At 50.2% G+C, this 275,910-nt stretch overlaps 18 protein-coding genes and 2 non-coding genes across 52 annotated transcripts in view; 8 read left to right on the plus strand and 12 right to left on the minus strand.

Moving 5' to 3' along the window:
- The window catches only part of SCNN1A (sodium channel epithelial 1 subunit alpha), a 7,910-nt gene extending 6,652 nt beyond the window's left edge, over window positions 1-1,258 (plus strand). For both annotated transcript variants that reach the window (XM_059493790.1, XM_059493789.1), the window contains exons 12-13: window positions 305-380; window positions 570-1,258. In XM_059493790.1, coding sequence (XP_059349773.1) covers window positions 305-380; window positions 570-896 — 403 coding nt within the window. In that variant the 3' untranslated portion in view covers window positions 897-1,258. The remainder of the gene's footprint in view (window positions 1-304; window positions 381-569) is intronic.
- Window positions 1,259-6,806: 5,548 nt separating this feature from the next.
- Window positions 6,807-11,529, minus strand: VAMP1 (vesicle associated membrane protein 1). The gene is made up of 5 exons (XM_059466011.1): window positions 11,496-11,529; window positions 10,686-10,845; window positions 9,717-9,875; window positions 9,419-9,470; window positions 6,807-9,018 (listed from the first exon to the last, which is right to left on the minus strand). Coding segments are annotated over exons 1-5 (390 nt in total). The 5' UTR covers window positions 11,498-11,529; the 3' UTR covers window positions 6,807-9,001.
- A 2,282-nt stretch (window positions 11,530-13,811) lies between these two features.
- Window positions 13,812-14,592, minus strand: MRPL51 (mitochondrial ribosomal protein L51). Its single transcript, XM_059466092.1, has 2 exons — window positions 14,254-14,592; window positions 13,812-14,083 (listed from the first exon to the last, which is right to left on the minus strand). The coding sequence occupies exons 1-2, from the start codon at window positions 14,522-14,524 to the stop codon at window positions 13,887-13,889; spliced, it is 468 nt and encodes a 155-aa protein (XP_059322075.1). The 5' UTR covers window positions 14,525-14,592; the 3' UTR covers window positions 13,812-13,886.
- Window positions 14,593-14,782: 190 nt separating this feature from the next.
- On the plus strand, window positions 14,783-39,480 carry NCAPD2 (non-SMC condensin I complex subunit D2). Its single transcript, XM_059493994.1, has 31 exons — window positions 14,783-14,913; window positions 15,004-15,079; window positions 15,175-15,233; window positions 15,680-15,861; window positions 16,394-16,533; window positions 16,806-16,933; window positions 17,018-17,141; window positions 17,234-17,381; window positions 18,240-18,437; window positions 18,943-19,077; window positions 19,631-19,715; window positions 20,333-20,510; window positions 20,717-20,838; window positions 21,770-21,979; window positions 23,947-24,121; window positions 25,630-25,714; window positions 25,850-25,983; window positions 26,961-27,093; window positions 28,597-28,681; window positions 28,786-28,947; window positions 29,179-29,393; window positions 31,025-31,136; window positions 31,443-31,566; window positions 31,765-31,920; window positions 32,121-32,298; window positions 33,336-33,430; window positions 35,479-35,559; window positions 37,623-37,809; window positions 38,033-38,159; window positions 38,291-38,449; window positions 38,606-39,480. The coding sequence occupies exons 1-31, from the start codon at window positions 14,790-14,792 to the stop codon at window positions 38,686-38,688; spliced, it is 4,200 nt and encodes a 1,399-aa protein (XP_059349977.1). The 5' UTR covers window positions 14,783-14,789; the 3' UTR covers window positions 38,689-39,480.
- LOC132070436 (small nucleolar RNA U85) lies at window positions 15,283-15,605 on the plus strand. Its single transcript, XR_009417999.1, has one exon. It is a non-coding gene; the product is annotated as a small nucleolar RNA U85 (small nucleolar RNA).
- Window positions 39,481-43,775: 4,295 nt separating the features above from the next.
- Window positions 43,776-45,512, plus strand: LOC132086199 (C-type natriuretic peptide 2-like). Its single transcript, XM_059491682.1, has 2 exons — window positions 43,776-43,874; window positions 45,240-45,512. Exons 1-2 carry the CDS (start codon window positions 43,776-43,778, stop codon window positions 45,510-45,512), a joined length of 372 nt encoding a protein of 123 aa, XP_059347665.1.
- A 1,833-nt stretch (window positions 45,513-47,345) lies between these two features.
- Window positions 47,346-51,809, plus strand: GAPDH (glyceraldehyde-3-phosphate dehydrogenase). Its single transcript, XM_059493926.1, has 13 exons — window positions 47,346-47,405; window positions 47,450-48,049; window positions 48,588-48,631; window positions 49,209-49,308; window positions 49,444-49,550; window positions 49,636-49,726; window positions 49,904-50,019; window positions 50,134-50,215; window positions 50,364-50,515; window positions 50,617-50,695; window positions 50,914-50,997; window positions 51,137-51,234; window positions 51,506-51,809. Exons 1-13 carry the CDS (start codon window positions 47,346-47,348, stop codon window positions 51,573-51,575), a joined length of 1,683 nt encoding a protein of 560 aa, XP_059349909.1. The 3' UTR covers window positions 51,576-51,809.
- Window positions 51,810-62,970: 11,161 nt separating this feature from the next.
- IFFO1 (intermediate filament family orphan 1) lies at window positions 62,971-73,130 on the minus strand. Of its 6 annotated transcripts, XM_059465868.1 has the most exons (10): window positions 72,430-73,130; window positions 67,603-67,663; window positions 67,424-67,519; window positions 67,057-67,197; window positions 66,543-66,605; window positions 65,960-66,144; window positions 65,358-65,478; window positions 64,586-64,681; window positions 64,265-64,395; window positions 62,971-63,716 (listed from the first exon to the last, which is right to left on the minus strand). In XM_059465868.1, the coding sequence occupies exons 1-10, from the start codon at window positions 73,113-73,115 to the stop codon at window positions 63,614-63,616; spliced, it is 1,683 nt and encodes a 560-aa protein (XP_059321851.1). In that variant the 5' UTR covers window positions 73,116-73,130; the 3' UTR covers window positions 62,971-63,613. The 6 variants fall into 6 exon arrangements, with proteins under 6 accessions (XP_059321851.1, XP_059321850.1, XP_059321849.1 ...); XM_059465867.1 differs by lacking the exon at window positions 66,543-66,605 and having other exon boundaries at window positions 64,586-64,678; window positions 65,960-66,120; XM_059465866.1 differs by lacking the exon at window positions 66,543-66,605 and having other exon boundaries at window positions 65,960-66,120.
- A 6,645-nt stretch (window positions 73,131-79,775) lies between these two features.
- Window positions 79,776-85,883, minus strand: NOP2 (NOP2 nucleolar protein). The gene is made up of 16 exons (XM_059492531.1): window positions 85,712-85,883; window positions 85,590-85,635; window positions 85,412-85,509; window positions 84,056-84,318; window positions 83,722-83,765; window positions 83,428-83,600; window positions 82,468-82,667; window positions 82,289-82,378; window positions 82,125-82,212; window positions 81,889-82,029; window positions 81,574-81,713; window positions 81,220-81,309; window positions 80,811-80,933; window positions 80,628-80,725; window positions 80,399-80,529; window positions 79,776-80,290 (listed from the first exon to the last, which is right to left on the minus strand). The coding sequence occupies exons 1-16, from the start codon at window positions 85,815-85,817 to the stop codon at window positions 79,971-79,973; spliced, it is 2,151 nt and encodes a 716-aa protein (XP_059348514.1). The 5' UTR covers window positions 85,818-85,883; the 3' UTR covers window positions 79,776-79,970.
- Window positions 85,884-86,436: 553 nt separating this feature from the next.
- On the minus strand, window positions 86,437-107,906 carry CHD4 (chromodomain helicase DNA binding protein 4). Of its 11 annotated transcripts, XM_059492434.1 has the most exons (41): window positions 107,889-107,906; window positions 107,141-107,215; window positions 106,120-106,290; window positions 104,042-104,169; window positions 103,671-103,862; window positions 103,187-103,305; window positions 102,524-102,765; window positions 102,313-102,440; window positions 102,047-102,182; window positions 101,427-101,608; window positions 101,065-101,304; window positions 100,154-100,357; window positions 99,866-100,071; window positions 99,502-99,633; window positions 99,115-99,211; window positions 98,545-98,736; window positions 98,258-98,458; window positions 97,176-97,313; window positions 95,108-95,229; window positions 94,826-94,999; window positions 94,383-94,524; window positions 93,820-93,951; window positions 93,591-93,708; window positions 93,254-93,378; window positions 92,722-92,959; window positions 92,379-92,551; window positions 92,034-92,214; window positions 91,847-91,957; window positions 91,593-91,681; window positions 91,380-91,513; window positions 90,749-90,893; window positions 90,402-90,567; window positions 89,935-90,044; window positions 89,572-89,707; window positions 89,346-89,423; window positions 89,094-89,231; window positions 88,891-88,999; window positions 88,440-88,572; window positions 87,385-87,580; window positions 87,092-87,283; window positions 86,437-87,004 (listed from the first exon to the last, which is right to left on the minus strand). In XM_059492434.1, exons 3-41 carry the CDS (start codon window positions 106,214-106,216, stop codon window positions 86,943-86,945), a joined length of 5,838 nt encoding a protein of 1,945 aa, XP_059348417.1. In that variant the 5' UTR covers window positions 106,217-106,290; window positions 107,141-107,215; window positions 107,889-107,906; the 3' UTR covers window positions 86,437-86,942. The 11 variants fall into 11 exon arrangements, with proteins under 11 accessions (XP_059348417.1, XP_059348451.1, XP_059348486.1 ...); XM_059492468.1 differs by lacking the exon at window positions 107,889-107,906 and having other exon boundaries at window positions 92,034-92,211; window positions 107,141-107,251; XM_059492503.1 differs by lacking the exon at window positions 107,889-107,906 and having other exon boundaries at window positions 91,847-91,933; window positions 92,034-92,211; window positions 107,141-107,250.
- On the minus strand, window positions 90,237-90,375 carry LOC132070431 (small Cajal body-specific RNA 11). Its single transcript, XR_009417995.1, has one exon. It is a non-coding gene; the product is annotated as a small Cajal body-specific RNA 11 (non-coding RNA).
- A 16,619-nt stretch (window positions 107,907-124,525) lies between the features above and the next one.
- On the minus strand, window positions 124,526-137,531 carry LPAR5 (lysophosphatidic acid receptor 5). 2 transcript variants are annotated; one of them, XM_059465950.1, is made up of 4 exons: window positions 137,420-137,480; window positions 136,740-136,858; window positions 136,002-136,232; window positions 124,526-130,007 (listed from the first exon to the last, which is right to left on the minus strand). In XM_059465950.1, the coding sequence occupies exon 4, from the start codon at window positions 129,715-129,717 to the stop codon at window positions 128,587-128,589; it is 1,131 nt and encodes a 376-aa protein (XP_059321933.1). In that variant the 5' UTR covers window positions 129,718-130,007; window positions 136,002-136,232; window positions 136,740-136,858; window positions 137,420-137,480; the 3' UTR covers window positions 124,526-128,586. The 2 variants fall into 2 exon arrangements, with proteins under 2 accessions (XP_059321933.1, XP_059321934.1); XM_059465951.1 differs by lacking the exon at window positions 136,740-136,858 and having other exon boundaries at window positions 137,420-137,531.
- A 1,418-nt stretch (window positions 137,532-138,949) lies between these two features.
- Window positions 138,950-141,595, plus strand: LOC132087570 (protein Wnt-4-like). The gene is given in 7 exon segments (XM_059493927.1): window positions 138,950-139,014; window positions 139,351-139,441; window positions 140,052-140,135; window positions 140,138-140,217; window positions 140,349-140,361; window positions 140,363-140,473; window positions 141,158-141,595. Coding segments are annotated over 7 exon segments (882 nt in total).
- Window positions 141,596-143,210: 1,615 nt separating this feature from the next.
- ACRBP (acrosin binding protein) lies at window positions 143,211-153,812 on the minus strand. Its single transcript, XM_059493928.1, is given in 10 exon segments — window positions 143,211-143,336; window positions 143,825-143,911; window positions 143,987-144,154; window positions 144,252-144,431; window positions 144,586-144,718; window positions 150,038-150,314; window positions 150,519-150,621; window positions 150,735-150,829; window positions 153,418-153,761; window positions 153,763-153,812. Coding segments are annotated over 10 exon segments (1,563 nt in total).
- An 8,717-nt stretch (window positions 153,813-162,529) lies between these two features.
- On the minus strand, window positions 162,530-176,876 carry ING4 (inhibitor of growth family member 4). Of its 3 annotated transcripts, XR_009420535.1 has the most exons (9): window positions 166,633-166,764; window positions 165,652-165,723; window positions 165,291-165,457; window positions 164,965-165,079; window positions 164,537-164,645; window positions 164,073-164,220; window positions 163,614-163,675; window positions 163,221-163,395; window positions 162,530-163,127 (listed from the first exon to the last, which is right to left on the minus strand). XR_009420535.1 is itself a non-coding variant. In XM_059494019.1 (8 exons), the coding sequence occupies exons 1-8, from the start codon at window positions 176,855-176,857 to the stop codon at window positions 163,356-163,358; spliced, it is 750 nt and encodes a 249-aa protein (XP_059350002.1). In that variant the 5' UTR covers window positions 176,858-176,876; the 3' UTR covers window positions 162,530-163,355. The 3 variants fall into 3 exon arrangements, 2 of the variants coding, with proteins under 2 accessions (XP_059350002.1, XP_059350001.1); XM_059494019.1 differs by lacking the exon at window positions 166,633-166,764 and adding an exon at window positions 176,821-176,876 and having other exon boundaries at window positions 162,530-163,395; XM_059494018.1 differs by having other exon boundaries at window positions 162,530-163,395.
- Window positions 176,877-180,846: 3,970 nt separating this feature from the next.
- Window positions 180,847-206,753, minus strand: ZNF384 (zinc finger protein 384). Of its 10 annotated transcripts, XM_059493903.1 has the most exons (11): window positions 206,524-206,671; window positions 206,144-206,192; window positions 205,047-205,194; window positions 202,359-202,425; window positions 201,993-202,233; window positions 201,335-201,656; window positions 189,191-189,415; window positions 188,364-188,546; window positions 187,497-187,575; window positions 186,505-186,663; window positions 180,847-186,355 (listed from the first exon to the last, which is right to left on the minus strand). In XM_059493903.1, the coding sequence occupies exons 3-11, from the start codon at window positions 205,097-205,099 to the stop codon at window positions 186,080-186,082; spliced, it is 1,605 nt and encodes a 534-aa protein (XP_059349886.1). In that variant the 5' UTR covers window positions 205,100-205,194; window positions 206,144-206,192; window positions 206,524-206,671; the 3' UTR covers window positions 180,847-186,079. The 10 variants fall into 10 exon arrangements, with proteins under 10 accessions (XP_059349886.1, XP_059349895.1, XP_059349887.1 ...); XM_059493912.1 differs by lacking the exon at window positions 205,047-205,194 and having other exon boundaries at window positions 202,359-202,429; window positions 206,580-206,753; XM_059493904.1 differs by lacking the exon at window positions 205,047-205,194 and having other exon boundaries at window positions 202,359-202,429; window positions 206,524-206,690.
- An 18,403-nt stretch (window positions 206,754-225,156) lies between these two features.
- PIANP (PILR alpha associated neural protein) lies at window positions 225,157-237,425 on the minus strand. Of its 2 annotated transcripts, XM_059466984.1 has the most exons (6): window positions 237,259-237,425; window positions 230,949-231,017; window positions 230,208-230,809; window positions 229,976-230,057; window positions 229,517-229,744; window positions 225,157-229,367 (listed from the first exon to the last, which is right to left on the minus strand). In XM_059466984.1, exons 2-6 carry the CDS (start codon window positions 230,963-230,965, stop codon window positions 229,346-229,348), a joined length of 951 nt encoding a protein of 316 aa, XP_059322967.1. In that variant the 5' UTR covers window positions 230,966-231,017; window positions 237,259-237,425; the 3' UTR covers window positions 225,157-229,345. The 2 variants fall into 2 exon arrangements, with proteins under 2 accessions (XP_059322967.1, XP_059322968.1); XM_059466985.1 differs by lacking the exon at window positions 237,259-237,425 and having other exon boundaries at window positions 230,208-230,806; window positions 230,921-230,978.
- An 8,321-nt stretch (window positions 237,426-245,746) lies between these two features.
- COPS7A (COP9 signalosome subunit 7A) lies at window positions 245,747-249,513 on the plus strand. Of its 4 annotated transcripts, none has more exons than XM_059466612.1 (8): window positions 245,747-245,989; window positions 246,088-246,163; window positions 246,660-246,748; window positions 246,823-247,025; window positions 247,493-247,598; window positions 247,948-248,099; window positions 248,214-248,279; window positions 249,053-249,513. In XM_059466612.1, the coding sequence occupies exons 1-7, from the start codon at window positions 245,828-245,830 to the stop codon at window positions 248,251-248,253; spliced, it is 828 nt and encodes a 275-aa protein (XP_059322595.1). In that variant the 5' UTR covers window positions 245,747-245,827; the 3' UTR covers window positions 248,254-248,279; window positions 249,053-249,513. The 4 variants fall into 4 exon arrangements, with proteins under 4 accessions (XP_059322595.1, XP_059322594.1, XP_059322596.1 ...); XM_059466611.1 differs by lacking the exon at window positions 249,053-249,513 and adding an exon at window positions 248,421-248,831; XM_059466613.1 differs by lacking the exon at window positions 249,053-249,513 and adding an exon at window positions 248,559-248,831.
- Window positions 249,514-259,578: 10,065 nt separating this feature from the next.
- MLF2 (myeloid leukemia factor 2) lies at window positions 259,579-266,201 on the minus strand. Its single transcript, XM_059493698.1, has 9 exons — window positions 266,110-266,201; window positions 265,873-265,946; window positions 263,999-264,125; window positions 263,501-263,536; window positions 262,005-262,058; window positions 261,491-261,616; window positions 261,001-261,160; window positions 260,684-260,923; window positions 259,579-260,167 (listed from the first exon to the last, which is right to left on the minus strand). Exons 2-8 carry the CDS (start codon window positions 265,920-265,922, stop codon window positions 260,745-260,747), a joined length of 732 nt encoding a protein of 243 aa, XP_059349681.1. The 5' UTR covers window positions 265,923-265,946; window positions 266,110-266,201; the 3' UTR covers window positions 259,579-260,167; window positions 260,684-260,744.
- A 7,646-nt stretch (window positions 266,202-273,847) lies between these two features.
- Window positions 273,848-275,910, plus strand: part of PTMS (parathymosin) — a 3,742-nt gene continuing 1,679 nt past the window's right edge. The window contains exons 1-3 of the mRNA XM_059466293.1: window positions 273,848-274,135; window positions 274,925-274,996; window positions 275,686-275,767. Coding sequence (XP_059322276.1) covers window positions 274,088-274,135; window positions 274,925-274,996; window positions 275,686-275,767 — 202 coding nt within the window. The 5' untranslated portion in view covers window positions 273,848-274,087. The remainder of the gene's footprint in view (window positions 274,136-274,924; window positions 274,997-275,685; window positions 275,768-275,910) is intronic.

Below are 275,910 nucleotides of genomic sequence, written 5' to 3' on the forward strand. Positions count from 1 at the left end.
AAAATAGTAAGCCCCAGCACTTGCTGTGTGTTCTGGAGACACAGTAGGTGCTTGTGGAAAAGTGGGAAGGGGAGCTGTGCGGGAGCTTTTGCCACAAACACTGGGTTTTACAGTACGGTGTCAGAAGTGCACTGTAAGTACCAAAGACTTTATTTAGTGCAGAATGAGAACTGCAGAGATGGGAGAAAGCCTCTGGATAGTATGTGTGGGAGAAGCACAGGGGGCAGAAGGGGACAATTAGGCTTGGTGAAGAAATGCAGGGATTGAGCAGTTTGGGTTACTGAGTGTCATCTCTCACTCACAGGAACGGAGTTGCCAAAGTGAATATCTTCTTTAAGGAGTGGAACTACAAGACCAATGGGGAGTCTCCAGCCTTCACGGTACACACTTTACTAGCATGTCTTCTCTGGCCACCCATTCCCCCATGATGTCCCTCCACTGTGGGAAGCTTTCGTTCCAGCAGCATTGCTGGATATTGTTTCTTTTCCTTGGGTAGGGTGAGGGAACAGGCAGGGAGGCAAAGTCCCAGATGAGGGCTGTTGTCACTGCTCTTTCTCCATCTCCTGCAGGTAGTGACTCTGCTGTCCCAGCTTGGGAACCAGTGGAGTCTCTGGTTTGGATCCTCTGTCCTGTCTGTGATGGAGCTTGCAGAGCTGGTTCTGGATTTCATTGCCATCACGTTTATCCTGGGATTCCGCTGGTTCCGCTCCCGGCAGAAGCTGCCCACGGCGGTGCCCCCCATGAACAGCCAGGATAATGCCGCTTTCCAAGACGAGGCACCGGCGCTCCGTGCTCCTCATCGCTTCACCGTGGAGGCCGTGGTGACCACGCTGCCCTCCTACAACAGCCTGGAGCCACGTGGGCCAAGCAGGGATGGGGAGGAGGGACACGAGTGAGGCAGCAGCTTCCTGCACTGTTCCACTGGTGGCTGGCAGCTGGAGCAGAGGCTGCGCTCTTTGTCTGTGTTTCCTTCTTTCTGGGTGCTGCACATGGACCACAGCAAAAGACAGCTCCATGGTTGGCCTGGGCTCGTTGCTTTCACTTCTGTAGGCACATTCTTCAGTCTCATAAAATACTGTTGCTGTGGGATCACCGGGGATGAGAGTTGATCTAGTGTATGTGTGGGGGAGATGTCCTCCAGATTTCCTTATGCTCTGTGCATGTGCACACCTACATGTGCAGGCATGCTTTCCTTTCCCTCCAACAAGGATGCTGCCACAGTTCTGGTCTGTCATTAATTAAAGAGGTTTGGCAGGTGTGACTGGCCTTCTCTGTGGTATGACAAGGAACAGGAATGGAGTCTTAGCTAGGGTACAAATCTCTCAACAGGCTGAGCTTTGTTAAGCTTTCCCTAAACTGGTTGCTCTTTCCTCATTCTTCATGAGCTCTGATCCCAAGACTGTGTCACCTACCCTCTCCTCCCTCCAGGAGAGGCTCCTTGAGACAAGAGCCACTGGCACGATCTCAATCTGTATTACGCACAATGCTCTGGAGAGGTGCTCCAAGCTTGCTGCCACTCCCAGGTCCAGGACAAAACACCCCTGGCAAAGTAAAGGCTCCCTTTTCAAGCTGCCTTTGTGACATTGGTAGATCTTGGATGTCCCCCCTTCCTTGGGACACACCATACATGTGTACCTTCAGCTATCTGATTGTTTGCCAACAGCTCTGGGACAAATTGATCTCTACAATTGCTTGACCCTCCCTGTTTTCTACCTGAGGGAAACAAAAAGTTTGGCAGGATTATGAACACCCTCCAAAAATCCCAGATGTTACCTCTGCTGCAATGGGATCCTGCAAGAGAGGCTCAGAGCAGCGCAGGCCATGCAGTGCATGTTCTGCTCCTGCCAGCCCTTGTCTGGTCCTCCCACAGAAACTCTGCTGAGCCTATTGTTCCTGAGGGAAGCACAGGAAACTACTGCAGGCTTTAACCAAAAGTGCTTCCAAGGAAAGCTTTAGCCTGTTTGATTGGACCATGTGGACAAAAATGGTCCTCTTCTCAGGGACTAACTGGGGGACCAACTGGGGGACCTTTGTATAAGAGAACACGTTTCTTGCAGAGAGCTTGCCATACTCTTCTTACAAATACTCAGACTTATGCTGCAATGGTGTTTGCTCTGCACTTTATGGGGTATCAAGAGAGCAAGGGTGATGTCCTTAAAAAACAGGATTATCTACTTCACAGGACAAACAGAGATACCAGAATTTAAGCAGTTTAGGCAAAGACCTGTGGAACCCTGTAACTAGTCACACTGTGAACAGACACTTTTGAATTTAAAAACTACTTAATCATAACAAAAGAAAAATTGAAGCTGTTTTAAAATTTAAGGTAGATGCACTGCCCTTGGGAAGCTGGAGGAGTTTACTGCAATATCTAAATTGTTGCCTAATTTTTCCCTTTGATATGCTAAGCACATGCTGGTTGTACTGCTCTTGCTTTGATTACCTAAAAGCACTTTCCAGTCCCCAGCAGAGAGTGATTTTATTCTTCTTCACATACACACACAAATGCTATGTTCTTTATTGCACAAATATTCCTGCTTTTACAAATTTTATCCCAGTGCCCAGCTGATAATTCTTGTTTGAAAGTGAAGATAATGTCTCTCTGCTAGGAATAGAAGCTTGTAATTTGGAGGTGCCCTTCAGCAAGGGTGGCAGCCCAGCAGGAGGGAGGGGCCTGAAAAAAAGCACTTAGAGGTGTGGAAACCTGTATTCCTCCTTGGAGGCCTCCCACAAGAAAAAAAAAAAACAGTGCTTCTGCAAACATGAAAAAAATCTGGTTTCTAAAAGTAAAAAAGAGTGAGCAATGAATGAAATCTCAAAATTGTCTCTGCAAAGGTACTTCCATGTTCTGTAAAAACACTGCCCAAGAGGCAGAGGTAAATGCTAGGTTTAGTTGCTCAAAGTAACTTTGGCCACAATTAAAATACAAAAGGCAGGCAGTTAGACGAGCTAGGATGCTGCAGCCAGTTCTTGGTCACAAATTCAGTCCTGCAGACTGATGCCTTGGGTGTTTTCTAGCACATGAATGAGCAAAAACCTGACACTGGACACAAAGCTGTTTGCTTCACAAAGCTACCTTTAGATCAAGAAAGGATAAAGAGCAGGTGCAACACCTCAAAACAGTCTTTGTATACCATAAACATACAGTGATTCATATGGTAAGCCTGATGTTTCCTCAGTATCCAAAGAGTAAGACATGATTCTTCACATAAAGAACCATAAATAACCTTGTAATAACCATAAAATTGATGAGACCTGCTGCATCATGCATAGTCAAGTGGGTGATTAAAGCAACATTAATCAGAGGCATAACTACTTGAAACAGTAAGTTCTCTTCATCAATAAAGAAATACAGCTGCAGAAGGTGGTGATGTATTCCCTGGGGGAAGCTTGAACCACATCCTATCTGTTCCATAAGAGTGTTAAAATGCAAAAAAAATAAAAAGGGCTTTGACTGATGAACTCAAAAGTAATGGCACCATTCAGGATAGCTGTAAATCCAGAATTAAAAACCTGTACAAATGTGAAGAAACAGTTATACAAGTTGGTAAATAGATGAGCCCTCCCTGTCCTGTGAATCAGTGCAAAAATTGCCATCTTGGGAGAAATCAGGGGCTTGTTCCAGAAATAATCCCCACATTTCTTGTAGGCTGACAAGACCACAAATGAGCTCAGCAGATGTAGAGTGAGCTTGGTCTGGCTGAAAACAAGAGCCCAAAAATGAGAGTGTTTCATGGAGAACATGAAAAATTGGAGAAAAGGGAAGAAAGCATGCAAGTTTGGGGATCTGCAGGTCAGCAAAAGGCAAATTAAAGGTCTGAGCTGGGGAGAATTTGTACAAGAGGAGAAAGTTGAGGGGATGCTCAGTACTCATAGGTGTGTTAGAGGCATAGCAGAGTTATTTTGTGGACATGGAAAACTTGCAGGAAACAGCTGAAGGTTGTGTCTTTTTGGGCTGGGAACAGATGCCAAACTATTGTTTTTCCACAAGAATTAAGGTAATAGAGGAAAGGCATGGAAGTACAACATAGTGTCTAGGGAAGCTAGAAAAAAATGAGAGAACCATCACTTTGGAAAATAAACAATATATTTAGAAGAACAAAACTGTGCCTGCTGCAGAGTTTGAGAGAAGCTGGACAGATAGATCAAGGATTGTCTGCACAGACTGAGGTAAAACAGAGAAGGAATTTGAAGAAAGGATTACCAAGTTCCTGGGACAGGTTCAGTAAAATCTGCAGGGTTACAGGCTACATCAAGAAATGGAAAGGGCAGTAGTGCTGCTGGCAAAAGGACACAGGGGAACCACAGAGATCAGGAACAGAGGCACAGCCACATTCAGTCACATTTCTCTGTATTTAACAATACGCAATATTTAAAGGGAGCCTGTAAGCATAAGAGGGGAAGGAGCCTTCAGCTTCCAAGTGCATGCTTAAAAGCACTGAACTAAAAAGAGCTTATAATCTTTATTAAATTTTTCATACATTTATGGCAAATTTAGTTTTAAAAAATAGTACAAAGGCTTTTGGAAAAGAAGCCTCTGAGGGAAGACCATAAAAAGAAAGTGTCATTTAGTCCTCTGCAGAAATCATTTAGTGGGTCGGTCTGTGTACTGAAGGAAAGGACATTATGAGGCTGTTCATATTTGAAACCTGGGGAGCAAGTAAGGGTGTTCTGTGTAAGTGTTGTACTCTATCTCAGGCCAAAAATAGGTCAAATATTATCAGGAGTGTGGAGGCTCAGTATCCAACAGACATGGCTGAGCTGCCTATTTGTAAAACCTGTATCTTTATCTGTTACATCTCTCAGAGCAATCATTTGTTTAGAGGTCAGAACAAAGATTAAACCTCCCCCTTACTACCTTCCTTCACCAAGTTAAGGCTTCCAACCCCAGTGGATACATCAGAGCAGGGACCTCTGTCACTTCCCAAGGAAGCCAGGTTCATTAAACAAGTGTTGATGCTGCATTCCAGCTGTGAAGAAAAATCTGTCCTGCCCATCAGCATTTGGCTGCTCTCCAGCTGAGACAACAAACCCCACTACTGCTGAGAGCCTGCACCTGGCTTTGACCAGCACAGAAACACCTCAGGAAAGGCCAGAGCAATGCTTCAGGCATCTGGAGATAGGAAGGTTTAGGGTATATCCATTTAGGAGCTGTACAGTTGAGGCTTTTCTTCCGTCACATCTGAAGACATCAGGATGAAGCAGCTGATATGGGAGCTGCATTTTGCACAGAATGGTTTGGGTTGGAAGTGACCTTAAAGAACATCTTAGCTCCAACTCCCTACTACAGACAGGGACACCTTCCACTAGACCAGGCTGCTCAAAGCCCCATCCAACCCAGCTCTGGACATCTCCACAGATGGGGCATGCACAGCTTCTCTGGGCAATCCATTCCAGCTCAAAGGCATGTTAAGCATGTTCCATGTTTAAAGGCAGACCTTGACTTTTTAATTAAACATTCAAAGAACTATTCTCCCAGAGCCTTGGCCTTGCTTTTGGAGCACATTTAAAACCCTGTTTTGTCTGGGATAAGAGAGTGCAGGAGCAGCAGAAACACTGATGCAGGTAAGGATGGCACCACAGAAGAGCTTCCAGTAGAACATGATATTTTCAGTGCCTAACAAAGGATTTATAGCTAGACATTCAAGTCTTTGCAAACAGCCACAACATGACTCATGAACTGGGCTCAACCCTGGGGCAACTTTCAGCAGTATGTTCAGCCCCAGCTCTGTGCTCCAGAGCAGCTGCCAGCTTTGGAAAATGAGCATTCAATCCCCAGCTTTGGCTAGAGACTTGAACACTGCATCATCAACAGTCCAAAAATGCATCTGTCCTTTGAAAACATCTTCCCTATCCCCCTACATGAGTGAGACTGAGAACTGACAGGAACGCAACACAGAACTTGGCAGGAATTGTAGCACGACTCGTTTGTTCAGGTTGTGCAGGCCTGAACTGTGGGGAATTTTAGACTGTACACGCTGCTTTAATCCACCAGCCAGTCCAGACACCCTCCTTTCCCAGGAAGGCTTCCATCTTTGAAGAATAAGTCTAGCTGCCCTGCTCCAAATTCACCATTGAGAGTTGCTCCAGTGTGTTCACTGTTCTGGAGTGGATTTTGGTGATGTTTAAGACTGGACAAAGACTGATCATAAGGGAACCAGAAGCCACATGGAAGACTGGCTTACAACCTAGCTTTTGTAGCAATAAGGGCAGATAAGGGCATGAGTACCTAATTTTAAAAAAAGTCTGCAGTGGACAAAGCTCTGTTATTTCCTTTTAATGAGTTTCCAATGTACAGTGAAGTAAAACAAAGGGGCACTTACCTTTACTCCAGTCATGCTCCAATATATATTGTGAACAGCATCCTACTCTTGGAGGTCTTCATTTGGGTCCTGAACTTATATTCCAACACCAATGAAGAATTGTTTTCTGGGTTTGAGGTTATTGAAGTCCAAAGGCAGCACAGCCTGAGAGGCAGAGCTGCCCCTAACACAGTAATGCACAGAAGTCAGTCCCCTGAACAGTACACTAGCTGGACATTCAGTCGCTGAAAGTAGATTTGGCTTGGGCAGCCTCTTCCCCCAGAGCTGCTGCTTCTCACATCTTGTTACAGACTTACCAGAGTCACTCCAGCACAACTGGAACTACCATCATTTTACAATGGAAAAGCAGCCACTGCTTTGAGGGACACAACTTCAGGTATGTGCATGCTATGGAAGTCACAACAAAAAGAAACTCCAGAAGTTTGGTATCCCAACCCCTCCCCACTCACTGACAGACCAGACAGACTCAGTAAGGTGGTGAATTGTGTTTCTTAGAGACCATTAAAAGTACATGAGCTGATTTCTAGAACATGCCAGAGGAGATTACAGTTGTGTTTATAGAGGAAGTAAATAAACTGCACGTGCATGAGTGGCTGTGATGCTGTGGGCAGCAGAGTCCCTTGCTTTTACTAAGAGGGCCTTGGTGATTTGTTTTGCCCATGCACAGAGACACAAAGGAGGGGAAAAGGAGCAGAGGAGGAGGCAACATACAACATCTGAGAGAAAGAAATGAAAGAGACAGCCTAGGGGGACCTCAGTTCCCATAGAGACAGGAGGAATGGGGCACCAAAGGCTTGTTTAGAAGAGTTCAAGAGAATTGCTGGTCTGGGGGCCTCAAGCTTGTAAAAGCCTACCCCCTAAAATGAGAGCAGGAGGTGGCACAAGCAGGCCCTGGCTCCTCTTCAGCAGATGCACTTCTGACCGTCCATCCCATCTCAGCTCCAGGGAATTAGGGAAGTGCTCAGGGGACGAGGGCTGCTTCACTCCAGATCTTCATCTCTGCCCTCCCCCAAGTTGGAGAGGAATGGAATTGCAGGGAGATGAACTCAAATGAAAATGCTGGGCCATGGAAGTGAGCATGCAAAACCTAGCCCCTTGCCAGGTGTCCTGGGAGGCAGAAAGGGGCTTCCCCAGCACATCCAGTGAAACAAAAAGCATCTGCTCCTCCCATCTTTTGTACTTTGCTCCTATCTGGGAACTCCAGTGATGTCCTCCCTGCCTGAACAGATCTCAGTGTATTCCAGAACAGAGGCAGAGCTTTCTAAACTAAAGGAGAACCCTCTTTCCAGTCTAGGTTACAGGCTACAGCTCAGCTTGTTAAAAAAAAGTTAAAAGACAAGATACACATTCCTCAGAAGACTCTACAGAAACAGGGCAGCTCATTTAACCCATGTCTGACAACCATTCAAACAACTCACAGCTCCTGTTACTTTTGATGGAGAAGAAAAAGGGAATCACTCACAGAAAGCCACAGCCACACATTTACTTCCATCAGAAACCACCCTGGACCTAAATTCAAGAGAACCTACAGCAAGTAGGAGGATTCAGTTTGATCAGCAAGATCTCTAGAGGCATAAGTTGCCAAACTGGGAGATCTGATGCCACTTTGCAATATCCATGCCCAGAGCACCATTTCCCTTTGAATCCCCAGCTAACCATTTCAAGTGTTTTCTAACTCCTGCTGAAAGTTAGGGCTTTGTGGCAGCAGAAACAGAGCAGATATTCTTAATCAGAAAGCCATGCAGCTCATTCAGCCTCATCTGGAATACCTCCAGCCCCTTTCACCTCTATCTGCTGTGGCAGTGAGCTTCCTCGACCTTCAACCCAGTCACACAAAAGCAAAACACCAATTCCCATTCTGCCACTGCTCCAAAGTCTTCCTTCCGGAAAGCTACAAGATAGTAGGAAGCTACAGGGTCCTGGCTTGTGTGTGCATAGATGAAAGGCATATTTGACTAATTGTTGTTCATTTGTTCCTTGTGGAGAGAGGCTTTACTCCCACACATGCCTTTCAGGTAGTAGCAATGCCCCTTTCACTGAACTGTGTTTAGCCTGCTCCACTTGACTGAGGTAATTATGTAGGTCCTCCTTTATAAAAACTGAAATGGCCATGTTCAGGCAGAATAAATCATTTCTTTGAGTGCTCACCCCTCCATGGCTAAAGAAACCTACATCACTAGGTGTAGCTTAGATGGCTCACAGCCACTGGCCAACACAAACTAGCTTTTATTTCAGAAGCTCAATGAAAAGCTCAAGTCATGCTGCCACTCCTTTTAGGCAGAACACTAGAGGCTCTCACATGCTGCAGTCCTTCATCCCAAAAGGCACTGTGTTAAGGCATTCTTATTTTGCTAGAGTTCACACAGGCACTATTTGACAAGCTTACACCCAAAAATAAACACAAAAAGTTCTCTGCAGAAGAGAAGGAGCAAATAGCTACCCACTCTTCCTCAGCTTCCCTTTCCTCTAAACTTAGAGGATGCTCCCTAAAGCTGCAGCAGCTATTGAAAAGGCTACCTATGTTTAGTAAGCAGCTCAGAGTCCTATACAGAAGATAAATTAAAATCAATAAGGAAATGAATGAGGAAGCTAGGTGAAAGGGAAGGAAAGGAAAAAGAGGCAAGAAGAGACAGGCAAGGTAATAGGGGACAGGAGGTTGCAGACTGAAGGAGCTACATTTAAGTAAAAAAGTAGACTGGAGACAAAGCAATAAAAAAAAGAAAAAAGGAAAGAACAAAAGGGCAAGTTACACCAAAGGTCCCTCAGAGAACTCCAAACCACCCACCAGGGAAGGAACTTGCCAACCCACCTACTCCAGTGTAAACACCCCTCATACTTACAGGTTTATCTGACCCGGCAGGCAGAATTTCCCATTTCTACAGTGATGGCATTCCCCATTCCTCATACTACTAGGTAAAGCATACAATTTCCACACTAAGTGAGGGAGTTCCAGCACTTCTACCTCCCTTTCCCAAAGACTAGAGTTGACACTTACATAACTAAGACCCTCAAGACCTCAAAACAAAAAGGAAAAGTTAAGAGTACTCTAGAGCTGGTATTTCCTCACCTTTGAGCCTGAGGTTTTTGGTACTTACTTGCAATCACCACCACCACAAGGGCACCAATCACTCCCATCATGATCATCATCTGAAGAAAAAGATTGTCCAAGAGCAATACTCAGAACAGATTGACAAGCTCCCATTCTTCCTGACAGCCAGGGAACCCAAGCCAGACCTCAAAGGCAAGACAGCCAAGGCCTCAAAGCCCTCCCACAGCGAAAGAACCTTAAGCATTTGAAACTATTAGCAAGCCCCAGTTACACTTGAAAGCTCTGCAGGAGAGGAGTAGCCCAGCTCCCTGCTGACAAGGAGGTCATGGCAATAGGAAGCTCACCTTGCAGTTCTTCCACCAGTACTTCCTTTTGAGTTTGGCCGCGCTGCTCTCGAACACCGAGGCGCCGGCCTGCAGCGCGTCTGCCCGGTCATCCAGCTCGGACAGCTTCTCGTCTCGCTGCAGCACCTTGTCTACGTTCACACACATTATATCAACCACCTGCAGAGGGAGAGCAGTGGGAGCAGTTATATTGTTAAAGACAGCTGAAAATGTAAAAGGAGTTACTCAGCCAATAATCGATGTTGCAATACTATCCAACAAAAAACATGAGCAAGAGTGGGGGAAAGATCAGGGTAAGAAAGAAGTGATTTCAAGTCATTGCCTACTTTGGAATGAAAAAAAAATCCGAGAGTAACTGTTAAAACATCACTTCAAGTACACTTCAAGCAGGTCCTCAGCCTCACATTCTCATCTGCTTCTAAGAGCTCTCCATTCCAGCAGCAAGCCAAAGCTACCCTCCCTACGAGAGGAGCCCTGTGCTCACTCACTCCCGGGAGCTGCAAAATTTCCTTATCAGTTTCGTGCTGCTGCCCCGGTGAGGCACACAGGCGCTACAGCAGCCAAGCCACAGGCTCTGATCCCGGGAAGCCGGGCAAGGGTTCCCCACATCACTGCACACAGCGTTCCCTTGGAGCAGCCCGCAGGAGTTAAGAGCTGTCCTGGATGCCGTACAGCTTTATGCCCATAAGAGATGCGCGATAACGAGGTACCAAAACAATCTAGCAAGCCTGGTCCTTGGAAGTCATATCTGGAATGAAGTGGCTTTTAAACATAAAGCAATCTCTCCTCCAATTTCTTTAATAGGTTTGCCACCCTATTTTTGAGTATTCAGCATTAATTAATTTCTGGCTTTGGCATGACAAAAGGAGCCACCCCCTCAGCGCCAGACACGGGTCGGGAACATCGCTGCTGCTGCAGAGCGGTGTGACAAGAGCCCAGGCACCCGTCAGGGCTGGCAGAGCTACTGACCTCCTGCACTTGTGCCTGCGTCTGCTGCAGGCGGCGATTGCTGGTCAGGTTGGGGGGAGCCCCGGGGGGACCCCCACCGGGGGCTGCCCCCTCGGGAGCGCCTCCTTCGGGAGCCCCTCCTTCGGGAGCGCCGGGAGCGGGCTGCTGAGCCGGGTCAGACCTAGGGGAGCACACACATGAGCCAAGGGAAACATCGGCTCGAGAGAGAACCCCCCAAATCCACAGGCACCCCAGTGTCCCCGGGCTGCAGCAGCGCTGGCAGCAGCCTCGGCAGCCTCGCTGGATCCCGCCGCATCGGGAACAGGGAGACCCCAAAGCAGGGGCAAGCCCGAGGGGGCAGCGGGAATGGAACGAGTCCCTCGCCGAAAGAGCTTGCGGGCGCGGTCGCGCCACGCACTGCGGCCTCCCGGGGGGAACAGCGACCTGGCCGCACGGACATGACCAGGAGCCGGGGAAGGAAGGTGGGAAAGAGGGACAGGGAGCAACGCGGGGGCACCGGGCAGCACCGGGCTGGGCGCAGTGGTGGCCGCCGGCCAGGCTGGCTCCGGCTGGGCCCCGCACATCATCCCCACTGGGGCACGGCCCATGCACCCACTCACCCACGCAGCCAGCGGGGGAGCGGGACCGCCCGGGGGCGGTGCGGGCAGCCCAGCCTGTGGCTGCTGCAATGCGCCATCCGACCCCACCGCCGCCGGCCAGGACGCGGGCTCTGCACCGATCCCCGTCCCTCACGCTGCTACTGCTACAGCACCACCACCCCTACACCGCGTCCGCCGCAGCTCGCCCACGGCCGGTCGGGCGGACACTCACATGGCCGGGCCGGACGGAACGGCAGGAAGGCACGGAGCTTCGCACCGACAGCGCTCGGAGCCCCCAGACCCCGCACTTATAACAGCGCGGTCCCGCCCACAGAGACAGCAGCCAATCAAAAGTTGCTCCGCAGAGAGCTGCAGCTCGGCACCGCCCCTGAGTTCCTCCTCAGCCAATCAGCACTGCGCGCCCTGTGGAAAAGGACATAAAGTTAGCCCCGCCCCCAGACCGCCACAGAACAAGCCCTGCCCCGCCGTGGGGCTGCCCAATAGGAGCAGCGCCCTGCGCCCCACCCCCTCCCTGGCCCCGCCCCTGCGGAGGTCCCGCCGTGCCGGGCCGGGGGTGCCCGGCGCTCCCTCCGCCACACCGGGCCGGGGCTGCGCACCGCCCCGCTACCGACACACGGCCCCGACAGGGTCCACCGCGCTCCGTGGAGGTCACGCAGGTTACCTGCACCCTTTTGGAGCCCAGCCCGGCTGGCGCCGCCGTGGCGGGGCTGCGGAGCGCTCCCGAAATCCCACCTCCGCAGTGTGCCTGTTGGCTCTGGCTAAGCCGCTGGCCTTGCAATTAAGAGATGGTGTCGCTGGCCCGCTTCCAGCATACAGCACGTCATGAAAGCGAAGCTGAACAAGTCCCGATCGAGCTTCTGCAGCCTGCTGGGAGAAATGAGGCTCCCACAGCAACCCCAAGAACAGCAATGCGTTTGAGGTTTTTCCGTCTAAATATCTGGAGAAGCCTGCTGGATCAGAAGGGGAGATTCTCCAACACAGGACAAAAAAGGGGGCAGGAGTGTACTGGAACAAGAAGACTCTTCATTCAGAATTTTGCATGGTGAGTAGAGTGACAAGTGCAGGCTCACACTTTCACTACCTTTTCCTTCCATAAGGTGATGCAGGATGTTCACGTAAGCTTTTAGTGTCAGATCTCAGAGATGATTAGGTACACAAGACAGCTATGTTACAGCTTACAGCATGGTAACTAGAAGGTCGTGGTTACAAGGTGAAGAAGAATGCAGCGTTGTGACTAGAGACAGGTGATTTGCAGATAGGAGCAGTCTAGCATTGACCTCAGAACTCCAGGTTCTTACACTCTGCCTCCAGATGAAGGCACAAGCTGATGAAGAAGCTTCTGTAGGCTGGCAGGCTTTCCACTGCAGTCTGAGCACCATTCCAATAATCACTGCAAATAAGTTTGAGCTTATGCAATTAGTGGCCATGGAGCTTTTGCCAGGTTGGTGCTGAGGGATGAAGAGATGACAAAGGGTCATCTCAAGACACTTTCTCTGATACTTTTCCAGTTTCTGACATATTTTCAGTCAAGGATTTGCTATACCTGTTCAGTCTTCACTTGGATCTGCGCAAGCTTCCTGAATCCACAGCACTTTTTGGCAAGTCCCACAGGTCTGTCACCCTGCCACTGAAAATGTGGACTTCAGCTGTTTAAACAGAGACTTTGCCTTCACTTTCCTCAGGCTTAGGCCTAAAGAAAGTTCTTTCCATTCATTCCTTGCTGCTTCCAAACAAATGCTTTTGGAGACAGAGCAGCATTGCTCTGTAGCAAGATGCATCAAGTCAGCAGATAACTCCCTGGATTATTTAGCAGCTAAATTAACAACTAAGGCAGAATTGGTATACAAATGCCTGCTCATCTAATGGATTTTCCCAAGTGTACAGTGGTGTGGTGTTGGACTAGAGGGATGCCAGCTGAGATTCACTGTAACTTCTCCTCTAAAGGAACTGGCAACAGTTACTGAAAACTAGAAGCTAGAATTTTTAAAAACATTTAAATACCTGAATTACTTTTGCAAATCCTGCCTAAATTATAAACAAAAGGCCATTTGGTCATAAAGTGTCATTAGCAGGGGATAAAATCATCATGAGTGTGGAATAAGACAAATCCCATTCTTAAGACAAATTTTGATGCAATTCAATTAACATTTGGATCACTCACACTTAACCACAGACAAGTGGAGGGCAATGGGGAAAGCCATGAGCAGGAAGATGTATTAGCAGGACCTCGTGGCATTAATTTGAAACATTTGGCTATGAGGAAAAATCTAAGCTGGAGAATACTGGAATTGTCATGTTAGATGTGTGAACCTGGGGCTCAGAGACTGAAATTATGCTAGAAGCCTGGCCAAAAAAACAGAGGAGCAGAGGGTCAAGTTCAGGGATGCAGGTTGGAACAGACGCCTGCAAGAAGTACATCAGTAATGACTGAGGGGGCACAGAGGAGCTCAGGCCTGGAGCAGCAGCAGGACCTTGGGACCCGGGTAGAAATAGGCAGCAAAGGTTGTAGAAAGCACTGGGAACTCAGTTGTGTGGAAGCTGGCTTTATTCTGACTGCAATGCCACAAAACAACACTCCACAGGCTGAAGGCACTGCTGTTCCCTAGCGGTGCTTTCCGGTGCGGTTGAAGCGCCTGTACAAGTAGCGGATCCTCTTGTTGAGTTTGTGATAGTCCTCTGCAAACATCCGATCGCCCACCATGCGCTTCTTGCGGAGGCACCTCTGCAGCTCGTTCCCCCGCCAGCCTCGCAGCCAGGTGGGCCCCATGATGAGATTCTTCGGGTGGATCTGGAAGCCGCCTGAGAACAGGAGAGCACAAACAGATGAAGCCAGGCCCTGGAAAAGGCTGTTCCCAGGGCGGCCGGCGCCCATCCTCCCCGCCCTGTCGCTGCTGGCAGAGGCGCCATCCCGCAGGTGAGTCCGGCCTCCCTCCACTCCCGCCCTGGGCCCACAGACCTGCGTGTCTTACCCAGGATCCCCACGTTATCATACACCCCGAACAAGGCCCGCTTCTTCGTCCACCGATCTACCGGCTTGCGCTTGGGCGGCTCCTTGATGCGGATGGGCCGGGTGAGCCCTGCCAGGGGCGAGGACAGCGGCACGGGGAGGCCGGGCCGCGCGGGCGCCCAGCGCGCCCCGCCGCAGTCGCTAAAGCCCCGCTCGGCGCAGGGCAGGAGAGTGGCACGGCCCAGCAGGGCCCGGCCCGCCGCCCGCAGCAGCAGCGCTGCCGCCGCCGCCATGGGGAAGCCCCCCGGTGCCCCGGGGTCGGGACGGGACGGGAAGCGCGGCGGCGCTGCCGGGCCGCCCCTTCCGCCGCTGAGCGCAGAGGCGCGCGGGTGACGTCACACCAACGGTCGGTAGGGCAGGGGAGCTGGCGATTGGGCGAGGGGCCGGCGCGCGGCGAGGCCGGCGGGCGCTGATAGGGCCGTGGCGGGAAGGGGCGGGGCGAGCGCGGTCTGCGCGCGCGGTTTCGAGCGCCTGGGGCCGTGCGGGGCTGTCGCGGCCATGGCGGCGGCCCCGGAGTTCCACCTGCCCCTCGCTGCCGCCGATCTGCTGCGGGATGGCGGCCCCGGGCGCTACGTGGTGCAGGAGGTGCTGGCCGTCCGCGACCTGCCGCCCGCACTCGCAGGTAAGGTCCCTACACCCCCTTTCCGGTCGGGCCCGGACCTGCCCGCAGGCTCACGGGCATCCCCCCGCCTCTCTCCCTGTTTTGCCGCAGCTTTCCGGGCCGTCTCCCGTGCGCGGGGCGCGCTGGCCGTGCTGGAGCACTTCGACTGCGTGTACAGCGTGCTGCAGTGAGTACGGGGCAGGGATGGGCGGGAGGGCGGGCACTCGCCCCTCTGCCCCGCGCTCTTCGCTCGCCGCCTTACGCCCTGTGCTTGTCCCGCAGCCACTTCCGAACCGTGGGCACGGCTGTCAAGGAGGACGCCCTGGAGCTGATGATGCACGGTGGGTACCCGCTGTTTCCGGACTAAGAGAGAGCTTGTTTCCCTTGGCAGCTCAATGATGATATAAAGGCTAATGTGACTCGGCCAGCTGGGCTGCACCCTCAGCCCACTCCTGTCATACGGGTCTGTAATCTTGGTGGACGATGCTGAGTTGTGCATGTTCGCTGTAAGGGCAGACCGACAGAAAATCCTCTTGCCCCTGTCCCTGGAAAATGCATCTGTGGGATGTTTCAGCTCGGAGCGAGTGTTTCTCTGAGCTGATGGAGGGCTGTGGGGATAGGACAACACAGTGTGCCCAAGGTCTGGGCTGCAGGGGGCAGCCCGTGTTACAGCTGGTGAGATGTGAGCACACATCTTTGGTAATCTGATGGCTGCTCTAAGCCTCCCAAAGAGAGGATGGCTGAGGCACCTGGCAAGGAGTGCTCATGACTTTCTGCTTCTCCTCAGTGGTGTCCCATCATTCCAATGAACTTCCCACTATCCTGAGTGACTCTGGGCTGAGCCCTGCAGACCGGGCTGCTCACCTCAATGCTCTTAAGATGAACTGCTATTTGCTGACTGGCCTGATGGATGCCTTTGAAATGGAAACCTGCAAGAACAGTTGCTCGGAGGCAGATCCTGGTAGGAAGGTAGGTGAAGGGACTGTGGGAAAGATTATAAAAGTCAGAATAAAATTTTAAGCTTGCTGAACTCTGTAGTATCTGTCAGATTTTATAGCTGGGTTTATATAAACATAATGTCAGCCAGAGAAGTGCATAATGTGAAGCACTGGTGCTTCTGTGAAACTGTGCATGGAAAACAGCAAAGGGACAATCGTGTCTAAATTTCAGAAGGGACTTGGATGCCCAGACCTTTCTATTTCATTCTTGAGTTTCTGGCTGGAACTTAGTGTGCCAGTGTTTTCTCAAGATTTCCTTTCTGTGATGGCAGTGGATGAAGGTATAATCCTTAAACCACACAAGGCACTGGTGCTGGCCTGAGCTGAGAGAGAAGAGCTGGGGGGAGAAAAGCCCCTGTGATCTCACACATCTCACTGTGTGTCTCTTAATGCTGTAGAATTTAACAGACTTCTTATATTTTGAAGGAAGCAGAGTAGTTAGTGATAGGGTTTTGTCTGTTGTGAAGCTGCTGATGTATCTTACTGTGTAACCTCCTTTCTAGAACAGGAAGAACCATGCCAAGACTTCTGCATCCTTGTGGGAAGAGGAGAGGGAGCCACTTTTACGGCTGCTTACACGGCTACTGCAGCTGGATCTCCATCAGCTTTGGGGTGGTCTAGTGGTGGAAGAAGAGTTTGTCAGGTATGAATTGGAGAGGAGATATTGGTGGAATGAGTGACTGGTTCTGATGAATAAAAATTTGGGGTGCAGATCATTGGGAAACTGAGGAAACAGCTCGAGGCCAAAGCAATGTGCATAGGAACCACTCCTCACAGAGGCCACAAAAAATTCGGATGCTTGCTAATTTTTAGAGGACACTGGAGAATCTCTCAGATAGAAATGGGTGGTGTGCTAGAATGATGTTTGTGCAAGTTGTGATAGTGAGGTTTGCTGTCTGTCTTCTGTGGGTGTAGCTTGATGACGGGGAGCTGCTACCGTATCCTGGAGAACCCAAGTATCGGCCTTCAGAGGTACCGGCTCACTCGGGAGGCTGTGACACACCTGCTTGCTGCAGCTCTGCTTCACTGTGACCGCATGTTCGGTGAGTTCCTGCTCTTCTGCCTTCTCCCTGAAGCCATTCCCAGTTACTTTCCCTGACCTCCTTCTTCCTTCTCACGTGTTAAAGGTGCCACTCTGAAGATCACACAGATGCTGCAGCACTTCGAACATGTAGCCCCAGTGTTTGCACAGGCTGTGAGCCTCTGGGCTAAAGAGTATGGTCTAAAAAGCCTGGTGGGAGAACTGCTAAGGTGAGAGAAATACTTGGAGGCTTGTCCTTTTATCTGCAGCAATTTGAGGCTATTCCTTGTTTCCCCATTCCTTGTTTCATCTTTCTGTACAGGGAAATTGGACAGAAATGTCCCCAGGATTTGGCTCGTGAGGCTTCTGGAGTCAAGGGTTATGCTACTTTTATAAGTGAACTGGCTGAACAGATTCCAGCTCTGGTGCTCTCCAACATGAGTGTTCTCCTGCCTCACTTGGATGGGGAGGTATGTTTCTGCAAAGTCACCTGTCCAGAAAAGTCAAAGTAGAGATGCTGCTATCCAGTTTTTCTGTCTGAAACAAAGCCTCTTTCACAGAGCTCAAGTATCCAAAACCTGCTCTATTGGAATAAATTCTGCCCTTACCTAAAAGATGCAAAGGGAACAGAAACCATGGCAGTCTCCTGTCTGGTTGTCACTATCAGATGTCAGAAAACAGGAGACTGCCTACTTGTCTGAGGTCCCTACTGTTGTCCCTTGTTCTTCAGCACTTGATGAGCTTGTCATTGTGTTACCTTTTCTTTATCTGCTGTAAGTATTTCTCATGTCAGTTCTTGGCTTCGGTGTACCTACCTGGATAGCAGGATTTGGGTTGGAAGGGCCCTTAACACCTCTGCCATAGTTAGGGACACCTTCCACTAGACCAGGTTGCTCACAGCCCCATCCAACCTGGCCTTGAACAGTTCTAGGGATGGGGCATCCACAGCTTCTCTGGGCAACCTGTACCAGTGCCTCACCACACTCTCAGTAAAGAATTTCTTCCTGATATGTAATCTAAACCTACCTTCACTTTGAGGCCATTCCCTCCTGCCCTATGACTGAATGCCCTGGTAAAGTCTCTATCCAGGTCTCTCACAACCCCCTTTAGGTGCCTCCTCAGAGCCTTCTCTTCTGCAGGCTGAACAAGACCAACTCTCAGCCTGTCTTCATAGCAAAGGTTACTCTGTCTTGCACGCACAGCTATATTCACCCAAACTTAATACAATATCTATACTGAAAAATTCACTTAGGGCTGGAGCCTGCGATGTGGAAGGCCCAAACTCTGGGCATGGTCTGTTCCTAGTTGACCAGCTCCTGTCTTGGCAGAGTTACACGATGCGAAACGCCATTCTGGCAGCCATGGCAGAAGTGCTGGTGCAGGTGCTGAATGGTGACCAGCTGGAGGAAGCAGCCCGTGGCACTCGGGACAAGTTCCTGAGCATGCTGCAGGCCCACGTGTGTGACGTCCATAGCTTCGTGCGCAGCCGCGTGCTGCAGCTCTTCACTCGTATCGTGCAGTGCAAGGCAAGTCTGTGCTGGGCAAATGGTGCTCCTCACTTCCATCTTGTGTGTTCTGTGGGAATTTCTAGCACCCTGCTTTTTGTTTGCAGAGACTGAAGTTTTAAGAGAGAAAGGTGCTGTCCCTGTGTACTGTGGTGGCTGCAGTTTCTTCCAAGAGACCCAAGATCCCTGGGGTGGGGGAACTGGGGGGTGGAAATTAGATGCTGCTCACTCTTACCAGAACAAACTAGAAGAAAGAGCATAGCATACAGCCTCTTTTCACACACTGGTATGGGAGAACATCACAATTACCAGATATACTAGTACTCAACTCAGCAGGATCCTGGATAACCTAAATCCTTGCTTTCAGTGGATGCTGGACTAGAATATATCCAGAGGTCTTTTGAGCCCTAGAGCCTTCTGTAAATCTATAATCTGTGCTTTTTAGTACATGAAGATGTCTGCAGTAAACTTTTCCCAAGTCTCTGAGCCTTCTTGATACTTTATCTGTGCTCTTGTTGTGTTCTAGGCCCTGCCTTTGACTCAGTTTCAGGCTGTGCTGTCGCTGGCTGTTGGGCGGCTCAAAGACAAATCTGTCTTAGTGGTTAAGAATGCAGTCCAGCTCCTGGCTGCGTTTTTGTCCAATAACCCCTTCTCCAGCAAGGTAATTCCAGTTAATATGGTGGATGTGTTAGATATCTCTGCAGGCTAAATATCTGCAGTGTGCTATAGCCAGGGCGGTAGCATTTATGTGTCTTGTGGGAGGAATGGTGTAGCCTTTGATTCTGCAGCTGGCAGCTTTCTGGTCTTCCCAGGTTCAGATTTTGAGTTCTTGGATTCGTCCCTCTCTTGGTGAAATTCATAGCTGTGTTGAAGGCCAGGAGGGGTGTGACTGAGGTGAAAACCTGCAGCAGTTTTGAGTCCACTGTGAGATTTCTCTCCTTAGGATCAAAATTAGTATTTTAAAATATTCTTTGTGGATGTGCAGCTCTTTGTGTTTAGCTGCACCTTCTCCTGAGTTTCTGAGCCTTAGACAGGGAACTTAGAGCAGTTCTCATTCTAGGATCGGGGCCAGAGTCTACTCTTCCACTTTCCCAAAATAGTTATCTATGGGAATTGACAACTAAAGCAGGGAGTGGAAGAGAGAGGAGAATTCTGGCATTTCAGGAAAAGGAGGATAGCTAACATATTTCTTCTTCTCTTCCTGACATCTTCAGTTAAGCTGGACTGACTTGGATGAGCCACTAAAGAAAGAAGTAGAGAAACTGAAAGAAATGAGGGATCGTAGCAGACCCAGAGCAGGTAATTTCCTTTCTTCTTCTTTCCACTTTCTAGGATAGTCCTAGAAATTACTTTTCCTCATATTAATGTACTTTTCCTCATATTAAATTTGCTTCCAGGTTGTGACAGCTTTTGTCTCAGACCTTATCTGTGTGAGATGGTGAGACCAGATCACTGGTATTAAACTCACAACAGTTTTCTTTATGGTATTGTTATAAAAGCATCACATTAATATCCATGTCTAAATCAACATTCCTTATAGCTATATATCCTATTTTCTGCATAAGAACTGAAAATATCTATGAACACCCTCCCAGGTTTCTCTTTTCTACCACTCAGGGACTGCTTGAGTCATGATTTTGATCAGATGTTATTTAAAATTGATTTGTGGGCAGCACCAAAGTCCAAGGCTAAACAAATGATGGTTCTCTTACCTGTCTTTTTTTCCTACCTTCAGTGGTTTATTTGTTTTAGTCAGAGTTCTTACCTTATTCTCACTGCAGTCTGGGTGGGATCAGCAATGGGAACAGTGCTTGCCTGGGAGGTGGTAGGGGAAGTTCCTAAGTCCCAGATGAGTTTTTCCTTCCCATTAAAGGTGTCACCTGAGTCTGTGTTCTTCAATCCCTCTGCTTTTTAAGTAGCTCCAGTGATCGCCCCAGAGGAAGAGTGGGAAGCGATGCTGCCAGAAGTCAGGGCTGCCACACAGCAGCTCTTTCAACCACTGCAGGAAGGGGAAGAGGAAGTGCTGGAAGTTGAAGAAACAGTGGAGAGGACAGTGGAGCAAATCACTGGGCTGTTGAAGAAGCTGAATTACAAGTAAGAAGGCTCTGCAGTTTGACCGTGTTTATCCCAAGGGGTGATTTCCAATAACATTACTCTGTAGGAAGAGATTGACGTGGGCATCCAGTACAAGATGCTGATAGGAGCTGCTCTCCCAGGTGCTCAGGGCAAAGTTGGATGGTTTCCCTTGTGTTCTGCTCTGATGTGTTGCTGATACTCTCTTGGGCAATGTCATTGTCCAGGAGCGCAGCCCGCCTTACGCAGAAGGCCCTGTGTCGCTTCCAGGGAAAGGAACCTTTCGTGGGCCCTGGGGAGGAAAACGAGGAAGCAACAATCCTGGGTGTTCTGAAGAGACTTTACACAGGTAACTGTAACACTCTCTGTTCCCCAAGTCCAAAATAATGCCAGAGCCAGACTAAAACCCTCTGGAATACTCTGTCCCTCCTTCTGACCTATGAGGCTCAGTCTCTGTGTACCTGATGACTCCCAGAGCTGCAGCATCTCTGCACAGTTTGTTCATGGTTTGTCCAAGTACCTTGGCATTTAGCTGGATCATATTGATCTTGATTTTTGGTTGGAACAGTTCCATGGTCCCAATAGAAGTGCATTTCTGGTGTGTTCACTCACATATCTGAGAGGAGTGGAGCCAGTGTTACCACTCACACCCTTCTGCCCCGTCTGAATTCGTCAGGAGTTCTGCTTCCTGAACAGGTGGTGGCACATAATGCAGCCTTGACCAAGTATCTGGTTCAAGCAGAGCCTTGGTTATCTGGGGCCTGAGCCTCTGGGTGTATTTTTAAGACTTCACACACTTAGTTTGGTGTTTGTTTCAGCATGAGGTTACTTAGCCAATCACATTGAGCATATTTCTGTTGGAAGTCTATTGTCTAAAAATCTTAACTTGGTGAGCTCTCCACATTTGCACAAACTGCTGTGGAGTAGTAGTGTTTGCTTGCTCTTGGTTCCATTTTAGGGCCCTTATCCATCTTTGGGGAATCATCAAGTTCAGATTAACCCCATCAGCATTTTAATGGTGTTTTCCCCAACTGGACCATGCCTTTCCATACCCTTTTACTACAGCTGGCAGTTCTCTGGAGCATCACACTGTAGTGCTGGAACTTGTTCCACAGCATGCTGAGATTTTGTAGCTAGGTCTGATTGCAGAATTTGGATTTTTGTATCCTGGCTCTTGGAAGCTATCACTGTGAGATGGGGAGAGGAGGGTTAAAATGCCCTGAACTGTGCCTGTTTATGTTGTATCTTCAGTACTGCTCACAAACAAGTGTGCTGTGTAGGTTCATGCCCAGGTGAGAACAGTGAGGATCCTCCACATGACAACAGCAGTGACAAGATTGAAGAAGTTGTACAGGAAGAGCAGCCTCAAACAGAGCTGGTCAAACAGGAGATGTTGGTGCACTACCTGCAAGATGCTTACAACTTCTCAGTGAAAATCACAGAAGCTCTGAACCTGATCAGCAAGATGATGTACGAAAATTCTGTCTCAGGTATGTGAAATAACCTCTTTTCCCCATTCAGCATTCTAGCTCTTTCCTTGCTTGACAGAAAATGGAGTGGTAGAGCTCCAGGAGAAGGAGAAAAGATTGAAGGAGCTGCTCTTCATTAGGCAGATGTCATAGACATTTCCAGGGTATTGGAAAAGTGAGCACCATATAAATGAGTGTCATGAAGGGGTTGAATAGGGCATGAACAGGCTTTTTAGGAATCCATTTTTTTAAAATACCAAGATTGAAAAAGATTTTTTTAATATGTTTAAAAGTTGTTTTAAAAAACAAATGAAATATATTTGGACTTTCTGAAAGTAAAAAAAAAAAACAGTCAGGTGACCAAAGTGAGTTCACTTGTGGAAGCCACCCTGCCTCCTGTGGGGAGGGATGCATGTTCATCATCTCAGCTGAGGTTCTCCCAAAGTAAGCCTGGCCAGTGAAGCTGGGTTTGGTTATGTGCTCAGTGCCCTGACACAGCTTCAGCTGTTTTGCTGGCCACAAGAGGGGAAGTAAACAGCTGGTCTCATCTAACTCACCTTTCCTCAAACTTTATTCTCTAGTTAAACATGAGCCTGATCAACAGGTTCTATGGCCTGGTCCTCCTCAGTGCTGTAGAGAAAGGTGGTGATCAGAAGGCCTTTGAGTTAATTCAGCTGTTCATATTTAATATTAGAACTACTGTAATCACTTAGACTTTTTTGTAGTGTTTATGAGAAATTGGCATTTCCAAGGGATGAGGGGCACAAGTCCTGCTCCCATCCTCTCCAGCGCATGCACTTGGACACATCTGGGGTGTGGATGGTGTGGGCACTGCAGTGCCCCAGACTTCATCCAAACGCTTCTGAGGCTTCATCTCTGCTGAGGGCTCGTGTTACTTGTGATAAGCATGTGGGCTTCCCCAGCAAGGTTTGGTATTGTTAGCTATTTGCACACAAAAAAAATGAACTCCTGGGTTCAGTGTCTTTACCAATCCTTTGAAGTTCAAGGCCAAGAAATTGCCCTACCTGGTACTTCAGCACCTGGGGTTTGATTGTGGGGATGTTTTTTTAATGGATGCACAAATTTTAATAACTTTTCATTTCCGTGGTGTCCTGTGCTGTATAAGGAAGGCAAATTTAGTGTCTGAATAGCAGAAGTGCTTTGAGACATTGTCTCCATTTGGAGAGAGTATGCTGCTGGGTTAGGAAGAGACTGGTGTGTGCTAAGGGATGTGTGTGATCAGATTGACCCTTTCTTAATTAAAGATTTAATATTTGAAGTTTTAAATTTTTTTCTGTTGCAAATGTATGTATTCTGGTGTGACTGGGGACAGGGAAAGCATACCAGCTCACCTGATAGATATTCTTAATTCTAGTTTGTAAGGGCTTATACTGGTAACAGCTCTTACTTAACCAGAGGTCAGACTCTGTGAACTGTCTGTTGCAGCACAACTCCTCTGATCACTGCTGTGGATGTCTTGTGATGTGCTCTAACTTAATGGGGTTTTATTTTTTTGTCTTGTGAGAAGACTGAGCAGTCTATTTCAGGAGTAGTCAAGCTGGAACCAAACACAGTACTCCTTACCCCATTTGTACATCAAATAGCTCAGTTCCTCTGGTTTTAGCATTGCACTGGGGCTTATATTCAGCTGTCTGCTGCGACTATGAGATCTTTTTTCCCAAAGCTACTGTTTCCCAGAAGAGAATTTTGTTCTTCCTCAAAGATAGTCTCTGTGCTTTTTCCCTAACTATATCACATTGGATTTAGCTGTGATATTGTTAATGTGTGTCTCTTTTCTGGGACAGCTACATCTCTGTGCTAGTGATCCCATTCTGACTCAAGCCCTCTGCAGACAGTAGCAGTGATTCCTAGATGCTTGTAAAGCTTGCTGTGAGACCAGTTCATCATTAAAACAATGAATTTGTTTTAATGGCCTCTTTAATGGGAACTGGGGAAGAGCTGCACTATCACAACTGTTCTCTCTGCAGTGGTGCAGGAAGCCATTGAGTTCTTCGTGAGAGTCTCACAGTTTGGGGTGCCCCAGGCACTGCTTGGAGTCCGCAGGATGCTGCCCCTCATATGGTCAAAGGAGCCTGGAATTAAGGAGGCTGTGCTCAATGCCTACAGACAGCTCTATCTGAGCCCCAGCGAGGATTCCGAGAGGTATGGATCTCCCTAATCAATTGTTTTTTTCTTTTCCCTCCCCCCCATTCCCTTTCTGCTGTTGGGAATGGGGTATGGACAGGAAGAAAACTGAGAGTTGGCATGCTTCATGCTGAGCTGAAATGTGAGGTTATTATCTGAGTATCCCAGTCTTCCTGCAGGAGCTACTGCTGAGCTTCTGTCCTTAGTTTGTCATAGAGCTCACGTGTCGGAAATTCATGCAGCAAACCTCTGTGAGACCTTGCAAAGCAGATGCTGAGAAGTACTTGAAGTTAAACTGTTGTCAGGCACTAATATTTATTCTCATAAATTTCACTTTCGTACAAAGCACTGCCTAAATACTCTGGGTAGAGTTCCTATCTGATAGGAAACAAGAAGAGTTAATTATGAATTCTTCTCTTGCCAGAAGGGCTCTTGATTGGCAAAAATGAATTTCAGCCTGTTAGGAGTCACCTGTTGATATGGAGTCATCCCATGTCCAGGAGTCTTATATACTTCACTCTGTGGGCAAAGTTGTTGGCCAGTGTCAGTTGTTTGAGTTTCTTATAGCTGTAGTTGTTCATTCTGCTGGGATAAGAGAAACAGTGTGGTCTAAAGTTGAAACCGTATTTCTGTTACCAAACCTCAGGGTTTTTAGCTGACAAGTCATACATGCTGTGGCCTTGGTCACGTGTAGGCATTCATCTTCTGATGCACACAACACATTCCCCATTTCTTTATCCTTCACACTATACAAGGTTTTTTCTTATTTGGGTGCTTTCACATGTATTTCTGTTTGTATTTCAGTCAGACCCATCTTAAATATTTTTCTAACAATTTCTACATGCCTTAGATGTTAAGAATGTTAAGATGGGAGGATGTTAAACGGTCTTTGTTGCTTATCCTTCTTGAGGATTTGGTGGTGGGAGCTGGCTACCACTTGCAAGTTTGCTTCTCCCATACTAGAGAAGAGCTGTGTCTCCTCTCTGCTGTGGCACTTGCTCTTTTTTAGTGCTTACACTCTTGTAAATCCTGTTGGATACTCATGCAATAAGTGTGATCCTTGGTGAGATGCACCATAAGTCACCCTCATTTGTGCCATCAGGCAAATAAAGAGCACCTGCTGCTTTTTATTTCTTCCTGATAATATTGCCTGGAAACAGTACTCCTGCAGTTGGTGCTCTGTCCTCATTTGTTCATAGAGAGATTTTCAGTTTCTAGGGAATTGTACTTTGACTTGTGGTTGCAAAGAAACTAGGAAGTGGCTGCTTAGTGCCTCTGATTGGATCTTTAAGCACCAGAAGAAGCACCAATGCATAAGACAATGGACTTACAAGCTCACATCATGGTCATTGGCACTTGAGTTGGATGACTTTGAGAACTCAAGCTTGTTGTGGGAGTTTTCCTGATCCTGTGGATCATGTCTGTTCTCCAACAGATGGTTTCAGCCTTTTCAATAGGGCAGTAATTATGACAGTTGCTTTTTCTTTACCTTTTAATATTTTCTTGTTCTTTTTCCCCTTTTGAAGGGCCAAGGCACAGGCCCTGGTGCACAATCTGTCTCTCATCATGGTGGATGCATCACTGGGAATGCTACAGTGCTTAGAGGAGATAGTGAGTATTTGCCTTGCCTGGGTTTGGGTTGTGCATCTGTTTTATTCAAACAGTAGTCAATGCAGATTACATCTTTACTTTGAAGTTCATTCTCCTTTGCCTCTCTCTAATTTTTTAATTTCATGCCTTTTGCAGATCTCGGAGTTTGTGCAGAAGGATGAAATCAAGCCTGCTGTGACCCAGCTGCTTTGGGAGCGATTCACGGAAAAGTCTCCGTGCTCAGCGCTGGAGCGCCGCGCTGCCGTGATGCTGCTGGGGATGATGGCACGGTGAGCCTGGGGCCAGGTCAAAGCCTCTCAGTGGAAGGGTGTTCAGGGAGTCGATTTTATTGAAGAACTGTGGGTGCTGCATCAGCTGACTCGTTGGCTCTAGCTTCAAAAATAGTAACCCTATCGTGGGGTAATGAAGCCTGGAACTAAACATAGTTTTGCTGGATCCCACCAACACGGCCTCTGAATGATTATGATGAGATTATTTTCCTTGTGTGAATACCCATCCCTTCCCAGAGTTCACAGTGTCACAACTCTGCAGCTTTGTCTGTGTTTGGATAAGAACAGCGAGAAGCTGCTGAGTAGAGATGTCTGGAGCCTTTAGCATGAAGAAAAATGAATCTGTTTCACTTTCTGGGGGCAAAAAAATGTATCTGCACTAAAAGGTTTTCACTTCCTCAGTTTCCCCTTTGGCATTCACCTTACTTGCACTTCTTGCTGTCCTTACTTCAGTCCTTCATTAGTCAGAAACAGGCCTGCATAATGATGATCCTAAAGTTCTTTCACAGGCAGAAATGGGAACGGGTGGGTATGGATTTGGGATTGGCTTTTTTTTGGATAAATGTTGGTTTGGTTTGTTTTGTTTCCCACAGTAGAGGAAGGAATGGTATATGTCACAAGTCCTGAGCTTCTCTACTCTTTCCTACTTTCCAGCATTTTCGTTTTTCTTACCCCTCTAAATTTTGGTCCTTTCTGATGGGAAAAAAGAGTCAAGAATCTTCTTTCTTTACAAAGAGGCTGTTGATCACTATGGATAAACTCATCTCCTAGTGGAGAGTGGATTACACTGGCTTCTGTGGAATACTGCTTGCTGCTCCTCTAGCTGTATCTTGAGTTGTTTGGATGGGTTTTATTTTTTCCCCTTATTCAAACCACTCCCTTCCACAAGGCACAAGCAGTATTTCTCTTGGTTATCCATAGTTCCATAAACTTTCAGCAGCATCTCATGTGATATCCCCATCCCTTCCATTCCACAGAGGAAAGCCAGAGATCATAGGTACCAACCTGGACATCTTGGTGACAGTGGGACTGTCTGAGAAGGCATGTGAAGACTACAGGCTGCCTCAAGAAGTATGCAATGTTATTTCCAAGCTTGCCAGTAACCCTAAGGTAAGGCTATGGGTTTGTTCTTTAGGTCCGTCCAGAAACAAAGAAAGGGGGGAAATTGTTTGCATGGAAGAAAAGAGAGAGGTAATTAATTTTTTACAGATTTTGAAATTAAGTAGGTTGAGACCATTCAGCAGCACTGTCTGGAAAGCTTAGCACACACCAGTGAACATGTAATAAAAGAATTTTCATTAGGCAACAGGCTGGATTCAATTAGTAAAGAGTTCAGTGCACAAGAAAATATGTTTTCCTTTCAAGTCTCTTCTTCAGACTCCCAATTCTAAACTGATTTGTGTTTTCTCAACCATGAAGCCCTTTCCTCTACTGATGTTTTCTGATGGTGTGATTCTTTTGCCCTCCCTATTAATTGATATTCAGAAGTTGTCAGCTGTATAGCAGAATATAAAACATGAAAGGCTTTCAAACCTGTCCATGTTGTACTTAGAACAACATGACAGTTGATGGCTTCTTTCCCTGGGAAACAATTTATACTTCTTTTTTTAATACAATTGGAAAAAAAATCTGTTTTTTTGACTCAGTCATTTGGGGCATTTTAATTCAGGAGTTCCATCACAAAAGGAGTCCTCCTTTACAGAGCAGCATCATTCTGTGACAGCCCCTTCCACTGGGGATGTTGCTGTATGAACTTCATGAGTTAATGTGTATCACAACATTCTTAAATATTCTAAAGATGGCTGTAATTCAATTTTTGGTTGACTTAAGTCTGCAGTTAAGCTTGTATGTGAGGAGGGACTGAACTGAAAATATTTGGCTGACTGACTGGCAGTAGCTCTTGTTCCCCACCCATCCTCCCAGCCAGAAATCAGGAGTTGAAAATCAGGTCACTCAGGAGTTCTTATTTCGAGCTACTGAAAGCTGGTAAATCCTCAAGCCAGTTCTGTTTTGTTCAAGTATATATTCATCAGGCAGACACAGGTGTGCTGGGACACCTCAGGTATTGTCATACTTGGTTTAGTATTTCTCTAGGTTATCTTATTCCCAACCTAAAAGGTGGTGTGACTGATACAGAATATATGCAACAACCTTAGTGTGAGGTGATCTTGGATCCAGACCTATCCTGGGTTATTTCCACTGATGATATTTTGCTTTTAAACAAACCTATGTGGTTCTGGAGTACCCCAAGGCAAGCTGGACTTACTGTTGTTGATTCTAAGATGCTCCAGAGGTTTCCCTCTTTATTCATTGCAGAGAGTGAGTAAATAATATCAGATTTTAAATGAATCCTTTTGACATTTCAAAGAGTTATTTGGTTTAAGGTGAGAAGTGTCTGGGTTGGCCTGGGATCATCATTTGGTCAAGCTTTAAATCCTCCCAGTGTAGTTACCCTGGTGTCACAAGTGACAGTAATGCCCCTGCTGCATGTTTAGCAGCAGAGCAGTACTGGATGTCCCTGGCATGGGTTTGATGAACATTGTGCACACAGGAAGGCTGAGTACTCGGAAGGGCATGGGAGGATCTTGTGTAACTCACCTGTTGTCTCTGCAGCCAGCACTGGGGAAGAACAGCGCCCCTTTTCGACTGCCCCAGAACCACATGCTCTTTGCTTGCCTGAGTGAGACTGTGAGTAAAGGTGAGCCCAGGTCAGCAGCAGGTTTGGAGGGGATGGGGTTGGGCTGTGAGACCACCTGTGTTATCATTGGTATGTGTGGGTACATTGCTCCCTCTTCTCATCAGGCTTTGCCCAGCCAAGCAGTCACTGGATCCCCTTCATGGAGGCAGCTGTAACACTCATCTACCAGCTGGCAGAAGGGGCAGAGGAGATCTGTGCTGACATCCTTCATGTGTGCAGTCAGCAAGCTCTGGAGAAGCTGCAGGAGGATGATGAGCAGAAAGCTGGTGAGGAAAAAAGCTGGTGAAGGAAATCTGTACCTGCGGTTTCCAGTGCTGCTTTGGGTGGCCTTGAGTAACTGCAGGAGAGTAGAGCTGAGGGGCTGGTGGAAGTGTTGGCATGGGAGGGTGTAAGTGCTATGAAGGAGTCTGTGGAGTGTGGAGATGGTGAGACTTGGCACTAACTGACAGGGAAGAGGTCTAGATCAACACTGAACTGGGGCCATTTTTCTCCTTTAGATGCAGGGGATTCTCCACACAAAGTCTCTGATGGTTCTGGCAGTCTCTCCACGTTCCTGCTGCTGCACCTGGTGGCCCTTGTGGGACAGGTGGCACTGCAGCAGGTAGCATACTTGGAAGTGTCAGTGAGTGCAGAGCTACGCAGGTGCCGCCTCCTCAAAGAGGAGAAGACCAAGAAGCAATCTCACACCAGCACAAAGAAGCAGAGACCCCAGGTGAGAGCCAAGGGGTTTTTGGGCAGCTTTTCTGGTGTCCCAGCTACAGCAAATTTCTAGAGAATGCAATCCTGAGGCTGCATGAGGTACAGGGCAATGTGTGCTTCAGGAATAGAAACAGACTGGTATTGGTCAGGATTGACAGGGAGAGCTGAGGTCCTTGAATGACCCTATTCAGTTAACTCCCATGCTGGTCTTGAGTTTTGAAGAGGCAGAGGGGAGGGAGTGAAGGGTGATGTCCTGGCCATGCTTATCCTCCTGCTTCAGGAAAACATTCCCCTTTCACTCATCATCTTCTTTCTTACCAGTGCAATCTTTTGCAACTGATGCAGTAGTGGTGAAGAAACATCCATTTGTGCCCTGGAGTTCTAGAAAAAGGCTTCCTAGAGCCCAAGTCCAGGAGATTTGAAAGTCCTATCCTCTGTTAGGTAGCAATGATGAAGGTTTAACAGTAGTCTTTCTAATGTGATTTAGATGCTACAAATGCCCTGTTTGGTTAGGTCTATCTTGGAACATTTTCCAGAGTGTAATGAGGCTAACTTTCCTGGGTAAGAATAGAGAAAAACATTGTGTCCATCTGGGTATCCAGTCTCTATTAGATGCTTATACTGCTAAGTCTACAGGGAACTTTGTAGTTCATTTTCTCATCCACCTGCTTATCAGTGTCACTACCATTTTCCACACAGGAGGAGGTTAGTATGAGATTTTCAAAAAAGTAGCAGTTGGATGGATACAGATTTGGTCCCCATTGCAATGTCTCCTTTCTTCCCTTGTGTTGCTTTTTATTTTCTATAAGGTTTCCCATAATCTTGCTCACAAAACCAGCAATTCAAAGGCTTCTTTGAGCTTCTTGTTTTTAGTATTTGAATGTCCCTTAAGTTATGCAGGACTCACACACTGATGCTGAATGTCTCCTAGGTCTGTTTTATCTTAGTAGTGTCAGTAGTTTAAGCTTTCTTTACATTCTGGTCTCCTCATTGCAAGAGAGACATGGTGCTCCTGGAGCAGGTCCAGTGGAGGGCAATAAAGATGATTAAGGGACTGAAGTATCTCTTAGAAGGAAAGGCTGAGGGAGCTGGGCCTCTTGTAAGCCTCAAGACTGAGAGGGGACCACATCAATGTCTGTAACTGTTTGGAAGGGGGTGCCAAGAGGATGGAGCCAGACTGTTCTTGGTGGTGCCAAGCACTAGGACGTGAGGCAGTGGGCAGAAATTGATGCACAGGAAGTTCCACCTGATTATGAGGATGAACTTCTTTACTGTGGGGGTGACCAAGCACTAGAACAGGTTGCCCAGAGAGGTTGTGGAGTCTCCCTCACTTGAGATACCCAAGAACTATCTGAACACAATCCTGTGCAATGCGTTCTAGGAAGACCCTCCTGGAGCAGATGATCCACTGTGGTCTCTTCCAACCTAACTATGTGATCCTGTGATTGGTGTTCTGTAGCATGTGGACTGGCAAATCCCAGACTACCCTTCACAGCTTCATTCAGTTCTTGGGAGAAAGTGGGTTATTACACTCTGTGTCAGTCTGTTCTCCACTTTAGTTGTGCAGCTGGTAACATGCACATACCTGTGAAGAAAGAGGTTATTGTTGCCTGACATCTTTCTTACAGTCTCCTCTCTGCACAGAGCACAGGGAATGAGTCCACTATGGAGGAGGAGCTAGGCCTTGTGGGAGCCACAGCTGATGACACCGAGGCCGAGCTCATCCGCAGTATTTGTGAGACAGAACTTCTGGATGGTGAGTGTGGCTGCCACTGAGCAATACTGGCTGTCTGCCTGTGTGAAAGAGCAGGTACAGCAGGCAACAGGTCCTTAGGAGGAAGGCTGTTTCCTCTGGAAGGAAGCACTGTCATTTTCCATGGTGTCACTTTCCACGTAGGCTGTCTGTTTCTTGGCTCTGCCTTTCTGGAGGTGGTTGTTCAGTGCTGAAAGTGAGTCAACCAGTTACTGTAGTTTGCAGCAGCTCTGAGATAAATGGAGTAATTGTTCCTAAAGCACGATGCACAGTGCTCTCATGCTCGCTGTCTTTATCCTCACTTTCTAGGGAAGCACCTGCTCTCTGCCTTTGTTCCACTGGTGCTGAAGATCTGCAACAACCCTGGACCCCACAGTGACTCGGCGCTGTCAGCTGCTGCAGCCCTCACTCTTGGCAAACTCTGCATGATCAGGTACTGCTGAGCCATGCCAGAGTTCTTTCCCCAGCCTTCCTAGTACTAAAGCACAAGAAAATGTTGCAATTCCTTTCCCAAGGAAAGAACAAACACAGTGTTCATAGATCACTTTTTTTAAACTGTTTTTTCCCCTCTGCTCTCTGAGAGATGGAATTTTCCTATTTTTCCCTTTTTTCCTGTACCCTGTCTTGTTAGCTCTGAGTTCTGTGACTCCCACTTGCGTCTGCTGTTCACCATGATGGAGAAGTCCCCCCTGCCTGATGTGAGATCCAACCTCATAATTGCAGCAGGAGATCTAGCCATCCGCTTCCCCAACCTGGTGGAGCCTTGGACATCACATCTCTATGCCAGGTAATGCTACACTCTTTGTTGGGAGAGGACATGTGACGAACACCCTGTGGAAGGTTCTGGGCCTCCAGAAGGTGAGAATGACCCAAGAAAGCAAATTTGAAGATGCTGGTGCAGGAAGACCAGAGCTTTGGGCTGTCACAGGCACCAATAACTCAGACACTCCCATGGTGCTTTCTGCAGTAACTCTTTGCTCCTGTCAGGTTGCGGGACCCCTGCCCCAGTGTGAGGCAGACAGCTGGGCTGGTGATGACTCACCTCATCCTCAAAGACATGGTCAAGGTCAAGGGCCAAGTGAGTGAGATGGCAGCTCTGCTCATAGACCCAGAGGAGGCAATCGTGGCAGTGGCTCAGAACTTCTTTGGTGAACTGGCCAGCAAGGTAAGTGGATGCTCAGAGACCTTATTTCACAAGAGCAGGCAAGGGCTGTTGGAGGCTGGGTCAATTACATGAGCCCTGAAGAAGGTGTGTTAATGGTGTAGAGCCATTGGTCTCTCTCTCTGTGGACTAAATGAGGGTAGTTAAAAAAATTTTGCAATACAAGTTTTGTTTCATCCTTGCTTGATGTTGCTGAATTTGACCTCATCCAATCACACTGGAAAGCAGGCTCCAAACCACTGCCTTTTCCCTTTGCTTGCTTGTATATGCCCAGCACAAGGTTAGGAGCAATTTTCTGTAACTCACCTGTAGGCCTTGCAGCAGAGTTCCCTGACCTTATGGCTCAGGCAGTGCACCTTCTCTGAAACCTTTCTGAGTTGTTCTTGGCTGTGGGACACTGAGATAGTTAAATTGTAGCAGTTTCTGCCCAGGCAGGTGAGAACAGGAGCAGTGTTACCCCCACTGTTCATTCCATGTGCGGCCTTGTGTGGGCCCTTCAGAGTTTGAGATTTACTGCCTGAGAGGCTGCAGTGACACTGGGGCTTTTCTGTCCTGGTTTGCTTTGTTAAAGCAGAGCTGGCCACCTGACTGCACTGACTTCCTACCTCTGAAAGGTGCATGACTATACTATGTATAAAGCTGTGTAAAAGCAGTGGGAAAGAGAATATGGATTGGATCTTTTCAGGCAAGAAAATGGGAAGCAGTTCCATGAACTAAAGAGCTGTTTCCTTCAACAGGAAGCTTTTTTTGTTGGGTTGTGGCAAGGTTGGAAGGCAAAGAAAACTGCATCCAAGTCTGCCAAAGAGCAGAGCTGGGGTGCAGTGTTGAGCTTGTTGGTTGGCTGGGCTTTTCCTCCCCAGCCAAATAGTCCTGGATAGGTTTGGCTGGCTGTGTGAGCTTGTTTCAAAAAGCTGATGCTTTCAGTCAAAAGATTTGGGGTGGAGAAAAAGGAGGTAATTTTAAGTGGGTAGCTTATTTGGCTTGACTCAAATTATCCTTTCTAATTCTGTATCTCATGTAGAAATTTGTGTTCTGCACAGGGTAATGCTGTCTATAACCTGCTTCCAGACATCATCAGTCATCTCTCGGATCCTAACAGCAGCATAGAGGAGGAATCCTTCCACACTATTATGAGGTATTCTGAGGTTAAATAAATCCCTTATTGCCAGGACTATGTTTATGCAAAGGGGGTGCCATATCAAGGGAAGAAAAACTACATTGATGTGTACAAAATGCTTTTTCAGTTGTTCTCTTTGATCTGACTTTTTCAGTCTGTACTGGAAATGGAGTCATGCTGAGGGGAATTGATTTTAAAGCCACACTGTTGGGAGTGAGGAGAGACTCTACAAAGAGTAACCACCAACTCAAAATTACTTTCCCTCTAGAAAAGGAAAATAGTTGGGTTTATGCATGGGAACGTGGATATGCAACATTAGGAAAACACAACAGGTTTTAAAGCTGCTGCCTTTATCATTTTGGTGACTACTGGAGTTTTGTAAGCAGTTTTAGTAAAGCTGTAGTTACAGTAACAGGTTTGGGTCTGGGTTGGCTTTCTGGTGGTTTGTTTTGTGGGGGGTTTTTTGTTTGGTTTTTTTTTTTTCTTGTTTGGTTTCAGTTTTTTTTCAAGAAAGCCTGACTCTGGAGTATAGAGATCTTGGAATATTTCAATCTGTGGTTATAGGTTGCTCATAGACAGCACTAATAATATCTTTATTGGTAAAGTACAGACATTTTCCTCTCATTTCTGAAACTTGACCACATGAGGGTTTTTTCTGAGTCATTTGAATCCCTGTGGATTATAGAAGGGGGTGTTAGACAAAAGTATTGCTGTTGCTGAAGAGAAGAGCAATAAAATCTCCTGTGATTTTTCAAGTAGTCTTCCTGTCTATGAGAATCCAGTGCATTTAGGAAGAGGGATGGGATTTTGGATAGGTAGGAATTGCAAGACACAGAAAAGGTCTATTAGTGAGGGTGTAATTGAAACTAAAATTAATTTATGGTGGCAAAAGTAGATGGATATCTTTGCTTCAGCTTTAATTAAGGAGGGTAATGTGAAATACTGGGAATTATAGCTTGTAGTTCCTGACAGCACACATAGAAGTTAATGCCTGAAGTGAAACAAACCATCACAGGTAGACAAGAGGCAGCATGTAAAAAAAAAATCCAAATAATTTAATAATTTTGGATTTTTCAATACTTTTTAATTAATATCAAACTGAAGGTATTACCACAGACATAGAGCATAATTGTAGCAATTGCATTAAAGTGTGATTGGTTGGGTTAAAACAGGGGTAAGGTGAACTTTTTACTTCAAACAACATTTTTGGAGAGAACTGGAGGTGTCTGGCAAATAAGAGAAGAGGCAGTATTGATTGAACAATGTAGATAGGTATCAAATTAGCATCAGGATAATTAATTTTAAAGACCTGATAATCAGTTAACACACCACATATCTTTAAATAGGAAAAGAAGGGAAATAGTAGTTAAAGATTAATTGATGCTGGAAAAAATGCAAAGGGAGGACTCTTGACAATATTGTCTCTGTTATGTATCTTAGAAAAGCAGCTTGGTGTGGTGGTTGTAGACATAACAAAGACTGAACTAGGAAGTCCTTTAGAACAACTATATCAAGGCCAGTGGCAACCTAACTGAGTTAAAGTAAACAGAAATGTTGGTACAAGAAATGGGGAGAGCAGCAGGACCTTCTTAATAAATAGAAGTTATTCAGTGATTTCTAAGAGGACATAGTGCAAAATGCACCAGTACTTAACTGTGCTAAAGTCCAGGTGTCTCTATCCCTCAAGAAGCTAATGGATTAAGTTAGCATTTAAGTTCTGCTAGACTTTGTTCCCATTTTAGTGCAAAGTGGTGCTCACTTTTGCATTGATCCAAAACGCAACAACACACTTTCAGCAAATTAATAGTGAAAAAGCCACAAGCATGGTTTTGAGGAGGGAAAATGCTGCATGCCACAGTGCTCCCCTCAAGGTTTGCTTGTCAGACAAACTACTCTGTCAGTGCAACTTGTGAGGTGAGGAGATTGTCTGGAGGTGCTGCATGCTCTTAAGACTGGATGGAAGGAGCAGATAAGAAGTCAGCACTGCTGCCTTTTCAGCACCCCTCCTCCCTGAAATGGGGATTCCTCTGTAGGCTCTAATCTTTTGTGCTTTTTTCCCCTTGCAGACATCTGTTCTCATATATTACAAAAGACAAACAAACAGAGAGCTTGGTGGAGAAACTTTGTCAGAGATTCCGGACTGCCAGGTGGGTTGTAATCTTAATTTTCCTGACAAGTGTTTCTGCTTCTCAGGATTTTTCAGAAGATATGAGCTTGTATGTTGTGGTTGTAGAAGGTTCCCATTATATTCTTCATGTGACAAATGCAACATAACTTGGTTTAGGTCTCCCTTTTTTTTTAACTACCTTCTCCTAAAAATACATGAATACTTATAAATTAAGGTTTTTGGCTTTATAATGCAGTGATTGACCCCCCTCTTCCTTCCTTTTTTAAGGAAAAGGTTTTGTGACAGTCTAGATATTCTTTATAGCTGAGCAAGGAGACATCCCACATGTGGATTTTACATACTTTTGTGATCCTTCTCCACAGGCTATTCCCTTGCAGCTCAGCTAGGAAATCAGCTAGCTGAGAAGTTGGGATCTTTCTAGCAATCCTGTCTGGGATGATCTCAACTATCAAGCTGATACAGGCCTGTCCTTGTTCTGTGTGCATGGGCTGCTCAGTACCAAGTCTACATCTGGGACTCTGTTCTGGGTTTTTTATTATTATTATTATTTTACCTAAGGGCTTGTGCCACCATACACTTTGGCTTTTGCTCTGCTCCATCTCCAAGATGTGCATACCTTGCTTGTACATTGCTGATTACAGAGTATAGAGTGCAGGACCCATGCTGTAAATCTGGGATGTAATTTTGCTTTCTGGATTTTAAGGCTTTTTTGCTGCTTTTCTCCTGCTCCCCGAGCTGTAACTTCACTGACCAGGCATACACTTTTTGTTTCTTTCCAAGAAGAATAATAATAGAAATTTATCTCCTTCCATTCCAGTGAGATATCTTAATTTTAACTTCCACTGGTTTTGGTGTACCCTGCTTCCCTCCATTCCCGTGGTTTTCCTTCTCCATTGTTGTGGCTTTGCCCTTGAGATTTAAGCTGTCTGCTTATCTTGGCCATTTGTGCACAGTGCCTGGGCATGTGACCTGCTCAGCTGCCTCAGGGAGTTGCATATTTCCCAAAATATTTGGATTTTGTTTCCTGAGAAAGAGTGGAGACTGGTCCCTCTCTCCAGCTCCCAGGAGCACTGGTGAGCTCTTCTCACCACATTTGTAATTAACTGTCTGTGTGTGTGTTGTCTCACTTTTAGTAGAATGCCCTGATATTTCTGTACCATGAAGGTGATGAGCTTGGTGCACACTAGTGGTACTGCTAGAGCAAGACTCTCACTCCAAGCTAAAACAGGAGCTTCTCAGAGCAGATTTGCAGCCACCATCACCCTCCTCAGCATTTCTCCTCAGCATTTCTGGACTTCTAAACATAGGAACTTGCCAGGTGTCATTCAGACTACAGGTGGAATACCTGGATGCTGCAGCTTTGTTCTCCATCTGTCTGGGCTTGAGCAGAGCATCCTGAGACAGCTTGTGCTGGACAGACTTGAGGCCCTCACTTAGTGTATATTAAAAACAGGGGCTTTGGCTTTGCTTTTTCCCTTTCCATTCCATCACAGTGATCTACATTAGGGATGTTAGTTTGTGCTTTTGTTTTTCCTTCCCTTTGGTTTTATTCCAGTAACTTTTGCTGGAATTTGAATGTAGTCATTCTCTGATGCAGCATTTGTTATTTGCTGACTTTATAACTTAATGACTGTGACCTTCTTTATGTAACTAACCAGGAAAGGGAGAGAGAACATCAAATACAGCTTCTGCTTGAGATCATCTCAAACATGCAAAAATGAACAGCCAGGGGGGTTTGTTACGTGGTTGAAATAAGGCCTTTCAAGAGGAGTCCTGACCTCACTGAGTCTTTTCCTCCTGGTCAGCAGTAACCTCTGACATTTTTCAAACAAGTGACTGTGCTCTTTAGCAGTGGAGCCTTCATGTTTTTCCAACAGGCACTAAGTCAGTGTCATGGAATACAGTGGTGGTTATCTGTGGTATGGCACAGCACCCTGTCGCTGACCTGTAACAGAACAACCTGAATCTCATGTTGTCCAGGGCAGAAGCACCTGCAGGAAATGCTGGTAGTTCTGGATGGGATGTGCTCATCCTCACACACCCCTTTTTGTAGGAGCTAACGGTGATCTTTGTCTTTGCCAGGACTGAGCGTCAGTATCGGGATCTGTCCCACTGCCTTGCTCTGCTTCCAGTCTCGGAGCGGGGCCTTCACAAGCTGCAGGACAACTATGACTGCTTTGCAGACAAGCTCCAAGATCCAGCTGTCTACAATAGTTTCCAAACCGTGCTGGCTCGATTCCGCAGAGCAGGCGTCAAACCTGAGGCTAAAGTAAGGCTGTGGGACAAGGGTCCAGGCCAGAAAACAATTGCTTTTTACATGCAGGGACTGGAAAGCCCTGCAGTTGTTCATTTTAAACAGACTTTTCCTCACCGCTAACAATTTATCAATTTATTCCTTTAACTTGATGGCAATTCTGCTATGGATGTAATACTTCTCTCCCTTCACCTTCTCTTTTTTTTTCCCCTGCACTGCTGTTTTATATCTCCATCAGGCTCTAGCTGAAGAGCTGGAGCAGAAGCTGTCTGCCTCCCATAAGCGAGGACTGGATTCCACAGAGACATGCCAGGACGGTAGTCAGACTCTAATGCCAGCACCAGCCAAGCAGAAACCAATAGGAAGTATGTTCCTTTTTGTGACATTCCAGCCTTCCCCTGATCCTGCAGTCCAGCAGAAACACCTAAGCACTTCTCCTCAGCCTTACAGACAGAAGTTTGCTGCCTTTCTCTATTTTTTCCCTTTTTCTTGACAGGTTCACGGCGCCAGCCCCTAAGCCCAGCCAACTCAGATAATGATTTTGTCACGCCCCCATCCCGCATCCTCCAAAATCATAAGCGTGCCCAGAAGCGCCCTCCACGCAAAAAAACCGTCATTACCTTCTCCAGTGACGAGGAGAACAACTCTGAGGATGGTAAGGCGCTGCACACGTGTGCTCTGAGGGGGGAAGGACTACATGCCCAACAGGGATGTCTCTTTGGTCATGGGCTTCAGACCACTGTGGAGGTTGCCTGTAGATTTCTCTGCTCAAGGCAGAGTGCTCATTATTGACATGTTTTACTCTCTTTAGAGCTATTGGCAGAATTAAGAGAGGAAGAAACCCCCACCAAAACAACTCCCATCACCAGATCTTCAGCCCGACGGCGGCGCTGAAGGAGCCATCTGCCACTGCCTTTAACTAAAAATAAAACTCCCTTTATGCAACCGTCGCCTTCTCTTGTCTCAACTACCCCAGAATATGACAGTGCTTTAAAGGAGGACAAAATGGAAGTTAACACCAGCATAAAGCAATTCCAACCCTTTCTTCTGATATCTCCACAAAGAAAGGCAGTGATGATGAACATGGCACTTGGACTGATTTTGCCCTGACTTTGCAGATGAGAATAAGCTGCTCTTATTAACTTTTTTTTTTAATCTTTGGAAGAAAGTCTAAGAAGAGCCAAACTACCCACAGAGTACAAAATGCTCATTCCTTTCTTATTTTGTATGTGCTTTATTCTACACTATTCAGCTTTTATCACAGGACCAATGCAGTGGTGTTGGGTTTAGGCCCTTTTATATTTCATGCTTTTTGAAGCTCTTATCCTGTAAATCCAAGCCAAGGGTTTTGAGGTGAAGGCGCCTGCATGTTTTTCTTGTGCATATTGCATCAAAGAAGTGTTCAGGGAGTGGGGTGTGAGGACAAAGAGAAAGCTACCTTAGACTAGAGCACTTGAATAAACAATAGGTAAAGTCCATAGGAAAAAATACATCTTTAAAAACTAAAAAACAAAACCAACCCAACACTAAAACTTTAGAAGTAACTTGTAATAATGCTTATTTGATAAGTTACTAAGAATACTGATACCCTTGATTGTCTTACTGTTTTCTGGAATGTATTTGCTGCAAATCCACTTATGTTTCAAGTAAAATTGGCACTTGGCTTTTTTCATTTTGCAAATGCCACATCAGTTTTCAAGTCAGTCCTGGCACTCCTTAAACTGCCCTGTGAACATGAAGTGCCCTAAATTAGATTCTGTGTTAATCACATAAATAACCTTTAACCTTCTGTCTAGAGGCAAGTTGGCATTTGTCCCAGAGCTCTTACTACAGAATTATTTCCTCTTACCTTATCAGCTGCCTGGAAAGCAGACTAGTCACCAGCTGGGCAGGAACAGGAAGGGTGCTCCTCCTCTCCACTGGTTCCTGCAGATCTGCGGTCTCTGTCTCTGAGGCTCTACCACCTTCCCACAGTTGTGCTCAGGGGTTCCCCCAGCAAGTAGAGCATGCTGCTCAGTTCCCTTCTGCTCTGACTGCAGAAGTAGCTGCTGTAGCTTATTTTGATCCCTATTAAAAAAAAACAAACAATCATTAGGAAGTGCATAGCTTTGCACTAACCTGAGCACACCTGAATGGACATAATCATGTTAAATGCTTTCAGAAACAAGTAAAGTGGGGAATGATGGGGTAACAGGTGTATTTATAAACACCCCACTTGAGTCCCATGACTCAGTGAAAATACTTGCCCACTTGCCACCAGACTAAAATAGCCAAATACCAATATAGATATGCTCCAACTCCAGAGCACACCAGTAGCCTCAGGACAATCACATGAAATACAAAGATCAGAAAGCTACAGTAATGTTGTCCTTTTCCCCTCCTTCCTGATAAAATATTCAGTGAGGGCTCCAGGAGGCAAAGGTAGCAGCTACAGCATTGACAGTAAATACAACACAGAGTCATGCACACCATACGTGATTCCCTCACCGCCCACTGGGTATGACACTCACATACAGGAATTAAAAAATCAAAAGCCAGCATCTATGGATGTCTGCCCAGGCTCAAAGTTTTACAAGCAATCAATCTGTGTCGATGTGAGATAATATGTTGCTAATGATATAGCAGGGGAGATATGAACAGGTGGATAGAGGAAGTGAGGTGGCCATAAAACTTTTAGGCATTGGCTCACCTTCAGACCATACTTTTCTACAAGTGGTTGAACTTTTTCCTTCAGGAGATCAACACAATCATCCTTCTGGAAGGAGGGTTTGGCAATCAGTGACTGGACTGATGTACTGGCTCCTTCACTGCTTTGCAGTCTGTCCTTCGCTCAGGACACTCAGACACTGTACTACCTGGGCAAGTGGGAGTGAGAAGTCAGTGGGTGAGAGCTCTGATTGGTCCCTTTCTGCAGATAGTGAGGAGCACCTTCCTCCTCACTATCCTCCCCTCATATCAGAAGAATTAGCAGTCCTGTGTCATGGGCAAAGGAAGTCCTGAAGAAAGATGAGGCAAAATCTAAGAGGGGTTTTGGCAGCTACACAGTGGCTTCAGCCTTAAGTAGATATTTGCTGCTCTTCTGTTCCTCACAGACATATTTTGGTGGCTGCCACAATGACCATAAATCACTGCTGAAGGAGTAATCCCACTCCCCTGCTCCTGAGGCAGTGGGATTACTCAGTGCCAAGATCAATGGTGTTTCCATTCTCTAGGGACTCCTGACCATGGTTGCTCTGAACTCCTACAAATGGGACCAGTGGAATAATGTCAATATTGTACACTTCTAGAGCCTGCAGGCACCATCGTCCCTTTCTATCACCTTGGGCCAAGGGTTGTTCCCTCAGGGTTCTTCACTCAGTTCCCAGATGTCCCAGTGTCCAGTTGCCCTGCTCCTTTCCTATATTAGCAACTGTTGGTAGAAGGCTGATTGTGATTCAGCAGCACTTTTCTGGTCTTGCAAGCTCTAGAGTCAGTGCCCCAGCATCCAAAGGGAAGGGTTTTTATAAAGGAAACTTGTTAGCATCAGAGAGGAAAAAAGGACAATAACCTATTTGAGTCTGAGAAAACTGGGGCAATCAAGGACTTGTCTGCCAAAGCCTTTTCACTTCACAGTCACTGCCAGGACATGTCAGAGTAACTATTCAGTTCTACTGCAGTCCCAGCAAGGATCTGGGACAGAGCAGCTGCAACATCACGGCACCTGAGTCACTGAGCTCCTGCATTTTATCCAGGCTTTGCTGGATTTGCAAGAACTTACAAGAACCCGCAAAAAAATTTGCAAAGTTTCTGCAGTCTCTGAAGTTTATTGCTAGATATGGGAAAGTGATGGCTCTTTCCCTCTTGCCAGCCCCAGCTCTTGCTGAACCCAAGGAGGACACTTGTCATTTGAGTTCTCAGAGCCTGCCCACCCCTGCAGGGCTCAGTCTTTGTGCAAGTGGACTGGAATTTTGGAGCAGTTGCAAACACATTTCTGGCATTCTTCTTGCAGTATGGGGGCCACCCCATTCAAGGGATGCCAGATCAAACTGCTGCTACATTTCATATCAAAACCAAAGGGCTGTTCCTTTTGCACTTACCTTTCCCTCAGCAAAGGAGTGACTCTGACTCATGTAACCGGTGTGTTCCAGCGAAGCTGCTCCTGCCGGCAGCAGGAGTGCTCGAGCACACTGACTCAGCTCTTTCTGGACAGTCACATGTGACTGGCAAGTACAGAACAGCATCCTCTGGGACACCTTGCATGCAGCAGGAACATGTGCTGACTTCCTGTTCTTCCTCTCTTTTCCATCCCTCTGGAACTTTCACACCACAGGGCTCCTTACACTACCACATCCCTGTACCCCGTTTGTGCCCAGGCACCCCATCCTAATGCCCACATGGGGCGTGTGTCCCGTGACTGTCCAGCAGTTCCCTGTGCTTTGAAAATTCAAAGTAATCCTGTTTCCCACAAAATGTCTCAGTGGGGCATCGAGAGCCCCTCCATGTGCTGGCCCAGGTGACAGGGTGACAGGAATGCCACACAGGATCACTAGAGCATCACATTGCTCTGGACACAGCACCAGCCATGGGTTGCAGCCATCAGCTGGAGCTAACAAAACTGGATGTCCACAGCTGTGCAAAGCACTGCTTCCAGCATCAGTGCCCCACAGTGAAGGGCCATACTCACTTCTCAAGGACTGGATGCAAAAGGTTTGTAAAACTTTCTGTCTCCTTGGGCAGAGAAGAAATGGACCCACAAACATGCATCTGCAAGTGCAAAATGCCTGCAAAAAAGGGAGAGAAGGAGGGAGAGACAGCAAATATCTGAACTGTGACTTTTGTTATCTCTGCAGAAGACCTTTTTCTAATTTTCTTCTTTATTTGAAAAAAATAAACAAAAGCAGGCAGAAGAACATGTTCTGTCAAGTTCTGGCCTGACTTGTGCAACAGTACTGAACAAAGGGAAGTTTGGGGTGTTAAACTCTCCCAGCACACCCACTGCTAATCCTGTGCTAGGGTACAGTCCCCCCATTCCTCTCCCCTGACAGACTTTGCTGATTAGTTTCTGTCTTCATACCCAGGCTGACCTCTGCACCCTGATCTCTAAACAGTGACCTCATTGCCTTGTTCAGCTGGTGAGAAACTACAGTAAAATGGAAGAGGTAAACAAAGTGGGGGGAACTAACGGCCAGAAGATTTAGGAGGTAGGAATCTGCTCCTTGCTATCCTGCTCCCATTGTGTGCCTGAGCTTGACAAAGTGCAAGCTGAGTCTCAACAAGCTCTTTTCTGTGACGGTTCCTCTGGAAACTCAGCCCAGTCCTCCAGATGGTGACTTGGGACAGACAGCCTGCAAATTATATGCTAATAGTACTAGACCCATGCTCCTGTCACTGCTACAAATTCTGTGTAGTACTGGAATTTACCCACCTTCTGCTGCAGGAGCTCTTCATTCCCAGCCCAACTGTCTCACCAAGATATAAATATTAAAAACAAAGGCCTGTGTTGTCACAGAGCTGAATTTGTGTCCTCTCTGTGCAGCCAGCAGTGTGCCTACCTCTACCTGAGCTGCAGTTCATGCTCACACTGATCAGAGAAATCGCATTAACAGCACTCTGCCTATGAGGAGGATGTTCAATAGTCCTACACAATGCAGCCTTCAATATCCTCCTTTTGGGATGTGTTTCAAAGTGTCCCCTGACCCTGACAGACACCTCCAAGTCCTGGCCAGCAGCAGCTCAACTCACATTTGTCTTCCCAGACACTCAGTAAACACCTTTGTGTCCTTTTTCTTTAGAGGAAGGGGTCTTGCTGAGCTCACCCTGAAATATATCACCCTGGACAAAAGGGCTGAAAGGTTCAGGAGCTCCAGCGGGTGGTTCAGCAGGGAGCTGGGGCCAGCTGCCTGCCAGAACCAAAGCTATAAAGGCAGAGAGGGGCTAGGGACCACATCCCACACAGATGCTGCAAGTCCTGCCTTGCCTCCCACCAGCCCTGGGCTAAGAAGATGCTGGGGCTTCGGTTGTGGCCTTGCTCATTTTTCCTCTTCTTGGTTCTGCTCTCTGCCAGTGTTCAGACTGTGTCCTTACCAAGACAGAGACTACAGGTAGGAGGGAGAAAGCTGAGGTTGATTTCAGGAGGGGAGGAGGAGGAGGGAGGCTGTGTTCGAACCTCAAATGAGAGGTGGTCCCAAATTCCAACTACAAGAAGGCTGTTGTCTATTCTTGTTGCACTCTGCCCTTCAGCAGCCTCAGCTCTAGGGTGACTTTATAATCCAGCCCCTAAGGAGCTCCAGCATTTCAAGACAGGAAACAGACATAAGCTTTTTAGTGCTCTGCAAAAGCTTTTAGCAGTGAAGAGCCTGGTCCTTTCTAAGCCCACACTGTGTCAGCAGGCACCAGATACTACAGTCACGTCTCTCATCATGGTTCTGGTTCTCATATTTCAGAGGGAAGATGCATCCTGTTGGGCCAGGAGTTTTGCTCCTAAGCTCAGTATTACCCCCCTTAACGACCCTCTTTAAGGCTAAGAGCCCTGTCAGGATGCCCACTAAGGGCTTCTTCGCTTGAGTAAATCTTTATCCTCAGCAATTACAGCAATAGTATTTTTTACTTTGCAATCTAGCCAGCTCCCTCTTACCCAAACCCTAACCTGAGCCCCAGCACCTTGCCTTTACATCACCCTGGAAAAGCCACAAGGAAATAGTCAGGACATGAACTAAAATCACAAGACTGAGCCTGCTATGACTCACCACTTTCTCTCCTCGCTGAGGATGCCTGTGTCCGCTTCAGTTAACTTGCTGCCACAAAGAGCTGCACAAAGGCATCCTCAGCCTTAGCTCAGCATCCATGTGAGAGACAGATGTAGAACGGCTCCTGCAGGCTGCTTCCATGGGCAGCAGTGCCATGTCTCCTCTGCACCCAACACACCCCCCAACCCTTGTCTCCCAGCAGTGCTGAGGGCTTACAGTCAGCACAACTAACCTAGAGGATTTCCAGCAGATGGGGAGTCCCTCTTCCTCACACCTGCTCTGCTCCTGCCTCTCCCTCATCTTTATCATGGTCCTTTGAGGCAGGACCATCCTTTCCCAGCAGCCCTCTGATAAAATGAAATAGTACACAGCAGCTTGAGCACATAGAGATGCTCAGCATCCACAAGGAGCAAGGACTGAAGAGTTACCTTCCAAATCTGGGGCAGGGCAGGACGTGTGTATGGTTTTACAAGCACAGGGCAATCTGCCCGCAGGCAGAGCTCACAGCAGCTGTCTGCCTGATGCTTTGGTCGACAAAGTAATTTCAGACAGTGGGAGCTGCTGGTCAAGCCCTTCCCTGTGTCTGGATGCAATGTGACAGGCACAGTGCTGTGAGCAGGCATCACTTTATATGTCCTGCCTGAGCTCTCAGGAGAGTAAGGGCAGTGGGGTACCAGGGGACACAAAGCTTATCACCCCTCTCTCCTCCATTTATCCCAGATGCTCCTTTCACGATTGCTGCCCCTGGAGCCCGAGTCCATGCTGACTGAAGAGGACACGAAGGAGGGGTCCAGCTTTGGTCCTCAGCTGCTCTCCTCCACTCTCCCCTTCCTCCCATCTGGGGCTAGAGCCGCTCGTCCATCCCTCTGGCGCAAGAACCTCGCCAGTCGCAAGTGGGCACTGCCTGGAGAGTGGGCCTGGAAGGCCATGCCCAGGGGTTGCTTCGGGCTGAAACTGGACCGAATCGGGACCTTCAGTGGTTTGGGGTGTTAGCTTTGGAGGGCCTCCGAGGTGAGAGGGCCAAGAGCATGGGCTTGAGCAAGCGGGCAGGGAAGGAGTTCAGGGCAGAGTGGAGCGTACAGGCAGACAGCGAGGGGATGGGGCAGCGGGGCAGGCTGTGGGGCCACCACCTGCCAGCAGCCGGGGCAAAGGCCGGCACCGGGGACGCCTTGTGCTGCCGGCGCGGTGCTGGGGCCCGGCCGGGGCGAGAGCAGGCGGGCGGGACGCCGCTGGGCGGCTCACCAGGCCCGCTTCTCCGCAGCCGGAGGGCACCCAGCCCCGGGAACCTGCACGGCTCGGCAACCCGCACGGCTCGGCAACCCGCACGGCACACCGCTGCGCGAAGCCCCGAAGCTCCCGCCCCGAAAACGGGAGGCTGCGGCAGTGAGGAAGCGGCGTGGCGGTACGAGGAGGAGCTGCCCGGCTCCGTAGCTGCCCCCCGCGGCCGCTGAACCCCCGCTCCGCCGGCAGCCGCCTCCCTGCTCCCCGTGCCCGAGGACTCGCTCATTAAACAAGATGTACTCATTTGCCGCGTCCGCGCTCGGCGGTGGCTGCCCCCGGCCGGGGGGCGGGCGGGAGGCGGTGGCAGAGCCCGCCCGGCGCCCCCGGCCCCACGCGCGGGGCCGTGCCGGGCCCTGCCGGCGCCGCCGCCATTCCGCGTGGGGCGTGCGGCACGCGCGGCTGCGGCGCGGTGCGGCCGGGGGGGCGGACACGGGTGAAGTATCGACCGGGCACGGGACACAAGGGCCGCGCTGTTCACCCCGGCCGCATTCTGCCCCCGCCAGAACAAACACCGGGGCCTCCTGTTTGCGCTGAAGCTTCCCCCGAGCCTGCCTCGGTGGGCTGCGGCTGGGGCACCACCGACCCCGGCACGAGCTCGTAGCCCTGCTGCTGTGCCCCGCGAGCCATCACCATGAACTGGCCTTTAAGAAAAGGTTGTAACCTCAGCTGGGTCTAAACTTAGCCCCTCAGCAGCACCGGGAATAGCAGTGGTTTAAGGAGAGTAGGGTTACGTTTGAGCTGCATGACCCCTCTCTTGTCCCCCACCCCAGTACCTGCGTGGTTCCCCCAGCCTGCCCACCCCCTTCCTTATCCTTAAAGCCCTGCTCAGCGGAGCAGCCAGAGGGGCATTATTCCAGCTCCCACCACCCACCCGCTCTGACAGTCGAGATTTGCATTCCCATTGGTCCCACACCTTCCTCCGGGATGGGAGATTTGGGATTTGTGCGTGCTCTGGGCGTTGTACCTAAGGCGGGTGTGTCCCGCCGCACCTGCCCCACACGGAGCCGAGGGATGGAGGCGGCAGGGCTCGGTGAGGGAGCCCAGCATGGGGGGCGGGGAACCGGGCAGCGGCCATGCCAGGAGCGCTTCCTCCTCGCAGGCAGCCAGGGAAGGCGGGCCGAGGCGGCAGACGAGCAGGATTTCCGCCGTCACGTCCCGCGGGCAGCGGCAGCAGTGCCGCAGTGCCTCATTAAGATGGTGCTCACGCTGCCGCCCGTGGCCTGCTGGGGCAGCGCCCGGCCAGGGGCCCCGTCCAGAGCACGCCGGGATAAACCCATCCAGAGGAGGGTCCCAGCCTAGAGACGGGAGAACTCCCAGACAGTACCTCCCGTGCCGGGGGAAATAGGGAGGGATCCGCTGATCCCTCAGGGTGACCCGAGCATCCCTGCAGCCCCTTTGCCCTTGCAGCCATAGAATCATGGAATGTGAAGGGGTTGGAATAGACCTTAAAGATTATCCAGTTCCAACCCCCGTGCCACGTGCACGGACGCCTCCCACTAGAGCAGGTTGCTCAAGGCCTTATCCATCCTCGCTTGGAATACTGCCATGGCTGGGGCATCCACAGCCTCCGTGGGCAACGTGTTACAGTACCTCATCACCCTCACAGTAAAGAACTTCCTAATGTCCATCCTAAATTTCCTCCCTTTCAGTTTGTACCCAACACTCCTTTTCCCATCACTACAGCTCCTGACGAAGAGTCCCTCTCCGGCTTCCCCGTAGGTCCCTTCGGATACTGGATACTACTCAATCCAATTGGGCAGAGGCTGCAGCCGGGGCGGGTGACTACCTGCCCTATGTTACCAGGTGAAAACAGCGCATACCATCCTCCGGAGCAGCAGCGAGCCCGGCGGGACCAGCCCCCGACCTGCTATCACCCTCCCTGCCTCCTCTGGCAGGCGTACAGCCGCCCATCCCCGCTCTGGGGACACCTCCCCGCAAGGACCGGTGCCTTTTTCACCACCGCCATCAACCCCCTTAGGGTGGCTCGACGGGAGGGTGATCGCTACGGAGCCTGTGTTCCCAGAGCGGGGCCTTTGTTAACGGGGGGTGGCGGGGCGGGGGAAACAGGGGGGCTCTTCGGCAGCCGCACCCGCAGCACGGGCGCACGTAGCCCGGTCCGGCCCTCGCGCTGCCATTCGACGGCGTCGCGGCGGGGCGGGCCCCCGCCCTACCCTCACGCGGCTATAAAGGGCGGCGGAGAGGCGCTGCGCCACCTCCTCACTGCGCGCCGGGCGGTTCGGAGGCAGCAGGTAACGGGCGGGGCGGGGGAGATGCGCGGGGGGAGAGAGCGGAGGCGGCGGGGGGTGGGCGTGCGGGAGCCCCCTCCCCACACACCCGCACCGCCCACCGGCAGGGGGTGCGGCAGCCCCCGGGCGGAGCGGGGCCGCGTGGCGGCGGGGCCCACGGGCACAAAGGCGGCGCGGCGCAAAATGGCGGGGGCGGCGTGAAGGGGGGCGGTGAGGCCAGGAGGGAGAGGGGTGTGAGGGGGGAGATGGTCGCCGGAGGAGGAGGGGGGGAGGATGGATGGTTGTGGCGGGGGAGGGGGAGAGGTGAGTTAATCGCCCGGGGCGGGGGAGTGATCGCCCGGGGAGGGGGAGGTGGGGGGGGCTGGTTCCGAGCGCGGGCCCCCGCTCTCCCGTTCTCCTCGGCCCCTTCCCCCCCCCCGGTGCACACTCGCCCCTCGGCGCGGGCGAGGCGTTAACGGCGGCGGGTGCGGGCACGGGCACGACCGCCGGGGGTGGTGGTTGCCAGTTCCCCTCAAACCCCTACCGGTGTTTCTGCCCGCAGGAACATCCCGAAGCGGTAAAGATGGTGAAAGTCGGAGTCAATGGGTGAGTGCCGGGGCCGACGGGACCAGCAGGGATCTGGGGGGGGTTGCGGGGGGGCCGGCAAGGTCGCCTCAAGGGCGCGGGGGGAAGATTTGGGGAGAGGGAGAGGTTGAATCCCGCCGGTCCCGCTCCGCCGGCGCCCCCCGGGGCAGAGAGCGGTGCTGCTGACTCATTTCTCCTCGGATTCGGGGTGACTCACTCCGGAAAGGGTTGCCGTTGCTCGGCTGCCCCAGTTTCCCTCCCCATTCCCGGGGATCCCTGCAGCCCCCCACCAAAAGGTCTCTCGGTGGATCGTGTGTCGATGGCGGCCCTGGGGCTGTGACCTTCTTGTGCCGGGCCGAGGAGTAACCGGATCCCCGGGGCTCTCAGTAAATTTAGCGATTGACCTTTCTGGGGCGGGGGTCGCTCTTAATCTTTAACCGGGGTGCCTTGGCCTTTGGACGAGCTGCAGGACTCCCTCCCGCCCTCATGGGCAGGGAGCAGCCGATGATCCCGAGGGAAGGCTGCCAAGGACTGCCTCCCATGCCCAGCTGGGCTGGTTCTCTGTTGCACCTCCTCACCCTTGTCTTTTTCTCTCCAGATTTGGCCGTATCGGCCGCCTGGTTACCCGGGCTGCCGTCCTCTCTGGCAAAGTCCAAGTGGTGGCCATCAACGATCCCTTCATTGATCTGAACTACATGGTGAGTTGCTTTGCAGTGCCCCCTCTGGGCCTTTCTGAGTAGGGCTCCTCTGGATCTGTTCTGGTAACTTCCCAGGGCGTTAGTGGATGATGGCAGCCTGGGTGCCTGACCTTCCACTCCCCCTCTCTTTATTAGGTTTACATGTTCAAATATGACTCTACTCATGGCCACTTCAGGGGCACTGTCAAGGCTGAGAATGGGAAACTTGTTATCAATGGGAATGCTATCACCATTTTCCAGGAGTAAGTATCTTTTTCCCAGTTGCTCCTCTGGAGATTGAAAGCAGGTGTCTCATGGAGCAGCTTGTAAAATTTCATCCCTCCTTAGGCGTGACCCCAGCAACATCAAGTGGGCAGATGCTGGTGCTGAATATGTTGTGGAGTCTACTGGTGTCTTCACCACCATGGAGAAGGCTGGGGTGAGTATGCCACAGAGGCACAGGAGAGAAGGGATAGGGCTGCTTTCTGCCTGTCAGGCATGCCACCATGTACAGAGCTGCTCAGGATGGGGTTATGAAGGAGATCTGAAGAAGCAAGCTTGGAAGGATCCTGAGTTATGTAATCTCTTAACTCTCTCTCTCTCTCTCTGTCTCCAGGCTCACCTGAAGGGTGGTGCAAAGCGTGTGATCATCTCTGCCCCCTCTGCTGATGCTCCCATGTTTGTGATGGGTGTCAATCATGAGAAGTATGACAAGTCTCTGAAAATTGTCAGGTAAGGAGAGGAGTGTGCTTTCTGGCCTGCAGCTCTCAGCAGCTGCCAGGGGTCTCACTTCACCCTAGTGGAAGTGTTGCCTCTGGCTGATGTGCCTTTATCTCTCTACCCCAGCAATGCTTCCTGCACTACTAACTGCCTGGCGCCCTTGGCCAAGGTCATCCATGACAACTTCGGCATTGTGGAGGGTCTCATGGTAGGTCTGCAGCTTGGTGCTGAGGAGGGTGACCTGCTCCAGATGCCCTCCTGTGAGAGGGAAAGCATCTGTACTCCCTGTGTCACCTGGGATGCTCTTTTTGGGGAGTACTGGCTGTGTTCTTACTCCTCCTGTGCTCTTTCTTCAGACCACTGTCCATGCCATCACAGCCACACAGAAGACAGTGGACGGGCCCTCTGGGAAGCTTTGGAGAGATGGCAGAGGTGCTGCTCAGAACATTATCCCAGCATCTACTGGAGCTGCTAAGGCTGTGGGAAAAGTCATTCCTGAGCTCAATGGGTGAGTGTTGTCCCTTCTCAGGTGTCAGGAGGAGGCCAAACATTCCTAGGCTGGCAGAGGAGTGCCAGATGCTGTTCCTTACTGACTCATGTCTCCCACAGGAAACTTACTGGAATGGCTTTCCGTGTGCCAACCCCTAATGTCTCTGTTGTGGACCTGACCTGCCGTCTGGAGAAGCCAGTAAGTGTTGTGGATGAGATCCTAACAACTTCCAGATGTGCCCCTGCTTCCTCTAAGCTCTCTATTGCACCTGGAATTGCCCTCTCTGCACCCATCTTGTCCTTTTTGGGAAAAGAGCACCTGCTGGGTGTTGCCATGTGTGTCTCCTCCCTCCCCTGTCCCCAGTGGGCATTTTGAGTGAGTTGGGATCTGATCATGATGGATCTGTGTCTCCTCAGGCCAAGTACGATGACATCAAGAGGGTAGTGAAGGCTGCTGCTGATGGGCCCCTGAAGGGCATCCTGGCATACACAGAGGACCAGGTGAGCAGCGCCTGCGCTTATTGGCTCTTGCCTCACCTTTCCAAAAGGCTGTTGGCAGCAGCTTTGCCAGGGTCCTGGTTTGGGCACTTGGGATAGAGACTGTGGGCAGCCATATGCATTCCAATTTCTTGTGTTTCAGGTTGTCTCCTGTGACTTCAATGGTGATAGCCATTCCTCCACCTTTGATGCGGGTGCTGGCATTGCACTGAACGACCATTTTGTCAAGCTGGTTTCCTGGTAGGTGCAGCCCTGGAGAATCTGGGGGTTGGCACAGACAGGTTACAGACTTGGGTGTCCTGTTGCTTACCACTGGTGATCCAGCTGGATACACAGACCTCCAATCTCACCGTGGAGTGAGATGAGAGTGCTTCTTACCTGAAATTACTGTAGCTACCTCCTTTCCCCCAGAGGGTAGATTGGAGTTCAGTTGTGTGGGATGGGGCAGAGGAGCTGGAAGAAGGGGTGCAAGAAACGGGTCAGCCCTGACACGCTTGTTTTCTGTCCCCAGGTATGATAATGAATATGGATACAGCAACCGTGTTGTGGACTTGATGGTCCACATGGCATCCCAGGAGTAAGCTGAGCACACAGCCCCCCCTGCTGCCTAGGGAAGCAGGACTCTCCTTTGTTGGAGCCCCTGCCCTTGTTCACCACCGCTTAGCTCTGCATCCTGCAGTGAGAGGCCAGTTCTGTTCCCTTGTCTCCCCCACTCCTCCAACTTCTCCCCGAGCCTGGGGGAGGTGGAGAGGCTGATAGAAACTGATCTGTTTGTGTACCACCTTACATCAATAAAAGTGATCACCATCTGACAAGCCTTGTCTGTCTGTCTGTCAGGGGGAGGTGGGGGGGTGAATGTGTGTAATGAGCAGCTGCAGGTGCCTGCATGGCACAGTCTCTGTCAGCTGCCATGAGAAGCTGGGGAGTGCAGCCTGCTGAGCTGCTTGTTCCACGTGGGAGAGCCCAGAGTCCAGCCCAGGAGCCAAAACAAGGTGTGGGTGGTGCAGGCCCATGCTCCACATCAAAACTGCATGGTAGGCTGGGAAGCAGCTCTGGCTCCATCCACCCAGCTCTGGATTTGCATGTCTGATGGGCGCATGCACAATGAAAGTGCTGAGCAGATGACTCGTGCATTTGGTTTGGTAAAGGGGCACAAGGAACAAATTAATTCTCCTTCCCTAGACTCAGCAGGGGACAAGGAAGATACTTGCTGGTGTTACAAGGCAGGTATTTCACTTGCTTCTGCCTTTTAAAAAGAATTAGCTTTGCCCCAGAGGAAATGGCTGCCTAGGGACGTGTGGGAGGCCATCATCGGCATGGTGGTGGCCAGTCTTAATTCTGGCTTAATTCTGTGCGTAAGGAGGGGCAGTTGCAGTTAAGCTGCTGAGCAGCAAATCTCTGCAAGGTGAGTGTCAGCCCTCTGCCTCCCTGCATTAGTTCTGGAAGCATGAATGCTGCTGGGCAGCAACAGAGCCTTCTGTGACCTGTGCGCACCAGGACAGATAAGCAATGCACTGCACAAAATCACGTGGAACTCCATTTTTAGCAGCTTAACTTAGCATCTCAGGGCTGATGTGTTCTCTCCCTGGCAGGCACAGTTGGAGCTGCTGTCCGGACCCCAAGTGCTTTAGACCCTGATCTGGAAGCTGCAAGGACATAAGCTGGAGGATTTAAACTCCCAGGATCAAGGTATGCTGGACACAGTTTCCCAGAGCTGCTTATCTCCAGCAGTTGGGCTGCGTAAGAATTAAATGTTTGCTGGACTAGAGGGCGATGACTCAAAGTTATTTTGCAAAGAGAAGAGGTTGAATAACCTGCCTCTGGATAGGAACTGGGATTCTGAGCAGCTTGTTAGCCCTAGGACAGCAGAAATACTTGGATTACACCAGAAATGGCCCCATCATTGGAGCTTTAGGTAACTCTGGCGTCAAATGGGAGCTGCCTGGTGCTGGAGCTCACTGGAGGCAGCCCTCCCATGGAGCTGGCTTTCTGCTGGTGGGGGGCTATCTAGCCTGGAGACCTGACAAGATTGCAAATGAGTCTTGGGTTGGTCCCATCCTGTCCTTGATTGCTGTGCCTGGGTGCTTTGAATGGCTGTGCTGTGTTCGGGTGCCTGCGTATTGTGTGCGTGCCAGTCAGAGCCTTGCTTGATAATCTGGAAATGCAGAGAGGCTACTGAAACATCTAAAGGGGGAGAAGGATAGATGTCCTCTTTTCCCATGTAAAGCATATTTTGAACTGGGTTAAAAGCTGGAACATTTATATGAGTCAAATTTTTCTCCTAAAAAGCCTTATATTTCCTAAGTGAGATAAGACTACCTGAAAATTCTAGAGCAAATTCTTGTTATTTAACAAGCGTGAGCCCTATCCAACCTGAGATCAAATTGCTCTTGGAATGAGCAAAGTCATACAGCCTCGGGGTGGAGGAAGAGTATGTGCTCTCAGACCAACAGCTGCTGGGAATGTCTTGAATAATGGTTCACTCTGTTTTCAAATGCTATTTCAACTGCTTTACAATCTGATCTCTCCCAGAAAAATTATATGGTATTGAGGTGAGGAAAGCCAGGAATCACAGCGTTTAAAACATGGTTGGTCTTGTATGGAAACAGGGAGAGTGAGTGTGGCAAACTAGTCATGCAGCTTTTGGACTGCCTGGAGGGCTTGGTTTCCTCTCTCTAATATAACCTCCCTAAAATGCACAGCTCTTCCAAATCCTTATTTTGCATCCAGACACTGTACCTACAGATGGCACCACAGCAAGGCCCCTCTGGACAGATGGAAAAACTAGCTCAGTGGCCAGCCTGTCTGAGAACTGCAACCCTGACCTAAAAAACCCCATGTAAATTTTTTTTTTTCCCCATCAGTTTGCAAAATTGACATATGACTCTGGATGGCATTGAAATAAAGAGAGATCTGTGGCAGCTGCTCCTGTCTCTGGAGAGGAGTTTTCCCCCAGGTAGGGGAGCTCTAGGTTTGTTCTCTTTGCTCCAGTGTTTTTATGGAAAGCAGATAGAAATGCTTGGTCAGGCAAGGCAGGTGCTCAGGCAGACATGAAGAGGCTCTCATCCAGCAAGGTAGTGAAGAGCAATTGTGCCACTCTGCTGGGACAAACCAACTCCAAGAGCAGCAGCCACAAGCCAGAATCCATCCTGGTTTGTGAGCACCTTGCAAGGGGAAGGTGCAGAAAGACACTGATCTTGGCTAAAGGGTTGACTCTGCCTTCCCTGGCTGGCCAGGCAGCAGGGCTCACTGTGCAGAGCCATTGCAGGAGAGGGATGTTCTGGGAAAGCTCTCTGGCTGCCCCAAGAGACAGCTTCTCTGATGGGCAGCCAACCATTGCTAGGGCTGGTAAGCTTTATGTTTTATTCTCCTTTTTTTAAGACAGCTAAGGGTAACTAGCAGTGATGTTACAGAAAATTTAGTTTTATGATAACTTTGAACATTTAGAGAAATTACTTTATACTTCCTTGGCATTTTTGCACAGACTACTACACATGCATTGCTTCCCCAAGAAAGGTCCTCAGACCACCTTCATGTTGAGATGTCAGCATGAAACTTCAGCATTAAGGAAGATGCCATGTAGTGAAAACCAGCTTGAGCAGATGTGGAAAATAGTTAAGTTCATTTGAAAAATCAATCCAAAACATAACAAAATGGTAACTGTGTAAGCACCGTGAAAAAAAGTCTTGGACATTTAAAACATCCTGTATCCAGTTCTGAAGTAAATCAGTCTTTAAGCAAAGCAATTGGCAGGACCAGGGCAAGGAAGAGGAGATACAGGTCTCTGAAAGACTTATGACACAGTTACAAAAGACAAACATCTTAAAGGATGATGTTTCAACCTCCTTCATAACTGATGTCATTCACAAATGCAGGTTCATGACTTAGGGTATGCAAATACCCCTGCAGGCTCCAGCAGTGCTCACATTTCATCAAAACCAAGCTGCCTACCTTTGGGCAATCCCAATGTGTTGTACATGCTGCAAAAACACGTAATTTGTTACTTAGTCTTCTGAGCTGAATGTAATCTCTTTACTCTAGGACAGCTGACTTACCTCCATAAATTACCTTACTACAGAAGTATCATCTTCTTGAGGGAGTTAATTAAGTGTTCCCTAGAAGGAACAGTGGGGCTGGGTTATGCTTCACAGCGTAAGATTTGAAAAGGCAGCTGTCAAAAAGCAGAAGCTGTAGTCAAAATGAAAACAAAGGAAAAACTCATAAATACTAGTAAATGAGGCTTAGTAACTGTAAAGAGAAAAAAAAAAAGAGATTATGTTGCAAATAGAAAAGGAAGGCTGAAAACCTCTTTCAAATGCATCTTGGAGATAAGAAAGCTGCCAAAAAGCCGTAAGATGGCGTGGGAGTGATTATGGAAGCTTAAGTCCATGAATGAAAAGTAAAGTTGATGTTTTGCCGTCAGAGGAGCTTTGGGGTGTTGCCAGACAGGAGATTTTCCTCAGCAGCAATGAGATGGAGCCTCGACTGAAAACTGAAGCATCAGGACTTGAGAACATGTCTGTGACATGAAGGGCAGCAAGCCACATGCGAGACTCGGTGGTCTCCAGCATGAAATGGATGAACAGGTACCTGTGCTGCAAGTAATTCACCACTCACCTCAACCCCCCCATGATGAAAAGAAATGGAATTTAGGAAAAAGCAGGCTGGCAAAACCTTTCAAAGAACTGCCCGAGGACAGAAAAGACCAGCCTCTCCAGGCTGAAAACTTGTGGCAAGGCTGGTGGCAACTGAGAGATGTGAGTGGCCAGCATCTGAGCCGATCTGCCCTACCAATCAACACTTTCAGAACAATTTGGAGCACAGGGTGCCAAGGTGTGTTGATTATGCAAAATGACCCAAAACATTCAGCCCTGAATGAGCCTGTGGAAAGGTGCAGAAGGATCGAGTGACTGGGTTATAAAAATTCTGGATGAAATTCAAGGTTGCTAAGTGAGAAATACTATATGCAGGCCTCAAAGCCCTCTTTTGACATTGCCCAAATCTCCAATAAACAAGTGAGCAACTTTTGCTGACCTTGGTCTGAGTCCTGCAACAGAAGAGGAAAATTTAAAAAAAAAGGTGGTTTGTAATCTCTGCAATCTCCATTTTTCAGCTGCCAAATTGGGTACTGGTTTAGGTGCTGGATACCAAGTACCAAATCTCACATGGCCTCCAGCTTCCCCATCTCCTCAGAATCCTCATATGCCTTTATCAGCCTGACTAAACAGCCATCTTGACCAACATCATGAAGTGACTTTAGGCAAAAATGCTCACTTGTCTTTTTTGCTTTAGGAGCAAAGTAACTAAACTTTTCACTTTCAAAACATTTTTTTTCCAGCCTGGAATCATGGACAGGAGTCTTTAGTCCATCTATTCCAATTTCTGATGCAAAGCAGGACAAAGGACACCAATGTCACATGTGGATAAAAGATGTTTAAAGACATCTTCAGTGTCTGGCTGAGAACTTGCACATGATTGCAGGTGAGCCCTGTGCCCTAGGTCTTTCCAACCCTTCTGTTCTCCCAGCAAGGTCAGTCATTATTTCTTGCTCTTGGATGTATCTATGCATGGCTATGTGCATCTGGCAACAGAAATTATCTTTTGACCCTATTCAGAAATACTCTGTAATGCCTCTTGGCACTTTTGACTGAGATATTTAGCCCTTTTGAGAGTCTGTATCATTTCTATGTATCAAAAATGGTGTCAGTTTTGTCTGTCAATTCCTTGTCCTTCTATAAATATTCCTTAAACTGCAGATTTTTTCCATTCCTTCATGATTTCTCGCCTCCTCCCCCCTCCGCTGGCTCCTCATTGGCTTTTGTCCATGCCCTGTCAGACTAAGCACTGACGTCATCTGCTTGCCCATCCACCCAGGCTGTTCTTTAACTGTCTTCCCTGATGCTTTTAAAAACTGACCTCAGCAAACCACAGACTTCAGCAGCCAGTGCCTTTTTCCCAGTGTGGAGGTTACTGCGCTTCCCAAAGCGCCGTTTGCGGGAAGGCAGCGACAGCGCCGTGCTTCACTTTCAGCCTTGCTCGCTCCGACTGCCCAGGCAGCCTCAGGCTTTGTGTGGGGGCTTGCTCATCCCTGCAGCACCCCAGGCACCCCACAGTTACTGTGCTCCAGGTCATCTGTGCCTGGAACTGCAGCAGTGCTCGGCTGGAGATCCTGTCAAGGATCCTCCTTATTGCTCACTGCCCAGAAAATGCTTCATCATTCCCTTCTGAGCACATTCTGCATTTTCCATATACAGAGCAGACTTATCTGGTGAGTGCTTCTTTTTTTTGCCCTTGTTTTGATTATTTTCCCAATAAGAAAATATTACTGTTTGGATTGATTTTTCTTTAAATGTAACTAGAACAGCATGCTAGTTCCTTGCACATTCAAGTATTGTTATTTTTCTCTGAGGTGATATGAGCAGCTGAAGACCCTTTTTCAGACAGCTGAATTATTCTGTTGTGCTGAATTATTCCTTTTCTCCTAAGCACAGTTGCTGCAGTTGTTACAAGGATTATTTTTTGTTATTGTAGGTCAAGCTTTATTACTATTTCTATTAGTTATTCTTATTTCTAAGTACTTTTGTCACATAGCCACTTACTCAAGGAAGTTCACTCACTGAAAGTTATCTTATGTTACTAAATCACAGCCTTTTTAAAAACTGGAAAAATACTGCTCTTTCCACAATCTGCAAGTTCACTTATTCTAAGAAGTTACAGGACAACACACAGCTCTCAGCTGTGACATTTTGTTCTGGCTGATGTCTCAATTTGTTTCTCAGTTGATCCCTTGTCCTGAGGCAACCATCAATCTTTACCCAGTCTTCATCTGTCATAAGAACATCTAAAATCACTGCCTTACTTGGGCATTCCATCACTTGTAAATTGATGAGAAAATCCCCCTGGCACAGCATATTCTTTGGTGTCTCAAGCCAAAGTCTCCTATTGACAACACAGTTTTTCTTGTCAAGCAAAGCAGGGAGGTATTCACAAAATAAATCAACATGTTTTTTTGGGGAGATTCAGGAGTATTTATAGAAGGCCCTTCACTGCCTTGATGAAATTGTGCATCAGAGCATGTTTGGCTATCAGCTCTAGAGTGAATATCACTTTTGACATTGCTTGTAAACCAAATTCACAATGGCTCTTGCCTATTCCTTTATCCAACAGGTTCGACTGAACTAGCAGTTCTACCATATGGCCGTGACCCTTAAAAATATCAGTTAACTACATTTCTTCCTACCCTGGTGATTTCTATTTCCTCTTGCACTTTGCCCAGACGCAGTCTGCTCTCGAAGCTGGAAATGCTGCCTCTCCCCATCTGTTGTGACACTTGTCCAGCTTGATCATGATGGCTTTACCATCACTCCTAGCATTAATCACCATGTGCAGCAGCTTGCCAGATGTTTCCAGGAGCCTGTCCCTGCACCATCCAGGTGTATTTCCAATGAGACAGTACCTCCACCGTGTTCTGCATTAATTCTGACCTCTCCTCGTGAAAGGAGCTTTCTTCCCTGCAGCCAGAGTACTTGACCTACTTGGTTATCACCTGTGAGTTCTGGGGCACCCTGTGTCACAGAACTGAGACACAGCAACCATAAATGTATGAAGAGCATGGCCAAAGGTAAAGGCTTAGGATAAAAGTCAAGCTTCCAGATCAATCTGAGAAACAAGAATGCCTTTCATCACAGCTTTGTCCTCTCCTAACTCCTGAGTAAGAAACACGATAAATAAAATAATACAACAGGTTAGCTGGAATCCAAAGGTGTTCTGGTGAAGGCTGTCAGCATTGCATTTAGGTCCATCCAAGGAATCCTGATATGGGGAAAGATAACTCACACCACGAGTCATGTGGGATGAGTGACAAATGCTTCCAGCAGAAGGGTGCTGGGTGGAAAATACAGGGCCTTGACTGACTCGACAGACAGGTCAGACTCTCTCAGTGATATGATCTAAAAGAGATAGGATCCAGGAATCAGTGAAGGGAGGGTGCAGGTTCACTAAACACAAGGAAGAAGATGTGGGCTACTTAGTGGTTAGGTTTCCTGAACCCACCGAAGCAAGTAAAGCACCATCCCACCCTCATGTGGTCAGGTGCAAGGAAAGTGATGCTCCCCACCCTCCTCTCTGTGGGAACATCTGCTAGTATTTATCAAGAAATTCAGTGGGCCTGGTCAGAATCCCAGAATGGGTAGGGGTGGAAGGGACTACCAGGGGAGTAATCTGGTCTCAACCCCTCTCCTCAAGCAGGGTTGTCCCAGACCACATGGGACAGGATTGCCCCCAGACAGTTCTGGAATATCTGCAGTGGGGGAGACTCCACAACCTCTCTGGGCAATCTGCTGCAGTGCTCAGACACCTGCACAGTAAAGAAGTTCTTCCTTTGTTCACATGGAATTTCTTGCGTTCCAGTTTCTGCCCGTTGTCTCACATCTTCTTGGCACCACCAAGAACAGGAACCTGGCTCCTTCCTCTGACACCCAGCCTACAGATACTTATGGACAATGATGAGGTCCCCTCTCAGACATCTCTTACCCAGCCTGAACAGGCCCAGCTCCCTCAGCCTTTCCTCATGAGGCGCTTCCTCACCTAATGATCTTCATTCCCCTTTGCTAGACCTGCTCTAGGAGCTCCATGTCTCTCTTGGATGGAGGAGCCCAGAACGGGACACAGCACTGCAGATTCCCCTCACCAGGGCTGAGTGGAGCATCACCTCCCTTGCCCAGCTGGCAATGCTCTTCCTAATGCATCCCAGGATTCCAGGACACACTGCTGGCTCACAGAGAGCTTCTTGTCCACCAGATCCCCAGGTCCTTCTCTGAAGAGCTGCTCACCAGCAGGTCAGCCCCCAGCCTGTGCTGGTACACGGGGTTATTTTTCCACACATATAGGGCCCTGCATTTGCCTATGCTGAATTTCAGAAGGTTCCTCTCTGTCCATCTCTCCAACCTGTCCCTCTGCAGGGCTGCACAACACTCTGGAGTACTGGCCACTCCTTCCAGCTTGGTGTCATCAATGAACATGATGAGAAAGCATCTACCCTTCATCCAAGTCTTTGATGAGTAAGTTAAACAAGGATGGGCCTGGTACTGAACCTTGTGGGACACCACTAATGACAGGCCTTCAGCTAGACCCTGTGACCCTCTGGGATCTGCTGTTCAGCAAGTTCCCAATCCACCTCACTGTCCACTCATCCAGTCCTCACTTCCTAAGTTTGTCTATGAGGATCTTGTGAGAGACAGTGTTGAAAGCCTTGCTGAAGTTGAGGCAGACTCAAATATCCCCTGCTCTGCTCTCCATCCATCCAGGCAGTTGTCTTGTGGTAGAAGGCAATCATGTTGGTCAAGCATAATTTGCCTCTAGTGAAGTCAAGCCGACTCTCCTGCTCACCTTCCTGTATTCCACATGCTTAGAGACAACCTCCAGAATGAGGTGCTCCATCACCTTGTTGGGATTGAGGTGAGGCTGACTGGTTTCCTGGGTGCTCCTTCTTGGCCTCTTTGAAGAGTGGGGTGACATTTGCTTCTTTCAGGCCTCAGGTCCCTCTCCTGCCATCAGACCCTTCAAAGATGACCACTATGGTGTTCACCAGCTCCTGAGCACTGTGGATGCATCCCTACAAGGGCCATGGATTTGTGGATATCCCATTTCCCTAGGTGATCTCTAACCCAATTCTCCCTGCCCAAGGGAGAATCTTCCTTCCAGCATTCCTGAAGGGTAATAAGCTGATGAACCAGTCTGGCTAAATATTCAGTGGAAAGACCTTCTTGCCCAGTCCAGAGACACAATCCTAAAAAGATGGTCTAGGACAGATGTTCAAGAGGTCAGCACTCAGCAGCCACAGTGCTGAGCTGAATGCTGGCAGAGGGACTGCCCAGATGCCTCCTGCCATGGAGCCCCATTCAGTCTGTGCTCAGACTGTTCTTGGGCATTAAACATTCACATTAATGCACGGACACTGAGCCAGACAGGACTTGATACTGCTTCCTGAGCAGGCACTGCCGAGAGGTGTCCTGGAAAAGAGGTGACATTGGGGACTCAGGAAGCAGCACTGCACTGAGTAGTTCCTGGACATCACAGTTTCCAGCAGGGCACATGGTGGAGAAAAGCAGGCTTCATACTCCTCAAAGAATGAAAAGGAGCCCAGAACTCAGTAGATGGAGGGACCACATCTCATTTCAGCATTAAAGATGTGCCCAGCTAACACTGGGGCCTTGAGCTGTGCTTCCCACACTGAGGAATTGATGAGGCAAAGGATCCTTGCTGCATATCCTGCCAGAGAGATCTTGGAGTCTGTCAGACTGGTGGGGGAACAGAGCCTCTTGCTGGTGATACAGTTCACCAGGGAACAGCATCCTGCACACACGGGTGGTGGAGATTTTGGTTTCACTGCAGATGGAGTCCTGGCAGGCAGTGTGGGACCAGGGTCACCACGTATGCTGGGACATGGGTGTCTGGCACCTGCTGCTCCTCTGGGCAATGACTGCTCGAGGCAGAGATGTCATCCTTCTTTGCTTCATTCCTGAAATCTCTCAGGGCATGTTCTCTGCAGTCTTCTAGGTTCCTGAAGCAGTACCAAGGCAAAGGTATGCACGTCCCGGATTATGCACGGGGGAAGCCAGAAGTTGTCAGCCACTCACAGAACTCTCCACAGGAGAGAAAGAACAGAAAACACTGCAAAGATGCCTACAGGAAAGGGGACTTGCATGAAACTGAAGAGCCTCCAGACAGGATAGGAAGTGATCCCTGATCTACTGTGTGTATGAGGCATCATCACTTGAAAGCAGAAAACTGAAATAGTAAAATATTTCCTTGGGCTTTAGCTCTTTTAGGTAGAAAAATAAAGAGAGAAAAGGGAAAGAAATGGAAACAGTTAACAAGGTGGCATAGAGGTGAGGGCCATGGCAGGCACTGAGGCACGCACCTCCCATCTACCCACACATCCACAGGCAGCCAGGGCTTCTGCTGCTTCCCAGTGCCCTGCTGCTCCTGTGAAACACTTTCCCAGCTTCCTGCAAGATAAGATGGCAGTCAGGAGCTGCAGCAGACCACAGGCCGAGGAACTGCCATTCCCCAGCACGAGCAGGGCTCCACCTGCGCCCTGATTTCCCGTTTCCTGCTCAATTCTTCTGCCATTTGCAGGGACTCGCCTCCCTGCCTGCTCTAGGCAGCTCAGCCCCCGCTGGAATGCCAACACATGCCTTAACACATGGGGCAGGCACGAGCAGAGCAGCTCACCCTGCCCAACACGGACACTGTGCTGTGGTGCATGGATGCCACAGCACTCCCAGCTCAAGCACCCAGCAGCATCAGCCACTCAGCCACTTCTACAGAGAGAAACTCCTGCATCCCTCAGCCCCCATTTTATCTTCCATACATAATCCTAGAAGTGATCCAAAAACTCTACTGCCATGTGCTTTCTCCTCCCTTCAGTACCTTTAGTGGGAAGCGTTTTTTCTCCAGAACTTCACCTGCCTTGGCTGTGCAGGCTGTGTCCACTTCTCACTGCATCATGCTGCGTCTCTGGAGGCTGCTCGCTCCCTCCTGACACCCTGCCAGGCCCCAGCCTCCCGTCCCCATCACTGGAGGAGCCAGCCAGGAAAATGCCACAGGAAATGGTGTGACAGGGGATCCCCACTGCAGTTACACTGAGGTGGGATATGGGACTGAGGGCAGGCAGGAAGGTGCTCTGGGATGCCCTGGTGTGGCAGAAGAGGCCAGGAAACAGGAAGAGGTTCACAAGCCAGGATCAGTTCCATTTTCAATCCTTCAGCCTCTGCATTGATGATGCTCCAGGTTAAAAACAAGGCACCCCATGCAGCACCAGGGCCTGTTGAGGGCCAGTGGCTCTCAGAACAGGGATTTCACCACTGTCCCATCCACCATGGGGAGACCCACTGATGGGGGCTTGGGGTCTGGGGGACCACAGCCCCGCCTCAAGCCCCATGGCAGCACAGGAGAGGCCACACCCAGCGAAGCTGTAGAAAAGGAAATTGTCCCATTTAATGACCTCGCCCGCGTAACACAGACGTGAGCAAAGCAAAGTGCACAGTGAGTGGGACTCGGCCCCCGCCCCAGAGAAGGCCTGGGAGGCTCGGGGTGCCCAGCTCGGCGTGGGCAGTGCCAGCCGGGTGCCCGGCCAGCAGCAAGGACAGGGAGAGCCCCGGGCTCGGTCCAGTTGGCACCAGTGTCAGGTCCAGTTTGCAGGGAGGTATGGCTCTCGTTGGTTCCGTGAAGCGCAGGGAGGGCAGGGAGGGCAGGGCAGGTGTGCCAGGACGGAGGCCGGAGGAGGTGGGTCTGGGAGCACGTCCTGCAGAACGCCCCCGTGGCAGGTTTGGAGCCTCCCTGCCCGAACCACGGCTTACCCAAAGCAGGGAAAGGGAACGGAGAAGGGGCTGAAGGCGGAGCAGCCCGGGCAAGTGCCCTCAGGTTTATCTAGCTATTCCCATTTGCAGGGTATCCGGTGAGGGGGTGTGTGGGGTCTGCCAAGCACCCCAAAACGGGAGTGAGCCTGGGTGACAGACGTTTACCAGCAGTTCCACGTCCCTGACAGTCTCTCCCAGGTGTGACTCAGGCAACCCCGTGCCAGGAAGGGGGTCCGAGGGAGCCGGGCCTCCCCTCATTATCTGATGGAAGCATCGCTGGGGGGATCACGGTCGGACTCCTCGCTCTCCTCATTCGGGGCCGACTCGCTATTGGAGGTCGGGGTGAAGGCAGGAGACTTTCTGCAGAGAAGCGTAAAGGGCAGCAGTCACAGCCTCGCCCAGGGGGAGGGAAAGGACCCATTTTGGTGTGGGGCAAGAAGGACAGAAGCTGAAACGCCCTTTGGGCATGTGTGTGTCTGCAGGAATCCCCGGGTGCTGGGAGGGTGCTCCAGAGGACACCATTCCAGAGCATGAAGCAGAGCTGGGGGAGATGCTGGAGGGGCCTGCCCAGAGCAGGAACCTGACAAGGTGTGTAAGGCCAGGGGTCTGTGGAAGTCCACCACAGGGGTCCCCAGCCTGGAGCCACCCTGGCTCCACAGAGGCAGCTCCTCTCTCCATACGGTGGTCTGGCTTCCTATGTCAAAAGTGACTCCTGTGTGTCTCCTGCCTTCTGCAGGGGCAGCACCATGAGCTGTGTGGAGGCCAGCCAGGGGTCCAGCAGCCTCTGGGAACTGCCCTCTCTCCACACCACATGAGGGCAGGGCAGGAGCTCTGCCATGTCCTTCAGCTCCCTCCCACCACCACCCCAGCTTCAGACCCAGAGCCCGGGTGTCCCTGCTGGAGCTCACCTGTCCCCAGACTGGGTGATGAGCCGCCGGCAAGTCTCCATCTGCACATCCAAGCCTCGCTTCATGCTGCACATCTCCATGTACTCGTGCAGGTGCCGGTTCATGTCATTTTTGGCTGTGGCCAGTTCCAGCTGCTCAAGGGAAATGGTGCAGAGATGATCCCAGGGCATGTGGTGCAGGGCAGCGGGCATCGCCAGACTAAGGGCTGTCACCCACATTACCAGTGACCTGCTCCAGCATAGTGCCTCCCTCCCCCAGGGACCCACTCCCCCATTTCACACCCCTCTGTGCCATGGCTCCCCCACCTCCTCCTCCTCCCACCTCTATTTGGTCGATGGTTTCCTGGTACTCCTTCTCACGGCTCTTGAACAGCGACTCCGTGTCCTTGATCACCTTCTCCAGGCTGTCATCCTGCTGCTGAGGAGAGCAGACAGCAGGTTTAGAGGCAGGGAAGCGTCCAACATGAGGAACCAAAGGCAAGAGAGAGACAAATCAGAGAAAGAACTGGCAGCACAGGGAAAAGAGGAAGAAATATATACAGTGTAGTACAAATAAGACAGGAGTCAGTCCTGTCAACATGGACTTGAGAGACTCAGGACTCTCCACACTGGGCAGTGACCACATCAACCCAAAAAAGCCCAGCATTGCACTGAAGATCTGGAAACCATTCCTGAGCATGATCCATCCCCAGGGGCCTGCCAAGGGCCAAAGATTTGGCATGACAAGGGCTTTGGCCAGACTCCAAGAGCCTGCTGCACAGTTGGGTAGGTGGGCTGGTGAACATGAGCAAGGATCACCAGAGAGCAGTCCAGGCAGAGGCAGTGTTCTGTTCTGGATGGGCTGTGGCTCTCCCCACATGTGTGCACCCCGCCCTCAGCACACCCCTCAGGCTACAGGTCCCTGTCTCTGAAAAGGAGACCTCAACAGGGATGCTGTGATGTATTCATGCAGAAAAGGCAGGAAAGCATCGTGTATACAGGCCTGCAAAGACAAAGGGGCTGAAATCTGGTCTTTGAGAGAGCATCTTCCCAGGCTCAGACAGGATCGAGTGTCCCAACCCAAGGAGAGCTCAGGGCCCCGACACCGCCGTTACCTCCCCCTGCACCTCTGCGGCTGCAATGGCGTATCCAGAGAAGTCCTCCCAGAGGAGCAGCGTTTCTTCTGTCTCCTCCCACGTGAGGCTGTCACAGTCGTCCTCAAAGTCATATTCCCTCCTGGGCACAAGGGAACAGCATGTCAGCACCCAGCAGGAGAGCACAGCAGGCAGGGGGCTGTGTCGGTGCCAAAGCCTTGCACCCGCTCACGGGCAGGGCTGCAGCTCTTGGGGGTCTGGCCAGGAAGAACTCAGGCGTGCCCAAACCCAACAGCTAATGGGGAAGGGGCTGGCTTTATGGTCAGGAGCCCCAGCAAATCCAGGCACAGATTCCCAAAAGGCAGGACAGGGGGCAAGAGGAGGGGAGCTGGACCAGCTCCCACTCTCAGCATAGGTGGGCTCAGGACTCCCAGGGGGTCACAGTCCCACTGTGCCACAGAGCACAGGTGAGCACTCTCCACAGCAGCATCTCTCATCTGGCCCTCACCCGGGAAGGGAAGGCACAGAGCACCCCTGCCCTCCCCACCCCAGGGCCAGCAGGGAGCCTGGTGCTGGAGCCTGGCTGCACAGCACGGGCAGAGGTGCGCAGCAGCCGCACTCACAGCTGGTTCAGCATCCTCTGCATTTCCTCATTGATACTCATGGCCGTGGTCTCATCCTCCTCCTCCTCGTCGGGCTTCCGGGAGGCATCGCTCTCCGACAGCGAGGTGTCCTCGTCGCTGACCTGCCTGCGCTCCCGCTTCCGCCCCACCGAGGCTGGGACCTTAACGGGAGACAAGTGCAGAGACTACAGAAACGAGGCCGGGTCCGAGGGCAGGAGCAGGGAGTGGGCAGGAGATGGAGGGGAAAGGAATGGTGGAGGGACAGAAAGGCAGGGAGAGAGAGAAAGACAGAAAGAAAGGAAGGAAGAAAAGAGAGAGAGGAGAGAGAGAGAGATGGGCTCGTTATGATCAGGTTAAAGATGGGTGCAATGGATAAAACATGGTTTTAGCATTTTCTAAAATTAAAACTAAGCAACTAAAGATGGAATCTATGAATTTGATGAGAAAAAAACAATGTGGTTTTACTGCAGAAAAACTCAAATCACCCACCACCCCAGTCCAGAGACAGGGAAACACAGTGACAGAAACAGGAAAAAAGAGACAGTCTGAAAAAGGTGAAACATGTCAATATTTATAGGCCGACCTTTTTAAAAGAAAGTTTAAAATTTTTAAAATTTCTCAACTGAATGGAACTAACCAGTTGCTTCTGTAGGGACAAAGAGCGAGACAGAAAAGCAGCAACATCCAGAAAGAGAAAAGAGACAGAGACAGAGAAGAGAGACAGAGAGAAGATGACGGAGAGGGGAAGGGAAAGGAGAGAGATGGAGTTAGAGACAGACACTCAAGCAACTTGTCTCCCTCCTGCAGCTGCTCCCCTAGCACTGGGGGGTCCCCGGGCCAACACAACACATCAGCACGAGGGTGAGGGGACTCTTGATGTCCAAAGCAACATCTGGAGCATTCCACCTCCACTCTGTGCCGTTTTGCCTGGTCCTCCCGAGAGAGACAGAAAGCAGGGGACCAGAAGGAGCAAGGGCGAGGGTGACCAAGCATCTCCCCTGGCAGGGGGCTGGTGTTGTCTCTTCTACCTCCTCCTTTGGGATCTCTCCTCCCCAGAGCTGGTGGCTGAGTCGGGAGCAGCAGCGGGCGCTCCTCACCTGAAACATCTTGATCATGTCCTCGCAGTTCCTCTGCTGTGCCACATCACACAGCTTGGCAGTGATGTCGATGCGACGGCAGATATCCATGTCCACCTTCATGGCCTTCTCCTGGATCTTGGTGTCCAGCTCCGTGATGTTCTGAACCCACAGCACCACAGGAAGGGGACAAGGGAGGAATATTAGGCAAGACAGATGGCAATCGATGCCCCCATGCTCCCCCACATGCAGGACTGCTCCCTCATCCCTGCTTTGCTCACTGTGCCCCAGACCAACCCCACCAGTGCTGGATGGATCTGCTTTTCCACATAGCCACACCACGTGGGTAGGACACTGCTGTGGGGTTGGAGAGGGATTGGGGACTCACATTGCTCATCAGTCCCTTGAAGACAACAAGCTCTGCCTTGAGTTGCTCCACCTTCATGGCCAGCTCCTCCTGGCAAGCTTCAGCCTCCTGGGCTTCCTGTGCCAGGGCGAGAGAGATGTGCAAATCAGCACCAGTGTGGGACATCAGGGGTGCAGGGCAGGGGGAACAGCCAGGCTCACCTCCTGCAGCTCAGCCACCCGGTCCTGAAGCTGGACACGCACTGTGTACTCCTCTTCCCATCTAGGGAGACAAACGCCGCTCAGATCCCATCGGCCTCGCCTCGCTGGCTGCCAAAGGGAGAGCACAGAGCGGCAGCTGCTCACCCCACAGCCATCCGAGAGGGGGGACCACAGCACTGGCCCGGGAAGGAGAACGTGCCCAGGAATGCATGGCCTCTTGTTTTCGGGCCATGGCAGCTGCCAAGCCCATCGTCCCCCCAGCCACAAATGCTGTCCCACCCACCAGGGCCCGCCCTGCGCTGGGGGGAGCTGGGGACACCGACCGCAGGCTCTGCCGGCAGCTGGGCCGCACACCCACGGCCCCTCACAGCCATCAGCCTCTGCCCTGAGCCCCACAGCCCTGGGCCACAGCAGCTCCAGCCCTCACAACAGCTCTGCAGATGGACTGAGGAGCTGCCCCCAACTGCATCACTTCTGCGACCACGTCTGTGTGTCTGTGGCGCTGCAGTTCAGGCTGTCCAGCAGCACAAACCCTGATCCTGACACAGAACCACCCCACAGTGAGAGTGACCACGATGTGCACCAAGGGCTGCTCCTCTGCCTGTCCCAGTGCAGAGGGCAGGGCCACAAGAGTCCTTGGCTCCACTGCTGCGTACCAGGTTGGATTAAAGAACACTGTGTCATCCCACAAGGGAGCAGGATGGATTGTGCCACTTTAGGCCAGGCTGTCCATGGGTACTGGGCTCTGCAGCTTTGCAAAAAGCAGAGCTGCAAGGCGCCCAGCCTTGCTGTGCAAAGACACATCCCCTAGCAATTATTATATTACATTTCAGGGCATGAGCTCAAGCTCTTGGGTCTCGCTGCAGTGTTGGCCCAGCCCATGGTCTGTTGGGAGGCCATCAAGCCGTGCTGCCCTTGGCTAAATGATGATCCCATAGAGCAGGGGGCTGGGAAGTGCTGCTGTGCGGCGTGGGGCAGGGCTGCTGCATTCTTACCCAGCTCCTGGCTCTTCTGGGAGAGCTAGATTTTTCTGAGAAAGCGAGATCACTCTGGGATAACAACCAGAGCTGGGCTCTTCCTGATGCTGCGAGGTCTGGTTTCTATTTAATGCCTGCAAGCACCAACACAGACACTGCGACTCTGCACAAGGATGTGAAAAATCTCTCCTCTCACTTACCCAGACCAAGTTTGAACAATAAATCCTAAGGTCTAGGAGGCCAGAAAGCATATGAAAAGCCCTCACATTTGTTATCTTGGGGTATCTGGACAATCTGACGACATGGGAGAGCCCTGGCTTGTGAATTTCTGAGCTCTTAAAGCTAGCAGTGCTGCTCCTTACTCAAACAAGGACAAAAGTGTGCACTCCTCGTGCTGGTGTTGGAGTTGGATCCATACCACAGCTTCAGAAGGGGAATCAAAGAGTGTTCCCATCCCTTTGGGGAAAGAGAGATGAAGGGAAAAGAAAGGAGAAAGTTAAAAGGTAGAATTGCCCTTATATGGGAACTGCTCAAACAAAGCCTCCCTCCCCAGGGACAAAAATGCCTTCCGCCAGAATAAAAAAATTTCAGCATCTTCCTTGGTGTGGCACTGCCTCTTTTTTGGTCCCCGCCTCCCTCTGGGTCCCTATATATCCCAGACTCACTGGGGACCTAAGGCAGAGCTGCAAATCCTGGTAAGAGCTCATTTCACACCAATGCTGTGGAAGAGAGTGGAGGCCACATACACACCGGCTCAAGGCAGGAGAAAACAGCGATTCACCCCACCAGGGACAAATCCATGCACCCATCCACTGCAAACCTCTCTCCCTCCTCTCCTGCCTGGCTCCTTCTGCCCTGCTCCCTCCTGCAATGCACCACTCCTAATAATAACCTGCCTGCAGCACTGCGCCCGCAGCCGCCGCAGGTCGCTGCCAGCTGGAAGCAAGGCTGCCCCGCACAGCCCCACGGCCACCCGTGTGCCAGGGGGATGCTCCTGCACTGCTGCACAGCCACAGACCTGCCCAAAGGCAGGCAGCGAGGGCAGGAGGGTCCCAGCTGCACACACACCTGACCACCTCCCTGCCAGCTAGGGGACAGCTCTCCCAAAGCCAGGGATGTGGAAAGATGCAGGGCTGTCCCTGCCAGGTGTGTCCCTTTAACAAGTCCACTGAGAAAAATCAACAATTCCCCCATCCTTTAAGTCCTGCTCACTGCCACAGGCACTGGGGTGCTTCAGCCCATCCTGCAGGGTCACTGCACACCGGGGCTTTGGGCTGCTCGAGGCTGAGGCTCCACTTATCCCCCTCCTGCCACATCTGAACTATGCTGGAGCTCACCTCAATGGGGATGGCCCTGCAGCCTGGCACAGCTCCTCAGAGGGCAATTAAAACAACAAAAAACCTTCTTGAAGCATTTTAATAAACAAGGGGGCTTACAAGATGATGGAGAGACTTTGTACCAGACCTTTTGCCTGCAGTGACAAGAGGTGAAGGTTTTAAACTGAAAGAAGGTAAGTTTAGATTGGACATAAGGAACAATTTTTCATGATGGTGGTGAGACACTGGAGCAGGCTGCCCAGAGAAGTTGTGGATGGCCTATCACTGGAAATGTTCAAGGTCAGCACTTTGTGCAACCTGATCTAGTGAAACCTCACAGCAGGGAGACAGGACTGGGTAACCCCTAAAGGTCTCCTCCAACCCAAACCATTCTGTGACTCTAACACACTGTGTTGTAGCACTGCTCACTCCACACCTCCAGGGCGTCCTTGCAACACCCAGGATTAGAACCACTTGTGACTACAAGTAGTAGGTGTAGCAGACAGCACAAACGTGATGAGACTCCCAGATCCCCAGCACTTAGCAGGTCTGTGTGATACTCACAGGCACCCTTTGCCCCTATCCAAGCCACCTAATTTCAGTCTGTTCCTCCCAAGTACAGCTCCTGTGAGCCTCTCTCCTGCTGCTGCAACTATCCTCATCGCTCCCTACAGCCCCCACAGCCCTCCGGGATCCCTGACTTGAATTCCAGGCCCTGTGTATCCAGAGAGAAGCTCCTGCTGCACTGCTCCAAGTGCAGTGGGGTGCACAGCAGCAATGCTGTCCTGAAAAAAGCACAAGCTCCAGCCCCCAAGCCAAGGGTAGGAGAACTGGGAAGTCCTGTGTTAATATGGCCCCTTCCATCTGTCTCCAGGCAGGTGGCAAAGGCACGACACCAGCTGCACTGTCCCCATGGCAGATCACAGCCCACCGTGGCAGGGAACTCTCGGCTCCCAAGGGATGTTGGTGTCAGCCTCCAGCATGGAGAAGGGTGTGGAAATGGAATCCTTCTGTCCTATTCCCCTGTTTGGGACCTGGCTGTACCCGTCACAAAGTTCCCAGTGCTGGAGAGGGTCTGGGGGTGGGGTCTGCTTCGCCCCAGCTCCTGGTAACACGCTCCAAAAATAGATCCCACCAATAACATTGGCTCACAGCAGCTTGTGGTGCCCCCCCATCTCACCCTCTGCTGCCTTCCCTGCAGCTCACTTGCCAGAGCAGGACAACCCTGCTCAGCTCTCCGTTCTCCCAAAGTTTCAGCAGCACCAACAAACCCAACCTGGTCCCCTCTGGCTGACCCACTTTGAGACTCAAGCTTTCCTGGCCAAAAAACTGGCTCCAGCTTCCCACTCTGTGATCTGAAAGTGCAATGCAAGGAGTGCTGCTCCCCTCTGGAGAAGGAGCCTGACCACTTGATAATAAAAGGCCTTAGATACATGCAGCACTTGGTGGGAAAGAAGAAATGCCAACTCTTCCTTTCCATGTGCCTTGCTCAGTGCCTTTTGAGCATCTGAGAATCAAGTTTGCTCAGCCTAAGCCTTATAAAGCCAAAAGCATAAGGTGTCATCTTGGACCCCAGCCCCGATTCTGGCACTGGAGCTGTGGCCGTGCAGAACGGGTCGGTGGCACAGCTCCCGTGGGGAATTGGGTGTGGAATCACAAACTTCCTAACTACTTCTAAAGCGCCACAGCGTGACTTCTGAAAAGCCCAGAGCAGTGGCTCGGGCGGTGTCAGCCACGGCGCCGCTCTCGTCCTGACCCCGCCACGCCAGCCCAGCCCGAGTTCATCCTACGTGCGGATCCGGGAGCAGCCTCGGGAACCGGCCTGACACAAAGGGAGCCGCGGCCACCCTGCTCGGGAAAGAAGAACCGGCCAAGAGATTAGCTCTGCATTCTGCTTCACCCTTCTCCAAGGCACATGCCAAGCCACAGCTATTTTGGGTCAAGAGGAAAGCCCCCGAGGAGTGGGGTGTCCTGCCTCGGCTCTCTGCTGCCGAGGGGCCAGCTGGAGAGTGCTGGCGAGGGAAAGGGCCTAGGAGAGGCCGGCCACCCTGCTGAGGGGCTTCCCGACACCTTCCCACACATCCAGAGAACTCTTTCCTTCCCAGCAGCCTTCTCCAATCCAAACCCGCTCGCTGCTGCATGTCCACCTTCCTCACCTACTTTCAGGTGCTCCTCCTCCCTGAGCATTTCCAGATCCCCTTGGCTTTAAAATACAGCTCCTGGAGTTGTTCCTTCCCTGCCTGGAAAAGCATTTCTAATCCCTCATGCCAGGTTGGTAAGATGGAAAACGTGTCAAGGAACATCCCAAGAGGGTTCGCACACCGGGTGCCAAGGGAGGGGACCCAGGCACAAACAAATGCTTTCAGGGCTCCACATTTTCCCCATGCTGCCTGCAGCCCGTGCTCCCGAGAAGTCCGGCCAGGACTTCTCCTTCTCCTTCCCTCCCTGTTTCCCCCTCACATGTCCCACCGGGCAGAGCCCTGCAGCGACAGTCTCGGTCCCCCGGGGACGCCGCTCCCGCCGCCCCTTCTCACCTGCGCTTGTACTCGTCGCGCTCCCTCTTCACCTTGGCCAGCACGTTGTAGAGGGCTCGGATCTCGGGGGTGATGGTGTCGATCTGCACGCCCACGCCGTCGGGGTGGACCCAGGAGACGCCGGGTCCCTGCACCAGGGTGGTCTCGGGCCCCGGGCCGAGCCGCCGCGCTTGCGAGAAGGACCAGATGGTGCCGGGCATGAAGCGGGAGCCGGCGGAGTAGGCGGCGGGCTGGCCGGGACCCCCGGGGCGGGAGCCGGGGGACCCCAGCGCCCGGGCCGAGCCCAGCCCCAGCCCCGGCGCCAGCCCCAGCCCCAGGGTGCGGATGGGACCCACGAAGCCGGTCTGCACCGCCTGGTCCCGGCGCGGGGGTCCGCGGCCGCGGCCGCCCGCCCCCTCCTCCAGCGCCTGCTGCAGCTGCTTCTCCAGCTGCCGGTTGCGCCGCTCCAGCTCGTGGACCTTGGCCAGGAAGCAGCGGAACCGCAGGTTCAGCGTCTTGAGGACGCTGATGTTGGAGCCCAGGTCGTTGCGGAGGGCCATGGCGGCGGGCGGCGCGGAGAAGGGGCCGGCGGGCGGCTCCCCGCCCAGGGGCTCGGCGGCGGGCGGCGGCGGCGGCAGCTCGGGGCCCGCCAGCCCCTGCTGCTCCTGCGGCAGGAGGAAGAGGTTGGGGCCGAAGAGCGGGTTCATGGCGGCGGCGGGACGGGGCGGGGAGCGCCGGGCGGGGGGATGCGCCCGGCCGGCCCCGGCGGCGGGGGCGCGGCTTCCGCTGCGGCGGGGATGCGGCGGCGGCGGGCACGGAGAGCCGAGAGCCGCCCCCGCTCCCGCCCGCTCCCCGCCGCCGGCCCCGGGCGGAGCGAGCAGGCGAGGGGACGCGGCAGAACCTCCCTTTCCTGTGCCGGCCCCGTCTCTCCCGCCGAGGGGCGGCCCGGCCTCCCCGGAGGGTTTCGGGGCGCCCCGGGGCGAAGGGACGCGGCCCGGGCCAGCAGGATTCCCGGAGGGAAGTCCCTCTCCGGCACCGCTAGCTGAAGCCCCGCCTGTTACCGATTCCCGTAACTAGCCCAGCCGCAACACAGTGTGCTTCTGCCTCCTTTTAAATATTTTATTCTTTTTTATTTTTGGTAGAATTTAGTGCTTTCCCAGAGCTGCCCCCCTTGAAGAAGGTATAACTTTGCCTCTGCGCCCCAAAGCCTCTCGTTATTCTCTCTGGAGCCCCCCCAGACAGCCCTGTGCCCGCCGCCCGCCCACGGGCAGCTGCCGCTGGACAATGGCGAGCCAGCGGGCAGAGGAGGTGTGTGGATGGAAGAGCCTCTCAGATATCATGCTTGGCCTGCAACCGGCTTCCTCCCTCCTTGTTCACAAAGCAGCCTCGGCTCTTGCTTCGTGTCCCTTATTCCAGCCTACTTTAGGTCATTCCCTCTCAGCCCCTGAGCCCGACCCCAGGTGAATTCTGCAGAAAGCGCTGGCGTCGCCCCTCACCCCATTATCCGGTGGGAGGAGACTGCGCACAAATCGATCGCTACATAAATATTTTATGGCTGTGGACACCTGTGTTCCCTTGCTGTCTGTGTGCTCCTGGCCCGTTCCCCCAGGATTTGAGGAGCTGAGCCGAGCGTGACCCTTGCACAAAGCAGCCTCTGATGTCTCAGCTGAGGCATCGGCAAGGGGTGAGCGAGCAGTGGGATGGAATTCAGAGATGCCCAGCACCACACTAGCTGAGCTCTGTGGAAGGAGCCGGGCATGCTCCAGTGGGGCTACAGCCCTTCCCTTGGGATCGGAGGTGTGGCTCAATCCACACTGCCAGGAACATCCTGGCTTCACTGAGGGTGGCCAGCTTTGTGAGTCTTGACCAAGAGTCTGCCTGCTGCATGCTCCCTGCTGCTCCTCCTGCAGGGCTACAGGTCTCCTCCATACCTCCATTACTCTTCTGCCATCCTGACCTGGGAGCAGTCCAAATCAAATTTGTTCCCCTCTCCTGCCTTGCCATGTCCAGCATCAGTTGTGTCCTGTGGCCTGCCTATCTCCCTTGTCCTGCCCACAACACAAGGCTCCCCACAGCAGCCCCCAAATGCATTTATAATACTTCCTCTCCTACCAGTAATCATCTGTATCCTCCCTGGCACACCCATGACCTCTGAGATGGGCTTATGTTGGTGAAGAAGCGAGCTTTCCTCTTTGTCATCTCCTTTTTAACTCTTCCTCTTCTCAAGCAGATGTTCCTTTGCTCTGCCTCTGACTAGGGAGGCTGAGCAGTGGCAAACAGAGCTTTTGTCCAGGGAAAGGAGGGCAGGAAGGCTTTCCTCATGGGCAGGCAGAAGAGATCCCCATCTTCCAAAAACCAGCACTGCAACAGCAGCTGGTAGGGAGCAATGTGCCTGGCAGCAATGCTACCACATAAACACCCAGGGAAAAGAGAAGGACAGACGGACAAGAGGGATCCCAGTCAAGAAGCTGGTTTTGAAGCAGCAGTGACAGTTCCTGCTCGGAAACCTCCCGGCATGTGACTTTCAGCCGCTGCTGACTCCCTCCTTCCTGCTGCCACGTCCTGTCACCCGCCCCCCACGCTGCCACAGCCTGCCCGTGTGCCTGGCAGCCGTGCCAGCATCCTCCCCCTCACCACTGCTGCTTTACCCCTCCGCACCCTGGCACCTGGGTGAGCAAGGTCAGACTGGGGGCATCTGCTGCTGCTGCATGCAGCACAGGTGAGAGCAGCACCACAAACTGGGCAGCAAGTGCCTTCCAAGCTCTGCTTGGCCTCTCGCTGTCCGGCCAGGGAAACCCAGCAAGTGGAGCTGATTAATGAAATGCCAGTGGAGGAAGGCATTGCCATCCATCAGGAAAAGCTTTTTTTACCAGCAGGCCAGCACAGCCCTGGAGCAGGTGGTGGGATCTCTGTCTGTGCTGGTTCCTGGGGCCCAGCTGTGCAAGTGCAGTGACATGAGCTAGTGCTGGGACAACCTCCCTTACAGCAGGGACTTACAGACCTCCAGCACCTCTTCCCACCAACATCCTGCTGCCTCCTGGACAGGAGGCAATGTGGAGCCTCCTTTTTTCTCCAACTTTGTTTGCTTAGGATACTTGCTGGGGTAAAGGATTCCTACTGATGCAGAGGGTGGCTGGGGCAAAGGGCCACCTTGTTCTAGTTATTCCTGCAGAAGCCCAGAAATTAGAGAAAATCCTGCTACCCAGGGGACCACCTCTGGGCCTCAGTCTCACTGCAGCACAACAACACCTTCTCCTCATCTTCCCCTCCTTGTTCACCTAACACCTGGCACTTCTCCAGACCCTTCCACTGCTCCTGCTCCCACTTTATCAGCTCAGGGTCAACAGTGGCACTGCTGGGCTGCAGCTGCTGACATGCAGAGCTGCTCGTTGCAGCTCTTAAAATCAGTCCTGTAGCCAATGTGAAAAAAGTCACTTACTTGCAAACATGGTGGTATTTATCTTCCACGGATTTTAAGGCCAAGGAAGAAGCACTGCATTTTCTGATTCAGTGCAAATTCCTGTAGTTCAGATCAGGTACTCATGTGGGACTCTGTCTCTAATTGCTGACAGCACAGTAAAAAGAGATTAAGCCTCTACCACTATCCTCCATGGGCAAATCAAGGTAGGTTTCCAGCTGCAAGCCCCTATTGAAATCACCTGTCTCCCTTGCCTTTGCCCAGCTGTAACATCCATTACCAGGCTGAGATGCTCCTCCTCTCCCAGATCTCAGAAGCTCTTGGTAGCTAACACATCCTCCTTGCAAAGGTTCTTCACAGGTGAAACCTGTCCAGATCAGCCCCACAGCTTTCACAGAGGCTCCTTTTGGAAGGCACAGGTCTCCTTGGTGTGTCTGTACCCCATCTCCCTGCTCCCCTTTCCCTCCAAGTACCTCAGTGGTACTTCGTTCCTTGCACATCACTGCTGAAGTATTTCTGTGTAAGCTCTCCACGTCTTCCAACTTCCAAGATTCTTCACTGAAACTGACCCATAAAATTGTTTCTATCCACAACCAGAGGGAGGTGTTGCAATGCACGCATAACATCTGGGCCTAGCAAACTCATCAGCCCAGTCAGCTGCCTGGATTTGGGTGCAAATGTGGAGGAATTGGTGCAGAGGAGCAGTTGCCAGCAGCAGCTGGGTGATGGCCACACGTAACACACAGAAATGTTCCTATCTAACAGCAAAGGAGGGAATGGATTTTTTTCTAAATATACACAAACACCAGCCCAGGAGGGAGTTTTGGAGCCAGATCTTTGTGAGAAGGCAGCTCTAGGCAGTGCTAGAGCCCAGGACCCAAGTGACTTTGCCTTCTCAGCAGTTCCCCCCTGACCCCATCAGGCAGGTGGGGCTTGCAGACATCCTCCCCAGGAGCTCTCCACATCCTCCCCAGCAGGGATGGACAGCCTGGGGGAGTAGGATCCACTGATGGGACTTTGGCCATTTGTGGGTTCAGCCCCTACAGAAGTGTCTGTATCTCTGGGTGTTATGTGCAAAGCAGTGTGTGCAGGAAGATCCAGATTTCATACCCAATATGTCCCTGAAATGTGCAGGGCAGGGTTTCAGCCCCTTCCTCAGGATACAGGCAGACATGAGGCAATGCAGCCAGAGGCAGCATGCCTGGCCCAGAACAGACATTACAGCACATGACATCACTGGAGTCAGTGACCAACCCTGTCACTGCTGGAATCTTTCCATTACATACTCTTGTCCCCAGAAGTAATTTTCCTTCCTGCACCAGCCCAAGGGTGCAGCAGTGCAGGGCTGCCTCTCCCAATGTGCTGCTGGAGCCTGCAGGGCAGGAGCTGCCAGCTAGCTGTCTTCTTTGTGCCCTGATAAGTCTTCAACAGTTTGGGGAGAAGGACAGCAATGCAGCACAGAGGAACAGATATCACGACTCCTCTCAACAAGCTTTTAATCTATGACAGCATTTTTACCCCTCAGATCTGCTTTCAATCTGTGCTCTGCCTCAGTTCTTGCTTTGCTGTGTCTCAGCTCCTGCAAGCCTCGTTATCAGCAGCTTTCAGATATTAAAACACATTAAAGGAAGGTACTGAAAGATGATCCAGCAGTCACATTCTCCAGAAATCTCAGCTTTCAGGTAACAAAAGATTCCCAGAGTAACGAGGTGGCTGCAAGCACAAGCCTAATGTGACCACAGCCTTGTACCAGAATGCAGAGGAAACCACCAAGTTTTGTCCCCAGCTGCTGCATCCCCAGCGCTGCCTCTGAAGCTCAGTGGTGGCATTTCAATGTCGCATTCAACGTTATCTCTCTGAGCAGTGATAACTGCAACAGCTGAAATCAAGAGCAGGAGATCAAACCACCAAAGAGAGATGAAAATTTATCCCATCTCTTCCCAGCTATAACAAAAGGTTTGCAGGCATGCTGAGTGATTGGAACAATGCTCAGCAAGAGAGAAGTTTTCTTGACACACTTAAAGCAGCAGCTATTCCAGCATTTCAGGGCTATAGTTCAACCATAATTTGGACATTTGCTGGAAAACAGACAGTTACCCTGAGATTCCGGCCAGGAAAACTCTATCCCTGCTGATGGGGTTATCAGGATGAAGTGGTTCTCAAGCTGAGGCTGCACACTCACATGGTTACCTCAGCAGGCAGCAGCAACAACCCGGGACAGATCCACATTGGACAGGCCCAGGGCTGAAAGAGGCTCTTGCTGCTTTTCTCACCAAAACTTAGGGTACATTTGTCTTCTCTGAATATTTCCCAGTTTTACAGCCTTTATGCAGATGGGGGGTACTAAAAATGCAGTATTAAAGCAGTAATTCTTTCCCTTGGGTGCTATTGCATCTAGCATTTATTTAATTATTCTGAAAGATGCTGAAAATCTTCCCTTGGCTCCTCTGTATCCAACAATCCAGACCTCAATACACAAACCCAAGTGAGATAGTTGCATTCAGAGGCTCCTCCCTGACCTAATTGACATGGGGAAGCATGGGGAAAAAGTTAGTTTTCAGCTATGAAGATATTTGTTTAACGGCTATTCAACACAAAATGATAAAGTCAGTTCTCCCCTCCACTCCAAACAGGGTTATAGTAAATAAATCACACAGATAGATAAGGCCTAAAAAGCATAAGATAACCAAGGTCTGTAACAAAGACCAGGGCTCCTGAGACACTGAGAGACTGAACCATTACAGCAATCACTCAAGTGCAACCTTGAAGGGCTTCAGCCAGAAACTTCCCAACTGATAAAAAAGCAGATTTATCATGGGCTTCGTGGGAAAGGGCAGATCTGTGGTGGGATGTTTGAGATGAACTGCAGGAGCATGTAAAGGTTATTGTGCAATGTTTTAAGGAAGATTATGGGAGAAAAACTTACTATGGGATGTTGATGGGAAGGATCGAAGGAGGCAAAAGGGAGACATCAAGCTAAATCAGGGAGAATTGAGCATGGCAAATGCAGAGAGGAATCAATAGGAGCCAGTCACACGGAGAGTGGCTGCTGGTTGGTGTGCCTGTGTGGCTGAGCCCTGCTCCCAATTGCCACCATCTGTCCTGGCCTGGCATTAAGCTAATCCCAGCACGCATGCACGCTGCTGGCCCCTTAGCTAACTGCAAGCTGGGCTAGGCTGCAAGCAGGAAAGGAGGCTGAGAACCAGGCAGCAGACAGATCACAAGCCTCAGGACCAGCTGCCAGTGACCCAGCAAAGTGTGGGCAGAGAATCCACCAGCACAGTCCAGGTTTGATGGGCCTGGGAGCAAGAACAGGATTAGGCCTTTTTCGCTGTTCATGTCTTTTAAGTGCGGTTTTGTGTTCCCCTGGGCAGCCACCACAGCAGGTTCCCTCAGTTTCTGCTGATCACTCTGTGCCTGCTGGCATCCATAGCGAGAGGAAAGCTGCAGCCTCACATGCAGCAGACCAGGACATTTAAATAGAAACAGCCCAGACCACTGCTCCTGTGTCTCAAGGAGAAGCAGCTGCAACTGGGTGAACAAAAAGACAAAAACAACTTCACTGTACAGCTCCACAAACCAAAAGCAATCCCTGCTCAAGTCTGGGAGGCCAAGAACTGAGGGACTGCTGGGGATGAGAAAAATGGTGAAATGGGGACAGTCACAGAGTGAACTAAGTGACAACAGGGAACTGGGAAGCACTGGGCTAGAGCCTTGGCCAGACAAAGCACTCAGCTGACAGCTCCACACAATACAGCCTTCATGCAGGCAGCAAGGATTTCAGCTCCCACTGCTGCTTCACAAATATGCCCAGTGTAGGGAATAAGGACAGACACCAGAAATGCCAGAGCATCTGCTGGGAGTAAGAGGGGTTTCTGCTGCAAAGGAATAAAGGGACACAGTAGAATTCTGTATTTCGTGTTCCAATGAAAAAGAACAAGACTTGAGCAAGAGTATAAAACTTTTAATGGGTCAGTGCATCAGTCCTTGATGCAAAGGGAAAGGAGCAAAGGGGGCTGTCATTGTCCCAGGTGCTTAGAGCTGCAAGATGATCTGCACAGAGCAGCAAAGTGGGGGTACACACAGAGGTGCAGCAGCCTTTGCTCTCCAAGGAAGGGACCAACACGTGGAGAAGCAGTTCCTCTCACTGTCCATTCGCTTTCACTCTATGCTTCTTCTTCCTGGTAGGGACTTTAGGCCGCATCATTTTGGGAGAAGGCCGGGCAGCCTTCAAGGGTCTCCTCTGTGCTTGCAATGAATGTTTCTTCTTCAAAGCGGGCTGGGGCAGCTTCTGCTCTTTGTCAGCTTTTGAGACCTCAAGTTTCTTCTTCAAAGCAGGTTGGGGCAGCTTCTGCTCTTTGTCAGCTTTTGAGCCCTCAAGTTTTTTCTTTTTTGGTGGAGGCTCCGTGACGACGGTATCAGGGACAGCGGACAGAGCTGCAGCTTCCACAGCAGGCTCTTCATCTGAAAGGAGAGAAGGGCACTGTGAGAAGAACCAGAGTGGCTTCTGCAGGGGAAGCACCCTGCGAGGGCAGGCCCAGCCAGCTCAGCTGAGCTCCAGCAGCATGTCACCTTTCTGTGCCTGCGGGATGGCATTGGAGAACTTCTTGAACTTGGCGATGAAGAACCCATCCATGTTGTGCGTGTGCGGGTAGAAACGCCGCGTGCACTTGAGGGACGGGTGGAAGCGGCGATCCTTGAACCTGGAGGAGGAAGAGGGGTGAGGAATGATTAGAACCCCTCTGCTCAAGCCTGGCCACCAAGGAGCTGTCACACGTGCAGCTTGTGACCTGGCACTCACCTAGTGAAGCCCTCCTTGCCAAAGTCCAGGCCTGTGGGCACTAAACGGACATTGCGTTTCTTCAGAGCATAATCCACAACCCACTCGTTCTCCTCCACCTGCCAGACGCCAAGCATTAGGATCCAAACCCACCACCTCCTGAGGAAGAGGTGACCACAGCAGGTGATGGCAGAAGGCACTTACCATGATGGAGCAAGTGCAGTAGACAATGTAGCCCCCTGTCTCTGAGGCAGCATTGACTGAATCTATGGCACTAAGAATCAGCTCCTTCTGCAGGTGGGCACAACGCAGGATATCCTTCTCATCCTGAGGGAGAAACAAAGGTTAGGATGCCACAGGCACAGGGAAGCATCCCAGGCCTCTGCTGTGGATGAAGGAATGACAGGAGAGCAAAGCACATAAAATGTACAAGAGTCTGGAGTCTTCTGCAGAATTAATACCAAAATCAGCCCTAGTACAACACACAGCCCTGGTACGTGACACAGAATAAGAAAGAAAAGGAAAAATGTATTGTAGGTATCTCTCAAGAACAAAGCTGCCCCCAAAGGCCTTCCTCTCATGACTCATACTTGAGTCTGCACTTGCCACCCACCTTGTTGGTTTTGACAGCGGGATCCTTGGAAATGACGCCTGTTCCGCTACAAGGAGCATCAAGCAAGACACGGTCGAACCCTCCAAGAACCTACAAGCAGATGTAGATTTGGAATTACACTCACAGGTGGGGACTCAAAACAAGGCCGAGACTAGAAGGGGAACCAGAAGACTGGGAAGGCAGGAAACACTCCTTCTCCCTCTTCCCTGTCCACCTTCCTGCCTCTGTATCAAGTAACAACCACACTCCCCGGCAGCTCTGCTACTCCTGCTGTGGCAGGTGACTCTGGAAAGCACAGCTTCGCTCAAGGGACAGCACAGCAGCTCTGGGTGAGCACTCCAAACAGGAACATACCTTGGGGAACTGGCGTCCATCGCAGTTACTCACAACAGCGTTGGTGACTCCTAGGCGGTGCAAATTCCCTACCACGCTCCGGAGCCGCTCGGCACTGCTGTCGTTAGCCAGGATCATCCCTGTGTTCTTCATAAGCTGAGCTGCCAGAGGGCAAAACACACCAGCAAGGGCTGAAAACTTCTTGTGCCTTTGTCTCCAGTGACAGCCACCCCCTCCTTTCCTTGAGTTCAGTCTACCTCTATTCCCCCTATCTCTGTGGACCAGCACAAACTCCCCACTTGCCAGAGCATCCCTCCCAAGGCTCCAGGGTGGTACCTATGTAGCTGGTCTTGCCTCCTGGGGCACAGCACATATCCAGGATGCGCTCGTTCTCCTGTGGAGCCAGCGCCATGACAGGGAGAAGGCTGGAGGCTCCTTGCAGCATGTAGTGTCCGGCCAGATACTCTGGGGTGGCACCTGGGCAGGGAAGGCAGAATGGAAGAAGATGAGATGTGAGAGAAAGGGAAGCAGGAGCGGGTGAGCTCAGCCCTGCAGGGTAAAGGTGATCTCACCAATGGGCACAGTGGAGTCATAAATCACAAGTCCTGTTTTGGACCACTTCCCCAGGGGGTCAAGATTCACACCACGGTTGATGAGAGCCTGCAAGGAAAGAAGGGACTGAGGCGCTGCTCTGGGGGACAGGCAGTTCAGGGCACAGCTACGGGCTCCTGCTCACCTGGGCCAGGTCCCGCCGCCGCGTCTTCAGCGTGTTGGTGCGAATGGTGACAGGGCGCGGAACCTCGTTAGCCTCCAGGAAGTTTACCAGCTGGAAGGGACAGAGAACAGAGACAGAAATGGATTCTCAGGGAGGCACCAAACCCACATTGGTCAGCTAGGGGCAGGGCAGGATCCCACCTCAGGGAGGGGGAAGATGTCCATGAGCTTGGCGAGCAGGAAGTCGCTGTAGGAGTAGTAGGCGGCCATGTCGCGGCGCAGCAGCGCGAGGTATTCCTGCCGGGAGCGGCCCTCCTCCCGCTTCGCCCCAAAGTCCTGCAGCACCTCCATGTTGCCCTGGATGCGCTGGTGAATGACGTGCAGGTCGGGGGGCTCCGCAGGTGGGAACAGCGTCAAGGAATCACCAACAGCCAAGGAACCCACACAGGGGCTCTTTACAAGTACATGTGCCACAACAGAGCCTGCCCAGAAAGGCTCTGCTGGAATACTGCTTCCATCAGAGCTCAGCAGGTGCAGGGTTCAAGGGATTAAACCAGACAAAAAAAGTTCACAAGGCAGAACTAGAGAGTGTTTAAAAGAATTACTTTAGATAAATAGAGAAAAATAGAAAAAAAAAAAAAAAAAAAAACAACAACAAAAGAAGTGTTATAATACTGAAAGCATTACCTGCAGCAGAAAAACAGACTAGAAGTTCTCCAAGGGCAAACAAGTGGTACAGAGGAGAGTAAGAAGGGAGGCAGGAAAGGAAAATCACCAAAGTCCAGCAGCAAGCACTTTGGATGCTAGAACTGCTGTCATTAGAAACTCTGGGAATGGGATGCACAAACACCCACCAGGAAAATCAGGGTAGAGAGGAACAAACCACATAATAAGTCATCCATATGTATTTAGGACTAGGAAGGAAATTAGGGCAGGTTCCAAGCCCCATACAGGGTGTCACAGATTTCCTAACTGTGCTATACAGAAGCACAGCATTATACACTATCTATTAGGACAGCTCAGCTAAAAATACCTTGTCATGCACAGACACTTTTGCTAAGCAATATGCATGATAAAGTCCAAGTGAAGCTCTCTGATTGTATCCAGGCCCCGTGCTGCATCATGCACATGGCTTATGGATGTCACAGACAAAAAGGATATCCTCCTTCTCAATCTCTTCACTAGTTGGCAGTTTAAACTGTTCATCTATATCCAGGTTGAGCTGCAGATCTGGGCCCTCTTCTTCCTTCTGTCCCATTTTCTGCTTGCTTGCCTCCTCTGCTTCATCTTCCTCCTCCTCTTCCTCATCGCTGTCATCTTCACTGAGGCCTTCCCTAAGGACAAAGAACAGGATCACACAGATGCTTCTCAACAACCATTCCTTAGATGGCACAAAAGACAGAGAAATAACAACACAGGCTCCTCATCTACCCAGGAAAGGCTCTCCACACTCACCTCTCAGGCTTCTGCTTCAGGGCAGCTTTTTCAATAGGCAGCAGCTAAATAGAGACAAAACATTAATCAAAAACATCCACAGTCGTCCCCTTGCTTCCCACCATCTGTGAAATTTACTTGCTCTGTTTAAAAGGGACAACAAACACAAGCACTGAATGTTATGCTGGAATCAGCTGCTAAACTTGAAATCATTCTTGTGAAGGAAAGAAGGGGAAAGTTCCCCACCACCTCTCCACCCCCTGCCACTAAAGCCATCCTTTCCCCCCAGGCCCAAGGGGTCCTTTCAGCCAACACCCAAATATTTCCTGTTTAATTAAAGGCAAGAAGTTCCTACCTCTTCTTCCTCAGATGATGAGGCACCATAATCATCCACCATCTCCTCGCTGCTCCCATCCTCCTCCTCCTCCATCTCCCAGCCCTCTTCCACCTCACCATCACTGGATAACTCCACATGGTTTTCTTTAGGCTGGGTTTTCTTGGCTTTGGCTGGAGCCAGCCACTTGGAATTGCTATCACTGAAGCCAGAACAGCCACGGGCAGCTTGCCCTGCTGCCTTTACAGCATGTTTCTCCTTCTGTGGGGACAGCTGCTCTTCAACTAGAGGCAGAAGAAGCAGTCAAAAGTTAGGCATTGTTTCCAAAATCAGCTGCTCTGCTTTTCCAGTTGTTACACAGAAAGGCCTTAGTCCAAATCCTGAGCTGCCTGTCCAGAGGGAGGGACTGCTTGCCCTCTACATCTCAAAGTGCCAGGCATATTCTCACCTCTCCCCAGTGGACCCTGCAGGAGACCTAACTAGAATTACCAAATTAAAACACTGCCACAAAATTCTTATGCTATTTGTTCTGACATATTGCAGTATCCTCTGCCCCGAATCCTTGTCTATCCTTCCTTCTACCTGAAGAGTTTCCTGGGCCACACAAGATGTAACACAAAGACTTAAAAGCCTCAGCCATAAAAGCAGCCTACAACAACCTTGCTGTGAATGCAGGTTAAGTAAAAAAATGGATTTAACAGGCAGAAGAGAGACCTTTAACAAGTTCCTCAGACAACACTGCCTCCTGACATGGCAGGAGATAGAATTCATTGTTATTATCTATTAGAGACAACCCAAAAGAGGGCCAAGATGATGAAGGGCCTGGAAAGGAAGCCTTGTGAGGAGCAGCTAAGGTCACTTGGTATGTTCAGCCTGGAAAGAAGGAGACTGAAGAGAGCTCATTGCAGTCTGCAGCCTTCTCACGAGGGGAAGAGGAGGGGCAGGCACTGATCTCTCCTGTGGTGACCCGGGACAGGACCCGAGGGTACAGCAAAAAATGTTGTGTCAGGGGAGGTTTGGGTTGGATACCAGGAAAAGATTCTCCACCCAGAGGATGGCTGGGCACTGCAACAAGTTCCTATGGAAGTGATCACAGCACCAAGTCTGTCTGAGTTCAAGAAGCGTTTGGATAACACTTTCAGGAACATGGTGTGACTCGGGGCGGTCCTGTGCAGGGCCAGGAGCTGACTCAACTATCCTTGTGGGTCCCTTCCAATTCAGAAAACTCTAGGATTCTGTGATTTAAGATAATAAAATTCCACGTGTACCCTGCCTTGACAACGACGCCAGAGAAGGACGGCGGCGGCAGCGCCCGGGGGGGGTAAGCAGGCTGGGGACTGCGGCCCGTCAGCCCGGTTCGGACCCGCTCCCGCTCACCTGTGGGCTCCCGCTCTCCCTCTCCTCCTCCTCTTCCTCCTCCGAGCGGCCTCCCCCCGGCCGGGCCGCCGCCCGCTCCCAGCCGCCTCTTCGCAGCCCTGCATGGCGAGGGGAAGCGGCGATCAGCCCCGGCCCGGTCCGGCCCGCCCGCCCCGGCCCGCCGCGCCGCCCCCCTCACCTCCTTCTGCCGTGACTGGAGAGCTTCTTCCTGCCGCTCTCGGGCTCTGCGGGAAGACACGCAGCGGTCAGACGGCGGCGGGCGCCGCGGGGCGGCGGCGGGCCGGCGCAGGCCGCACTTACCTGGCGGCAGGAAGCGGGCCAGCTCCACCTCGGCCCCGCGCTGCTTGCGGGCCTTGCGCCCGGGGCCGCGCTTCTCCTTCCTGCTCGGGTCCAGCTTCCGCCCCATGGCCGCGCTGCGGACCCCGCGCGCCTCCGCCGCACGTGCCGCGCTCCCCGCCGCACCGGCGCACGCGCCCGCCGCGGGCCCGCCCACCGCGATCGCTGATTGGCCCCTGCCGGCAACGTCACCGGCGCGGGCCGCCCGCCCCCGGACGCGTGGGGCCGCGGGCCCGCCCCGCCGAGAGAACCGCCGTACCGGGAAGGGCAGGGGCCGGCCGGGCCCGGGAGCCGCCGGGAGCGGGGCTCCTGCCGCGGGCACTCACAGGCGGGTCCTGCCTCACAGCCGGGACAGGGGGTACACAGCCCAAGGCCGGCAGCAGAGAAAGGCGTGGTGCACAGGCAGGGGGAAAGGAGCTACAGAATCAGAGACTGTTCAAGTGAGGGCGCAGAGGTTTAAAGATCATCTAGCCCAACACCATGCCAAGGGCAGGGACACCACTCCTGAGACCAGATTCCTCAAGGCCTTATGGCACCTGGCCTTAAACACTGCCATCTACTGCCCTTCTCAGAGGTGTAGGATACCCCAAAAGCTGCTCTGATACTGCAAAAAGACATGACTACATCTTCTTTCAATGCTGTGACCACATACTTACCCCAGTACACTCATGATACTAGAGACAACAAAATAAAATACAAGGAAACTTTATTTTTTCAGTTTTATCAACGTTTTGCTCTGTTTTTTGTTGGTTTTTCATTGTTGTTTGCTTTTGTCTTCAAGCTGCTTATTAGTTGACAAGTCCGGTCAGTTTTTGTATTAAAAAGGATTTTGATGGAGGTAGCTTTGTCTCTGTCCTGGCTTTTGCTTGGTCTTGCCTGCACACTTGTCTCAGTAAACAAACTCAAAATAAAATTAAGAACGAAAACTGGAATTCCAGGCGGAGGCAACGAGCAATGCAGCCAGGTTCTCCATGTAACAGACATGGCGCTGGGGCCTCCAGTCACTATGTACAGAGTCCATCATACATCCATCCCCCTCTCTCCTAAACACACTCCTTGCTCCAACGGGCTGGCTGCAGAGGAAGGAGTTTCTTCTCCTTCCAGAGACCTGAGCAGCAGCTTCCATGGAGGGAAACAGCACCCAGTCAGGAATGTCAGGCAGAGGGGTAGAGTGTGAAGGGGTGGGCTAGGGGAGTCACTTCAGCTTGGCCGAAAGGTCAACAGCACTGGGCCAGGAACTCACTGCTGCTGGGCCACCTGCAGGGCGAGAGAGGAGGAGCTGAGAACTCCCGGGCTGGTCAGGGAGCCCAGCCCGGGCCCTCCCCCCGTGGCTCCCGTACTGACCAGAGCGGGTACGTACTTGTTGGGGCGGGGGCGGCGGCGGGGGCTCGCTGCTGCGGTTGGCCAGGCGGCTGAGGATGTTGCGCTCCGACATCTGGAGGCGCACTGCCACGGGGGGGATGCGGGCAATCGTGGCGGGCAGACGGGTCACATCGGCCTTCATGTCACTCAAAAGCTCCTCCAGCTGCTTCAGAACTACAAGAGAAAGGGACATCTGTTCGGACGGGAAAGGGACAGCCCAGAGGGGACAGCACTGCTGAACACCTATCCCGCCCCTGTTTAACACACCGCATTACCTTTGTGCAGCACGGCATTGGCTGGTTTATTCCCCGCCATCGATTCCTTGGATAGGTGCTGGTGGCTCTCAGCCAGGCATTCCACCTCTGCAAAACGTGTGTTCAGAGCCATGGAGGGGTGAGATGGGTCTTCGGACATGTTCAGATAGGCAGCTCGCCGCAACTGCTCCTCGATCACCAGCGCTTGCTCCAGAAGCTGCAAGGTGAGGCAGCAATGAGTCTTTCAGCAGCTGCCTCAGAGGGAGCCTTGTCTGTGCCCCCAGTCTCTCCCGATCCAATTCCCCACCAGCTCATAAGGTGAGATTGTGTAGCTGAATCTCTTTCCACCAGACAGTTTTACTGACTAGCCCAAAACAGTAAGGGCTTCATGAAGCAAAGTCAGATACACATATTGGGTTTAATAGACTACTGCAAGTCCTCTAGTATCCTAATTCCTCCTCTGATTCTTTTTACCCATTCTTTATGAGGCAAATGGGATGGAGATTACTCCTTGAACACAAGGAAAAAGTATTCCATCCTATTTATAGAGAGAATCTAGAATCTTGTAAGCATTTGGAAAAATCAGCTGGAATCCTGTCAGTGCAGCATGTATCATTCAGTCTGTAGTCAATCACTGTTTTACCCAAGACTGAGACCTACATGGCTTTTACCTGATGGCAAATCACTCCCACAACTAAGCTATGTTCACTCCTAAAGAGGATGAAGCAGAGGCTGAAGGCAGCCCTTCCAGCAACCAGTGCTCTGTTCAGGTACACGGAGCGCGTTGTAGCAGACTGAGCAGAAGCTGTGATGAAAACAGCCACTTGAACCTTAAGCCTCTTGCTTACCAGTTCTTCAATAAACATTTGGACAGACAGCACTTAAACAAGCTAATTTCCAGAAAAAAGGGAGCTCCTATCATGGAGCAACTGCATGCTCCTGAGACATACTGCTTTTTTATTACCCTAATACAAAAGGTATTGCATACATCTTTCAGTTTCTTGGTGGAAACTCAGAAGTGCAAGAACCTGTTCTTAGAGATCCAGGCAGTTATCACACTAAAGAGAAATCCTTACCTTAAATCTCCTTGCCAAAAACTTATTCTTTATTTCCAGGAAGTTACCCCTGTTCATCTCACCCTTGAAGGGTTCATTGAGGATGGCGTAACGTGGATCATTCTGAATATCCTGCCAACGGGCATAGCCATGACTGAGATGGGATGAGCTCAGGCAAACAAAGGCAGTGAAAACAAGGGAATACACAGCCCAGGCAGTACTGTTCTCCAGAGGGAGTGGGGAAAGGGGGTACAGAGAGGGGATGAACAGGAGCCAAGGAAGGGGAATGAGAACTATGTCCTGCTAAGTCGTAACTATGCTGCAGGAAGCTCCCCCTCCCACCATCCCTTTCACTCTTGTGAAGATAAAGCACTCTCTCACTTAACCTACACCAGTCAGACCCAGAATGGTCACTTTCAGCGTGACAAGTCATGTACAAGGTGGGAGAATGTGTCTGTCATGGCAAGGATACTTGATAATCCCAGCTAGGAGCCAGTAGTCGTGACGCCGATGCCAGATCTCATAGGTCTTCTTGGTGACAGTGGCAGCCCGCTCCTCATTCTGCCAGAGGGAGTGTAGTTCTGCAAAGGCAAGCGACACCAGAACAGGTGGAAGTTATTTCACAAATACAAGCAGGAGCTTATAAACAAGTTCAAGTAGATAAGGATCACATACCAGTGAAACCACCATCTGCTATGTTGAACATGAAGCGCTGCTTTACTGCCTTCTTGTGCCTTTCATCTACTGACTCTTTCAGCATCTCTCCGTTCTGCAGCATCACCACATCTCTCTTATCATCATCCTTTTTCTCATCTGTACACACAAGAAATTTTTAAAACAACATGGCAGATACTGCAATAAGTTGGACCCACAATGAATCCTTGCAGAAGAAGGGCTAAGGAAAAGAAGGGAGTTGTCATGCCTCACCTTTCTCATCCAGAGTGATTATGGGAGGGTCAGGAGGATTCTCAGTAGCTGCTCTGTCTTCCACTTTCTCCACATCAGCTGCAGGAAAGAAGGGGAACATGAGATGCACAGGAACATAGCAAGTCCACAGTTTTGTTCTTTGAGCAGCGAAACCCAATACTATACTGCAACTTTCCACTGATTTTCTACATTCCAGTCTATTTCTTTAGGATTAAGTGCTTTGTACCTTTGCTTTCTACTTCCATTGGTTCATCTGGTCTTTCCTTCACTTCCATTTCCTCTACTTTCTTTTCATCCACTTCTGTGGAGTTCACTGGGGATTTTGCTTCCTGGGGTGGTGTCTCCACAGGCTGAGCACACTGCTGAGGACAGTGATCAGTGAGACACAAAGTATAGCAGTGCACGACACCAGAACACAGTCACAGTTGTTTGAAAAGCAAAGACATACACAAAATTGTGAGGCTAGTTCTGAGGACCAGAGAGTTATCTTCAAGTATCACTCTAAAAACTCATCTCTGCCTCAACTAAAATGAAGAGGAGGCAGAAGTAGAGAAATTCACAATTACAAGGCAAAAAAGCCAAAACTCACCTCCATAGGGGCCTCTGTTTCAGTAGCAGAGGCACTGAGCTCCTTCTCTGGTTCAGAAGGCTCTCCTTGCTCCTTAGCACTAGCTCCTTCTTCTACTTTTACTCCATCTTCTGTGTATTCCCCATGCCAGAGCAGCACAGGAGACAAAAGAGAAGTAAATCAGTAAGGTCCTTCCCTGCTACCAAGACCACTTCTTTGTTCCCAGAGATCAGGCCCATCAAAATGGAACTAACATGACTCCCTTTTCCTGCCCACTACAAATGCTGGGCTTCTCACTGATGCCAGCTCATCCCAGGAAAGCCAATGTCCTCTCTTGCCTTTAAGGGCTTGCACATGTCTTTGGCAGCCCTCCTAACATGAGAGTAAGTTGATCTGCGTCCAGCCCCAGACCCCAGCACCACAGTTCTGGTGCGGGGAACAGCCAGGCCAAGGCCAGGACGCAGGGCTGTACAAGAGGGAGCCCTTACCAGGGGGAGGAACAGGGGCCGGTGTGTTCGGCTGCGTATCCCCTGGTGTCGAAGGAGTTGGAGTTTTGGGGGAGGGTGAGCTGGGCTGTGACAGTTTCTTGTTCTCCTCTATCTCTGCCAGTTCTGGCATACTCCAGCGGCCGTTCACATGCTCGAATTCCTGTACCTGTACAAGGAGAGAAAGATGTATCACTGAAAGAGTCTCATCCTTACACCTGTAGAGGCAGAGCACTGAGCACACAACAAAAGTAGGTGCTAAAGAAGAGGTAACTCTCCAGCTCAAGACCCCGGTGACTACAGCTGTATGTATGGCCAGCAAAGGCCACACAGCTCTGCCAGGCACTCACCTTTTTGCGTATAAGCGACATGACCCCAATGCGAGTAAGGACGTGCTGCCGAGAAAGACCTTCCCGTGGGACCCCATCTGCAAAGGTCTCGGCACCATCAGCTCCAGGTTCACATAAATGGCGCATGAACAGCGAGACATAGGCCCTGCAGGGATTGAGAGACAAGCAGTTAGTCCATAAATTGCATTATCTGGAGACACGCACTGTCAGACCCCTGCCAGCACATAAGGGAAATTACCCCGAGACTCTTAACTCAGAGTAAGAAGTTCTGGACCTCCAGGGCTCCTTCAAGGGAGAATTTCCTAACAGAATCACTATGTACATAGAGGACACACAGCTTACTCAAGAATCTTGAGCCAGAAACAGTCAAACGCAAGAAAGACTCTGTGAGAGTATTCCCCTACATGATTGTAGAGCCATGCTACTCCTATAAAAGCATTTAGTTTTGGTGACCGAAGAGTCAGATCCAAGTAAGAGTTACCAACAATCCCAGTTTATACTTCAATCTCCCACAAAGAATCAACCAATATATTAAGGAAACGTAGTCTCCAAGAAAAGGCCCAATTCTAATTCTTCCCAGACAGGTCTAGCTGCTATCACAGTCTTCCATTCCTGCCTACAGCAAACTCACTTGAACTCCTTCTCTGACTTGCCACGAAGGTCCCGAACAAGCCACTGAGTGGTGAAGGCATCCTGAGGTGGCATTCCATAGCGCATGATAGCATTGAGGAAGGCTTTCCGCTGGCGAGCGTTGAAACCCAGCACCTAGAATGAAAGAACAGACATATAGCAAGAGGAATACAGGAGCAGCTGGGGTGCAAATGCCTTCCCTGGCACAACTTACCTCGATGTTCCCTCCCACACGGGCCAGTAATGGAGGCAGAGGCTTATCCTTGTCATTTCTGAGGCCCTTGCGGCTAGGCCGACGAGCTGCTGAAGAGAGAAATGCAGCTAAGTAAAGAGACAATGCACACAGCGTATTTCTGGGAGAGTACTGCCCCAGCAGGAGAGCACCACAAAATGGGTACATCACCCAAATCAAGTCCCAGCTGTTCCCACACTCAAACCACCCCAGGAACTGTCTGCAGTAGAACTTACCTTCAGATCTCTCATCAAAGTCCTCGTCCCCTTCTTCAGAAGCAACTGAATAGTCTGACTGATTATCTGACTGGTCATCCTGCCAGTCTGAAAGAAAAACAGCACGTGAGCCTGAGACGCTACTCCGTTACTTCCCAGCAACACATACTTACACCCGCTTTTCCCTCAGGCTCCCATGGATTTGTACCTCTATCCTCCTGTGAGCCATCGTTGTAGTTCACTTGCTTGCGAATACGTTTGCCCTTGCCCAGATTCCTGGCCAGATCCTCCTGCTGTTGCTCATAATGGTGACGGAGCAGCTTCTCCCAGTAATCAGGATCTACCGATTCCTCCTGCTTGATAATTTCCCGTTCAACCTCCTCTTCCTCCTGGCAGAGAGGTAACCAACTTAGGGCCCTATGATCCAAGTCCCAGCCTGTCATAGCAGATATATGCCTGCCTGCTTAGCCTTAAAAGCTTCAGAGCTCAATTAACTTAATTGATCCTCCATCACTCAGGAGAATGTATTAGCTGCCATCCACCTCATACTCACCCCCATCTCCTCCTCACGAACCACATACTGGGCCACCTTGAAGGAGCTGAGATATTCATTCATGCCCTGAAGTTCAGTATCTTCTGTTTCATCCTGGTTCCGATCCAACAGACGCTCAATTGCTTTGTCATCGTAGTGGATGACGCTACTGTCCTCACCTTCTTTGTTATCCCCTGAAGGAAGAGTACAGGCACCATTGCTGTATGGATCTCAACGGACTATGAAAGGGAATTCCATCCTAGACCCTCTCTGTGCCGCTATAATCAGCATTGTGTCTACAGTCTCTCACTAAATAAGGAGCCAGATGTCCCCACCCCCTTCACTTCTACTCCCAGGCACTCACCCCCCTCAGTAGCTTCGTCCTTGAAGAGTTCTTCAGTGCCAAATTTGAGAATGTCATCAAGCTCCTGCTTGGACATGGAGCCTGTCTTGGAGCCCAACCCTGGTCTCACTACCAGGTGAGTAAGCATCATTTTCTTCTTGGCCACCTGAGTGATACGCTCCTCCACCGAGGCCCTTGTCACAAAGCGATAGATCATCACCTTCTTGTTCTGTCCAATTCTGTGCGCACGGCTGAAGGCCTAGAAAAGAGACATGCTCAGAACCATCTACAGCTGCACAAGCAGCAGGTCTGACATACCCCACCTACCTCCACAAGCCTCTCCCACCTGCCCTCACATTCGCTCTTAGCTTTAGTGAAGGCTGTGCTCTAGAAGATTCCTCCACTATTTCACTTCCCATCTCTACCCATCCTCACTGCTCCAATTTTGCACATTACTAGAGGGGAAGTTTCACACTCTTTCACTCTTTCTGATGATTTAATGTTTTCTCTTCATCAGGATTACTCCATAATGAGTGATCCCATTCAGACTCACCTGGATATCATTGTGGGGGTTCCAGTCTGAATCGTAGATAATCACAGTATCTGCTGTGGCCAAGTTAATACCAAGACCCCCAGCTCGAGTTGAAAGCAGAAAGCAGAACTGCTGAGCTCCAGGAGCTTAGATTAAAAAAAAAGAGAATAAAAGTAATCAAGAGAGTGTGTAGTACTCAAAGAAGAATTTGTAATTGACCCACATCACCTGACAGGGAATTGCTACTAATGTAAGATTCCAGGAAAGCAATAGAAGACTTGGGGCACAACAATCCCATGAGTATTAAGCACATACAAGGCAAGCTTTCATTTTACAGAAAAAGTAGGTAACTGTATACCATTGAAGCGATCAATAGCCTCCTGACGCATGTTCCCTGTGATTCCTCCATCAATCCGCTCATATTTGTATCCTTCGTGTTCCAAAAAATCTTCCAGAAGGTCCAACATTTTAGTCATCTGCATGTAAGAAAAGCACCAGCACAGAGAGTGAGGGACACGTGGATACCAGATCAACAGACTTCTTTCTCAGGAGAAGTATTCCATGCCTAAAGGTTTTTCTCCATATACCTGAGAGAATATGAGCACCCTGTGGCCTCCTTCCTTCAAGTTCTTTAACATCTTCTGGAGCAGCAACAGCTTTCCAGAGGCTCGAATAAGTGCACTACCATCATACATGCCATTTGGCATTTTTGGAGCTTCCTAAAAAGAAAAAGAGAAAGAGGAAATAAGGTGCAAAGCACAAAAACAGCTTGGAGGGATGTAACTTTGCCTTAGCCCCCAGCTGATGCTGGCTCCCCTGACCTTGGCACAACCACTGCCCGTATGAAACATCAGTGCTACCCTGTCTCTGTTCTCTTGCCATTTGACTCCTACATACCCTCCTCTTTTCTTACTTAGTCCCTACTCTTTCAGTCTTCACCACCTCACACGAGTCAAAAGACAGCTCCTACCTATCACATAAATGTGCTAGAAAAGAAATGGCCTTTCAGCTTGCTGGATCTAAACAAAGACAGGATGAAAAAAACCACATGGAAGCAAAAGGAGAGAAATGGGAATCCCTCCATGCCTCACCTAGGGATCTAACTGGCTTATAGGGAATTTGCTCATACAGAATAAGTCACTGGACATACCATAGCAGCCACAGGAAAGAGGTAGGGGTGGTTACAGCACTTCTTCAGATCCATAACAACATTGAGCAATGAGACTTGGTTACCACCACCTCGTGCATTCAGTGCCTCAAAGTTTCTTGTCAAAATGTATTTATAATATTTCCTGAAAACAACAAAGAAAATAAAACAACTCAGCCAGTTATCATGAGAATGACTAACCTACTCTTCTCTTGCTAAACTCTGCACAGCTTCTGGCATTACTACCTAAGTGAGTGCCACTGGCAGAGCTATCTCTTCATCTCTTACACCAGAGCTCAGGATTAGCCCTTCCTCTGCTCTAGTGGCAGCCACTATGCAGAAAACCCTGCAGAGTAAGGATAAGGCTGCTTCAGCCTCCTCTTTGAAATGGCAGAGCAGAGAAACAACAGCTCAACAGCAGGTGCTCTCTTCATCCCCACACTCACTTCTGCATGGGACTCAGCTCCACTCTGACAATGAGCTCAGTCTTAGATGGCATATTCTTGAACACATCAGCCTTGAGACGCCTCAGCATATGCGGGCCCAGCATGTCGTGCAGCTTCTTGATCTGATCTTCCTTGGCAATATCCGCAAACTCTTCTAGGAAGCCCTCCAAGTTACTGCAGGGAAACACACTCAGCAAACGGCACAGAGGAAAAAGAGCAAAAGAGCAAGCGAGGGGAAGGGAGTGACAAGACAGGCAGGCTGACTGGCACTGCAAGACATACTGGAATCTCTCGGGTGTCAGGAAGTTCAGCAGGTGGAACAGTTCCTCCAGGTTGTTCTGCAGGGGAGTTCCTGTAAGCAGCAGCTTGTGCTGGAGGGAGTAACCATTCAGCACACGGAAGAACTGGAAAGGAGAGAGCAGGGAACAAAGTGGGAAAATAAACCAAAACACACACACACAAATACACCAAAGGCTCATTAAGTCATAGGCTTACAAAAAAAAAACTAGAAAGTTGACACCAATCTAGGGTTCAATTTAGATCACATCAGCTGTTTGGACAAGAGTTCCAAGTAGTTCACATTCCAGCCAGGGTTACTAGACTGATCTTATTTGGATCATTGTTCTGCATAACTAAATCATGACTGCAGCAAATCCTCTGAGCCATCAGGTGCAAGTAGGTTTCCTTTGCTCTTACAAGTTACAATCTCTTTCAGATCACAAATCATTTCTAGACTGCTGTACTATGTATTTTTTCTTGTTAAATTAGTGTTCCACATTCCTACAACTACTCTGCCTTGAGAATTCTAGAAATAACTAAGTCACTCTTCCTATTCATATCACTCCTGGCAGTGTTCCAGAGCCCTGAACAAGCAGAGGAGAAAAAGAGCTAAGGGTTTAATAACGTGTTTTGAATTTGCACTGGCTTTCACAAAAATGAAGTAATTCCAGACAGATGTAGTGAGCAGTTAAAAGTACTGCACTGAAAAGCACAAGGGTACCATGTTCACCTGTACAATTTAACACTAAAACAGTAATTTATTATCAGTTTGGCCATTTCTTTGCTTACCTTACACTTAGCATGATACAAGGTCAAACTTAATGAAAGCAGCTGTACTAGGTGGCAAACAAAAAACATGCCACTTGTGTTTTGGTTATTGCACCAGAAGAGTACTTCTAGTGGCTTCCATAGGGATTTATCTTTCTATGTAGTTATAGTTAAAATATTTTTATTTTGGAATCAAAAGTGGAAGTTATTAATTATATCTGCAAAACTTTAGGAGATGACCCAAATTTGTCAAGAAGCACTGACCTAATCTTATCTTGCAGCCAAACACCTATAAGCTGTTCTTATAGGACAGGAAACTGCTGTAGAGAAATATTTAATGGTTCTGCATAGTGTCATAGTGTGAGCTTGAGCCTTTACCTCCTCTTTCAATTAATGAATATTAATAGTAAGCATTCATTCCTACTTCCAATGGTTTCAATGCTAAGCACAGAATGGCATCCAGTCTTAGTGCCTACAATAAAACAAGATCTAGAAACTGAACTGCATGCACAGCTGTGATGTCTCAGGAAGATACCTCATGCCAAGATCCAAAACACTAAAGCCATTTAAACAAAACAAACAAACAAAAAAGAAATCAAGGAGCAATTTTTTTTTACAGTCTCCAAGAACCTCTAAAGCCAGCTTTCCAATAATAATTGGTTTTGGTGTACTGAGCACTGGAATCCAGCTGAAGACAGGCAAATCAATACCAGAATTAAGGCACAAGGCCCACCTAGGGAAGGGCTGGATTAACAAAGTACAGTCAAGTCTACTCAATTCAAACAAGCTTAGTTAAGGTGCAGGCTCATATTAAAGCAGCTATATGGCTTTCAGCACCTACCCAGGCATTTTTAAACACCTCTGCCCACCTTCAGTTTCTGTAACACCTAATCAGTTCTGCTACAAAGCCAGATAAACACAGAGAGCAAGCCTACTCTGGAAGCAGAGTAATTCTGCTCATGGAGCATGTTTTATGCTCAGCATGGTAAACCTTTACAGAACAGAGGTGGTGCAGGTATGTGATGCTTTCAGAGAAATCATTTTGTATTTGAAAGCAACAACCCCATGCAGGTGTTTCTGTTTTTCAGTCTAGACCAACTGCCCATTCACCTGGAAAGAAAGCTGTTTTAACCAGTGATCTGTATAAGTAAAGTTGTTGCCAATGATGACTGATCTCCAAATACAGGCTGTTGATTTTTCTTTTCGTTAACACATCAAATTTACTACTGAACAAATGACTAAGAGCTGTCTCTCTCCCCTGCAGCATATGCCATGCCCATGAGCGACCTATGCTTCTCTGTACCTTAGACTGGTTGTTCTTCAGTCTGTGAGCTTCATCTACAATGAGACAGGCCCAGTCAATAGAGCCTAGTATGGCCATATCAATTGTGATCAATTCATAGGAGGTGAGAAGCACATGGAACTTGACAGCAGCCTCCTTCTGCAAAGGAAAAGGATGAACATGTAATGGGACAGAGGATGTGGTGTTCCTCCATAAAGTCACCCTGATGAACCGCAGCCAACAGCACATCAAAAAACTTTCATACCTGCAGTGTCCTGTCACAAGACTCAAAATGCTGCCCAAACCATTTTAGCCTTTTAATTCCCTACTGCTCTCAACACATGTAAGTCTCCTCAACTCCCTCAGTACCTGCTATTTTTGGACAGATGCCAAATATTCTAACAAAGATGTTTAACAAGTAAGTAGTGAGTAGAGGCATGTTAGAGAATTGAGATTTGGAGAAAAGTGGCTCATCAGAAAGCTAAGACTTCTAAAGATAGTGTACCATGAAACTTTAAATTAATAGTAATACTTAAGGCTGTTCTATTTCAAAGGAAGGAAATGAGTCTGCCTCTGCCACTGAAAATGCTCTAGCTGCCATCTTGGTTTTACCAGGAAGACTTCCATTCTACAAGAAGTAGCCACCTAGGTCAGAGTCTTCCTTCATGTCTGGGCACAAAATGTAATTTCTCACATGTCTGGGTATGGCCTGTCAGCCAATTCCTCAGGATGAAAAGGTTCATACTTTTTTTGTATATTTGTGTTTTACACACAGCAGCAATTCTGTCATCAGCTTAGATCCGTAGAACTAAAGATGCAGAACTTCACAAGTTAAATAGGGAAGACAGAGGGACTTGCCTAGGGTCAGTACTACCTTAGTCAACTATCTTTCTCCAGTACTAAATCAGTTCAAACTAGCGGGAGTATTTAAACAGTCTATAGCAAGAGTCGGAATGTCCACTTGTCATCAATTTGCAATTATTTCCCCTTGGAAACCACATGCATAATCAGTTCTCAGGGACAGCAGAGTATCTGAATCTCAGCTGCTCAAAGTTAGTTAACTGCATCTCAATTCAGGCTTGTGTTAAAGCAGAGCTCTGTACCTTCATTCTGGATGCTTTTTTGCCTCCACGTATGGCATTATCCTCAAAAGTGAACTCATTCTCACGGATGATGGCCCGGCTGTCTTTGTCCCCAACATAGGTCACTACATACATGTCTGGGGCCCACATCTCAAATTCTCGTTCCCAGTTGATGATTGTGGACAGTGGTGCACTCACCAAGAAGGGACCTTTTGAGTGGCCCTACAATAGAGTCAGTAAGAGCATTAGATGACTGAAATCACTAATACAGGCAGCCTCTCCCCGAGCAATGACCTCCCAGCTCTCACCTCTTTGTATAAGGAATACAGGAACACTGCTGTCTGCACAGTCTTTCCCAGACCCATCTCATCAGCCAAGATTGTATCTGTGCCCTGGGCCCAAGAGAAGCGCAGCCAATTCAGCCCTTCCAGCTGGTAGGGATGCAAGGTCCCCCCTGTTACATCGAGGTACTCGGGTTGCCGGTCATATTTCACTGTTGGCTGTAGTGGAAAGAAGGAAGAGTTTCCTCAGATAGTTAACAAGAGTCCTTTCTTAGCCACCCTTATATTCACTAGTACAAATGAGGCTTCACAAATGACAACCAGACTAGCAGCAAACCCAATTTCCAAATGGCCAAAGGCATCCAACAAGAAGCCTTTTCTTTTTTTTTGTAAAACCCTTTTCACCAAGAGCTAGGGAGTCTGACCCAATGGACACGGTGGACCTTTGTCTGAAGGCTCCCTAATGCCACTTATTCTTCAGGCTATGAGGGAACTCCAAACCATATGTTGTTCATTCCTCAGTTTCCTATTTATCTGCAGGCTCCCCAAAAGAAGCAGCTCTATCAGATGGCTCCAAAGCAAAAAGAAGTAACTCACATCTACTGTGGGAGTCTCAGGGGGTCTCTCCAGTTTCCGCATCTTCACTTTCTTTAACTTCTTACCAGGCCGGCCCTCTTCACCTCGCATCAGCTCCCTATGCAGATACAGGCCCAAGGACACATAAGCTTAATGGCTTTTTATTGACAGATGGAGCAAAAATTACTGCAGAGAACAGAAGATCAATCACCCAACTCGAACAGGCTCAAGAGAACAGGGCTGGAACCTTCATGGTAGAGAGGAAGAAGGTCCCTGCCCAAAGGGCATAAAGCACAAGATGCTTCTTGCCCATTTCCATCTATTAATCCAGCTAGTGCTAAAGGCTGACATACTGAAGTACTTTCTCTTGAGGGAAGGGAAAGGAAAACAACCTCTAGATACTTCTACCTGTGATTCCAGTAGGCTTGCTTGTAGAGGTCATAATCTTGAATATCCACATCTTCACTTTCCCAGGATGCCTGGTCATAGGGTAGGTCTCTCCATTTAATCAAATAGTGGACATTCCCCTTCTTATCCACACTGCAGAAGAAACCAGTAAGTCCCAAGCACAGTGAGATGGCAGTATTGCCCCAACCCATTCAAATGGAAGGGAAGAACTCTTAGTGAAGCAGCAGAAACAGAACAACAATGTCTGTCATACCAACAAAGAACTCCCACTGTTTCTCCCAGTCATACTGCAGTTTAGCTCATCCCCTCTCCCTTAGCCCTGCTTAAGGTCTTTGTTGAAAATCCTCTTTGTTACACCCCCTACCTATGATTAAGGATCCTGTGGATCATCATCCACTCAGGCTTGATCCCATATCGATAGAAACGCTCCTCCATCTCAGCATATTTGGGGTCCTTGTTTTTTCTCTTTCGGCTTTTCTCTTCTTCCCCTCCAAAGTCTCCCGAGGGAGGCTCATCCATATCATTTTTGCGTTGGTAGTTACGAAACATGACCTGGCAGTGCAACTCCAGCTGCAATCAGGACACAAGCAGTCAGTAGGTGTTTCAGCCTCAAGTGTCCACCCTCATGCCATGGTTAGATTCCTGCACTCACCTGCAACTCGGACACCCAGGAGCAGTGCCAGTAGGACATGCCCTGCCATTTGACAAAGAACTGCCTCTCAGGCCGACCCTCCAGAGGCTTTGGTGGTGGAGCATTGGGGTCGGCGTCGGGCGGACGTGGTGGTGCAGGGCCCACTGGGGGCTGACCCCATTTCCAGATCAAGATCTTCTGCACCTTTCCTTTCAAAGCTGGGCACTGGGAAGTTAAACAGAGCTTGATGCATCACAGTGTATGTACTCTAACATGTAAGCACTGAAGAGCAGAAAGAGTCACTTTTATGGTTTCACTACACAGATAGAATTTGCTAGGCTTGATGAGCCCAGTAGTCTGTCCAACTACGACTTCACTGAAAGTCCGTGCAAAAAAAAAAAAATCTGCTGTAGAACTAAGGGCCCAACATATGCAGGGTTTTTTTGTTCCTCACCTTATGAAAGCAATTAGCATCATTTATACTACCTATTTCAAGAAATTTCTGGGAAAGCATAGTATTTCTCCTAACCATCTACTAAGAAAGGTCTTGGCACTACAAAGCTTACAACAGTGCAAAACCAGTTTGTCTCAGTATCAGTTTGAATTACTTTAAGCACTGAATTTGCTTGCACTTGATATCCTGCCTCTACACACATACAGGAGCCCAAAAAAGTGATCCATGGCATGCTGGACCATATTACCCTGCATGTGGACAAATCTCTTGAGACCCAACAGCTGTAGCCTGGCTCTTCCCACTATCTGGAGAAAGCAATCAAGGCACAATACAGCTACAAAAAGTCAGGCCTTTAAGCTTTGTGACAAAAGCGTGTGAGGAGACAGTCTTCAAAGGACCATGTATTTCCACAGAAATATGATGATCCAAAGGGATTCGATCTATCACCAATAGGATAATGGTACAAGCAGAAACTCACAGTGCAGCGAGGACACAGCCATTCTCCATTGGGAATCTCAGGCAGCGGGGGATTCAGACAGTGGATGTGATAGGAGGAAGGACAGGCATCACAGCACAGCAGCTCTCCTCCATCCTTGCAGACTCTACAGAACTCCATATGGTGGTCATCCTCTTCCTCAGCATCTCCCACGACATCCTCCAGGATTTCCTCACCTTCAGAGTTATCCTCCTTTGCTTCCCACTGAATGCCCTCTTTTTCCTTTGGGAGACATAAATCAGAAAAACAAAGTCATTATTTCATTACCACAGAAATAACCCCAAGTCACTTGACATCCCCCTCATACATGATTTCTTGCATCATTTGGGGAATCCAATACTCACACAGTGTGGGCAGCTCCACTTGCCCTCTGGAGCTTTCTCCATGTCTGGGTCCAGGCAAACCATGTGGTAGGCACGAGGGCAGGTATCACACAATATAATTTCTCCTCCCTGCTGGCACACCTCACAGTAGTCCTGGTGATCAGTCTCATAGCCATCCACAGCCACTGTGGAGTCCTCCTCACCTGCAGAGGGTGATGAGGAGTTACTGCAGTACAAGCCACAGGTACAGGTTTCCTACAGCCAGGGAGAGTTTTCTCCCAAAAGCCTACACAACCATCTAGAGATCCAGAATACAAAGCTCTTAGTCCATAGAAGTAAACAGAATGAGAAGGAAGACCTGGAAACAGGAGCAAAACAAGTCCCTTTGTGCCCCCTTCCACCCATGAAATAAAAGGTACAGTTAAGGCCAGGAAAACTCATTACTGCATCTGTTTCACTAACAAAGAACTCCTGAAAACTTCTGAAAACCTTTTCCTTATTCAAAATAACATCAAGTTCTTCCTTCACAATCAATTCTCCCTCAAGTATGCTATTAAACATCAAAACTCCACACAGACTTCTCTCTCATCTTCCTACACACTTAGCTGTGCTTGTCTCCAACTGGTTACAAATATCTTTACCTTTCTTTTTCTTCTTCCCAGCCTTGAGTTTTTTGCGACTGCGGCTACTACGGCTTGTAGATCCGTCTGACACAGAGTAGCTGTTGATGCTGGCATCATCAAAGTCTGACTCCACATCCAGATCATCATCTTCACTCTGAGGCAGGTAAGAGAAAAGATTTCTTACTCCAACACACATGCTGGGGAGCAGCTATCAGACACACCCCCAGGATTACTAGCACATCATGACCTCCTCCTCACAAGGTCAAGAAAGGAGCATCACTTACTGATGATCTTTTACGCTTGGAACCAAATCCTCCCAGTTTGATTTTCAGTGGTGCCACCTTCTTTGTTTTAGGTTTCTTGATATCAGGAATACGAGGACTGGCCTTTGGCTTCCGCCGGGCATTGGGTCCTGGGAACACAGGAGGCAGAGTCAGCAGGGCTATGGCTTTGACACCAGTCACATTTTATCCTCCTGCCAGACTCTTCACTCACCTTTGCCCTCCTTTGTCTTGGCTTTCCTGAGTGGCACATCTACAGGGGGCTGCGGCAGGACAGCATCCACGTTTGTCACCATACTCTCGACTACTGCAACAGCTGCAGCTGCAGCAGCTGCCACAGATGCACCTGAACTTCCCTTGAAGGGGTTGTTGGTGCTAAACTCCCTCCATTTGGCTCCCAGGACCATCATCATCTTCGACACTGCTATTTTAGGGTTCTTGGCTGCAATAAGTGGCCTGTGAACAGTTAAGGAATGAAGGAAAGGTTACTGAACCACCCTGAAATCTAGATTCTTCCTCCCCACTGCCACCCCCATCAGCACGTTTATCTCAGCTACATTACTTTCTAATCTCTGATCTCAACAGCCAATGATCTCCCCACTCTCACCCTTCACTATGTGAAAGATGGAAATTTTTGGGTGCAAAAAAATGGCATTTAGCATAGTAGGGAAGAAAGGGGACTGGGAGAACTTGCACCATCTCAATGACTGAAAGCAAAAAAGCTAGCAATCAATTATTTTACTGTTGCTTCAGTTTTCACTCTAGGTACTACACTAGTGTGCACTGAGGCTTCAAAATCAAGGGATCTAGTTTTGCTAGTTTTGTCCCATCTCTTTTTTTGTTCCCAAGTCATTTCAAGTGTAGGCTTGCAGCTCACCTGACAAACTGGCTGAAAGCTTTGTAGTTGGTGAGTGTGCGGTAATCCTCCTCTGTGAAGATGTGATCAATATCCTCCATGCCCCAATCTTCCAGGAGCTGAGCAGATGACTTTGGCTCCTATGAAAAGAGAATCATGGCAACTCTAAAGAGCAGAGCTTCCACACATCTCCCACATTCCACAGATGACCCAGGGAATTTTTTTTCCCCCACATCCATTTATCACTACCATAGGACGCAGCTGCAATAGCAGATCAGTGGAAATGGAAAAAGTATTTGGATGCAACATAAATTCCATGTGTGCTTAAAGTAGTAGAGAGGGAAGACTGCAAGGACGGAAAAAGGTGAAGTCAAGAGGGTCTAGTGGAAGAAGAGACTGCACAGTCCCAACTCCCTGTGCAAACACTAAGGGAGAGCACAGTGATCCCCCAAATCAGATACAACATGGGAATGAGAAGCAAGCAGGCAGCAGGGTAGCTTGTTACCTTTGAGTCATCATCTTCTTCCTCCTCTTCCTCCTCCTCCTTGCGTTTGGCTTTGTTTTTCTTTTCCTTCTTGGGTCCTAATTTCTTCTTTTTCTTCTTCCCAGGGGTATAATCACTGCCCTCACTGTCAGAGCGCAGAACCTCTTCTTCTTCCTCTACAAACTCATTCCCCTCACCAGAGCTGTCCCCCAGCTGGGGAGGGACGGAGAGATCAGCCATGAGAAAATAGCCTGGATAAGCACTAAATACTGTTTTCTCCCCAAGCTCCACAGGACTCATTCAAAAGATTGCTGATATCAGCCAACACAATAAGCACCCTCACCCTGTACATCCATATTTTAGAGTGTGACCTTAGGCATCCTTTTTCTTACCTCCTTCTTCTGACGCTTGCTGAGCTTAGGAACTTTGGGTTCCTTCAGTTTCTTGGGCTTCTTCTTCTTCTTGATTTTGGGAGTGTCAGCTTCTGACAGAAGCTCTTCTTCTGGCTCTTCTTCAGGTTCTGGATGTGAAGAGGTGACATGTCTCATTCAACCCCCTTCTGCACAGTACAGCATAGCCCCCCTTGTCTGCTTCTTGCTACGTACTTACAAGCAGAGGTGGTTACAACTCTTACTGTTCACAACAGATACTCAAAAACTGTATCCTAAGGTACCACCAACATGGTTTATCCCCCTCCCAACACCACCTATTTCCACAATCTTCCTTCTCCAAGCAGAACTGCACTCAGAACTTGGGAACCAGAAGTTTGCCATAACCCAACAAGAAGACGGAAGAGCATAAAACAGATGGCCACACCTAAAAGGGGCAAAACTGAATTCATGTGAGAACCTGAGTAGGATACTGTTTCAGTCCATGGATCTCCAGGAAAAAAACATCTAGCCTCTTCAGCAGTACAGACCATCCTACAGCTGCATGCAAAATACAGGCCAGTAAGCCACTACTTTTCTTCCTCCATAGGAAAGTTGTTACTCAGCAACTCTATTCTGATCCATATTAGACAGAACCTTCCCCCAGCCCCAGCAGCTAGCAAGCCGCCTGCCGGGCCCGAACACACGTGCCAGTTCCCCAGCAGCAGGGCACACTCCCATCTGCGTGCCCCCGTTCCTGGCTGCCCTTGGCCCGAGGGGCAGAGGCAGCCAGACAGCCCTTCCTTCTCTTTGTGGCAGGCTGCGGGAGCAGCGCGGCCACCCGCCCTCCCCGCCGCCCCGCCCACTGCACACAGCCAGAGTCACTCCTTCTCCCTCCAAGGGAAAATGGCCTCCTGACCACCCGAGCTGGGCAGGATGGAGGAAGCCACAAGTCAGAGGAGCTACTGCAGCCGGGGTTGAAACAGCACAGACAGACATCTCAGAACCTGGAGTCCCATGCCTGGCCTCTGCCATAGTCCCAGCCAATGGATATTTCTTTGCTGCCATGGTACTGCAACACCAGGTCCTTCAAGGATCATGCATCTTCTCCCCCAAGTTCTGTTTTAGAGCCTCTAATGACCCACCCTTTCCAAGGTATCACCTAAACTGCTCCATCTTGCAGTGACTTTACCAGGTTTTTTGCAAACATATTTTCATTACCGATAGTCCCATACTGCCCAAGATCTCAGAGGTGCCAGAAAACTCCAGAGACAAGGCTTAAGAAAAAAATGCCAAACAAACAAAACCCCAAAACTCCACAACACCATCTTCCCTCCTCCAGTTACATTTCTCCCATATGACACAACACTCCAGTTCGAGTTAGTAGGAAATCCCACACTTGTCCTACAATTGACTACATCCATCACTCATTTTTCACAAGGAAGTGAAGAATCCAGATGCATGTCCACAGAGCAGGTCATCAACAGCAGCAGCAACAAAAAAAAAGCAAACCAGAAGAAATCCCAGGGCTCTAACTTAAGCCTCATATTGATGATGAGGATGCAAATACAAGGGGAAAAGCAAGATGCAAGGACTAAAGAAAAGCAAAGGTGAGCAAGCAGCACAGAGTAAGAATCTTCAATAACTGGGTGTGGTGATGAAGGAAAGTGGGTCATGCAACAGCCCAGGGCAGTTTTCTCTGGACGTCAGCCGGTCTTAGCTCCCAGATGAAAGCAAGCCAGGCAACCTGCCCTTTCACAAACTACCTCCTCTTCCCCCTCCCCATTCATGAAAAGTGAAATTCACAAGCATTTCGGTACCCTGTCAGAATTGGACGCTCTGCCTCCACCCTCTACACCTCCTCCAAGCACAGGCCCTGACAACCTGCAATGGCTTGGAACAAAGTCAGCTCCACCTGACACAAAGCTTCGAGCCTCTCACTTCAAAGTAACCCTGGGACTCGGATATCAAAAGCATACCTGTGACTTGCAGCAAAAAAAGCAAAACCAAAACCATTCCCCAACACATCATGCACTTCACATATCCAGTTTGAGACAAATATTATCCCCACTCCACATGCATGCCCTGCAGGCTCCCCATACCTGGATGCTGGGGGATAGCGTTGTTCAACAGGATCTCCATCTCATCATCATCACTGCCCCCTGAGCATGGTGACGGAGATCCAATGCCCGAAGCCATGTCCTCCACACCGGGGGAGGCCTGGGCTTACACAGGTTATCTGTCGTCTTCTTGCCAGTCTGGCCAGTACTTCACTGAAAAGAAAAACAGAAAGTTACAGCAAACCTGAACTCCGGTCTCTCAAGCAATAGTGCTACTAAGAGGATCTGTGAGAAAGCTTAGACAGCAACTTTACTGGCTTTGGAGCCTATGGATAATAGAATCACCGGCAGGCAGCAAGTATCAGTTTAGAGTTGTGATAAAGCAGGCTTTGGAGACACTAGATATTAAACTGAGTCAGCAACTCATCGCTGGCAAGGAAGCCAAAACAGCTGTCCTAAAGGAAAACTCTCCTGTCCTCTGCAGCCAGACGCGCTCGGTTATTTCTGCCTTGTGCCGGGAGAAGGCAGCGGGGCAAGCAAGGCAGCCGGGCTTCCAAGGGAGCCCCGGGGCCAGCGGGTCGGCTGTCAGCGCGGTGCCCTGGCCAGCAGCCCCAGCCCGCCCCGGGCTGGCACTGCAGCGCTGGCCCAGCCCCTGCCCGGCCGCCGGCCGCACACAAAAGGCCGGGCGGGCTCGGCGGCCCCGCTCCGCCGCCCCCGCCCGGAGCGGGGCTGCGCGGCGCAGGGCGGGGGCGGGGGGCACCGTCTCCCGGGCGGGGGCGCGGGGCGGGGCCGGGGAAGTCCGGCGGGCGTGCGGCGAGGGGCCGCCGCTCCCCGGGGGCCGGCGCAGGCCTGGGCTGCGGGCACCGGCGAGGCGGTTGCGGGGCGGGGGAGGAGGGGTCGGACCCGTCCTGCGGCCGCCCGGGCAGAGGGACGGCGCGTCCCCGCAGGAGCTGCGGCCGGAGCCGACGGGGCGACCGGCAGCGAGACGCGTGTGCCGGCCCGGACGCCCCAGGAGGCGGCACATGATGGCCTTGCCCGCCCTCGTTCCCTCCCGGCTCCTCACCCGGCTCCGGACCCCGGCTCCTCTCTCGCCGCTGCCGCCGCTGAAGGGAAAATGGCTCCGGCCGCGGCACCGCCTCTTAAAGGGGAAAAAAACCCGGCTAGGCCCCGCCCCCTCCCGCCTACATCCCATAATATGCCCCAGGGCCCCGGCAACAGGCCCCGCCCCCGTCTCCCCGGCAAGCACACACCCCCTTCCCCCCCACCCCGACATCCCATAATACTCACCCTCCCCTCAGAACTTCCCACTCACTGCCCGGCCCGGCATCCCATAATAATAACCACCCCTCCCGCCGGTAACATCCCATAATACTGCCTCCCCCCGCCCGCACCTTCACCCCGAGAAACATCCCATAATACTCCCCCACGCTCGCACCCCTTCGCTCCGGCATCCCATAATACTGACCCCCACCAAGAAACATCCCATAATACTGCCCCCCCGCCCCGCGCGGGACCCCACGCGCCGGGGCAGCGCGCCCCCCCCGCGCCTCCCGGGGCTGCCATCCCATAATAGGCATGTCCCCCTCCCGCGGGGAGAGCGCGCTGGGGGGGGGGGGGGGAAGGGCGCACTGTGAGGACCCCCCCCAACATCCCATAATAGTCACACCCCGAGCACGCACATCCCATAATAGTCACACCTCCCCACCTCCCCCCCGCCTCGCGCCCAGGCAGGCATCCCATAATAGTCGCCGGGAGCCACCGTCCAGCCCGGCATCCCATAATACTCGCGGCCGCCCGCCCCGCACCCGCACCCGCGGGGCTCCGCCGCCGCCCCCCGCCCGCCCTGCCCGGGGGCGCGGGGCCCGCACCGGCCCAGCCCCCGCTCCGGCACGGGGCCGACCCCTGGCACCGCGCGGCCTCCGCGCACCTCCCGCCCTCCTGCGCGCTGGCACCGGCCCCGGGCACAGGCTCCGGGCACCGCCCTCCCACCGCCGACCGCCCCCGACCTCGGGGCTGAGCTGAGCGCCCCGCTCGCTTCCCTGCCCCGTCCTGCCGTGCCCATGCCGCACGCTCCGCCCGCGGGGCCGCAGGACCCCTCCAGGGCTGTGCATGCCCGGCGCGGTCAGTGCCACCGCCGGCCTGTGTGCCCGCAGGGACTTTGGTGCCTCCCCTGCACCTCGAGGCTTCCTGGCTGCTGGTACTTGCAGATGTACCTAGCCCAGAGATACGCGTTCTCCCAGGCAACTAGAGACAGGACCAGAGCATGCAGTCTCAAGCAGTGCCAGGAGAGGCTTAGGCTGGGCATCAGGAGGAATTTCCTCATGGAAAGGGTGATCAGGCATTGGAATGGACTGCCAGGGAAATGGTGGAGTCACCATGCCCAGAGCTGTTTAAGGAAAGGCTGGATGTGGCACTTAGTGCCATGGTGATGTGCGGTCAAAGGTTGGACTTGATGATCTCAGAGGTCTTTTCCAGCCTAACTGATTCTGTGATACACGGTGTGTCCACATACTCCATTCCTCCCTGTCACCCAGCACCCTGCTGCAGCCTCCAGCAGGAAACTCATCATCGATTTACACAGACGGGAACGGTCCACAGGTATAAGTATACTCCAATTATGCACATGCAACTGTATCATTAATTTCCCATTAAACAAAATCACATCCCATAATGCCGCCTGATCCTCTGTTGAGCATTTTCACAACACTATTAATCTCAACAAAGAGGCGCAGTCCTGTCCGTCTCTCCCAGTCAATGTGTGGGTGTCAACAACCGCGCTTGTTGCTCCGCTGTCCCACGCCTGGTGGTGCGTGTGCAAGTTTTGTCCCGCCACAGTGAAACACGCCGCAACACAAGTGGAGGATTGGCTGTTTACAGACTGCAACAGGTCCCTCACAGATCCTGTAACACAAGCCGGGCTTTGTCTCTGAAGGCTCACTGAAAACAGGTCCACGCACACAGCGGGCACACAGGTGTTCCATAATGCCATCCCACCACCTCGCCCGTGTGCCAAAGCGGCTCTGGATACTGGCAAGCTCTCCCTTACCTGTGCATGCAGGCCCTGACCGCCGCCTCGCACGGACAACTCTGCTGAGATACCAGCAGGCTGCACCACCACATCCGCGTGCCCATCTCCACTGCGTGCTCCCGCTGAGTTCCACAATGCACAATACATGTGCAGCCACTCTGCAGCACGAGTTGTGCCTCCCGTGCCCTCGTTCCCACCTTGCCAGCAAAGACTAGACCAATACATGCCAACAGGCTGTTGTGTAACCCATGTTCCTGCACACATAAAAATCCCACCTACGTCTCCAGCCATCAGCAGCACGCACCCCGTACTGTCCCTGTACATACCTTTGCCCTCATGGCAGCGATAGTCTCATTTATCTCGGCTCCATGGATGAAAAGAGCACGCTGCTCTTCCACAGATGCTATCCATCCTTCGCATGGATCAAGCAGACCATCCAGCGCTACAGAAACATGTGGTGGATGACACCACCACCAAACTCACGTGGACCTCTGCAGGACTTCTCATTCCCTCCTTGCATGTGCTGACAGCCACAATCCCCTCTCAACAGGAGCCAGACAGACAGCCACACCAAATTCCCGAGCTGAGCAGCCCATCACCCACCAGTGCCCACCAACTCCATATTTGCCTCTTTCCCCCAGTGGCTTGGCTACAAGGGGAGAGGTCTGATGCAGATGAAGATCCTGCAAAGGGAGTTAGGTACTGGGACTCTCTCTGCAGGTGATTCCCAATGCTCTTGCCAGCATGGTTTTGGTCCGAAGAAGGCTGCTTGCTACTGGTTAGGCAATGTGTGTTCGATGCCTCCAATGCTAAGGCATGCATCTTCCCAATGAGCCACCACCTCCCTAAAATCTTTCTCTGCATGACAAATGAACACATTTTTATCATGAATGTGCCCAAGATTCCCCACCTCAGCTCAAACTGCTTTTTTCCTTCGTAAGTCAAAGTTTCTTAGTCAGAAGAAATCTTAATTTTCCCTCAAGACAATAACTCCATATGGGATATACATTATTATGGTTAAGGTGTTTTTACTGTTTGTGAGGGCCAAGTAGATTAAATGGATCAAAAATATATCTATTTCTAAATATTTTTCTTGGATGAGGAAAGATAGATTTCCATGAAATAGATTTCTAGTTATTTGGCTGCTTTAAACTTGGAAGTTTCCGTACCTTACTGTGGTTCAATTACTTACCCAGTTTAATTGAATCTTTTGAGTTTATAGCGCTTGGCTTGGAAACAATTACAGGAAGATCCGTGTAACACAATCTTCCCTACCTGTGCTGATGGCTGTCAACACCCTGAACAAGCCCACAGCACACTTCCCATGGGGAAAATGTCTACAACATCTTGCTTTGGTGCTGCACCCGTGTTGAGAAATCCAAACTGGCCAGAGGACCTTCCACACACCCCTGCCCAGCTCTGCTTCCAAGAACAACTGGGTGAGGTGGACTCTGTACTCCCTCAGTAGCAAGCTGGGGTGACCTCTAAATGATTTCTGTAGTTTTGTGCATGGTCTAAGTTAGTCAGGGTTCAGGTCCCTGTGTGGGACCCAGGAGAGTCCTGCCCCATCTTCCTCCACCTCATGGGCAGCTGCCTCTGTCCAGGCTTTTATCAGGCCCACAGACCTTTCTCACTTTCACTTTTAATTTATGTTCACTTTCAAACATATTGCCCCAAGGTAACAAGAAGAACAAAGCTTTTGACATTGTTTCACCCTGGAACTCAGGGTAGCAGGCTGGAAACCTCTGTCCTGTGTGTTTCAGTGCTGCCCAGTGTGGGATGTGAGGCTGGGAGGAAGGAACTCCAGAGCATTTTTGGAAAGAGGGGAGACTCTCCAGCCTAGCATGGACCGTTCGTATGTGGGACACAGATAACGCACTACAAGCCTGACATGCTGGTGCTGCAGACAATGTGATCTGAAAGATCGGTTTATGGCCTTTCAGGCTATTTTTTGTCAGCTCCTCTCACGTTCCGTAACAATACAGAGGGGCTGATGGGTTTAGATGCTGGGCACTGCAATGCTGCCACTGTATTGCTTCATTTGTGGGCTGGGACACAGCCACACTTCTGTTCTCCTCATTTTTGCTGTTTCCCGGACTGAGCGTTGCTCTAGCCAGTCTGTAATATCTGTTCTGTCAGGTTACATACAACCGGTAACATGAAAAATATCTTCCAGTGTCTGCGTAAAACTGGCAGCCCCTGATGTACCTGGGAATGTGATGCTGTTCTGCAAAGGCTGCAGCTACATTTCACCTCTTCCTTTAACCTAGTTTTGACTGCTTGGACCTAATGTGGATGGACTTACTCCTGGTGTTTGCCATTCAGCAGCCCTGTAGGCTCTCCAGATCGTACTGAGGCTCGCCATGACTGAGCTAAGGTTTTACCACTTCTGAGAAGGAACCCTGAAGATGCCAGGATTTCTGAGAAGCCTTGCCCTTTTTGTTTTTTCTTTGGTAAAGTAGAGAATTTTAGAGAGAGTAGAGAATTTTACTTACCCAGTTTAATTGAATCTTTTGCCCTAGATAATTTTTTGAGCGAAGAGGGGGTATCAAACTCTGAGATAGGTAATTTTTACTTTGGAATTAGCAAGAAAATAGTTCTAACTTTCGCTCAATATCCGGTTATTGTCCCAGAGTCTGTGTCTCTTCAACACCCAAGTCCCCCTGCCCCCATTTTAAACTATGGTGTGAGAATTCTGTATCCCCAGCATTAGCCAAAGTAACCGTCCTGGATTCTGCAAGTCTCCCCTACCACTACAAAAGCTTTTTCTTCTGCCCAGGATACACTTCTCCACTCCCAGCTTTTTACAGAGTCTCCATGGCAAGCTAAGGAAATCTAAATGATCAATTTTCATTATTGTTTCATTTCAATTTTCTTCATCATGCACCCCCCCTTCTATTTTTTTTTTTTCCCTTATTTAGTTTGAGTGGGGTTTTTTTCAAAGAAAAGCATGAGCTTACTTGTTTAGCCCACCGGAAGAGTCTTTACTTTGGTGTCAGACATGGCAGAAAATGACACAGGAAAGTCTCCTGGTTTTGTGGAGAAGACAGCCCTTCCTGTCATGTCCAAGGAGCTGCTCCTGCAGCAGACAAATGCCACTGGAACAAGAGGCAGAAAGATACTTGCACACCGAGGATTTTGGAGTGTACAACCAGAATAAGGTCAAGAACATGTGCTCCTTTTTTGAGAACACCCTACTGTCAGTGGACAATCGAGTCACTCTCCAACAGCCACCTAGGTGAGGGCTGCCCATATAACAGCGTGACTCTGCATCTACTTCCCGTTAGGGGAAGAGCATTTCAGACTTCGCTCAGCACTCGTCATGAGCCTCGTCTCCTGTTTTGCCAGGAGCAGGAGGGGGCAGGGAGAGCGGCGTGGCCGCGCAGCCGGAGCCGCACCGTGTCAGCCAGACGTGCACGGTGCAGCAGGCAGGGCTGGCGGCGCACAACCAGGCGGGGGAGAGACGCAGAAGATTGGGGGTTGCTCAGCCCCCTGGAAATCAGAACGGCTGATCTCTATCTCTGTGTGCTTCGCTGGTTTGTTTGCTTTAACAAACATCACATACTTGGTACTGACACCTATAGCTAAGGTTACTCGATATTTTCCATCACAAGTCTGTTTTCAGTTACTCAGAACTCTGCCAGACATCAGATACTCAGATTCGAATTTTCCATGTTTATTTTCACTTTTTTTCCCTGAAGATGGAGGCACTTAGTAAGGCGTAAAAATCAAATGCTATTTTGCAATTATAAAAATTTGACTTTTACACCAGTCTTTTAACATAGAATTCTGTATATAATGAGTAATAAAAGCTGCAAGCAACACACGAAAGTTAAGAATGCTTATTAGTTACCATTTTTAGGTTCTCATTTCCCTAAAGTGCCTTAGAGATGCCCCTTTTCATGAAACAAATAGTTGGATCCAGCCAGGGAAGGAGCCAGCGGTCTCAAAGGGGCTGCAACAACACCCCACTGGTTTGAGCTGCCTGGACTGCAGTTCTGCCATACCGATTTTTGCCTCCTGTATCAAAGCTGGTGCATGCTGGCAAAAACATCACTAACACCGACTCACATCTCTTGAGCTCATTTAGCAGAAACACTGCAAAAACAGGCTGGGACAGAGCTCTCCTTCATCTCCTACCTCCACCTGGATCTGGGAGAGGTGTTTCCAGCGCTGCACCCAGCAACAACTGTGCTCCAGGGAACACTGCTAATTAGCCTGGAGGTTGCATTCCCCGTTTGGCTGGGCGAGAAGAGCACTGCTGCTGAGCAGAGCTGATGGACTCGGGCTGGCTGGAGAGGAGGGGACTCAAATCTCGATGGTGATACCTACCAAGTCACCATGGGCTCCAAACCGGGCAGGGGTTTACAGAGCTGCCACAGGCACACGTGTCTGGAGGAGGTTTCCTCTCACTTCGGGCAAGAAGCAGACCAGGTACTTTGGGGCTGTGCCCCCGGTGCAGAAAACGAGGATCACATGTGCTCTGGGATGGGCCGTGCAGGGACACGTCTTGCTTTGTGCCATCCTTGTGTACGCTTCTCGAACTTAGAAGTCACAGCTTTGTGACACTTGGACTCAGACAGCAACTTTCTTCCTAAAAACAGTACGCTTGGGACTAATGCACAAATGAGACGCTGAGATGCTCCACAGTCCCAGTTTGAATGGCTGTGGGTTTTTTCCCTCCCTCAGCTACGCTGGGGTGAGAATTTGCTTGCGAGGGCAAGCAGGAGCCCGCAGCCTCGCCATGCCGGGGACCCGGCCGAGGGTTCCTCGGGAGCCCACGTGCGGCCGGCGGCCAGGAGCCCGCCCGGGTTGTGCCTTGTGCCGTGTGCCGCGTGCCCCGTGCCCGGCGCATCCCGGCGCTGCCATCCTCCGGGGGGCAGCGGGGCCCGCGCGGCCCCACCCCGCATCCCATAATAGTTCACAAAGGCGACTCCATCCCATAATAGCCACCCACGGGAAACACACCATGGCAACCACCCCCCCACCCCACCCCCGCGCCATCCCATAATACCCTGCCGGCTTTATTGGTCCCGACTGAGGGGGGCAGGGGGGGTCGGGGCCGGACGGGGGCACCGCGGGGAGGTCCCGGCGGGCACCGCCAGGAAGCCTGGCTGGGGCTGCAGCCTCCCCCCGGCGTCCCGCAGCGCCCCCTCCTCCTTCCTGCTGCATCCCATAATACTTCCCAGGGAGGCAGCCCCGCCGCAAGGTAGAGCCATCCCATAATAGTGGCCCGGTCACACCGCGCTGGGAATGGTGCCATCCCATAATACTCTCGCCCCACGCCGGGTCTGCGGCGGGCCCTGCCATCCCATAATAGCCGCCCGCTTCATCCCCCCCGCTCCTTCTGGGGCATCCTCCCCATCCCATAATACTCCCTCCGGCGGCACGAGCGCCCGCCATCCCATAATACGCCCTGCCACCCACCTGCCCCCCTCCGGTCGCGGGAGGCCTCGCCATCCCATAATACTCGCGGCTCGCCCTTCCCCCCCCCGCAGACGGGCTCGCCATCCCATAATACTCGCGGCCCGCCATGCCATAAAGCCGCGGCTGAGGCCTGACCCCGGGGGCCAGAGCCCGCCTGCCCCGCTCGGCCCGGACCGGTCCGGTCCTCTCCCCTGCACCTCCCCGCTCCTGTCTGCCCCCGCTGCCTCGCCCCAGCCTCGCCGCCGTGCTCCTCTTTGGCTTCCCCCTCACCTGGCAGCCACTGCTGCCCCAGCTGCCGCCTTAGCCACACACCTTCCCAGGGCCTTGTCCCGGTGCCCCCAGCCCTTGCTGGGCCCCTCGCCGCAGTGGTGCCTTCCTCACTCAGCCCTTGGTGTCCACACCCAGCCCAGGCACTGCCCGCCTGCCCGGCCACCATCGAGTCAGCAGAAAAGTACAAAGCTGGAGCAACTCCCATGCCGTGCTGTGCTGTGCCATGCCGTGACACCCATGACACGGTGTGTGTCTGGTTTGGACGGAGCCCCTGCGGCCGAGGGGCCCAGGGCTACGCTGGCATGGCCTTTGTGACCGCTGAGCCCTGACCTAGTTTGCCAGGTGCTGTTGGAAAGGCCTGCTCCTCGCCCACGGCCACTGTGGGCTGTGTTGGGGTCGGCTCCGTATCCACTCACATCCGCATTATCGCACGCCTGGTATGGAAGATAACTCCACATCTTGCCATCCGCTCATATTGAGTGTATTTGTTTTATTTCTGAAGGCAGTTTTTACTGCTGTCTTTGGGTTTTGCTTTCAGCCCCATCCCTGTGCCCCAACTGGATTTAGTGTTGTGGGCTGCAGGGAGTGTTTTGGAGCTGCTCTGTTCTTCTCCTGGGTTCTTTCACTACCTGCCATTACAAGTACAGCTCAGCACTCACAACGTCTACTTCTTGTTAAAGCCAGCACATGTGTCCTGATAGCTAAGAGAAGAAAAGGAAGTGTAAGCCCCAGAAGCTGAAATAATGACATGTAAAAGGCTAATACACAGAAAAGAACTAAAAAACTGTAATTCCCCACACTCTGAACGACAGCTACAAATTACAGACTTCGTGAATTAAAAGGTGGGCTGGGAAGTAGTAATGCATGGTGACAAGAGAGTGAGATGTTTCCTTGTTGGATGGGATGCAGTAAAGATGCCTGCATCCCTTCAGTCAGATCCAGGCAGAACATTCCAAGGGATGAGGTCTTAGAGCAGCAGCAGCAAGTTCAGATGCTGCTGCACGGAAAGGCAGGAAGCATTCTCTTTTCCCTGTGAGAAACCCACGGCTGCTGCTGCAAGGTGCTCCATAGGGCCTCGCCCCGGTGAAACCAGAGAAGGGGTCTGCCAGGAGCACGCCCGTGGCTGCGGGCCCACCGGCGGCCCCAGCGGTGGCCACCGGCACCGGCACTACTGCCGAGGTGTGGTCCCTTTGTCTGTCGGCTTTCCGGCAGCAAACGCAGGAGCCCCCTTTGCAAACTCTGTGTTTTACAGGGAGTCCCCCTGTGGCAGATCTGTTTTACAGGGAAAGCGTCTGCAGGGGAGCACGAGGCGGTCGAGGATGGAGTCTGCAGATTGCTGCCCGTTTTATTCTGCCTGTCATACGTTTTGTTTGCAGATGATCCTTTGGCATCTGTAAGAAACAAGGGAGCAAACACACGCAGCACTCCACTGCCTTGGAGAGGGAGCTCTGGACTCAGAGAATGGAAGCCCTGAGTCCTTCTGACAATTCTTCCCACTCGCTGTTTTTGAGGTTTCTGTGCACTTGGGCACAGATTAAGCTGGTCTCCAGCCTGCCTCCTTGGGAACATTCCTGTTTTTTCCTTCTTTTACCTAGAGGGTAGCTGAAGGGCCAAGTGAGGTCATGCCAGTTTGAGTTAACATAGAGCTCTAGTTTGCAGTGTATGGTCCATACCACACCCTTTGCATGTGCTGAATTTAAAGCAACTTTACATCTGTTTAGTAAAATATCAGGAATGCCTAATGCAGAGAATAAACTTAAACTGCTCCAAGCCTGGCTTTTAATTGGATAAATCTGTGGTTTGGGCACACACTTGCTTAGTGGAAATCTGTCACATTTTAGGTGCTCCCGTCCCCTGGCTGTTCACTACTGACCTCCTGCAGTAGATGTTGCTCCTCTCTTGGCTCTGGCAACAGAGCACATGTGCCTGCTGCAGTGGGAAGTCCAGCTTTTCATGGCACAACAGCTGCAGGAGGAGGGCTGTTCTGACTGCAGTGGCCGTGTACAGACCCTGCTGGAGCATCCCAGTTGTCAGGGCCTGCCTGCCCTGCCAGCAGCCATTTCCTCCTCTCCTCCTGTTCTCCTCAGCCACCATGTCAGGTGCTGTGCCGTGCAGCCTTTCCCGTCTTGCACCTCTCACAGGCAGCCAGGGTGACTGCTGCAGCCTGGCTGCTGCCCCAGGGAGCAGGAGCTGCATTTCTGCAGGAGCCAGAGTTGCCACCCAGCGTCTGTGAGCTGCAAGCGGGCACAGGAACAGCATCGGTGTCCCGGGCAGCGAGCCATGCCAGCCTGCAGGCTCTCTCTTTGATTGCACTCAGGGAACAGGTGCCTCATCCTTTAAGAATACACCAGATTTAATTATACCACTTCAAAATGTTCTGTCTTAGCTGAGGCTTTGAACGTGTCCACATTAGCTGTTTATGGAGGTGTGACAAGACTGTTTTAAAATGGATTGATTTACACTGGTGACATTGCTAACAGACCAACCACGTTAGGAAAAGCTCCAGCTTTTGTCTTTGACCTTCTCTCTTTCCACAGAAATATTTTAGGCTTTGTGTGTGAATTTGTTTCCAGCTATCAGGCCTCATTTCCCCATCTGCCTCACAATTCAGACAAAGCTTCTGAGAAGCCCTGATCTATGGCAAAGCAAGTCCTGTATTCCTGCCTCATTCTGAAGCTGCTAGGAACAGCAATGTGATTGATCCCTGAGTGGCAAGTTCAAAGTGCAGGTTTTAGCAAGGAAAAATTTACCAGCAGAGATGGAATTAGATAGACTGGGCATTCCCACTGTAAACCATTCAGTTGCTTGTAATTTTTATGATTGGAGCTGAAATGTTCCATTCTGGCTGTCTGCCTACATCTGATTTTTTTTATAATTTTTGTTTTCTTTTTAAGTATGGCTTCAGCCTGTACATTAAGTCTACTCAGGGAGAAATAAAAAAAGGCAGAGCAAAACATTTTGGATTTGAGTGTTAAAGTGTATGTTAAAAAGAACAGTCTTTTTGCCCAACTGCTTTGGAGGAGGAAGCTGAAACCTATGAAGGAGAGCTGTCCTTACGTCAGAGCTACACTACTCACTATCCCCATAAAAATCCATGCCAAATTTTGATCAATGATAAGCCTTTAAAAAAAATCCATTTCACACATGCTCTGTAGGGACATTTGAGATTTTTCCCTGTGTAGTTCTTCCAAGATCTGCTGTCAACACTGTGTCACAAAGGTGGGATAAGGTTGTGTGAGTGCCAGCCATCTTGTGTAGGGACCCAGTCACCCAGGTGACTGCTCTAGGGGGAAGGAGGAGCAGCTGAGTGAAAGGAGAACAGCAAGACCCTTGGGGAAGGGAAACATGGAGAATAGATGAGGGCCAGCAGCTTTATGATACTGTCTGTTGTGAGCATAAAGACAGAAGGAGTTACTGGAAAACAAAGGGATGGAAGTGGGAGAAAAGAACCTTGACTGGCTGAATAATGTGACTAGATGGAAAATTAGAGTACATGGGATTATAAAAGTCAGGAGTGATTGCTGTAGTGGAAGCAGGGCCTAGAGAGAGAGAAGACTATTTGAAAAGCAAGCAGCTAGTCTTGGGAGCTGTGGAGAGAGGAGCAGTGTTGGAGCCAGTGAAACGAGGAGAAAAAGAGGAGCTAAAAATGGTAGGAGGGATGTAACAACACTGGATGTGGAGATAGGAAAGGACAAGCTGTGCCAGACTCATTAAGGAACCAAAGAGCAGGAAGAGCATTCAGATAACCGAACAAGGAGACTTGAGGCAGGGGGGTGGGTGAGGAGTGGCCAAACAAGCACTATTGTCCATCTTGTTCCAGGGGCACAAGCAAACCTTTAGGTTCCTGTATCTCCTCATTGTTGAGTCGTGATTCAGGAATCCTGGGGCTGGCAGCACTTCTATCCTGAAATGTTAAAGGAGAGAAAGAAAAAGAATAAAAAGACAGAGAGGATTCTACAACAGTTTCCAAGCTGTCATTCTCCGCATGGAAAAAACACAAATCAGTTTGTCCTGAAAAAGATCTGATTCCTTCACCAGCCCATACATGACATCCTGAGACCATCTTAGGGCCAAAAGAGCATCCCTCCTGGTCCCCACATCCTCATTTGGTCCCTTTCCAAACTCCTTGATAATGTCACAGAGATTGGACCAAATGAATGAGGACTGTCTATATAAAGTCTGTGCCTAACAAATCCTGGATTTTTTTTTTTTTTTTTGGTGGTGGGGGGGGAAGGGTTGAGTAAGCAGCCCGGATAGAAAGCTCTTTTTATATAAAATGGATAAAGTGCTCCCAGCATCTGTGCTCTACCTTTTCCTAATTCCTATGTGCTCTGCTCACTTCCACCTAAAGTTTCCATACCTGCCCTTCACACTTACTTGCTGCCCAGGCTGTTGGGGGTTTCACCAGGGTTGCTGATGGGTAGGAGACAGGGATGCCAGATCTGGATGTGGTCCATCCAAAATTTGTTGAAGGCTGAGTGATTCTTCTCCTTTACCCATCTTTTTCAAAATCTGTGAAACCACAGAGGCTGAGAGTGACTGAGCCCTGTGAGGTATGCCATTCCCAGAGGTTTGTCTGTCTCTCCAACAACACCTGGTATGTTTGCTGAGAGATGCAGTCACCTAGACTTGAAGCAGAAATAAAAATGACATTAAGAAACTTCCCAGAGCAGCAGATAGGGACAATGTCAGATGTTAAAGTTGCTCTTCAAGTCTTGTGCTACCATATTTTTAAAAAAAATTCTTTAGTCAACAGCCAAATATACTCTACCAGATACCCAAAACAAGGACATTGCACCTCACCAACAAAGTTTCCAGTTTACCCTGCCCTAGTTGCATGTGCAGGCAAGTGGAATCTCTCTTTTTGTAATTTGACCTCTTTTATGGATGCTCAAGCTTTTTTCTTCCCCTTTCCCTGTCCCTCCCCTCCTCCTCTCCCCTCCCCTCCCCGGCCTTCTCTCCCTCAAAGAAGCTGTGGGAGCAACAAAATATAAGAAAAGATGCTGACTTTCCTTGACTGGCTTGCTCTTCAAAATTATACCCTGGAAATAATTCCATAGTCTGTCTGGGAAAGGAACTTGAGATGGATTTGATGCAGGCTCGGTGCAGGACAAGGAGTATCCGCTGCACCCAGGAGCTACACAAGATCAGCAGGCTGTGAGCTCCAAATGGCTGCAGGTTCAGACACAAGCAAGGCCCCATCAGCTTCCAAAAGCATCCATCACTGTGGCATGAGTCCAAGGAGATGAGACAAAAGGCCATTCTGGACCTTTGCCGTGGCATCCAAGCACAGAGCCCGTGCTATGAAGATCCTGTGTTCTTGGTAGGGTGACTGTGCTGTCGATTTCTCAAAACACTCCTCTGGTAAAGAGCACAAGAGTCTTCTCCAACACGTCTCAGAGCCTTTCCCATTTCTTTCAGGCTTTGTTGCAGCCTGATGTCTCATAGGCAGCCTTGGCAATTGGAAACACAAAGCAGGACAACTGCCCTCTGCAGTGCTCTGCTGCTTGCAGGAGCTTGGCATGGGGAAGAGCTGTCTGTCAGACTCCAAGATCCACACCCACCACCCTGCTCACCCTGACAGGCAGGAAAAGCAGCACAAAACTCAGGCAGATCAAACCATCAGCGCTGAGAAAGTTGTTTCTCAGGATCACAATACCACCCCTGTGCTAAACACAAGCCAGTAGGAAACACTTTTCTTTATTAAATTATTTTTTATTTTCTTAAGTTGGTGAAGGCTACCCCCTATAGAGGGCTGTGGAAGTCAACCCAAGGACAGAAATAAAAGTGGTGAAAAAGGCAGGCACAATCAGCTTCATGCCGTGTTTTGGTGTCCTTGGGAAATTGCTCTCCCAGCTGAATTACATTTTTGGTGAAGAGTCCCTCAGGTTTTTGCAAGAGTAGTTTTCTTAGTACTTTCAGATTGCCTGTCCAGAAAATCGCATGAGGAAGGACAGCATGGAGGGAACAGAGAGCACAAGGTCAGGTTGGAAGAAAGTGAAACAGAGAATTGTATCTATGACAGGGCCCTCCAAAGCTTCAAAAATAGCTCTAGTGATGAGCCTGACCATTTCCCTTTGAAGCACTGATGTCACCCTGCCTGTGGCAATGATCCACTTACCAGACTGACGATATATTGCTACTGGCAGTTACTCTGAAACTAAAGTCAATAAATACCATTTCTAAATTAAGTAGCCAGAGAATTTTCCTATTGCTTCTCCTATATTTAATTCTTCCTTGTCCAGTAAGCCATAACTTTCCCTCACCATTTAGAAAACCACATGAATACCAGTGACAGGACTTTAGCATCACACAGTGACAATCTAAATGTGGCATTCTTATAGGAAAGCAGAAATGATCCTGTCCTGGTACATAACTACAACCATTAGAAAGTACAAAGTGCAGAATGACAGAATGGCCTACGCCGCTTTTTGTCTGCCTTACCCCTTTACTTTCTAAATTTCTCAATCACATTACCTCTGACAAAGATGGCATTTTCCCCTTGATTACAGCTGTGGGCTCTTTCACTAGGTAATAAACTTCATGTAACCAGCCACCAGATCTACTGATGTTTTTCTCTCACTGTGTCTCTTCCTGAACAATTCCCCACATCACTTCCCCCCTCTGGAGGGAGGTCCTTTCGGAGCACCAAGTGTGCTCTGTGGTGGTTCAGGTTACATTCCAGATGTGCAAATAAGGTGACGTGGTCAAGAAGACAACCTCCACTTCCCAGGCCAACAACAAATGCCTTGCCACCTTTTGCAACATGACCCCAAACAAACTGGCTTGTGGCAGCGCAGGTCCTTTCCCTGCCTACAAATTCTCACCAATAATTTTGGCAAGTGTTGATCAGGCATCATCACTGCAAAATTTCTCCCACACGTTTTCCAGTTGCAGGTCTCCCTTAACATGTGTGCCACCCCCTGGCTCTGTATCCTGGGCACACTGCTGCTTTCACCAGCTGTACTGCAGGGTCTGCTGTCCCTCAGCTGTAGCAGCATGTTTCCCCAACACTTCTCTCTCTCTCTCTCTCTCTCTCTCTCTCTCTTTTTTTTTTTTAACCTCCCTGTCGCCTCTGAATAGGCTGTAACTGGGGACTAAAGCACGCTGAAATTATGCAAAGCGTCCCACCGGGTTTTTTGTAATGCTAATTATATCAAATGCATGCTCATCAATGAGAATGTCTAATTCCCCTTGCTCATTATCTAGATGTCGCACACTGATATAGAAGCATCTGAAAAAATTAGTCTCCTCATAACACAGTATTTGTGAACCCCTTGCCACCACCTTCACAGCTCCTGCCTTTGCCCCAGGACCCCCAGGTGATACTGGGCACGAGCACATGCACTAAATGGTCCCCAAAATCACCAGTCCTTTGCTCCTTCCTGTAGAGGAAGGAAGTCTTATCATGGGGCTTTGGTGTTTGATTCACAGAATTGCTTAGGTCTTGTATTTGTGACTTAAATCAACAGGAGTGATGCGGTGGATATGTGCTATATAGCCTCAAGAAAGTGGCATCTGAAGTAGTTCAGAACATACATTTTAGCTACTAAGTTTCCTGCCTATAAAATTGTAATAATACCTTATCAGCTAATGGGCCTCCTGAGAATGACATTGATTCAAATTTATAAAGCCATTGGAAGCGGGGATGGTAAACACTACAGAAAAGCAGGAGAAGATCAGGAGCCCTGTTTGCAGAATGGAGTTCATATATGTGTGGTAGACAGCTGATGGATTTGTATACAGCATAGAAAAAACCAAAAACCAGGGGAAAATGTAAAATGCCACTTTTTTTTTCTCTCTGTGACTTTTTTTCCTGTCTTTTTTTCATCTGTCTTGATTTTCTTCCTACATGGTGAACGAAGAAGGGACTTTGAGGAGAAAACAATCTGTCGTTGTGTAAGGAAGGACAACGTGGCACCTATGCACAAGGAGTCCGGGAGGGGAAAAGTCAGTCTGGCGTTCCTCGACTCAAAGCGCAGGGCTGCGGCACCTTCTGTGGGGCTGTGCTTGCATTTACCGAAGCGCTCCCTGAATGTGTGAGTTCAACATTTGTCAGGTTCTGATCAGGTAAAAACCCTCAGGAAGACCCTGACCCGTGCCACGGGCTAGATTACTTCCAGAAGTCTTTTTCATTCTGTTCTTAACACCTTACGGGGATGTTACTATCCTGACAACAAAATTAAGTCCTTTTCTCCCCTTGCTCCCAGCGAAGAAGCACTCACACATTTACCTACCTCAGTTTTACAGCTTCTTGCCTTTATTAACTTTTTTTTTCTTTACAAATTGGTTTTCTTCCGAAAGCTGAGAGGAGCTGCTTTGCCCCGGTGCATCTCGGAGGGGGCCGGTGCTGAGGGAGCGGAGGTGCCGGGTCCGTGTGCCCGGAGCCCCTCGGGGGTCCCGGGTCCCGCCGCTCCGGCCCGAGGCGCCGCCGGGGGCCGCTGTTGGCCGCGGAGAGCGCGGGGCGGGCGGGGAGCGGGGCGGGAGCGGAGCCTCCTCCGGCCGCCTCAGCACCGCCTCCCTTCCCCTCCTCCCCTTTTTTTCTTCTACTTTTTTCCCCCTTCTTTCCTTTTCTTTTCTTTTCTTAATTTTTTTCTTTTCTTTTTTTTTTCTTTTTTTTTTCTTTTTTTTTTTTTTTTTTTTTTTTTTTTTTTTTTCCACATAGTGTTAGAAAACCTCTTTTATCATCACCTGGAAGTAAAAAGTTTGATCCTCTCCCTCCACGCCTTGCCCTCCTTGGGAGAAAAGTTTTTCCTCGTTCCTTTGTGTTTCAGGGAATCAAGTGGAGAGTTGGCTGCCCGTGCTTCAGGAGAAAGTGTATGCAGTACAGGGAGGTTTTACAACCACCTTGTCACTGTCACTGTCTGAAACAGGTAAAAGCAGTGACAGCTATGCCTGACTTTAGTATTTGCAGACTCCCAGATAACCTCAGACAAAATCACCAGCATAGCAGGTTCTTAAGTGACATTACATTATTTCTTATTTTGCTTGGGAGCCCTCACTGATCGCGATCTCGCTGCTCAAGATGCTGTGCAAACCAACCAAACAAAAAAACCCGATCCATGCCTAAAGATCTCTCTGCGTATAAGAGCAGAGACAGTGGAAATGTGGGAAACAATAAGGAAACCCTAAGCCGGTTTTGGTCAGCAGGATGTACATCAGCATCGGCGCAGCGGCAGCCTGGCCTCTGCCGAGATGCTGTTAGCACTGCAGAACACACAAATTTTCAATAAAGGCTTCAAAAGCAACACACAAAATGTGAGGCTCTCGCTGCACTCAGCCACAGGATCAAGGACTCTGCCGCTGAAAGGCAAGCAGGGTATGCAAAGTGTAATCCGAGCAAGAACAACTCCGGGAGGGAAAGATAATGAAAAAATGCCTGGGATGACAGATCAGCATCTAAAGCACAAGGTCAGGGAACCATACAATTATTTAGGTTGGAAGGACCTCTGGAGGACATCCGTTTCAACTCCCAGCAATAGCGGGGGGAGTGGAAGGCAGGGGGTACCTCCCAAGCTCAAAGCAGGCACAGCTGAAGTTGCTCAGGGCATTTGTAATACAAAATACATGTTTTGTTGTAGGGATACACTCGTGGTGGGAGGCACACAGCCAGTACACAGTGGAAGGAACAAAAACAGTAATAAAAGCAAAAAACAATTTGAAGATAAGGTCTGGCTTGTTCTGGGACTTCTGAAACATCTTTTCAAGCTGACTCACAGAACTCAGAGTATCAGAGGGTTTCTAGAAAGTATAAAATACATTTTAATATTAATAGTCATGATTAATAGTCATAACAATACTTTTATATATCATCCAAGTAGGGAACCATTTCCAGATGCATAGGACATATCCATTCTGGAAGTCAAAGGAGTTGAAATCCTAATGTATTTGTCCATTTTTGCAGATGCTGTCTGATCCATACAGAATAAGTGTTCTGTGTGCCTTTGCCATCCTTCTGACCTTTCACTTGTTTAGTCTTACTTGATCAGGAGACATTTGTTTAATGTTCACATCTGCAAATGGCATGAAGTACAGGGAAGTAGTGAATGGCACCTTTTACCTCTGACATACAAGAATTCAAGAACTATCACAGTAGGATGTAGAGGGTCACCTATACAGGTTGAAAAGACTTTGCCAAGCTTATTCCCAAATATTCCCATTTAACTTTCCCCTCTTGAATACCACTGCTTCATGTAGCTCCTGTTGTACTAAACACAAGCTTTCAGGTGGTTCTGTTTTGTATTTTTGGACATACCCTAGAACTTTCAGATTTGTTTGTCTGTTTTTTTTTTTTATTCACTGACTAAAAAAGAAGCCATAAAGCAAGATAAGGGTGAATGACTCATTTCATTAAAAGACAGCACATACATGTGCTATTCCTTATCACCATGTGACGGAATAAAAAACTCCTGAAGCTTACAAAGCAAAAATGCGGAAGCAGAAACTTGGCTAACACCAATTCTCTCTGTCAAACATGAAAAATATCCCAAATCCCCTCTAGAATCTAAAGCAATTTCATTTGACTAGAATCCTCAAAACCAAAACAAAACTAATGCAAGCTGAAAAAGACTGAAGACCCAAAGGACAAAACACAGCTATCTATATGTAACAATTAAGCAAAGCCTTCAGAACCCCAAAGTCAGGAGCTTTTCTGCTGCATGTAACATGACCAGCAGCCCTCTTTATTGTTAAACTGGTTGATGAGATTCATTAGGAGATCAGCTTTGCAGATATTTATAATTTAGTCAAAATATTTGAGCAAAAATTTCCTCTGCTGGAGGTGGAATATTTATGAAATGTTCCAGGTAAAAATAGTTCCACTATTTTCAGGAATGAAGCTACAATTAAAGATCCTGTTTTCTGATGTGCTTTTAGAGAAGTTGTGTGCTGTGGAGGATACTGTAACTTCAGCAGAGGAGCGGCCTCTTCCGAAGGAGTGGCATCTGCCAGCTGACATTTCATTCATACTTGGCAAGCCTGCCGAGAGAAGGCAGAGCCAGACTCTGCTCCTGGTGGCCCTGAGAAAGCACAACAGCCGTGACTTGCAACAATCCTGATGAGCATGAGGAAAAGCCTCTCCCCAGGGCATGTTTCAGCACTGCCGTGAGTACCTCAGCAAGCTGAGGAGTCACCATCCTTGGAGGTGCTCAGAAAACACCTGGACAAGGCTCTGAGAAAACTGAACTGCCTCAGGGTCCCACATTCTCTCTGCTCCTGGGTTTGGCTGTATGAGCTTGGGGACAGGTCAGAGGCAGTGGAGCTGAGGGCAGCCCCTTCCCTCTGATGACTTTGGGGAGAGTTTCCAGAAAGCTCTGCTGGAGCCTCAGCCAGGACTGAACCCTGCCCCAAGAGAATGCTTTTAGGCTGGTGCACTTGCCCTTGGCTCCTGTCTGAGGAGTCTGACCTGTGCCTGACCACGCAATCTGTGGATCTAGACCCGTGGATAGGCTTCCTGGCCTGACCCAAGACCTGCCCTGTCATGATGGACTTGTCAGGCAATCTCCGGACTGTGGCTCACCTTGGTTTCTGACTCCAGACCCGATCCTGATGCTGACTTGACTTCTTACTTTGACCTTGGACCTGCCTCATCACCACAAGCTTGCGTGATGATCTGGATTCTCAGCTGAACCCGGCTATCTGCCTATACCTGCCTTTGTCCCCTTGCTCAGATGCTTTCCCTTGCTGGCTAAGCCTCTTCCTCTGCCTGCCTTGTTACATGCCTGGATCTCAGCTCTTCTATTCCTTTAGGGAGCTGCCAGCCCTCACCGCCCCCAGCAACCTGCTGTGAGCAAGCAGTCTTGGTAGAGACCTCCAGAGGTCCCTTCCCACTCAGATCTTTCTGTGAACTTATAACAGCACTCTAACCAAGTTAAAAGAAAAGAAACAAGGAACTTCTGTGGGCAGGGAAGAAAATATAACTGTGAAGGCATTGTGTTGATGCTTAGGTGCATGGTGCATTAGACTAGGGAAAGGAGAAAGGACCAGAGGGACAGGGACAAGGAAAAGGGTCTAGAAAAGATGAAGGTGGTAGAAGGTTTGAAAATGGACATCAGTGCATCTGCTGTAATATCACTCCATTATCCCATAAATCCCAGGACAAAAGGGTAGCAGAAGAGATGCACACAGCTCTGTTTCCTCTGCAGCTACACTGTGCCACTGTGTCACATTCATGGCAGTCCTGAGTCCTTAAAATAGGAATATCTACTGCCCTACAAGCCCTCTTCCACCTCTCTCCCTGCATCTCTTGGGCACCATTAAGTGTTCTTCATCTGCAAATGGATTTCAAGGCTGCTCTGCTGGTGATGCGTGGGCTGAGCAAGGGGACAGAGCTGGCTCACGCAGGGTGAATGTGTCACAGGCAGGAGGGGACACAAGGGTGTCTCTGTGGAGAGGCTCATCATCTCCTACAGTCTTCTTGAAGACCTGCTTCTGCAGTCATCTCTCATAAAAGAGAGAGTCTTCAAGGGAGACTGCAAAAATGGATTTAAAACATTGTATCTCCTAACACCAACCCGTGATATATTACAATACATTTATTCCCACAGCAGTCATGAGGTAGGAACTTGAAACCAGATTTATTGCTTATTGAGAAGTCTAAAAACTATAAACCCTAGCACTCTGGACTACATTTCTTGTCACTTTCCCTGACCTTTCCTTTAACATTAGGAAAAACAAAACCAAACTGCTGTAATGGATCCACTCCAGAATGGCCTGAGACCTGCTGGAAGCCACAGAGAGGCTGTTTTGCAGTGCAATTGGAAAGGCAACCCTTGGCCATCAGCAGGAGTGAAAAACTGGGGCTTCTGGCACTGCCTGTGTACAGCTGGACCTCGCTTCTGGGGAGATTTATAGGGCTTTCACATACAGTGCAGCCTGAAAAAGCATGTACAAACAGTGCAAGCAAATACATCTCACTGCAGCCTCATTCTGTGACATCATTCCTTTTCTACAGTGAAAATCACTCAGAACCGAAATCAACTGTCCTATATAGGGGCCAACAACAAGAGCACAAAGCACTAAAATCAGCATGAGCTTCTGATATGATGACAATATTGGTATCCTCTCTTTTTTTCTGGGGCCATTTGGAATGTAGTTTTTAAAAGTATGCTAGTGTTTCCCAAGACATTTTGCTTTAGGTAAATGTATAGCCATTGTGCCATGTGTGTGTACAGCTGCAGATTTGACATACCTCCCTGAAAATTGTTTTGCTAAGGTCTGTGATTTTCTGTATAATTAGGAACCTATTTTCTGCAAGATTACTGAAAACTCAGCTATTCTCCTTGACCTCAACAAAGCTTGCTAAACGCTTCAGTTCTTTTGGAAAATTAAGATACTCATCTAGGTGTCCTGTGCTGGACCTATGACTCACATTGAAACATCTGGTCAAAGGTTTACATCAGCCACTGCTAGTAAACTCACTTTGTCAGCAGTGAGTACCGTATCTGTATTCTGTTGCTCCCCAGAACTGCCTCAGGCTACAGTCCAGCCAGGAGCTACTCAGTCAGGATGGACTTGCTATAGGAATTCATGCTGGCCAGACCTAGACACACTAAGTTTGTTTCAAATCCTTGTTCCCCACTCTGTTTCCTGTACCAAAAGAGTCAGGTATGACCATGTCACGAAGGCACCTCTGTTTATTCAAAACAACCTTTCATCCTTCAGCTTTGCACCATCACATTCACCCACAAACAGTCTGCTGTGCTCCCTCAAGCAGTTTGCTGTATCCCACAGGCTTGCTGTCCTTATTGCATGTGTGACTCTGCAATGGAATGGCTTTCCTGGGCTTAAATTTCCGAGTCCTCAATAGGGCCATTCAGGAACACTGCAGTAGGAAGCGATGGTGATGATTCATGGGGACGGATAAAGTTTTCAGATGGGAACAGTTTTACTTTACACACAGCGTGGTCCCGGGGTGACTTACTCTCCACAATCCGATGCTTAAGCGTTCCCATCTCCGAGTCCCAGGCTTGTCCCCGCCGCAATTTCTTGAAGGTGTTTCGGAAGCCCTCGGTGCTGAAGTAGTAGATCAGGGGGTCCAGCATGCAGTTCATGCTGGCAAACATCATGGTTATAATTAACGCTTGGCGCACTGAGGTCTGTGTTTGTGCCTCCACCTTCATCACCCGGGCCTTTATCATCCCATAAACCGCCAGGGTGGTGTTGTAGGGCACGAAGCAGATGATGAAGATGACCAGATTGACCAAGAGGAGACGCACGGTCTTCCGCTGTCGCAGGGTCTTCGTCTGGCTGGGCTGGCAGAGCTCCTGAAAGATGCGAATTGAGCAGTACAGCACAGAGCTGAGAGGCAGGAGAAACCCCAAGATTTCAGCCAGGATTACCAGGGGGAAGAGGTTATTCTGCCACATGTTGTCGCTAAAGCTTTCAAAGCACAGATAAATGGTCTGGTTTTTTACTTTACAGTGGTTTTGCTTGTGGACCATAGCTGTGGGGATGGAGCCCATGAAGATCACAACCCAGACGATGAAGCAGAGGATCTTAGCCACCTTGGGGCGCCGCAGATGCCGCCAGCGAAGCGGGTGAACGATGGCAACGTAGCGATCCAGGTTGACGCACATGAGGAAGAGGCAGCTGCCGTACATGTTGATCTGGAAGACTGAGCCAGAGACCTGGCACAGGAAGCTACCAAAGGGCCAGTGGTGGTTGATATAGTAGTAGAGTCGCAGGGGCAGAGAAAGTGTGAAGCTGAGGTCACTTATGGCCAGGTTCAACATGTAGATCATCACTACAGACTTCAGGCGCAGGTATCGGACAAATATCCACAGGGCTACCACATTGAGTATCAAACCTGTGATGAATATCAGGGTGTAGCCAGGCATGAGGAGGTGGTGGTTGAAGGTGTAATCCTTGCATGTCTGAGATGTATTGGATGTATTGGACGCTGACATGCCCAGCATGGGTCAGGGAATGCTCTCGCTGAGATGGCTGAGCCTGGTGATGGGCTAAGGAGGCACAAAGAAGAGCACTGAGGAAAGTTGTTCCCCTCTGAGGAGCCCACAGACAGGTCATTCCTGTCATCTGCTGCTGGGAGGTAGATGGGCAATCTTGGCTGGCACTGCTTTGGATTGCTGGTCTGTGGTCATCTGGCACGGATGGTAATGTGGAGTCTGCTTCTGCCCCCAGTTCAGCAATTCTTTCCAGAGGTGACAAGGTGATGGAGGATCATTGCCAGCTGTCAGTACAATTCCTGGTCAAAGTGAAAGACCAAAACAAAAGAATTTCAATTAGAGGAGGAAATCTGTTCAAGTGTTAAAATCTCACCATGGCGGCTTCTGCAGCAAGAACTCACAAAGAAACCAAAAGACGAGGGAAAATGGACACTAGAAAAGTGAGTAATTACATGGCAGGAGAAGACAGAGTGCAGAGAAAGTGGTTGTTGTACAGAATCATTTATCACTCAGCCCCAGAGAATGCACTTTGCTTTGATCTGCTGAGAGCACATGAATACAAGAAAGGGACACCACAAGCACACAGGGAAAGTAGTTGAGGCAGCTCCAGAGAAAGAGAAAGAAGAGAGCAGTGTTTTGAAGGAAAAATGCTGACTGGAAGGAACTTAAAATAAAAATGACAGAGTACTGTTTTATATCAGAGAAAAAGGACTTTGTACATCCACTTCAGATAAAAAAAATTACAGTACAGTTAGACCTGACTCCACCCAAGCTCTTTTCCTTAGGTAAAACAACATGCACAGAACTCAGTTCCAGTGACTTTGAGTTCCTTATGGTTCTTACATTCATACAGCTCCTTTGGTGTCCTTACTTGCATGGGACCAGTGGTGCTTATTTGGATTGTATGGCCTCATTTCTGCTGCTTGAAGCAGCCCATATCCCAGAAACCCAGAGCAGCACAGCCATGGAGGGGAACACAAAAAAGGAAGTGCCATGAGATTCATGTGGACAAACATGACTTCAAAGCAGTGTGAGGCCAGTCACCACTCCAGGTACTGACTAGCAGCATTGTCCAAACACTGATCAGCTGGAGTGAGCCCAGTGGAAGGCCAACAAAAGGGTCTGGGAGCTGGAGCACTTGTGCCATGAGGAGTTGCTGAGGGAACTGGTCTTGTTCAGCTGGACAAGAGAAGGCTGCAGGTGCTATAACAGCAGCACTGGGGTTTGCATGGCAAGGTTTTGGCAGCTGGGAGGGCTATAGGTGCGGTTCTGTGAGAGTGTGCCAGGAATTTCCTCTGTGCCTGATATAGCTAGTGCCAGGAGGGACCTGCCACTGGCCAAGGCTGAGCCCATCAGTGATGGTGGTAGCACCTCTGGGATAATTAAAGGGAAAAAGTTACTGTGAGACAGCAATTGCAGGCAGGGAAGAGGAGTGAGAATATGTGATAGAAACAGCCCTGCTGCAGACACCAAGCTCAGTGAAGAAGGAGGAGAATGAGGTGCTCCAGGCACCGGAGCAAAGATTCCCCTGTTGCCCCTGGAGAAGACCATGTGAACCCATGTTGGAGCTCTCTGTTCCTGAAGGACTGCACTCTGTGGAAGGGACTCACACTGGAACAGGGATTGGTGTGACACAGTTCCCCACAGTTGTTTGCAGGGCTCAAACAGGGACTCCCTCATAAGAGTCCATGTAGATTGTGATTTACTTCAAAAGGAAAGTAGAGTTTTCTGTCTAGAGAATGTCTTTACATGAGGTTGATATTACTCAGCAACTTGACAGGCATGTCAAGCATGTCAGACCTTCTGGATGGCATTGTGTGGCAAAGCACGGATCCACAGAGAATCTGCTGCAGACAGAAGTGTGTGCTGACCTCAGAGAGGAAGAGAATCAATCTGGTAACAACACGTTAAAAAATGAAAGATGGAAACCTAATACAAGAGTGTAGACAGCTACCAACTTGCCCATCCTTTTGTGTGGTTGTGCAGGTCCATCACCAAAACAGGTTTCTTAGAAAAAGTTCTAATGGTTTATCAAACTATATCTGAGTGGATTCTACCCTTCCTGGTGGATGAATACTTTGCATGAATTCTTGTGCAAGTTTGGAGCATAAGATAAGATGACAAGGCAAAAGTGCAAGAATGTTGTTGGTTTCAAAAGAAATGTTTCATGCTTCAAGAATCTCAAGGAGGAGGATCATCAGTGGTCAAAGGAGGTGATTGTCCTGCTCTGCTTTGCAGTGGTGCAGCCTCACCTTGAGTCCTGTGTGCAGTTTTGGACACTGTAAGAAAGACATTGAGCTATTAGAGAGTGTGCAAAGGAGGGCCATGAGGATGGTGAAGGACCTTGAGGGGAAACCATATGAGGAGTGGCTGAGGTCACTTGGTCTGTTCCACTTGGAGAAGAGGAGACTGAGGGGAGACCTCATTGTGGTCTACAACTTTCTCAAGAGGGGAAGAGGAGGCGCAGGCACTGATGTCTTCTCTGTGCTGACCCATGACAGGACCCCAGGCAATGGCCTGAAGTTGTATCAGGGGAGGTTTAGGTTGGACATTAGAAAAGGTTCTTCACCCAGAGGGTGGCTGGGCACTGGAACAGCTCCCCGGAGAAGTGGTCACAGCACTGAGCCTGACAGAGTTCAAGAAGTGTTTGGACAATGCTCTCAGGCACATGGTGTTACTCTTGGGGTGTCCTGTGCAGGGCCAGGAGCTGGGCTCGATGATCCTTGATGATCCTGATGGGTCCCTTCCAACTCAGTATATTCTGTGAGTCTATAATTCTAGGAGAATATGTCAGCTTTTGCTAGAGCCAAAACCCTGAAATGAATTGCAGACTGAAGAGTGTGGTCAGACCTTTATCTTGATGGAAACAAAGTTATTGAGATTGTGACTTAGTGAGTGACCATGACCTGCTGTAACACATGTACTCAGACCAGCCAGATGTCAGGTGAAAAGGACTTATCTCTACAGACAATGTGTTTTTTCAAGCTTTCCTGAGGTATTCAATTAACACATCTAGAGATTATAATATGTAAGCACAGTCCCTGCTGTGTCAGGCTTTCTACCACTAATATTCCATCTCAAATTGTGGATGGTAAAGGGATTATGTTAAGAACAGTACAATCATGTAGTTACACTGCCTCAAGTTGTCTTCCTGCTTCCTGCACAAATTGTAGCCCAGGAATTTCTTGAGCCATAGGTGACCTAGTTGTACTCAGTAGTCCTCAGGGAACTTTTATTTAATTGTGGTTTTTTCAGTCCTTTTCTGAGTTGATGTAAAATTTACCATGTACATTATCCAGTGCCAGGAGTGCTAAGGAGTTCCACAGCTTATTTGTGCCTCAGGTGAAGAATCACTTCCATATACCCATCTCTGATTCATCATCTGCTAGATTCAATTCTTAGCTTTAGTGCTGGAACAGGCAGGGCAAAAACCATCCCTATCCACCTTCACTTTGTGGCTGAGGATATTATAAACATCTACCATATTTCCACCCAGCAACTTTTTGTTGTTGTTGTTGTTTTTAGGCTAAAGGGTCCTTGTCTTCATAGTTTTTCCTGGCAGAGAAGCTGTTCTGTTCAACTTTTGAACATCCTTGTTGCCCCTTCTCAGCACTTTTCCCCTTCTGCTGCAGCCTCTGTGAGCCCTGTGCTGGGGTGCTGAAAACACACAGTGCTGATAATGTGGATGCACTGAGCTGCGTGGGTGTAGATCTCATTTGCAAGTGGTAATGGCCAGTTCAGTTTGCTTTTTCCCATCACTTCACTAGATAAAATTTCAGCTGTTAGTTTAAGTCCAGTCACTCACACTTCTCTTAAGCTCTGCAGTTCTTCGCAGCCAAACCTCATCTTTTTAAACTTGAATAATTTTATGTCTCCAACAGATTTGTTATTTTATTATTCATCCCTCATGAATAAGTCAAACACCCCAGCACAGGTGTCTCACAACTCCACTGAGAAAAACAACCATCTACCTTCATTCTCTGTCCCTTCTTTTAGGCATTTTTTATCCAGGTAGGAACATTTTCTTTAATTTTTTTTTAAGTGCCATTGGTGAGACTGCCTTTGAAAGCCTTCTGGAAATCCACATGGGCCACTGTTCACATGCTTATTGAGCCCTTTAAGGAAGAACTGTGGGAACAGCATCTCTGTATAAAAGCCATCATGACTTTTCCCCAGTAATTAGATGTGACCGTATGCCAATCGATTTTTTCTTTATTATAGCCTCTACTAATTTGTTCTGTAAAACCATCAAGCTCCCTGGTCTGAAACCCCCCCAAGAGTCTTTTCTTAAATTGAGTCTGCCTTTAAGAGCTGTTTTAAGCAAAGGTTTCTATGGCACAATTAGTCAGGTCTTCCACCCTTCAGTTATTCTCAGACCTCTGGGGTAGGAGCCGTGTGGTTTTAGACACTGTTGAGTTCATCTCACTGCTCCATGGTTGATCCTGCTACTGCTTGGACCAGAGACAGTCCTTTTATGAACTTCCCATAAAGAAAGTTTCTGCTGTGGAAATCTCCCAGGCTTTCATGACATGAATACCAATGAAAGAAACCTCTTCATTTTTTTGCCCACCATCAGGTTTTCTTTCTTCTCTGAGTGGTCTTTCCTTACATACTCTAGCCTTTCAGCCTTCAAGATGCTGAACAGCACAGTTCTGAACTGGCAGCAAAGATTGCTGAGAGCAGAAAATAGATTGGGGTTTTGAGGGGATTTTTTTTCGTGGGTAGATGGAAACACAGAAGAAAGAATCTGCTATGGTGTTGGTATGGAAGCTGAGCTGGTAGTTTCAGACTTGCCAAAACAGATACAGTGACCAAGACACGCGAGAAACAAGATGTATGCAGACACAGTCATTGCAAAGATAAAGTTGGGGGTGCAGAGAGTTTCTCCAGTGAGCTTTGGAGGTCCTGCTTTGACTGTCCCTCTCTAAAAAGGAAAGGTATGGATAGGTAAAGCAGGCTGGCAGCAGGGAGACCAATTATCCATTCTGGTTAATGTCAGAGAGTCAAAAGGCATGTTCCTTGTGGCTGCCTCTAAAAGAAGCCCAAGTACTCATTGCTCTGCACAAAAGCTGCCAAGAGATCTCAAGCCACCAGCTGTGTAAGGAGGCAGTGGTACCACAGCTGAATAATCCCCCTCCTCACAACAAGATGCTCTCTATAAATCCTGAAGAAACTTTCTCTTTGGTGACTGACCTTATGTGTCCCAAGAGGTGGAGGAAGCATTTTTTTTTCCTCTTCAATTTGAGCCCAGAACACCATCAACTTCCAAGACTGTGACTTGCAAAATCCAGGGATTTTGATTTTTTTCTTTTGGGAGGTGAGAAGCCCTAAAGATACTTTAGGTCCAGAACTGGGAGGCATGCCCTGAGATGGGATGTGCACCTGGCATCTTGCTGCCTGGTCTTGGGAATCCTCTCTCTCCTGTCTCACTGTCTCACTAGGAGTCACTGCCTCCAAGCACCACAAAAATGATGAAGAATCTGAGTATGGGGCTGAGAAATGAGGTGGAAAAAGAGAGCTGGAAAAATACTAATGAGGATGCTGCAGAATCAGTGTTTCTGGTAGTGGCTTGTCGCTAAAGCCATGGGGAGTTTTGGGGCTCCAGTGAGAATGCAGAGAGCAAATGTGGCATTGGGGTGCAGAACACAAAACACAAACTGTATGAGCTCGCTTACTTATTCTGAAACCAAAGAGGAAACAACAAAAATGTTTCAAACCTCAGAAAACATACCCGATTTTACTCTAGAAATCAGAGACATATTTTCTTAAATAAATCTGGGTGCTTTTTACCTGCTGCAGGTGATATTCAAGCCCCACTTTTAATCTTTTTGTCTACTCAAAAAATTAGATTTGTGTGATGATTTGATTAGATTTTGTGAAGACATTCAAGTTTTAGGATGGCTTGTTTTTAAAGAGAGGTACATGATACAAAAGCTGAGACCTCTGTATTTAACTCATGAGGTTTGATCACACAGCTATTGCCTCCTCCTTAAGAGATGCTACCCCTCCTCATCTCCCGAGGGTCCCGTGGAAGAGGGCTCCCATGGTGGGCAGCCTGGCAAGTAAGCTCTGCAGGCTGCCCATGCTTTTAGTATCACAGGATCCCATGGAAAGTCTCAATTTGAATAAATACAGAGATGTGCCTTGCCCCTCTAGGTCCATAGGGCCACTGATGAGGGGCAGATGTCCCCCAGTGCCCCGTGGCCAGGCTGGCAGCACACACAGAGCAGCTCACGGTGACCAGTGCCCGAGGTGCCAGCCCAGACAGCCCTCCAGATGTTCCCCTGCCTTACCTCACTGCTGGAGAAGAGCCAAGTGTGGATGCTGGCTGGTTGGAGCTTGGTGACTGCTGCCTCCGCAGAGGTTTCGATCCGGGCCCCAAGCCCACAAAGCAGTTTGGATCAAAACAGAAGCGGGCAAATCCAAATCACAGCTGGCCCCTACCGCGCTGCGGCTGGTTCTGCATCTGGCATGCTGCAGTTTGTCTCTTCTCCTTTCTCACTTCCTGATGCACTTCTGCCTGGCTACAAAGCATGAACTTTGTTATCAAGGGCTGATAAGCTAAACCACATCCTACAAGAGCAAATGCAATCATGAAAGAAGCAGTACCCAGGTGTCCTTGCAACTCAGGAGACCTGCCCTGGGTCATAGTGCCAAATATTTGCTTGTCTTGCTAACTCAGCCACCCCCAGGACTGACAGAGGGGAAACAAAACATCCCTCTCCCCAAAATACTGCTAAACAGGAGGTAAAAGTGAAATATGGGAAGTGAGAGACAAGCTGATTTAATTGCTAGCCTGCACAAAGTCTTGGAGTCCTGTCACTCCCATGGGCTAGGGGGCTTTGGGATTGAACTCCTGCCTGGGGGCCCAGCTGTGCACCACTGGCATGTGGCAGGATCCCAGAAAGAACCAGGCTCCAGAGACGTGTCATTATCTGTGGCAAGCAAAGGCATGTTTGCCACGAACCTCAGTCCCTGGTGTTCAAGGCTACAGGAGGCACAGTGCTATGAAAGTACAAGGGCTGATTTACCAGCACATCTGTGACCTGGCACTGCCACGTGTAGCTGGGAAGGGAGCTGCCCTTGTGCAGAGCCCATCTGGCACTCTGTTGCTTCGAGTCCTATTTCTGCTTTGCCAGTCTCAGCACACCTGGAAGAAGACACAAGTCATGGTGACACTCCTGATCCCACTGTCGTCCTGCCCCAAGGACAGCTGCCCTGGGAAGTTGCTGTGGGTTCCCTTTCCCTGCAGCCCTTGCCTGCTGCTGTTTGATTTTCTCACTCCCTGCCTTCCTTGTTCTGCTGCTACTGACTCCTCATTCAGGGAATGACACACCAAGGGATATATATGCTCCTGCTGCTCATAAATCCATGGAGGGCACAACAGCACCCGAACCATTGAGCTGCTTCTTTTCAGTGCCTCTCCTTTTTAGTCAGACCCCTTTTCTCACTTGCTCGTTGCTGGGATCTTTGTTCAGTTCCCGCCAAGGTGTTGCTACTGATAAAGGCTTGCAGATATGCCACGGGGGGTGTCCTTTGCCTAAGGAGTGTCTGACACATTCTGTGGGAACTCCCCCCTCCCCTGCAGCCCTCACCCCTCACACATATGAGCACAGACCTGGCTTTTCCATGTGTGAGCAGACAAGGACACAATGGCACCCAGCCCAGCCCGCGAGCCCCACAGCATCCTCACCCAGCCAGGTTCACTCACCTCCCCGGGTCTCGGTGCCCCAGCCCACGAGCTCTGTGTCCCCTCAGCAGGGTGGGCTCACACATCTGCCCCTGGCTGTCTCCTGGAGCCTCGGCTCGTGGGGCAGAGCAGCTCAACCCCCGGCGTTTCCTCACCGCTGTCTGAGCGAGCAGCAGGTAAGACCAGATTACTGGGGTGTGTGTTGGAGGCTACACCCTAATGCTGCAAATCCCAACATGCCTGCCACCCCGCAGTGCTGGCTCCAGAAAGCAGGAGCAAGGACCCAGCAGGGGGAAGGATGCAGGGAGCTGGGAAGGCAAGGAAGGAGGTGAAATGCATGCTACAAGAGAGAGGCTGCTCAGGTCTGAAAGGATGACTGATAACCCACAGTGCTCTTCAGACTTCTTTGTGCAGCAAAATATGGGAGAGCAGAGCAAAGGGGTGAATCCCTTTATGGAAGAAGCACAACACAGCCAGAACTGCCCTGCTTCACTTTCTGAATGATTCAGACAGGAAAAGCAGAAACCTGTGGCTGCAGAGGAGTTTTACCTTCCATGGCAGTGGGAAGAGCTGGCACTTCCCAGGCTGGCTGGGGGAATGGCAGTCTTTTGTCCTGGGCCATTTCAGCTCCCTGGTCACACAGCTCACATTTTCCTGGGCTTCCAGGGGCTCTTAGGAAAGGGGTACCCAATGAGAAGGGGGGCAGCCACCCTGCTGTGCCTCCTAGGAGAAGGGCAAGGGCTGATCTTGGGAAAGGGCAGTCCATGGGGAAGAAAATGAGGGAGGTGAAGAGAGACCTGCCAGGGAAAGAGTTAAGAGAGGCAGGGAGCAGCTGGGCTGTGTCTGTTTGCTGTAGCTGTGTGGGCTGCAGGGTAGAAAAGAACAACCTCCAGCCTGGAGGAGGCAGATGAGGGAGTGTCTTCAAGAACAGTGGACGTGGATGAGGAAGGCAGCAGGTCTTCCCCTCTCTGCTCCCAGGAGCTGTCACTGCAGGGGAACTCTCTGTGTCCCCAAAAGGTTTGGTGACAAAGCAGTGACGAGCTGGTGGGTCTGGCAACAGCTGCTTGGTGCTTCTGGCTCTTCTTGTGCAGAAGGCCCTGTCTGCTGCTGAGCAGGTCTTGGGCTGCCTCCTGCTGAAGAAGTGACTAGACTGTGGAGGAGGACAACCACATTATCTCCTGACAGGATGGCACAGGCCACACGTGTGACACAGATGCTGTCTCCACCCATGTGAGCTCCCTGTGATGGATGCCCATCCCAGAGCCCCAGCTCAGAGCTCTCCCACTACGCTGCCCAAGCTGTAGCACAGGTGTGGATGACCTCTCAGGGCCAACCCAGCAGGGTTCTGCAGGCTACAGGGTCTCAGATGCTGGCAGGCACACGTGGACAGCCCATGGTCACTGCCCAGGGCTGGGGCTACCCCTGCTTTGCAGTGCTGGGCTGGGGCTGCTGTGAAAGCTACTGCTGGGCAGAGGCTGTGGAAAGCCACAGGAGGGGATTCAGGAGCTGCAGTGCTGGAGTTGAAGGTGGTGAAGTTTTGGCAGGGACAGGATGGAGCTGGTGTGGCTGTATCTGATGCTGATCCACGTGCAGCACGTTGCTGCCGTGACCTGGCTGTAAGTATGGTTTGTGCTTGGATTGTCTGGGCTGGAAAGCCACCTAGGGAGCTGCTGTCTCCAAAGAAAACAGGGTGAGAACAGGGTGGAAAAAGGAATCTGGGCCACCAAAAAGCAGAAGGGGCATCTCTGGGACCATGGAGGGAGAGAGATGATAAGGCTGAAGAGGGGCAGACCAGAATGCGCAGCAAGAATGCCCAATTCACAGACAACATGGCTACAGCCCCCTCTCCTGCCCCATTTCTGCTCTAAGATATGGCTAGAGAGGGTTAGTCCTGCAGAGGTGAGGCCCTGGCTCTAGCCCACCTGCAACTGAACCTCTGCCCTGCCCCACAGCTCCCTGGCCCAGCAGACTTCCCTGCAGGCAGTCCTCTGGGACTCCAGGGGCTGTGGTGGCCTGACGGGACTGGAGGAAGAGCAGGTCTCCGTATGCCAGCAGCAGGTGGAAGCCATGGAGGCAGTGAAGCCATGGAGGCGGTGAAGTGAGGCGTGGATCTGGCTGTCCTTGAGTGCCAGCGCCAGTTTCACTGGAACTGCTCCACCCTGCAGGGGCTGTAGGTCTTTGGCAAGGCCACCATCCAAGGTCAGCGAGGGCAGGCTTGGCATGGTGTCCCTCCAGTTTGCCCACTGTCCCCTCGACACATCGGCCCTTCCTGGGCTAGTGTTGCACCGGACCCATCCCCAGAGTGGCCAGTGCCTTCTTCCACATTAGCATTCTGGAGAAACGTCTTCCCATTTGACCAGATTTGCTTTTTGGACCCATTGGACCATCCTGGGTACCAGCTCTGGTAAATTTACCAGCAGACTGGTAAATTTCTCCCTGACCCTGCCACCCACCCTGCCCCAGAGCCATCTCACTTACTGACTCCCAGCCTTGGGAGCAGCCGCACTGGGTGAACTTCCTGACATATATTTCTCCCGAGCAGTCTCCATCTGAAGGCACCCTTCCTGCATGCAGTGACAGCCTCTTTTCCCACACTCTGCCCATCAGTGCCTTTGCCCTCTGCAGACTGGTGCTATTGCTTGTCCCACCGCAGGCACACGGGAGTCCCCTTACATCCAGCGCTGCCGGCACTGCTTTTGCTGTGAGCCGTGCCTGTAGCCGGGGGGAGCTGCACAGGGATCACATAATCTCCCATGATGCTGTGGCTGCGACCCCAGGGTCCGAGGAGTCAGCCCTGAAGGTGAAGGAAGAAGGGGGTGGCAGAGGGGAAGGTCCATGGGGGAGACAGGCCAGAAAAGAGACACTTTCATTCTCCACAGGTCTTTGGGAGATCCTCTCAGGGCTTCTCTTTCCTTGTCATAAGGCCACCTTCCCTCTGCAGTTTTTCCAGCTCTGATAACCTGTGTGTATGGGATTGCCTTCTCTCAGGCCTTTGTGGGCAGCCCTGAGAGGAGCTGTGGTGTCTCATCCAGCTGAGCGCTCATGGACCTGCACAACAATGAGGCTGGGGGGAGGTGAGGGCAGGAGCAAGGGCTGGGAGCCAGCCTGGCTGCAAGGGCTTCTCCCTGGCTCGGCACAGCTCAGTGCAGCCCCCAGACCTCAACAGGCACTTCAGGGCAGCCAGAGGAGTCTGCATCCTGCTGCCTTTCTTATCCAAGCACTGCACTGATTACCCTGAGCTGGCTCCTGCCTGTGTGGAGGGGTGTCCCAGCCTTCCCTACTCAATTCTGTGCAGTCTCCTTTTCTGCACAGACCCCAGCTATGATTCAGAAAATAATTTACTCTGTTCTGTTCTGTTCTGAAGGGCTTCCCTGCCCCTCCAGCATCTCTTCAATAAAGACAGACATCTGCAGGGGCCACAGTCAGATCTGGTCCCTTGAATGTCCTCCACCTCTGGCCAGATCTGTTCCCCTCCCCACAGCCCCACAGGCCAGAACAGCTCCCCATCCCTCTCTCTGCCTCAGGGATTTATCTTACAGACCCAAACCATCTTGTTTCCCACAGAGTGCATCTCCTTCTGTTCATATTGGCCTGGATTAAAAATACACTTTTGCCCTTTCCCTTCCCCTTCCCGCTCCTGATCTCCAGCCCCATGGGCAGATTGTTGAGGGAACAGCAGCACACTGGGGGTGCTGGGAACGGTGTCCCTGGTCAGGCTGGCAGCTGCCTCCTGCTCCACAGGCTCTCCGTGCCCTTCATGTGGCTCTCCTCCACATGAAGGTGGAGTGCAAGTGCCATGGCGTGTCGGGCTCTTGCCAGGTGCGAGCCTGCTGGAAGCTCCTGCCTCCCTTCAGCCACGTGGGCAACGTCCTCAAGGAAAAGCCTGAGGGGGCAGCAGAGGCTTTCCCAACACGGGTGGATTCCCCGCAGCTCGTGGTGCCCGGGAGCTCTCGCTTCAAGGCCTACACGGCTCACGGCCTGCTCTACCTGCGGGCCAGCCCGGACTTGTGCGAGCGGGACCCGGAGCACGGCACCCTCAGCACCTCGGGCCCACAGTGCGAGGGAACATGGCCGGCCAGGGACGGCTGCGAGCAGGGCCGGCCCGGCCGAGGTGCGGGAGCGCTGCAGCTGCAATTCCGCTGCTGCTGCCCCGTCAAGTGCAGGCAGGGCCGGCGGCCCGGGGAGGTGCCCCGGTGAGTCCCTCAGGGTCGATGCCCAGGGCTGCCATCAGCTGCCATCAGCTCCCCCCGCAGCCTCCCGCCAGCCGCCGTGGGCTGGTGTGGTTTGAATTATTTTTCCGGGTGGAGGGTTGGAGGACACAGGCCAAATAAACCACGAAACTTGGGGGAAAAACCCAGCCGAAGTGGAAAGCAAAGTGCACACAAAAGCTTCTTGCTCACATGCTGCGTTTGGGATCTGGGGAGTCCCTGTCTCTGGTCCCTCCCCCACTCTCTGGACATGCCTTTTCCTTTGGCTGCAGAAATGTTTCCAGGAGGAGTTCCAGCAGCTGCCACAGTGAGGCTCCCCTCATTCAGTCTGATCTCAGTGCCAGGGAATGTTATGGAACGGGTTATCCTAAGTGCAATCACGCAGCACAGCCAGGGAATCGGCCCTAGCCTGGATGGGTTCATAAAAGGCAGGTCCTGCTTGGCCAAGCTGATCTCCTTTTATGACCAGGTGACCTGCCTAGGGATGAGGGAAAGGCTGTGCATGTTATCTTCTACCTGGACTTCAGTAAGCCTTTGACACCACTTCCCACAGCATTCTTCTGGAGAAGCTGGCAGCCCACGGCCATTCTTTGCTGGGCTAAAAACTGGCTGTGTGGCCGGGCCCAGAGAGTGGTGCTGGGTGGATTTACATCCAACTGGTCACCAGTGGGGTTCCCCAGGGCTCCATACTGGGGCCAGTCCCTGTGTAAAACCTTTATCAGTGGTATGGATGAGGGGATCGAGGGTAAGTTCCTGGATGACACCAGGGTGGGAGTGTTGCTGTGCTGGGGGGCAGGAAGGCTCTGCAGAGGATCTGTATAGGCTGGGTTGATGGGCTGGGGCCAATAGTGTGAGGTACCATAAGGCCAAGTTCCAGGTTCTGCTTGTCAGTCAGAACAACCCCAGGCAGCAGCACAGGCTGGGGCAGAGTGGCTGGGAAGCTGCCCAGAGGAAAAGGACCTGGGGGTGCTGGTGACAGCAGCTGAACATGAGCCAGCTGTGCTCAGGTGGCCAAAAAGGCCAATGGCACCTGGCCTGGATCAGCCATAGTGTGGCCAGGAGGACCAGGGCAGGGATTGTCCTCTTGTATTCTGCACTGGTGAGGCCACGCTTGGAGTGCTGTGTCCAGTTCTGGGCTCTTCACTGCCAGAAAGACACTGAGGTGTCTTTTGCACAATCTGCTCTGGAGTGTGTCCAGAGAAGGGCAACAAAGCCTGTGAAGGGTGTGGAATGGCAAAAAGAGCTGGGGTTGTTTAGCCTAGAGAAAATGAGGCTCAGGGGAGCCCAGATCACCCTCTATAATTCCCTGAAAGGAGGCTGCAGCCAGGTGGGAGTTGGTCTCTTCTCCCAGGAAACCAGTGATAGGACAAGAGGAAATAGCTCCAAGCTGCACCAGGGGAGGTTCAGGCAGATATTAGGAAAAAAATTTCTTCATTGAAAGGGTGGTCAGGCATTGGAACAGGCTCCCCAGGGAAGTGGTGGGATCACCAGCCCTGGAAGTGTTCAAATAACAAGTGGTTGGGGCACTTTGTGATATGGTTTAGAGGGCATGGTGGTATTTGGTCATAGGCCTTGACTATGTTGAAGGTCTTTACAAACTTTAATCATTTTTGTGGTTGCTTCCTGGTGAGGCTTTGGAACCTCTCTTGCCACAGCTGCACCTCCTTTTCTCCCTCCCTGGCACTCAGCACCCGGTAGGTCATGTTACGGCTGCACTTCACACGAACCACCTGGAGAACCAAGGAGAGCCTGGGTTTGTAGGGCTGCTGCCACTGCCCTTCCTTCCCCAGGGAAAGACACCTCCGTGGTGGATGGCACCTGGAGGCTGGCATGATGAGGGCACCAGGGGGAAGGGGGGGGGGGGGGACCAGCTGAACTGACAGCTGCACTGTGTGTTTGCTAGGATACAGGCCCGTCCTCTGTCCTGCTCTGGTGATTTGGGGTTTTGCTACTGCTTAGCAGATGGAGGAGATCCTGCCCTTCAGAGATATGAAGGGATATCATCTCTCACATCACCCGTGCAAATCCCACCCAGCAATGACACCCCAGTTGTGCTGGGCCACTGTTTGTCTCCCCACCTCCCCCAAGCACACCCCATTGTGTCCTCCTAGAAGGAAAAGCAGTGGGCCACTGAGGCCAGCAGGGGCTTGGGGCAGACTGTGGAGGGGCCAGCCATGGAGGAGAAGATTGTGCAAAAGGCAGCATAGCTGCTTCTCACCCTCTCGTTGTAGATGCTGTTCAGGAGGCACTGGTAGCTCTTGAACATGCAGAAGTTGGGGTGCTGAACCCCACTCGAGTCACAGATCTGGTGACAAGGGAATGGAGGTCAGAGAAAGAAGAGGAGAAGGAGGGATGGGAGCATCCACTGATGGTCACCCACCTTTCCTGAGCTATCCATGTCTGGGAAGGTTTCATACTCTGCCTTCAGCCAGAGGGTCACAGCAGGGTCGTTACAGCCATAGATGGCCATCCTGCTGCACCAGTACTCCATCCTCATCCCTCTCAGAAAGTTCATGTTGTCATCACTCAGGCTCTGTGAGGACATGGACTGCAAAGGGTGGGATAAAGTGAGCCATGCTTCTTTCTGCCCCTCCCCAGCTCGCAGTCCAGGAAGAGAGCAGCAGGAGGCAGAGCTGGCTTGGTACCTGGGCCTGAATGTAGCCGTGCTGGGCAGAGATCTCGGGGTTGATGTAGGGGGAGAAGGCGCCCGAGTCGCAGGGCACGCGGTTCAGGCTCTCGATGTTCTGGCACTGCTCCCTCTTCAGCGAGCAGAAGGCGCAGTCGGGGCACAGGTCCGTGTGGTGCCGCCCGAGGTTATCACACACCTGGGGAGTCAGGGGGGAAAAGGACACTGAGACCCTCACCACAGAGGAGGCTGAGGAATTCCCATGTTCCTGCCGCCCTGGCCAGCCAGGTCAGCTTCTCTCAGGAGGTGGCCTGTGCACAGTGGGAGCCAGAGGTGGACACTGGTGTCTTTACCGAGTCTCCGAACCCAAGGACTCTTTTTTCCATCTCCTTCCAGGCCGTGGTGATCATTGATGAGAGGCAATTTCCCTCCAGCACTGCGTAGCACAGGACCAGCACTGCCTCATCGTTCCGCAGGGCTAGAAGGCTGACAGAGAAAGGGAAGGAGGGAGTCATTCCTTGCCACAAGCTGAAGAGATGCATCTTTAGTTAGAAACTGAAAACAACCCCAAAACAAAGTAAAAAATCCCTTCCCAAAGAAACCTTGGGCTCTTGGCTAAACTGCACAGAAGAATGGGGCTCTCTGCAGGGTCTGCACGTGCCTGTGTGACACAGAGGCTGCAGGGGCGTTGCTGTGCATTTGGGGGCATGTGAGAGGCACTGGATGAGGGGCACAGCTCAAAGAGCTTTCCCAGGGCCCCTGCAGCAGCTGCTGCATAATTTCATCCATCTGAGTGCACAGTGAGGAGATGTTTGTTAGATGTCTGCTGGGTGTTGAACGTTGGGCAGCCCCACTTGGGTCTGGGGATGTCACATATTAAGCCTCCCTCCCAAGTATTTGACAGAAAGGGGGAAAAACTTGTTAACCATGAATTTACTGTTCATCCAAACTGACATGGGTAGCTAAAAGTAGAAAATATAAGGACAATGGGATCAGAGCAATGAGAATATTTGGCATCTCTTAGGAACAATGGAATTTGTAAACATGGTACAGAACTGTTAGCAGACAGGGATGGTTGGTTTCAATCATCATCAATGATGCAGAAGAGGTAAACATGCTCATTAGATATTTGCCTCTTGTGTCTGGAGACAAAGCCAGTGATAAATAAACAAACTTTGATCTGACAGAGAGTAAAGAAGAGCAGCAACTGCTTATATTAAAATGCTCTTAAAATGCATGCACGGGCTAACATGTGTGGACAAGTTTTCCTGAGAATATTTGAAACTTCATGGAGACCTGCAGATTAGCATTAAAAAAAATTAAGAAGAGGTAGAGAACGTGAAGGAAGGTCATGAAGACGAGATTTCCTAAGGCCTGGAAAAGTTTCACCTAGAGGTAGAAGGTAGGAAAGCATCCCTCAGATAAGCAAAGAAACCAGTGGGTTCCCACTCAGTCAGCCAGCCCTTCTACCGAGGAGGGCTTCAGCTGGAAAGCTCTCCTTGTCAGCAGGTGGAAGAGTGACTGGAATTTGGGGTAAGATCCATTCAAACCAAATGACTTTTGGTGACTGGAATCTGGAGCATGATCCATTCAAACCAGAAGCAAACTACATCTTCCTGACACCAAGGGTGTTTAGCATGGGACCAGCTGATGGGTGCTTCCTCCACAGCTCAGAGACTTCAAAAAGATATCCCAAACTTCTATTAGGAGAGGAGCCTGTGGCTCAACCACATAGCACTGTTGTTTTCTTTGGGGCTCACCAGACATGACTTCATGTCCTGTGCTGAGCAGGGCAATTCCTAGACCTGAATGTTAAAAATGATGAGCTTCACAGAAAACTGAGTTGTGCCACACTGCCTAAGTTTACCAAGAAATTCTGCTGTGCTCTCTGTCACATTCTTTTCCACCTCTATCTCTGCTCTCCATCTCTGCTGTGAGGTTTTCTGGCCTCACAGTTGCAAATTTATGAGCTGATTTACCACCTCTGGGTGAGTATAACAGCACTGCTGCTGGTTCTCTCCTCTCGCTGACATGCTGCTGAGCTGTTTGTGGATGCACAGAGGTTTCACCATGCTTCAGGGAAAGGGATGGCTCTATCTCAAGTGAGTTCCTAATGCAAATCCCTCCCCAGATTAGCACCTCTGCATGTTATTGTCCTAACCACGGCCCTGGAAAAAGCCTAACAGGTACTGTGAGGCAAAGATCCAAAGGGAACGTGGAAAAAACCCAAAGCAGGATTAAGAAGAACCTGTGGGCCGAGATCAGTAGTTGATCCAAGGCAAAAGAGAGAACTTCAGGTAGCAGCTTATCATACTTGAGCATCTCAGGATGTGGAAGGACACGCAGAGCCTGCTTCAGTGGTATCTCTGAGGAGTGCTGGTGAGCAGCACCCGCCTCTCCCGCCGCGTAATGACAAGGATTTGGGCCATTAGCTTTCGGCTGCTGAGCCTGCCTGATACTGGCTGGCTGAGGTGCAGGGAGCACCTGAGGCGAGCAGAAAAGGAGATAAGGAGAGAACAGCAGCTTTCCAGCACCTGGTAAATTCTGATTTGGGGGGCTTGCTGCAGGAAACTAAAACCAGTTATGAAAAAGTCACTCTTAACAGCTTCAGAAAGAGAAAAAAGATCTTTGACTGCATGCCAGGCCTGGTTATGGGTGATGATAATTCAAAGAGAGGTTTTGTTCTTTTTATTTTTCCTGGGGATGGTATTTTTAATGAAGGGTCTGGCCTTAAAATGAAAGCCTCTGGGGCTGAAGTAGATAAGCACCACAAGGACTGTTTGGAGGAGTACAGCAGCAGGAGGAGGAGGGGAGTCACCAGGAGTGTGTGTATCTCCCAATGCACACAAGTATCTCAAGGATGGGTGTCAAGAGGATGGTGTCAGACTTTCTTCAGTGGTTCCTGGCCACAGGATGAGAAGTGGCCATAAACTAAAACACAAAGAGTTCCACCTCAACATCAGGAAGAACTTCTTTATATTGAGGGTGACAGAACACTGGAACAGGCTGTCCAGGGAGGTGATGGAGTCTCCCTCTAAAGACAATCAAAACCCACCTGGACAGTGTCCTGTGTCACCTGCTCCAGGTCACCCTTCCTTGGCAAGGGGTTGGACAGAATGACCTCCAGCCCTAACAGTTCTGGGATTCTGAGAGGGCTCGGAGCAGCCTTGTTGAGAAGCTGGGCTCATGCGAACCACAGGTGAGCATCCACCTGTGAATACCAACAGAATAAGATCTGGATCCAGGACAGCTGTGGTGCTGAAAGGGATGCAGGGGTTGTAGCTGACAAATGACACAACACGGGAAGCTCTGGGAAAAAGGGCAAATGCAATTCTTCCTGCAAACAAAAAAGCAGAGAAGGGAGGCTGATGTCTTTCCATGTACCCAAATGCTGAATCCCATCACTGGGTAGTGCGCCCAGAGCTGGAACATGGTCCTGTTTCGAAGGGACACTGAAAGCTGCTGCAGAAAATGAGAGTTGCATGGGCTTTACAAGATAAGGGCTGCAGAGCTCTCTTTAGCTTGTTGCAAGACTGAATCACGGTTTAGAGGTAATTCTGAGGAGAGGAAATACTAGGAAATAAGGCAGAAAGCACAATAAGGACTAAAAATAACAAATAGGTGCCATAATTTTCATTTCCCCTTCCTGCGCAATGAATGATTCACTGCTACCAGAAAGACCACAGGAAAGTGCTGCAGATTCTTCTTGTGTTACTACCCCTGCCCTGTCCCCCTCTAAAGATCACAGCTGGCCTCATCAGGCACTCTGAAACTGCAATAGCGGCCAGAGCAGCTGCCACAAGCCACAGGGGATGGATAAGAAGGATGGATGTCCTGCTGGGCATAAGACCCTTGGGAAGACATGCAGCTCTGGGATCTGTGCTCATCACAGCCCTGCCCACCTTGTGTAAAACCAGACGCTTAATGGCACCTGTGCACAATGACCAGGCCCACCCAGCACTGCTCCCCTTGCTGGAATGGAAGTGCCTCCAGGCATTCTGCCCCTTTTTTAGGTCATGCTTTGAAGTCCCCGTGAGAGGAGGCGGGATGTTGCGAGCTGCAAAGCTGACAGGCAGGGTCTATCTCGCCTTTTTATCCTTCAGTGGGGCTTTAAGCCTTGCTTAGCATGATTGATGGGCTCGGCTGCCAGTCACAGACACACAGTTAGCATTAGTGGCTTTGAGAAGCTCTGCAGCAGAGCAGCGAGTGTCATCTGCCATCACAGCAGTCCCCCAGTAATCCCAACAGAGCTCAGTCACAGCAAGGCTCAGTTTCAGATGCAGGGAGAATGAAATCCTCAATGAAACACCATTTTGCCTGAGAGCACATACACCAGGAAAACTTTTTCCAGGCTGTGAAAGCCTCCTGTGATATTAGGAGGGAGGATGACACGTGTTAGAGGCTTGCAAGGAGACCGTTACGGCTTTAACAACACGATGCAGTTCAGCTTTACATGCAGAAGTGAATCTCTGGCTGCACTGAGGCAGTGGTGTGCAGCCTGCTCAAGAGAAACCACAGATGTGCAATGAGGCACGAAATCTGTGCACTTACAGGAACATCTCTGGCCTGCAAGAGCACGAAACCAAAATGACTTCTCCATGAAAACCACATCTAGACACCTTTTTTTTTTTCCTCTTAGTAAGCAAAATAATATTTGAATGTCATTCAAAGCAAATGGTCCTCAGCCACAAGGTACCAAAGGATCAAAAAGTGACTTTGAGTGAAAGCATAATATCCTTTTGCAGGTCTTTTCTCTGTCCCCAGCCCCAGGTACCTGAGGACAGAGGCAAACAGATCCTGGCAGACCAGCTGAGAAGAGCTCAATGTGCTCCATGAGCTCCTCACACATCTGTAGGCCAGAGGAGCTGAGGAGGGTGTGTGAAAGGGCTGCACATGTGAAAAGCTGGCCTGGGGCAGGGCCCTGTGCTGAACTGCCGTGGTGCTGCCTCCAAAACCAGAATGGGGAACCAGGAGCACCCCAGGAAGAGCTGGGCATACATCCAGAGTGCACAGAATGGGGAACCAGGAACACCCCAGGAAGAGCTGGGCACACATCCAGAGTGCACAGAATGGGGAACCAGGAGCACCCCAGGAAGAGCTGGGCATACATCCAGAGTGCACAGAATGGGGAACCAGGAACACCCCAGGAAGAGCTGGGCACGCATCCAGAGTGCACAGAGGTGCACGTGCTCCAGGAGAAGGAGCCCGGCACAGCTCCCGGCTGTTTCCTGGCCCAGGGCTGCTGAAGCTCCCTTGGGTGAGGACAGAGCACTCCTGGGAGGGCTTCTCAGGCCAGGCTGCTTTGAGAAACATCTGCTTTGCCTTGCACACCGAGAGGCAAGGAGCACAGTGAGACACATCCCAAGGACCTGTGTGTGCAAGGATGCTGTTTCTGCACATCACCCAGACTCCTGGGACACGTGTTTGGGGGAGGATGAGTGTAGAGGTGATTGCACAGTGCAGATGGCCACAATGGGGGGAAACAGGCATGGCACAAAGCCCTGCCTGCAGCTCAGGCCCAGACTAAACTCACTCTGCTCAGGATGCAAGGACAGTGCCATTTTCAGGCACTAACAGTGCTGGATCACCCTCTCCCTGCTCACTTTGTGCTGGAGCAAGGGGTGCCTGGGGGCTCCCCAGGAACATTCCTGCTCTGGATGTGACAGCTTGCTCCAGAACATTTGCCCACCCTCACCAGCTGCTCTGAGCAGGGACATGGATGCCCTGGGGCTGCTGCCTGGTGTGCAGGAGCACAGCCCTGCACGGGTGGTGTGAGGTACCCAGAAAGGACAGAGTGCCCCTCACCTGCCTCGGGGGGGAGTACCCTGCTCTGATGAGTATCCTGGGCCTGAGCTGGTGGAGTTCCAAGAGGAGGCCTTGTTGTCCAAGGAGGCATCCAAGGAGAGGGCCGAATGGATCAGCTGCCAGATGCTTTTTCTCAGGTTTTGTTCGTCGGGGGATTCCGTCCTGGAGGGTGAGGTGGCAGCCCAGAGGTTTGGTGTGTGCACGGTCCTGTTCCTCTGCCAGGGCGTGGGCACCTCTGGCGTGGCTGTGGGGGGCTTCATGGGCCACGGTTCCTGAGCTAACAGGGTAGGAGAGAACTTGAGAGGGTGTGCCGTGCTGTCCTGCAGCAGGGGCCCGGAGAGCCTGCTCCTGAGCGGGGACACAGAGGGATGGAGCGGCCCGGGGCGGCTTTGGAGGAGGGACAGAAAGCTGCAGGGGTGCCGAGCAGCCGCAGGAGCCCAGCAGGGCAGCGGGGCAGCCCCGCACAGCTCGGCAGCCGTACCTGGTGTGACAGGGGAGGCTCTGCTCTCCAGCGAGGGCTGCACCGGGCTGGAGGGCTCAACCGGGGAGGGGCTGGCGAGGGACTCGCTCGCACATGAGACTCGCTGCGTGCAGGGGAGAGGGGAAACACGACTCTCACCGGTTATCCTCCCTTCCTCCTCACCCTCCCGTTTGCCAGGAGATGCTCCCCCCAGCCGTGCCACAGCCCGCTCCTCACCTTGATGAAGAACTGCTGTTTGAGGCAGCGGTACTGGGCGAACTGGCAGAAGGTCTGGAACTCCGCCACCTCTGGAAACTGAGAGCAGACTGGCCCTAGAGACAGAGATGTGGGATGGAGGCAGGCCTGGGTGCAGCAGGAGATGGGGACCCTCTCATATGGCAGCTGGTGGGTGCAGGGAAAGTCCAAGCTGTGTGCCCTGAGGTGGAGATCACAGCCCTGGGCTGTTGGAGCTCCCATTCCAGGCACCACATCCCTTCTCCCTCTAGCCCCCTGAGGGTTCCCTTTGTCCTTCTGCCCTTTTTCACACAGGTATCTTCCCTATGACAGAGACACAAACTTCCTGTTTCCAGCATCTGATGCTTCTGTCGTTAGTCCTTGCTGGGTTTGAAAAAGAGAAAAAAGGCAAGTGGTGATATAATAGGTTAAAAAGATGACCAGATCGGGCCTGGGAGCACCAGAGAATCAGACAATGGTTTGGTTTGGAAGGGTCCTTATAGACCATCAAGTTCCAAGTTCCCTGCCATGGGCAAGGGACCCCTTCCACAGGACCAGGTTGCTCAAAGACCCATCCAGCCTGGTCTTGTTGGGTCAGGGATGGGGCTGCAACAGCTCCTCCAGGCAGATGGCTCCAGAGGAGACAAATTCCTCAGGGCAATATAATTTGACATTGATTCCAGCCTTGTAGGGGATGGAGGAGGGTCCACAGGGCCAGGATGCCTGTGCCTGTACACACATAAACTGCAGTCTTGACCAGCACTGCCAGCACACTGACCCCAGAGCTGCAGCTCTTGCAGCCATTGCAGGAAAGCCAAGGGTGTGCAGGAGAGCAGGAAACCCTGAAGAATTGGGTGGTTTTGTGCTCCCTCTGCTCTAGGAGTGCATGGCCTGTCTGGCACAGCCAGCCCTGTGAGAGCAGAGGAGTGCTGCTGAGAGGAAGGGCATTAGCAGTGAAATTGCTCCCCTGGTACTGCTTGTGCACCATCCTTCACCCTGTGCTCCCTTCTTGTGCTCAGCACACAGCTGCACCATCAAAAGCAGAATTTCAGACACACACCAGGATCCCAGCCCAGAAAAACACCCATCTTGTAGGGAAAACTCCAGAACCCCACCCCATGCCTTGTTCAAAGCACAGGGTATTGCAGGGAGCACTCCAGCTTGTTTAAAGCACAAGGTGACTGCCTCCCTCAGCAGCGCACCTGAACGGGCACAGCCAATGCTCATGGATATCTGGGTGTAGGCAGCACTGCCACAGCCCTGTGAGGACAACAGAGGCTAAACATGAGAGAATATACACTCTGCCACATCTGTTCCACCTCTCAGCCTGGCTGAAGCGTGCCAAAATACTCTCCAAACTGGGAAAAAAGGTAACACAAAGGGTAATAAATTCTGCTGGATAGGTGTGTGAGGCTGAGGGATGGGAGAAGAGAAGGTAAAGAGGGCAACCTGCAGAACTGTCCCATCTTCTGGCATTTTCAGATGCTTCTGTTCTGGAGAACTGAGTCTCTGCTGAAGGCAGCAGCAGTGGGAGTGTGGCTGGACATGACAAAGAGCAGTGCTGGGGAATTGGGCACCAAGAGGAGAGGAACCAGGGACAGAGCCTGGGTGCACAAAGCACCAGGGCACAGTGGATTGCAGGTGCCCAAAAGTGAGTGAGGAGCACAGGGCCCATCCCTGGGTCTGGTGATGTGGGGTGGGACTCGTTCCCCCAACACAGCTGCAGAAACCAGCAAGAAATAGTTGCCCTCAAGCTGCAGTCCAAATAAGCACAGTTGGCTGATCATTCAGCTCATTGACGTTCACATCTAAATATAAAGACATATTTTTTTATGAGAAAATTGCTCCTATTTTTTTTTCCTCTGAAGAAAAATACAACAGAAGTAGTCCCAAGTTTTTCAGCTGCACAGATATAATTATACCACTTAAATTCTCTGATGCAGGGGTGCAGGGAAAATATGACTGCAGAGATCTGAAGGGTGCTGTTGCTATGGTGCTTTCTGAACTGGGATGTTTCTTGGCTCCTGAAATGTTAAACACTTAAAAAGGCAGCTTATCATCTCAAGTTTTCTTAAAGACCTACGAGAGCCCACGAGCCAAGATTCTGCATTAACCCTCTGATGAAGCTGGGAGGAGCTGGTAGGAGATGAGGAGTTACACTGAGCTTGAGAAAACTGTGGCCACTTTCTCCTCCTGCCACCCCACCAACAGAGGTGGGCAGAAAGGAAGGGCCACCCAAGTGCCTGTGGCTCCCTTGGCTTTGCATGACCTGTGAAGAGAGGCTGGGACAGCTGTGCTTGCTCAGCTGGGTGAAGAGGAGCACTCACAGCAGCCCACAAGGGCTTGAAGGAAACCTACAGGAGGACAAACCCTTTTTGGTGGTGCCAGACAACACATGGAGCAGGGGGGAGGAACCATGAAATTCCTGCTTAGGAGGTTAGGGCTGGCCTTTGGGAAAAGGTGTTTTTCCTCCAGGAAAGTGGTACAGCACTGAAAGGGATGCTCAGAGTGGCCACAAACCCCGCTGTGCTCTGGTTCTGGAGCAGTTCTGTTCCAAGCTGCTCTTTGGGCCACAGAGCCCAAACCAGCCCATCCCATTCCCAGTGCCTTGCGGCATTTTGGGGCAGAGGAGCATCCAGGCCGCTCCAGCTGCGTCCGTGTGCTCCGGGGTGGGCGCTGCCCTTACCTTTGGGGATCTCTCCGTGGTTCTCGGCGCGGTCCAGGCGCAGGATGCTGGGGCTCAGGCAGCCGTACGCCTGCCGCAGCAGGCAGAACATGTTGGCCTGCCAGGGCGGGTGCAGCCTGGCGAAGAACTTCTCGTACTCCCGGTCCGACAGCGGGCTGCCCGGCACCGCCGGCACCGGCGCCGCCGCCGCGCCCGCCGCCAGGGCCAGCGCCGTGCCTGCGGGACAAACACACCGGGATGGGCTGGGATGGGATGGGATGGGATGGGATGGGCTGTCCTCGGTGGGGACAAGGGGGTGGAGGTGAAGGAGCAGCTGGCAGGTTGGCCGGCTCCTGCCCGCTGGCACAGAGTGCTGGGACAAGCACTGCAGATGCTGGCCTGAAGTCTGCCTCCATCAGCCCTGCCTACGGGGTGCTGGGGTAACCGGGCCCCCCCGGGAAAAGGGGGGGGGGAAGAGTAAAAAGGAAGGAAAAAAAACCCTAAAAGACTTTAAAAGTCAGATTTTATTGTGAGCTTGGTTTGGACGGGGTGGGGAGGGTTGTGTGGGGAAGTGTTTTTATTTTGGTTTCCTTTTTATGTGTATGTGTGTGTGTTTGCGTTTTTTTTTTGTTTGTTTTTTTGTTTTGGTTTTTTGTTGTTGTTGTTTGTGTGTTGGGTTTTTTTTTTGGGGGGGGGGGGGTTGTTGATGTGCTTTTTTATTTCTCCCCTGAAAAGCCCCCGCCTGCAGAGGCACCCACAGCGGTGGTGGCTCCCCTGCCCTCTGTAGCACCACGCTAAGGGCACATCCCTGTGCAGGGGGACATCCCTCCATCTCCTCCCTCCCCTCTTCGCCTCCGGCTGGTCCCCCTCTCCTGCTGCCTCCGCACTGTGCTCTGTCCCCACCCCAGTTCCTGGAAGAGCCTCCAGAGCGGGCAGAGCTGGGGCGGGCATGGCCGGGGCCCGGGTGGGGCGGGCCTGTGAGGCAGCAGCAGATCGGGGGCTCGGAGGTGGCCCGGCAAGGGCGGTCACTTACTCAGCAGCCAGAGGAGCCACTTGGTGTGTGCCACACGCTTCAGCATCATGGAGCTGCTCGGCGGCCAGGCGGGATCACTCACCCCGCGCAGGGCAGGGCCGGGGGCTCCGAGCGCTCGGGTTCTGCCCTTGGCAACGGTGGAACCATTCCCGGGCCGCGGCACCGCAATCGGAACCGGACACCGGACCCGGGCAGCGCCGGGGCTGGGGAGGGGCTGCGGGCGGCAGCCGGGCTCGGGGACGCGGCCACTCGCAGGGAGGGACACGCCAGGCTCGTGGGGACAGGGAGGAGCGGGAGCCAAGCTGGGAGCTTCTCCCTCTGTTTGGGGACACGGCGGCGGCTGGGAACGACCCGCAACAGAGTCTGGGGCCTGGCCAGGCTAACTTGAGGCTGAGGGCACCCCAAAAGTGGTCCCTAAATGGTACCTGTGCGGTACCTTAAACCCCAAATTGTTTTATGTGGGGGAAAGGAGGCAGCATCTGTTCCATCTGCAGGGCTTTGGGAAGCACCCCGTGCCTTCCCAGGAGTGTCCCAGCGCCAGCTTGTTCAGGGTATGGTGGGAAGCTGGCTTGATCTCTCCCAGTTTCTGAACTCCCGGGCAGTTCAGCTGGTTTCCCTCTGCTTCTGGCACAGGGGCCCTGAGCCCCTCTCTGTTCCCAGTAAAGCCTTCCCAGGAAAAAGCAGGAAGATTGCTGCCGGCAAAAAGGGTTTAGGCACCACCAGAGCCCCAAGGCCTGGCTCTGGGGCAGACTCACACCCCTGCCCGTTTCCGAATGCCGGGACACCCGGAGCAGGGCACGGACCCCGCATCCCTGGGCTGGCCCCGCGGGTTGCGGAGCGGGGGCACCTCCTGCTCCCCGGGGAGAGAGAGACACGGCCGCAGCCGCACGGGTGAGCAGCGGGCAGCAAAACGCCGGGCACGGCAGCTCCGGGAAGTGCCGGCGTCAGCAGAAGACGGGCTGGCACCGCCTGCCACCCCTGCCACCCCTGTCACCCCTGCCATCCCTGCCAGCCCTGTCACCCTGTCACCCCTGCCAGCCCTGTCACCCCTGCCACCCCTGCCACCCCTGCCACCCCTGCCACCCCTGCCACCCTGCCACCCCTGTCACCCCTGCCACCCCTGTCACCCCTGCCACCCCTGCCACCCTGCCACCCCTGTCACCCCTGCCACCCCTGTCACCCCTGCCACCCCTGCCACCCTGCCACCCCTGTCACCCCTGCCACCCCTGCCGCCCCTGCCACCCCTGCCAGCCCTGTCACCCCTGCCACCCCTGCCAGCCCTGTCACCCTGTCCCCCCTGCCACCCCGGCTGTGCGGAGCGGCTCCGGCGGGGCCGAGGAGGAGCTGCAGGCAGAGCGGGCAGAGTTTACAGCCGCCCTGTGGGGCTGGCACACCGCCTGCCCTGCCCTGTGACCATTCGAGATAGCAGGGTGACAGCTCACATCACTTTTATGCAGTCTGGTAAAGAGGCGTGTGCGATCAGCGGGGCCTGGCAGGAGACGAGCTGGGGTTTGCTCTGAGGTGTCTTGTTGGAAAGCAGCGTTTCTGAGAGCCTTGAAGCCTGACCATTTATAAACAGCACTCTGAATTTTGAATGTTTTTGCAGCTCTTTAGAAAAGCAATGATCAGGAGAGTTTTTCCAGCTAGATCTTGCTACCCATATTAAAACAGGCAACACTGCTGGAGATTGCATATTTTTGGCAGTTCCTAGTCTCCCATTACTTAGCTTGAGACATATTCTTATTAGCTGATTTTAGACAATTGCAGGGCCTTCAGCTCCCTAGCTCTGTTAATCACCTCCACTTCTCTGCAATGAAACAGCCAAGGCTGAGCTCTGTCACCCTGTTTGAGAAAGAAGTTCAGTGCTGACCTCAGTGACAGATGGTAATGTGGGACTAAGGAAAGCACACTGATGGGGCATGTCACAGAATCATAGAATCATAGAATGGTGTGGGTTGGAAGGGACCTTAAAGATCATCCCATTCCAACCCCCGTGCCATGGGCATGGACACCTCCCACTAGAACAGGTTGCTCAGGGCTCCATCCAGCCTGGCCATGAACACTGCCAGGGATGGGGCACCCAAAACTTGTCTGGGCAATGCCACACAGTGTTATTGATGTCTGACAGGTCCTAGTTACGCTGCCTGTGTCCTCATGTGCCAGCAAGACATTTATTTTCTTAAGAACAGGAAAGAAGAATGAATGCAAAAGAAGGGGGGCCTGGCAAAGGAATGTCCCTTGGCTGCTGCTCTGGTAGCAGTGCCTGTGGGGAGCTGCTGTTTATTTGGAAAGCTGGGCACAGATGTGAGGAATGTTGGCTACCCAGCACTTCTCATGCACCAACCTGGACTTGGTTCAGGTTATCAGAATCCTTCAGAAAACTCCAAGCCCACAAGTGGACTCCGTAGAAGGCAGTGAGCCTCTGGCATGCGCCCAGCAGGGCTGGGAGGCTGCGGGAGCAGGAGGCACCGCTGTGCTGCTGGATGAGGTGTGTGCCAGCTGGCTGTGGGCACCTGCACTTCACATCTTTGCAAAACCAAAGTCATCTCTGGGGGAGGGAGCAGGAGGGGAGGAGCAGCAGCACCTTGTACCTGATGCATCAATGCTGCAGGCTGGGGGAAGTCTACTCCTCACTGCTGCATCGAGCAATTACAGCTGTCAGCAATGCGGGGGTGATGCCAATTCCAGCATTTTCTGATTTCTGAGGGCTCACTTGGCACCTTCAGGGCTGTGCCCTCAGTGATGCATTGCAAGCTGTGTGATTTTTGCAGTGGAGCAGATTTGCACCCTTGTTTTCAGGGCTGCCACACAGCAGAGTTTCCTGCAGCGGTGTTCCTGTGCCAGCTGGGATCGGGCGGGCTGGGGGACACAGATGTCACCCCCAGGCCCACGGAGGGCCTGAGACAGCACAGGGAGCTGGAACAGCGGGACAAGAACTCCCTGGAGGGGTGTTTTCCATGTTGCTATCCAGCTGCATGTCAGCCCTGAGCTTTGTAAGAGCCTGTCTGGCTTGTGAGGGACCCCCCCCCTTCAGCAGAGGAGCTCCTCTTCCTTGTTGTTGTCTCAAATACAAAATGTTTCTCAGCATTTTCCGTGCTGCATGTTCCACCACAAGCACCAGCAGCACTACAATGACTGAAAACCTCTTGGAAACTCCAGGACTGTGGCTCACAGGCCTTGTGTCAGCACAGTGAGTTAAAATGAGGGTTTGGGGCAGGGAGCAATGTCTGGCCAGCTCAAAACCACACAAAGATGGAGGCCACAAAGATCAGCTGCGAGTTCCAGTGGCTTGTCAAGCAGCATCCCCAGAAAGCATGTGTCTTAAATAGCTTGAAATGTGAGCAGAGATGATAGAAGAATGCTCCCAAAGCCAGCTGGATGTGAATGTGTGCTGCTAGAAGTTGACCAGCAGGCTGCTTGGGGAGGAGGCCATGAGCAGCTCTGCTCGTGTGGGTGTTGGGGTGGTCCAGGACAGAGCCCCAAGACACGCCAGGTTGTGCATTCCGTGCAGTGTGTGCATTCCGAGGAAGGTGTGATCCCTCCATTCCCTGAAACACACACCTAAATGAGCGGGGAGAGAAGGGGACACTCACTCTGTTCACAGGAGAGTCCTGAGGAGCCTCTCAGCAGAGGGGACAGCCCTGCCCAGAGGCCCCAGAGCCATCACAGAGCAGACAAGCAGAGCCCCTTCCCCTTCAGCACAAACTCTTCCAAACACTGCTCCAAGATCCCAGTGCTGGGCACCTTCACCCTGTGGAAGGGCTGCAGGTACAGCCCATGCAGAGCAGGGCTCAGATGCCCATCTGCACAGACGAAAGCACTTGGGAGCGGTCTGATTCAAACCAAAATTCTCTAAATTGCTGACTTTATTCGCAGGTTAAATCATCTTCATTCTGCATTTGTGCTTTATTTTGGTGGGTTTACTGTCATTGGCTGAGAGCTATGAGAATATGTTGATAAATATAGACTTTACATTAAAATTGGCACTCTTTTTAACCTGGTAGATATGTTAATCTATTCCCATTTGTACAAGCACCACACAGTTATAACGTGCATTAATTCAAATACTTAATTTACATTTTATTTTGTTAGGAAATAGTGAATGAAGCATTTTTTACTTGACATTTAGAAAATGGAATATTTAATTGATTGCAAAAACAGCATTTAAAAATGGTTTCTTGAATTATTAATACAAACTAAAATGGAGTGGATACATAAAAGCCTGCTTGAACAAACTGCTGTAGCATTTTAGGCAGGTTTGTTTCATGCAAGAACAACCTGATCCAACCACAATCTTATCCCTAATGTGAGCAGAGGCTTGGAGTACAAAACTCCAGAGAGGCTTCTTCCCTCCTCAGTCTTTCTGTGGTGAGTAAATGGGCTCTTCCAGTGACTGCATCATTCAGGCTTTCAGAACGAGAAAATGCCAAGGTCTCACAAGGTTCTTTTCCTTGCTTGTTGTCAATGTGTAAAAAATAATCCCTTTGCTACTCCCAGATGGGGTTTCAGTTTTGAGTGAGTTGTTTCTTCAGTGGCAGCAACCCAGCCCACTGAAACTAAATGGCACACCTGCAAAAACAGACCGAAGGGGACACCTTGCTGAACGTTTCTGTCACACCAAGATGTAGGAGCTCAGTGTTTGTCACAGCTTTGCCTGCCCTTAAGCCTTGGGCACAAACGTGTTTTTCTAAAACTAACACTCCTAGTTTCTTTTATGTATTCAGGAAAATAAACATAAATTAGCATACATTAATCAAGATGTTTGACTATTTTTATAAATGAAATTCATTTTATTAGATAAAAACAGCTTTATTTCTTCTGATACTGTAACTAATAGGAAGCAGAGTTGGAGAAACTTCCTTCAGTTGTCTTTGGAAAGAAAGGTAGGACATTTAATTTCCTTCTTTTAGTCTTTAACTCTTTCAGTGCTGCAGTCTCCCTTGTCTAAAGCCAGATCTTTAGAGCAGATGTTGCCACTGAGGCTCTCAATGCCTTCACACTGGCAGGGAGGAAGCAGAGCTGTGGTTGATGATAGAAAGCAGAACAGCTCAGAAATTTTCAAACCAGGCATGTCTGGGAGGAGATGGGCTTATTTTCAGTCTGTAAGAGCAAGCTGTCTCTTGGGAATGGCTTCCACTGCCAGCTTGAGACCTCTGGGCTGATTTGGGCAACATTTGAATTGAATATATGTGATGGTGAGAGAGTGTCCCCCACACAGCTCTGGGCGGTGGTTGGGTGAGTAATACCTGAAGAGTGCTTGAAGAAAGGCTGGGTGTTGCTGAGCTGGGGCTGAGTTTATCCACAGGCAGGAGAGGAAGGTGGCCCTGCTGGTGGGAGGTGACAGTCGTGGCTGGGATGGCTCCCGTGCCATGGCCATGGTGGTGGCAGAGCCTGAGGAACGGCAGCCTGAGGAGCACGTCTGCTCCTTGGAAAGGGGAATACTTTGCTGAACATCCTCGTCAGCACATTTGCCCAGCTACTCAGGAAAGATGCCCACAGATGGGGCAATCAAACTGGGCAAGATAAATTGGTCCTTTGTGTGCAGGACCAATTATTATTAATAAATGGGCTTAACAAGGCTGCAAAATTCTTCCCTCTTGTCACGCTCCGTGGCTCCAGCCTCCTGAAACTCAGACTTGACTCCACTCATCAACTAGGATATTTCCAATCACTCTAAAAGGGCAATTTCTCCAGCACCATTTTAGAAAGTGTTTATGTTGCACTGACAGCTGTTCCAGGAAATCTGCAAGCTAGCCAGTTCTGCAACAGAGTTCATGATTACTTTAACTGAGTATATCCCTGCTTTAAGCACTTAAGTTCTTGGAGAAGTAAACTTCTCAGATCCCATTACCACTACAGTGATCCAGGTAAATATTAACAAGGATCTTTTAAAAAAAATCAAGTAATTTTTGACAGATTTTTTTGGCTACTTCCTATCGATCTGATTTTATTTTGTTGACCTGGATTTCTTGTTTGTTTTAGAGAGAAGCAATTTACTTCCCTGCTGTTCCAGTATTTCAGATCTGGACTGCTGTGGCAGCCTTCTTGACATCATTAAGGACCAAAAAAGGGCTGGCTCTTTTCCAGCCTCATAGGTTTTCCTCAGCAGTCCCAAGTCCGACAGAGATCAACCCACAGATGCCTCCAGGTGGCTTTCACAGGACGACAAACATCATTTATTGAGGACTGATGATCAAAAAAATCTTTGCCCCAAGAGGTGCCATTTAAAACCCATCTTTACTGTTTGCCTAGGAAGCACACCATCTCCATATGACACCAGCACCAACACAGAATAAATATTTACAGAACACTTCCCCTCCTCTCATTACAAACAATTCTGCTATCTCCAGTCAGTAATGGACAAGTGCCATGTTCAATTATATCAAAAACAAAAGGCATTCTAAAAAAAGCTGCTCATGTTTCCAGCCTTGTCACTTACAGGCTTTGTTCCCACTGGCTTCAGTTTTGTACTTTGTATTTTCCAGCTTCTGCTGGTTCTTTCCCTCCTCTGGTGATTAAATATCGCACAGCTATTGCCCTTATTCTCCCTCTCTTCCAAGGTTAGCTTTTAATGTGCTTTCATTTGCATTTATACTTGCAAGCCACTGAAAAATGCCCAGGTTTTATCCAAATTTTGGTCTAAGTTGTCTCATTGTGCAAGTCAGAGCATTCCCTCCGTGGCAGCAGAAGTCCCTGGAATGCTCCTGGCTGCTGGCTGGTGCTTCAAACACCTCTCTGGCCCACAGTTCCTAGAGAGCTTCCTGCTAATGCTGGCCATTAAATCCTGTGTCACATCCATCCAAACCAAGCTGCTGGGAGCAGTTTCCATCCTTCATCACCCCTGCCCCCTGCCCAAAGCCCATTTTCCAGTTCAGGGCACATCCACCATTTCTTCTGTCAGTGGAGCACCAGGGGATGTCTGAGTAACCCCCAGCTGGAGAGATGAGCTCTCCTGGCACAGCCTGCTCACCCACTGGGTCATGGCAGAGTCTCCCTGTCACTAAAACCACACCAGACACAGCCAACACCTTCCAGGATTTGCTTCTCCTCTCTTTAAGAAAGGAAGCCCCAGGAAGTGATGCAATACGATCTGGGCATCGAGTGTGGCAGGGTACCACAAACCAGATAAGCCACAGCCTGGGGAAGAACTCATCCTTTTTACTGTGCAGAATGAACAGAAAAACAGAATGAACATCCCTTCTCGAGGCAAAGGCAAAGACTGACTCAGTGCTAACTCACTTGAACAGAAAACAACGCCAGCTTCTGAGCTGAGGGTTCCTGACCCTTCTGCCAGGGTCCCCATGCAATGACAAGGTGGGAGTAGCACTGATCTGAGCTCACACTCTCCTCTGAACCCGAGCAGAGCTTTGGCTTCATAACTAAACCAGCAAAATCCTCCATGGATCCTCATACAAGTAATTTGGGTGAGGAAAACATTCCAGGTGAAAGGCTTAAACCTTCCTGGTGAACAGACCACAGGGAGGAAGAAGACTTGGTTTGTCAGTCTCCAGGCTGTGCCAATGGAATCCATAAAGAGGAGCTCCAGGATGGGCCATCTCCTCACAGTTATCTGCAGACACTGCAGATCTTCAGGAATTGGTTTGGAGCTCTATTATGTTATGTTAGTAACAGCAGCCAGAGTTTCTGGCAACAAGGTGACTGTGACCTTCTGAGAAGCAAGCTATCAGTGTGTCTGGAAAACCTGTCCACCTTCTTGGAGGCACGTGGTTTGTCCTGATGGCTTCTCAGCTGTGCTGCCCAACAGACAGTGAGGGTTGGCCTTTGCCACCTCCACTCCTCCTCATTTAAGAGAAGGCAACTGATGAAGTAAATGATCAAACAATAGTGGGAATAAATGTTCACCCTGCAGGGGCAGGTATTTTTCACAGCCACCAGAAAGCTCAGTAGCTTTGTGCAAGTACATCAGGTACATTTCCAAGCCTGACTTATGCAGAATGTCACCTTTCAGTGACAGGACTGCTACATGAAAAAGCTGTACCACATTCACCATTTACAATAAATGCAGAGCTAAGAAAGAAAAACTAGAGAGCGATTGCTGCAGTTTATTTTGGAGGTGACATCAAGGTGACAAAGAGAGCATTGGTTTCAATGAATTTTATTTCATTCTGTATTATACAAGTGGGATCTGAATCCCAAACTTCCCACCATCAATGCCATGGAGAAGCACCATTACACAAGAGGAAGGCAGAATTTTGAGGCTGGAAGACAGACTGGACCAAGCTGTTTCTCCTCACTGGTCAGAAATTCTTCCTCCTTCACACAGAGTGCTTCCCAGACCAGCAGGTTTACCCCAGGAATAAGAGAGACAAAGCTAGCTCTAAACATCCCTCTGCCTCCTCCTCTCCCCAACAAAAGAGGCTGCCCAATGCCAGCAGTGGAATGGTTAAAGACAGGGAGCACATCAGGTTTTCAGTCTCTCAACCAGCCCACTAGATTAAGAAGTAGCCTGGTTACTCCCTCTCTCCTGAAAAAGATCCAGGAAAATGAATGACCTAAAATGCTGAAGACTTACCTCCTTTCCTTCCCCCATCCCATAGCCTTGTTCTCTAAGCAGAGAACAGGCAATGAACTCTGAGGAGGCTGAAGGAAAGCCAAGGAAAATCAGGGGCTACCTGAATCCCTGGGAATCTGGTGGCTACCCTGGTGCCCTCATTCATTCCCTTTGAGGTTCAGAGACCTGTTTGGAATAGTACACAGAGAGGGCCTCCCTTAAGGACTCAGAAGCAACCAGGGATACAGAACACACAGGAAGCACCATGAGGGTACACACCATTCCAGGGATGGCCCAAACCACAAACAGGGCAAGACTTCCCTTCAGCCAAGGCCCCAAGGGCTGGGGGAACTGGGACGAGGCCCTGGCAGGGGGAAGAGAGCTCCTGCAGCAGTACTGAGGTCTCCTGTGAATTTACTTCTTCTTCCTCTCCTGGGAACAGCGAGGGCAGAACCTGTTAGAAAAGGAAGAACAAAGCCAACATTTAGGACATGACATGAGCCTTAAGTGCATGGTCCCAAAAGACCTTTTCCAAGGTCCCTGACAAAGCCTTAATTCAAATTTTCCTTTTAATGATATCTTCTAAGTGTGTATATATAGTACTTTTTCCCCTGCCACCAAGGACCTCCCCATTCCAAAGGTCAAATGGGCCCCCCAGGTTGCTTCACTCACCATTTTCCTCTTGGTTTTGTTGTCAGACCCACACAGGCAAAATGAAACCATTCAATGGAACACTGTTGGGATGAAGAGCAGCCAGTTAAAGAGCAGTTTCCTTTTGAAATTGTTGCTTTTGGGCTACCAGAGTTTCCCAGCATTTAATCACAACCTCCAAAATCCCTGGCAGTGATCAAGGATTGAATGTTCACACCCAACCTACACACTGTTAGCAAGGAGAACTCCCCTTCTCCCTTGCTAAGTTTAGGGACAAGAAAACATTTTAAGGAAAACCCTGCAGAGAGAGGCACTTCAGAGGTCCTTGCCAGCCACACCTCTGCCCATCCCAACTCCTGAGGAAAGCCCTCTCCTGGTCACTGCTTGCTGTGCCTGGGACCACCCAAGCAGGACAAGCCTTTCCATGCAGGACTCATCTCCACTCCATTCCCCCCACTTCCACCATGTGCAGGCTCTTACATCTGGGTTGTCACAGCCAATCATCTCCCCATAGGAGACCTGGTGGCAGAGGCAGTAGGTGGGCTCATTGGGGTCCACAGGCATATCCAGTACATCCGAGGGGTGCACATTCCCAAAGGTGACAGAAGGCATCCCATACTCTGTGCTACTGCAGGACAGGAATAAAGTAAGTCAGCAAAGTACCTGGCTTTGAGCACCTCTGTGTGTCCCAAGACAGTGCCCTTGCTGGCCAGAGACAGACACTTCTCTTAGGTAAGTATCCACACCCAAGGGGATCTGCTTTCCCCTCCAACCCACACCCCCCTGAGAACAGGGGAATAAAGAAGTTTCCTTCCTCTTGCCTCTCAAGAAGGGACAGAGGACACACAGTTCCAGTCTGGGGACACCAGGAAAGCCTGGCTAGGCCTCCCTTGGTCTGATTTCCAGTGCTGCTTCTCATTCCCTTGAGTCCCTTCAACACTTACGTGCGGACCAGCTTCAGTTTCTTTTGGGCAGTTTTTGGTGCTTCCTCATCAGAGTTTTTCCCTTTGGAGCGAGCACGGGCAGCTTTTTTCTCTTTCTGGGCTCGGCCCTCTGGTAAGAAGAGAAAAAGGTGTTGCATCTGTCACCCCACCAAAACAGACACCTGACAGTGACATCCCTGCAGCACTAAAACACACTCCTGGCTTTGGAATGCACACTGGCTTTGGGCTGTGCACCCCATCCCAATTTATCTATCAGCCTTGAATGAACTCACACAAGAAGAGCCCAGTCACCGTCTCTTTACCTGTCCTTCAGCCTCCAGCGCAACAGCCTTTGATCTGCACCACTGCAGTGCCTGCCTTCATCCCCAGCACTTCCACAGTCACCTGGCTGCCTCCTGAATCAATGTGCAGCCCAGTGTGGTACTCACTCTTCTTGCCCTTGCTGGAAGAACTGTCATAGTCACTCGACTCTATCTGCTTCTCCTTCAGGTCCGCTTCAAAGCGGGCGAGGTCTGTGTCCAGCCGCCGGATGTGCTTGTCCACCTGCAAGGACACCAGGAGCAGGGGTTACCACAGGACAGGGCCCAGGGAGGCAGAGGGAGGACAAACAGGGGACAAAGGGGCAGGGGGCTGGCACTAAAGAGCCGAGGAGCAAGAGTGGGCATGGCCTAAGAATGAGAGCTCAGGGCCTGGCGAGATGGGCGGCTTTAGTTTGGGCATTCACAGGATAAGCACGAGGCACTTCCCTTCATACCATCTCATAGGTCTGCATTGCCAGCTGAACCTTGTCGTCCCCAAATTCCTTGCACTTCCCATAGGCCTCCTGGATCTGCTTGAGAAGCCCCAGTTTTTCCTCTGAAGACAAAGTCCGTGCATTGCTGATATACTCCGTGGCCAACTTATCGATCTCTGACTTGAGGTCTGAAAGAAGGGAGCCATTAAATACACAAACACCTCACACACCACAGTGCCCTCCATCAGGAGAGACTCAGTGACTGCAGCAGCTCCAGGCCTCCTCCCCTGCCTGGAGATCCCCATGACAAAGGCAAAGCAAAGAAAAGCTGCTCAAGCTACCTACTCCTTGTCTCGGCAACAAAACCGTCCCTGATCCTCACCTTCCGTCCTCTGATCCAGATCCCGCATGAGCTGGAAGTTTCTCTGTAATTCAAAGGGCAGGTTCTCAATACCTGCAGAGAAAGGAGAATACATGGAGAAATCAGATCCTTGTTCCTTGCCAAGGCAGGAACAAAGCTAACCAATAACACACACACATATCCCTGGTGCACATCAGCTTCCATTGTTGCTGGCCCCAAAGGAGACAGACTATAAAAGTGGGATACATTTAATGCAGAAGCCTCCTTCTAGAATACATATAAGTTAGCAGAAAACTGCTGCCGTGCAGAGAGTGTCACACTAAGAAAGCAGAAACCCAAAATCTGTAATGAGTGTCAGTCTTTATAACACAACATCTCCATCCGAAAACTCCACTCAGTAATGAAAAAAACACCACAACAGCTGGTAAATAAAGCCATTTAGTTATTTCTCACAAGGATGTAAAAATTAAGTTGATCAAATGCTAATTCACTGAAAAGTGAGTCTGTTTAATGCATTCATTTAACATACAGGGGACAGCAGACACTTTGGGCAGAGCAAAGATCAAGACTGAGATGGGATGGGAATAGTCTTAACCCCTCGTTGACTTGTAACTTTTGGTGCCTTCTGCACTGTCATCTCAGAGTGGTGTGTCCAACACCTGGAAGGATGCCACACATTGTGAATAATAAACACTTGTAGGGCTCTGACTGAGCAATGTGAAGTTGATAGTCAATTAATTTTCAATGCAGTGTGCTACTCACCCCCCAGGCATCACCAGATGCTCAACTGGCAAAGCTGGTAAAAACAATTCTCATTTTTCCATGCCTGTCTAGTCAAAATGAGATCTAGTGTCACTGCACTAAACTGAAGTCTAAGCCTGATTATTGTCACCTTTATACCTAATGAAAATAATAAATCTCTCCTGAAGGTTTAAAAAAGAAGGTGCTGGGGAAAGCTCTTCACAAACACAACAGAAGCAGGTCTGAGCTTCCTCAACTCACTCTGCAGCTCACATGGAGTGCAGCTGGAAGTGTTGCCATCACCAAAGCTGTCCAACACATCAGTCCAGGCATCAATCTCCATTTTCTCTGCACATATTTCTACAGCAATTAATGCCTTTCCATCCCTGAAGAGCAATCAGTTGACAGGGAAGGTTCTGTATGCAAGAGGAAGGTTTTAACAGGTTTTAACAAGTGCTACATAACAGGATGTGAAATTAATTCCTATAAGAGGTAAAACTAACTGTGGGCCTTGCTGAGCACAAATGTTGTTCCTTTTACTTAGACTTCTGCCCATGCAGCATAATGAGAAGTTACATGCACAACACTTAGGAGCAATCAAGCTGCTGATTTAACAGATTTCTGTTGCCATTTCTGATTTAGTTACCTGAGAAATGCTCAGGTAGTAGGTGTCCTTGAGTACCCAGATCCATAATCCACAGCACATACACATCACTCCTCTGCATTCAAGGACAGTTAGCAGTGCAAATTCAAATTCTGAAAAATTACTAAGCAGCAAAATGAAGTCTGTAGGTACATCCTGAATTTGATACTTCCAGGTTTGTTCAGCATGACAGACTTCACACAAGGTTTAAGCAGCTGACTACCGGATTACATCCCTACGGTTCCAAAAAGCATTTCAGAACACGATGGGGACACAATGCTGAAAATTATTATTGCTTATAGAGGGAGCTTGTGGCAGGGATGAAATTCAGCTTGGGAATCTAGAGACCATGCCTTTTTCCCTCCTGCAATCCCCAGCCTCATCAACTCTAAACCTTTCAATTTATACAGCAAATGAAACATGGGTCATACTGCAGCACGCTGCTTTCATTCCTCTCCAAAGCACCCGCTGCAGAAGACAAGACAGGTATCCTCCAGAGGAAAACAGAAGCTCTTCCTGCACTGCACACAATATGCCAAATTTATATTGAGTTTATTAATCCTGGAAGATCACAGCTTCTAAATTCTGGACTTTGTGGTTTTTAGAAAAGATTAATGTAATTTCTTTTTCTCTTCTGAAAAGGACAGATGGTAAAAGCACAAATTCCACCAGGTACTGTCAGCTTTCCCTCAGCAGGGATAGAAACCTTTAGATAGAGCAAGCTCCTGAGCCAGCACAAAAACCAGTAGGATGCTGCTGTGCGGGCAGAACAACCCCACATGAGGTTAGGGTCACACTTCACAGTGACATTCTTGCACCAGGAGAAACCCAAGCAGGAGTTCCATTCTGCTACACAACCTGAAAGGAACTGTGCTCTAGTTTTTACAGCCGTCACTGCAAAAATCTGCCACCACCACTGATGCCAGCACATGCCCTCATCTGGACAACATCTGTTTGTCTTTTGCCTCTACTTGTCTGTTCAGCCTGTGCACCCACCCTTGAGAGCCCCTCTCTCCCCAGAGCTTGCTCCCCTCAGCCAGGCCAGTGGCTCCTTTCCTGCCTCCAGGTGTGCAGAGCCCCTGCTCCTGGGGGCCTTGGCACTGTGGGGAGGGCTGTCACCTGGCCCTGACAGTGTGGGGAGGGCTGTCACCTGGCTCTGGCAGTGTGGGGAGGGCTGTCACCTGGCCCTGGCAGTGTGGGGAGGGCTGTCACCGGGCCCTGGCACTGTGGGGAGGGCTGTCACCCAGTTCCGGCAGTGTGGGGAGGGCTGTCACCCAGTTCTGGCAGTGTGGGGAGGGCTGTCACCCGGCTCTGGCAGTGTGGGGAGGGCTGTCACCCAGTTCTGGCAGTGTGGGGAGGGCTGTCACCCAGTTCTGGCAGTGTGGGGAGGGCTGTCACCCAGCCCTGGCACTGTGGGGAGGGCTGTCACCCGGCTCTGGCACTGTGGGGAGGGCTGTCACCCGGCTCTGGCAGTGTGGGGAGGGCTGTCACCTGGCTCTGGCACTGTGGGGAGGGCTGTCACCCAGCCCTGGCACTGTGGGGAGGGCTATCATCTGGCTCTGGCACTGTGGGGAGGGCTGTCCCTGGCTCTGGCTCTGGTTGAGCAAATGCTCAGCTCAGGCACCACGAGTGGATCATTTATGCACATCTGAGCCACGAGCTTCCAGAGGCTCATTAGCTGGGCAGGCTTCCACTGGGGCTGACGAGACAAACCCCTGCCAGTTGAATCCCTTCCCTGCTAAAACCAGCAAAATGATTTCCTAAAACCACAGCAAAACATTGCACTCTGCAAATCTATTCTTGGACAAATGTTCTGCCACTGCTTCGTCAATAAATGGAGAAAATGAAACAAGTGACAGTACAGTGACTTTATAATCAGAACTGCTACAAAGACACTCTATCTGTTCAACTGAACGTGGAGGGAAGCTGAGCAGACCATTACAAATTATGATCCAGAGAGAGTCTGGCAATAACAAAAAGCATAACAAGATAAAGCTGCAGATAAGCAAGTTATAACTGAGCAACAAACTATTTGTACGGTACATAACTTAATCTAGCTGTGGGGATGTTTTCTACTATCTGCAGCTTAACTCCAAAGCTCTTGCATAGCCTTAAACAGAAGTGATTCTCTGCATCACAGAATTTATCACAGGGGACAGAACACTTGCTGAAATTGCTTGACCTGTGCTGTGCTGGCTACCAGACATTATCACTCTCTAAGTGCCTTTAAAAAAAAATAAATTAGATTTGAGTCTCCATTTCCTCATTCCTACCACCACACTTTCCCTCGCTATTCCTAAAAATTATTCATGCTATTTATGTAATTTCGTTTCCTCCTGCTTTTCTCCTTTTTTCCTCTCAATTAATTTTGCTTTCATCTTAGTAAGATTCACCTAAAATCATCATGACTACATACTATCTATTATAAAATACCCACATAATTCTCAGATTATGAAACTGATAATTGTAAAGAAAGAACACCCTAGAGACATCTTTGATCACTAGAGAAGAGTGATGATATGCAACAACAGACAGAAAAATAAGGAAAAGTGAGGCCCTCTTTCCACAGCAATGGCACAGCAGGAGGAGAGGAGCAGGAAGATGGTGAAAATGTACAGGGAATAAAGTGCTAGCAAGGCCAGCAGCTTGGGCCGGCAGCAATGCAACTGTGCCACAGAATCACAGAATGGGTAAGCCTGGAAGGACCACAGTGATCATCTGGCCCCACCTCCCTGCTCAAGCAGGGTCACCCAGAGCACAGGGCACAGGATTGCCTGCAGACAGTCCTGGAGTATGTCCAGTGAGGGAGACACCACAGCCTTAGTGGGGGAATCTCTCCTTGGTCACCCACACAGTAAAGAAATTCTTCCTCATGTTCAGCTGGAGCTCCCTGTGCATCAGTTCCTGCCCACTGCCCCGTGTCCCAGTGCCTGGCACCACGGAGAAGAGCCCGGATCCACCCTCGACACCTCCCTGCAGATGTTTACAGACACTGAAGAGCCCCCTCTCAGACATTCTCCTAAAGGCCAAACAGGCCCAGCTCCCTCAGCCCTCCCACACAAGAGAGATGCTCCAGTCTCCAATCATCCTCATTCCCTCTGCTGCACAGGCGCAGGAGCCCCTTGTCTCTCTGTAATGAGGAGCCCAGGAGTGGACACTGCACTCAGAGGAGCCTCTCCAGGGCTGAGTGCCTGGGCAGGATTCCTGCCTCGACCTGCTGGCAAGGCTTCTCCCAATGGGCTCACTGCACAGATCCATACAGAAGCCTGCTGCAGCCCTACTGATTCCTCTCATGGTCTGATCATCCTGAAAATCACTGGTGCAGCCCCTCCTGCTGAATGCATCTTTTTCATCCCTTCCTTTTCTTACCTTGTTTCCATTTCTGATCACAAGCTGAAGTCTCTCTACCTTCCTTCATCTTTTCTCTCCTCACATGTTATCCCTTCACTAAGCCCATTCTTCTTTCATCTCTTTTACTCTCCTCCTTCCTTGTCATTCTTTCCCCTGTTCATTCTTCCACAGGCATCCATGACCATGCTCTCTTCTCCCATTTGAACCACACACTCTCTCTCCAAAAGTCAGAATCCAACACCACTTTTTCCCCTCTTCAATAATGATCATTTTATTTACTTCTTTTTAAAAACAAACGTGGGCTGTCAGGTGCAGGCTGATATTTAAACTTCAGCTCCTCAACTCAGATGTTAACTGTGACACACAAATGCAGAGAGCAAGCCTACACAGCCTGATAACTTCAACTGTGCTTCAGTCCTCTGCAGCACGCCTGTGCTGTGCCAAACAATGGATCTGCGCTGCCCAAAGTCCCCAAAACAGACCAATAGCACTGAGAACCATCCAAACACACAGTACCTTTCCCAAGACATCTATTCACCCACCATGTTTAGATGCATGTTCAAATTTTATTAAAAAATGGGAAAAGACATTTTGAAACATAACCACAGTTGCTTTATTGAACAGCTTAGATTTCAGCAAACACTTCAGACACTACATTGCTGAAGGCAATTTAAAAAACTCCTGCTTGTGTCAGGGACTGCCACATAGAGAGGGTAAGTTCTTTGCCCCCAGGACTGCAAACTGGCTGGGATCTTGTTGGGGAAGCACACTGGACTTTTTGGTACTCCATGATTCTCATAATTTTGCAGCACTTGAAGTACACTGCAGGACAAGTGGCTTGCAGCAATCTTCAGGAGCTTCCTTGCTCCCTCATTAGGGGGCAGGGTGTCTTTTGTATCCCTCCTTTCAGAGTGTGTCACCCTTTTAAACTATTGCTGCTACTCTCTCCTGTGCTCTCAAGTAATCAATCACCTTCCTACACAGGTATTTACTGGAACTTTTACACAAGCACCTTTATTGAAATTGGTCCTTGAGTACAATTTCCCTCTGTTCAGAGATGGCCCAGCCCTGCTGCAATAAAAAATCCTAACCTTTACCATTATCCTCACAACACCCTGGTAAGGGATAAGCCCACCTACAGTTTTACAGACAGGGAGCTTAGGTGCACGTCAGACTGATTTGCCACCCAGGAATTCTGTGGCCACAGCACATATCCCAAGTTTTGGGCAATGCACTGCACACCAGCCCACCCCAGCACATCTGCCTCAGACACTGCCCAGAGAAATGGGCACCACTCAGCAGTGACAGTCAGGCACAGAAACCCAACACTCCCCCAAAGTGTGGGGCTGTTTCTTAGGAAGGGAGGGCTCTTTTTGTTGTCTTGTTACAGCAGCTCAATGCTACGGCATCCACAGACAAGACAGCAGGGAATGTTGTTAAGTGTCGGAAAAGGGATCTTTCTTATCAAAGATCAACCTTGAATTTGAAAAGCTTGGAGAGCTTGAAAGACTGACACAATGAATGAGCCTGGCAACACTCCTGGCATTTCCAGCCAGCCACAGCCCTCCAAAGGCAGGGACAACCACCAAAGAGCCCACAGGGCTGTTTGCCAAAACAATGACATCACATTTGCAGTTGGGTAAGTGAAGAACTACAGAGAAAACACAGCAGGCTTTGCCATGTAAAGCTATCTTGTATCAGCTCCAATAAAAATATCAGCCAACAACAAAACCAATTCTAGATGAATTGGTCATTAAATGTATCAGCTCAGCGTGGGCTGTGCCAGTAGCTTTCACACAGAAACAAATGATGCCTATGAATCACCAAATTCTCTCCCCTGCATGAAATCTTTTGTAATTTTCCATAGATCATATGTGGTGCATCACAGGTGTAACCAATCCAAAGTCTCTGAAAGGTGAAAGGCATCTTTGACTGCACTAGAACAGTGACAAGCAGAGAAATGATTTATTTAGAGACTTACATTTCTGAAGATTGATGTGAGGAGCTGTAGAGGCAGGGCCAGGGGTATGGCTGCATGCTGCACTGGGGAGGGGACAGGAGTAAGGAAGGCAGGGAATGCAAGAGATCAAAGAACTGCTGGGAAACTGGAACACAGCCAGGTCTGGGAAGGAAACAAGGGCTTGCCTACAGCAATCTCCAACATCACACCCAAGCCCTCTGAGAGCCTCAAGATGACAATACTCATCACACCCTCATTTGATGAATGTGTACAGAAGAAAATCCAGACAGATGGGGCCGTTCCAAAAGAAAAATCCTATTTTACTAGGTTAGCTAATGTTATCAAGGAACATTGATAGGACATTGCCATGCCAGCTGTAGGAGAAAGAAGACTTCCATGTGCTGCTTCCATTGCTCTGTGCTGATGCTGGCTGAAGTTTTCCAGCAGTGACAGCCCCTGAGTGGGTGCAGCTCTGTGTGCCTACTGACAAGTGCAAACAGAGGAGCAAAGGAAGCTCAGTGCCTCCCTAACCAGTGGGAAATGGGGGAAAGCCCAAGGTACACTGACTGCATTGCACCATGTCACCTTCCCAGCTGAGGTCTCCTTATCTCATCTCAGCATCTCCATCACCTCCACAGCAGTACTTCTAACCTCCTTCCAGGGCCAACACTGAGCCAAACACAGGAACTCAAACTCAAGCAAGCACAAATTATTCTCACAAATCTTTATGCACATTCCACCTTTTAATCACAAAACACTGTTCTCTTCCTTCTTCTTCCATTCCTTTCTACACCTCTAACTCCTTTGCACCCATAGGTTTTCCCTTACTAAAGCTGCACTGTGTTAGTGCTTGAGGGAAAGCACTTTTTAATCTTGCTTTCTCCCCTCTCCTTCTGGATTTTTAGAAACCAGAAGGAGAACAATATTTGAAGACATGGAAATCTTTTAATGTTTAAATTCAGCCACTGGAGAGAAACACTCAGGAAGAAAAGTGGAACAAGACACATTCCTCCTCTCCCATTCCCTGAATCCTTTGGCTCAGTAAGTAGGATGAAGGAGTGAAGGTGGTCAGAGTAGACAAGACACGGAGTTCCTCTGTCAGGATGCTCAGCACAGAAGGAATGTGTGCATTTTTCTGCTGCAAAAGCATCTGCCAAGAGCATAACACATTTCAGACAGATTTGCTTTGTAATTAACAGCTTAAAGCCAAGGAAAGGGCATGCCTAATCCTAGGCCTAAACCCAGTATCAAATTACAGCAAGACTTGAAAGCTGCTGAAATACCTGACCTAAGAAGCTTCTAGACACTTTTTACTAAGAGAACTCCTCTTAGCTTGGCTATTTCACAAAAAAAAAAAAAAAAAAAAAAAAAAAAAAAAGGAAAAGAACTTCAGATGTCTAAAGTAGAGGGCTGAAAATATATGAACTGAAGCAACTGGGGCTGTGTGCCCAACTTTGTCAGACTGCTCATAGATTTTAGCATACAGTTTTTAATTACCTACTCACATGATGTTTCATGCAAGGTGTTTCTCATTCCCAGTGACTGAGCACTGATTCAAGTTTTACTTTATTCTCTTTGCTCAACACAGAATCACAAGCTCAGACCCAGAGCTCAATCTGAAAACTGACTTTGTAGCCAGCTTTTCAAGGTGTTCACTGCTGTGACAATGAAGAGTTTTCACAATGCTGCAGTGGAGTGGCCCACTGCCCTCACCAACAGCAGGAAGGCCACCAGATTTACTGGGGCCAAGAGATTAAAGCCAAAAGGCCAGCTAATTACAAACTCTCCTCTTGAAGGGTGCAAAAATGCTTCATTGCACAACTTTTCAGAATTATCTGTTCAAAGCACACTCCAGATGCAACTATGAGCATTCTGCATATCTGTTCCCCTGATTAAAAATTTCCACTCATAATCTGAGGGAAGCACAATCCAAGCAAGGGAAACCTGTACAAAGTGGGACTCACAACATAAAAAAAAAACCCACCAAACTCACTTTGGCAGTGATATTCACTTGCTTCAAACAGGAGGCACCTTTTTCCTTCCTACAATTTTCACTTAATTCCTTACACACCTTCCTTTATTCAAAGATATGAAGAGGTCCTACAAATAACTGCCCTCTTTCATCACACATTCCTCATTCATTCCCTGAGCAGATCCAGATAGAAAACCACAGGAAAGAGAAGCTCTGTGGGAAGAAAAAAGACATTAAACTGAAAACTGTGTCTGCAAGAGCACTATGCTAGTAAAAGAATCCTGTTCCAAGACACAGATGTAAATTAAGAATTAGACACCTTTTATAAGAAATGACCAAAAGTTCTGGACTGTTTATTTCTATCAAATTTCAGGAATTTTTAGGATATTAGTGAACTGCTTTAAAACAGAACTGAATGTTTTTAAAACACTGAAATAATGTGGGGAAAAAAGGGGAGCAGCAAGTAAGAAACTGAATGCTGTCAATCAGTTAGCATCAAGAGGAAGACTCGTGTCTAAAACACTGGATGCATTTCCACAGAGTCAGGAGCTCAGGCAGAAGCCAGGAGAGGAGAGCAGGCTTAGAGCAGAGCAAAATGGGTAATCAGAAATGAATGCCATTACCTATCAGCAGCCTAACCTACTGAAGATGTGATGGGCGCTCTTTGATGCCAAGTGTCACAACACATTCATGCTTTCCTGAAAGAAATCCAGAATAGCACAGCAAGTGTCTTATGAGTGGCTAATAGCAGCAAGTAATGCTGCACCACACAAACCTGAAAATGGCTGCAGAGATCTAAGGGTAAGCAATAAAGGCTAAACCATCACAGGAATTAATGTTTTGTTCTTCCTAAAATCTTTGTAAGCAGATGGTTTAAGGACTTTTAGATTGTGCACATCACTTTCATTATTTTTTAAGCAAGACACCTCAACCACAACAGTGACTCTCCTGTATTAATATCCACTTCACCAGGATGAGCATCTCTAATCCAATCTCAGGACCCAAACCTCAGCTGAGAGAGAGGACTTTGGCATTTCCTCTGCATGCCTGTACAGGAGAGAAAGAGGAGTTCCCAGGCTGGCTGATTTTAGCTGACTGTGATGACATGACCCCGAGGTGTTTGACTCTGGCAGGAGCACTCTCCAGGCACCAACCTTCCCTCTCTGCAGCTGTGCACCTGCAGCACCCCTGCCCACTCAGGGCTGCATCCTGCTCGTCTCTGCTCACCAAGTGCAGATCCCAGGCTTTTGCTCCTTTAGCTCTGCCCTGCAGCTCTTACCCAAACACACCCCTGCCCTCCCAGCAGGAAAACTCTGCATCCCCCTCCTGTGCACTTATTCCTTGTCCATCTGCTTCTTCTCCTCCTTCCCAGCTGAGGAGCCTCAGTCAGCTGCAGCCTTCTGCAACGCAGTGAGAACTGCACAAGAACACAAATCTGCCCCTCTCCAACCTGCCTCCTCATTCAACTCCTCTTCCTGGCTTTGGTCTCCTTCCTTGCACCTCAGAGATCCTTGCCTGTCTAACAGCAGCTTCTTTTCACCTTTCACTGAAATTTAGTATGGTTCTTGAACATTCTCAGAGACATTTCCTTTCCTAAAGACAAAAAGAGCACTGAAGATGCAAGGAATGAGACACCCTGTGTCCATATCAGCACCTCATCTTTTCTGTGCTGGAAGAAACCCGGTGTAGCAGGAAATCTGAAGAGCCAAACTCCATTATTTCCCATGCATATGCAAGCAGACAGTGAGAGATGTCACTGGCTGGGTGCAGTGAAGCAGAAGACACAGCACCACAACCAGCCAGCTTTAAAGACACCATCCCGTGAACATCCTCCCCTGTCTCCAGTGCCAACACCAGACCAGCAGGAAAACGTGAGAACGGCATTCCTCAAAGAACAGGTTATTCAATCTGAACTCATTAGCCCACTCACTGAGAAACAACTCCTCCGATGGATCTGCTCGGCTATTTTAAGCACGCGTGGGTAAAACATGCACTGAAAGTCTCATCCCCAAAGGGCAGAGTTTGGAGTTTTAAGCACCTTAAGGCAGGACGGTAAATTAGGAGGTACCATAGGAGGGCTCTGATAACGTTGCCAACTCCATTGGCATTTACAGAGCTCCTGTTCGGCCAGAAAAGCGGGGCTGCATTTGTAAACTGACAGCGTAGAAAACCACCATAACTACCGCCCCACGGATCCCAAAGTTATCTGTGCTCGATGTCTATCCCGGGAAACCACTGACGGCCAAGCTCCCGCTCCCGAGGGGCGCCTGGAGCTGGACCGGGCTCCTCTCTCACGGACCAAACCAGCCGCGGGGCCGCGCTGTCAGGGCTCCCGCAGCCGAGCCTTGCCCCACGGACGGGGCCTCTCCGCACGGCCCGGGCACCGGGCAGCGCCCGAGGGGCGGGGAGAGCCCGCGGGCGCCCTGGGCAGCGCGAGGCCCCCGCGAGGCCCCGCCCCTCGGCCCGTCCGTGCCCCCCGGGCCGGCTCAGCCGCGGCCTCGGCCCCGCCCCGGCGGCTCTTACTGTCCAGGTAGTGCTCCAGGTACATCCCCGCCGCCATCTTGCGCCCCACACACCGCCGCTTCCGGCGGCGAGCGGACGCGCGCGGGGCCCGGAAGCGGCGCTGCCCGGCTGCGAAGCCGCTTCCGCCCGCCTGCCCCGGCGCTTCCGCCCCGCTCCCGCCGCCATTTCGGGCTGCGCGGGGCTGCCCCGGGCGGTCCCCGCGGAGGGCGGCGGGGGTGACCGGGGCACCGCTCCTGCGGGAAAGGCTGAGGGAGCTGGGCCTCTTCAGCCCGAGGGGCTCAGACGACTGAGAGGGGAGCCCATCCATGTCTCTCAGTATCTGAAAGGTGCATGTGAGACTCCTCGGTGGTGCCAAGCACTAGGGCAGAAACTGATGCACAGCAAGTTCCACCTGAACGTGAGGAGGAACTTCTTCACCGTGCGGGTGACTGAGCACTGGGACAGGCTGCCCAGAGAGGTGGTGCAGTCTTCTTCAGCGGAGAACCCTCTGGAGGCAATCCTGTGCCATGTGCTGTGGGAGGAACGAGCCTGCTCGAGCAGGGAGGTTGGAGCAGTGACACCCTGGGGTCCCTTTCTGGGGTCCCTTCCAGCCCGGCCCATCCTGGGATCAGGCCGAGGAAGTGCTGCTGACTCGTTGCCGTGGTTTTCCATTCACCTCGGAATCCGCCAGTGCGGGGCAGCTGCTGCTGTGTCAGGAGTGGAGATGGATGGAGGGTCTCTGCTGTGCGGGACTGGTACAACCGAACACTTGTGACAGACTAACAAAGGCAATTAAACGAAACATGTGACCGTGCTCTCTTTCTTTTCATCATGCCAGAACCACTCTTGTGACCATACACAGGAGCCACTTGTAGAGCCCCCTCCCCAGCCGTCCTTTGCTACACGCACGGTGTGGTGCCGTGAATCACGTGTGATCATGGAGGAACTGAGACAAAATTATCTTACTTCTGTTGATCCTTAGGTTCCAAGATATGCAGGATGGTTTTTTCAAGAGGTCAGCGCTCATTTAGCGTCCTATACAGTTTAGGAGGCACTGGGCTTGGCTAATACTCCATTTCATCCACCTTTCTTCTGCCTACTCATCTACACCATCCTTCTTTTTTCTTGACGGTCTGTGCAATGACAGCCATTGCTCAGGACTGAATGCTCCCCGATTCTAGCTGCAAGAAGAAGTGACTGGATTTATTTTTCTCTCTTTTCCTCACAAAGATCTTCCAAGACACCATGCCTCTATCTATATGGATATACTAGGATTAAGTCTTCAAGCAGCCTGCACTGCAAGACTGAGGAGCTGTTACATAAAGGAACTGCAGCTGTTTGAACTATGAACCATCTTGGTGTTAAACTACTGGGTTAATTCAGAGCCTCTCTGTTCTGATGATGGAGTTTTCCATTCCTCTTCCTACAGTCATTTAAGTTATTTATGACATATTTTTAATTATTCAAAACACATTTCTTAGTCTTTTCAGTTCCCATGTGGAGCAGCTGGCTTCAGTTAGCTGAACATTATTGTTAAGTCTCTTTAAAGTACTTCAAAATTCTCCTATAAATTGCCTTATAGTCTTAATTAAGGGGAAGGATGTGGCTGTTACATAAAAAAAAAAAAAAAAAAAAAAAAATCTGCTCCCTATACTATGTCACAGTTCTAAACCAGAATCTCCCAAACACATCCTGCTTGGGGCTACCAAGTTGAATGAAGCTGATGTTAAAAATTACATATTCTTAGACATCACTAGTTTGTTTAGGAGACCACATGGGAACCCCATCCTACCCTCCAAGCCAAGGCTAGGAGGATGCCAGAAAGACAATTTCCCTCTAGACTTTTTGCCACTGCAGATACAAAAGACAGGGCAAAGAGGCACTTGCCTAAAATCTAAATGGCAAATCTCAGTAAAAGTGTACAAATGTGTCTCTAACTGCAGGAACTGCCACTGTGAATTTGCAAAATAAAGGGGAGAGGCAGTTTTGTGTGCCTGTGTGGTCTCACAGCAGTAAGAACTCTACCATTCCAGCAAAAACTAGTTCCTGAGCTCTGAGTGCTGGAAAGCTTGTTTTGCTTTTTTTTCAAAGTCAAAGAAAGGGTTTGCATCGCTCAGGGCTCCAGAGGCAGCCTCACCCACAGAGGAAGTGTCAGCAGGGCAGTTATTTGTCGAGAGGAGGAATATTTTTCAAACACTATACCCATTGCAGTTGGAGCACGGGCGCAGATGGCTGTGCAGGAAGGTGCTTTCCCAGCTGAAACAAGCTCTGGAGACCAGCACCATTGATGTCTAACCCTCACCCAGCCTCACACGCTAACCCTGTGGTTATGACACTCCCCCCTCAGCCCAGGCTGCTGCTACAGCTCCATCCTGCAGTTATTCCTGTAGGTAGCTCCTGGTCCCACACACGACCTGTGGGATGAGCGGTGCTGCCCAGGCCTCGGCACGTCCCACAGGGAAGCTGCACGGCCTATGCAAGCAGTCTGCAGGAGTGGTTCTCAACCTTTATTGATCTACAGATGCCTGTGTGTTTTCCCTTGGAAATGTAAACATCTGCATACCAAATTCAAGCCTCCAGATTTTAGTTGCCTTATAGACTCCTTAAATGTTGTCCAAGGACTGTGAGGTGAAGGCCAGTGCTTGGGAGGGATCCTCATGCAGAACCCAGCAGGACAGCTGTAACTTCCAACCCGTGTTCAGTTACCTTTTTGCTGTTGAGGCACCTTCAGCTCTTCTCACTCTTTAATATTCTCAGTTCAGAGGCCCCTGAACTTTCAATTTCCTGTCTTCGGGAAGCACAAGAGGTACCCACACTTTGTACTCACAAAGGGCAAATGATTGATCTGCAGCACTTGGCCCCGAGGGGGTTAATTAGCTTTACAAATGAAAGAGGATGCCAAAGGCCACAAATTATAACTGTGTGTCCATGTTTCAGAAACATACCCTACTTCAGCAGCAAAACTAGGCGTAGACTCTAGTTCTTTGGTGTCACGATTTCTTTTCTTGCAGTTTTTTTTCCATTCATTACACAGACACTACATGAAATCGAAATGTTTGTTGGACCAAGTTACTACATCTCTCTAGTACTTTGGTGTTCTACTATACAGAAACAAGAAACCATGCACACAAATTTAATCTGTTGTACCTGAAAGGACGATTGAACAGGTACCTATCTTGTAGTTAAGGAAGTGTACAGAGCAATTTCATTCTATGTTCTGAAACTGCACTAGTAAACTTGGGCAGCTTTCAGGTACATTACCTGCAAAATATCAGAAGAAAATCCTAAACATGATATATATCCTTTAGTTGATATAAAGATGATAAAATAATCAATAAAAATATAGAAGACAGACAGAATCTCATAATTATATTCTATATTAGGAAGAAAGTTGGATGATGTAGACACATCCATGAGGTAATGAAATATTACCTATTGCCAATGAGATTTTGGAAGATGTTTAGTTCTACCCATTAAATAAAACATCTAGAAGTTGCATAGCTAGAAACTGACAATCAGTAATTTGAAAAGAATTATCTGGTAAGCAGATGGAAGCAATGGGCTTTTTTTTCCAAACAACTTTGAAGTTCTGAATGTGTTCCAGACCAGCCAATACTTTTGCTTTAAAAGTATTTGCAAAGCAAGTGGGCTCATCCAGGTTGCTGTGAGGCAGTTAACCTAACACTGATGTGGCAAAATCACAGTGGCATTGACTGACAGAGGCTGCACTCAGCTAAGGAAAGAAACACACTGCTGTTTGTTTTAATTTGAAGGAAAAGACCTAATTAGAAGAACTGGCTATCTTTGTATGGCAGTCTAAGCTTGGTGGCTGAAGATAGCCATCTAGGCCGAATGCAGCAAGACTTTAACTGAACACTACACAGCTGGGTCACTGAAAGGGAAAAGAAAGGCAACAGATAAGAACTACATGATGGAGCCAAGCCTTACTGTGAGACACCTCAGCCAGCTCAATTTGATTCAGCTGTTTGGAAAGATGAATACAGTGACTTGATCATGGTCTGTAATTCATTACACAAGAAGAAAGACTTCTTATAGCAGAAGACTTTAATGTACTCAACAAAGGCAAGCAAGACCCTATGGATTAAAATAAAAAAAAAGTAGTAATATAGAGTGGCAGTTTCAATGGCAGTGATAACTAACAAAAGAACTATAATAAGGGACATGGTTGATTAACCATAAGGCTTTAAATTATAAAAGTCTTAAATCTTTCTTGAAGATTTAACTGAATTATAGACCAGCAATACTATCATTAGTCACGGCTGAGATTCTGTTACTGTTTGTGGGTGACTTTTCTAAATGATTCCATCCTACATGATGTTTCCTTTTAAAGCAATGATAATTTGTAAAATCCAACTAAGAACAGAAAATCAGCTTGGAAAAAAACAAGAAAAAGTGCTATTGCCTTTCAGCAAAGATACAAGATGCAACCTAATACAGAACTCCAGTCATTGTCAAGTCTCAAGTCTTCTTGGGTACAAACATCCAGAAACGAAGGGACTGGCAGCACAATGAAAATGCAGAGTCAAACAATTCATGGAGCTGAAGAAGGACCATGGGATCTTGTTAAGAGAATATTCCACTCTTGTGAGTGGGAGGTAAATAATTGAACTGTTGTTGGCATGACTGCACAAAGCTGCAGACTGCAGAACCTCAGGCTTCATCTCAAGAGGGAAGAATTTTGCACAAGTTGATACATTTTGTGTCTCACAGGTAGCTACTGCACTTTCTAAACCATCTGGAGCACTTTGAATGTGTTAAACAACCATGGGAGTCCAAAGAGGAAGACCTAATCCAAACTCAAGTAAGTGACAGAGATAATGAGGGTAAGGTATCTTCAATTATTTCCAGATCAGCAACAGGACTGGGTAAACAGAGAAATTCTCATTGATAAGGGAAAAAAAAGGAGGCCCAGAATAAAGGGGCATTTCTGAAGCTCAGTGGGAAAGTCCCTTGGTAAGAAATAATTAGTTTCTTCCTGGGCAACAGTAAAAGCTACAGGCTCAGCAGCAAACTGCACAAACACGAACAGTAACACCTTTGAAATGACAGGTAACAGGAATTGTACAGCCCCAAATACAAATGGATGCCCATGCTAGGTATCAGATTCCAAGAAGGGAAAGGCTAGCAAACATCAGAAAACAACACCTCAAACCAGGGACCAGGAAACGCAGTTTCAAGCACCTTTAACATATAAAATGAAAAATCATTGCAAAGAATTTTAACTTGTGAGCCACTCCCTGGGGAATTCAACCAATCAGCAAAGGTATTACTCTGACTTTTAAAGCCTTCCTAGCTTAATTCAAGACACTGCACCCAAACCATTTTTGAAACTTCAAGATGATGCATTCAAGAGTAAGAACACGTAGAGTGAAGCTGGCAGTTTTGTCCTGTCCATGTGGAACACAGACAGGCAGAGGAGAGCCACAAGTAGAAATAAGCCTGTGCTGGATCTGATAACTTCCAAGGGGAACAAAACTATCAACAGAGCTGTCCATGGGAAAAAAAGAAAGAAGGCAGAGGAATATGAATTAAACTCTCCTGTAAGAAGAAACATAACAGATGGAAAAGGTGTAGGCCAGACAGCAACTAACATAAATTAGAGACAATAAAAATAGAGAAAATTCTTAAGAAAAGCTTTGTGACTAGAAAAACTAGTGGTAAAAGGAAATGAATATTTTGCTCTTTCATTCCTTTCAATCACAAAATAAAGAAAGAAATCTTACTAATAGTACTGATCTATGCTAGATAAAAATGGTGAAAATGCTAGTGACATAGGACAGGAGAAACCAGTCAATAAATACTTCAAATTCCATCTAAAGAAAGGAATATAATGTAGCAGTCATATGAAAATAGCAACTGCAATCTAGTACCATAGTATCAAAGTAGGAGATGAGACGACACCTACAAGGGAGTATTATTTTGAAATCAACCAAGAAACAGGAGGCCTGAAAGAGTTTAGTAACTAGCTCTCTAGCCCAGGGATTCTGATCTTTAAATTAAACTTGGAATATTAAACAAATACCTTAAGACACTAATGACAGTACTCCCAAAAGGCAAATGAAAGGACTCAATGACTAAATTATGGAAAAACTGTAGAGATGAAGAATTAGGAAAAAAAAATAAAACCTATAACACAAAGATTTTACAAAATACAGATTTTGTAGTTAAAAAAAAAAAAAAGAAAAAACCCAAACACCAATTTCATTCTTAGATGACATCATTATACATTTGGTTTAACAAAGGGGACTGCATAGGTGCGACATACTTAAATTTTTATAAGGCATTGACCTAGCACCATAAGTCAGAAAGATAAACTGTACATAATCAAATACTAAGAGGATTAAGAAATGCTCAGCCTGCAAGTCTCAAAAAAAAGCTAATGAGAAGTTGCACTCAATGTTTTTCAAGTTAGCAAGATGCAATATTGCATTTCAACCTGGATCTGAAAGTAAAAATAAGAATTGATACAGTCTGGGGTTGACAGAGCAGTGAAAGCTGTGAGTACCCTGGCCCATCAGCCAGCCAGGCCCGTTCACACAGGCTGGACTTGGACACGGCCCCACGTGAAGCACCCAGGAAACAAGAACCCAGAGCATTCCTGTAGAGAAGGGAAAACACTATCCTGGAAAGCCAAGACTTTGGATGATCAGCCTTGACCAGACAAGCAGCCACTGTGAGCTCCTCTATCCTGCTGGGAGAAGAGGGAAAACACAGTCCTCTGCAGACTTAAGGCAAAGAGCCAGGGGGACCTCACCCATGGCACTGGGGCTTCAACACTCAATTACAAAATGAATTTGTTCATAAGATAATGAAAAATTTGACAAGATGTAGAAAGAAAAGACAAGAATAATTCATGGACTGGAAGAAATCCCTTACAGTGGAAGATTTACAGAGTTCTGTTTACCTTGTGAAAAAGTGGATTGAGAAGAGACATTAGAGTGTTTAAATGCACGTGTGCGGGGGGAAAGTCCCATTCAGGCTCTCTGAATCAGAGAGATGAATGTTTCCAGAATTAGGAACCAGAAGCCAAAGCAAGGAGAAATCTGGCTTAAATATTTAAACAGTGAAAACATGAAGCCCTTGCAGCAGGCTACCAATGGATTTTGTGTTCTAGTGCCTCAAAATCAAGCCAATGCATTTTGTCAACACAGTTCAAATACTCATCAGTTCTTGGCTACTCTCAGTACTGATTAAATGGACTGAAATGTCACCTGTGAAATGCAGGAGTCAAACCAGACAGCTCCTTCTAGCCTAGCCTATGCACCTACCAAGCACTCCACCTGTTTGCAGCCAACCCTGGTGACTAAAGCAGAGAAAAGGTTTCTGCCACAGGCTCCCCGGGTGCAGAGCTCCTCGCTGTCCTTGTGCAAAGCGCAAAGTGCCAAAGGCAGGGATGTGCTCCCTTGTGCCTGCCCACACGGCCCCTCCAGAGCCAGGGCAGCCAGAGGCTCCTGCAGGGCTCGGCTGCAGGGGGAAGGAACACACGTCACAGGGGCAGGCTGCTCGCAGCAGCACCTTCAAGCAGCCTTTTACACCAATTTATTTCTATACAGGGTGGTTAAAAAAAATAAAATAGATGCCCCTATTGGTTGTTCATACAGAAGTCTGGGATTCTATAGGCTTTGGGTGGGTGACTGATTTTAAAACCCAACAACACATGCTTTTTCCCTTGCCTTCTCATTCTCTTCCAAGTCAGCCTCCATGATCCAAAGAAACTAGTAAGTAACACACAAGACTAGCAGTCATGTGGACCAATTAAAAAAAAAAAAGAGGAAGGAGAATTGAAGACGAAGAGAAAGGGAAAAACAAACGAAGATTGAAAATAAAAATTCGCCAGGATAATGCGTTTTATAAACACAGAGATAGAAACAGTTACAGCAAGGACAGAGCGGGCCAGGGGTGGGAATAGATATTTATATATATATATATATATAAATTCAAGGGGCCTTCCGTTTATTCTTGTTGGCTCCCCCTTCTCATTAGATTGGTCTCTCTGTGGGGATCTTCATCCCCTTCTCTCCACTGTCCACCTTTTGGGGATTCTCTCCCATGACCAGGGTCCAGAAGAGGCCACCACTGCCATGTGAGTCCAGCCCGTCTTGGCAAGAGGGAGCCTGGGAGAGCACTCTGGCAAGAGAAGAGCAGGAGAAGCTAGCCTTTCCCTGCTTCCTGCCAGCCCCTTGAAAAGACTGGTCTCTTCCTCCTCCTCCTCCTCCTCTTTCCCTTTGGGAAACTGGGGGCAGGACAGGTATGTGAGTGTCAGAACTGCTGTCATTCCGCCTTTCAGGAAAGGGAGTAGAGAGAAGGGTGATGATTATTTTGGCAGTCTCTTACCCTCCCTCCAGTTGCTTTTTGGTTTGTTGTTGATGCCTGTAGGCTTTTCTGAGGAGGGGAAAAGCAGGAGGGAGAGGAGGAGGAGTACAAGCTGCTAGGATATCATCCACAACAGGCAAGAAGGGCAATGAGCAGGAACCCACATTCCTATGGGGCCATTGTGCTGCTCAGACAGCTGTGAGAGAGAGGCAGCAGCCAGTTCAGACAGACTCCTCTCTACTGCTCTCCACTAGGGGAGGAGAAAGAATGCAACACTCCACAGCCCTTAGGCAGTGTAGGCACCTGTCCATCCCAGAGAACATGCCTCAACTCTCCCCCCTCCACTGGTCTCACCTTCCACTCGGGAGAAGGTTTCTCCCATCCAGTCCTTGGGGCAGGACGAGCGACCCCTCCTCCCTTTCACAAGCAGGAGGGACAGGAATAGATATTTCTCTCTTAGACACTCAAGGCAATCCTCAAAGAACCCCATCCAGCTGTGAACCCTGCCACATTCTTCTGTGGCCTGCTAAAAACACGTGTCCAAGCCCCCGCATATACAAGGGCCGTCTCTCCATCCCATCCACCACGCGTGTCACAACACGCAACCCCGCTTCAGACGCATCCTACAGTGAGAGAGAAGGCAAAACAGGGGCCTTTCTTTGGGTTTCAAAGGAGGGGCTCTTGCATGAGGAAGTGATCCCAGCACAGGAAAGGGGCTCTTGCACAAGGAAGCATCCTCCTACCAGGCAGGCTGTTGCACAGAAGGAGCACCCCCTTGAGACAGGCTGTTGTGCAAGGGGCTGCCATGAACAGGGTTATACAGCCAGGAGAGGCTGCTGCAGGAGGAGAGGCCAGAAACTGTTGCACAAGGAGGGCCGCTGCACAAGCGGTGCCCCTGGCACAGGCTATGCACAAGAGGCGTTCTGCTCCCTGGGCTGAGGTCTCTCTAGGAGCTGGAGAGGTGCTCCACTTGGATGGCGCTGGTGCTGACAGTGAGGCAGATGTCCTTGTGATGCTCTGAAGTCTTGTAAGGAGTCAGGTCAAAGGAGCACTGGGGGGGAGGGTTGGGTTGGTTAGTGTCTCCAGAAGGGCCCCCTGCTGCCCCCCCGCCCTGCGGCTGGAAGTGCTGCTGCTGCTGCGAGGCCTGGGCTTGTGCCTGAACCACCTGCTGCTGTGGGTCAGGGATGTTGTGTTTCCGCATGTGCTTCATCAGGTACGTCTCCTGCAACGGGAGGGAGCGCGTCAGAGAGAGGAGGGAACGATGCTCACAAGAGCCAAAGCCAATAGGGAGGGACATGGCAACTCAGGGAATGCTCCCATTGGATCTACAGAAGCTGCTCCCTGGGAAGCTGAGTACTTGTGTACACTCACCGAGGTGTAGGCCCGGCTGCAGATGGAGCAGGTGTAGACCTTGGCGTGTTTCACCGTGTGTGTGGCCAGGTGCACCTCCAGCGAGGCAGCATCCGTGTACGCACGGTGGCAGTTGTGGCACTTGAAAGGTTTGTCTTTGTTGTGCTGCCGTCTGTGGGACTGGCGGGTGGCAGCAGCAGGCAGGAAAGAGAAAGCAAGCGTGAGGAAGGAAGCAAGTATTAGTACTGGAGATGGCTTCATCTCAAACACCCCCTTACAGCCAGGCCCCAAGCTCCTGGCTGCTCAGGAAGGTAAACCTGGCTCCTAGCATAGGGACAGAACTTCTCCCTCCAGCCCACCACACCCTCCCCACACACGCCCTTCCCCCTCATGCATACTAGGCATTTGAAGAGCAGAGACTCTTAATGCTCCACAACCCCCATCTTCCCAGTTTCCATGCAACTCTCAGTCTTTTCCTGGTCTCTCCTTTTCTGTTCCTCTATACATCTGCTCCCTGCATTTATTACCTTCAGGGCAGGATTTGCTTTAACTGCTTGCAGGTGTTTACAGCTCTTTGCTCTTTGGCACACTCTACAGTCCCCCTCCTCCAGGGTACTGCAACAGGACACACCACCTCTGCTTCCTATATCCCTACCCTTATGCCCTCCATTTCATTGTAAAACAAACAAAAAACCCACCCAGATACCCAGACTTTATTGGGTGTAACATTTCACAAAAGTCTCGCCCCAGCTAAGTTAGAAAACTGCAAAACAGATGGGAGGAACTTCACTAAGGTCTCACCACTTTCGAGTCAAGTTAATTTTACAGGATGTGACCGTTTATGCGCCTTTGGGCCAGTAGTGCCACAAGCCAGGAATTTCTTCCCTGCCCAGGGCTTCAATAGCTTTCTGCGTTCTTTACTCTCCTCCCAGCTGCCCCACTTCCTCCACCTCCTCTACCACTGGAACCCGTGCCAACCCCTGCCGAGGAGCAGGACACACCCAGACCCTTACCTGCAAGTTGGAAAGCTGGGTGAAAGCCTTTTCACACCCAGGGTGAGCACATTTGTAGGGTCGGTCCCCGGTGTGGATACTGTTGAGGAGGAAGAGCACAAACGGGAGGCAGTGAGCAGGCAGACAGGGCAGACTGCCAGGACCTGCTGCTGTGTGAAGGGGATGATGTTGCCTCCAGATGCTGTTATAGCTGGACAAGGAGAGCTCTGCACAGCTCCCACGTCCAGTTAGAAGTTGAAGACAGGCAGTCAAGCAGATTTCAGAGTGACAAGGATTGGGGAGCAAGAGCTTAGGAACGCCTGGACAGCTCAGCATGTGAGCTACCTAAAAATGTATTGGGAAGGGGTCTGGAGGTCCAGGCTCCCTGTTCCAAACTCAGGAGTCCTAAATGACCAAGAGAAATCTGTTCTCTTGCTTCCAGAGTACCAAGAAAACAGCTCTGTTCCCTCCAGGATAGACAAACCAACACTTTTCCTTTTAAGTAACAGGCTGAGTTTACCTACAGTGTTAACCTGTCCCTGTCCCCCTGCAATGCCAGAAGCAGCTTCCACACACTCAGTCCAACCCCCGTGGTGCCAGGCCGGGATCCCCTACAGCCAATGCCTCTCTCTCTATCGCTCTCTCTGTGCCGCCCACGGTGCAAGACCAAGGATCCCCAGGGACAGCACGTGCCCACCTCAGCCCTGCCGTGGTCAGTGTCTCCTGCGCAGCCTCCACTCCGTCCACTCAGGTGGCTCACCTCCTTCTGGGGTGCAGCCGGCCGCATTCCCCGCCCGCCCCCCGCATGCTTGGCGCGCGTGCTCCAGAGGTGCATGCCGGCAGCGCGGGGGGACCAGGGCCAGGCCCCCAGCCTCCTCTGGCCCTTACCGTGTGTGCTGCTGCAGGTGGGAGAGCTGGCGGAAGGCCTTCTGGCAGTAGCGGCAGGTGTAGGGCTTGGCCCCCGAGTGGATGCGGAGGTGCTGGGCCAGGTAGGATGTGTTGGCGAAGCTCTTGGAGCAGTGAGGACACTTGTGCGGCTTGACAATCGCCGTGTGGAGCTTGGAGTGGATCCTGCCGAAGAGGAGGAGGAGCAGCAGCAGTTGGACATGACCGCCATCTGGCTAGTGCTGATGGAATGAGGGCACAAAGGGGGTGGGACAGCACCACGCTATCTGCTACGTGAAGGAACTCCGAACATGAGCTCTCTTGGTCTCAAACTGTGCTCCCCTTGGATTCAAGGGACCATGGTCTGTCTGCACCGGGGGAGGATCCAGAGAGAGCAACTATAGAGCTTGGACTGAGGGGCATTGGCAGAGCTGTGTGTGGGAAGCCTGTGGCTGAAACAGCAGGGGGGGCTGCAAGCCTGGACTTGAGATGTTTGGCACAACTACGCTGGGGCGACAGGGAACAGTCCTCCTATGCCCGTTCTACTCTCACACCGGCACAACCAGCCCTGGCTCCTGTCAGAAAGCGTCACTCCGCTGCCGGCGCCTCTCTGGCGGAGCAGCGCTAACCTGAGCACATCCAGCCCCTCACAGCCGGGCACCAGGCTCACGTGTCTGGTACCGCCACCGCCGCTCTGCCGCGCGTACGCCCTGAGCAGCCTGCCACAACCAGCCAGGTCTGCCCAGGCAGCCGCCCACGGAGGTGCTCACAGCATGCTGGGATGACGGCAACATGCAGTGCAGAGGGCCCCAGCCTCCTCCGGCCCTTACCGTGTGTGCTGCTGCAGGTGGGAGAGCTGGCGGAAGGCCTTCTGGCAGTAGCTGCACGTGTAGGGCTTGGCCCCTGAGTGGATACGAATGTGCTGGGCCAGGTAGGAGCTGTTGGCGAAGCTCTTGGAGCAGTGAGGACACTTGTGTGGCTTTGTCTCCGTATGGGACTTGGAGTGGATCTGCATCTCCGACTTGGAGTAGAAGGTCAGCGAACACATCCTGCACCTGGGACCGGGGCGAGGGGAAGAGATAGGGTCACATGGGGGTAAGCCCCAATATGGATCAGCTCTAACTGGATGGGATCCTCCACACTGAGTGAAGAAGGGGTGTTTTCCCACTATGAGGTACTGGGGAGGTTTCTCCTGGGACACTGCTTGACTGTGAGTGGTTCAGTCCCAGGAGAACAAATTTAAGCTGGGAATTGGTGTAAGAGAACAAGCAATACTTCACAGCCAGACAAGTGAAGGTGTTGGAAGAAACCAACTGGCTTGCAAGAGAGGCTGGGCAGCACTCTGAAAATTTTCCAATGGCAATCCTAAGGGGATAGGAATAATTCCCAGACAAAACCACCACTTTGTTAATCTATGATTTATTTCAGTCAAAAAAAACTTGGAAAACCTGGAAATCCCAGGTTATAGTTTGCATTAGAAGTTAATTCCATGTACTGTGAAGTCTGTGAGAGCAAAAATGGCCAAATCCACTTAACTCTGCCCCCATTTCTGGAGAAGACACTCAAATATTTAGGATACAAAATGCTGAGAGTAACAGCAGTGCTGCTTTCCTAGTAGGTCTCACAAAGATATTCTGGATATCAAATGTGGTATTTCATTGGTCTAGTGGGCTTTCATCATTTCAGTCTTAGTGAAGTGATGCAAAATGTTTTGTCTGGGCGTTTGGATCCATCTGTTCCCATAATGATCAGAAATGTATTTGTGAACACACAGACTCTCTGAACAAGAAGAAGCAGTTGGCATCACTCTGCTACGGATGCTGCTGTTAAAAACTGTTCCTCCACTACGACACCAGGCTGTTAAGAGAAGCTCATACTGTTTTACAGTTCAAGATAGTAAAAGCTTTCGTGGTTGTTAATTTGACAGAGAGATAGAAGCTGCATCCAAGTTCTTTCTTCCATTTCTTCCCCACACCCCGTGTGTGTCAAACAAGGGGCAGAGTAAAGGTTTATCTGAATTTAGGTTTTTCATTTACATTAAAGGCAAAATAAAATCTCCACATGCAACTTCCAGGGTCACATTTGAGAGAAGAGATGCCAGCCAGAGGAAGGCTGGTTAGCATGAATTCAGCGTTCACAGTGGTTTTGTCTGGGAATTTCTTGAGTTTTATAGTGTTTACAAAACTGCTCAGCAACAAAAGTCTCTGCAGGTATTACAAGCCACAGAGCTGATCCTGCTCTTCCCCATATCCATCTCCTCTCAGGAGGATACTTCATTACATCTACTGTTGTGACTCTGTTGGAGCCAGAAGCTTTATGATGTGTGCAGTCTGATTAGCGTATGTCATGTAAGCAGTGTTTATCCAGCACCTACCTTCACTTCCACAGGCCCTTCCGAGCCACAGCTTGATTCCCAGCCATTTAGCTGGAAGCCATGCCTCCCTAGCAAGCACTCTAACACACACCTGTCATAACATTTCCCTCCTCTCCACCTTTGCTCTTCTACATTCATTATCATCTCTAACAGTTGTTCCCACGTGTCCTACCTTCATCTTTCTCTTAATCCATTTTAATTGCGAGCCCTAACAGAACATGCAAACTAAGTACATCCTTACATAAATTCCTCCTCAATACACACACACACCCCCCAATCCCTGCTGGAATCAACAAACAGAAGCAATTTTACTGTTTATCCCTACATCAATTAAAGATATAAGGAGTAAAAAGGTACATCAGCATCATCTTTTTTTAAAAAAGTAGCTCTTGGTTTGTAAACCAAACTATCTCAAGTCACACAGTTTGTTCCAGACTTCCTGGAATGCTAGACTTGAATAGGGCATATGTATTCTGCAGTAATCAAGTCATACTTACATGATGAGGACTGTGTCCTTGAAAGCACCAACGTTAGGAATAACTGAGGTGAACACTGAACTGAAAAATACCTTTGAGCCACCAAGTCCAGCTCCCTGCTACTGCAAGCAATTACAGCATAATCCCAAGCTTGACTTTTAGCAAGCTCCTTCTCAGCAGATGCTGACTTCCATTACTCTCAATTGAACCCCGTTCCACAGCACTGGCCCTCTGATAAGGAACCATTCAATTGAGAACAAGCTCCCAGTGTGATGCTGTGCTAATACGGCTCACCAAAACAAAGGGGAATAGCAGGTATCCTTTTTGTATACAGAGGGGAGCGACTGTTCTTGCCAACAGCATGTCTAATTCTGTAGTCAATGTCCTCAGCCATTACTGAAAAACTCACACGGGCTCAGCAAACTTAAAGAGTGATGGCATGTGGAAAATTGGCTTTGCAGGAAAGATTCACTAACTCCAGTTGATCTAGGTTTGAAGTAAAGCTTAAAAGATAACCTGGTCAACAGCCAAATAAATCTATGAAGGGAGAAAAATATCAATTACTAGGGGCTTATTTTATGAACAAGTCAGACATAACGAGGAACAACAACTGACACCAAAAGTGGAAAAAAGAGGAAACTTTTCCAACCACGAGAATAATGTATCTTTGGAACAAGGCTTGGGGCTACAATATGGTCTCAATCACTTGGCCCCTACAATCAGCATTCTGAGAACCCTTTCTAAGAGAAATACCCTTCTAAGGGTTTTTGCTCTAGTTTAAAGAGAATGCTGGGCACTAATCTCTTCTGTGCTGTACACAGGACTCTGTATTTTAAATAGTCTATTCTGTTCTGAAAAATTAATGAACTTTACCGTGCCATCAAGTCCAAGCAGTCCCATGCATTAAATCTATAGTACCATAAAGCCATCAACTTCATCTTCCATAACTCCTGTGCACCCCTTCCTTTACTTATTTGCTTTGCCAGGTATCAGCCTTCAGGTCAGAAATTCTCTAAAATAAACTTTATTGAAGAAAAACAGACTGCATGTCCTTTTCTATTTTCAAAATAAAATTATAAAGAAGTTTTCAAAACATCACTGGCACTTGCATGACAATGATAAATCTGATTATTAGGCCTCAACAACAATAACAGAACCCCCCAAAACCCTAACCTCCCCCAAACCCCCAAAATCAAAACAGAACCCTCAAACAAACAACCTCTGTTGTCTGAATTTAGCAGCTATAGACATTCTGATATTGTTTTTCAAACAACATTTAGAATTAAAATATTGCAAGAACTCATTTTCTAATCATCTAATTAGCATCAGCCCTGAGAATGTTATGCAGCATTAACAAATTCATGAGCCTTATGAGTTAAAAAAAGCCCTGGAATATAGCAGAAAGCTGCATTTCAGAATTTTATATTGTGTGGTATCAGGCTTTTTCACGGGAACAAATGATCCATTTAATTAAGGGCTTTGCATTCTGCTTCAGACAACATCAAATATTAAAGGGGAAGATGCAATCAGCCCTCTAGTGGGCAAATATGGATTAAAAAAAAATGTTAAATCTATATGGATAATGAGAATATCCCACCTGACACTAGCAGCATTTCAGTGTTCTACTTCAGTGAAATTCTGGCCGGGGAGAGGAAAATAGGGAGTGCTCCTTAGTAAGCATGAATGAAACACTATATGAAATAATTGATTTCTACCCCCCCTCTGTTTAATATCCATTTTTAATAGTCTCCCCACTGTGCTTTTAAACTACCCCTCCTTTGGCTGCATTCTTTCTGACAGCAAGAAACAGAAATGACTGCAGCATTCCCATTGATGGTGTGACACAACATCCCCTGCAGCTCCTTGTTATGGCTCTGCAAATTCAGACAGCCTTGGAGAAAATATCCTTAATAAAACAGAGGTTCATATCAACGGTTAAATTAGCACTCAGCCATATGCCAGAGATCAAAAGTAACCTCTTCCAATGTTTATAATGCTTTCTTTTTATAGGAAATAAAGACATTCAAAAAAATGTTCATGTTAGACAAAGACACTCAAAAATCATGAAATGCCAGCAAAAGGTGGATGTACAATTCTAATTCTACTCCCATATGAAAGTCATCACAATGAGTCATAAAGAAAATGATGCCTATAGCAACTAGACTACAACTCTGTGGCACACAGTGCTGTATTTTTTTTTCCACTTTTCATGGAATGTTCCGCCTCATTCATCAGATGCTGTTAGGAGATAAAATGTCATCTGAAATACCAGCTCATAGTAAAATTTGCCCAACATGGATTAACAGCCTTTTTCAATCAAGTGCTTAATTAATCAGTATCACAGTTGTGAAAACTATGTAAGCTTTATATGGCTCTGAGAATTCGAATTCCTAGTATCTACTGAGAGTAGTCTTACAAGTTAATTGAGTCCTTGCTCCTTCTGTTAGGCTACACATACAAGTTAGACCATCAGTAAAACTAAAACTCAAACCAGGAAAGTCTGAAGTTAGACTAGATGATAAGTTTAGGCTGTCAGAGTCAGCAGTTCATTTAAAAAGGAAGGAAATGTCCTGCCTTTGCAATGCAGAGTTAATGAAGTAACTAATGCAAGCATAGCATAATAATGGATGCACAGTTCATGATAAATGCTTGACCCTCACATTCCCCCATTTTTTAAGCTGAAGTTAAACACTTTCTTGTTAATATTTTGTAAGAGGAGGGGAAAGGAGACAAAACTAACATCCAAGATACACAGGTACACTTGGGCAACACCCAAATAAAGCCAGTGAGTACAAAGATGCCAAATGAAGGCACAGGAATTGTATCTCTGCTTCCACACTGGCACACCCAGCATCAGCTTCTATTCCAAAGCCAACACTGTGCTTCCACTGAACAGTTTACACTACTGGAGTGTGCAACAAATCTATCAGCTATGCTCAGAGATCTTGGTCAACTTACTTCCACAGTCCTTCTGTCACCTGGTGGCTCGGTAAGGTTGCAGAAAAGCATACTCTCATATACTGGCAAGGCAAAGAGCAGTTCAAAATGCTCTCATCATATGGCACTTTCCCAGTTCCCAGATTTGAGGGCATTCCTGCATTTTGCCCATTTTTCCAAATGACCCTAAAAATACCTGACCCAAAATTTTGTGGTATTTCAGCATACTTCACAAATTCCCTGTGTTCTTTTAATGACTCAATCGTTTATGCTTTCAACAGCTGCACCTTAAGCCTTTTCTGTCGCAGTCTTGCACTGGGAGCTTTCATGATGTCACTTAATTCCTGAAAGTCTTTTTCATAGTCATTGCTTTCCAGGATACTGCTCCTCCATATTCCTTATCTTTAGGCCAGAGACATTCAATAGTCCAACAAAACACTTCTGTCTGATAATGTTTGCCATTGTGTCCCAACATCTGGACCTCAGTCCCTGGCTGCTGGAGACATCATGCTGTCCCAAAAGGCTAAGTCTTCCATGGGACTGTATTAAGATATATTTTGTCTGAACAATTAACAACCAGATAAATATCCCACTTCTTTACAGCTACCCACCGGCATTGCTTTTATCTTTAGGTTATCAGCCATGACTTTCTGTTGACCTCCAAATCATCGAACATCAAGCCTAAGACACCGTCCACCAATTTTTGAAATCAGTCACCATTAGCATAAAAGACCAACAAAACAATAAAACACAATAATGTGCTTCCCACTATAGTGATAACATGCAAGAGCTAAAATTAAAAGAATACAAAAGGCCCATTAAAAAGCACTAGGAAATTTGGAAACATCAAGATTAAGGTCATCCATGTCACCATAATTTGGCTCTGCAATGCAGGTGCCTTCTGATACAGCTTTATTGACTGTTTCCACAGAACTGCACTCTTATTATGTTGCACAGACAGACACTTAACAAGCAAGCATTCAGCTTTTTATATCACCACTCTGGACAGCCTTAAGCCTCGTCCAACTCCAACATGCAATTCCAACCTCATGAAGCAGATCACTCATCTCCTGTACCCACCACAGAAATATCAGTGCTCCATAAGCACTCATCTACCTCCACAATGTCCCTGGTTTATGTTTTGTAAGGGAAGGGAATCAAAAAAGACCCAGTGAAACACAGTAAGAGAGACGTACCCACTAATTCCAAGCAGCCAAACTGAAATCTGTGACTTTTTTTTTTCCTTTAAAGGAAAATTCCTATTACATACATTCATATCACTGCTCCTATAAATTTCTGTGCTACTCCTATGAGCTGCAACACTTCTGCAAAGCAGAACAGGGTCTGACCTGTAACAGAGGAGTGCTCAATGATACTTGAGATTATGGTTTTGGGAACCCTGAATGTTAATTATTTCGGGGTAACTCTCTATGGTCATTTGTAGCCTAAGACAAATGCAAATCCACTGAAGATTCAACCTAACTCGTACTTGCACACACTTCAAGGCAAGATTATCTGTAGGGCTGTAGGATACCACAGCAATCTGTGGCAGAGGCAAATGTAATCAACAGTTCTTCATACTAGTAAATGCCTTCCCCAGATCATCCCCCTCAATTCCACAATCCCATGTCAATGCATTTTATTTTCTTTTCACAGAATATTCCTTTCAGGTTGAGCAAACATGCAGGTCTCTGACAGGCTATCATGCACCAATAACTAATCAAGGATGCTATCAAAGTGCCTTGACTCAGCAGGGCCAAATTAAGGTGTAATCAGACAAGAGGCACAAAATACAGTTTTAAAGTTCCCTCTCTCCCAAGCTGAAACTGTGACTGTTCTCCTCATTTCCTTGCACACATTCATTCCATTGACAAGTAACATGCCAAAATTAGAATTTGTGACTGCAGAACTTCTCTTGTCAATCCCTTCTGTTTGGCACTATGAGGAGCTGCCAAGGGAAAGCACATGCATGCACAAACTCACAGTTACATCTCAGCAGAAGGGAGAGAACTTACCATACCACAAAGTTTTACCTCATTATACTCTCAGGCATGTGGCCAGTCAAATTGTCATTTTCTAAGCTCCAAACACTACATTTATGTACAAAGCAAGAATTATGTGTACAAACTGCATGTGCATATGTAAATGTGCATGTGCAACAGTATTCCTTGAAACTCTGAGACCGTAAGACAATGCCAGCCAATCTGGAAAAGGGGTAAGGATCTTAAAAATCAAGACAAGTCTCAAAAATGTGCAGCTGAGGAAAGGAGAGAGACTCTCTTGGAGTCCTCTGCTGAGGGAAAGGCTAATAAGCTCACCCTTGATTAGACATCAGAGAATCCACACAGGAGAGAGCCGCTGGAAACCAGGCATCATTAGTTCCGCTGCTCACGGAACCACTTGTTAAAAAAAGCAAACAGAAATTTCAACGTGTGGCATCACACTGACACCCACGGTGGTCATCAGCAATCTTAAAATCCACTGCACACACCTCTGCCACTGCAGCTAAGATGATAAATGACAGTAACAATACTTTCTCACCTTTTTCTAGCCTAAGAGGGAGATGAGGTTCTTTGCCAGAGGAGGTCACATTCTTATGCTGACATCAAAGCCATGGCAAAATTTAGAAACACTGGGTTTAGTATTTCTAGGCTTTGGAGGGAATGTGGTCAACCTTTCTGCCTGACACTTCAAACTTAATTCCCTTTTTGCCCTTAGCCTTTCAGCCCAGAGCAATCCCCTCTCCTGCAGCAAGGCCCAGACCCAAGCTCTTTACCCACATGCCCCAGCCTCTTGATCCTCTACTGCAAGGACACTTTGCTACTTCATTCCCTCAGTTACCTAACACTTATCTCCTCTTGCTCATGTTTCTATGTCTGTCCACATCCCATACTCTTGTCCCTCTCTGTTCTGCCAGTTCTAGGTATCTCATTTTCCAGAACGTAGCAGGTCTGGTTCTTTCCTCCACCCTTCAGTCTTGGCTGCTTATAGCTTATTCTGGTGCTAGCTCTCCGCTCTCTCCCTTGCATAGAGGCTCCCCATCACATCCTCTGCTGCATTCCCTAGTTTGTAGGCTCTTGTCCTTTCTCTCCTCCTTTTTGATTCCCATCTCTACTGAGTTTCCAGATCTCCTCAGCACAAACAGCTCCAGTCCCTGCCCATACCTCATTCTCATCCCTACCACGTTTGAACCAAGCAGTGTCTTCTCATGCCTTGCTGTTGTGTCCATCAGAGATGGAGGTTATTGTCCACACTGGGAACTAGAGACCCCTTCTGAAGCAGAAGGAAGAGCAGCTGTGCCTGAAGGAAAAGCATGTTTGGCCCTACAGTGCAGCTCCAGAAGATGCATAGAGTTGCAGAAAGAGTAGATATATAGTCCAGCCTCACACAGAAACTGAGAGAAGTCTCCTCTGTGGAGATGGACTGTCTGCTGAGTGCCTGGAGTGGTTCAAGCCTCAAGAAGCCTCAAAGAGAATATTTCCTTCACATATCTCCACCTGCAAACTATAAATCATCTCAGAGCATGCTTAACAGATTTTTTCCAAGCTTAAAAATGGCCAAATTCAACAATATTGTCACAGACACGTGTGACTTACTAAACTCATAGCCACCACATTACAAATTGATTCAAAACTATGGGAAGTTCACTAAACAGTAATGCTAAATCCAAACAGGCTTAAAACAAGACATGTCTGAGACGATACCCACCTGCTGTATTCAAACCACCAGTTCCCCTTGTGTACATAATTTGCTCTCTAATGAGGGTCTCCATCCAGCTTCCTCACCTTCTGCAGCTCAGTTCACTAAGGATTCTGTACACTTTTGCACCTTGGACCCATCTCTGAATTTTCCTATGTCCCTCAGCTGCTTATTGTCTCCCAGCTTCCCTGCTGTTCCCCAGTGAAAGTAAGGAAAACCCAAAACCAGAAGTGGAGAAGACAGAGCTTGTTGATTACACTATGACATGAGGCCCTTCTCAGGCCAACAACCTTTCTGCTGGTATCCGAGGCTCCAGAGCACAGCCTGCAAAATATTCCAGATTATAAACTGGTATTCATCCTGGATTTTACTTAGTACCAGAGCCTAGCAGTGCCTATACAGAGCTCTCTTCCTCTTACAAAGAAACTGCTTAGAGAACTGTCAAGAGAAGAGAATTGATGATCTGGCCCAGAGCAGCTAAATCACCTTATCAGTCTTGTCCACCGATCACATCACACCACAGACTTCTAAAAGTGCACAGGTACAGGCACCACACCAGGACTAAAAAACAATCCTACTGTATCCAGGATCTGTTTGCTGCCTTTTCCTCAGCACTTTTAAAGCACTGGGAAGAAGCCATGTGCTCCATAGTGCCAGCATTTTTCTAGAAAGATGCTGATCACATTTTCCAAAGAAAAAGTAAATTATACAAAGATGACAGGGAAGGCTAACAAAGAGCTGACGATGAATCCAGACAAGACTGAAGTGACATTACTCATGAAAGAAAATGCTTCACAGGACTGGGTTAGATGCTGTCCCCTGCAGGTGCAAGCATTCTTCCAGCAGCACAATGCAATGCACCAAGGACTCTGCCAGACAAATCCTAAGGACAGACACTGAAGATCTGCAAGTATTGCCATCATTAGCAACAGTCTCACAGCTTTTCTTACAAAAAAAATCCTAGTCATAGAGATTCTTCCACCACTTTCACAGCAGCCTACTAATTCACTTCTAGAGATGATACAGCAGTAAAACAGTTGCTATTTGCTGGAGTGGGCATCTCTACATTTAGTAGAGAATGGGATGAGCTGTATGTATCAAGGTTTATGCTCCAGCACCTCCCACATCTGCCTGGCTGTGCTCCTCATTCAAGGCCCTACTCTGTCTTTATCACCACACTAGGAGTCAGGAATTAGAAATATTAGCCACCTGCCCAGACACTCATGACAAGAGAGCTCACAGAGCTCAAAAACAAAGCTTAAAAATAATTAAATTTGACAAAATAATCCCAGGCTTTAGGAATTGGGTATTAAACAAAAATAAAATAAAAACCACACTGATCAATGTAGTACAACTCCTTCCAGGAATCTGAGTACACGATTCTCAGTGTCTCATCATGGGAATCAGTGAAATCATACAAATGTAGTCATATGAATGCCAAAACCAACTCCTCTTCCAGCCTGAGAAAGAAGCAGGAGTAGAGGAACCTCACCCACAGTCTTAATTTAGCTAGCATATGTCTGCACACTGTAGTGACGGGAACTACTGAAATCTTCCTCTAGAATACAGAGGATCCCAGCATTCCTCAAAGTTTTAACTTGTGAGTCTATTCATATGCATATTATAAATGATTTTACTATGCTGCACAAAGCTATTCTCTCCCACAGCTTCAAGAGAAGATAGCGCTTTCCTTGATTTTTCCAACAATCATTTTTAGTTCCAAACTTGCACATGGGATGCATCGTCCAAAGAGCAGATCTCAAGGAGGGCAGAAGTACTCCCTCCTGAAGCACCACTATTGGGGGTCTCCAATTTAGGTCTCTCACACCTAAGCACTGCTCAGAGGAAGGCCTACTTAGGGTGGCAGCCGGTGGAAAAGGTACCACACTCAGAATAAACATAAAGAAAGCTTAAACATTAAGAAATTACTTATTCCCACATATATACTCATCTGTTTTTTCCCTGCAAAGGCCTTTTCATGAGCTGTTACGCAGACTATGCGTGTTCATAAAGTTTCTGCTGAGTCACTCCACCTGGTCTTGGGCATTTTTTTCCAAACTTGCAAGTAAACAAGGAGCTATAATTAAAGCCCTGGTTCAGCTTTAATTCTAGTGTTCACTGCCAATTGTGTCCCCTGTAAATACATATTTAACAACCTAATTAGCAACCCAGACTGTAAGCAGCTTGAGTAGTGTGGATCTGTGGCTATGGCCCAAAATAAACGGTGGGATTACAAATAGCAAGCTACCAAACACTCCCACCCTTCCTCACCATACGCTGATTATATTTTCAAAGTTGAAAAACCGGGACATTGGCTAAGATAAAAAGGCTGATCCAAGCTCTGCTTTTGTACCCATTTAACTGTGTTGATTAAAAAAATGTAAACAGTAAAAAAAGCTATAGTTTAAAGTGAAAAAATGCCTGGGGTGGGCACACAGATTCTATGTAGATGCCTCCATATTCCAAAAGCCTAATTCCAGAAAGATAACTAAATCTGAACCAAAACAAAGAACATCTAGGATGATAAATGGAAAACTGTTTGATATGGGATCCTGGGCACATTATAGGCAAATGAGAAGACCTAGGGACAATCTCCTATTCCTGTTTCAATTTGGCTACTACTTTGCCTCTTATTTATCCTAATCATCCACCAGAAACACCTATCATTGAATCACCCCAAAGTGCTCCTGCTTCCTGCCTAAGACAGACCATTACATTTACTGCCTACCACTTTCTGCTCTGTCTGGTTCCCACCTTTTCTAAACACCCACACTGCTTATCCTCTGGTTCAAGTATTCCCTCCTACCTTATCTCTCCCCTCCCCATCACTTGTAAACTCAAGCCACATCCCTCCAAGCTCAGAAACCCAACCTCTTATCTGACACACTTAGGGCTCAGAAACACCCTTAATATGTAATTCAGAATTACATTTTTTCCCTTGTTTTGTTTGGAGTGCTGAGATAGAAGATCCCATGGGACAATACACACAGGAGCAGACACTACCACCACAGTTCACTTCCTGCTCTGTGTGTCTCCAGTTTGCAGTCTTTACGCTGCAGAGACTGGAGCTGTAACTGAGGAGCCCCCAGGTATAGCAGGGCTCTCAGATACACCAGCAGTGCTCCAGCTGCACCAGCCAGCACTGCACTCTGCAGTACACCAGCCATACCAGCTGGCTGTGCCATCAAGGATGTAGTTTAGCCACCCTAACATCCTGGTTGTTAACTAACCTAGTAACATTAACAACTATATATTCAGGAAATCAAGACTGTCCACTGAAAGGAAATCCTCAGTTTTGGTTCAACCCATCAGCCTGTAAATATTCCTGACCAGAAAGAAAACTCAACTCTTTCTGCAGCTCAAAGATTCTCTACTCAGGGACTCTCTAGGTACAAAGCAGAGATCTCTCCTTCCCCATGTAACCCTCTGAAGGGTTACACCCCCATGCCCATGCAATGTTACAGCCAAGGTTTAAGCCCACTCCCCACCTGTATGTCTTGCCATCCTTGTGCTGGTCCTCATCATCCTCGTTTGTCAGCACAAAGGGGTCGCTCATCTCTGGCAGCCCCGACTCCTGCAATCGTTTCTTCTTGCGGCCCCGGGGCGGTTTGGGGGCGACTCCCCCAGCCCCGGCACCTTCAGCGAGGGTGGTTGTCCCTTTCTTGGACAGGTCTGGCACCACCTGCAGGGCTGCCTGGGAGCCAGGGGGGAGCGCAGAGACAATCATGGGAGCTGAGATGGGAAAGGTCTGGGCAGAGGCGGCTGTGGTCACCAGAGAACCTGACGGGGAGGTTATCACCAGACCAGGACCTGCAAACAAAGGAAGGTGCAGGAAGTCGGTTATTACATCTCCAATTATGCCCAACCTCCTTATCCCACAGAAACATCTACTTTTGCCTACAACACAAACAGAAGGGTAGCTTCCCCTCCCAAAGCATTCCCAGTCTCTACTGCTGGAAGCTGAACTTCCATAAAGAGGGTGGGTGTATGGAGTGCCTAGAGATTGACAGTGAAACCACACCAAGGCAGTCTACACCATCAGTAAGGCTAGGAATAATCTACAGTCCAGTAAGGATTCTCCAGGACCTTGTGTCTCCCCATGCCACAGTCCCCTCTGTGACTGCCAAAGCCTTTGGAGTGCCCTACCTGCTGTCATGAGCCCAGCAGACTGCACTGGTACCACGGTGATGTTCTGAGTCACGGGGGCTTGGCTGTGTGGTGTCAGCTGCTCCGGCTTGGTGTCCGAGTCCATGGAGATCCCAGTGGGCAGCGCCACAGAGGTGGGCACTGTCAGCAGGGCAGGGTAGTGGGGGGGAGCCAAGCTGCAGCCCTTCTCTGTGGGCAATAGCTGCTCCTTCATCTTGTTAATGAACATGGTGTTCTCAATCTAAACGGGGGGAGGACAGCTCTTAGCACACCCTGGCACAGTTTTGCCCAGCATTTGGCTGAGCAAGAAATGCAACAGAAACACTCATCATAAACTCCTGAACATAACAGGCTGGGAGATCTCACCTGTCCCGAGACGGTGGGCACTGCTGGCCAGAAGTACGGGGAGGAGTTGAAATGAGATTCTTCCATCCTAGCTGGGCACAGGGGGCGAGAAGAAGGGGGAAGGGAGGAGGAATGGAGGATAAGGAAGACGACACACAAACACATACAAAAAACCCATTAAACTCAAAGAGATTCCAACATGGAACTGACTCAGTCTAATGCTGTGACAGTTCCTTAATCTCCCCTGTCTTCCTTGAGCAACTTCTCCCCCCTTTTGAGCTATCTGCCCAAATAAAAAAAATTATTTTCAGGGGGAAAAGGTGCCTGTTATTCCCATGGGCTTGGGTCCATCTGAAATGCCCCTTGCCCAGTAGTCCTCCATGCAAAAAACAGGACTGACTAGAAACCCAGAAAAGATCCAAATTTTCCCAATTATCATCCACCCAAGTACATGGCATAAATGAAGTCTGTGCATCTGCAAGCAGGCAAATACAGATGAAAACTGTTTTTCACCATCACAGACAGTCTGACCCCACAGGCAGTGAAAATGCTGGACCTTGCCTGTCCCTCCACCCCAGCTCAACACTAAGGACCCAGATGCAGCAAAAGGACATTAGCATTATGTTACACAGGAAGAAAGACAGGCAGAGAGAGGGAAACAGACTTGCCCAAGATAACAGACAGCCACAGCAGACCAAGAAGTCAAACTCAGGGCTCCTAACTTCCTGCTGCCACACCAGCCCCACTCTTGAAAGCAACACAGAAGCATCATTCTATATTCCTGCTCTCCTCCAATGAGACTAAGCAGTAGGAAAATAACCTGATTCCCCTGCTCCTGAGATACCCTATTTCCAAGCAAGATCATGTCATGGCTCGCCATTGCCCATTTTCTTCCCATCTTTACATTCTGTAGGAATCAGCCAAGTGTCCACTGCTCCATCTCAACTCTCCCTGCATTCAGAGGATGAGTTAGACACCAAAAGAGAGTCTCCTGAGCACAGAGGTATAATCTCTTTGGGAACACCTGACTGAAGAAGCCCTTTCCTTTCTCTTCCTTACATTCCTTTGTGTAATACCATTAGTGGACAAAGTTTGTTACACTTGCAAAAAGACTACTCAAAACCTAAAGAAATTAACAAAACAATATTTTCTGAAAACAGATACATCTATTCCTAAACAAATATGGCAAAAGTGGTAGGTAAAACGTATGCTCAGAATACAGAGCACAACCACTGTAGGTTTTTCATGCAGCTACCTGCAAACTGTCCTGCTCATATTTCTGTTATGGTCTTGTCAGTGGTCTCATAACTGAACAATATTGCTTCTGAAGGGTCTATCTCAGTCCTCAGGGGAGCTCAGAGGGATGCCCCCAGTAGCATGAAACACATTACAGAAGTATATCAAGATGGAATAATACATGTGGAATTGCTGTGTATGAGCCAAAATGCAAAGATAATTTTCCTCTATGTGGAGAAGCAGTATTTAAATGAACCAAATTACCCGATAATTTTGTTTTTATGAATTGCTCATGCAACAGCAAGGCCAAGTACTCCTGCCTCACTCACTCACTGCAAATCAACCAATAAACACACTTAAGGATAAATTATTTACCTTACGTTGGTGGCATGCAGTCAGACTGCTCGCTGCCTGACTGAATTACTCTGGATTTGCACTGCTGTGATTCAATCAGAGGCTGATGGGGCAACACTCTTACCTTCCTTCCTCTGCTTTCTTTTCAGCCAAATTAATTATTGAGTACACTGCCCACAGCACAGCCCTTTGCATGTAATGCTTAATTACATGACTTTTTTCTTCCACAGGATGGGCACACATGAGGAGATAACACATCCTTGGCAACTGAGCACCACCTGAATCAAGAGTGGCATTTTGTTTGGAATTTCCAAGTTTGAGGGTTTTTGCTTGGTTTTTGTTTTGTTTTTAAAATAAATAAGCAGTTATTTGCTTAGCTTCCACATCAAAACCACCAAAGTGAACCTGACTGTCCAAAACCACAAAGTCTCATATAATAATAATAATAATAATCAGATGCATTTTCCAGAGAAACTTTGTAGTTGTCCAAGACTCCCTTGGATGCAACTGCAAACTTCAGGAGTTAAACAGAAACACACCAATTTAAGCAAAAAGAACTCACAACAGCTTTCTTATTTAAAGAGAACAAGTAATAAAAGGCAAGTCCATTTCCAGATTCCAAAATCCAGACTAGCAGAGGCCAGGGCACTCAGTGGCTGCTTGTCTCCATCTTGTCTTGCACCAGAACTTCGGAGAGAATCTAACTTTTGTTTGCTCAGCTTACAGTGTGTGCAAGTCAAACACGGCTCGTACTGATCCTTCAAAGGATGGCTACACTGATTTCATTAGACTCCCTTGGAATCCACCTCCCCATCCAAAAATCTCAATAATTGACCACATTATCTACCAGGCCTCAAACTTCTGGCTTGGAAGGCTGAAGTGTGATGGAGTTATAAGAATGTGGAGGAGAAGGAGAAATGGTGTAAAAGTTGAAGCTTTCATGCAATTTCACTAGCAAGCCAGTCTTCCAAAGGCAGAAAACAAAGGTAAGATTCCTCCACCAACCTACTGGCCTAGTCCCAGAGCTGTCCCTCCCCTACCCCACTTTTAGGCTAAAAGGGTATTTTGAAAACATGCACCCCTATTGGCAGCCCCCACTGAGCCGCTGCTCACACTTACTTTACCAGAACTCTGCTCGTAACCCTTCCAATTGCTCTATAACTACCAGACATGGGCTGGAGCTTCAACCCTGCACCACAGCACGCTCCCACTGCAGGGCCTTCATCATCCCAGCTTCCACAAACACGCCAGAGATGGGACCTTCTTCCTATTCACCAGTCTAGTATCAGACAGATGCCAACGTACCCTCCTGATGTAAACCAAAAACACTTTCTGTGTACACACCACAAATGTACATACACCAAATAAACAACCGAGTGCACCAGAGAACTCGCAAGGGACAAGGGATCTGGAGTTTACGTCTCACAGAATCACATACTTAACGTGCTGCATTTATACTTCTTGGCAGCCCAGCACCTTAATCATAACAGACAGGTAAAAGCACGTGCAAGTACACGGTGAGATACAGGCTGTGTTTCTGGAAGGCACAACCAAGGCTGGATGGGAAGGTATTTGTTCACAGGTTGACTTTTAACACGGGTTTCTTTATTCTCCAGATGCCTGGCTTTTATTTCCCATTCGGCACGGAGTTTGCAGTCAACAAAAGGCCCCGAGAGCAAAGCTTGGGAACAATTTAGACTGTTGTTTTATGTCCGCCCAAGATCTTTGTTCAATGACAAGGAGCTTTTAGGCTTAATTGCTGCAAAATACTAAGGATGCTGGAAGCCACACAGGCTGTTACAACAAAAGCAAAAACGCTTCCCTGGTAACTATAAGCACCAGAAAGCTCAAACGGTGTTACACCTTTAGAACAAGCGCATTTGAACACGCATCAGGAATATCCCAAACGTACCGGGCAAAGTCCTGGATCCCAAACCCGCAGACTACAGACACAACTTTGGTGCCGTTCCCCGACACTTGTGCAGCCTCCACCCCGAGCGGGCGAGCCTCAGTTGGAACAGGTGCCTGGCAGCGGCATCCCCTGCGCCCCAGCTCCTTCCAGGCGCTCAATCCCCGTTCCCGCTCCCTGCAGCCCAAGCGCCCTCCCGTTCCCAGCTCCGGGACCCGCGGCCCGTCCCGTCTCCCGTCTCCTCCCGGCCCGCGGCAGACGCGGCTGAGGGGCGGGGGTCACTCACGCAGCTCCGGGAGCTCCTTACCCCTCTCACTCTCCCTCCTCTTGCATTTCTCCTCCTTCCAGGGCCGTCTCTGCAAACAAACCGCCTGGGTTACCGAGGCTCCGGGGGCCCCGCATGGCAGCGGCGGGCGCTCCGCGGGGCCCGCGGCCCGGGGCACCCCGGCCATAGCGGGGCAGGCGCTCCCCGTGGGGCCCGGACGCGCCTCCCGCCGCGGCGGCCGAGGGCGGGGCCGGCCCGGAGCGCGGCTCCCCCGTGGCGGAGCCCCCGACGCCGGGACAGACGGGCGGCCGGACAGACAGACAGACAGCCCGCCCTCCTCCATTTCCGCTTCCAGATCGCCCCGGCCCCGGAAGTCCCGCTGCCCGGCCCCCCGCCCGCGGTCCCGCCGCCCCGCACATTACCGGGCTCCCCCCCAGCGGCGGCCCCGGCCCGGCTCCGGCGGCGGCGGCCTCCTCACCGGAAAGACAGCGGGGAGGAGCTTCCGGGTCAGGGGGCGGGCCGCGCCTCGGCGCTTCCGGGTCGCCGAGATGAGCGGAACGGCGTCATCAGCGGTTTCGCTTGAAAACGGGGCGGCGGAGCGGCGGCCGCGGCCCGGGGGAGGCTGCCCGGGCCGGGGGCACCGGCGAGGCGGCCGCGGCCGGAGGTCGGGGCGGGGGTCGGCCGCGCGCGCTTGCTTACCGGAAGCGCGGAGGGCGCCGGCGCGCGGGGCAGCCCGGGCTGGCGGAAGGGCGGAAGTGCCTGTGGCGGGCGGGGGGCGGGCGGGCGCGCGGCGTCCCCGAGCCCGGCCGGCAGGGCCGCTTCCGGCCTCGCGGCGTCACGTGACGGGCGGGCGGAGGGGGGAGAGGCGGTCGCCCTCGTGAATATTCATGAGGCACCGTGAATGAGGAATTCGGCCGCTGCCTCTGGCTCGGCGCGGGATGGGGCCGCTCCAGAGGAGTTTTCCCGAGCGCTGTGCCTGCCAGCGCCCTGGACGGTCCCGGCCCGCCGCGATGATCCAGGGGAGTTGTCTCAAAGTTTGGCTGCCAGCGCCTGGGATGGTCCCAGCCCGCGCTGGCTCGAGCTTTTTCTGGCACGCTGCTAAACGTGTTTGTCCTGCTGAGCCAACAGAACGGACTTCCCGCCAGCTGGCCTTGTGCCAGAACGGGCAAACCGGACCGTCTCACTGCCTGCCGGGAGCAGAAGGGGCAGCAGGGTAACCCTGTCCCGCGGTTCCGTGTGACCTCCCCCACACACCAGTTGTCCTTGCGGGTGTAACCGTGCACACCTGGCCCCGGCGGGGGCTGCAGCTCGCCCTCGTTCCAGGCTCTGAGCACTCCCTCTCACAGCCTCAGCCCACCCAAGCTCCGTCTGGCAGCCTCCCGTGCGCTGCCGCTGCCGCGGGAGGAGCAGCGGGCGCTCGGTGCCCCGCGCCCCGGCACGGCCCGGCTGCTCCTGCGGGACACGGCTCGGAGCGGCTCCAGCACTGCTATCCCGGCCGGCTGGGCGGCCCCACAGCGCACTGCAGACACCCCAACAAATAAATCACCGAGCCGCGCTGGAGCTGCTCTCCTCCGCTCCGGACACTCTGGGATAAGATAGGCTTCGCTCCGCTACTCGCAGCGGGGTTAACTCTGGCGCTGGGCCCACCTCCAGGTCAGGCTGGGTTACCTCCCTCACCTGTGGGGCTGCGCCTTTGGCTGAGCTGCTCCCAGTGCTCTGACTTGACAGAAACCTCCGCTTTTAATTGTTGCTTGAGTTTTCTGCCAGCTTGGCATGCTGGAACAGCTTTTCCGAGCCAGCATGAGTAAGAGGGTGGGACCGGGGAGAGCACAAGCACAGCAGCCAGCGGTTAGATCGGCTCGGGCGATCGTGGAACCGCAGCATCCGGAGCAGGGGCACAGCGAAAGCGGCCCGCGGCTCCGGCCGCAGCCTGCCCGGCCCCAGAAGCTGCTGGGCTCCTGGTCCTCGCAGGCGGCACCAAACTCCCCGCCGGGAGGAGTCAGGGTTAGCTCCGCGTTCTTCAGCAGGAGTCACGCCAAGGCAATTGTTGATTTATTTAAATAAAAGGAGTTGGCAGCCTAATCAGTTTGGAAATTAATTTCCTTGTTAATTTGGGGGTTTTGACTTGCTCATGAATATTCACAAATGCTCGTCTTGTTGTGGGTTTTTTTTTCCTCTCCTCTGTGTAATTTATTTTTGTGATTGTCAGATCACCTCTGAAGGTGACATTTCCCTCCTCGTTCTGCAACGCAGCAAATGTATTCAATCTTATGCCTTGGAAGAGGAGCTCCATTCTGGCACTGACATCTCTTTTACTTCTTCTTTGCCAGGGTGTCCTTTATAGCCTCCTTCCTCCCTGCATGCTGCCTAGGAAGAAACAGGAGTGAATCTCCTCCAAGAGGGCCGGCCTGGATTTGATAACCGGGAGCACTCGTCAGAATGCCCTATACCTGGCAAGTGAAAGTGTCACTTGAGGATTGGGACAAAGTGGTTAATTTTTCTTAAGGTGCCTGGAGTTTTCTGCTCCCCCTCCCACCCCGCACTGCCGAGCACCCTTCAGCAGCACGTGAGGCAGCGTGACTAACATCTGCCACAGACACTTGATTTGTCTTATCTCCTTTCCTTCGGAGGAGGCAAAGTCAGAGAAACACGGGTGTGTGTCTCTGGAGAGTACAGCTGATCTCTTTACCTTCTTTCCCAGCTCTCTGTTCCCTCCCTTTACTTATGCTGGCAGCTCTTGCTCCTTTCCACACCAGGGAAGAGCATCCTGGCTGCCACCACAGGTCTCTCCTGGTGAGACATGCCCATGTCCCACGTGTGTGTGTGTGTTTAGGACTTCTAGGATATCATAACTCTGGCAGGCTGGGCTCAGCTGAGGAGCGTGGTGAATAAAATCCTGTGTAAAACCGCTGGTGCTGGGGGCAGGAGGAGCAGTGTGGGGTGGAGAGGTGCCCTCCTTATGCTGTGCTCATGCACAGAGACAGGCTTGGTGGAGATCTGGCCCCACAGCAAGTAACATGATGTGTGTAGTGGAGACTCCTGGGCCAGTCTCCAGACCAGCTCATTTCTTTAGAAATGCCACATTTGGTACAGTCTCCCTCTATCCAACTTGCTGGGAGCTGTGTGAGGAGGGCTGGCCAGGCTGCACCAGCCCGGACTGGGAGCAGGGCAGGGGCTGACACAGAGGTTCACAACTCTGCAGCAAGGAAATAAGGCAGCAGCAATGCCAAGTGACTGCAGGAGGTAGCAGAGCCCAGGTGGTAGGTGGAGGTTAGTGGGGCCTCCCTCCTGGGAGCAGAATCATGTGAATAACACCGCCGGGTTCCCACCTCCTGCTGAGGGCATCAGCTCCTGACAAGCTCAGAAAAGAAAATGTGTGGAGAAAGCCAGCCGGTTACCACGACAATTGCTCTCTCACAACCTTTGTAACAACTTCTGCTGTGCAGCTTTGGCCCGGGAGGGTGGCAAACACACACCTCCACGCTGGCTGCCTGTTCCATCTCCCATCCATGTTGCCTCCTCCACAATCACATCTGACTGTCACGTTCCCACCTCAGCACTTTCCTTCTTTATCTACTCTCCTGATTTCTCCAGTTCTCTCTTTTCACCACCCCAACACAAAGCACACACCCCTGGCCCTTCAGTTGTGATTACAGACCACCCTCCCGTGGTGCCACTCTACTCTCTTGTGTTCAGCACCTTTTGTTTGCTGTCTGTGTGTAAACTGCGCTGCTCACGGTGGCTGTCCTGGTAACATAGGTGGTATTTTGTGTCATAGGATCCTGCTGGGCTGGTAAACCTGGCCTAATGAGGCCTCATGGCATCATTAAGCTGGCTCAAGTGGTACCTGAATTTGTGGGGGGTACTGACCAGTAGGCAGAGAAGGCTTGATGATGTAGTGACACACATTTTAAGGATGGCGGCTGTTCATTCTCACCCAAATTTGTAGCTGATTGTAGGACAATATTTGGTTATTCTGCAGCTGGTATTTTAATCCTGAGAGTACATTTCTCAGCAAGGCATGTTGTCCTCACTCTTTTCAGGGAACTGACATCTCTTTGGCAATCGGCTGATTAAATCCCCTGGCAGCACACAACAGAGAGCATTTCAGCACGTCATTCTTGGTCGGGGTTTTTTTTGTTGGTTTGTTGTTTGGGGTTTTTTTTTTTCTCCTACTGCATGGAAATAGATTCCATTTTCCCCTGCTTGGTAACTTTTCTGCTTAGTGTTGCTTAAGCTTTTAGAAATACGCAGTAATGGAGAGTTACAGATGCGTGTTATCCTGCACGTGCTTGGTTGCCTGAATCATTTCATTATAGTGGCATCTTGCTCTGTTAAGGGCAAGGAGCAGAAGCCACACACCTGGGATACATTCTGGAATTTGAAGCACATGCAGCAACAATGCAATCCTTTTTTCAGTGGAAAAAATAAGTTTCTCTGGAAATGGGAGAAACTGGGAGGACTGGGAACTTGGAGGTGTGTCCCTGTTGGGCAGGAATGTAACAACCTGTGATTGGATCAGCCTTGGCTCCAGGCTGAGTTCATTTGGCCACTGTAGTGTAGTAAGGGCAGTTAGTTACTGAAACTTCTGGCCAATGTGCCCTGAATACAAATCTCATAATTTCGAAGGAGGAAAAATATTACTAACTAGATGTGTCAGGACAGCAAGAGTGGCTGAGGACCTTCAGCACAGGGCAAAAATCACGGTTACATCAGAACTGAGAGGATCCCTCTTGAGTGGGCACAGGCAAAGCCTGCTCCAGAAGGGGATAAGTTCTCTGTGGCAATAAGCCCTGTATTTTATTAGATCCCCACAAATGTTATCAAGAAGCATTTTAAACATGATTCAGCAGTGAGTCTTCAAGCAATGAAGGTCCCCTAGGCTGCATTAGCAAAGGTGTAGTCAGCAGATCAAGGGAAATTATTATTCCCATCCACCTGAGAGGTGTGAGGCCCCACCTGAAGATCACACCCCAGCTGCAGCATGGCCAGAAAAAGGCCCCCACGGTGGAGGGCAGAGCACACGATGCACAAGGAGAAGGCTGGGGGAGCTGGGTTTGTTAAACAGGGAAGACCAAGGGGGTGTCTAGTTGCTGTCTGCTCCTTCCTAAAGGAAAGAAAGCTGTAGAGAAGGGGAAGCCAGACTCTGAGAAGGCAGCAAACAAGGATCAAGAAACAAGGGACAAATGTTGAAACAAAGAAATTCTGAACATGGGTAAGAAAAAATTTCTTCCCCTTGAGAGCAATTCAGTAGGGGAAGATGTGCCTTAAAAGACTGGGATAATCTCCATCCTTGGAGATATTCAGAAGTTGTGTGAGCAAGGCACTAAGCAAGCTGATCTAGCTTTGGAGTTACCCTGCTATAAGCAGGGAATTAGACTAGAGACTTCTAGAAATCCTTTCTCACCTGACTTTCTGTGTGGGTCAGTGTTTTTGAGCTGCTGATCTGCCAAGAGGCACTGTTCAGTGTCTTCACAACGCTGGGAGCCAGAAGGTCAGTATGCTTGTTTGGCCCTGTGGAAATGCATCTGTGCTGACAGCAGCATTAGCATCTGTAAAGCCTTTCTGCACGAATGTCTCTTCTCCAGCTGGCTCACCACCCTCTCTAGCACAACTTGTCCCATTTTATACCACAGATGAATCTCCTAACAGCAAGATCTGGTTGGTTTGGGGGTGACTCCTTAAGCTGTGACACCCATGTTTTTCTGAACAGCAGCAATCACTGAAATGTCATTTAAAACTATAGTGCAGCATGTAAGAGTTCCCTCCCTACACAAAACCCTCACCCCTTCAGAACCAGAGAGGCTTTAATAACTGCTTTAAATGCTTGGTTTAGGTGTCTGCATGTTGCTTTGCCGTCAGAGAATCTGTGATGAGTTTCAGGGGATTTCTGTTCCCTTTCAGAAGTTAAACAGCCACGTCTCAGCCCCCCTCTTTTTGAGAAACTTGCCTCTGTGATAGCCTAAGCTGCGGCTTTCAGCTCACCAGGACAGCAGAGGGGTGGGTGCTCGGCTGATGCGCTTCTCACACCACCTTCAGTGCTCACCACAGTGCTGCTAAAACACCTCTGGGTCTTTACAGCTGCCTCCTGTCATTTCTCAATAAGAAGGATGATGCTGAAAAAGGTGGGAGAAGAGGATAGAAGAAAGGGTGGAGAACAGTAACTTGATGTATTAAGGCAAAAGCAAAACTTGAGAAGCTCTGTAAAAAGCAAGATTTGAGCTCACCACCTTACCTTGATATTTGTGGCGTTTTTTTGGGGTTTTTTTCAAAGCTGTCTGAGGAAGCAGCAGTTTTGGGAGCAAAGATTTGCAGCATATCCATCAACTTCGGAGTAAGCATGTCAGGCCTGGGAAAAAGGAGCTATATTTCAGGAAGAGAGAAAACAAAGTACTCTGGGCAGCTGCAAACCCATTAGTCTAGTCTCAACAGAGTATAAGGTTAAGAACAAATTACAGAAGGAAAACAGAATTAAAGCTACAGCAGTAAGTGGGAAATGGAATCAAATACAAAATGGGTTTATCAACAAAAGCACAGTGTGCCCTTAACTTGATCCTTTTCTTTACCTCCTTTCCCTTACCTGGGTGAAAAAAGAAATTGGTAAATCTAATCTAGTTGGATTTCAGTAGGGCATTTGTTGCAGTAAGGGCTGGAAGGCAGCTAGATAAGCTGAAGTGAAAGGAATTAGTAGGAGAATTTTAGGTGGGTAAAATGCTGGGGAGAGGCAGATGATGTGTGGAGTCAAAAGGGAACTGCCACCATGGAGGAATGTCACTGGCCTTGGGAATAATTCTCCTTGCAGTAATGGCTCTAGCTCAGCAAAAAAGCAGCATGAAAAGGAAGTTTGCTGATTAAATGCATTTAGGAGAATTACTCACAGTCTGAAGCAGAGAAGTCTGAGGTCCTGTTCTTTGCTCCTGCTAACAGGAATGTCTTTTATGCACAGAGATTCACTGGTTAGAAATGACAGAGGAAGAGACAGATCTGGGTGCATTCATCATTCACGAGGTGATTATGAAGCCCCGATGTGACGTGATCACAAAGACAACAGTCTTAAAGAGATCATTACGTTAATCTTATTTAGGATGCTGTATACAATTTGTCACTCATACTCAGAAGGGGGCTCGGGGCTGGCAGCAGTGTGGGGGAGCTGGAATAACAGAGTCTGTCTCTGTGCCTACCCTTGCTCTCCATAGGAGCGGACATGGAGCCTTCCTTAGCTTAGCAAAAGGCTGGAATGGATGAACTTCTCTCTAAAATCCCATTTTATACACAGGGATGTGGGCAGAGAAATGAGCCATTATAGAAGGGAAGGTGCTCAGCCATGATTTAGTTGGGCAGTCCTTTTCTCCTCTGAGCTTGGCTCTTTTTAAGGCTGCACAGATTTACCTCTCCCTGCAATTTGCTGTGCTTCCTTGGCAGGCAGAGCAGGTTAGCACGACAAGCACCGCATTATAAGAAAAGATGTGCTGAACACAGACCCACAAGCCCACATTGTTCTGCTCCATCCCCCAAAGAGTTTTTCCTTCAAGGGTAAGAGATCAATCCAAAATCTTGTGCTCTCTATGCAGGTGACTTCTTGGTGCTTCTCCTACACAATGCCAGCTCCCATAAGCTCTCTCAGAAAGGAAGTCTAAAACCCAGCATCTCAGAAAAGGCTGGATTCTTTGGAGAAATACACAAAAGCCAGTCTGAAGTAAATGTGCCACATGCCCCTGCAGCAGAACTGAAAGGGTTTCATTGTGCTGGTTTTCAAGTTGGAGAAAGAGTGGTAGGTCTTGAACCTGGTTTACACCTGGATGGGATTAGCACTGATCTAACACTTGACTGAGGGTGGGGGGTTGCAGTAAGTATAGCTTGCTGCAGCTTGCTTCTGACAATGATTTCTGAGGTTTATTTAATTTAATTGGGGGAAATGAAATTGGGACGAGACCTCAGGCAATCATGTAATTCAGCCTCCTGACCCAACGACAAGATTAAGTAAGCACAACTCATTCCTGACAGATATTTGTTGAACCTGTTCTCAGCAGCCTACAATGACAAGGCTCCCTGGCCAATCTAGTCCAGCATTTTATTGCTTGATAGTTAAAAAGCTTTTTCTACCACAAGGCTTAAGCTCTCAGTGATGAAAATGAATCTACCGATTTCCACAGCCCCGTTGAAAAATGCCTTTCCACCCTGACACTGCAATCTCCCCAAACCAGCTGTATATACTTTTTGGCAATTGTGTGCATCTTTTTGGAAATTCCAACTGTGTTTTTTTCCCCCACTGTTTGTGCTTTTCACTCTATCAAAAGCTTCGGAGTCAAGACGTATCACATCTACTGCACCCCCCCAGCCCGCCAGTGCAGTTACCCTGTCAGACAGCGAGATTAGATGGGCTTAATGTGATCTTCCTGATGAATTGAAGTTGGAGGGTTTTTTCAGGTTTGAAGTGCCCATCGGAGGGGAAGCTAATTCATACGTGCAGCTGCTGCCTGACAGGGATGAGAAAGAGGCTGGCTGGAGGGGCTGGAGGCTGTGGCCAGCTGAAGGGGAAGGAGGCAATTCCAGGCAGGACAAGCAGTCTGCTGTTTGGTTTCTAGGGATGACAGAGTCTGCCAGGAGCCCCTTGGGTGAGCACTGCAAAGTGTGGAAGGATGGTCTGCTACAAGTGTTTTCACAGAGTGTAACATCAGAGATGCACCAAGTCTGTGCACCGTGAACCCCTCTGGAATTCATTATGGACTAAAACATGCTGAGAGGTTTTCAGAGTTAACAGGCTTGGGCTGCGTCACTCTGGGTGGCTTTTCAGGTTTCAGCAGCGTTTGCGCCTTTATTGTATCCCAGAGTTTTCACAGCATCTGGAGCAGATCCCTCTGGGCAAGGCTCCCAAGCTTCAGGTAAACATCATGTTCAGGGAAGTACTTTTTTAGATGTGTTTACAACATCAGCAGGGAGAACTCACCAGCTGCCTTGCTTCCTCTCACTGTTGTGCAGACAGCTTATCTCCCTGGGTTATTTCATCGTCCTCCTTGTGCTGTAGTTCACAGAGAGCTAAGCTCAGCAGCAGCGGTGTTAGCTAGTCACAGCACATCTTGCAAGCTTGCCACTGTTTCTCCCCCATATCACACACCTGGACACTCCTTTTTCCCCAGCAGGCAAGGCACACAGCCATATGGCAGGAGGGAACAGCTCCTGATGAGAAGCAGAGCCAGTTGCTGAGAGTTTCCCCGTCCATCGTGTCCCTTTCTCCCATACCAGCTTCATCCTTCCCTCATTCCACCTCTCCCTGGGACGGGGAAGTCATTCTGTCCTTGTTAGAGGCTAAGCCTGCCATCTGCTGAAGCCATGACTGTATTTGTGCCAGAGTTCTCAGCCATGGGACACAGGGCAGGCTGGGGAGCTGCAGTTCTGTCACACAGCTGCTGCAGTTTTAGCCAGATTCAGCTACTGCTGCCTGAGGCAAAGCCAGGCACAGCTTGGGGTGGCACTCATCAGAAACCATTCCATTAAGTGGTTTCACAGAATCAGTGAGTGGCTGAGGTTGGAAGGGAGCTCTGGAGGTCATCTGGTCCAGCCTGCCCCTGCTGAGGAATCACCCAGAGGGTCTCCATGAGCTGCAGTCAATGCTGGGTATGGGCCTCCTGCTCGACTTGGTGCCCCTGCTCACCCTCTGTGCCCGGCCGTTCAGCCAGGATTCAGCCACTCACTGTTTGCTCATCCAGCCCATACATCAGCAACCTGTCTGTGAGCATTTTGTGGGAGACAGTGTCAAAGGCCCTGTTGAAGGTGAGGCATTTTATCATAGAAGGTTATCAAGCTGGTCAAGCATGACTTCCCCTGTATGAATCCATGCTGACTATTCCTGATGATTTTCTTGTCACTCACATGCCTGGAAATGATTTCTAGGATTACCTGTTCCATCATCTTCTCAGGGATCAAGGTGAAGCTGACTGACCGTGGATCCCCCTTCTTGCCCTTCTTGAAGACAGGAGAGGTGTTTCCTTTCCCCAGGTGTCAGGTACTTCTCCCAGGTGCTATAACCAATCAAGAGCTATTGAGAGTGGCCTTGCAATGACTTCTGCTGGCTCACTCAGCACTTGTGGGTGCACCCCATCAGGATTTGATGCATTTCTTCTGTTTCAGAGGCAAGCAGATCCAACTGCCTGTATCCATAAGCGCGTTCTGCCTGTTTTACAGAGCACTGTCCTTTTCTCATTTTGTACTCTCCATCCTTATGTTCCTCACACTTCACAGAGCTGTCTGCTTTCTGGGTACTTTTCCACTATTCAAACTGAGTGCACAAGAGTTGCAAACTTGTTCCTGGGCCCTCTTACTAGACCCAAAAGCTCCTGGATTATTTATTGATTCTCCACGTGGAAGCTTCTCTAGACAGGGGTTTAGGGAGTCCAGCTGTGGCCAGGTGTTCTGCCTGGAGGAATGTGGGACCCAAGGGCACATGTTTCCTGCCCAGTGCCTCACTGGAAGCAGCAAGTCCTTGGATCAGGGCAGGTGAGTCCAGAGATGCAGCAAGTAGTGTTCTGCAGGTTCAAGTGCTTCCTTCCCCCTCAGCTGGCTGAGCTCCTCCTCCCAGACAGGCTGGCATAATGATCTCCACATCCTCAGGGCAGTTCTCACCTAGATACTCAAGAGTTCCTAGAAAATATTTTGCATCATTGCTGGGCCTCGTTTTAGCAAGGATGCTTGTGTTTTCCAGGAACTCTCTCAGCACCACGGTCACCTGGGGCTTCATTTCCTCTAGCCTTGCAGGCACAGTGAGCATCTGTCGCAGAAGCCTTGGCTCTGTCTGAGGAGCAGCTGCCACCTGAGAAATCACTCTTTGCTCCTTCCCTGTCTACTTTTTCTGGAGTAGAGCCCTCCAGGCCTGCCAGCTGACAGCCCTTTGCTTCCCCCAGATCAGCTCCCATCGTCTGCACATCCTTGCTATGGCAAGTGTGGCCAGCTGCCCTTTTGGGTCAGCAAGAAGGCAGGTACTGCACACACTACAGATACAAAAAACTTCAGAAAGTGGAGAATACATTTCAGAAATGCTACTTGCTCCCCCAAAACTTCTGGAGGTAGGAGCCCAGCACAAAGCCTGGCTGCACAGAAGGATGCTGAGCAGCCTGTCTAGGGCAGGATTTGTGGCTGTCCTTCATGTGGAACTTCCTAAAAGTAACTCTTTAGAAAATGCATACCCAGCAGCAAACACTGTACGAAAATTTGTTTTAAACATTAGCAGTTTCTAAAGCACTAATGTTTTAATGCAGTGAGAAGGGTGAGCTGGAAATGGCAGCAGCATGGGTAACAGGGCAGTGGTGTTCAGGGGAGACCCTCTGGCCATTCTTTGCTTCTGTGCTTGAAACTTATGCAATCACCATGTATTAAAATTTCCAAAGTCTTCAGCCCTGGCTCTTGTGCACTGTACATCTCTGTAGCTGTGCTGGCAATCCTGGTCTGAATTCCCTTAATGTGGAGCCTGGGATGGGGCTGAAGCTCGTGGCAGCCTCCTAGCATCCTTCACCTTAGACACAGCAGCCTCTGTGGCAGAAACAGCATGACTGCAACTGCACAAAAGTGCAAACAGCCCGATGCTGCCAAACATCATGGGAGCCCTCCCCAGCTGCGGTTGTGCCAGACCTGCTGGGCTAGCTCAGCTGGCTGCTGGAGATGGCTTTACCCACCGCAGAGACTCTGCAGTGCAGTGGGTCAGGACCTCAGTGAGCACTGCTGTGCTCTTCCCAAAGCACTGGTGCCACACAGCTGCATTTTTATGAGCTGACACTTGCCAGAAAGTTGCTGCCTTCGGTGTTGATGCAGAGTGGAGTGCCTGGTGAAATCTTTACCCCAGGATGTCCTAATCACACGTAATCTCCTTCTGTCCTTGAAAGCGGTGCACAGAAAGAAGCCGGTATCCCATAGGCAGAGGCACTTTGCCTTTCATCCCAGAGCTGGCAGCCAAAATTCCTACCCTGCCTGCCCCCAAGGGACTGGCTCTCCCCTCCTTGCCCACCCCCTCTGGCCCCAGGTAACGCTCCCAGTGATCATCACAGAACACTTTCTACCTGACGCAGTGAATGCAGACAGAGAGCTCACAGTCCCTCTGGCAGCTGCCAGCTCAGAAGGTGCACAAGTAAGGTTGCCTGGGCACGTACTTTAGCTCTAAATGCCCTGTTTTTCCACAAGTTTGCGTTTTGATGAACATAATGTTCTGGGAATGAATGAGCTATCACCAAGCAACATTAACTCTGTGTTAACAAAGGGTTTTGACATTGAATTTAAGCCTGAGGACAGTGCTGGCACAAGAATGAGTTATCACAGCCTGGGCCATGGGTACACTGAGGATGGAAATTAGAAGGAGCTTCCCACCTACCAGTGCAAGGATCTGGAACAGCCTTTCAACAGCAGCAGTGAGGCCAGGAGATGACTTCTTGTGGGGCTGGAAGTGTCTGAGCAAGAGGATGCAGTGGGCCTGCCTGCCTCAGGCCAGGATCTCTGTGCCAGTCCTCTCTTCTTACGCAATTGCAGGACATTTTCATAACGACGTCGCCCTCGAAGCAGCTCAAGCCAAACTGGGTGCCTGTGGCTCGCCTGGAAGTGGGGCTGTGGGATGGTGTCCTGGGGATACTGCAGAGTGCTGTAGGGCTCTAATTACCCAGGGAGTGAGGATGTGCATCCTCCTGCCTCCAGCTTGCAGAGAGCTAAGCACGGAAATTGGAGGGGACAGTCTGTGACAGGCAGGCCCAAGACCGATTGCTTCAGGTGATGGCTGGGTGTCTCACAGATCTGAGGGGATTTCTGATGAGCAGAAGAGGGCTCCTCCACACTGCAGCCCAGGGGAGAGTGAGCTGGGCACTCAGGGGCTTTGAGGCCAGCTCCCTCACTGGCTCAGTGCCCAGCCAGGCTACAGATTACTGCCCAGGGTCCATCCATCACCCTTTCAGGGTGTGCAGTCACTTGAATGAGACCACTTTGGCACAGGAGGGGAAAAGGGGACGAGAGAAGGGGGTGCCCCAGGAGCATCTGTGAAGGGGAAAGCTGACAGCAGCTCCCCCAGGGCAGCTGCAGGCTGGGTGCTGCAGTGGAGCAGCTGCACCTGCCTGGGAGCACCGCCTGCCTCGCTCCTCTCTGCTGGACACCAGCCCTGGACACCAGCAGCCCTGCGATGTGACCCACACTCCAGCCTCCCCTGCCTCCCAGCACCACCTGCACTCAACTGCCCAGCACAGAAATCCTTGCATGAAACACTCCAGATTCCAGTGGATTATATGAGCTGGGATAAAACAGGAGTTACAGGAAACTCAGTGGTTGACTGTCTCTGTTCTGTTCTTTAACAGATGATTAAGGCCTTGCCAGAGTGAGGTCTACATCATTCCTCAGCGATGAAGGTTAGGGGTTTCAAGCCTAGCTGCTGACTCATAACCAAGAAGAGGAGAAAAGGGAAAATTAGCATGAAGAATGTTGCTGAAATGGCTTGAATGTTGTTCAGAGATTAGCGTAGAAAATATATTGCTGCGTCTGTTATGGCTGGTGTGTTTAGTAGATGTTCTTAATGGAATCTGATATTTTTAAAAACATGGAACACCTGTGTGTAGAGCATTTGCCTTATATTTGCAGACCCACTGCCAGAAGGGGCAGATTGTTAACAAGCTTCTCCAGAAAGCACCTTTAATTCCTGATGTAACACCAGTGCTTTGTTCTAAGCCTAGATGCCTTTGGATATCTTGGTGAGCTGTTGAACCACTGGATGGCATATCCTTGTCCAGAGTCTAGCCTGGCTCTGCAGGGATCAAAATTTGCTCCCCATGAGTGCATCTCTGCAGACCCTTCTAGGACATGAGTTTGGTGCTCCAGCTTCCCCACGAAATACTCAGTTTCTGGCTGCACTAACTGGCAAACTCAGCAGAGGCCTGGAACATGACCTTCATCTAAGCTGTGTCACCTCCAGTGCACGTTGCTTCTGGATCAAGGCTGAGGCAGGCGGGGGAGGCTCAGGCTGCTGCTCCTGAGATAACTGGAAGGATCAGGGGAGCTGGGTGAGTGCTCAGTCTAAACAATGGCTTCAGAGCCAGGGCTGTGATCATACTCAAATTAATTTCAAATATGCACAGTAACACAAGAAGCAATTTGCATAAGACGTCACATGGAGTTGCATACAATTTCGCATATTTAAACAAAGTACAATAAAGCACAGCTTGGGCGGGTGTGTGAAATCATCTGTGCAGTGAACCGTGCACTGAAACGACGTACAATTATCACCAAAGAAGAAAACAAATGGCAGCAACCACCCAGGATGCAAAGCGAGCTCAGAAGTTGTGAAACACCAGCTTATTCCTTCATCCACCATCCTGATAGATGCTTGGAGTCAGACTATCATGCACTTCTTTTCCAGCCAGCCCTGCTGGTGCAGAGGATGGTGCTCACTGTTTCATACCACTACTCACTCCTTCCTTCACATTTGAGTCCTTGGCTTCAGCTGTGTTAAGCACTTTCTTCATGCACCCTTCTTTCTGGGCTTTCCAGTGCATAGATTTCCAGGTGTGAGGGACTCCTCCCTTACCAGGCACTGCTCCAGGTGGTACTGTCCTTGCCCTTTAGTGGTAAAGGCCAGAGGCCAAAAGACTGGCTCTGGGAGTACAAGGGCAGACTCTGGCAGCCTCATTTTTGGTGGTCTCAGAGCTGTGGTTATTCAGAGCACGATTCCTATGGCTTAGTTCTTGGTACCTGTGTAGGTCACATGAAGTGGACTCCATCTCAGCTCGTGGAAAATGATGGCCAGACAACTAACATGGATAAGGAAGCAAGAAAAGGGAACAGCATCCCTTAAGTGGGAATGTATCATCCTTTAGAGCAAACATCAGAGGGCTGAGACCTTTAAACCTGCAAAAGACTTTTCAGCCCCTGACCTACATTTTGTGACAGTCCTGCATCTCTCACACGTGGGTTGGGCCAGCACTGTAGCAGTGAGGCTGAGCTCTGAGGGCTGACCCATCAGCATGTGCTTTCCCTTCCCTTCCCTCCCCAGGAGGCAGGGGAGGATTCAACTACTGTTCCTGAAACAGCTGGAAGGATCAGGAGAGCTGGGTAAGTGCTCAGGCTAAATTGGGGCTTCAGTGTTGGCAGCACCCTGGTCCCTGTGAGCTCCCAGAGCCCTGCTTCACCCACCTTGTCTTCATTTCCCCAGTGCTTTCAGTGCCCCCTAGCTCTAAATTTCTATTCTGATCCCTGCTTTGACCCTACTTCTCCTTCCAGCCCCATCATTTAATCCTAGCCACAATTTCTGCCTCTGCCCACTCTCTCCTCACCCTGCCTTTTCCTGTCCTCCTTCATATCCCTGCTCCCTCATACCTCTCTTTAGGCCTTTGCTTGACAGCCTCAGCTCCCTATATTTTAGTTAGGCAATTTGTTCCTCTCTGCAGGACTGCCTGAGTAGGAACAAAGAACTGTCACCAAAACCCTGGAAGAGGCAGTGTTATGCTTAGTCACCCTTTTGTCCCAGCTCTCCTCTAACTTGCAGGTACAAGGGGAAAAATCTGTCTCCTCCCCATATCCTGCACTCAGGATTACTGCACTGGATAGGGAGCTACAGGTAAGCTGGCTAATGTGAGTAGATACAAGAAACCCACACTTATCCAGGACAGTATTTCTGGTCTTCAGTTTTATCATGGAGGACCTGATGCTGGATATAAGAGAAATCTCATTATAAAGGAACCTCTTAGGGTTCCTGCTGTGTATCCAGCCAACGCAGGGTACACAGAGCATTGGATCTCATTTGTGTGATGTTTGTGTGATTTGTATAGTATGTCACATAAGAATTGGCAAAGCAGAAAAAAAGGCATGGGAGAGAAACCACTTCAGGCTTAGATAACTCATCCTGGTATTGCCAAATGTGTCTGAATCCACATAATAAGACCAACACAAACATCCACTGTAGGTGTATTTAACCACTGCATTCATTAGTTCATTTTGGTTAATGAACTCATTCAGGCAAAACTGTGTCCTAACGTGGCTAGACTGAGTCCTCTGACCCTAGCAGAGAACACCCACCACTGACAGCCCCTTGGTTTGGGAAGAGCTCAGAAAGCTTCTGCAGTCTGTGTCACTTTGCCAAGGCTTAGAGAGCACCTGAGAGAACCCCAATACCTGTGGTTCTGGTGCATCCTTTCACAGTTAAACTAACAAGGAAACCAACTGGCTCCCTAGCCAGGCCAGGCTGTAACTCAGATTTGACCAGTGCATGCTGTAGGCATCACACCATGTTCCTCTGATAGAAAACAAGTCACCAAGGCTTGTTTACTTGCTTGTTTGTTGAACCCTTGTGGTATGTCCAGCTGTCAACAAAGTCTGAGCTTCAAGCTAGACTGGCTGCCCTGGAGCATCTGCTCTCCTGCCACTGGAGCGCTAACTAGGAGCCACAGAGAGGCAGGACAGGGCCCTGGAGCAGGAACTGGCATTTGCTTCCCTGCCAGATCCCTTGTGAGGATTGATCTGAGGCTGAAGATGGTTTTGCTTGCATTCTGGTCACTCCCAGAGAAAGCTGGGCTCTGGATCAATGTGGAATGCGTCACTGAATGGCCTATTATTCACTGAGCGCAGTGTGCACTCGGAGACACAGCAGCCCTCAATAAAGATTCAATTCTGCCTCCGAGGATCAAAGCAGGAATGAACCAAGGGAGCTACTCAACTCTTTTACATGATGCTGAAATGAGTGGTTGCTTGTTTCAGGGCGACTCTTTATGGCAGTTTCAAGTTGTGCATTTCTCCTAATTAAATGGCCATCCACACAGGCAGGTCCCTTTAGTAGAGTGCTGAGCTACCTGTGGCTGAAGCTCTCCATTCCCCCTGCACAAAGGCTCACATTTGAGTTAGCACAGCTTGTCCACGCTGCCTTCCCTGCTCCACATCCTCCTTGAGGAGCACAGGGATGCCCACAGCTCCACAGGTGTTTCCCCAGCACTCCCCTCATGCCCATGCAGTGTTGGGGTGGCTCTCTCACAAGGTGTGCTGCAAAGGAGCACTAAGGAGTGACATCCAGCAGCACAGGCCTGGAGAGGAGGGCAGAACCAGAGCACATGGGGTCTTAACTTCCAGCCACAACTCTGGAGAAGGTCCTTCAGCACGGGAGGTAGGGAGCAAGTGTTGTTGGTTGCTGCCACATCCCTGCAATACAGACTCTTCCAGCTGACAGATGCCTGATTTTTTTCCCCCATAATGGGATAATTTATAGCAGGTTAAAGAAGGCATTCAGCTGGAGGGAATCCCAGATTTTGGAGATGATTTCAAAATGTTTTTCTGAACTACTGTCTTTCCCACTAAATCACAGCAGTCAGCAGCACCTCATGCTTCGTTTTTGGCCACTCATTAGGGTGATTTTTATGTGTCTTGAAGTCATTGTACAGGTTTTGTATGTTCTTTGATTGAAATGATGCCATTCATTCCTCCCATCTCTGCTGTCCTCATTCAGAATGCAACTCCCAGTGCTAGCTCCCTGCTGGAGAACAGGATGTGGGGGAGATGTAGGGAAGGAGGCAAGGCTGCAGACAGGAAAGGAATGGAGATGCTGGAAAAGGAGTCAGGGCTGGGACCAGACTGGAAGGGTGGGAAGTCAACAGGTGGATAGGAGTGATGTATGGGGAGTGGTGATGGGAGAGGAGGGGACCAGACCAGGCAGTCAGTGTTTCAGGAAGCCAGAAGAATAAGGGGCAGCTTCTGGAGCTTCTCCTGTGAGTCAGAGAGTGAGTCCTGGTGAAAAAGGGTATGTTTGGCTGAGCGCCTGCAGCCCCAGCCTGTGCAGAGAGGGCACCAGAGGAAAAGCATCTGATGACAGAGAGAAGTCAGCAGGAAGGGCTGAAGCTCTGGCTGGAAGCAGATGAGGTTTGTGCAAAACATCTCAGTGCACCAATGAGTACATGAGTGCAATTTCAGCACAATGAGAACCCATCACCACCTCTGTCAAGTCTCTCCAGCTTGCCCAGCCCCAAAGCTGTTGGCTGGAGAGGATCTTACACGTAAAGAACTGGGGTGAAGGTCTCTGCCCTCCCATACTCAGCACAGGGGCAGAAGAGGGGCTGTCCAGCCTCTTGTGTGCCTGTACCCCGGGACAGCCACCACAGGAGTGTGTCTGCTCTCTGATGGCCCTGGGGCCACCACCAACCACAGAGATCCTGTCCAGGGTGCAGGGTGCCATGTGGAGGGCCTGGCCCTGCAGCAGGAAGGGTCCTTCGAGTGGGCAGAAACCCCAGAGTCCCAGGCCAGGTCTGGTCTGCAAAGCCTGCTCCTTCCTCCAACAGTAAAGCAGAGGATCAGGGACACCTCCAGTGCCCAAAGGACTCAGACAGGACAGAGTGAGCAGGGGCTGGGAACCATCCCCATCCCCAGCAGTCATCCAGCCATTGCCAGGGAGCAGCCCTTGGAGTGGCCATCAAGGTTGGTGCGCCCCAGCCCCGATTGCCGCTGGAAGTGGAGGAGTTGCAGGAGACAAGGATGCTTAATTACAGAGCAGCCCTGGAAACCAGCAGCAGCAGCAGCAGCAGCAGCACTGTGGCCAGGAGGGGAGGCAGCAGGGCTGTAAATAGAAATTGCGGAGGCAGCCGCGGGGAACAGTGAGAGAGGCTGGTGCGCCTGCAGGGCTGCATGTCCCTCCCTCCCTTCCCCTCGGCTGCTGTCACCTCGCCCGGACACCCCGGCCCCCAGCGGGACCCGCAGTCCCAGGCCGTGCCGGGGAGGCAGCAGCTCCACAGGCGGGACAGCTGCTTCGGTGGGAGTGGAGGAGGGCTCGAACTCCGCCAGGCACCACCTCCCATGGAAATGCCTGACATTGGCCAAAGGGCCCCTTCAGTCGGCAAAGGGACCGAGGGAAAATGGACACGGGGCCAAATTGCCCCCTCTACTCCCAAGAAGAGAATGTGGGATGCCAGCAGTGTGAGCCCCCATCCCGATGGGATCTGCCCAGGGTGCCCCTCTCATCCCGCCCTGGCTTTTCCAGTGTGGCACCTTCCACGGACTCAAGAGGTCTGCTTTCAATATTTTGCAAAGTTTTATTTAAAAATGTTGAAACTAACATCCCACAAGATTTGAATATTTCACCACAAGGAGAAGAGAAATCCTACAAAAATATATATCACAGCGCACAAGGGCAGGGGAGGGGGAGAGCGAGACTGAGCAGAGGAGCAGGAGGAGGCTGGAGGGGTGGATGGGAGCCGGGGCAGAACGAGACCGAGTGGCAAAGGGACAACAAGAGAGAAGCAGGGAAACTGAAACAGTAGGAAGGGAGAGAGAACCAGGAGGGAGACCATGGTACAGGACAAGAATGGGAAGAGGGAAAACAGTGGGAGAGGGAAAACAACAGGAAAAGAGGAGTAGAGAGCCAGCAGTTGGTGAAGGAAGGGGACCTCTCTCTATGGTCCTGCCAGGGTAGGGCCAGGACTACGGTGGGACATTAGCAGGGATGCAGCTGGGGAGCTGGAGTTTGACCCAGGACTTTTGTGCTGCAGGTCTCAGCTCTAAGGCTGTGCCACAGATGTGGTTTGTCAGAGTGAAAAACAAAACAGTTTAATTCAGAACAGTCTCAAGGTGGTCCTGTTTGAGAACTTGCAGGGAATGAACAAACCACTCCTTTCCAAACATTTTTCTTCATCAGGAAGTGGAGTGGGAAATGAAGGGACCAGATTTGCAAGGGCACTTGGGTGCCATTGAGGAAGAGGTAGATAGCCCTCTCTGAATTTTGGGATGCTTGGCTGGATGTTAGCCCCTGGAAAGTGGACTGGAGGAGAGGTGTGGATACACACACCAGAGGTCTGCTCCCCTGCCTACCAACTGCAACCAGCCAGATGGGAAAGCCCCAGCAGGATTTGGCCTTGTGGTCATACCACTCTCTTGGGTAAAGAGAGGGAGACTCCAGCTCCTGCTTCAAATCAGGAACTTCCCTCCCTTCCACTGTGCCCACAGAGAGACCACCCTTATGGTAAAAAAGCAAGGGCTCTGCAGGAGCTCAGCAGAGACACAGTCACTTCATCTCACTTGGCCCACCTGGATGTTCCCTTTCAACAGCATAGAAATGTTGGGCAGAATTAGCCCAAGACTATGAACACTTTCAGTTGGTTTCCCTGCATGCTTTTCTCTCTAATGGAAAGAAAAAACCTTTCTGTTTCTAATGGAAAGAAAAAACAATCCTTCTCCTCCATTCATGTAGAAGACAGGGAAACCTGATGGGCTGTGACTAAGAAGGTGCTGTCCTCTGCCCTGACTTGGTACTATCAACCCATCCATGTGCACATCCTACAAAATATTACCCTGGGCCAGGGTAAAGACCTCAGGCATGCTCTGGCTCCAGTCTCTGTAGGGGAAGATGGTTTATAAGGCTCCAGTCATGGGGAAAACAGATCCAGTGAGATTATTTATTAACTGGAAGAAGCTTGTGTGTCCACATGTGTTCTGAGTGTTTTGTTCCAGGGACAAAGCATAGCAATGAATGCTTGGGCAGAACAATGAAGTTGTTTCCCTGTATCTAACCTGTTTTGGGTGAGAAATTGAATGACTATCATAAAAATGTATTTGGCTAGGAAAATTAGAAAAGATGTTCATTATACCCAAGCCTCTGTTGTTGTAAGAGTTTTCTCTACACAGCTTCACCAGCTTTCCCCTTACCACAGTATCCATGAAAGGTTTCTCTCCCTGGAGTTACTTTTACCAAAACCAGAGACATGTAAAAGGGGGAGGAAAAAAACCCCAAACCACCAAAATCTGATTTGTTTGCAGAATTTACAAAAACTTTCCCAGGAGAGCTCAGGGCTTCCCCACATCAAGTGTTGGAAAATGTTTTCACTATGCCTCCTGTGGTCCCCTGCCACTTTCTTACAAACCTTCTCTCCATGCAGCATGTGGAAAGTCCAAGGACAGCCACTGAAGTGGAAGAGTCTAAACTTTGGCCTTGTTTCAACAAATGCTGTTGATCAAAGAACAATCTAATTAATCTGATCTGGAAAATTACTTCAACCAGTTGAAGGTATTGCAAATTGCCAGCAATCAGCAGTGCAGATGTCCTTCCCCAGCAGGGACGTGCCAAGGAGAGGGGGAACAGCAATGAATGGGGCAGCGAGCAGGAACTGCCACTGGTCCTTCCATGTCCATCTGCAGCTTAAATGTCCACCCGAGCCTTGCATGGATCCTGAATAAGAACAGGCTCAGTAACAGATCGATCTAGGGTAAAGCACTAATATCCCCTGCTGTAAGCACAGAATCAGCCTGCGCTTAGACTAGAGATCTCCAGAGTCCTTTTCCACCTACATCTTTCAGCCACTCTGTGCTTTTAATAAGCCAGTAATTTTATTTGACCTGTCATTTTCTCCAAATCTCTACTGTTTTTGGGAAGCTTATTGTAATTTACACTCTGATTTAAATGCCCTTCACAGTGAGTCAGATGGGACCCGAGAACACCTAATGGTTCAGCTGGGTAAACGGGCAGAACCAGGCCTCTTATGAAATTCCCTGTGCTTTGTCCTATAAAGAACAGGCTTTTTATGCAGAGATAAAGGATGAAAGGCTGCTTCCCTCTCTCCAAGATCACTTTCGTCAGAGACCTTGTATAGTGCATTAGGGCTTTCAAATTGTGGGTGATTTTCCTGCCTCTGGCCACATCAGTCCAGCAGCTAAAGGTGTTTGTACACTGTAGGGGCAGCCTTATCTAAATGTGCATCTTTTCACCTCTGTGGTTGTCAGTGTGGGGTTTTGATTGATTTGAAGTTGTCCATAAAAGCTAAGAGGAACTATTGTCATTAAGCTGAAATTTGCCATCTCGCACATCCTCAAAGTGACACCCATGGGTCCATGCCTGGAAGAGGTGGAGATGCATGGATCTTGCTCACACAGGTAAGTGACAGTGTGGCTGCCAGCCCCACAGAACACCACAGCCCTGAAGGACATCTGCAGGCAACAATTTGGACAGATGACTTGTGCCATTGCTTTCGGTTTCTAATCAGCTGGGGGACTGAATGAAGCTTCATCTGGGAGCCCAGATACCCCTCTCTCATGCTCTTGGTGAGCACTGCCTCGTGGGTTTCCAGTCACCTTGCACTCCAGGAGAGACCTAGCAGCAGTACATGGCAACCCTTCCAGTGCTCCCAAGATCAGCTCTAAACTGCTCTCGGTCATTCCAGGTGCAGAGTCCCGTCTGCTGCCTTGTTGCCTGTGCCAGGAGTATCTGAAAGCAAATCTCTTCCTGAGCCCAGCAAAATTCAAGTTCCTCATGCCCAGCAATGTCTGCATTCCACGCTTTAGCTGTGTGCAGGACACTTGCTAAGAAACACAGTGAGCAGAGGGCTTCACCTCAGATTTTCTGGAAAGCATCATCACAGACTGGTGTTATTCAGAAAAACCTTGCTGAAGGAGACTGAAGGGGTGCAGAGGGACAGCAAGGAGGCTTTCAAAGATCAAAACATTTGGAAAGCTAAAGGAATGATTTCCAACTTTAACTGGCAAGAGAAGTGGCATGGGGGTGGGAACTGAGGGGAAAATCTGCGGACGGAGAGAGGAAGAGAGATACAAGCTGAAGAGAAAAAAACCCAAAGGAGTGTTAGGCAGAAAGAAACTGGAAAGATGTGATTATCTTCCATCTAGGGGGAAGATAATGTTTCCCTCAAGGAAATGGGTTGTTGAGAGGGCCCAGGTGCTCTGTGAGCCTCTTCTGCCCAAGCTTTACCCACCCTTGGGACTCTCAGGAGGGCCAAGGTCTCAGGAACAGACGAAGTTGCCACCATCCGAGTCACCTGGCGGGCAATCCTGCAGCCACTGAACTCCAGACATTCACTGCAAAGCACACGACACGGGAAGGGACACACGGAGGGTGAGGGCCCACGGGGACAGGGGTACGCCTTTCCACCTTGCCTACCCCCGACGTCAGGCATGCACTGGTGAGAGAGTCATGGAGATCCAAGTGTGTCTGTGCACGTATGCTAGAAGAGGGGCTGGGGAGGTCAGGATTTCACACCACCACCAGCTGTCTTCCCTCCCACCATTCTGCTCTCTTGTCACCCTGTCCTGCGTGGGCAGGGCGGGTCTCCAACCTTCCCCCAGCAGGAGGCTAAGGAGGCCCAGCTCGTCCATTTTTCCAGGCACATCCCGGTGGGGTTAGTTAATAAAGGTGGTGGTGGTGGGCCGTGGCACAAGGAGGTTGCTTTTTTTCCTGGGGCAGCAGAGGCCGGGAGAGTCCGCGCTCGCCAGCGGTGACAGAGGGTGGGGGAGCCAGCTCAGCCTCTCCCGGGAGCGTCACAGGTTCACCAGTGGGATTCTGGGGGAAAGAGGGAATTGGGAATTAATGAGCGCTTAAACTGCCCCAACCCCGCCTCCCGCTAGCCAACGTCAGCTTTGCCCTGCCTCAGTGTGCCCGTCCCCCTGTCCTCTGCCAGCCCCTCCTGCCCCAGCTCACTGGGCACTCACCGGTTGAGCTGGAATGCTGCATTCTTCCCGTGGCCACCCAGTTTCTCTGCACCCTCCTGCCCCCTCCTGGACTCCTCCGCCTCAGGCGTGGGGGTCAGGGGGTCTCCGTAGGGCCCCAGGATGCTGACGGTGGTGGGGGAGAGGTCTGTGAGGGGCTGCTGGCTCTCCTGCTGCCTCCCGCTGCTCTGCTGCCCCGAGTGACGCCGGCGCTTCTGATTTCGGTCCCAGCTTTGGAGAGAACAAGGGGTGAGGTAAAGAAAAAAGCCCCAGCCCTTGATGAGAGGTTTATGGGATGGACCCCTCTACACTCAGCATTAGAGCCCAGCGTGGCCAAGTGCCAAACCTTGCAAGGGATTGCAGCACCAGATGTGCACCCCTGAGACAAATGGGTCCCAAGCCCACAGTCTTCCTGTGGACACTGGCCCAGTGAGAGCCTCCATTGGCCCAAACCCCACTCACCAGAACTTGAATATGATTCCAGTGGCAACCAGGACAATGATTATGGAGATGGTGATGGTGACGTACAGCTGGGGGTCCACACCTGCGAGACAGAGGAGTGGAGTGGGGCTTGTGATGGCCGCTCCCTTGGGTCCCCAGGGAGCAGCAGGGCAAGGGAGGTCCCCGATGAGTTCTGCAGTAGGAGCTGCTCCTGCAGGGGACTGGGAGTGAAAGCAGCAGAGTGCAGATTTACCTTCCCCGCGGGGCCCGAACAGAAAGGGCCGCAGCGTGGCCGGGGTCTCGCGCAGGTTGAGCCCCGCGTTGTGCAGGAGCGAGTGGGAGTTGGGCTGCGCCGTCGCCATCCCGTGCGGCGAGACAAAGGTGTATCCCAGCGGCGGGAAGCCCGGGTTGGCTGAGTTTGTGTCCCCTCCGTCCTCATCCGACACCGTGGGGCCCCACACGATGGCCCAGGGGTACTGGGACGAGGGCATGCCGTCCTCGAAGCCCGAGGGCGTGGCAGGCCGGGCGCCCGCGGCCTGGCGCCTCAGCCGCACCACGTGCCGCAGCTCCGCTCCCCGCGCGGGCACGGCCCGCTGGCGCGGCACGGCCGAGCGGGAATCCGAGCCGGAATCCGAGCCGGAATCCGAGCGGGAATCCCGCTCCGGCTGTGAGGTCCTTTCCCAGATGCAAATGGACCGTGGGGCCGAGGGGCTGCGGCGGGTGCAAAGAGGCCGAGGGGCTGCGGGGCCCCGAGAGCGGAGAGACCATGTGCCGGGAGGAGGGACGGCCAAGACGACGAGGAGGAGATGCCACAGCTGCAGGGAGTGGATGCGGGAGAGGAGCGGAGGCATCCTGCTGCGGGGCGGGGGGAAGAAGAAGAGAGCCTGATCTAAACGTTCCTCCTTTGAAAGGCCAAGCAGCCGGGAGCAGCCCACCACCCACACTCCTGTTTTCTTCCCGCCTCACCTGCCAGTGTGGGAAGCTGTGAACCTACCAGGCACTGGGCTCCATCTCAGATGCAACAGTGTCTTTGCTCAGTCAGGATCTTGTCTCATCTTCTTCACTGGGAACCAAAAGGGAGGGCTGTCAGTGTCCCCCCACGCAGTGGTGACGGCTCTGTCCTTGCAGGCAGTGTGTGCCACCCCAGGTGAGCTCCCGGCTGGCAGGATAAGGAGAGTCCATGCACACACGCGTGCACCCTCTCCTGCTCCCGTGCCCCCCATGCACGGAGGTGCATGGTCCCCATCCCCATGCCAGGTCCCCCCAGATACACATGCCTTAGCAGATGCTCCCAAGAGCAGGGAGCGATCTCCGGAGCACACGTGCCCAGGCACATGCGCAGCTTCCCCGGGGACTCTCCTGTCTTAGGGCCGAGAGGGGGATTCAGCATCTTTGTTTGCTTATCGCTGGAACAAGTTGGAATCTTAATTCCTGTGTTTATTTATAGTGTGGAGTGTGTAATCCATTTATTAAAAAAGAGCCTCTTCATTGTGTGCCAGAGCGAGGGAGCGAGAGGGGAAGCATGAGAGTGGTAAACCAAGACGACTGAGAAGGAGTGAATCAGCGAGAAAAAGTCCAGCCTCACTAAAGAATTTAAGAGAAAAAAAATGCCTATCAAATATTTAGTATTTACTTTCCTCTTAGCTAACATGAAATTACCTTCCCACACTCCGTGTCTTAATGTCCTCTGCGCTGTTCCATCCCTCCCTTTCTCCCCTATTCCTCCCTTTTGTCTCCCGTCTCCCACGGCTGAGCAACACAAGCACGGAGCGAGGTCAGTGTCCTTTCTGCCCTGGACGCTCGGCACCCTCCGGCATCAGCCCGGTGTCGGCACTGCTGCCCTTGCTGCTGCCCCCCTTCCCTCGGCCGGGCACAGCACCGTGCCGGCCCTTCCCGGTGAGCTCTTGTGTGCCTGACCCCGCATCCTTCTGCAACCGCACGCACAGGACGAAAAAAAAAAATCCTGCGAGATGTTCAGCCTGCTCCTTCATCGTGAAAAGGAGAGCACGAATGCCGACAGCCCACGGTCATGCCCTCCTGTGGCTGCCGGGATGGAGAAACAGGCATGCTGGGCTGAGGGAGTCAGTGCAGAGGCCAACGCTGCCCCTCCAGCCCTGAGCCAGCTGTGCTGCACCTCCCGGCTTCCAAGGGGTTACTGCCATCCGCCCGGCTCACCCCATGCCCTGACCAAAAACTGCAGCCCCTCCTGCGTGGGAGACTTCCTCTTCCTAAGGGAAGAACCCAGGGCTTGCTGTGATGTGCACCTGAGAGGAGGGGCCGGGAGGAAGGGCACCCAAGACTAAGTAGCTGTCTAGCTCCTGCTGCATTAACCGGGGATATTTTTAGTTTCCTTCTGTTAAATATTTAAACAAAGTTCACAGAAAAAAAAAGAATTGTTGGCTAATGTGCCCTGCCCCTCCCTCCGGGGCAAGATCAGTCTCTGGAGGGATCCTGAGATGAAGATGAGGAGAAAAGAGCAGCTATTCTCAGCATTTCTTTGTTCTTTGCTCCTGAACCTCTAAGCCTTGGAGGGGACTCAGTATTAAGATGCAGCTCTGCAGAGAGGCAGCAGAATGGAGCAAGTTTCTTCTGAACCCAGATACTGGCGAGATCTTGGCCATCTGGATTATGATCACGATGCCGTAGAAGATCATGTCTGGCAACAGAAATCCATGACAGAATTTATTTTGGACTTTGAAAGGGAAGGAATTCCAAGCATGGAGGACCTCCTTGTGTGAATGCCCAGGCTGGAGGGCACACAAGTTGCAGGAGAGGCTTGAAGATGGCTTGGAGTGCCTGGGGCCATGCCTGGCACTCACCACGGGACAGCAGTTCCCTGGGATGAAGAGCCTGCTCTGCTTCTGGCACAGCTCAAGTCTTCAGGGGGCAGGGGGTTGTTTTGCATCGGGAAGCAGGAGATGTGGGGCTGGACAGTGCCATCCCAGCAGGGGCGACCTTCTCCAGGTGCAGGCAGACCTCAGTGCCAGTCCCACAGGGAGGTGTGGCACAGTAGTGGTGCACATGTAAGCTCTAGCACTCCTCCTAACAGATGGCTCTGCCCTCGGAAATGTGCCTGGGGGTAGGAATGCTGGGGTTTCTGTGCTCTCCTTGTTGGGAGATCTCATAATGGAGACATCTTGTTCTTCTAAGCTGAGATTGTGAGCTCCAGCAATGACACCCAGTCTATGGAATTCCAGGGTTGAAAACTTGGGAATAAGATACCCTACAGAGCCAAATCCTGAATGGCTTTCACACATGGTTGTCTCAGTTTCAGGCCTATGGAGGATATAACGTATGGAATGAGCTGAGGAGGGGTGAGCCCCAGCACTGACTGCCCCATGTGCAAGGAGGGCACAGCCCATACATGGGGGTGCAAGCCTCAGACTGGAGACACTGCTGTGTGTGGGTTCTGCTGCCTAGAGTGATGAGCTGGTGATTCCCGATGTCCCCACCCCAAAGGTGGCTCCAGATGAGTGCAGAGATGATGCAAAGTTGGTTGGTCTCTGTCCAAACATTCTGGTTTGTTAATGAGATCGTGGCCAAAGACTGTGTCCTGCACTGGCACACCCTGGACTGATTGTGGAGGAGCTGGGAGCTGGACAGAGGTGTCTCCCATGGCATGGAGGGTGTGGCAGCGAAGGAATGTTTCAGGTGAAAATACCAGGCAGTGCAGGCTGGATTCCAGCATGCTTGGAGCGTTTATGTTTGAAATGGAGCATGGATGTCCCTATGGATTATTGACTAAAAGGCAGACAAAGCATGTCTGGGGCACTCCGTGGTCAGCCACCAGCAGCAGGATTGTGTCCTGGGCACTAACCCTGCTGTGTTGGAGGGCCAGAGTAACACATGCCCTTCCTTCAGCTCTGCATGCAGCTCCCTGTGTGGATCCTGAATAAACTGGTAGGCCTTCAGAGTAGAGGAGGGGATGCCAATGCTCTCACTACCTGGGAGTATAAATCCCACCTTATACCATTCTAGGTAAGCCTTTGTGTGCCAGAGCAGAGAGACTGAATTTCTGCACCAGTACCTCATGGCAAGGCCCTTGCTTTCATATGTGTTTTCCAGGTCTAATGTCAATAAAACTGGACAGGGCTACTCCCAGAGTCTGAACAGGAAACCTGTACACTTTCACTCTAGGTACAGAGCCCTCATCTCAGCGTTCCGGTCCTGTGATGCACAGATGACAGAGTGTGAATGACAAAGCTATTTCCCCGGGGCACTTCATTGAGCTCAGTTTGTGAATCCTGGTGCTTGAAAGCAGTGAGTAAGAATTACACTGTTCTTTGCTGCTGCATATGGACCCCACCATCACTCCAGACTGGGGCTAATCTGCTAGGAGCTGCTCTCATGCATTTGCAGGATGGAAGCATGAATCCTGCTGCTGTTCCCCACACCCATCTGTGCTTCCTCCCTCTTTGTAAGTCTCCTGCAGCATGGACCAGCCACTGCTGGGACATGAGAGAGCAGATCTCAGGAGCCATGCCCCAAAGCATACATAGCAGTTCACTAAGGGGGACTGGGAATTTACATCCTACCTAATGGCTAGGAGCAGAGCCTGCTGCACTCCTGCTCAGAGCAAGGAGCTCTGAATGTGACACCCTGGGCTCTGGAGCTCAGATACTGCTGTGCCCCAGGAAAGACCTAGGATTCTCTTACTCTTTCTCCATGTTCAGGATTCTCATATACCTCAGTGCCATAGATAAATCCTATCCAAATAAAAAAGGCATCACAGGAATAAAAGAACCAACGTGCCAGCCGTGTGCTGTAGCTCCCTCGCATCAAGTGCAATCTGTAACCTTCTGTTACAAAATGCTGAAGTTTGACAAATTCAAATGAGGAACAATACTATTAATAAAGAGGGTCACACACCAGCACAATTCACCTAGGCAGGTGGTGTGTTCCCTACTGCCTGCAGCCTTTGCCTGGCTCTATTCCTAAAAAAGATGCTACAGTTCAATCAGAAGTTATGGGCTTGGCGCAGGAAATTAAATTGGTGAAATTCTCTGGCCTGTGCTCTGCTGTAGGTCAGTCTCGATGATCAAAATGGTCCCTCTGGCCTTAAAATCTGAGAATCTCACAGCTTTCTTGATGCCTGGCCGAGATCAGCTCTGACTGGAGAGCAGTTGGATGAAGCCAAGCGCACACAAGCCGCGTTAGTGAGGAGCGGGTAGAGGCTCTTTCCATCCGGGGATGGCAAAAGAGTTGCACCCGATTCTGTCTGGCTCAGCTGGCAGATGATGATCTATCTGTATTTTTGTAACATCTAGAGCTTGACTGCTGTGATACTGTGCCTCTAGGAATGAAGCTGTCTGCTCTCAGAGCGCTCCAGCTAGTTCAGAATGCAGCAGTCTGTTTGCTCGGCGACTCGAGCTGCCGGGAATGCATCACCGTGCCCCTCCGCACCCCACATCACCTCGCCTTCGAGCACAGAGTCCGGTTCAAGGTCTCCAAACCAGCATTCAAAGCCCAGCATGGGACAGGCCCCAGCGACCTAAGCAATCAATCACCTCTCCTTATGCAGCGATGACCTCACATGACGGATATATTCCACTGGAACAATGAAATTGCCAACCAGTTTGGGGAGAGGGGGAAGGGATGGAAGAAGGGTAAAGAGGCTCATGACCCTGAAAAATTGAACATTCACAAGAGCTGGGCCAAGATTATGAAACTTACTGCTGGCTGAGTAACGCTCACCATTAGCAACCCCGCAGCACCGAGAGCTTCATGCAAATCCTTGCTTCGCCCAGCTCCCCCACTGCAACGATTCCACTCGAAATAGTGATGAAAAAATCAAAACAAACCTGAGGAGGACCCAGCCCTCCTTACAGAGAAGGAATGCTTGCTTGGCTGTCATTTTTTAATCTCTCAGCCAGCACTAAGGGCTGTGGTGACAGCTACTGATAGGAGTCTGTGATCTGGGACCACGGAACCTAGCAGCTCTCTCCAAGCGCCGAGCAGAGCGAGTTCAGGCACTGGCAGCGAGACCCCCCCACACTGCGTGATGCCCTGGGCACACCACACCTGTATTTTCCTCAGGGGCCATGAACACCCCAGAGTTCATGGTCCAAGAGGCAGAGATGCAGTCATTGCTGGTCTGGCAGCAGGAAGCAGGAGCCCTGGTGTTGGTGGAAAGGGGTTATGGATATGCCCTGCTGGATTTGGCTGGGTGGGGACAGGGAAAGGGAGGAATCCCAGAGCAGATGACCCAGTGGGACAATTCTGCTGCACTCGAAGGAGTTTTGGCAGCTGGTACTGTGAATCCGAATGCTGGGGTGGAGATGCCAAGCCCATCCAGGGAAAGAGTTGCTGCTATGTGTGGGGCTGGGGGCAGCACCTCCCAGAGCTGGCTGAATTTGGGGGCTGACAGCTGGAATGCAGTGCCTCCCGTCAGGCTGATGTCTGAGGCTGAGAGGGCTGGTGGCAGCACCCAGGAGGATCCAGCAGGATCCCAGAGGGGCTGGCACTGCTCGCCCTGAGTCAGTGCAGGTCCTGCAGCGCTCAGTGACTTGCTGATAGGAATTCCCGTGCCAGGCTGCCTGGGTGAGCTCTTACGGGCTGGGAATGGCGATCCTAGGCTGGGGCAGAACGCAGGGCTGGAAGGGTGATGCTGCATTTGGGTGTTTTCATAGCGAGGGAATGGGCGTGTGAAGCCCATCAATGGTCCTCTGAGCTCAAGTCTCCCTGCATTTGGGAACTGTGACTGTGGCCCCATTCCAAGCAGCACTCTAGGATGCCGGTCCCCTGCCATCTAGTGCCTGCCTGCAATACATGTCATGAGTCTGACAATCTTCTGCCTCCCAGTTTCCTACTATTCCCGGGCATCCAAGTGCTCCAAGTGCTGAGTCTCCACATCTGAATTGCTCTCTCTTGCATGGTGCACCCTTGGCCAGGCAGGAGGTGGGATTGATCCCTCTGTTTCCTTTCTCCAGCTGCGCCAATTTGGCTGAAGTCGCCTTCCTCAGCGCAGGCTCCAGTGCTCCAGCACAACAGGTCTGTGATGGAGCCCGGAGCTGGAGGGTAAGAGGCAGCGATCCCTCGGCTGTGCCCCCTCCCTCCCGGCACCTCAGGCATCCCCTGCCCCCGACTAAAAGAGGAGGAAAAGGAGGGGGGGAGGAAGGAGACAGCCGGCTGAAAGGAGACAGAGCACCTAGATCGGGAAAGGGGAAAGAAAAAGGGGGAGAAAGGACACAGGGAAGGAGACGGGGAGAGATGACTTGGAGACGGGCATGCAGCCCCCCTCCCCCCGGCCCTGCAGCCCCGTCCCCACTCTGTCCCCCAAGCCCGGGCCGAGAGGATGAACTTACCTTGCGGGGAGACGAGCGGGGCGCAGCCGGGGCGGCGGAGCACAGGGCTGGGGGAGCACAGCTGCTGCTGCCCGTGCTTCTCATGGCCAGGACGAAGGAAGGAGAGGAGGAGGAGGAGGAGGAAGAGGAGGAGGAGGAAGGTTTGCTGAGGCTGAGCCTTGGCTGAGGGAGAGGGAGCGAGAGATGCCTTGAAATAAACAGCTGCCGAGGACTGGTCCAGCCCCTCTTTCTCTCTCTCTCCGTCTCTGTGTCTCTCGCTCGCTGCCTCCCGTTAACCCCATGGCTGCTGGCACGGGCGCGCCCGGCACCGTGGCCCCGCTGCGGCCCGCGGGGGGCGCCGGGGCGGCGGGGCAGGGCACGGCCGGGCGGGGGCAGCGCGTCCCGCCGGCCCGGAGCCCCCTGCCCCGGCGGCCACGGCTCCTGCCGCTCCCTGCCCGCCCGCCGCGCTCCCGCAGCCCCGCTCCCGGCCCGCCGGACCTGCCCCCCGCCGCCTCCCGCCGCTGCCCGCCCGGCCCGGCCCGGCCCGGCCCGGCTCGACTCCGCTCGGCTCCGCTCCCCCGGCTCGTCGGTTATTTCGGGATCTTCACAGGAAGCGATTAGGTTGCCATGGAGAGAGGTGTCTCCAAGGGACCCGTCGCTCCAGCTCGCTCCGGCGAACGCCACCCCCGGACCGGTCCGTCCTTGGGGGCGGAGGCCCCCCGGGATCCCCCTCCCCCGAGCCGCCCCCCGGGGCTCGTCCCCGCCGCCCCTCGCCTTGCCGCCCCGCAGCAGTGCCCTCGGGGACATGCCGCCCCTCGGTCCCGCCCCCCGTCCCCCGTCCCCGCATCCATCATCCCCGGGCTGCGGAGCCCCGGGCCCCCGTGGCCGCCGCGGTACCGGGCGGGGGGCGGCGGACGGACGGACGGACGGGCGGCCCCGGCGAGGCGCACCCCCGGCGGGGCTCGGTCGAGCCTCACGGGCAGAGCCCCTGGGACACATGGGTGAGGTAGGAGCGATGGGGAAGCGGGGGGGAGGAGGGGGATCCTTCCAAGGTGTGTTTTACCCGCTGAGGGATCGCCCGGCTCTTTTGAGCGCGTCCCCAAGCGCGTTTCTGCCAGGGATCGATGGGATGCGTCTGGAAATGGTAGGGATGTGACAGCAAAATTAAAGAAAGAAGCTGATGTGCCTTTGAGGGGCCGAGCGTTTCACAGGGAACGTCTCCCTCCACCATCAAGAACCAAACAGAAAGCACAGACCAAATCAGAAAGGAGCAGCTGAGCAACCAACGGGCGAGAGAAGAAAGTCAATGACAGAGAGACAGTTTCCACTCCAGGGCCTGAAATATGAGGAAGCAAGACAGTAATTTCCTCAGATCCTCAAAAACAATCAAACTTTTCATCATAAAGCGATGAGGAAAGACTGTGACTGACCCTGGGAGAAAAAAAATACGAGAAAGAAATAATAGAGACGGCACTGAGCTGTGAAGCAACCTGCCACTGCATGAGGGATGGAAGCAGGTGACAAATGGACACAAAGTACCAAGCCTGAGCACGGCAGGATGGCCAGAACAGGTTGTGCCAAGTTTGGACACATATCTGAAGGGTTTGAGTCAGTTCTTCACTAGATTTCCTGCGAGTTCCTTGCCAATGAACCAGGCTGCTCCAAGCTTTCCATGCCAGGATATTTGAGTCTTGTGTGTGAATTTGTGAGCATGTTTAGCAGAGTCAACAGGTGTTTCACATGTTTGGGAGTGATGTTGGTGTGTTTGGAGGACCAGCACGGGGATTGTTGTCACCAGGAGGTCGTGGTGTGGGAGGAGGGCAGCGGTGTCACAGCCGAGGTTTGTGTCAGATGCCACAGCCCTGTGTGTCACCAGGCTGCACACACCAAACCCCGCCTTTTGTCCCTTTCATGTACATGGGGCTTCCTGTCAGAGATTATCCAGGCTCCCGTCACACTCCAGCCTTCTCATTCCAGCTCTCCCAGGACTTGTACAAATCATCTGCACAAACCTTGCTCAGCGATCCCTCATTGTGTCATCCCGAGAAACCCCCTGTGCAGACATGGTGGAGCAGCACAAGTCAGCGCTCAGCTTGTCTCGCTCTCTGTGCTTCTCCCCCTGCTTTCTCACCTGGAAGGAGCAGAAGGTAGAAAGCTCTGGAAGGGGCTACATCAGGCACACAGGCTCTCTCTGACCTTTTCAAATCCTGACGAATGTGTTTAGTATAATTGGGAAGCACAAAACAGAAGAGAAATTTCAACCAGGGAAAGGTCAGCTAAAGGGTGAAAATCCAAATGACGCAAACACTGAAAATCCCCCTGAAGAGTAAAACTACAGAAGGCAACAAAAGGAGTCAGAAATAAGAGAGAGGACAAAGAGCAGAATTTTTTTAGGGACCAAGGAAACCTTGGTAGATGTGGTGGGGGGAATCAGGAAAGCTGTCGAGATGATGGGAACAGAGAGCTCAAGGGCTGATGTCACTTGTACCTCACTCTTACGTGATTTAAATGGAATGGCTCGTTTGGTTTCCTTTTCAAAGGAAAGCTAATGTAAAATTACATGGAAATTTGAGGGGAGAGATGAAATTAGGTGTTACTGGCTGTTATTTCTGTCTGGCAGTGATCACGTACAGATCATTTACACCCAGGAGTCCTGAGCCCAGGCAGGCCACTGCTGCTGGCTTTACTGTTGTTTCTTAAGGGAAGAGAGACCCACGTTGTTGCCTTGTTGCCTTGCTGCCTGCAGAATCCTGTCTGTCTGTCTGTCTGTCTGTTAGTTGCCATGGATTTGACAAAATGACCAGATTCTAGAAGGTAAATAAGCTCCAACAAATTGTATGAAAACCAGCAGCCTGACAGAGGAAGGAGATGCTTCCAATGCCTGTGCTGGAACAGAGCCTGTAGCCATGCTGCTGGGCAAAGCCCCACAGGTCAGAGCAGCCCATCCAGCAGGCCAAAAGAATTAAGCAGAAAACATTGGGAAAGCTGTGTCATTTTAGAGATGTAACAAAGACCTCTGAGCTATGTAAAAAAAGCTATGTAATGTTAGAGAATGGTGGGGGAGCCCAGTGATGTAGACTGCAGAAGAAATTGCCCCTCTCAGATGTGGCAAGCCGTGGGAGGGGTGCCTCAAGAGACCCCTGCTGAAGGTATGGTAGTGGAAAGTACAGAACATACAGGAAAAAAGTCCACAGGGAACCCAGTTTCCTCTGCCCTACTGCTCACCAAACAAGGGGTTAATAAGCTTTGGAATATCAGAGACATCCCAGAAGACTGGAAGAGAACTGTGCCCTGTGAATATTTGTAAAGAGCAAACAGAAGACCTGAAAAATTCTCGGCAAAGCAACAAAGAGGTGATATGAGATTCTCCAGTTAATGCCAATCAGCCTGGTTTGGAGGAAACTAATCTTGCTGCATAAACTTGTTTTGTTCGTGTCAGTCTTTGATGTGACTACAGGTTTGTTTGGGAAAGGTGATGGCTCAGATCTATCCAGGCTTCTGGAAGTGTTAATTTCCCAAAGCATGCTGATAAGAAAAAAAGCGTTATGCAACATTAACAGAGCAGGAGGTTAAGTGAGCTGGTTAACTCCATTTAACGCCCTGTAAACACAAAGGAGGTCATCCCTGGAAGCCCACCATTGAGTGGCAGTGTTTCTCATGTGGATGCCCAGGAATGAGTCCCGGGTCAGGTATGACTCACCATTTTATTCAGTGCTTGGTGAGCAGATATAGTTCATTCTGACACAATTTACTGAGGGCACAAATATTGTTAGAGTGTTAAAAATAATGAGGATAGGACCAGGACAGAGTGACCTGCCCCTTTCAGTAAGGTGGCCATTCTCATAAAACTTCTTATAAGGACTGTTGAGAGCAAATTGTACAGCCACAAACAGGAAAAAAAAATGCCCACGTCTACAGGGAATAACTTCCAGTCCTGAAAAGAGGTGCTCTGAAAAATATGTGGGGATTGTAACAGGCAGAAAACTGAACACAGAATCAGTGGTCCAGGCTGCAGCAATGAGTCTGAAGTGATTCCTGTCTGTGTAAGGACAGAAGTGAGGATGGCAGCGAGGAGACGATTGAACCTCTCTCTGTGTATGAGTAAGACAGTTTTCATGCTGGAAAACTGCTCAGTGTTTTATGCTCCATATTTTAAAAATAACTTTGAATCAAAGATGATCTGAAGGCTGGAGATCTCAGTAATTTAAAGAGGTCAACCTGTTTAATATATCAAAAAGCAGAACGAGACATGACTTGCTTGCAATATCACTCCTTTCCTGGAGAAAAGTCTACCAAATATTCTGGCAGGGAATAACAAGAGCCAGTCACTGGAGAGTGATTAATCACAGAAACAAACTACCTAGTGAAGTGCAGGATCCTCTCTCTTCTGGAGTCTTTGAATCACAACCGGAGGCCTGTCTGGAAGACAGTTCCTGGTCTGCAGAATCCTGAGGGCTGTGAGAGCAGATCAGAGGAAGAATTATCATGCAGCTACCCTCAAGGAGCTGATACTGGGCTGATTTTAAGTGTAAGCCCTGTGTGCATTAGCCCAGTACAAACTAAAGGGTTAAAAGCCTTCTGTATCATGTTGGTATCCAAGAGAGTCATGCCAGCCTCCCTTGTCCTTACAGTGTTTTTGTCTCAGAGTCCGTGTTACACACAGTTGTGAAAAATCGTCTCATGAGATGTGACTCTGCTATGTTTGGAGAGGGACTGGTGAAAAAAAATGTCTTCAGCGTTTTGACAAGTTATTTGGATTCTGTGGTGGCGAAGAAAGGAAGAACCCAGAATGAGCCCGTACAGCTCTACAGCTTTAAAGTGGGACAGGGAGCAGAGAGGAAAGAAAGTGGATCTGTAGCACAAAGAGAATGGAGGTTTCTTTCTGTAGAGATCAGAGCGAGATCAGAAGAGAGGGATGATGCTAGGGGGTGGTTACAGCTAGGATCAGAAATCCCAAACATTCTGAAATAACAACACAGAACGTCTCCATGTCACAAGATTTATCTTAAAATTATGAAATGTCGTACAGACTTGCTTTCATCTGCACTCTTCGCCTCCTACTTTCAGCTCTTTTGGTTACATGAAAATCACATTTCACAGTTTCCCTGTGACCATAAAGATAGGTGTTTGCTTTGTGAGGAAAGCAAAAGCACAGAAGTTACTGCCACTAGGAGGCTGGGATTTAATTTCAACACCCAGCACTCCAATCTAGGGATGAGGCCAAAGTTTTGCTAAGTTGTGGAGATGTTACCCATGACTTTTGCACTCGTGAAGACGATGACCTCCTCATTTGGAGAGTGCAGGATCTGAGTCACTGAAAGGACCTTCTAGTCTTTGCCCTTGATGCAGGATAAAAAAGGAGCAGACAAAAACTTGGGGACCCAGCATACAGACCATAGGAATTGGGGCCAAAGTGGAGGAGGAGACAGAGAGAGCATCATGTAAGCTAGGATGCTCAGGCTGCCAGGCTTTATCTAACTAATAATGAAAGGCAGCAAGCGTGTCAGAGAGTGTGAGAGAAACAGATCGATACAGAGATAAAACTGAGATGGAAGGAGCCGGCAAGGGGGTGGGGAAGAGAGTAATAAAACACTACAAATCAGCAGGGTTACATTTGAACCTGATTTGAATGCACCCTGCACTGGTGTAAGTGAAGACAGCAGGTGTGAGGCTACGGTGAATCAGGCCTAAATACAGAAACAGGGAGGGGAAAGCAGAGAGGAGATGCTGCCCTTGTCAATACTGCCCTGCAACCTGCCTTCACAGCTCTCAGCCACCATTACCTGCCTGCCTCTCCCTTCATCCTGCTGCATGGAGAAGCCAAATACTGCTGGCTCTGAGAATACAGACTGATAGACTTTCCTGCTTCCCTGGGTCATCATGATCTTCCTGAAGAAATGCCTGGTGGGTAAAATATGTCTTGGTCCCATTTTACCTGACTGGAGCATAGGAAATGTTCCTTACTGCTTTGTTCATTGAGGACCCAGGGTACCTTCCAACAATGCCCAGAGCCACCAGGCATGAGGCACTTTCCTGGGAGAGCTCACTGACTGTGCCCATGCTCAGTTACCAGTGGAAGATGATCAGAGAAGTTTCTTTGCTCAGCTTTGGATTTTTGAGGCAAACAAGACCGTGACATCTCAAAGCTAAAATGATCACATAAATGAAAATGGTTCACATAAATGAAAATGTGCCCTACAAGAGCAGGACTGAGGGTTTGAGTGCCCTTCCCTTTCAGGGCACATGTTTGCTTCTCTGGCCCAGCACTCAGACTGTTTTGCTCCTTATGCCTGGAATTTGTTTTAAGAGATGTCCACCTAGTCTTCGTGGCACGATCATTAACATTACAAGTTCAGTTTTTCACACTGACCATGGCTGTCCTCACTGTTCCCTCCTTCTCTCAGTGGCCTCAGTGAGGAGACCAAACACTAAAGGAGCCTTAGGGACTGAAGAGAGTGACCCTGAGCTGTACAAATGAGCTTGGGAGACAACGATCCAACTCCCCAAGGCAGTCAGGGGTTATGTTTCCTAGCTCTGAAATTGTGTTTGGAGCAGAACTGTGCCCCAAAGGAGCCTTCTCCGTGACTCAGCCACAGCAGCTGTGTGACAAGAACTAGAGTCAAAGCAGGAGATGAGAGTTGTTGATACTGGCAAGTAAAACCTTAACAAACGTAGACTTTACCCAGATGAAGACTTCAAGATGTTACACTTATTTCAAGATGTTGCACTTACAGAAGTCTGGCAAAGCAGAAGTCAACTGCCTTTAATATGTGCTAAACTGATCCAGCTGAAGCCCAAATCTCTTGCTGGCAATCATGTGCTGGAGTGCAAACTTGCCCTGATGGCTCTATGATTTTAACATCCTAAAACCATGCTGCCTGCATAGACTGTACAAGGCTCCCATCAATTTGTTGCCTCTTTTTATTTCATGGAAAATCTTTGTGGGTTTCTGAAGGAGCCAGCCAAGAGGAAATTGGTGATGCACTGGAAACTCTTGGCCAAACAGCTTAATATTGCTTATTGAAATGCACACTGCCTGCTCTCCTCCCAGTCCCCTCACCACTCACCTCTGCCCACAGTGTGATTTATACAAGATGAGAAGAGCTCTGAAGGTGTGGGTGTTTTTTTCCCCAAATGACCCCCAGTTTCTGTTCTCTCTCACCTGGCACAGGGAAGCGTGCCCTCAGCAATGACCGCATTGCTGTAACTCATACACCCACCAAGAGGTACTTAAGGTGCACGAGAAACATTTCTATCCTTGTGGAGCATTTAAACTATCGTTTTATGGCCATACCCTGCCTGCATCAGGGATGCATTTCTTGACAAGTGCGATGGTTAATGATTCAGCAGATAGTAAAGTCATTTTTTTGTAAAAATTAATGCAGTAGAGGAGGGGAGGCATGCAGGGATTTAAGAAATGCACAGCTTAAATACATAAGTACAGTGCTTTGCAACATAAGATTTTTTACATTTACATATCCCCAAAATAGTGAGATCTTAATGGTGTGAAAGCAAAAACGAGAGCGATGTGTGGGCACACACAAGGTATTCCATGCACCTCTTTTAATTCTGGCGTGGTGCTTATAGAATAGATCATTGAGATGTGAAAAACACCATGCCATATAGTAGTGCATCTGTTTTCTCACCAGCTATTTCAACATTAATCATAGAATCACAGAATGGTTTGGGTTGGAAGGGACCTTAAAAATCATCTTGTTCCAACACCCCTGCTGGAGGCAGGGAGCTGTGCTATTAGACCACGCTGCTCAGAGCGCCATCAATCCTGGCCTCGAACATTTCCAGGTGTAGGGATGAGTAGCAGATATTCACCAGACAGGCAAGGCCCATAAATACGTGGATGTTCATCTGGCGTTGATTGCCTTGCACATCTCACTGTGGCTGGGCAGCTTGGGGAGTTTCGACAGAGGATGGATGGGTCGTGAAAAATAAGAGAGCAGTGAGCACACAACAGCTGCTGGTGAGCAGGGCAGAGCATGAGAACAGCGCAGAAAGGAGCTGAGGGCTGGCTGGTGCCAGTGACCAGCAGGGCCAAAAGGCCGGGGACCAGCGGGTGGCGGCGGAGGCTGCGCCGCAGGCAGACCACAGCCTGCGCTGGCCCGGGGACATGAACGCTGCCATGGGAGGGTGACAAGGGCGGCTGGGAGTGGCCAGGAATGCCCGGGCTGACCGGGGATGGCTGGGAGTGGCCTGGGCTGGGCGGGAGTGGCCCGGGATGGCCGGGAATGGCCCGGGATGGCCGGGAATGGCCCGGGAATGCGGTGGATGCACGAGGCGGCCGCGGGACGGACGAAGCGCTGCGCGGCCGGCAGCGCTCAGCCCCGCCAGCGGGGGGCGCCCTGGCGGCGGGACTGCGCCGCCGCGCGGCGCCCGGCCCGGCCAATGGGGAAGCGGCAGGGGCGGGACAAGCCGCCGGCTCCGCCAATGGGCGGCGGGTGCGCGTCACACGCGGAAGCGGCCGCCGTACGCCGGCGGTGTGGGGCGGGTGCGCGGGGCCGGCCGGGAGCGGCCGGGCCGGGGCTGCGGGGGGCGAGCGAGCGGCCGGGCCGGGCGGGCCGGGCTGGGCCCCGCCATGGCGGCCGAGGGCAAGGTGACGGGGCAGAGCCAGGAGCAGTTCCTGCTGCTGGCCAAGGCGGCCCGCGGCGCCGCGCTCGCCAGTCTGATCCACCAGGTGCTGGAGGCCCCGGGCATCTACGTGTTCGGGGAGCTGCTGGACATGCCCGCCGTCCGCGAGGTGAGAGCCGCCCGCCCCGCGGCCCCGCCGGGCCCTGCCCGGCCCGGCCCGGCCCTGCCCGCGGCCCGGCGGCGCCGCCTGACCCTGTGTCCCCGCAGCTGGCCGACAGCGAGTTCTCCCCCGTGTTCCGCCTCCTCACCATCTTCGCCTACGGCACCTACGCGGATTACCTGGGTGAGGCCGGGCCCGAGCCCCCCGGCCCGGGGTGGGGATCCGCGGGGTGGGAAACGCGCGGGGACCCGGGGCGCAGGGGCCCCACCGTGCAGCCAGGGCTGAGCCCCCGGCCCGACACACGCCCGGTTGTGTTCTGGGCCCCAGAGTAGCGGGTGCCTGGCGGAGATTGACGCTGCCATTTGCCACCTGCCAAAGAGCATCCTGACAGGCGTTTCTGAGGGGCCGGGGAGAGACTTGGATATCCATTGGGATGTGCAGACTCGCATAAATAACCATGGGACAGCTAGAAGTGCTGAGTTGAGGGTGGCAGGAAGAAAGGCTGCCCAGAAAAGGTCTTTTGAGCTGAGAACTGATGGGGATGGCTTGGCAAGACGAAGCACCACTTGGGGGATTGGTGTGCAGACGTCTTAAGAGATGGGTGTGGTACAGGTGCTTCTGTGCAGAACTGGGAAACGAGGCATAAATTCTAATATCCCATTCTTTCCCCTGACGACAGCTGAAGCAGCAAACCTCCCTCCCTTGACAGAGGCCCAGAAGAACAAACTGAGGCACCTGTCAGTCGTCACTCTGGCTGCCAAGATCAAGGTAATGGCCCTGTTTTTCCTGAGCTCTCCTCCCACTGGGATTGTCTGGTGCTAGTTACCATCGTGTTTCCACAGTGCATCCCCTACTCGGTGCTGCTGGAGCAGTTGCAGCTGAAGAACGTGCGGCAGCTGGAGGACCTGGTGATTGAGGCTGTGTATGCAGATGTGCTGCGAGGGAGCTTGGATCAACGGAACCAGCGCCTGGAGGTGGATTACAGCATTGGGAGGGACATCCGGAGGGAGGAGCTTAGCACCATCACCCGCACATTGCAGGAGTGGTGAGGAGGAAGCCCCCAGTACTAACACCCCAAAAAGATTGCAGGAGTGGCCGCTGGCTTCCCTGGATCCTTTGTGTGTTGCTAAGGGTGGGTGGTGTTGAGAGGTGACCTACTCGATCCCCTCTCCCATACTCCAATGGAAAGTAATTTCCCAAAAGTAATTCCCCTTTTTGTGTCTGGAGGGGTGATGGGGCTGCAGCAGCCTTGGCACAGCGCTGGCTGCTGGCAGGAGGCTTCCTGAGTGTTTATCTGTAGTTCTTAACCCAGCATGGCTTTGTTACCTGTCCCCCTCCCAGATAATAATGTAATTCCCTGCGTTATTACATCAGACTCCTGCCCCTGTATGTTCCCTGCCTGGCATAGCTGTCACTTCCCAGTGATTTTGGAGTTGAAATCTGCTGTCTGTCACGTTTGTCTCTGTGCTGTGCCAATTCCCTGGCCTGTTCAGTGGTGTGTCTCCTCTCCAGGTGCCAGGGCTGTGAGGTTGTGCTCTCGGGCATCGAGGAGCAGGTCAGCAGGGCCAACCAGCACAAGGAGCAGCAGCTGGCCCTGAAGCAGCAGATCGAGAGCGAGGTGAGTGCCTGCAGCAGGGAGCAGCCAAAGGCCCTGCCTTTAAACAGCTAGAGCCACTGTGCTGTGGTTGTTGCAGTCTTGCTGGAGTGAGGCATTGCCTTCTCCCCAGGCCAGACCCCCCAGGGACTTGTGCCTGAAGAGGAGTCCTAAATCAGCTTAATACTGCTCTGCAGCGCAGGGGCCTGGACAGATGTTGGCTCTTTTGCTTGATGGGAGCTTGCAGCTCTTAGCTCCAGGGCTTCCTTTAGAAAGAAATTTAAAAAAATTCAGAGGGCATCTGAAAAAATCCATAGCCAAAAAATCTCCAGCTTTGGGAAACACATTAGCTCTGTCTTTGCTGCTGTTGCAGGTGGCAAACCTGAAGAAGACCATTAAAGTGACAACAGCAGCCGCTGCAGCAGCCACATCCCAGGACCCAGAGCAGCACCTCACGGAGCTCCGGGAGCCGGCCCCTGGCACCAACCAGCGCCAGGCGAGCAAGAAAACCTCCAAGGCCAAGGGGTGAGCAGTGTGTGGGGGAGCACCAGTGCACTTTGCTCTGTGCACCAAGGAAGGGAGTGAGATATGACCCACTTTGAACTGTTATTTTTCTTTTTTTTTCCCCTGTGTCCGCAGGCTCCGAGGCAGCACGAAGATTTGGTCTAAATCAAACTAGCTGGATCTCCCTTCACAACTGGGAGGGTGAGAGGAAGAGATTTGGGGGATGGAGGGGTAGCAGGGGTCCCAAGTGTGATGCTTCTGAGCTCTTCTCCGAGACCCATCTTGCCAGCTAACTCTCCTGCACATTTGTTCTCTTTTCTTTCTCCTTTACCCACCTTGCAGGCAGCGTCTCCCTCCTTTTCATCGCAGCATTTCACACTCTGAGCTTCAGGTTGTACGCCTTGCTGTTTCCCCAACCGCCCAAGCCCCCGTCGCCATGGCCACGTGTTTCTCTCTTTCTCTCTCCCTGTCTTTTGACAGGCCAATTTCAGGAGCCACAAGGTGTGACAGTCACCTTGGCACCCCCAGGGCATCACAAAAGCTTGGAAAGAGGGTGCTGGTGCACAGCAGTCGTTCTGGCTCCATGAGACCCCCTGGGATACTTTGCTCCAGGACACAGTCTTTGATTGTTTAATCTTTGTTTTGCTAGGTGGGAGGGTAGTTTTTGAAGGGATTCTTTTAAAAAATATATAAATATATTATAAATATATATAAAACAATAAAAATATAGATCTATGGACATATCTATATAAACCTGCGCTCCTGTGGGTGGCATCTCTTTGCCTTGTACACCAGTTCTGGAGGTTCCAAAATAAGCTGTGACATTAAGAGCCTTTGTCCCATTTTGGGATGGAATATTCTCTCAAAGTTTCCCTTCTCAAAGGTAGTATCTCTATTGGGATGAGAGTCCATAAAACAGAAGTGAATCATAAATCTTATTTAAAGTGTTCCTTGTGTGGTTGATTTTCCTCTAGGCTCTTCAAAAGGTGATTTGCAGGTAGTCTCAGAGGAGGATGCAGAGACTGAAGAAAAAGTCCTTATTTGTGTCAATACTGTGTGTCTTGTGATCCTGGACAGAAGGGAAAGTGATGTGGGGACTTGCCTGACAGGTGGAGGTAACAGAGTCAATGCCCACATGTGTGAGTTCTCACAGGATGGATGCTGCACAAGCTGTTCTCGGGTGGTGGTGATGTCTGGTTGGAAAAAAAAAATCCAAATCAGTGAAAGTGACTCCTGTGAGATGCCCAGGAAAAAACCTAACTCAGATTCTTCAAAGGATGCCTCCTTGGGGCTGGCTTGGAGCCGAGTCAGACGGGTGTCAGTGTCACACTGCCTCTCCATGACATGTAGCTGATGTAAATGTAAATTGACACCGTGACTCCCACCCCCGCTTGGTTCTACGCCTTGTGCCAAGACTAAAATTTGATTCCCTGAACCTGTGTTCCTGTGTGTGAGCAAACCACGGAAAAAAATAATCCAGTGAAGGGAAACTGGGGGCTTTGTCTCTGTGGGGCCATGTTGGGTTCACTGGCTGGGGTGGGTTTTCTCCTGGGTGAGCTCCCTGTGCAGACAGGTGAGAGCTGGAGCCAAGGTGTGAGCAAGTCTTGTAAAGGGGAGGGGGGTGAGTCTGTGCCTGTTTTGGTGGTAACAAGGTGCCATCCCAGATCTCAAACCCCACAAAAGGCAGGTTCAATGCAATATCCCTGCTTTGCTAATTCCAGGCTGCTGTAACGAAGCCCTGACTGTCAGTGGGATAGCCCTGTCACCCGAAGCCATGAACTCCTGAAACTCCCCAGCAGCTTTGTTTGCTCCTCTGTGTGTGGTCACAGGGCTGGGCTAGCACCTGGCTCTGCTGGGGACAGGGATGTGCCAGCTCTCCTGGGGTGATGGCTCTCACTGGCTGGTGTCTCCCAGGAGCTCAGGCAGCCCCCCACCTTCCCCCATCGAGCACCTTGGCTGTAGTTGCCTGGCCCAGAAGTGCCAAGTGGGAGAGTTTTGGTACGAAGTTGGCCAGATGGAAAACACAAATCTGGCTGCTGGAGCACATGAAGGGATAGCTGGGCCTGAGTTGTGTATGCCCATCTAGAGAGGCGTAACTAATTTGGGAGCCTCCCTGATGAATCCTGTCCTCCATAAATTGTTGGGAGGCAGTGTGACAAAGCTTCCAGCTTTTGTTTAAATCACCTGAGCCTTCTTCCCTCTGCGTCACATCACCTTCATCTGTCTCTGTCAGGGAGCAGAGGCTCTGTGCTCGCTGTGTTTGTGATTTTCTGCAGGAACAATAATGCCCATATGTATCAGATCTTCAGCTCCCTGGGAAGGGCTAGTCTGGAGCTGAGGTGCCAACAGGGGAGGAGATACCTGTCAAGCACCTGCCACATGTCTGGCACCTGACACCCTTTGAAAGATGTGCTGCTTGCAAAGCCATTGGGGTGTGATGAGAATGGGCTTGGATGGAGCTGAGCAGTCGGACACAGCACGTGTCCTAACAGCCACTGGCTGACATCCAGCAGGAGCTGGGCTGGAGCAGTGTCACCTCCAGGGAGAGCTGAAGTTACCAGTACTGGAGGAGGATCTTTGTGTCCCACCAGAACCTGCTGCTCAGGAGGAGCAGCTGTAACAGCGCCTTGCCCCGAGTGTCTCATCTCCTCTCTGGTCTGCTGGGCTTTGCTATCTTTAACCAAACGGTGGCTTTTAGACACAAAGGCTCTGTTTCAATGCCCTGAATCCAGTTTAAATCCAGGCTGCAGATCCCAGGAGTGGAGTTGGAAGGCAGCACTGAGAGCTCCAGGCTGGCTGCGTGTGACAGTGCTCGTGTGATACCTTGTGCAGCAAGGGCCGGGCAGAGCAGTGCCCGAGCTCTGTGCCACGCGCTGCCATCAGCCTTGGGAGCACCAATTCCCACGTGGGTGACAGCAGCCAACGTGTGGACCAGCGTGGGACTGGTGGGGCTCACCACTCCAGCCCCAGGCTGTGCTGAAGGCCCACACTTGGATCCTCACAGCTCAGTCCCAGCTGGCACAAGTCTGGCTCTCTCCTTGTGCCATAACTTTGTTATTTGACAGCCATGGCCTCCCCACCATGTCCCAGGGTCAGCTCATCCTCTGGGAGCAGCATTTGCCATAGATTGGCTTTGCTTCCCCTTCGCCTGTATCCCCCTCTCAAGGCTGGCTGTGTTATGGATTTTAGGAGAGTTTGGGATTAAACACAGCTCTGAAAGTCTTCCATTTTGTTTACTTTTCAAAGGGAGCACCTTTTAAGACCTCCATTAAGAAAAGGAAAGCTGGAGGTAGCACATAAAATTACTTCAGACCTTTGGTAGGACTGAAAAATAAATGAGAGGGTTGCAGTGCAGAATGAAAGTATTGCTGCAAATTGCCTTGCTGGATGGCAAACAGAGGGCAGGAGCATAGGTTTGCCTTTGCCCTTCACCTGAAAACCAGGGGTTTTATTTTTCTGCTCGCTTCAGCCGTGACTCTGAATTTCAGTTGGAGAAGATGTGAAGATTAATTAATTAGTTAACATTTATAAATCACTTTGAAGATGGCAAGAGTGAGGTAAGTACTGAGCATTATAAGTTTTCATTTTAAAATGTCTTTATGTTTTAACCCATTTTTTTCCAAGGAAAGGGCCTGAGTAGAGGAAAACAGAAATACCTGGACACATTAAGCCTTGCAAAGGAATCAGGTTTAGGGGGCTGTAGAAGAGGGTACAGAGAAATGTCCATCCCAAAATGAGGAGCAGGAGATCTGCCACCCCCAGCACAGAAAGTCTAACAGCTCTTGCACAGTGATTCATTGCAAACCCTCTTTGGGTACCTGCATGGGGCTCTCACATGGGTTCAGAGAAGGGAGGAGGCAGGAGAGGACCTGAACTGCTCCATCACTGATGTCCAACTTTTGCCAGCTGCCTCCAGCTGCCCCGTGGCAAGAAGTAGCACGGGATTGGTGTTAATGTTGGTAATTATTGCACTCTTGGGACACAATTTCCTCTGGGGAGCTTGCTGCTCCCCTTCTTGAAGGTGGTGAAGGTGCTGGGCAGCTGCTGCCAGCGGCTTGGCTACTGCAGCAGTGCCCATCCATACCTGGAGGGTGGGGAGAGGTGTCACAGCTGGGCAGACACCCTGCAGGTCTTCTCTAAGGTACTCCCCATCCTGCACTGCTCTGTGCTGAGGTACCTCTGGAGTCAGAGATGGTCCTTGTGTGCTCAGTAGGAGTCAATATTTTCTTTACTGGGGTTGCTGAGGCTGCCCTTACCTCTGTTCTCCAGAGGAGACCTTTGGCAGGGTGCTTTGTTCCCTGAAGAATGATGGGCTGGTGTGGACCCAAGTGCTGGTACACATCACCAAGCCTCCTTTGCACCACTGACACTGGCTGGGGGGCACATCTCTGGATGGACAGCAGGTTTCCCCCCTCAGGCCTGTCTGGGGCAGCAGGGAGGATGGTAGCCCCGCCCAGCAGCAGAACTTGTGCCCACCACCTGCGTCCTGGTGAGCTCCTGGTGCCAGCTGAGGAGTGGTGCTGCAGAGGCCGTGGCCATGCCAGCCAGATTGCACCTGCTGGTCTGCAGGGTGATCATACATCTGTGTGGTCCCCAGAGCTCCCTGCAGGGATGCCTTGCCTCTCCTGCACCAGGGTGCTCCCCTGAAGGCCCTTTGTGCCAGGTGGCACCGATGGTGTGTGTCCCCCTCTGCTGCCCGTCGGGCTGTACCTTTGTACAAAGACCCCCCCTAACAGCAGCCACTGAGGGCTGTGCCTGCTGCTTGCCACAGCTGAGCCATCCTTCCTGGGACAGGGCCCTGCCTCTGCAGGATTCTGATGCAGAGCAAGGTAGAGTAGTCAGAAGAATCTCACAGCTCCTGTCAGCTGCTGCAAATGTGTCTCTCAGATCTCTGACATCCTTCTTGTCTTCTTTGTATGCCCTGGAATAGCTGCTCATTTTCCTTCTGTGACCCCTTTCCCTTTTTGCCATCCTCTCCATGGGAGTCTGTCTGTGTTCCCACCTGCAGGGCTCTTCTTTCCTCATCCCTTTTCCTAGTACTAGTCACTGCTTAGCTGAAATACTCATATAAAAACCACCTGTTTTCTCTGCTGGTTCCACAGGCACCCCATCTTTTGGGTGCTTTTCTCTCATCTTCTGCAGTTTTCCAGGAGCACCCCTCTTGATCCAGTGTGGAACTAGGCTGGACTATTGTCTGCCTCCTCTGCTGGTGGCAAGCTCTTCTCTTGCCAAGGAAAGGAGTTCATTTGCAAAAATTCTTTGTGCAGTGTGCAATTATATTCCTGTTGTGGTGAATTCAATAGGCAGCAAAATGTCAGCAGGATTCGAGAGCTGTGACCCTTTTACAGTAGCAAGAATGTTCAGAATTCCTGTAGCACTTGTGCACATGTTAAAAACTGCCCTGCACCCTCCTGTTCTGAGGACAAGTAAAGTCCCAGCCCCTTCAGATCAGGAGAAAATGTTTCTGGGGAGGCTTTGGCTGTATCTGCCTCTGAAGCATTTAGCATTGGTTTCAGGATGTGGGAAGATGGATGATCTCTTTAGTGGGAGCAAAAGCAAGGAGGCTCCTGGTGACTGAGTGTGATCTCTCACCACTGTGGTCTCACAATCCCTTGCAAAAGCTTCTCAGGTGCCAATCCCAAGCTGGTAAATTTTACAGTCCCCACTGATGCCCTTGGCAGGCTGCTCCAGAACCCAACTGCTGTAGTGGTTTAAAGTTTTTTAATTTCCAGCTTAAGTGAATTCACAGCTAGTTGATATTCTCTTGTGCCAGTGCCAGCCTGGCTCTAGCTGAAGCTGTTTTTCCTCCCTGGTGTTTATTTCCCTTGAGGACAGACTTCACTTTGCTTAACTAACCAAATCAGCCTCCTCGTGCACTGTGAGCTCTCCTTACTCTCTTACTTGCTCTTCAAATAGAGTGCAAAAGTGCTCTCTTACCTGCACTTCAATTTAGGCTTTCTTGGCTAGAAATGAGCACAGTTCTCTTCCACAGGTGGAGTCTGATCAGCATCTCTCACAGGCACAGTAACACACACCTACAGCTACCAGAAATGCCTCCTGGACTGCATGTCTTCTCCTCTGGTCATCCAGAGTCTTTCTTCTTTTCTGATGGTTATAATCAAAGAAGTTTCATTTTATCACCAAAATTTTGATTTTAGGCCCTATGCTCCTTTTCCCTTTCACTCTGTGCTACAAACTTTAGCCCTTTTGCTGTTACTGACACCTTCAAGGCCACCTATGTTCTCCTGTATGTTACCCTCATCCAATCTGGCAATGTTGCTGGATTTTATTTATTTACTCAAGCATTTATTCTTTTGCAATCTTTGTTCTTCTTTTCTGCCATTAGTAAAGGATGGAAATGGTGAGGCTAGTGTCTAATCTCCCAGCTTACCTCTGGACATTACATCACCAGCAGTTGGAGACAGGTAGTGTCTGTTCTATTTCCCTTCCTTTTATTACCTTTTCCCCCCACGCTAAGTTTGTATTAAGTGCCCTCAGGATTTAAAAAGCCATCCAGATGTGAGGAGATGGTGGAAGTAATAATAACCAAAGTGAAGTTTCCCCATGGAAACAGTTTTTGAAGTGTTGTCTTTAAAAAGGAAAATTCCCAGGAGGGAAAAAAATCCTAGTTACATTTAAGACAGGGCTGAAATATAAAATCAAGTCAATTTTTTAGAGTCTTATGGAAAGTAAAAAAATACTGCAAATCAAACAAGTCAGTTTTAAGTTATACACTGGATTGAGGTCTATTTTAAATCCTTTTGTTCTCCAGCACTGGAGCCTGTAGGATTTTACATTCCAGCCCCATGGCAGTGCCTGTTTGTTTCCTGAGCAAACCATTGTGCCCAGAGAGAGCTCAGCTCCCTGCAGCTCTTTGTGGTCCCACCTCCTTTGAAGCCCTTGTCAAGTCAAAAGGTCTCTTTTTGCCCTTCCCACCTTTCCCTTCAGTCTAGCCCTGTGCCAGTCTGTTTCCCTCTCCTACTCACAGGTTTTTGAAGCCCTGGGACTGGTATAATCCCATTGCTTGGCTTCTCAAGTGGCCAAGAATTCCCTCATCCCGTTCCTGTGCCCACTCCCCAAATTCTTTTTGGGGTTTGGAGTGGGGGGAGCTGGGAAAAGGAGGTGTGCTCTACTGCTCTGACAAGGTCTGCATTCACTCCCAGTTCCATGGTGAGGTCGCTGCAGGTTTTCTGCTGGGCTGAAGAGCCCTCTGCTGTCAGAAGCCTCATTCCCATTTAGGTAACGCCAGCCTGTGCTCCAGTGAGTGAACTCAGACACAGGAGTTCAGCTCACCTTAACCTGCAGTGCTGGGCAGTGTTTCCAGCCTTCAAGGCATCCTTGTTTCACCCTTCTTGAGTCTTCTTTGGTTTCCTTTTTAGCGACCAATACCCAGATTTCCCACAACTGGTTCGCTACTCTGATATACCAAATTGATCAGAGGGATGGAGCACCTCTTCTACAAAGAAAGGCTGAGAAAATGAAAGAGAATTTGGATTGTTCAGTCTGGAGAAGAGAAGGTTTTGGGGTGACCTAATTGCAGCCTTCCAGTACCTGAAGGGAGCCAACAAGAAAGATGAAGAAAGGCTATTTTCAAGAGCATGTAGTGACAGGAGAAGGGGGATGGCTTCAAACTGAAAGAGAAAATGTTTGTGCTGGATATGGGGATGAAATCTTTTACTGTGATGATGGTGAGGCACTGGCACAGGTAGCCCAGAGAAGCTGTGGATGCCCCATCCCTGGCAGTGTCCAAGGCCAGGTTGAATGGAGCTCTGAGCCACCTGGTCTAGAGGAAGGTGTCCCTGCCCATGGCAGGGGGGCTGGAACTGGATAATCTTTAAGGTCCCCTCCAACCCAAACCATTCTGTGATTCTTCAAAGGGGAGAATTTTTACCTCTGCTCTTGGTAATACACCCCAGTGTAACCCATCTGCAAAGAGGAAGAATTATGCAAGTACCATTCATTTCCTTGGTTGTCTTCCAATCCCAATTCCTTTTGGAGTTCTCCATCTTGAAAGAGCACAGACTATGTTTATGTCCCTGGGTGAATGTCTTTTCTGCATTCAGCGCAGCCAAAAATACCTACTGTTTATAAATAAACACACCAATAGTTACTGACTGTTCAGTACATCTCATCTTTTTCCAACATTTATTACATTCATTGTTCTTTGGATCCTCTGAAAGCTTCATCAGGACTGGTTTAATACCTTCTTTCAGATCATTAATCAAGTTACTAATGAGCATTAGTTTCACAACAACATCCTACTGGAAATAATGTCATATTCTACACTCTCTTTTCCCCCTCATTACTTGAAATCTATCAGTGAACTAAAATTTATAATATTGGCCTTTTTGTTGTTTTAATAATTACTAACTTGTTTTACTTCAGAGAACACAGTCTTGTGTGGCCAGATAAAATGCCTTGTGCTGTTGCAGCCTCTGACTCTGAGTTGCTGTGGTGCCTTTGTTAACCCAACCCATAATTTAATCAGAAATTATCACAGTTGTTGGACAGGAACAATTTGAGAAGTGAGATCACATATCATAAACACTGAGACATAAATGCTTATATTTAAATGTAATGCATTTTGCATCTCTTATCTTGATTTAATGTCAGTTTGCCTGATTTGCAGGTGTGGATATCATCTAATTTTTTATTTACAAGTATTGACACCAGGTTAACTTTCCCAGACTTCTTTCTCCCCAGTATTCTACAATTCCCCAGGATTTTACAATACCTCAAAAAGTACTGTGAGAGATGCACAGACCTTCAGGGCTATCCACAAAAACATGTAAGGACAAAGTTCCTCCTAGCCCTAATGGGCTTTATTTTCAAGATATATTTTCAGTTACGGAAAACTGAATATACAACCAACAAAACCACCTAAGTTTCTGGTTTATTTGTGTGTAGCTAGTGCATTCTCATCCAAGGTTATACTACCCATCTTCCCATTAGTGTTTCCAGCCTATCTCCACCTCATTCTATCCCACTCCCCTTCCCTCTGTCTCACTTCAGATGTGCTACTTGCTCCTTAGGAAGATGCAGTAGTACCACTGAACTGCCCTGTTTTGGTGCTTCAATTCATCCAATTTGAAGGTGACAGCTATGGGAGAAGGAGCAAGAAGGGATTTTGTCTCCCTTGGATGGACAAGGGTGACTTGGAACCATGTCATGCCCATCTGAAAGAAATACTGTTTGATTTTCATGTTGAGAACATCCAGCCTTCTCTTTCTCCATCTTGCTGGCACAGCTGTCAGAGACACTTCAGAAATGGAAGAGTCTCATCCCAGCCTTTCCTGTGCCCTGATACAGGAGGTAGATGGTTTTTAAGGGCAAAACCTTTCACTTGAAACTGTAACTCACTGGAAAAAATGAACCCGGGTAAGCGTGTTCCCTTCTTTGGAGAAAACCCTCCTGCTATCTGAAGCCACAAGTGCAGGCACCATGCCAGCCTGGGACAGGCAAAGGGCTCACCCTCTCAATATACTTCCCCTACTCCTGGTTTGGGATCTCTGAAACTCTCCCTGGGTTCCTGCCTTAACACCAAGTTCTCCTCTCACTGAAACCTTTCCCTCCTCCTGCCCTGCTGGCCCTGGAGGAGGCTGAGACCTTGGGAGTCAGTGTGCGGCACTCAGCAAGGCTCAGCAGCCAGGTAATCACCCTCCCACTGCCCAGTGGAAGAGCACTCAAGGGTCCTACCTAAATCTGTAATCAGGACAGCACCCAACAGGGAGCAAAGGCTGAATCCAGATAAAGGGATTTGGGATTAGATCAAGATTAGGAAATCCATGCCCAAAGAGGAATGGATCCTCATGATCAAAGGTCAATGTTAATCCCCACCACGGCCACCTTCCTGTTGTTGTAGACAGTAGGCAGGTAGAAGAATTATAAAAGAAAGGCCTCATAAAATCAGCCCTGCTCTGTTAAATTAATAGCTAGCCTGTCATTTCTTCTAAGTGCAGCTAAGTAATTTGCAAGTTCCCGTGTGAAAACAATCTTGGTATGAGAGCTCGTTAACACAACAACTTATTCTTGAGTGAAAAACAACTAGCACCTGCATAAACAATAAGATCTGCCTCAAGAGAATCAGGAGAAAAAATATGTAAACTAACTATAAAGTTTGATAGACATGCAAAATACCATGTACTGACCAATGAACTAAGTGTGAATGTATTCTCCACCACTAAGATCTGACACACTGCCTCCTGATAATCCTATAAAATATGACCTATACAATAAATCCATATAAAATATGATCTATACGATAAAGATTTGGCTTTTCTGCATGAAGAAACTGAGTCCTCTCTGCTTATTAATGCAACATTTGTCCTCCATCTCAGACATCACCTCAAAACCTGGCCAGGACCTGGCAGCTGGTTACTGCCACCATCTCCATGCTGTGAGCACCTTTCTGAGCTCAGCTGGTTCTTCACTGGATCAAAGCACCAGGTGCCACATCTTGCACTGGCTCAAGAGTGCCAGAGATGAGGGTTGCTGTTGTTGCAGTCCCTTCTTTCACAGTCTGGCAACCCCAGGATTACTTCCACGAAACCTCTCCCAAGCCCTGCTTTTTTCTGTGGAGCTCCTCCTTCAGCCTTGCTCTCTTCAGGGCTTGCCTATGACACCTCCAGACAGTCACTCCACTACCAGGGACAGCAGGCTGCTGTCTTTGAACTCCCTTCCAAACCAAACTATTCTATGACTCCTACTGGGGTTTCCCATGGGACAAACGGCACGGGGAAGTGGGTTCCAGCCATGGCTCTGTTCTGCACTTCCTTGAAGGGTGGAACTCTGCAAACTCTGCCCTGAGCTTCCAGAGGGTGCTTCATCCTTTTCTCAGGGCTGGACAGTCAGTCCCCAGCAAGGTGTGTCTCTGTTAGTGCCCACATGCACAACAGAGGGATACACCACAAGATCCCAGCACACCACTTCCAAGTCATGAATTGATTTCCTGCCTTCTGTTCCAAATAAACTCATGAAAAGATTTGTGTAAGAGTGTGTGCCAGAGCACAAAACTGGCCAAGAACCCAGGAGATCTTCCCTGGTCCTATATTCCTCATGCCTCTCAATTTTCACCTAATACTGAGGAAGTCAAGGAAAGGTCATTCATACTGTCAGCCACGGTTGCAGTGATATAGTGAGAAAATACTGGAAATATTCCCTGTCTGTGCAGGAACCCCACAGGCCAATTCAGGGCTGCACAGCTGACCAGGCAGCAAGAAAGACCAACCAATTTCCCTTGAGTGCACACAAAACTACAGCAATTAGAGGGCATTTTTTGCAAATGGTGAGTTCTTGGGTCTTCTTTCACGATTTCCATGTTGAGCATCATCTCACTCTGTGACTACATGGGAAGGCTGTTAGGCTGTTTTCTATAAGAAAACAAAGCCTGAGAATTTCACACCAAGTTTCTCCTCAGCAATTTTCCAATGACTTGAAAGAGGCTGGTTAATTCCACAGCAGGCACAATTATGTCAGCTGAAGGTAGAGACTGATCCACCAATTCTTTACAGTTTGTTTCTTTATTCAGTAAACATCTAGTTACAAGTTTCACAAATTAAAAAAGTGGGGGAGCTGACTGAAGAGGGGTCAGGGGGCCCACAGGCTGATCCAGCGTTTGTTCTGCTCCTCCCTTCTCCAACACACGCATCCTTCTGCTCCTCCACAGATGCACCAAGGAGCAGCAGGGGAATGGAAGCCTCTGTCCCGGTGAGGGGACTGACAGGGGGTTCTAGCAGAATTCCCTCATATTCCTTTCACAGGGGACTAAACACAAACTTCAGAACCAGCCCAACCCAGCACAGAAAGAGTGGAAAGGATGGAAGAGGCAAGGTGGCAGCTCCTCATGCCCAGCACTACTGGCAAAAAGAACAGAGCCAAGGGACAGCAGAGAGGGAATGGGCAATTAATGTGTTCCTTGCACATCAGTGAGATTCCCCATGCCCCACTGCAGCACCCAAATGGGGTGAAATAGAGCAATGCAGAAGATTAGTTGCTTTGTTTCAATTTTTAAGTGGGAGGGAGGTTAATACTAAATTTGAGGAGGGTCCAAGTGGTGCTTTGAAGGGGCTTCAGAGTTTCACTGTCTGTACCTGGGAGGAAAGGAAACAGAAGACATAAACAGAATAAGTGGTGCCTAGAAGGCAGAAGACAGATAAAGACATGTTTAAACCTGATGTGTAGACATCAAAAAAGGGGAAAATGTCCCTTTTCAAGCACTAGATCACATCCTAGTGAGCCCTATTCAAAGCACAAGAGAGCAGACACCTGCACTTACTTATATTTCAAACCGGATGGACAGCAAATGATCTCTAAGTTCTACACAATGACAATATGAACACTCCACAGATTGCAATCCTACATCACATCACACTATTCCAGCCATCAGTTAAGGCTGACACCACAGGTCTTTTGTTCATGACAAAGCTAACTTAAACAGCTTCCATCTTCTCCAAATTCACACCTTCCCCTGCTCTCTCAAAGCGGGAAAATCCCTTTGCAACTGAAACTTCAAAATAATGTAAGATTAGGGCAAAGAAAAAAAAATAACCCTATGGCTGTAAGAGGCAACCACACAGCAGAAGAAGAGGGAACTTGTTCAGACTTACAGGAGCGCATAGGCAGGTTTGGGGGTGGCCACGCTGCACCCCCCACAAGGTCTGCTCCAGTTCACCAGTCGTACCGGCGGGACTGTCTGGAGGGAGAATCCTCGGGGCCCTGGATGGCCAGACGAGCCCCCTCGGCCCGCCGGCCGCCGCTGCCGTCGTGGCGCCGGTAATCCAGGCCCCTCTGCGGCCGGAACCGCGATGTCTCTCGTCGCCACTCGTCGTCGAACGCGGCCGCGTCACCTGCCAGGGACACACCCGGCTCAGGGGGGAGCAGCACCTGGCTGGGCCGGCAGGAGGAGGACACGGGCACTACTCACTTTCGTCCATGTTGATGTAGTCCTGCCTCTCCTCCTGGTCGCCCGTGCGGTGGTTCCGCGAGCGCTGCATGATGTGGGCCCTCTCCCTGATGTGGTGCCCGATGGACATCTGCTCCAAGCCACTGTCCGAGTCCCTTACGGTTCGTCTCGTTTCACGGATCTGGGGGCAGGTTCCCATGTAGAATCAGTATTTCCATCCTCCCAGCCCCCTAAGGCACCCTGATTCCTGCCTCCAGTGTTTCAAGCAATTTGCACGGCCACCCCTCCCAGGATGTCAGACACAACGTTAGAAAGAGGGAAGAATAGATTCCCCACTGCCAGCTCTTCCCATTTCCTCCCGGGGCCCTTGGCATGGTTCAGTGAGTCACAAGAGCGCAATGTGCTCCTCAAACTGCAACTGACTGAGAAGCCAAAGTGCTGTAGGTGGCCACCCACAAAGCCACCAAACCAAGCCTCTCTCTCACAGCAAGGCCAGCAGCCTCCTCCTTACCCCGCCAGGTGCTGAACGCATCTCTGAGGTCTCCTGATAGACCTTGGGCCCATCACCCAGGTTGGAATAGGAGATGACAGTTGAGGAGGTAAATGTCTGGCAGTTAGCACCATTTGTCATATGCTCCTGCAAGAAGGAATGGGGAATGGTGGAAAGAAGGGATGGGAGGGAAGAAGAGATGGCATTTAATTCCTTCTCTACAATGAAGTAAGAAGTTACAATAGGATGAACATAATCCCTATGGGTGTCTTTTTCTGGAGAATACACCTTCCTGTTAAATTAATACTTATTTCTTGCTAAACGTGTCCATCTACACACTTCCTTCCTCACCCCTCTCCTCTCCCTGCACCCGGGAACAAGCTCTGTCACTGACTCCCAGTGATGAAGCAAAGCTTACAGCCTTGGCAGGTGTGGCTCAGTCCATCCCAAGCAGCACAGTAAGATAAGAGATGGGATGGAAGAAGCATCCTCAGAACTCCCCTCGAATACAGAACGGGTCACGGAGGGTTCTTACCATGTTTCCAATCATGTCGTTCATCATCCCAAACATATCTATAAAGCCACCTGCCTGATAAAAAGGAAAAGAGAACACAAGAGTAGTCAGTCTGGGAAGAGACATGAGGAAAGAACAACAAACTGCCTGCAAAAGAACCTGCTGCCTAAGAAGAAGAAGAACCTTGATTTTTTTTTTTCATGTTCTTTCAGTAGCACAGAAAACAAAACCAAAACAGAATTTGGGGTTGCTGCTCTCTCCATTCTCTCAGGTTGCACTGCCCAATGTTCTGGCAAAAGCTGTTCTTTTACTTTGCATCCAACTGCCAATGCACTGGGGTTCATAAGCTTGGGGACTCAGCAAAGTTAGGAGAAGAAATCTCAGCATGTGCACTAACAGTGATCATAAGAAAATTTCCACTGATTGTTTTCTTTCTAGCATAACAACAAATTTGCTTACTTTCCCCTACAAACACCTGCCTTTTCCATCCTGTAAACCTGAATGCTGCAGTAACACCCTGGGCCAGCAGGTCTCACAGGTTAATTGTGCAATATGTAAACAAAATTACAATGTCAGCTCAAACTTGCTCATTTCTTTTTTTTTTTTTTTGTTTCCTCGAGTAGCCTCTTGTTCTCGTTTCCAGCAGAGCAGTACTCACACACAATGTTATTATGCTTTGAAGTCTATGTGTTTGTAGTCTTATTAATCCTCCTCTGAGCTACAAAAATTCCGGGACGCTGGAGTCTCTTTCATTGAGGCAATTGTGCAGAGCAAGACAGCTGAAGCTGCTGGATCTGGAATAACCTATTTCCACTGCGTTATTTCGTTGGAGGATGGAGATCAGCACGCTCCCAGCGCGGTGCTCTCACGTACACACAGCATTCTCATTCCAGCCCTGTTCACCTGGAGAATTCTGCTGCCTTCTCCAGCCTCCACCACTGGCAAAGGAGGTGCAATAATCCCCTCTGCCTACTGATGGCCAAGTCCTTTCCTCACACCCTCACAGCTCCTCCATTACCTCCAGATCTGCAGCTTCTTTTCAGACATATGAGGTTATTAAGGGACTACCTGCTCTTCCCAGATATTAACTGTCCCAATTCCCATGAAATATTGTGCTATAACAGCTTTATGACTTTTCTCTGGTCAAGGTGCAAATACAACCTCCCCATACACACAGAGTTAGACTCTCTCTTCAAAAACAGCTCACAGGCAGGATTAAAACATTAGAGGGGAAACAAGGTAAAGGCCTGAAGTCATAAAACAACTCAATGAGAGATCCAGGAGAAACCAGATGCTTCCAGTTTCAGTTCAATACTTTCTTCCCTATTCCATTTACTATAAATCTAAAGCTCATCCTGGTCTCCTCAGACATTCCCATCCTCCCTACCTGCTTGGATAGCTGGTCATGCTCACAGATGGCTACCTTTTAGCACTGGTTGCACACAGTGCTGATGAATCTCAGTATGGAACCACTACTTGGAAAGCCTCTAATCTGACCCAGAAAAACAAAAACTTACCATGCCGAGCATCCCAAAGGGTGAAACAGCTCCTGCCTGCCAGGAGAACAGAAAAACACAACAGAGAGTGACTTTGCGGCAGCCAAACACTAGATCCCCATCAGAACACAGTAATCCTTCTCAGAAACAGAACTGGGAACACTCAGGCTCTACAAACAGATCAAGAAAGCGTCCACGGATTCCTGGGGGTTCGAGCCATATCACCCCTACAAACCAGACATGAGGGGATGCTCCTACATTTCTCCCCATTGTATGAATTCACATCCTTGATAAACAACACGTATTTATTCCTTTCCTCCCATCCAACCTAGAACACAGCTGCATTCAACACCTCAATACAGGTGGAACAAAGAGCAGGACCAGATCACCACTGCCTAGGAGATTTAGGCAGTGATAAAACCACCTGTGTGGAGGAGAGGGTGTGCCCAGCCCAGGAAGGGTGGGAGACAGAAACAGAGACGAGTGTGAGGGATGCTGGCTGCACTCAGCCCGTGTTACCTGCATCCTGCGGCCAGCCTGGCGAGCGCCGGGGGTGCTGCCATCGGTGATGCCCAGGAGCGGCCCGAAGCCGAAACTCCCGGACAGCATGCGGTTCATGTGCTGCCGGTGCATGGCAAAAGGATCCCTGTGGGAGAGGTGCACAGAACAAGGGTGAGGACAAAATCCCATCTAATCCGCTCCTCCCAGCTCTGTGGTGTTCTTACACAACCGTGTGTCCTGTCCCGAGCTGAAATTCACAATCCTGAGAGGTCTGTGTTGTCCATGGTGATTACTGGGACTGCAAGGGATCTTTGGATCCCACCCCATTTCTTGAGAGAAGGTTTCGTGGCACAGAAGCTCTCTCAGGTACTCATTTCTGTCTGCTCAGAAACAGGCTGGTGTCCTGCTTCAGTACTGCTCTGGAGCCGAGTGTGGCCAAGGCCGCTCCAGAACCTCACTGCTCTAACATCTTTTGTAGAGAAGTGCACAAAGACCTTCCTGGCTACACTTCATGGACCAGGGAGCAGGAGATCCCACATATCATCCTCTCAGCCCTCCATGTACACAGACACAAACAGTGAAATGCAAGACTCCAGAATGGACTGCATGGCCTCACACCCCTCTGCCCCTCCGGGGTTTGAGACCACATACAGCTTTTCCAGATTTGAGGGAGAAAGGGGACAATAACTGGGATCCCCAACTGGTTTTCCCTACTTTTGCAGCCTCCACTTTGAGGGCTGCACGCACTCACACGGGTTGGTGAAGCAAGAGGAGGAAAAGGAGGGTAAGGATAAAGCGTCACAGAATAGGGTGGCCACAATAAGAAACTTCTGGGAAATACCATAGCTTTTTCCTGCACATCCTGTAGCCTGCAATTATCCCTCTTCAGCATTAATAGCACAGGCTCTTCCTGAGATGACAGAAGGACCCACTACTTAAAACCAATACTTTTCTGTCTCTACTGGAAATGCTTCCCATAATAAAAGCTAGACTCATACCTGCCATGTAAATGAGAACACGCTGTCATTCAGTGACTAACTGGGACATCAAGGTCTCCTCTCCTGCTAATCTCCTCAAAGCTCATAAAATTCTGGCTTACTATTGATTTCATAAGCAAAAAATTGACTATTCTTCTGCATACATAAATTTCACCAAATTTCTAGTAGTGTCTTGTCTAACATAATCAAATTCTTCCTGTACTACAGTCGATTCCTTATCCACTTTGGCAAGGGCTGCCAACTTAGTGTCACTGCCAAAATTTATCAATAGCATCTAATTTCTGTACTGAGGATGGAAACAAAAACATTCAGTGAAAGGAATCCCAGGAAGAGTTCTTGGGACCTTTGTTAGATTTCAATACCCGTGTTTCAAAACTACTCGTTGTTTTCTCTCTACTTTGTTCCTCACAACTTGACAACTGTTTCAGCAGCCTTCTCCAGCTCCATTAACGACTTCCTGTGCAGAACAGCAACAAACACTGGACAGAGCAGCAGATTTTATCTATCTCAACTGCAACCCTACTTTGCATAATGAAAAAAAAAAATCCTTGCGCAAAGAAAAAGATTAGTTATTATTCCAGCCCTCTCTTCCTCTCAAGACAGCTGCGATGCCTTTTGGCCTACTTTATTACGCTTCCCTCCAAGACCACGCTCCAGTATCGCAGGAACGCGGCGGACGCGACCCCCGCTCCTCGCGGCGCTGTCCCTCTGGAGGATGTGCGTGTTTGTGCCCAGCCGGCCGCGCCGCCGCGCCGCTCCCCGGGCCCGCCCGGCCTCAGCCCGCCCGGCCTCAGCCCGCCCGGCGGGACGCGGGGGCAGCGCTCGCCTCCCCGGGGCCTCTCCGTGCCGCAGCCCTCCCTCCGGCTCCCCCGCAGGATGCCCACCCCGACTCACATGGCAAACATGGGGTCCTCCGGCTCGCCATCCCTCATCAGCCGGAACATGCTTCCCTCGCTCGGGGGCGGCCTCTGCGGAGGGGACAGGGCGGTGAGCGCAGCCGGCCTGAGGGCGGGCAGGGGCGGAGCGCCGGAGCCGGCCCCCCCGCCCCGCCCCGCCCCGCCGCCAGCTCGGGCAGGTGATGGCAGCGCTCCCCCCCGCACCCGCTCCCGGCCCGCCCGTGCCCCGCCGTGCCTGCCGGTGTCGGCGGTCCCGGTTCGGCGCAGCCCGAGCCCCCGGGCCGCTCACGCCTCCGCGCCCATCGCGCCCCGCACCGCGCTGCCCCCGCCCCGCCCGCACGCGCATGCGCGCCCGCCCCGGGGGAGGGCGCGGGCGAGGCGGGGCCGCCGGCACAGCGCCCCCTGGCGCCCCCCGCGGGCAGCGCCCCCGGGCCGCAGCTCCCGCCGGGCAGCCCGGGAATGGGAACGGGAACGGGAACGGGAATGGCAATGGGAGGATGGTAACAGAGGCACCGGGCAGGCCCCATCGCTCCGCACAGCTTCCCCAGCAGGGGCAGCGCGGGGGTAGGCAATGATCCCTTCTCTCTGCGGACCAGTGATAGGACCCATGGGAATGGCCTGAAGCTGTGTAAGGGGAGGTCTAGGCTGGATATCAGGCAAAGGTTTTTCACCCAGGGGGTAGCTGGGCACTGGAACGGGCTGCCCAGGAAAGCAGCCACAGCACCAAGCCTGACAGAGTTCAAGATGTGTTTGGACAACACCCTCAGGCACCTGGTGTGACCCTTGGTAATGGTCCTGTGCAGGGCCAGGAGCTGGACTCCAGGATCCTGATGGGTCTCTTCCAACTCAGAATATTCTGTGATTCTGTAGTAACCCCTGTGGCTCGTGGCCAGCTGGTTCCCTGCCAGAGTCCACAGCGTTGCCTGGCTGCTGCAGAGGCAGCACTTATCATCCCAGGCTTCCTGCACGGCATGGGCATGTAGGAGGCACCCAGAGAGCCGCTGGGCCGCGCTGAGCACATGGACAGCGAGTGCACGCACTGCTCTGCTGGCGGAAGCAGGCAGGACACTTTGTGAGCCAGCTGTGGGTCTTCACTGATCCTGGACAGCCACTGGGAATCACAGGCAAAGAGTAGGTACTTGTGTGCACCCACAGCAGTGGTGGGGAATCTCCAGAAAGCAGGGGGATGACACCTGTGTCACCATCTCTGGGGAATGCTGGCTGCCTTCAGCCCCACTGGATTACAGGGAAGGGAGCAGTGACTCATCCCAGCTCCAGCCCAGGGCACGCTTCCTCAGTGCTGCCTCTCTTGACTCTTGCATCCGGCCCACCGCATGCAGGAGCCAGCATGGACCCGTGCCAGAGGACTGGAAATAGCAGGTTGCAAGATTTGGTTGAGAAATTGAGCTCCTGATTTGTGGCGGGAGCCGTGTCCTTGGATTTTGGAGTCTGACAGAGGAAAATGACCCAGTAGCATGGTTCATGTGTGGAATGCATAGAGGACCTGGCAACACTTCTTGCTCCAGCAGGTCTCAGAACTGCTTGGTATTGAGAAAGAAACCTCTCAGATGCCTGTGTGCATGCAGAAGGCTCTTCAGAAGTCCCTTCTGTGCACAGAAATTGCATTCTGCAGGGGCTGAAACCAAAACATCCACAATAGGGGAACTGCCAGCAGCACAATGGTGCAGGATCATGAGGTGGGCACAAGTCCTGTGGGCAGGGCACGGGTTAAGCAAGGCCAAACCTCTAGGAGGGAGGCTGTTCACAAGTGAGCTGCTGAAACAGCTCCTGTCACCAGCTCAGAGCTCATCTGTGAGTGCTGGAGTTCACACAAAGCCCTTGTTGGCGCTGCCTCAGTCTCTCTGATGCTGCTTCTGCAAACCTGAATCATCCTTCGGAGACCTCCAGTCTGGAAAGCCTTTCCTGTCTGGTGTGTTTTCCTTTTGCTCTGAGGCATTCTTGGTGTTTGATTGGAGTGTGGAGCTGACCTCAAGTGTCAGGATGTAAAGGGAGGTAAAGATCTTCTAGGGCAGAAATGTAAACATCTCTTTGGGTTTCCTTCTTTTTTTTTCTTTCTTTCTTCTTTTCCCCAGATCTGGGATAAAATAAATTGCTGTCCCCTGGATACCAGTGATCCTCCCACTCCTGCAATGTCCCAGAGATGGTAGGGCTCTCTCAGTTTTTCCAAATTGTAAGTCAGGCATTGCTGCCTTCAAACACAGAGGGGAAAGGAACAGAAAAGACTCTGGAACAAGCACTGCTCTGCAGATCCCTTTTCTGTCCCTAATGCTGCTCCTCTGCAAGAGCAACCCCAGGGATAGGTTTGTGAGAGTGGGGGCTGAGGCTGTGCCTCTCCCTGGGTATTTCTGCAGCCTTACAGCACTCCTTACCCCTGATGGACACCTTACCAAAGGCTGCATTGCCGGGGCCATTGCCAGTTCAGCAAACCTCGAGGAAGCCTTGCTGCAGAGAGTCACGCCGGTGAAACCCTGGAAGGAGGAATTAGAACGGCAACCTTTCGGTGGAATGTGACAAGGTCTGAGGGATGCAGGATCTGCCGCTGCAGGAGAGGTTTCTGCCAGCACTCCCCGCGTTATACCCGATGTGCTCCAAGGGGATAGCCATTGGGATGTGAAAGAGAAGCAAGGCTCCCATCTTGCTCCCCTCGCACTCTCCATTCAGGCCGCTTCTCTTTTCGCCGTGAATCAAACCCATTATGTCTCTCCGTTTCCCTTCTCTCTCTTTTCTCCCTCGGAACTGCCCAGCTTGTGCTGGGGGCGGGGGAGGGCAGGGGGCGAGCGAAGGGCAGAGCGGGCAGCGATGAACGGCGGGCAGCGACGAACGCCGCCCCTGCCCCGGCCAGGCCCGGCCCGGCCCCGCCCGCGGCCTCCCCGGCCGCACGGCCGGCCCGCAAAGCGAACCGATCACCACGGGGGGAAGGCAATAAAGGCAGGGTGAGACACCAGCCTTGTACCTGCTGCCGGCACATTCGGGCCCGGGAGGCAGAAACAGCAGCGGGGCCCCGCGGCCGCCTGAAGACAAAGAAACCCTGGTTAGCAGGAGCCGGAGCTGCCCACAGCCATCTCCCCATTGGCTCCCCGCGCTGTGCCTCTTACGCAATCCTCACCCAACAACCAGCTCTGACCTCACTGAAGGGCACCCTCAGTGAAGGACAGCTCTGATTTGATCCTCAAACGCGAAAATTCGTGTTTGGGATGCTGCAGCCAGCTTGTGGTGGCTGCAGCTTGCGCTGTGTGGCAGCGATTACTTTCAGAATATTTTGCTCGTGTTAAGAGTGTGTCTGTCACACTGTGAGCGAGAACTGCGACCTCCATCTGTGCCGCGTTAGCAAAGAGAGGCTCACAAAAAATCACGATTGAAAACATCCCTCCTCTTTCCAGTCTTCTGACAGGCTGTGTCACCCCTCGTCATTCCCTTCTCCTCCTCTTGCTCCTTCTCCTTGTGCTACCTACCCTGCTTCCCAGCCCTCCTGCAGGGCTTATTTAAATATGCTGCCTCTCAGGAAGCCATTTCCCAATGCAAAGTTGGACGGTGCGTTGAATTCTTGGGTATTTCCTCTTAAATTCGGTATAGGGCATCGTGAAAGAAGAACAAAGCGGATTAATGGACACAGTACAGCAAGATGAACGGCGTGGGTTAAATACATAAATGCATTCAAACACATTCCCACTGCACACTGAGATTTTGCTACTTTTGTTGTGAGTGAAAGGACAGATATTTTGTATTTATGTAAATCTAAGAAAATTTAATGCAAATTCACATCCTCCTGCTCTTTTGTTATTCAGCAAACAGTTTGGAAGTGGTTTGGAACCACTTAGGAGTTACTCAGTAAATATAATTCTTAAAATACCCAGTTATTGTGTTTTGCTTTTGCTCAGAAAATGGCTTGCAGTTAGTTAGTTCAGCCTTCAAAACAAACACTAAAGTCCCCTGTGCCCCCCATCAGAACACAGTGACATGACTAGCAAGGTAATAGACCAAAATGCATAAATAATTGCTTCTAGGTGCATTCACCCTGCATTTGCTGGGAGCAGAAGAATAGATGCCACGCATGAAAGCCTAAACACATCTCAGCCACGTGCTCACGTATGATGGCACATGCCGGCGAGCTCAGCGCACGCCTCAGCAGAAAAGTACCATGCTTTCCACACTGACAGCAGTCAGAGAGTGTAACAGGGAAAATACCCCTCTGTACACAAACAGGTATGTACTGCACCTAAACACACGCACACACCCACATACACACCAAGCACAAACAGGGTGCAGCACCAAAATTGGGACACTGGATGGAGAAAATGACATTCCCATTGTTGTCTGGGCTGCAGGCAGACACGGACAGTGTCTGTTCCACACAATGATCTGTCATGTAACTTCTGCACCTCCCTCATTTTGTCTGAGGATGCAAGTCCCCGAAAAGGATGGAATATATTCTGCTGAGCTGGCAAAGCAACTGCAGACAAAGCCCAGAGAACACACAGAGCGGGGATGGGCATCTGCAGAGCGCACAATGAGTGTACTTGCGTTTGCAACAAAGGGGAGAGCACAGATGGGAGAGAGGAGCAGAGGAAAGCTGCAGATCGATCTGGCAGGCGAAATGCAGAGTGGCATGGATCAGGTGGAGGAGCAGGAGTCACAGGGAAGAGCTAGGTGAGACAGTCAGTGGATACCCTCAGGGCTTGAGGGAAGCAGCTGCACACTAGAAGCTCAGGGAGTCTCACCACCGGGATCCAAAGGGCAGGAAGAGTCAGAATGCAGAGACAGGAAGGTCACAAGATATGAAGAAGAATTTCACGTTGGAATTTAGGGGAAAAGCATAGTAGATACAATCACGCAGGGCAAAATGGGACATGTGGAAAACAAAGGAGGGGATGTGAGATGAATTTTGTAAGATACAGGATGTCACAAAGAAGCCAGGGAGAGAGCCATGGGAAGAGTGCTCCAAGAACACAGGTAGGAGACAAATGCCAAGAAGCAGCAGATGAGGGGAAAATGGCAAAGGGGACGGGGTAAGGAGCATGGAAGGGACAATGTGAGGTTGCAGGCTGCAGGTGCTGGGGAGTAAAGGAGAGCTCGCTGCTGCCATGCCAGCTTGCAGGGCTGACCCCACAGCTCCATCCCACAGGTTGCTGGAAACAAGCTCCCCTTGCACAAACAGGTGTTTGTCTGTTTGCATCCGTGGGTGCGCAGTCTGTGTCAATGTGGCGCTTGGGGCACGGGAACGTCTCTGAACATAATCCTTTGCTTTCTCCCCTCTAGGATGTTGTGTCACGGCCTGTTTGTGCATTAATGTGAAGATGTCTTTGCCAAGGGATATGTGTCAATGTAATTTTGTGTTTTCAGTGGTTGAGTGTGTAAAGGAAAAGGATCCTGGAAAAAAAATCCTGGATTGGTGAGGAGAACAGCAGAGCAATGAGCCACGCACCTTGTGACAAACAGAAGCAGAGAGAAACAACATCTGGCCACTATATGGATTATTTTGGGTCCTATTTTTAGATGTATATCTAGAAATTAAGATTTTCTTCATGCAAAAGAGAAGGATAAAGAGGGGTACTTGAGCCAAACCAGGGCTGGAATGCTGAGAGCAGCTAGACCTGAGAAATTGGCCAGATGGGTTTTGTGAAACAGTAGGGGAAAGAAAAATTAGTGCATGCATTTTCATAATTTGGTTTATTTTGGTACTAGTCTGGATGTGTGCATGTCTAGAGTTACAGGACTGTTTTTGGGGCAGGCACTCCGCACTGTGTGTAGCTGGGAAGAACGTAAATTAGTCAGATCATGAGAGAAGCAGCTGTAGCTGTGGAGGAGACAAGATGGCAAGATGGGGACCTTCTACCGCCCTGTCACACAGACCACAATTTATCCAATCCCTTTCATACCTTCCTTCAGGACATACGTACTCAGTGCCCTATGTTCCACGAATACCAATGGCTTTTGCTGTTAAATGCTCAAACTGAGACACATTCAATTAAACTCAAGAGCACCAGCTCTAAATCCTGACTTTGCACAGAGGCTGAGTTTGTGTCTGGAGGACAAGAAGAGCTTCTGCACCTCAATACGTTTTCCAACTAGATGGGTTAATAACCTTGCCTTGCACCTGCGAGAATCACTGTGTACACGTGTATGTGAAAAATGCATATTGTATGATTGGCTTTTCGCAAATATTAAATATGTGTTGTGTTAGAAAGTAATGCTGTATTAATTCTCTTAGGTAGTGTGTTAAATATAGTTTTAGGCCATAAAAATGTTAAAATAGAAACTGTGCTATGTAAGATACTTTTTTTTGTAAAGAAAGGACTTGCAGCAAGATAGCAGCCACACGACACCTACATCTTTCAGAGAAAAAGAATTTATTGCCCTCTTATCAGAAGAAACTAACTTCTTCCCACCTTGAAGGCGCTGTTAGGATTCGGGGGAAGTTGACGATGACCAGACAGAATCCTGTGTTTGAATGGAATTTATGCATCATGTATGAAGTGTATGAATACACAACAGGCTATTGTTTTTAAGGATTAAGACTCTGTTAACGGGTGTCCTTTTCGGGCTTATGCTGTCCAGAAAAAGGTACCTGGACGTCTGTAACTCTTTGTCTCTGTTGTCTCATATTGCCCTAATTAAAATTGTCCAAATTATTATTACTCTAATTGTATTACCACTTTTATAACCATTTTATTACTATTAAACTTTTAAAATTTTAAAAACAGGTGATTGGCATTTTTCACATGCACATCTGTATGCGCTCAGTTCTGTATGTAGGTAGGCCTGCAAATTTGTGCAGATTTATTTTCTTTTTTTCTTTTGTATGAACCTGTGACTAAGAGCGGGACAATATAAACCCTCTGGGAAAGGTGAAGGGAATTTAGTCATCCCAGTCTACTCAAGCTGGTAACCAAAGGGCTGAGGAGCGGCTACAGGAACATCTGTTTCATTAGCAACAAATCCCTGCAGTTACAAGTCATCACCTACGGTTCTGCAGGAAGGACCCTTTGGCTAAAGGGAGACCCGGAGGTGGGCGATGATTCTTCCCAGCCCGGAGGGAGGCACCGGCAGAATGTCTGCCGGACTCCGGGATCGAGGCGGGCGGGCGGCAGGGTCAGTGTAGCCCGCCGTGCGCTGCCCGGCAGGTGCCCGGGAACGGGAGGTCGGTGCCGGACGGGACGGGACGGGACGGGACGGGACGGACAATTCCCGCGCCCTCGCGCGCCTTCCCGCCACCCCACGTGCCAGCGGCCCCTCCCGCCTCGCACTGCGCCAAAGGGCCCCGCGCCCCCGCCCCGCCGGCGCGCTGCCCGCCGCCAGCCAATGAGAAACCTGTTGCCAGGCAGACAGCTCATTTGAATGGCCCAATCAGGCGCCCCAGCCCCTCCTTATATGGGGACCGGGGGATGCGATCGCTAATCCGCCCCCCCGCCGCCGCCGGCTGCCCGCCCACTCCCTCCGCGAAGCACCGCCCACTCCCTGCCTGAGGCCCCGCCCACTCGCTCCGCCGCGCGCAGAGCGCGGGAAAAGCGCCCGGCGCTGGGCGGGCAGGCGGGGGGAGAAGGGGAGGGGCGGGAGGAGCCCCGCCGCTGGGAGCGCTTCCAGCGGAGGAAGGGCGGGCAGCTGGAGTGGAAAATTCCAGGCAGGAGGCCGCGTGTCGCCAGCGCTGCCCTCCCACACGGCCCCGCAGCGCCGCTTCTCGCCTCCCCCGGATTCCTCCTGGAGAGCCAGCCAGCCTGTACGGGCGGCTCCCCGGGCGTGCTGCGGGCAGAGGGCTCGGCTCCCCTCCCCTCCCGGGACGCTTCCCGTCGGAGCCGCAGCACCTCGGCGCGGAGCGGGGCTTTCGGCTGGCCTCGACGGGGCCGTGCGGCGCCTTGCGGGGACCCGCGGTGCGCCCCCCCGCTGCCGGGCGGCCGCGGCTGAGCGCACATTGTTCTAGCGGCCCGTCCCTCTCCCCTCCCTCCTCCGCCTCCCGTCCCTCTCTCCTCCCTCCCCAGGTCCCTCCTTCCCTCGTCACCGGCGCTGTATAAATCCCCTGCCCCGGCGGATCCCCCCACCGCGGGAGACCCTGGTACTTTGGCCCCCGGGGCGGGATCCTGCCGCCGCCTGCGGACCGCTGGGACTTTGCGCTCCCGCCGCTGACCCCTTCTCGCTCTCGCCCTCCCTCCCGCGCACGCTTCCCACCGGCCTCTTCCCTTCGCAACCGGGGGGCCAGGATGTCGGAAAAACGCGTTGAGGAGGCACCGGCGGAGCTGAGCGCTAAGGTGAGACACCTCCCTCCCCTCCCGCTCCCCTCTGCCCACCCTGGCAACCGGCGGCGCTCCCGGCGGGAGGGGAGGGGAGGGAGCGGGCTCGGCGGGGGAAGGGGGCGGGGGGGCCGGGGGCTCCGTGAGGTGCCCGGGCGGCGGGGGGCGCGCGCGGCCCCTTCGCGCGCCGCCCGGCCAATGGGGGGGCGGGGGCGGGGCGGGGGGGGCCCCGAGGGCCCTCGCGCCCCCCGCCCCGCCCCCGCCCCCCATTGGCCGTGCGGCGCGAGCGCGCGCTGGGTTCGGCTCCGCTCGGCGCCGCTCGGAGCGGGGTCGGCGGGAGGGGGAGGGCGGGAAGCGGTGTCACGGCGGAGCAGGGCGAAAGTTGTGTGGACACAAAGCAAAGCGCGGGCCCTCGGGTGGCGGGGGAAGGAGGAGGGAGGGGTGGAATGGAGAGAGAGAGAGAGGTCCGGAAACGCCTCGATCCTACGGGCAAGGTTGCCTTTTTTTTTTTTTTTTTTTTTTTTCTTTTTGGTAATAAATCGTTAAAACTCTTCCGTGCCACTTCTGGTTTCCACACGCGTGTGCGGGCTAAAAGTAGCTGTGACGCGCGTTCGCTGCGCTGTTTTCCTTTGTCAGGCGGGCGGATTTAACGCCTAATATGTCTCCTCCTCGCCCGCTATGCCGACGAGGAGCCTTCCAGCCTTCTTTGTCTAGGCATCCCCGTCCTTTATTCTTTTATTGCCGTTGACCGCCGGAATGTTGTTGGTTTTCCTCCCCCCTTCCCCCCGCACCTCGTTTCATATCTAGGAAAGGAAAGAAAAGAAGGAAAAACTGGAAGAGAAAGCAGTCCACAAAGAAAAGAAGAAGGAGATAGTAGAGGTGAGGCTCTTCTGAGGGACGGATTTGGTGACGTCGGGGAGGTTTTTGTGCTCGCCGTGGGCAGCAATTAGGAAGGGAATGCGGGAGATGAAGAAAGACGGCAGGCCAAGGGAGATCCACATAGAGGTAAAGGGAGAGTAGTGAGCTCCTGGATAATTGTGGAGAATGAACCTTGAAGGACTTGGTGTAGTCAGCACAGCTCATCGGGGAGAAAAAAGGTCAGAGAAGGGAACGGAGCTGAGAACAAGTGGGAGAATGTGGAACGGGAGATGTGCACCCCGGGATACCCCAGTGGGCGCCGGACCACAGGGAGCATGTGTTGGAGAAGGTGGGGGAGGAGCAGTGAGGAGAGGCACAGATTGATGGAGGTCGGCAGGGATCTGGGAGCAGATGTACCATGAGCCTCGGCTAAGTCATTAGCCTGTAATCAGAGAGATGCTGCGGTTGCTGGGAGGGATGGCAGCAGCTCATCGGGATGTGAGGCAAGGAGCTTCGTGTTGCTGGGCATGGACTGGAAGGATGGGCTTTGTGAAGGAGGGCTGCTGGGAATAACGGTGTCGGAGCAACAATGCACTCAAATGCATACCTGGAGTGGCTGGAGCTCTGGAATTTGTTGTGCTTGTAGCAAAGAGCACGTGAAAATGTCATCCTGGCACTAATTTCTGCTCTGACCGGTTTGTTTCATTCAGGATGAGGAGAACGGAGCTGACGAGGATGATGAAGAGAATCCCGATGATGTGGATGAAGACGAAGGTGGTGATGAGGAGGAAGGTAGGGAAAATTAAAGGAATAGGAGGCCATGGAGGAATAAAGGATTGTGGAAGGAAATTCTCTCTCTGATCCCTCTTGACTGTGAGATTACATTTCCTTAAATGCTGCTTCAGTTTAACCCGTGATTTTCCTTTCTTGCTTGT

Source organism: Ammospiza nelsoni, chromosome 2, assembly GCF_027579445.1.
Source record: "Ammospiza nelsoni isolate bAmmNel1 chromosome 2, bAmmNel1.pri, whole genome shotgun sequence".
NCBI classification, from domain to species: domain Eukaryota; kingdom Metazoa; phylum Chordata; class Aves; order Passeriformes; family Passerellidae; genus Ammospiza; species Ammospiza nelsoni.

Coding starts and splice junctions, on each gene's coding strand:
- LOC132086199 (XM_059491682.1), top strand. CDS start 43,776: ATGCTGGGGCTTCGGTTGTGGCCTTGCTCATTTTTCCTCTTCTTGGTT. Junction 43,875..45,239: donor TACCAAGACAGAGACTACAG/GTAGGAGGGAGA, acceptor CATTTATCCCAG/ATGCTCCTTTCACGATTGCT.
- MRPL51 (XM_059466092.1), bottom strand. CDS start 14,524: ATGGCGGCGGCGGCAGCGCTGCTGCTGCGGGCGGCGGGCCGGGCCCTG. Junction 14,084..14,253: donor TGATAACGTGGGGATCCTGG/GTAAGACACGCA, acceptor TCCTGTTCTCAG/GCGGCTTCCAGATCCACCCG.
- CHD4 (XM_059492434.1), bottom strand. CDS start 106,216: ATGGCTTCGGGCATTGGATCTCCGTCACCATGCTCAGGGGGCAGTGAT. Junction 101,609..102,046: donor TGGGAAGAAGAAAAAGAAAG/GTAAAGATATTT, acceptor CACCCTCTGCAG/GTGAGGAGGACTCCACAGTG. Junction 87,581..88,439: donor TTTTGGCAAGGAGATTTAAG/GTAAGGATTTCT, acceptor CTCACCTTGCAG/CTTCTGGAGCAAGCGCTGGT.
- PIANP (XM_059466984.1), bottom strand. Junction 230,058..230,207: donor GTTCGGGCCCCGCGGGGAAG/GTAAATCTGCAC, acceptor TCTGTCTCGCAG/GTGTGGACCCCCAGCTGTAC. Junction 229,745..229,975: donor GGAATCATATTCAAGTTCTG/GTGAGTGGGGTT, acceptor TTCTCTCCAAAG/CTGGGACCGAAATCAGAAGC.
- IFFO1 (XM_059465868.1), bottom strand. CDS start 73,115: ATGAACCCGCTCTTCGGCCCCAACCTCTTCCTCCTGCCGCAGGAGCAG. Junction 64,682..65,357: donor CCGCAGAGGTGCAGGGGGAG/GTAACGGCGGTG, acceptor TGCTCTCCTCAG/CAGCAGGATGACAGCCTGGA. Junction 64,396..64,585: donor AAACCATCGACCAAATAGAG/GTGGGAGGAGGA, acceptor TCCCTTGAGCAG/CTGGAACTGGCCACAGCCAA.
- ZNF384 (XM_059493903.1), bottom strand. CDS start 205,099: ATGTCTGGTAGTTATAGAGCAATTGGAAGGGTTACGAGCAGAGTTCTG. Junction 202,426..205,046: donor ACGAGCAGAGTTCTGGTAAA/GTAAGTGTGAGC, acceptor GTGCCCAGCTAG/GATGGAAGAATCTCATTTCA. Junction 189,416..201,334: donor AAGGATGGCAAGACATACAG/GTGGGGAGTGGG, acceptor CCCCGGTCCCAG/GTGCAGGATGTGTTCGCTGA.
- VAMP1 (XM_059466011.1), bottom strand. Junction 9,876..10,685: donor CGCAGGCACAAGTGCAGGAG/GTCAGTAGCTCT, acceptor CTCCCTCTGCAG/GTGGTTGATATAATGTGTGT. Junction 9,471..9,716: donor ACTGGTGGAAGAACTGCAAG/GTGAGCTTCCTA, acceptor CTTTTTCTTCAG/ATGATGATCATGATGGGAGT.
- NCAPD2 (XM_059493994.1), top strand. CDS start 14,790: ATGGCGGCGGCCCCGGAGTTCCACCTGCCCCTCGCTGCCGCCGATCTG. Junction 16,934..17,017: donor TCACTGTGACCGCATGTTCG/GTGAGTTCCTGC, acceptor CACGTGTTAAAG/GTGCCACTCTGAAGATCACA. Junction 33,431..35,478: donor TCCTTCCACACTATTATGAG/GTATTCTGAGGT, acceptor TTCCCCTTGCAG/ACATCTGTTCTCATATATTA.
- LPAR5 (XM_059465951.1), bottom strand. CDS start 129,717: ATGCTGGGCATGTCAGCGTCCAATACATCCAATACATCTCAGACATGC.
- ING4 (XM_059494018.1), bottom strand. CDS start 166,714: ATGGAGATTGATGCCTGGACTGATGTGTTGGACAGCTTTGGTGATGGC. Junction 165,080..165,290: donor CAATGCAGACCTATGAGATG/GTATGAAGGGAA, acceptor GTGTCCTTGCAG/GTGGACAAGCACATCCGGCG. Junction 164,646..164,964: donor TTCCAGCAAGGGCAAGAAGA/GTGAGTACCACA, acceptor TCTTCTTACCAG/AGGGCCGAGCCCAGAAAGAG.
- NOP2 (XM_059492531.1), bottom strand. CDS start 85,817: ATGGGGCGGAAGCTGGACCCGAGCAGGAAGGAGAAGCGCGGCCCCGGG. Junction 80,726..80,810: donor ACTGCACTTGCTCCATCATG/GTAAGTGCCTTC, acceptor GGCGTCTGGCAG/GTGGAGGAGAACGAGTGGGT. Junction 80,530..80,627: donor GGCAAGGAGGGCTTCACTAG/GTGAGTGCCAGG, acceptor TTCCTCCTCCAG/GTTCAAGGATCGCCGCTTCC.
- MLF2 (XM_059493698.1), bottom strand. CDS start 265,922: ATGTTCCGGCTGATGAGGGATGGCGAGCCGGAGGACCCCATGTTTGCC. Junction 263,537..263,998: donor AGGCTGGCCGCAGGATGCAG/GTAACACGGGCT, acceptor TTCTCCTGGCAG/GCAGGAGCTGTTTCACCCTT. Junction 262,059..263,500: donor CCTTTGGGATGCTCGGCATG/GTAAGTTTTTGT, acceptor CCTTTTTATCAG/GCAGGTGGCTTTATAGATAT.
- GAPDH (XM_059493926.1), top strand. CDS start 47,346: ATGGCTGGGGCATCCACAGCCTCCGTGGGCAACGTGTTACAGTACCTC. Junction 48,050..48,587: donor GGGCGGTTCGGAGGCAGCAG/GTAACGGGCGGG, acceptor TTCTGCCCGCAG/GAACATCCCGAAGCGGTAAA. Junction 48,632..49,208: donor GTGAAAGTCGGAGTCAATGG/GTGAGTGCCGGG, acceptor TTTTCTCTCCAG/ATTTGGCCGTATCGGCCGCC.
- COPS7A (XM_059466612.1), top strand. CDS start 245,828: ATGGCGGCCGAGGGCAAGGTGACGGGGCAGAGCCAGGAGCAGTTCCTG. Junction 245,990..246,087: donor ACATGCCCGCCGTCCGCGAG/GTGAGAGCCGCC, acceptor GTGTCCCCGCAG/CTGGCCGACAGCGAGTTCTC. Junction 247,599..247,947: donor AGCAGCAGATCGAGAGCGAG/GTGAGTGCCTGC, acceptor CTGCTGTTGCAG/GTGGCAAACCTGAAGAAGAC.